The sequence below is a fragment of the Scyliorhinus torazame genome, chromosome 20 (genome assembly GCF_047496885.1).
Source record: "Scyliorhinus torazame isolate Kashiwa2021f chromosome 20, sScyTor2.1, whole genome shotgun sequence".
NCBI classification, from domain to species: domain Eukaryota; kingdom Metazoa; phylum Chordata; class Chondrichthyes; order Carcharhiniformes; family Scyliorhinidae; genus Scyliorhinus; species Scyliorhinus torazame.
The window spans coordinates 62,295,514-62,583,871 of record NC_092726.1 but is presented as its reverse complement, the minus strand read 5'-3'; positions in this window follow the sequence as shown (position 1 = coordinate 62,583,871).

Sequence of the window (288,358 nt, the reverse complement as noted above, 5' to 3'; positions counted from 1 at the left end):
AAAAAAACTGTGTGAACAGTGCCCTAAATTAAACATAGTTTATTAAATCCTATACTGCTGTAAACAAAGTCCATTTAAACAGTGCCCTACAGTAAACAGTGTTAATGTAATCCGGACACCACGGCAAACAGCGTTTAAGTAAACAGCTCCTTACAGTGAACAGTGCCGACGTAAACCGTACTCTGCTGTAACCAGAGTCTAGAAAACAGTGTCCTGCAGTAAACAGTGTCTGTGAAAACCGTGCACTGCTGTAAGCGGAGTCTATGTAAACAGTGCCCGACAGTAAAACGTTTTTGAAAACCGTATCCTGCTGTAATAAGAGTATGTGTAAAGAATGCACTACAGTGGGCAGTGTTTGTGTAAACCCTCTGCTGTTGTAAACAGAGGCTATGTAAACAATGCCATACATTTAGATACACCATACACGGCTGTAACCAGAGTCTACGTAAACAATGCCCTGCAGTGAACAGGTTAAAGTAAACCGTGCGCTAATATAAACAGATTGTGGGTAAACAGAGCCCTACAGGAAGCAGTGTTTACGTAAACTGTACACGACTGTTAAAATAGTCTGTGTAAACAGTGCCGTCCAGTAAACCGTGCTTATGTAAAATGTACACTGCTGTAAACAGAGACTATGTAAACTGTGCCCTACAGTAAACCGAGTCTATGTAATCAGTGCCCCGCAGTAAACAGTGTTTCTGTAAATCGTACACTGCTGTATACAGTGACTATGTAAACAGTGCCCTACGCTACACAGTCTATGTGAACAGTGCGCAACTGTAAACAATACGTATGTAAACCGCACACTACTGCAAACAGAGTCTATGTACACAGTGCTCTACAGTAAACAATGTTAATGTAAATCATACACTACTGTAAACAGAGTCTTTGTAAATATAGCACTACAGCAAACAGTGTTTATGTAAACGGTATACTGCTGGAAACAGATACTGTATAAACGGTGCTATACAGTAAACAGTTTATTTAAAATAAATACTGCTGTAAACAGGGTCTGTTTAAACAGTGCCCTACAGTAAAAAGTGGTTACGTAAACCGTACTGCTGTAAACAGAGTCTATCTCACAGTCCCCTTCAGTGAATAGTTTTAATGTAAACCGTACACTGCTGTAAACAGAGTCTATTAACAGTGTCCTACCATAAACAGTGTTTATGTAAAATGTACACTACTGTAAACAGAGTGAATGTAAACCGGACGCAACTGCAAACAGTGTCTATGTAAACAACGCCCTACAGTAAACAGTGCCAACATAAACCGTACTCTGCTGGAAAACAGAGTCTATGTAAACAGTGTTCTGCAGTGTCTATGTAAACCGTTCACTGCTGTCAGAGAGTGGGACTTTAACCTGGTGTTGTAAGAATTCTTACTATGTGAAGAGTGCCCGACAGTAAACAGTTTTTGAAAACCGTACCCTGCTGTAATAAGAGTCTATGTAAACAGTGCAACACAGTAAGTAGTGTTTATGTAAACCCTATAATGTCGTTAACAGAGTCTATGCAAACAATGCCCACCAGAAAACATTGTTTAGATACACCGTACGCTGCTATAAACAGAGTTTATGTAAACAGTGCACTACAGTAAACAGTGTTTATGTAAATCGTAACTGCTATAAACAGGGTCTACGCAAACCGTGCCCTACATTAAACAGTATTTAAACAGTGCCATACAGTAAACAGAGTCTATATTAAAAGTCCCAAACAGTAAACAGTATTTAAGCAATGCCCTACAGTAAACAGTCTATGTAAACAGTGCCAACAGTAAACAGTGCTGATGGGAACCGTGCGCTGATGTAAACGGCGTCAAGGTAAACAGAGCCCTACGGTAAACAGCGTTTAGGTTATCCGTACACTGCTGTAATCAGAGTTTTTGTAATCAGTGACCTTCTGGAAACAATTGTTATGTAAAAAGTACACTGCTGTACTGTACTGAGCAGCGCTCTAAAAGCTAATGATTTGAAACAAACCTGTTGGTCTTCTTACTCTGCTCACCCCAGTCCAACGCCGGCATTTCCACATTATGTAAACAGCATCCTACAGCAAACAGTGTGTATGTAAAATGTACACTGCTGTAAGGAAAGTCAGTGAAAACAGTGCCTTACAGTAAATAGAGAAATTGAACCGTACACTACTGGAAACAGTCTATGTAAAAATGCCCTCCAGTAAACAGTATTTAAACAGCACCATGCAGTAAACAGAGTGAAAATAATCCTTACATTAATGTAAACGGACCCTTTGTAAACTTTGCCTTCCAGTAAACCGTACACTGCTGTAAAATGAGTCTATGTAATCAGTGCCCTACAGTAAATAATGTTTCTGTAAATCGTACTCTGCTGTAAACAATGCCTGTGTAATCAGTGGACTACACTAAACAGTGTATATGTAAACTGTACACTGCTGTAAACATAGTCTACGTAAACAGGGCTCTGCAGGAAACAGAGTGAACGCAAACCATACACTAATGTAAACAGAGCCTGTGTAAACAGAGCCTTACCAGAAGCAGTGTTTACATAAACTGTACACTACTGTAAACAGAGTCTATGCAAACAGTGCCCTACAGTAAACCGTGCATATGTAAAATGTACACTGCTGTAAACACAATGCAATATAGTAAACAGAATTTAAACTGTGCCCTACAGTAACAGAGTCGATGTAAACAGTGCCCTACAGCAAACAGGGTGAAAGTAAACCATACACTTCTGTAAACAGTAAACAGTGTTTCCGTAAATCGTACACTGCTGTAAACATTGACTATGTAAGCAGTGCCCTACACTAAGCAGTCATCGTAACAGTGCGCTACAGTTACCAATGTTTATTTAAACCGTACACTACTGCAAACAATCTTTGTACATGTGCCCTGCAGTTAACATAGTCTATTTAAACATTGTCCTGCAGTAAACAGTATACTTAAACCGGACATTTTTGCAAACGGAGGCTATGGAAACAGAGCCGTACAGTAAAAAGGCTTATCGTAAACTGTGCACTGGTGTAAACAGGCTATGTAAACAGTGCCGGATTGTTAACAGTCTTTATGGAAACCGTACACTGCTGTAAATAGTCTGTGCAAACAGTGCCCTGCAGTAAACATTGTTTATGTAAACCGTACACTACTGTAAACAGAGTCTATGTAAATATAGCAGTACAGTAAACAGTGTTTATATAAAAGGTATACACTGGAAACAGAGTCCACGTAAGCAGTGCCCTGCGGTAAACAGTGTTAATGTAAACCGAATACTGCTGTAAACAATGCCTGACAGTAAACAGTGTTAATGTAACCCGTACACTGTTTTAAACAGTCTATATAAACAGTGCCTAATGTAAACATGGTCAATTTAAACAGTACCCTACAGTAAACAATATTTCAACCGGACATTGCCGTAAACAGAGTCTATCTGAACCGGACCTGCAATTAACAGTGTTTATGTGAACCGTACGTTGTTGTAAACATAGTCTACGTAAACAGCGCACTACAGTAAACAGTGTGTGTGTAAACCGTACACTGCTGGAAAGTCGACGTAAACAGTGCCCCACAATAAACAGTGCTTATGTAAACCGCACACTGCTATAAATCGTATATGCTAAAAGCGCGTACTGTAAACAGTGTTTATGTGAACCGCACCCTGCTGGGAAAGGAGTCAGAGGAAACAGTGCCATACAAGATTGCTGACCATACAGCTGTACTGGGTAGGATCTCGAACAGCGATGAGTCAGAATACTGGACGGAGATAGAGAACCCAGTGGTGTGGTTTAACGACAATAATCTCATCCCCAATGTCAGCAAAACTGAAGAGCTGGTCATTGACTTCAGTAAGTGAAGTATTTTATACACACCTCTCTGCGTCAATGAAGCCGTGGTGGAGATGGTTTACAGCTTCAAATTATTAGGTGTGCACATATAGAACATATGTCCTGGTCCACCCTTGGTCGACGCTAAAACTAAGAAAGCACTACAGCACCCTGCTGTAAAAAGGAAAGGCTCACCACCACTCGCAATTGCCAAACTTTCAATGGGTTTTGGAAAGCTGCGATTTCTTCACAGTGCCGAAAGCAATCACCATCCGTCTCTTGCTATTTGAGGTTAAGTTCATTTAGAATTGAAAAGATGATAGTTAGCATCCAAATTTCATCAGCAATCGAATCAGCAGCGAGGACAATTTTTCCAGGAGGAAAGCGTGGAATTCGGACCTCAGTTCATATACTCTGAATATCTCCCTTGTTCAGTGATCATTACAGGAACTCTTCAAGCGGATGATGTCAACCGTCATTGTGTTTGACTGATCGCTGTATCGATTCAATGCTTTAATGTAGTTTTAATGGTCAGCAAAACACTTTCAGCCACCCTTCGAGGGCGACGATGTGATGAATTCCAATGGCTCTCATTATATCCCTTGCCAACCGTTCAGTTCAGTGCATGGTGAGACCATGAGGGATATAGGCTCTCTCCAGATCAGTTGAGTAATGTTTAGGGATGCCAAAAAGATCGAGATAATAGCCTTGTTCATCATCAGTGATCACCGCGCCTAAAGCCACCGCCATCCGCGATTGCACTTTGACCCCAGGTTCAGGTCCCAACACTCCGGGCCGCATGAGCACTGATGAACGGCTGGCCCCGTGACGCTCCCGACACCCGCCCGCGACCCTGTGCACTGTTTGACGTTTTTAATATTTCCAAAACATATGTTTTGCACCGATTAAAAGTAGACCCAGATTTCAAAATTAGATGTAGGTGTATTTTTTAGAGGTCGCACTACAGTTATTTTTTAATGCGGCTTGTGTCACGTGTTTACTTTCTGGTTCTCACTGAGGAAACCCAAGTTCGATTCCAGCTCTGCTTGATCTGTTTGATTTGATTTGATTTGAGTTGTTATTCTCACATTATCATGGTTTCTTGCATGCTATACAGAGAACGCATACAGCACACAGGGAAGGAAGGAGCGACCGCAGAATGTAATGTTCCAGTTATAGCTCTGGTGTAGAGAAAAGATCAACTTAATACAAGGTAGGTCCATTTAAAAGTCTGATGGCAGCAGGGAAGAAGCTGTTCTTGAGTCGGTTGGTACGTGACCTAAAACTTCTGTATATTTTTACTGACGGAGGAAGGTGGAAGATGGTATGTCCGCGGTGCGTGGGGTCCTAAATTATGCTGGCTGCCTTTCCAAGGCAGCGGGAATTATAGATAGAGTCAATGGATTGGAGACTCGTTTGCGTGATGGACTGGGCTACCTTCACGACATGTTGTAGTTTCCTGCGGTCTTGGGCAGAGCAGGATCCATACCAAGCAGTGATACAACCAGAAAGAATGCTTTCTATGGTGCATCTGTAAAGGTTGGTGAGTGTCGCAGCTGACATGACAAATGTCCTTAGTCTTCTGAGAAAGTAGAGTCTTTGGTGAGCTTTCTTAACTATAGTATCGGCATGTGGGGACCAGGGCAGGATGTTGGTGATCTGGAAACTTAAAAGATTGAAGCCTTTGTATTTAATTCCCATTGATGTAGACCGGGGCATGTTCTCCACCACGCTTCCTGAAGTCGATAACAATCTCCTTCGTGTTGTTGACATTGAGGGAAAGATTATTGTCGTGCACCAGTTCACCATATTCTCTATCACACTTTGTCAATTATTCACAACTTAAATGGAGTTAAAGTGCATTAGCGAAATTTACTTTATTGATTATCTGATTTTATAATTTAGAAACGAGATTATGTCGTGGGAGTGTGCCTTTAAGAAAGGTTTTTGTGTCATCACATGGCTTCAGTGATGTCATTTTGTGGGTGAAGCTGAGCTGTGGCTGTGTGATGTTTTTACTTTCGCTTTCAATTTTGATTTTTGTGGACACAGACAGAGAAAAGAAGTGTTTTGGCCTGTTTATCTATTTTCACTGTTAATGTCTGACTCAGTAAAAAAAAACAACATTGATTATAGTTAACTGCTTTGGTAAATTAAAACAATATAGTTTTCTCTCCGGAATGGTTGTCAACCTGCTGGTGAGACGAAATTAAATTCTCAGGAAAAGTCAGTCTTAATAAGGTTAGAATGCAGAGTGCCGGGCCACGGCCTTGAAATGTGTTTTTTCGTTCATGGGATTTTGCTTTGGATTTGGAACAGTTAAGGGAGAATTCATTAAGTATTATACATAGATTACTGTAGGTATATGGTGTCGTTATGATTGTAATTGATAATAATGCTTGCTGTGTTTCTTTATATACAATAGAACATAGAACATAGAACATAGAACAATACAGCGCAGTACAGGCCCTTCGGCCCACGATGTTGCACCGAAACAAAAGCCATCTAACCTACACTATGCCATTATCATCCATATGTTTATCCAATACACTTTTAAATGCCCTCAATGTTGGCGAGTTCACTACTGTAGCAGGTAGGGCATTTCACGGCCTCACTACTCTTTGCGTAAAGAACCTACCTCTGACCTCTGTCCTATATCTATTACCCCTCAGTTTAAAGTTATGTCCCCTCGTGCCAGCCATATCCATCCGCGGGAGAAGGCTCTCACTGTCCACCCTATCCACCGCCCTGATCATTTTGTATGCCTCTATTAAGTCTCCTCTTAACCTTCTTCTCTCCAACGAAAACAACCTCAAGTTCATCAGCCTTTCCTCATAAGATTTTCCCTCCATACCAGGCAACATCCTGGTAAATCTCCTCTGCACCCGCTCCAAAGCCTCCACGTCCTTCCTATAATGCGGTGACCAGAACTGTACGCAATACTCCAAATGCGGCCGTACCAGAGTTCTGTACAGCTGCAACATGACCTCCCGACTTCGGAACTCAATCCCTCTACCAATAAAGGCCAACACTCCATAGGCCTTCTTCACAACCCTATCAACCTGGGTGGCAACTTTCAGGGATCTATGTACATGGACACCTAGATCCCTCTGCTCATCCACACTTTCAAGAACTTTACCATTAGCCAAATATTCCACATTCCTGTTATTCCTTCCAAAGTGAATCACCTCACACTTCTCTACATTAAACTCCATTTGCCACCTCTCAGCCCAGCTCTGCAGCTTATCTATATCCCTCTGTAACCTGCTACATCCTTCCACACTATCGACAACACCACCGACTTTAGTATCGTCTGCAAATTTACTCACCCACCCTTCTGCGCCTTCCTCTAGGTCATTGATAAAAATGACAAACAGCAACGGCCCCAGAACAGATCCTTGTGGTACTCCACTTGTGACTGTACTCCATTCTGAACATTTCCCATCAACCACCACCCTCTCCTTCTTTCAGCTAGCCAATTTCTGATCCACATCTCTAAATCACCCTCAATCCCCAGCCTCCGTATTTTTTGCAATAGCCTACCGTGGGGACCCTTATCAAACGCTTTGCTGAAATCCATATACACCACATCAACTGCTCTACCCTCGTCTACCTGTTCAGTCACCTTCTCAAAGAACTCAATAAGGTTTGTGAGGCATGACCTACCCTTCACAAAGCCATGCTGACTATCCCTCATCATATTATTCCTATCTAGATGATTATAAACCTTGTATCTTACAATGCCCTCCAAGACTTTACCCACTACAGACGTGAGGCTCACTGGTCTATAGTTGCCGGGGTTGTCTCTGCTCCCCTTTTTGAACAAAGGGACCACATTTGCTGTCCTCCAGTCCTCTGGCACTATTCCTGTAGCCAATGATGACATAAAAATCAAAGCCAAAGGTCCAGCAATCTCTTCCCTGGCCTCCCAGAGAATCCTAGGATAAATCCCATCAGGTCCCGGGGACATATCTATTTTCAGTCTGTCCAGAATTGCCAACACCTCTTCCCTACGTACCTCAATGCCATCTATTCTATTAGCCTGGGGCTCAGCATTCTCCTCCACAACATTATCTTTTTCCTGAGTGAATACTGACGAAAAATATTCATTTAGTATCTCGCCTATCTCTTCAGACTCCACACACAATTTCCCATCCCTGTCCTTGACTGGTCCTATTCTTTCCCTAGTCATTCGCTTATTCCTGACATACTTATAGAAAGCTTTTGGGTTTTCCTTGATCCTTCCTGCCAAATACTTCTCATGTCCCCTCCTTGCTCGTCTTAGCTCTCTCTTTAGATCCTTCCTCGCTACCTTGTAGCCATCGCCCCAACCGAAACTTCACACCTCATCTTCACATAGGCCTCCTTCTTCCTCTGAACAAGAGATTCCACTTCCTTGGTAAACCACGGTTCCCTCGCTCGACGCCTTCCTCCCTGTCTGACCGGTACATACTTATCAAGAACACGGAGTAGCTGATCCTTGAACAAGCCCCACTTATCCAGTGTGCCCAACACTTGCAGCCTACTTCTCCACCTTATCCCCCCCCCCCCCCAAGTCACGTCTAATGGCATCATAATTGCCCTTCCCCCAGCTCTTGCCCTGCGGTGTATACTTATCCCTTTCCATCATTAACGTAAACGTCACCGAATTGTGGTCACTGTCCCCAAAGTGCTCTCCTACCTCCAAATCCAACACCTGGCCTGGTTCATTACCCAAAACCAAATCCAACGTGGCCTCGCCTCTTGTTGGCCTGTCAACATATTGTTTCGGGAAACCCTCCTGCACACACTGTACAAAAAACGACCCATCTATTGTACTCGAACTATATCTTTTCCAGTCAATATTTGGAAAGTTAAAGTCTCCCATAATAACTACCCTGTTACTTTCGCTCATATCCAGAATCATCTTCGCCATCCTTTCCTCGACATCCCTAGAACTATTAGGAGGCCTATAAAAAACTCCCAACAGGGTGACCTCTCCTTTCCTGTTTCTAACTTCAGCCCATACTACCTCGGAAGAAGAGTCCCCATCTAGCATCCTCTCCGCCACCATAATACTGCTCTTGACTAGCAGCGCCACACCTCCCCCTCTTTTGCCTCCTTCTCTGAGCTTACTAAAACACCTAAACCCCGGAACCTGCAACATCCATTCCTGTCCCTGCTCTATCCATGTCTCCGAAATGGCCACAACATCGAAGTCCCAGGTACAAACCCATGCTGCCAGTTCCCCTACCTTGTTTCGTATACTCCTGGCATTGAAGTAGACACACTTCAAACCACCTACCTGAACACTGGCCCCCTCCTGTGACGTCAAATCTGTGCTCCTGACCTCTATACCCTCATTCTCCCTTACCCTAAAACTACAATCCAGGTTCCCATGCTCCTGCTGCATTAGTTTAACCCCCCCCCCCCCCAAAGAGCACTAACAAATCTCCCCCCCAGGATATTTGTGCCCCTCAGGTTCAGATGTAGACCATCCTGTCTGTAGAGGTCCCACTTTCCCCAGAAAGAGCCCCAGTTATCCAGAAATCTGGATCCCTCCCGCCTGCACCATCCCTGTAGCCACGTGTTTAAATGCTCTCTCTCCCTATTCCTCATCTCACTATCACGTGGCACGGGCAACAACCCAGAGATAACAACTCTGTTTGCTCTAGTTCTGAGCTTCCATCCTAGCTCCCTGAAAGCCTGCCTGACATCCTTGTCCCCTTTCCTACCTATGTCGTTAGTGCCAGTGTGGACCACGACTTGGGGCTGCTCCCCCTCCCCCCTAAGGACCCGGAAAACACGATCCGAGACATCACGTACCCTTGCACCTGGGAGGCAACATACCAAACGTGAGTCTCTCACGCTCCCACAAAATCTCCTATCTGTGCCCCTGACTATAGAGTCCCCAATTACTAATGCTCTGTTCCTCTCCCCCCTTCCCTTCTGAGCAACAGGGACAGACTCCGTGCCAGTGGCCCGTACCCCATGGCTTACCCCTGGTAAGTCCCCCCCCCCACAAGTATCCAAAGCGGTATACTTGTTTCTCAGGGGAACGACCGCATGGGATCCCTGCACTGACTGCTTTTTCCCTGTCCCTCTTACAGTTACCCACCTATCTCCAATCTTTGGTGTAACTAATTCCCTGTAGCTGAGAATTTCTCTTTTTTTAAAATTATTGGTGAGGGTCTTCCCAGACATCCGCGGGTTGACTTCCTGTTCCCGCCTAAAAAACTAATTTAAAAAAAAGAGAAATTCTCAGCTCCTGCTGAAATTGACTAACCAGCCAGCTCCACTCCCGCCGAAATCGACTGGCCTGCCCCTGCAAAGACAAGTGCTTTTAAAGGTTGACTTACCTCCCAGCAGCCACTTCCGCAATGCTCCCGCTGAAACTGACTCACCAGCTGATTCTCCCGCCGAAATCGACTGGCCTGCCCCTGCAAAGACAAGTGCTTTTAAAGGACAGACTTACCTCCCAGCAACCACTTCCGCAATGCTCCGGCTGAAACTGACTCACCAGCTGTTCTCCCGCCGAAATCGACTCCAGATGTTAACTAAGGTCTTAGAATAAATCTTGTGTTGATCAAAGTGTTTAGGAAGACTGTTGAATCACACCTGAAGGGGAGGCTCTTGTGTTCATCCGAGCCAAATTCAACATAAAGCTTGTCTGTCAGTTGGACTTCATAACATTGTTTGGAGTTTCTTAACCCTGGCCTATTACAATTATTTACTCAGGCAAATGTAATAATCCATTTTGGGTTTTGTTCATGATACAGTATTCCACATATCACGAAAAGCACTCAAGTAGTTCGACACCATCCTGGACCAAGTATCCCGCTTGATTGCTCCCCCTTCCAGAAACATTCAATCCCTGCGCCACAAACGCACCGTGGATGCCCTGTGTACCATCCCAAAATGCATTGCAGTAACTCACCAAGGTTCCTTAGACATCATCTACCAATCGCACGGCCACTATCATCTTGAAGGACAAGAACTCCCTAAAAGCAGGTTGGGTGTCCTCACACCTCACTGACAGCAGCGGATGAACAAGGCAGCTCAGCGCCACCTACTCAAGGGCAATTCGGGATGGGAATTAAATGCTGCCCGAACCAGAAACTCGCAAATCCCGTAAAAGTGAACTTTTTATAGCATTGCTGCTTTGAATTTCTGCGACATGGGATGAACTAATTCCCATTATTACGGTAGAGCTCATCATATATCTTCTGCTTCAGAGGAACCTGGATCTAAGGTATTTCTAACAGCATGAATCCAGGAAAACAGAAACAATGTGGTTGCGGCAGTAAGGTGGAACGGAGTGTTGTGCAATCTATCATGGATTTAAACACTCTCTCCGCCTTTCTCTCTTTAACACTCTCCTTTGTTCTGTTTCTGTTTTGTATCTCGGGTGAAGGTTTAAGTTGAGCAGAATATTGTACCATATTTTCTGTTCAGTAAGACATATTTTGCGACTTTGTCACTTTGTGGAAACATTGCAAACATGAAGAATAATTGGCACTACATGACACGAAAGGAGGGTATTTGCTCCATGATTACTGTGCCTGTGCCCATCATTACTGTTATACAGACACATGGTCAGAACATTGAATGTAGGTGTTTGGACGCCTTGCTGAAGTTGAGCAAGACATAAGTAAGTCTACACTTGGAATACTGTGTACAGTTCTGGTCTCACTATTATAGAGATGATACTATTCAACTAGAAATAGTGCTGAAACGTTTTACAAGGGTGCTCCCGTAAATTAATAGTTTGAGCTATAATGTGCATTTGGTACGCTGGGACATTTCCCCCTGGAGTGTAGGAGGCATAGGGGTGAAATTCTCGAGGTCTATCATATTTTCCCAAAGATAGGGGAGTGCAAAACAAGTGGGTATAGGTTTAAAGTTAGAGAGGAGACACACAAAAGGGTCCAGAGAGTAATTCCTTCACAAATAGTGCGCTGAACGTCTGGACAGAGTTGCCAGAGGAAGTAATAGAAGCGGGTACAATGTTGTCTTATTAAAGGGATCAGGGGTTATGGGGAGAATGCAGAGGAATGGGCGGCATGGATAAGTTGGGCCGAAGGGCCTATTTCCATGCTGTAAACCATATCCCACCTTCCAGCTCTGTAACGCTGCAGATTCGAGCACTCCATCTCTATGCCCATGTGATTTTGAAATTTTGCTCTGGGTGTCTGCCTCTATCATCCTCATGGACAATGGTCCCTGTGTGATTGAAAGGATTTGAGAAACAGGCAGGAAATGACATTGAGGCCGAAGCTCAGCTGCGATCAAACTGGATGTTGGGTCAGGAGTGAGTATCCGGGTCGTCTCACTATGTTGTCATTTACTACCAGTTTCAGTTGCCACAGCACTCGCAGATGATTATAACTGCGCGATACGATTTTTAAGTTACATCTTTCCATCAATTAATTCAAAGTTCGGGGACGCAGTTCAGTTATCAAGTCTACATAGCCTGTGAGGTTGGTGGAGGCAGATAAAACAGTGGTTTTCAAATTTCAATGCGAGAAACGACAGCAATCAAATGCATGCCTTTGGGGAAAGGTCGGTCGAGTGGGATTGAATGATCTGCGAATCTAAAGAGCCGCTGAGGTTAAACGGAATGAATGTCCTCTTTCTTTACTTGACGCACTTTAACGTTTTTGGTCACGTCTGGCTGTGAGATGATATGCACCACCACACTGGATTTCCCCTCAATGCTACCCACTACGGCGAGTATGATCACGGTAATCCTTCATATACAATGTGTCCATGCCTGAAACCAGCGTCAGCTTTAACTCACTGGTTACTTCACAGCATCAACTTAATTGTAAGTTAGAACCTGTCTTACCTTGGGCGCTGCCTGGCTTTTTTATTATTTCCAAAACATGTGTTGCATAAATAAAAGCAGCAGCACATTTATAATTAGAAGTAGGTGTATTTTGTTTAGAGGCTGCATTAATTGTTTTTAAAAGAGGCTTGTGCCACGTGTTTACTTTCTGATCTCACACTGCGGAAACTCAAGTTCGATTCCAGCTCTGTACAATAACTGACCTATCACACTTTGTCAATTACTCACTACCTAAATGGAGGAAAGGAGCATTAACGATTATCTATTATACATTTTTTGAAATTTCGGACAAGATAGTTTACGAAGGCGAATTGATTAATCCAGTTTTTTTCCACGTGAAACGCTGTTCCCAGATCTCCAAGAACACTCAGGGTTCGAAAGCATCCAGGACCAAGCAGTGCGCTTGATTGCTCCTCCTGCCACAAGCATTCAATCCCTCGGCCAAAGCCATCCCAAAATGCACCGCATTAACTCAACAAAGTTCCCCAGGCAATTGTTCCGAAAACAGCACCTTCCAGACTGCGACCACTATCATTTTGAAGGAGCAGACAAGCCCCTACTTCGGAAAATCACCAACTGGAATTTCCCTCCAAATCACTCACCACTCCCACTTGGAACAAGATAAACCTTCCTTCACGGGAACGGGGAATAAGACATTTAGCTCCCTCCCTAAAAGCACGCTGGGTGTACCCAAAAATCATGGTCTGCAACGAGTCAAGAAAGCAGCTCACCTTCTTCAGCGTAACTTGGGATGGACAATAAATTCTGTCCGAACCAGCAGCTCTCACATCCAGTAAAAGTGATATTTTTAATGCATTGGTGCTTTGAATTTCTGGGGCCTGGGATGAACTGTTCTCCGTTCTTAAAAAGTAAACATCGATTACCCAATTCATTTTTTCCAATTAAGGGGCAATTTAGCGCGGCCAATCCACCTACACTGCACATCATTGGGATGTGGGGGGAAACCCACGCAAAAAACGGGAAGAATACGCAAACTCCACACGGACGGTGACCCGGAGCCGGGATCGAAACTGAGAACTCGGCGCCTTCCGGCAGCAGTGCTAACCACTGCGCGAACGTGCTGCCGCTGTTTTTTAATTCTAACGGTAGAATGAATCATATAACTTCTACCTCAGAGGAAACTGGATCTCAGGTATTTCTAACAGCATGAATCCTGGAAGACAGAAACAATGTGCTCGCTGCAGTCAGGTGGAACTGAGTGGTGTGCAATCTACTCCAGCGTGAAACGGTCTCTTCCCCTTTCTCTCTTTACCACCCTCCTTTATTCTGTTTCTGTTTTGTTTCTATTGGTATCGGGTGAAGATGTGATTTGCTGTGGGTCTCTTGACGAAGATATTCGTCGACACCTTTTTCCAGTCAGACAGATTCTGCAACTTTGTTGCTTTTTGGACCCAGTGCAAACATGATGAATAATTGGAAATTCACAACACTAAAGGAAGTTCTTTGTTCCCCAATTACTGCGTCTGCCCATTATTACGATTATACAGATAAATGGTCAGATAATTGAACACAAAAGTTGGGATGTCTTGCTGAAGTTCTACAAGTCGTTGGGAAGGACATACTTGGAATATTGTAGCCATGATGTGGAGATGCCGGCGTTGGACTGGGGTGAGCACAGTACGAAGTCTTACAACACCAGGTTAAAGTCCAACAGGTTTGTTTCGATGTCACTAGCTTTCAGAGCGCTGCTCCTTCCTCAGGTGAATGAAGAGGTCTGTTCCAGAAACACATATATAGACAAATTCAAAGATGCCAAACAATGCTAGGAATGCGAGCATTAGCAGGTGATTAAATCTTTATAGATCCAGAGATGGGGTAACCCCAGGTTAAAGAGGTGTGAATTGTATCAAGCCAGGACAGTTGGTAGGATTTCGCAGGCCAGATGGTGGGGGATGAATGTAATGTGACATGAATCCCACGTCCCGGTTGAGGCCGCACTCATGTGTGCGGAACTTGGCTATAAGTTTCTGCTCGGCGATTCTGCGTTGTCGCGCGTCCTGACAGCCGCCTTGGAGAACGCTTACCCGGAGATCAGAGGCTGAATGCCCTTGACTGCTGAAGTGTTCCCCGACTGGAAGGGAACATTCCTGCCTGGTGATTGTTGCGCGATGTCCGTTCATTCGTTGTCACAGCGTCTGCATGGTCTCGCCAATGTAGCACGCTTCGGGACATCCTTTCCTGCAGCGTATGAGGTAGACAACGTTGGCCGAGTCGCACGAGTATGTACCGCGTACCTGGTGGGTTGTGTTCTCACGTGTAATAGTGGTATCCATGTCGATGATCTGGCACGTCTTGCAGAAATTGCCATGACAGGGTTGTGTGGTGTCGTGGTCCATACGCTGGACAATCACCATTGTCCATGCTTTAACCCAGCGTTAGCTTTAGCTCACTGGTTACGTCTCAGCATCAAATTAATTGTAAGTTCGAACCTGTGTCACCGCGGGAGCTGCTTGGCGTTTTTAACATTTCCAAAACATGTGTTGCATAAATAAAAGCACAAGCACATTTATAATTAGAAGTAGGTGTATTTTGTTTAGAGGTTGCATTGATCTGTTTTGAAAAGAGACTTGTATCACGTGTTTACTTTCTCATCTCACACTGCGGAAACCCAAGTTCGATTCCAGCTCTGTACAATAGCTGACCTATCAAACTCTGTCAATTACTCACAACCTAAATGGAGAAAAAGAGCTTTACAAATTATCTATTGTATGCTCTTTGAAATTTCGGAACAAGTTTGGTTACGCAGCGAATTGCTTAATCCATTCTTTTCCACGTGAAACGCTGTTCCCCAGATCTCCAAGAACACTCAGGTAGTTCGAAAGCATCCAGGACCAAGCAGTGCGCTTGATTGCTCCTCCTGCCACAAGCATTCATTCCCTCCGCCACAGACATCCCAAAATGCACCGCAATAACTGTATGTCCAAATCGGTTTGAATGCCTGCCTCCATTTTTCCTATCGACAGTGAATATTGAGGGAATGAAAGTATCCGAGGAACAGGCAGGAAATGACATTGAGGCTGAAGCTCAGCTGTGATCAAACGGATGTTGGGGCAGGAGTGAGTGGCCGGGTCGTCTCACTATGTTGTCATTTGCTATCAGTTCCAGTTGCCACAGTACTCGCAGATGAATATGACTGCGAGATGAGATTTTTAACATACATCTTTCCAACAATTATTTCAATGTACTGGGATACAGTTCAATTATCTGGTCCACACTGCCTGAGAGATTGGTGGAGGCAGATACAACAGTGGCTTTCAAATTTTAATGCGAGAAACGACAGAAATCAAATGCATGCCTCTGGGGAAAGGTCGGTCGAGTGGCATCGAATGATGTGCTAATCTAAAGAGCCACTGAGGTTAAACGGAATGAATGTCCTCCGTCTGTACTTCACGCATTTTTAAGTTTTTGGTCACGTCTGGCTGTGAGATGATGTGCACCAATACCTGGAGTTTCTCGTCAATGTTACCGACCACGGCGAGTATGATCACGGCAATCCTTTATATACAATGTGTCTATGTTTGAAGTCAGAGTCAGCTTTAGCTCACTGGTTACTTCACAGCATTAACTTAATAGTAAGTTTGAACTTGTCTCACCGTAGGCGCTGCTTGGCGTTTTTAATATTCTAAAACATGTTTGTTGCATAAGTAAAAGCAGCAGCACATTTATAATTATTAGTAAGTGTATTTTGTTCAGAGGTTGCATTTATCTGTCTTAAAAAGAGGCTTCTGCCACCTGTTTACTTTCTGATCTCACACTGCGGAAACTCAAGTTCGATTCCAGCTCTGTACAATAACTGATCTTTCACACTTTGTCAATTACTCACTACCGAAATGCGGTGAAAGAGCATTAACAATGATCTATTATACATTTTTTGAAGTTTCGGAAAAAGATTGGTTACGCAGGCAAATAGATTAGTCCATTTGTTTCACGTGTAACCCTTTTCCCCAGATCTCCGAGAACACTCAGCGAGTTTGAAAGCATCGTGGACAAAGCAATGCGTGTTATTGCTCCTCCTGACACAATCCCTCCGCCACAGCCATCCCAGAATGCACCGCAATAACTCAACACAGTTACTCGGGGAATTGTTGCTGAGAAAGCGCCTTCCAGACCGACGACCACTATCATTTTGAAGAACTAGACAAGCCCCTACTTGGGAAAATCGCCAACTGGATTTCCCCTCCAAATCACTCGCCACTCCCACTTGGAACCATATCAACGTTCCTTCACGATAACGGGGAGAAATCCTTTAGCTTCCCCCTAAAAGCGCGTGGGTGTACCCAAAACTAACGCCCTGCAACGATTCAAGAAAGCAGCTCACCACCACCTTCTGAAGGGCAACTAGGGTTGGGCAATAAATTATGTCCTAACCAGCAACTTTCACATCCAGTAAAAGTAATATTTTTAATGCATTGGTGCTTTGAATTCCTGGGGCGTGGGATGAACTGATCTCCATTCTTGAAACAAAAGTATAGGGTACCCAATTCATTTTTTCCGATTAAGGCGCGATTTAGCGCGGCCAATCCACCTACTCTGCACATCATTGGGTTGTGAAGGCATAACCCACGCAAACACGGGGGAAACGTGCAAACTCCACACGGACAGTGTCCCAGAGCCGAAATCCAACCTGAGAACTCGGCGTCGTGAGGCAGTAGTGCTAACCACTGGGCCATTGTGCTGCCCGTTTGTCATTCTAACGGTGCAATGAATCCGGTAACTTCTGCTTCAGAGGAAACTGAATATAATGTATTTCTAACAGCATGAATCCTTGAAGACAGAAACACTGTGCTTGCTGCAGTAAGGTGGAAGGGAGTGGTGTGCAATATACTCCAGCAGTAAACGCTCTCTCCCCCTTTCTCTCTTTACCATTCTCCTTTACTCTGTTTCTGTTTTGTTTCTATTGGTATCGGGTGAAGATTTGATTTGCTGTGGGGCTCTTGTGCAAGATATTCTTCTACATTTTTTCCAGTCAGACACATTCTGCGAATTCGTTGCTTTTTGGAACCACTGCAAACATGATGAATAATTGGAAATTCACAACACTGAAGGAGGCTCCTTGTTCCACAATTAATATTTATGTGCCCGTTATTACTATTCTACAGTACATGGTCAGATTATTGAATACAGGAGTTGGGACGTCTTGCTGAAGTTCTACAGGACATTGTGAAGAACACACTTCGAACACTGTGTACAGTTCTGGTCACCCTAATATAGAAAGGATGTTATTAACCTGGCTGGAGATCAGAAAAGATTTGCTAGGCTGCTACCGGACTTGATGGTTTGAGTTAAACTGAGCGGCTGGATAGACTGGAATATTTTGGAGGGTAGGGGTGATCTTGACGTCGGCTATAAAATAATGAGGGGCATAGATTAAGTAGATTATCCCAAGGTTACTGGAATTCAAAACTAGAGGGCATAGGTTTAACGTGAGAGGGGAGAGATTCAAAAGGGTCCAGAGGAACCATTGTTTCACACAGAGAGTGGTGAGTGTCTGGAACGAGCTGGCAGAGGCAGTGATAGAGGCGTCTACAATTCTACCTTTAAAAAGCATTTAGATAATTATATGGAGAAGGTGAGTATAGAGGGATATGACCAATTGTGGGCAACTGGACAGGCTTTGTGCAGTAAAAACTGGGAGGCATGAATAAGTTAGGCGGAAGGGTCTATTTCCATGCTGTAAACTTCGATGACCCTATGACCTGTCGCACCTTCCAGATCTGTGTCGCTGCAGATTCGAGCACTCCATCTATATGTCCAAATCGATTTGATATTTTACTGTGGGTGTCTGCCTCCATTTTTCTTATCGACAGTGAACTTTGAGGGAATGAAAGTATCTGAGGAACAGGCAGGAAATGACATTGAGGCAGAAGCTCAGCTGTGATCAAACTGGATGTTGGGGCAGGAGTGAGTGGCCCTGTTGTAATTTGATGTCAGTTCCAGTTGCCACAGCCCTTGCAGCTCGCAGGTGAATATAACTGCCAGATACGATTTTTAACATACATCTTTCCAACAATTATTTCAATGTTCTGGGATACAGTTCAGTTATCTAGTCCGCACTGCCTGTCAGATTGGTGGAGGCAGATACAACAGTGGCTTTCAAATGTCAATGCGAGAAACGACGGGAATCAAATGCATGCCTTTGGGGAAAGGTCGATCGAGTGGGATTGAATGAACCGCTAATCTAAAGAGCCGCTGAGGTTAAACGGAATGAATGTGCTCTGTCGGTACTTCACGCACTTTTATGTTTTTGTTCATGTGTGGCTGTGAGATGATGTGCACCAACACTTGGAGTTTCCCGTCAATGTTGCCCACCACGGCGAGTGTGATTACAGTAATCATTCATATACAATGTGCCCATGTTCGAAGCCAGCGTCAGCTTTAGCTCACTGGTTACTTCACAGCATCAACTTAATTGTAAGTTCGAACCTGTCTCACCGTGGGCGCTTTCTGGCGTTTTTTAATGTTCCCAAAACATGTGTGTTGCATAAATAAAAGCAGCAGCACATTTATAATTAGAAGTAGGTGTATTTTGTTTAGAGGTTGCATTGATCTGTTTTGAAAAGGGGCTTCTGCCACGTGTTTACTTTCTGATCTCACACTGCGGAAACCCAAGTTCGATTCCAGCTCTGTACACCTTGAAGGTGGTTTGTGGAGGAGCTGTTGTCAAGTGACAGTTAATCCGAGTCAATTCTTCAGTGTTTCCCTCCCTACCTCCTCCTCTAACCGAAAAAAAGACAATCACTGTAAGGATCCCAGCCGAGTAAAGATCAGGAGGGAGACTCGAGGGCAGGTAGAAGTGGAAAGAAGTTGAACCGTGACATCACAGCCTGCAGTGAAAGAGCGCGAGGAGAGTGGCGGAGACACAGTGAACGAGCGCGAGGAGACCGGCGGAGACTCTGTGACAGAGCACGAGGAGAGGGCGGGACACAGTGAAAGAGAGCGAGGAGAGCGGCGGATACTCAGTGAAAGAGCGAGAGGAGATCGGCGGAGACACAGTGACAGAGCGCGAGGAGAGCGGCGGAGACTCAGTGAAAGAGCGCGAGGAGAGGGCGGGGACACAGTGAAAGAGCGCGAGGAGAGAGGCGGGGACTCAGGATAAAAGAGCGCGAGGAGAGCGGCGGGGACACAGTGAAAGAGCGCGAGAAGAGAGGCGGGGACTCAGGATAAAATAGCGCGAGGAGAGCGGCGGGGACTCCGTGAAAGAGGGCGAGGAGAGCGGCGGGGACACAGTGAAAGAGCGCGAGGAGAGTGGCGGGTACTCAGGATAAAAGAGCGCGAGGAGAGCTGCGGAGACTCAGGGAAAGAGCACGAGGAGAGCGGCGGGGTGTCAGGGAACGAGTGCGAGGAGAGCGGCGGAGACTCAGTGAAAGAGCGCGAGGAGAGCGGCGGAGACTCAGCGAAAGAGCGCGAGGAGAGCGGCGGGGACTCAGTGAAAGAGCGCGAGGAGAGCGGCGGGGACTCAGTGAAAGAGCGCGAGGAGAGCGGCGGAGACACAGTGAAAGAGCGCGAGGAGAGCGGCGGGGACTCAGTGAAAGAGCGCGAGGAGAGCGGCGGGGACACACGATAAAAGAGCGCGAGGAGAGCGGCGGAGACACAGTGAAAGAGCGCGAGGAGAGCGGCGGGGACTCAGTGAAAGAGCGCGAGGAGAGGGGCGGGGACACAGGATAAAAGAGCACGAGGAGAGCGGCGGAGACACAGGATAAAAGGGCATGAGGAGGGGAGCGGGGACACAGGATAAAAGAGCGCGAGGAGAGCGGCGGGGACACAGCTGCCGGAGAAGCAGCCTTCAGATTTTCGGCGGGAGCAGTGGCCAGGGGTTTGTCGGGAAGGTAAGTTTTCCTCTTTAAAACCTTACCTTGAAGAGTGACATCACAGCAAAGCAGTGACCTGATTGGCTGGGAAGGAAACTGCTCCAATTAGCAGTAGCTGGGAGAAACTTAACTCTTTGTGTGTCGGTAAGTGTGGAAGGAAGTGAATGAGTTACCAATTTAGAAGCATGCTGGGAATATTAACTATATTTTAACACTGCTTTTGAGCGAAAATAAGGAGGTCAAGTAATGTAAACCAAATACTGCTTCGTATGTGGTACTGGCCTTATTATGATAATAAGTTGTTCTTCCGAAGGACAACAAAATGCGGACTCGAATTGTTTTTAAACCAAGGGCAAAACATTCATATTTCCTCTTGCGTATGTGCCCAAGCTTTATCTCTTCAAAGTTGTTTATTTTAACCTATAAATATAATGGTTTTTGACTGCAGAACTCAGAGTGCAGTGCCTTGGCTTTGCAGCTGAAACACTGTCTCTCCACAAGTACATTTGTGTCAATAAATTTCCTTAAATCGAACCTCGAGGAATTCGTCTTCATTATTATTTTCACGACAAATTGGCGCAGTCGGTGCAGTTTCCTGAATTTAACGGGACGTGAACCCCGAAACGAATCTCTAAACAGGACTGTCTCAGCTGAAAGGGAGAGAGCTACAGCGCGACCCCAGCTGAAAGGGGGGTCTGCGGCTCGGCAGCCTTAATTACTGGCCAGTGACTCATGCTCGGAGGGTTATCTTAGTTGATAAATTAATGATAGCTGCATGGGAAGAAAAAGGTGCCTTAGAGACTGAAATAAATAAAAAAATAAACAATCGTAAAGCAATGGAATGAGGTTGGTAAACCTATATGTCCCGCATAGGAATCTAATGAAGCTGACCCCCTTTCGGAGAAATAAACAGGCGAGTAAAAGTAAATCGAAGATTAAGGTAAAAGCGAGATTTGTCTGTAGCCGTGAGATAAGGCTAACGGTTAACTGTGATATTTGTGAGCTGTGAGAATCTGTGTGTTTTGTCGAACCAATTGATTTTAGTCAAAGCATGAAGTGGGTTGTATTTTTTATCGTCTGTCTGTGTGAGTCAGAGATTATAAATTGAGTGATTTTTGTTGAGGTTTCTCTAATGAACGGAAACATTGGAAATTACGATCAGTTTAAAAGAAAGAAAGTGCCTTTACGAATAAAAGTAATTGAATATGACTAAGTTTTAGATTCCGTGAAAAAACGTAAATGGCATCATGCCAAGTTCTCTGCCCCTTAGATTCTGCAGGAAACATTAACCATTTCAGCAGACAGTTGATCTTTTCTGAATTGACAAAGAGAAAATATACGTCTCTAAGAATAGCTAATGCCTACAAAATCAATCATTGGAAATTGACTTAAATGTGTGCTATTCATAGCCCCCTCCCAGGGAATGTTTTGCTGCTACTAAAATACTCTTATGGTGCATCTTTGCTTTGAAGTATGGGATCCCACCCGGCATAAAAGGGGGCTGGGTTCCCAATAATAATAATCATTTGAGCGAAGGAAATGAGTCCCTCAAACACTGGTTGGAAATAGAGGGAAAGAGGCTATCGTGCAAGGGGCCAAGGAGCAATTAACCCCCAGGAAGAATGAACCGGAACTGGCGACACCTGACCCTATTAGGCAGACAGACACTCTGCAAATTAGGAGCGGTAATACATCGCATTGATAATGGAATGTTTATAGAACTGTCTCAAATACGAGCTCACCGCCCCCTTCAGTATATAGTCTTTATGTAAACTGTTCACTACTGTAAACAGTCGATGTAAACAGTCCCTTACAGCAAATATTGTTCGTGTAAACTGTACAGTGCTGTAAAGAGAGTATATGTAAATTGTGTCCTTCTGTAAAAAGTGTTTATGTAAAATGTAAACTACTGTAAACAGAGTAAATGTAAACAGTACCCTACAACAACCATTATTTATGTGAACCGTACACCACTGTAAAAGAAACTCGATGTGAACAATACCCTAAATTAAACAGAGTTTATTAAATCATATACTGCTCTCAACAAAGTCCATGTAAACATTGCCCTGCAGTAAACAGCTAATGTAAACCGGGCACCGCGGCAAACAGCGTTTATGTCAACAGCGCCTTACAGTAAACAAGGCCGACGGAAACCGTACTCTGCTGTAAACAGAGTCTATGTAAACAGTGTCCCGCAGTAAACAGTGTCTGTGAAAACCATGCACTGCTGTCCGTGGAGTCTATGTAAACAGAGCCCTACAGTAAAACGTTTTTGAAAACCGTAACCTGCTGTAATAAGAGTCTGTGTAAAGAGTGCACTACAGTAGGCAGTGTTTGTGTAAACAGTGCCCGACAGTAAGCAGTGTTTATGTAAATCGCACACTGCTGTAAACAGTGACAAATGTAAACAGTTCCCTACGCTAAACAGGCTATGTAAACAGTGCGCAACTGTCAACAATACTTATGTAAGCCGTACAATACTGCAAACAGAGTCTATGTACACAGTGCTTTATAGGAAACAATGTTAATGTAAATCATACACTACTGTAAACAGAGTCTTTGTAAATATTGCACTGCAGCAAACGGTGTTTATGTAAACGGTATACTGCTGGAAACAGATTCTATATAAACGGTGCTCTACAGTAAACAGTTTATTTAAAATATATACTGCTGTAAACATGGTCTATTTAAACAGTGCCCTGCAATAAACAGTGGTTACGTAAACCGTACAATACGGAAAACCTCGTCTATGTGAACAGCGCCCTCGAGTAAACAGAGAGAAAGAGAACCATGCACTGCTGTAAACAGAGTCTATGTAAACAGTTCCCTACAGTAAATAGTGTTTATGTCAGCAATATCAGCTCTAAATAGAGTCAATGTAACAGTGCCCAATAGTAAACCGTACACTCCTGTAAATAGAGTCTATGTAAACACTGCCTTACAGTAAACAGAGTTAAAGTACACCGTACACTACTGGAAACAGAGTCTAGGTAAACAGTGTCCTACTGTAAACAGTGTTTGCGTAAACCGTACAATACGGTAAACATGGTCTATGTAAACATGGTCTAAAATAAACAGAGTGAAAGTTAACCATGCGTAACTGTAAACAATACTTATGTAAACCATACACTACTGCAAACAGAGTCTATGTACACAGTGCTCTATAGTAAACAATGTTAATGTAAATCATACACTACTGTAAACAAAGTCTTTGTAAATATAGCACTGCAGCAAACAGTGTTTAAGTAAACGGTATACTGCTGGAAACAGATTCTATATACACGGTGCTCTACAGTAAACAGTTTATTTAAAATATATACTGCTGTAAACAAAGTCCATGTAAACAGTTCCCTACAGTAAATAGTGTTTATGTCAGCTCAAAATAGAGTATATGTAACAGTGCCCAATAGTAAACCGTACACTCCTGTAAATAGAGTCTATGTAAACAGTGCCTTACAGTAAACAGAGTTAAAGTACACCATACACTACTGTAAACAGAGTCTAGGTAAACAGTGCCCTACTGTAAACAGTGTTTGCGTAAACCGTACAATACAGTAAACATGGTCTATGTAAACATGGTCTACAATAAACAGAGTGAAAGTTAACCATGCACTGCTGTAATCAGAGTCCATGAAAACAGTTACCTGCAGTAAAAAGTGTTTATATAAGCCGTAGCCTGCTGTAAGCAGAGTCTATCTCACAGTCCCCTTCAGTAAATAGTATTTATGTAAACCGTACACTGCTGTAAACAGAGTCTATTAAACAGTGTCCTACTATAAACAGTGTTTATGTAAAATGTACACTGCTGTAAACAGAGTGAATGTAAACAGTGCCCTTCAATAAACAGTGTTTATGTGAACCGTACACTGCTGTAAACAGAGTCTATTAAACAGTGTCCTACTGTAAACAGTGTTTATGTAAAATGTACACTGCTGTAAACAGAGTGAATGTAATCAGTGCCCTACAATAAACAGTGTTTATGTGAACCGTACACTGCTGTAAACAGAGTCTATTAAACAGTGTCCTACTGTAAACAGTGTGTATGTAAAATGTACACTGCTGTAAACAGAGTGAATGTAAACAGTACCCTACAATAAACAGTGTTTATGTGAACCGTACACTGCTGTAAACAGAGTCTATTAAACAGTGTCCTACTGTAAACAGTGTTAATGCAAACCGGACGCAACTGCAAACCGCGTCTATGTAAACAACGCCCTACAGTAAACACTGCCAACGTAAACCGCACTCTGCTGGAAAACAGACTCTATGTAAACAGTGCCCGGCAATCAACAGCATCAATGTAAACCATTCAGTGCTGTCAGCAGAGTCTATGTGAAGAGTGCCTTACTGTTAACAGTTTTTAAAAACCGTACCCTGCTGTAATAAGAGTCATTGTAAACAGTGCCCTCCAGTAAACAGTGTTTATGTAAATCGTAACTGGTATAAAAAGGGTCTACGCAAACAATGCCCTACAGTAAACAGTGTTTAAACACTGCCATACAGTAAACAGAGTCTATATAAAATGTGCCAAACAGTAACCAGTATTTAAGCAATGGCCTACAGTAAACAGTCTATGTAAACAGTGCCAACAGCAAACAGCGAGTATGTAAAATGTACACTGCTGGAATGAAAGTCGGTGAAAACAGTGCCTTACAGTAAACAGAGAAATTAAACCGTACACTACTGGAAGCAGTCTATGTAAAAGTGCCCTCCAGTAAACAGTATTTAAAAAGCACCATACAGTAAACAGAGTGAAAGTAATCCTTACATAAAAGTAAACAGACCCTTTGTAAAATATGCCTTCTAGTAAAACCTGTTAATGTAAACCGTACACTGCTGTAAAAAGAGTCTATGTAATCAGTGCCCTCCAGTCAACAGTGTTTCTGTAAATCGTACTCTGCTGTGAACAATGTCTGAGTAATCAGAGGACTACACTAAACAGTGTATATGTAACGGTACACTGCTGTAAACAGAGTCTACGTAAACAGGGCCCTGCAGTAAACAGAGTGAAAGCAAACTGTACACTACTGTAAACAGAGTCTGTGCAAACAGTGCCCTAAAGTAAACCGTGCATATGTAAAATGTACACTGTTATAAACAAAGACTATGTACACAGTGCACTAACGTAAACAATATTTAAACTGTGCCCTACAGTAATAGAGTCTATGTAAACAGTGCCCTACAGAAAACAGGGTGAAAGTCAGCCATACACTTCTGTAAGCAGAGTCCATGTAAACAGTGCCCCACAGTAAACAGAGTGAAAGTACACCATACACTGCTGTAAAAGAGTCTATGTAAACAGTGCCCTACACTAAACAGTCTTCCTAACAGGGCGCTACTGTAAACAATGTTTATGTAAACCGTACACTACTGCAAACAATCTTTGTACATGTGCCCTGCAGTTAACATAGTCTATTTAAACATTGTCCTGCAGTAAACAGTATACTTAAACCGGACATTTTTGCAAACGGAGGCTATGGAAACAGAGCCGTACAGTAAAAAGGCTTATCGTAAACTGTGCACTGGTGTAAACAGGCTATGTAAACAGTGCCGGATTGTTAACAGTCTTTATGGAAACCGTACACTGCTGTAAATAGTCTATGCAAACAGTGCCCTGCAGTAAACATTGTTTATGTAAACCGTACACTACTGTAAACAGAGTCTATGTAAATATAGCAGTACAGTAAACAGTGTTTATATAAAAGGTATACACTGGAAACAGAGTCCACGTAAGCAGTGCCCTGCGGTAAACAGTGTTAATGTAAACCGAATACTGCTGTAAACAATGCCTGACAGTAAACAGTGTTAATGTAACCCGTACACTGTTTTAAACAGTCTATATAAACAGTGCCTAATGTAAACATGGTCAATTTAAACAGTACCCTACAGTAAACAATATTTCAACCGGACATTGCCGTAAACAGAGTCTATCTGAACCGGACCTGCAATTAACAGTGTTTATGTGAACCGTACGTTGTTGTAAACATAGTCTACGTAAACAGCGCACTACAGTAAACAGTGTGTGTGTAAACCGTACACTGCTGGAAAGTCGACGTAAACAGTGCCCCACAATAAACAGTGCTTATGTAAACCGCACACTGCTATAAATCGTATATGCTAAAAGCGCGTACTGTAAACAGTGTTTATGTGAACCGCACCCTGCTGGGAAAGGAGTCAGAGGAAACAGTGCCATACAAGATTGCTGACCATACAGCTGTACTGGGTAGGATCTCGAACAGCGATGAGTCAGAATACTGGACGGAGATAGAGAACCCAGTGGTGTGGTTTAACGACAATAATCTCATCCCCAATGTCAGCAAAACTGAAGAGCTGGTCATTGACTTCAGTAAGTGAAGTATTTTATACACACCTCTCTGCGTCAATGAAGCCGTGGTGGAGATGGTTTACAGCTTCAAATTATTAGGTGTGCACATATAGAACATATGTCCTGGTCCACCCTTGGTCGACGCTAAAACTAAGAAAGCACTACAGCACCCTGCTGTAAAAAGGAAAGGCTCACCACCACTCGCAATTGCCAAACTTTCAATGGGTTTTGGAAAGCTGCGATTTCTTCACAGTGCCGAAAGCAATCACCATCCGTCTCTTGCTATTTGAGGTTAAGTTCATTTAGAATTGAAAAGATGATAGTTAGCATCCAAATTTCATCAGCAATCGAATCAGCAGCGAGGACAATTTTTCCAGGAGGAAAGCGTGGAATTCGGACCTCAGTTCATATACTCTGAATATCTCCCTTGTTCAGTGATCATTACAGGAACTCTTCAAGCGGATGATGTCAACCGTCATTGTGTTTGACTGATCGCTGTATCGATTCAATGCTTTAATGTAGTTTTAATGGTCAGCAAAACACTTTCAGCCACCCTTCGAGGGCGACGATGTGATGAATTCCAATGGCTCTCATTATATCCCTTGCCAACCGTTCAGTTCAGTGCATGGTGAGACCATGAGGGATATAGGCTCTCTCCAGATCAGTTGAGTAATGTTTAGGGATGCCAAAAAGATCGAGTTAATAGCCTTGTTCATCATCAGTGATCACCGCGCCTAAAGCCACCGCCATCCGCGATTGCACTTTGACCCCAGGTTCAGGTCCCAACACTCCGGGCCGCATGAGCACTGATGAACGGCTGGCCCCGTGACGCTCCCGACACCCGCCCGCGACCCTGTGCACTGTTTGACGTTTTTAATATTTCCAAAACATATGTTTTGCACCGATTAAAAGTAGACCCAGATTTCAAAATTAGATGTAGGTGTATTTTTTAGAGGTCGCACTACAGTTATTTTTTAATGCGGCTTGTGTCACGTGTTTACTTTCTGGTTCTCACTGAGGAAACCCAAGTTCGATTCCAGCTCTGCTTGATCTGTTTGATTTGATTTGATTTGAGTTGTTATTCTCACATTATCATGGTTTCTTGCATGCTATACAGAGAACGCATACAGCACACAGGGAAGGAAGGAGCGACCGCAGAATGTAATGTTCCAGTTATAGCTCTGGTGTAGAGAAAAGATCAACTTAATACAAGGTAGGTCCATTTAAAAGTCTGATGGCAGCAGGGAAGAAGCTGTTCTTGAGTCGGTTGGTACGTGACCTAAAACTTCTGTATATTTTTACTGACGGAGGAAGGTGGAAGATGGTATGTCCGCGGTGCGTGGGGTCCTAAATTATGCTGGCTGCCTTTCCAAGGCAGCGGGAATTATAGATAGAGTCAATGGATTGGAGACTCGTTTGCGTGATGGACTGGGCTACCTTCACGACATGTTGTAGTTTCCTGCGGTCTTGGGCAGAGCAGGATCCATACCAAGCAGTGATACAACCAGAAAGAATGCTTTCTATGGTGCATCTGTAAAGGTTGGTGAGAGTCGCAGCTGACATGACAAATGTCCTTAGTCTTCTGAGAAAGTAGAGTCTTTGGTGAGCTTTCTTAACTATAGTATCGGCATGTGGGGACCAGGGCAGGATGTTGGTGATCTGGAAACTTAAAAGATTGAAGCCTTTGTATTTAATTCCCATTGATGTAGACCGGGGCATGTTCTCCACCACGCTTCCTGAAGTCGATAACAATCTCCTTCGTGTTGTTGACATTGAGGGAAAGATTATTGTCGTGCACCAGTTCACCATATTCTCTATCACACTTTGTCAATTATTCACAACTTAAATGGAGTTAAAGTGCATTAGCGAAATTTACTTTATTGATTATCTGATTTTATAATTTAGAAACGAGATTATGTCGTGGGAGTGTGCCTTTAAGAAAGGTTTTTGTGTCATCACATGGCTTCAGTGATGTCATTTTGTGGGTGAAGCTGAGCTGTGGCTGTGTGATGTTTTTACTTTCGCTTTCAATTTTGATTTTTGTGGACACAGACAGAGAAAAGAAGTGTTTTGGCCTGTTTATCTATTTTCACTGTTAATGTCTGACTCAGTAAAAAAAAACAACATTGATTATAGTTAACTGCTTTGGTAAATTAAAACAATATAGTTTTCTCTCCGGAATGGTTGTCAACCTGCTGGTGAGACGAAATTAAATTCTCAGGAAAAGTCAGTCTTAATAAGGTTAGAATGCAGAGTGCCGGGCCACGGCCTTGAAATGTGTTTTTTCGTTCATGGGATTTTGCTTTGGATTTGGAACAGTTAAGGGAGAATTCATTAAGTATTATACATAGATTACTGTAGGTATATGGTGTCGTTATGATTGTAATTGATAATAATGCTTGCTGTGTTTCTTTATATACAATAGAACATAGAACATAGAACATAGAACAATACAGCGCAGTACAGGCCCTTCGGCCCACGATGTTGCACCGAAACAAAAGCCATCTAACCTACACTATGCCATTATCATCCATATGTTTATCCAATACACTTTTAAATGCCCTCAATGTTGGCGAGTTCACTACGGTAGCAGGTAGGGCATTTCACGGCCTCACTACTCTTTGCGTAAAGAACCTACCTCTGACCTCTGTCCTATATCTATTACCCCTCAGTTTAAAGTTATGTCCCCTCGTGCCAGCCATATCCATCCGCGGGAGAAGGCTCTCACTGTCCACCCTATCCACCGCCCTGATCATTTTGTATGCCTCTATTAAGTCTCCTCTTAACCTTCTTCTCTCCAACGAAAACAACCTCAAGTTCATCAGCCTTTCCTCATAAGATTTTCCCTCCATACCAGGCAACATCCTGGTAAATCTCCTCTGCACCCGCTCCAAAGCCTCCACGTCCTTCCTATAATGCGGTGACCAGAACTGTACGCAATACTCCAAATGCGGCCGTACCAGAGTTCTGTACAGCTGCAACATGACCTCCCGACTTCGGAACTCAATCCCTCTACCAATAAAGGCCAACACTCCATAGGCCTTCTTCACAACCCTATCAACCTGGGTGGCAACTTTCAGGGATCTATGTACATGGACACCTAGATCCCTCTGCTCATCCACACTTTCAAGAACTTTACCATTAGCCAAATATTCCACATTCCTGTTATTCCTTCCAAAGTGAATCACCTCACACTTCTCTACATTAAACTCCATTTGCCACCTCTCAGCCCAGCTCTGCAGCTTATCTATATCCCTCTGTAACCTGCTACATCCTTCCACACTATCGACAACACCACCGACTTTAGTATCGTCTGCAAATTTACTCACCCACCCTTCTGCGCCTTCCTCTAGGTCATTGATAAAAATGACAAACAGCAACGGCCCCAGAACAGATCCTTGTGGTACTCCACTTGTGACTGTACTCCATTCTGAACATTTCCCATCAACCACCACCCTCTCCTTCTTTCAGCTAGCCAATTTCTGATCCACATCTCTAAATCACCCTCAATCCCCAGCCTCCGTATTTTTTGCAATAGCCTACCGTGGGGACCCTTATCAAACGCTTTGCTGAAATCCATATACACCACATCAACTGCTCTACCCTCGTCTACCTGTTCAGTCACCTTCTCAAAGAACTCAATAAGGTTTGTGAGGCATGACCTACCCTTCACAAAGCCATGCTGACTATCCCTCATCATATTATTCCTATCTAGATGATTATAAACCTTGTATCTTACAATGCCCTCCAAGACTTTACCCACTACAGACGTGAGGCTCACTGGTCTATAGTTGCCGGGGTTGTCTCTGCTCCCCTTTTTGAACAAAGGGACCACATTTGCTGTCCTCCAGTCCTCTGGCACTATTCCTGTAGCCAATGATGACATAAAAATCAAAGCCAAAGGTCCAGCAATCTCTTCCCTGGCCTCCCAGAGAATCCTAGGATAAATCCCATCAGGTCCCGGGGACATATCTATTTTCAGTCTGTCCAGAATTGCCAACACCTCTTCCCTACGTACCTCAATGCCATCTATTCTATTAGCCTGGGGCTCAGCATTCTCCTCCACAACATTATCTTTTTCCTGAGTGAATACTGACGAAAAATATTCATTTAGTATCTCGCCTATCTCTTCAGACTCCACACACAATTTCCCATCCCTGTCCTTGACTGGTCCTATTCTTTCCCTAGTCATTCGCTTATTCCTGACATACTTATAGAAAGCTTTTGGGTTTTCCTTGATCCTTCCTGCCAAATACTTCTCATGTCCCCTCCTTGCTCGTCTTAGCTCTCTCTTTAGATCCTTCCTCGCTACCTTGTAGCCATCGCCCCAACCGAAACTTCACACCTCATCTTCACATAGGCCTCCTTCTTCCTCTGAACAAGAGATTCCACTTCCTTGGTAAACCACGGTTCCCTCGCTCGACGCCTTCCTCCCTGTCTGACCGGTACATACTTATCAAGAACACGGAGTAGCTGATCCTTGAACAAGCCCCACTTATCCAGTGTGCCCAACACTTGCAGCCTACTTCTCCACCTTATCCCCCCCCCCCCCAAGTCACGTCTAATGGCATCATAATTGCCCTTCCCCCAGCTCTTGCCCTGCGGTGTATACTTATCCCTTTCCATCATTAACGTAAACGTCACCGAATTGTGGTCACTGTCCCCAAAGTGCTCTCCTACCTCCAAATCCAACACCTGGCCTGGTTCATTACCCAAAACCAAATCCAACGTGGCCTCGCCTCTTGTTGGCCTGTCAACATATTGTTTCGGGAAACCCTCCTGCACACACTGTACAAAAAACGACCCATCTATTGTACTCGAACTATATCTTTTCCAGTCAATATTTGGAAAGTTAAAGTCTCCCATAATAACTACCCTGTTACTTTCGCTCATATCCAGAATCATCTTCGCCATCCTTTCCTCGACATCCCTAGAACTATTAGGAGGCCTATAAAAAACTCCCAACAGGGTGACCTCTCCTTTCCTGTTTCTAACTTCAGCCCATACTACCTCGGAAGAAGAGTCCCCATCTAGCATCCTCTCCGCCACCATAATACTGCTCTTGACTAGCAGCGCCACACCTCCCCCTCTTTTGCCTCCTTCTCTGAGCTTACTAAAACACCTAAACCCCGGAACCTGCAACATCCATTCCTGTCCCTGCTCTATCCATGTCTCCGAAATGGCCACAACATCGAAGTCCCAGGTACAAACCCATGCTGCCAGTTCCCCTACCTTGTTTCGTATACTCCTGGCATTGAAGTAGACACACTTCAAACCACCTACCTGAACACTGGCCCCCTCCTGTGACGTCAAATCTGTGCTCCTGACCTCTATACCCTCATTCTCCCTTACCCTAAAACTACAATCCAGGTTCCCATGCTCCTGCTGCATTAGTTTAACCCCCCCCCCCCCCAAAGAGCACTAACAAATCTCCCCCCCAGGATATTTGTGCCCCTCAGGTTCAGATGTAGACCATCCTGTCTGTAGAGGTCCCACTTTCCCCAGAAAGAGCCCCAGTTATCCAGAAATCTGGATCCCTCCCGCCTGCACCATCCCTGTAGCCACGTGTTTAAATGCTCTCTCTCCCTATTCCTCATCTCACTATCACGTGGCACGGGCAACAACCCAGAGATAACAACTCTGTTTGCTCTAGTTCTGAGCTTCCATCCTAGCTCCCTGAAAGCCTGCCTGACATCCTTGTCCCCTTTCCTACCTATGTCGTTAGTGCCAGTGTGGACCACGACTTGGGGCTGCTCCCCCTCCCCCCTAAGGACCCGGAAAACACGATCCGAGACATCACGTACCCTTGCACCTGGGAGGCAACATACCAAACGTGAGTCTCTCACGCTCCCACAAAATCTCCTATCTGTGCCCCTGACTATAGAGTCCCCAATTACTAATGCTCTGTTCCTCTCCCCCCTTCCCTTCTGAGCAACAGGGACAGACTCCGTGCCAGTGGCCCGTACCCCATGGCTTACCCCTGGTAAGTCCCCCCCCCCACAAGTATCCAAAGCGGTATACTTGTTTCTCAGGGGAACGACCGCATGGGATCCCTGCACTGACTGCTTTTTCCCTGTCCCTCTTACAGTTACCCACCTATCTCCAATCTTTGGTGTAACTAATTCCCTGTAGCTGAGAATTTCTCTTTTTTTAAAATTATTGGTGAGGGTCTTCCCAGACATCCGCGGGTTGACTTCCTGTTCCCGCCTAAAAAACTAATTTAAAAAAAAGAGAAATTCTCAGCTCCTGCTGAAATTGACTAACCAGCCAGCTCCACTCCCGCCGAAATCGACTGGCCTGCCCCTGCAAAGACAAGTGCTTTTAAAGGTTGACTTACCTCCCAGCAGCCACTTCCGCAATGCTCCCGCTGAAACTGACTCACCAGCTGATTCTCCCGCCGAAATCGACTGGCCTGCCCCTGCAAAGACAAGTGCTTTTAAAGGACAGACTTACCTCCCAGCAACCACTTCCGCAATGCTCCGGCTGAAACTGACTCACCAGCTGTTCTCCCGCCGAAATCGACTCCAGATGTTAACTAAGGTCTTAGAATAAATCTTGTGTTGATCAAAGTGTTTAGGAAGACTGTTGAATCACACCTGAAGGGGAGGCTCTTGTGTTCATCCGAGCCAAATTCAACATAAAGCTTGTCTGTCAGTTGGACTTCATAACATTGTTTGGAGTTTCTTAACCCTGGCCTATTACAATTATTTACTCAGGCAAATGTAATAATCCATTTTGGGTTTTGTTCATGATACAGTATTCCACATATCACGAAAAGCACTCAAGTAGTTCGACACCATCCTGGACCAAGTATCCCGCTTGATTGCTCCCCCTTCCAGAAACATTCAATCCCTGCGCCACAAACGCACCGTGGATGCCCTGTGTACCATCCCAAAATGCATTGCAGTAACTCACCAAGGTTCCTTAGACATCATCTACCAATCGCACGGCCACTATCATCTTGAAGGACAAGAACTCCCTAAAAGCAGGTTGGGTGTCCTCACACCTCACTGACAGCAGCGGATGAACAAGGCAGCTCAGCGCCACCTACTCAAGGGCAATTCGGGATGGGAATTAAATGCTGCCCGAACCAGAAACTCGCAAATCCCGTAAAAGTGAACTTTTTATAGCATTGCTGCTTTGAATTTCTGCGACATGGGATGAACTAATTCCCATTATTACGGTAGAGCTCATCATATATCTTCTGCTTCAGAGGAACCTGGATCTAAGGTATTTCTAACAGCATGAATCCAGGAAAACAGAAACAATGTGGTTGCGGCAGTAAGGTGGAACGGAGTGTTGTGCAATCTATCATGGATTTAAACACTCTCTCCGCCTTTCTCTCTTTAACACTCTCCTTTGTTCTGTTTCTGTTTTGTATCTCGGGTGAAGGTTTAAGTTGAGCAGAATATTGTACCATATTTTCTGTTCAGTAAGACATATTTTGCGACTTTGTCACTTTGTGGAAACATTGCAAACATGAAGAATAATTGGCACTACATGACACGAAAGGAGGGTATTTGCTCCATGATTACTGTGCCTGTGCCCATCATTACTGTTATACAGACACATGGTCAGAACATTGAATATAGGTGTTTGGACGCCTTGCTGAAGTTGAGCAAGACATAAGTAAGTCTACACTTGGAATACTGTGTACAGTTCTGGTCTCACTATTATAGAGATGATACTATTCAACTAGAAATAGTGCTGAAACGTTTTACAAGGGTGCTCCCGTAAATTAATAGTTTGAGCTATAATGTGCATTTGGTACGCTGGGACATTTCCCCCTGGAGTGTAGGAGGCATAGGGGTGAAATTCTCGAGGTCTATCATATTTTCCCAAAGATAGGGGAGTGCAAAACAAGTGGGTATAGGTTTAAAGTTAGAGAGGAGACACACAAAAGGGTCCAGAGAGTAATTCCTTCACAAATAGTGCGCTGAACGTCTGGACAGAGTTGCCAGAGGAAGTAATAGAAGCGGGTACAATGTTGTCTTATTAAAGGGATCAGGGGTTATGGGGAGAATGCAGAGGAATGGGCGGCATGGATAAGTTGGGCCGAAGGGCCTATTTCCATGCTGTAAACCATATCCCACCTTCCAGCTCTGTAACGCTGCAGATTCGAGCACTCCATCTCTATGCCCATGTGATTTTGAAATTTTGCTCTGGGTGTCTGCCTCTATCATCCTCATGGACAATGGTCCCTGTGTGATTGAAAGGATTTGAGAAACAGGCAGGAAATGACATTGAGGCCGAAGCTCAGCTGCGATCAAACTGGATGTTGGGTCAGGAGTGAGTATCCGGGTCGTCTCACTATGTTGTCATTTACTACCAGTTTCAGTTGCCACAGCACTCGCAGATGATTATAACTGCGCGATACGATTTTTAAGTTACATCTTTCCATCAATTAATTCAAAGTTCGGGGACGCAGTTCAGTTATCAAGTCTACATAGCCTGTGAGGTTGGTGGAGGCAGATAAAACAGTGGTTTTCAAATTTCAATGCGAGAAACGACAGCAATCAAATGCATGCCTTTGGGGAAAGGTCGGTCGAGTGGGATTGAATGATCTGCGAATCTAAAGAGCCGCTGAGGTTAAACGGAATGAATGTCCTCTTTCTTTACTTGACGCACTTTAACGTTTTTGGTCACGTCTGGCTGTGAGATGATATGCACCACCACACTGGATTTCCCCTCAATGCTACCCACTACGGCGAGTATGATCACGGTAATCCTTCATATACAATGTGTCCATGCCTGAAACCAGCGTCAGCTTTAACTCACTGGTTACTTCACAGCATCAACTTAATTGTAAGTTAGAACCTGTCTTACCTTGGGCGCTGCCTGGCTTTTTTATTATTTCCAAAACATGTGTTGCATAAATAAAAGCAGCAGCACATTTATAATTAGAAGTAGGTGTATTTTGTTTAGAGGCTGCATTAATTGTTTTTAAAAGAGGCTTGTGCCACGTGTTTACTTTCTGATCTCACACTGCGGAAACTCAAGTTCGATTCCAGCTCTGTACAATAACTGACCTATCACACTTTGTCAATTACTCACTACCTAAATGGAGGAAAGGAGCATTAACGATTATCTATTATACATTTTTTGAAATTTCGGACAAGATAGTTTACGAAGGCGAATTGATTAATCCAGTTTTTTTCCACGTGAAACGCTGTTCCCAGATCTCCAAGAACACTCAGGGTTCGAAAGCATCCAGGACCAAGCAGTGCGCTTGATTGCTCCTCCTGCCACAAGCATTCAATCCCTCGGCCAAAGCCATCCCAAAATGCACCGCATTAACTCAACAAAGTTCCCCAGGCAATTGTTCCGAAAACAGCACCTTCCAGACTGCGACCACTATCATTTTGAAGGAGCAGACAAGCCCCTACTTCGGAAAATCACCAACTGGAATTTCCCTCCAAATCACTCACCACTCCCACTTGGAACAAGATAAACCTTCCTTCACGGGAACGGGGAATAAGACATTTAGCTCCCTCCCTAAAAGCACGCTGGGTGTACCCAAAAATCATGGTCTGCAACGAGTCAAGAAAGCAGCTCACCTTCTTCAGCGTAACTTGGGATGGACAATAAATTCTGTCCGAACCAGCAGCTCTCACATCCAGTAAAAGTGATATTTTTAATGCATTGGTGCTTTGAATTTCTGGGGCCTGGGATGAACTGTTCTCCGTTCTTAAAAAGTAAACATCGATTACCCAATTCATTTTTTCCAATTAAGGGGCAATTTAGCGCGGCCAATCCACCTACACTGCACATCATTGGGATGTGGGGGGAAACCCACGCAAAAAACGGGAAGAATACGCAAACTCCACACGGACGGTGACCCGGAGCCGGGATCGAAACTGAGAACTCGGCGCCTTCCGGCAGCAGTGCTAACCACTGCGCGAACGTGCTGCCGCTGTTTTTTAATTCTAACGGTAGAATGAATCATATAACTTCTACCTCAGAGGAAACTGGATCTCAGGTATTTCTAACAGCATGAATCCTGGAAGACAGAAACAATGTGCTCGCTGCAGTCAGGTGGAACTGAGTGGTGTGCAATCTACTCCAGCGTGAAACGGTCTCTTCCCCTTTCTCTCTTTACCACCCTCCTTTATTCTGTTTCTGTTTTGTTTCTATTGGTATCGGGTGAAGATGTGATTTGCTGTGGGTCTCTTGACGAAGATATTCGTCGACACCTTTTTCCAGTCAGACAGATTCTGCAACTTTGTTGCTTTTTGGACCCAGTGCAAACATGATGAATAATTGGAAATTCACAACACTAAAGGAAGTTCTTTGTTCCCCAATTACTGCGTCTGCCCATTATTACGATTATACAGATAAATGGTCAGATAATTGAACACAAAAGTTGGGATGTCTTGCTGAAGTTCTACAAGTCGTTGGGAAGGACATACTTGGAATATTGTAGCCATGATGTGGAGATGCCGGCGTTGGACTGGGGTGAGCACAGTACGAAGTCTTACAACACCAGGTTAAAGTCCAACAGGTTTGTTTCGATGTCACTAGCTTTCAGAGCGCTGCTCCTTCCTCAGGTGAATGAAGAGGTCTGTTCCAGAAACACATATATAGACAAATTCAAAGATGCCAAACAATGCTAGGAATGCGAGCATTAGCAGGTGATTAAATCTTTACAGATCCAGAGATGGGGTAACCCCAGGTTAAAGAGGTGTGAATTGTATCAAGCCAGGACAGTTGGTAGGATTTCGCAGGCCAGATGGTGGGGGATGAATGTAATGTGACATGAATCCCACGTCCCGGTTGAGGCCGCACTCATGTGTGCGGAACTTGGCTATAAGTTTCTGCTCGGCGATTCTGCGTTGTCGCGCGTCCTGACAGCCGCCTTGGAGAACGCTTACCCGGAGATCAGAGGCTGAATGCCCTTGACTGCTGAAGTGTTCCCCGACTGGAAGGGAACATTCCTGCCTGGTGATTGTTGCGCGATGTCCGTTCATTCGTTGTCACAGCGTCTGCATGGTCTCGCCAATGTAGCACGCTTCGGGACATCCTTTCCTGCAGCGTATGAGGTAGACAACGTTGGCCGAGTCGCACGAGTATGTACCGCGTACCTGGTGGGTTGTGTTCTCACGTGTAATAGTGGTATCCATGTCGATGATCTGGCACGTCTTGCAGAAATTGCCATGACAGGGTTGTGTGGTGTCGTGGTCCATACGCTGGACAATCACCATTGTCCATGCTTTAACCCAGCGTTAGCTTTAGCTCACTGGTTACGTCTCAGCATCAAATTAATTGTAAGTTCGAACCTGTGTCACCGCGGGAGCTGCTTGGCGTTTTTAACATTTCCAAAACATGTGTTGCATAAATAAAAGCACAAGCACATTTATAATTAGAAGTAGGTGTATTTTGTTTAGAGGTTGCATTGATCTGTTTTGAAAAGAGACTTGTATCACGTGTTTACTTTCTCATCTCACACTGCGGAAACCCAAGTTCGATTCCAGCTCTGTACAATAGCTGACCTATCAAACTCTGTCAATTACTCACAACCTAAATGGAGAAAAAGAGCTTTACAAATTATCTATTGTATGCTCTTTGAAATTTCGGAACAAGTTTGGTTACGCAGCGAATTGCTTAATCCATTCTTTTCCACGTGAAACGCTGTTCCCCAGATCTCCAAGAACACTCAGGTAGTTCGAAAGCATCCAGGACCAAGCAGTGCGCTTGATTGCTCCTCCTGCCACAAGCATTCATTCCCTCCGCCACAGACATCCCAAAATGCACCGCAATAACTGTATGTCCAAATCGGTTTGAATGCCTGCCTCCATTTTTCCTATCGACAGTGAATATTGAGGGAATGAAAGTATCCGAGGAAAAGGCAGGAAATGACATTGAGGCTGAAGCTCAGCTGTGATCAAACGGATGTTGGGGCAGGAGTGAGTGGCCGGGTCGTCTCACTATGTTGTCATTTGCTATCAGTTCCAGTTGCCACAGTACTCGCAGATGAATATGACTGCGAGATGAGATTTTTAACATACATCTTTCCAACAATTATTTCAATGTACTGGGATACAGTTCAATTATCTGGTCCACACTGCCTGAGAGATTGGTGGAGGCAGATACAACAGTGGCTTTCAAATTTTAATGCGAGAAACGACAGAAATCAAATGCATGCCTCTGGGGAAAGGTCGGTCGAGTGGCATCGAATGATGTGCTAATCTAAAGAGCCACTGAGGTTAAACGGAATGAATGTCCTCCGTCTGTACTTCACGCATTTTTAAGTTTTTGGTCACGTCTGGCTGTGAGATGATGTGCACCAATACCTGGAGTTTCTCGTCAATGTTACCGACCACGGCGAGTATGATCACGGCAATCCTTTATATACAATGTGTCTATGTTTGAAGTCAGAGTCAGCTTTAGCTCACTGGTTACTTCACAGCATTAACTTAATAGTAAGTTTGAACTTGTCTCACCGTAGGCGCTGCTTGGCGTTTTTAATATTCTAAAACATGTTTGTTGCATAAGTAAAAGCAGCAGCACATTTATAATTATTAGTAAATGTATTTTGTTCAGAGGTTGCATTTATCTGTCTTAAAAAGAGGCTTCTGCCACCTGTTTACTTTCTGATCTCACACTGCGGAAACTCAAGTTCGATTCCAGCTCTGTACAATAACTGATCTTTCACACTTTGTCAATTACTCACTACCGAAATGCGGTGAAAGAGCATTAACAATGATCTATTATACATTTTTTGAAGTTTCGGAAAAAGATTGGTTACGCAGGCAAATAGATTAGTCCATTTGTTTCACGTGTAACCCTTTTCCCCAGATCTCCGAGAACACTCAGCGAGTTTGAAAGCATCGTGGACAAAGCAATGCGTGTTATTGCTCCTCCTGACACAATCCCTCCGCCACAGCCATCCCAGAATGCACCGCAATAACTCAACACAGTTACTCGGGGAATTGTTGCTGAGAAAGCGCCTTCCAGACCGACGACCACTATCATTTTGAAGAACTAGACAAGCCCCTACTTGGGAAAATCGCCAACTGGATTTCCCCTCCAAATCACTCGCCACTCCCACTTGGAACCATATCAACGTTCCTTCACGATAACGGGGAGAAATCCTTTAGCTTCCCCCTAAAAGCGCGTGGGTGTACCCAAAACTAACGCCCTGCAACGATTCAAGAAAGCAGCTCACCACCACCTTCTGAAGGGCAACTAGGGTTGGGCAATAAATTATGTCCTAACCAGCAACTTTCACATCCAGTAAAAGTAATATTTTTAATGCATTGGTGCTTTGAATTCCTGGGGCGTGGGATGAACTGATCTCCATTCTTGAAACAAAAGTATAGGGTACCCAATTCATTTTTTCCGATTAAGGCGCGATTTAGCGCGGCCAATCCACCTACTCTGCACATCATTGGGTTGTGAAGGCATAACCCACGCAAACACGGGGGAAACGTGCAAACTCCACACGGACAGTGTCCCAGAGCCGAAATCCAACCTGAGAACTCGGCGTCGTGAGGCAGTAGTGCTAACCACTGGGCCATTGTGCTGCCCGTTTGTCATTCTAACGGTGCAATGAATCCGGTAACTTCTGCTTCAGAGGAAACTGAATATAATGTATTTCTAACAGCATGAATCCTTGAAGACAGAAACACTGTGCTTGCTGCAGTAAGGTGGAAGGGAGTGGTGTGCAATATACTCCAGCAGTAAACGCTCTCTCCCCCTTTCTCTCTTTACCATTCTCCTTTACTCTGTTTCTGTTTTGTTTCTATTGGTATCGGGTGAAGATTTGATTTGCTGTGGGGCTCTTGTGCAAGATATTCTTCTACATTTTTTCCAGTCAGACACATTCTGCGAATTCGTTGCTTTTTGGAACCACTGCAAACATGATGAATAATTGGAAATTCACAACACTGAAGGAGGCTCCTTGTTCCACAATTAATATTTATGTGCCCGTTATTACTATTCTACAGTACATGGTCAGATTATTGAATACAGGAGTTGGGACGTCTTGCTGAAGTTCTACAGGACATTGTGAAGAACACACTTCGAACACTGTGTACAGTTCTGGTCACCCTAATATAGAAAGGATGTTATTAACCTGGCTGGAGATCAGAAAAGATTTGCTAGGCTGCTACCGGACTTGATGGTTTGAGTTAAACTGAGCGGCTGGATAGACTGGAATATTTTGGAGGGTAGGGGTGATCTTGACGTCGGCTATAAAATAATGAGGGGCATAGATTAAGTAGATTATCCCAAGGTTACTGGAATTCAAAACTAGAGGGCATAGGTTTAACGTGAGAGGGGAGAGATTCAAAAGGGTCCAGAGGAACCATTGTTTCACACAGAGAGTGGTGAGTGTCTGGAACGAGCTGGCAGAGGCAGTGATAGAGGCGTCTACAATTCTACCTTTAAAAAGCATTTAGATAATTATATGGAGAAGGTGAGTATAGAGGGATATGACCAATTGTGGGCAACTGGACAGGCTTTGTGCAGTAAAAACTGGGAGGCATGAATAAGTTAGGCGGAAGGGTCTATTTCCATGCTGTAAACTTCGATGACCCTATGACCTGTCGCACCTTCCAGATCTGTGTCGCTGCAGATTCGAGCACTCCATCTATATGTCCAAATCGATTTGATATTTTACTGTGGGTGTCTGCCTCCATTTTTCTTATCGACAGTGAACTTTGAGGGAATGAAAGTATCTGAGGAACAGGCAGGAAATGACATTGAGGCAGAAGCTCAGCTGTGATCAAACTGGATGTTGGGGCAGGAGTGAGTGGCCCTGTTGTAATTTGATGTCAGTTCCAGTTGCCACAGCCCTTGCAGCTCGCAGGTGAATATAACTGCCAGATACGATTTTTAACATACATCTTTCCAACAATTATTTCAATGTTCTGGGATACAGTTCAGTTATCTAGTCCGCACTGCCTGTCAGATTGGTGGAGGCAGATACAACAGTGGCTTTCAAATGTCAATGCGAGAAACGACGGGAATCAAATGCATGCCTTTGGGGAAAGGTCGATCGAGTGGGATTGAATGAACCGCTAATCTAAAGAGCCGCTGAGGTTAAACGGAATGAATGTGCTCTGTCGGTACTTCACGCACTTTTATGTTTTTGTTCATGTGTGGCTGTGAGATGATGTGCACCAACACCTGGAGTTTCCCGTCAATGTTGCCCACCACGGCGAGTGTGATTACAGTAATCATTCATATACAATGTGCCCATGTTCGAAGCCAGCGTCAGCTTTAGCTCACTGGTTACTTCACAGCATCAACTTAATTGTAAGTTCGAACCTGTCTCACCGTGGGCGCTTTCTGGCGTTTTTTAATGTTCCCAAAACATGTGTGTTGCATAAATAAAAGCAGCAGCACATTTATAATTAGAAGTAGGTGTATTTTGTTTAGAGGTTGCATTGATCTGTTTTGAAAAGGGGCTTCTGCCACGTGTTTACTTTCTGATCTCACACTGCGGAAACCCAAGTTCGATTCCAGCTCTGTACACCTTGAAGGTGGTTTGTGGAGGAGCTGTTGTCAAGTGACAGTTATTCCGAGTCAATTCTTCAGTGTTTCCCTCCCTACCTCCTCCTCTAACCGAAAAAAAGACAATCACTGTAAGGATCCCAGCCGAGTAAATATCAGGAGGGAGACTCGAGGGCAGGTAGAAGTGGAAAGAAGTTGAACCGTGACGTCACAGCCTGCAGTGAAAGAGCGCGAGGAGAGTGGCGGAGACACAGTGAACGAGCGCGAGGAGACCGGCGGAGACTCTGTGACAGAGCACGAGGAGAGGGCGGGACACAGTGAAAGAGAGCGAGGAGAGCGGCGGATACTCAGTGAAAGAGCGAGAGGAGATCGGCGGAGACACAGTGACAGAGCGCGAGGAGAGCGGCGGAGACTCAGTGAAAGAGCGCGAGGAGAGGGCGGGGACACAGTGAAAGAGCGCGAGGAGAGAGGCGGGGACTCAGGATAAAAGAGCGCGAGGAGAGCGGCGGGGACACAGTGAAAGAGCGCGAGAAGAGAGGAGGGGACTCAGGATAAAATAGCGCGAGGAGAGCGGCGGGGACTCCGTGAAAGAGGGCGAGGAGAGCGGCGGGGACACAGTGAAAGAGCGCGAGGAGAGTGGCGGGTACTCAGGATAAAAGAGCGCGAGGAGAGCTGCGGAGACTCAGGGAAAGAGCACGAGGAGAGCGGCGGGGTGTCAGGGAACGAGTGCGAGGAGAGCGGCGGAGACTCAGTGAAAGAGCGCGAGGAGAGCGGCGGAGACTCAGCGAAAGAGCGCGAGGAGAGCGGCGGGGACTCAGTGAAAGAGCGCGAGGAGAGCGGCGGGGACTCAGTGAAAGAGCGCGAGGAGAGCGGCGGAGACACAGTGAAAGAGCGCGAGGAGAGCGGCGGGGACTCAGTGAAAGAGCGCGAGGAGAGCGGCGGGGACACACGATAAAAGAGCGCGAGGAGAGCGGCGGAGACACAGTGAAAGAGCGCGAGGAGAGCGGCGGGGACTCAGTGAAAGAGCGCGAGGAGAGGGGCGGGGACACAGGATAAAAGAGCACGAGGAGAGCGGCGGAGACACAGGATAAAAGGGCATGAGGAGGGGAGCGGGGACACAGGATAAAAGAGCGCGAGGAGAGCGGCGGGGACACAGCTGCCGGAGAAGCAGCCTTCAGATTTTCGGCGGGAGCAGTGGCCAGGGGTTTGTCGGGAAGGTAAGTTTTCCTCTTTAAAACCTTACCTTGAAGAGTGACATCACAGCAAAGCAGTGACCTGATTGGCTGGGAAGGAAACTGCTCCAATTAGCAGTAGCTGGGAGAAACTTAACTCTTTGTGTGTCGGTAAGTGTGGAAGGAAGTGAATGAGTTACCAATTTAGAAGCATGCTGGGAATATTAACTATATTTTAACACTGCTTTTGAGCGAAAATAAGGAGGTCAAGTAATGTAAACCAAATACTGCTTCGTATGTGGTACTGGCCTTATTATGATAATAAGTTGTTCTTCCGAAGGACAACAAAATGCGGACTCGAATTGTTTTTAAACCAAGGGCAAAACATTCATATTTCCTCTTGCGTATGTGCCCAAGCTTTATCTCTTCAAAGTTGTTTATTTTAACCTATAAATATAATGGTTTTTGACTGCAGAACTCAGAGTGCAGTGCCTTGGCTTTGCAGCTGAAACACTGTCTCTCCACAAGTACATTTGTGTCAATAAATTTCCTTAAATCGAACCTCGAGGAATTCGTCTTCATTATTATTTTCACGACAAATTGGCGCAGTCGGTGCAGTTTCCTGAATTTAACGGGACGTGAACCCCGAAACGAATCTCTAAACAGGACTGTCTCAGCTGAAAGGGAGAGAGCTACAGCGCGACCCCAGCTGAAAGGGGGGTCTGCGGCTCGGCAGCCTTAATTACTGGCCAGTGACTCATGCTCGGAGGGTTATCTTAGTTGATAAATTAATGATAGCTGCATGGGAAGAAAAAGGTGCCTTAGAGACTGAAATAAATAAAAAAATAAACAATCGTAAAGCAATGGAATGAGGTTGGTAAACCTATATGTCCCGCATAGGAATCTAATGAAGCTGACCCCCTTTCGGAGAAATAAACAGGCGAGTAAAAGTAAATCGAAGATTAAGGTAAAAGCGAGATTTGTCTGTAGCCGTGAGATAAGGCTAACGGTTAACTGTGATATTTGTGAGCTGTGAGAATCTGTGTGTTTTGTCGAACCAATTGATTTTAGTCAAAGCATGAAGTGGGTTGTATTTTTTATCGTCTGTCTGTGTGAGTCAGAGATTATAAATTGAGTGATTTTTGTTGAGGTTTCTCTAATGAACGGAAACATTGGAAATTACGATCAGTTTAAAAGAAAGAAAGTGCCTTTACGAATAAAAGTAATTGAATATGACTAAGTTTTAGATTCCGTGAAAAAACGTAAATGGCATCATGCCAAGTTCTCTGCCCCTTAGATTCTGCAGGAAACATTAACCATTTCAGCAGACAGTTGATCTTTTCTGAATTGACAAAGAGAAAATATACGTCTCTAAGAATAGCTAATGCCTACAAAATCAATCATTGGAAATTGACTTAAATGTGTGCTATTCATAGCCCCCTCCCAGGGAATGTTTTGCTGCTACTAAAATACTCTTATGGTGCATCTTTGCTTTGAAGTATGGGATCCCACCCGGCATAAAAGGGGGCTGGGTTCCCAATAATAATAATCATTTGAGCGAAGGAAATGAGTCCCTCAAACACTGGTTGGAAATAGAGGGAAAGAGGCTATCGTGCAAGGGGCCAAGGAGCAATTAACCCCCAGGAAGAATGAACCGGAACTGGCGACACCTGACCCTATTAGGCAGACAGACACTCTGCAAATTAGGAGCGGTAATACATCGCATTGATAATGGAATGTTTATAGAACTGTCTCAAATACGAGCTCACCGCCCCCTTCAGTATATAGTCTTTATGTAAACTGTTCACTACTGTAAACAGTCGATGTAAACAGTCCCTTACAGCAAATATTGTTCGTGTAAACTGTACAGTGCTGTAAAGAGAGTATATGTAAATTGTGTCCTTCTGTAAAAAGTGTTTATGTAAAATGTAAACTACTGTAAACAGAGTAAATGTAAACAGTACCCTACAACAACCATTATTTATGTGAACCGTACACCACTGTAAAAGAAACTCGATGTGAACAATACCCTAAATTAAACAGAGTTTATTAAATCATATACTGCTCTCAACAAAGTCCATGTAAACATTGCCCTGCAGTAAACAGCTAATGTAAACCGGGCACCGCGGCAAACAGCGTTTATGTCAACAGCGCCTTACAGTAAACAAGGCCGACGGAAACCGTACTCTGCTGTAAACAGAGTCTATGTAAACAGTGTCCCGCAGTAAACAGTGTCTGTGAAAACCATGCACTGCTGTCCGTGGAGTCTATGTAAACAGAGCCCTACAGTAAAACGTTTTTGAAAACCGTAACCTGCTGTAATAAGAGTCTGTGTAAAGAGTGCACTACAGTAGGCAGTGTTTGTGTAAACAGTGCCCGACAGTAAGCAGTGTTTATGTAAATCGCACACTGCTGTAAACAGTGACAAATGTAAACAGTTCCCTACGCTAAACAGGCTATGTAAACAGTGCGCAACTGTCAACAATACTTATGTAAGCCGTACAATACTGCAAACAGAGTCTATGTACACAGTGCTTTATAGGAAACAATGTTAATGTAAATCATACACTACTGTAAACAGAGTCTTTGTAAATATTGCACTGCAGCAAACGGTGTTTATGTAAACGGTATACTGCTGGAAACAGATTCTATATAAACGGTGCTCTACAGTAAACAGTTTATTTAAAATATATACTGCTGTAAACATGGTCTATTTAAACAGTGCCCTGCAATAAACAGTGGTTACGTAAACCGTACAATACGGAAAACCTCGTCTATGTGAACAGCGCCCTCGAGTAAACAGAGAGAAAGAGAACCATGCACTGCTGTAAACAGAGTCTATGTAAACAGTTCCCTACAGTAAATAGTGTTTATGTCAGCAATATCAGCTCTAAATAGAGTCAATGTAACAGTGCCCAATAGTAAACCGTACACTCCTGTAAATAGAGTCTATGTAAACACTGCCTTACAGTAAACAGAGTTAAAGTACACCGTACACTACTGGAAACAGAGTCTAGGTAAACAGTGTCCTACTGTAAACAGTGTTTGCGTAAACCGTACAATACGGTAAACATGGTCTATGTAAACATGGTCTAAAATAAACAGAGTGAAAGTTAACCATGCGTAACTGTAAACAATACTTATGTAAACCATACACTACTGCAAACAGAGTCTATGTACACAGTGCTCTATAGTAAACAATGTTAATGTAAATCATACACTACTGTAAACAAAGTCTTTGTAAATATAGCACTGCAGCAAACAGTGTTTAAGTAAACGGTATACTGCTGGAAACAGATTCTATATACACGGTGCTCTACAGTAAACAGTTTATTTAAAATATATACTGCTGTAAACAAAGTCCATGTAAACAGTTCCCTACAGTAAATAGTGTTTATGTCAGCTCAAAATAGAGTATATGTAACAGTGCCCAATAGTAAACCGTACACTCCTGTAAATAGAGTCTATGTAAACAGTGCCTTACAGTAAACAGAGTTAAAGTACACCATACACTACTGTAAACAGAGTCTAGGTAAACAGTGCCCTACTGTAAACAGTGTTTGCGTAAACCGTACAATACAGTAAACATGGTCTATGTAAACATGGTCTACAATAAACAGAGTGAAAGTTAACCATGCACTGCTGTAATCAGAGTCCATGAAAACAGTTACCTGCAGTAAAAAGTGTTTATATAAGCCGTAGCCTGCTGTAAGCAGAGTCTATCTCACAGTCCCCTTCAGTAAATAGTATTTATGTAAACCGTACACTGCTGTAAACAGAGTCTATTAAACAGTGTCCTACTATAAACAGTGTTTATGTAAAATGTACACTGCTGTAAACAGAGTGAATGTAAACAGTGCCCTTCAATAAACAGTGTTTATGTGAACCGTACACTGCTGTAAACAGAGTCTATTAAACAGTGTCCTACTGTAAACAGTGTTTATGTAAAATGTACACTGCTGTAAACAGAGTGAATGTAATCAGTGCCCTACAATAAACAGTGTTTATGTGAACCGTACACTGCTGTAAACAGAGTCTATTAAACAGTGTCCTACTGTAAACAGTGTGTATGTAAAATGTACACTGCTGTAAACAGAGTGAATGTAAACAGTACCCTACAATAAACAGTGTTTATGTGAACCGTACACTGCTGTAAACAGAGTCTATTAAACAGTGTCCTACTGTAAACAGTGTTAATGCAAACCGGACGCAACTGCAAACCGCGTCTATGTAAACAACGCCCTACAGTAAACACTGCCAACGTAAACCGCACTCTGCTGGAAAACAGACTCTATGTAAACAGTGCCCGGCAATCAACAGCATCAATGTAAACCATTCAGTGCTGTCAGCAGAGTCTATGTGAAGAGTGCCTTACTGTTAACAGTTTTTAAAAACCGTACCCTGCTGTAATAAGAGTCATTGTAAACAGTGCCCTCCAGTAAACAGTGTTTATGTAAATCGTAACTGGTATAAAAAGGGTCTACGCAAACAATGCCCTACAGTAAACAGTGTTTAAACACTGCCATACAGTAAACAGAGTCTATATAAAATGTGCCAAACAGTAACCAGTATTTAAGCAATGGCCTACAGTAAACAGTCTATGTAAACAGTGCCAACAGCAAACAGCGAGTATGTAAAATGTACACTGCTGGAATGAAAGTCGGTGAAAACAGTGCCTTACAGTAAACAGAGAAATTAAACCGTACACTACTGGAAGCAGTCTATGTAAAAGTGCCCTCCAGTAAACAGTATTTAAAAAGCACCATACAGTAAACAGAGTGAAAGTAATCCTTACATAAAAGTAAACAGACCCTTTGTAAAATATGCCTTCTAGTAAAACCTGTTAATGTAAACCGTACACTGCTGTAAAAAGAGTCTATGTAATCAGTGCCCTCCAGTCAACAGTGTTTCTGTAAATCGTACTCTGCTGTGAACAATGTCTGAGTAATCAGAGGACTACACTAAACAGTGTATATGTAACGGTACACTGCTGTAAACAGAGTCTACGTAAACAGGGCCCTGCAGTAAACAGAGTGAAAGCAAACTGTACACTACTGTAAACAGAGTCTGTGCAAACAGTGCCCTAAAGTAAACCGTGCATATGTAAAATGTACACTGTTATAAACAAAGACTATGTACACAGTGCACTAACGTAAACAATATTTAAACTGTGCCCTACAGTAATAGAGTCTATGTAAACAGTGCCCTACAGAAAACAGGGTGAAAGTCAGCCATACACTTCTGTAAGCAGAGTCCATGTAAACAGTGCCCCACAGTAAACAGAGTGAAAGTACACCATACACTGCTGTAAAAGAGTCTATGTAAACAGTGCCCTACACTAAACAGTCTTCCTAACAGGGCGCTACTGTAAACAATGTTTATGTAAACCGTACACTACTGCAAACAATCTTTGTACATGTGCCCTGTAGTTTATATAGTCTATTTAAACAGTGTCCTGCATTAAACAGTATACTTAAACCGGACATTTCTGCAAACGGAGACTCTGGAAACAGTGCCGTACAGTAAACAATCTTATTGTAAACCGTACACTGCTGTAAATAGTCTTTGTATACAGTGACCTACAGTTATCAGTGTTTAAGTAAACCGTACACTACTGAAAACAGAGTCTATGTAAATATAGCACAACAGTAAACAGTGTTTATATAAACGGTATACACTGGAAACAGTCTAGAAAACAGTGCCCTGTTGTAAACAGGCTATATAAACAGTGCCGGATAGTTAACAGTCTTTATGTAAACCGTACACTGCTGTAAATATTCTATGCAAACAGTGCCCTGCAGTAAACATTGTTTATGTAAACCGTACACTGCTGTAAATAGTCTATGTAAGCAGTGTCCTGCTATAAACAGTGTTAATGTAAACCGTACACTGTTTTAAACAGTCTATGTAAACAGTGCCTAATGTAAACATAGTCAATTTAAACAGTGCCCTACAGTAAACAATATTTAAACCGGACATTGCTGTAAGCAGAGTCTATGTTTACTGGACCTGCAGTAAACATTGTTTATGGGAACCGTACCACTGTTGTAAACATAGTCTATGTAAACAGCGTACTGCAGTAAACAGTGTGTATGTAAACCGTACACTGCTGTAAAGTCGACGTAAACAGTGCCATACAGTAAACAGTGTTTATATAAACCGTACCTGCTATAAATAGTATATGCAAACAGTGCGTACTGTAAACAGTGTTTATGTGAACCGCACCCTGCTGTAAAAAGAGTCTGTCTGTGTAAACAGTGCCAGACAAGATTGCTGACCATACAGCTATACTGGGTAGGATCTCGAGCAGCGATGAGCCAGAATACTGGACGGAGATGGAGAACCCAGTGGTGTGGTTTAACGACAATAATCTCACCCTCAATGTCAGCAAAACTGAAGAGCTGGTCATTGACTTCAGGAAGTGAAGTATTTTATACACACCTCTCTGCATCAACGAAGCCGTGGTGGAGATGGTTTACAGCTTCAAATTATTAGGTGTGCACATACAGATCATATGTCCTTGGTCGACGCTAAGACCAAGAAAGCACTGCAGCGCCTATACGTCCTCAGGAAACTAAGAAAATTCGGCATGTCCACACTGACTCTTATCGATTTTAGTAAGTGCACCATAGAAAGCATCCTATCTAGCCTGCTATATCACCTCCTCGTCGTAAGAACGTAAGAAACTATAAACAGTCGTGAACACATCCAGTCCATCACGCGAACCCGCCTCCCGTCCATTTACTCTGTCTACACCTACCGCTGCCTTGGGAAAGCGGGCAGCAGAATCAGATACCCCTAACATCCGGTTTACTCACTCTTCCAACCTCTTCCATCGGGCAGGAGGTACAAAAGTTTGAGAACACGCACGAACAGACTCAAAAACAGCTTCTTACCCGCTGTTACCAGACTCCTAAACGAACCTCTTATGGACTGGTCTGATCTATTCGCACGCTTCTCTACTGCGTAGTACTACACCTGCGTGCTTCACCCGATGCCAGTGTCTATGTATTTACATGGTGTATTTTATGTTTACCCTAAGTATTTTCTTTTCATTTCCGGAATAATCTGTGTGAACTGTACGCAGAACAATGCTGGTCACTGTACCCCGGAGCAGGTGACAATAAACCATTCCAATCTAATCCAGCTCTGCCCAATAACCAAGAGTCTGGGTTCCAGGGTGTGCGCGACTGCTGCAGTCATGGATAAAGAAAAATCTTAGGTTGAAATGCAATTTGGCATTGTAAAAGCTTGGGCGAATGCAATTTTGTTTGGATTAAGAAGATTCCCTGAGGAGTTATTTATTGCACTTTGTCAATTGTTCACCACTTAAATGGAGGAAATGTGCATTAAGAATACCTTCTTTATGGATTATCTCATTTTTGATTTGAAAAAGAGGATGTTTACTCAAGCAAATTATTGAATCCATTTTGTGTTTTTCACGTGACACACTCTACCCTATATCTGCAAGAACACTCAAGACATTCGGAACCACCCAGGATCAAGCACCCCGCTTGATTGCGCTCACTTCCAGAAACATTGACTCCCTCCACCGCGGACGCACAGTGGCAGCGCTGCAATCCATCCCAAAATGCACTGCAAATTAAGGTTCCTGAGCCAGCACCTTCCAAATCCACAACCACTATCCATTGGAAGGACAACAAAAGGCCGTAGGTGGAGGTCTTCCCTCAAGTCACACACAACTCCCACTTGGAATCATAGAATCGTTCCTTCACGGCACCGGGAAAAATTCCTGAAACTCCCTCCCTAAAAGCACGGTGGTTGTACCTGCACCTCATGGATTCAGCGGTTCAAGAAGGCAGCTCACCACCTCCTTCTCGAGAAGAATTAGAGATGGGAATTAAATACTGCCCGAACCAGCAACTCGCAAATCCCATAACAGTGATCTCTTTAATGCTTTGAATTTCTGGAACTGGTTTAGCACAGTGGGATAAACAGCTGGCTTCTAATGCAGAACAATGTCAGCGGTGCGGCTTCAATTCCGGAACCGGCCTCCTCGAACAGGCGCCGGAATGTGGCAATTAGGCGTTTTTCACAGTAACTTCATTGAAGCCTACTTGTGACAATAAGCGATTGCTATTATTATTATGAACTGTTCTCAATTCTTCCGTTGGAGTGCATCAAGTTACTTCTGCTTCAGAGGAACCTGGGTCTAAGGTATTTCTAACAACAGGACTCCTGGTACACAGAAACAATGTGCTTGATGCAGTAAAGTGGAAGGGTGTGGGGTGCAATCTAACCTGGCTTCAAACGCTCTCCCCCTTTCTCTCTTTAACACTCTCCTTCGTTCTGTTTCTGTTTCTGATTTCTTTCTCTTGGTATCGGGTGAAGGTTTGATTTGCTGCAGTTCCCCTGAGCAGAATATTATTCGACATATTTTTCCAGTCAGACACATTCTGTGACTTTGTTGTTTTTTGGAACCACTGCAAACATGAAGTGTACTTGGAATTTCACAACACTGAAATGCTCCATCATTACTGTGTCTGTGCCCCTCATTACTGTGATACAGGCACATGGTTGGACATTGAATACAGGAGTTGGGACGTCTTGTTGAAGTTTTAAACGACATAAGTAAGGTCACACTTGGAATACGGTGTAAAGTTCTGTTATAGAAACGACATTATTAAACCAGTAAAAGGGCAGAAAAGATATAGAATTGTGCTAGCGGTACTTAATGGTTTGAGTTGTCAGGAAAGACTGAATCGAATGGGTCTTTTTTCTGGTGGATCTTTGGAGTTTTAGGGTTGAACTTATAGAGGTCTATAAAATAATGAAGCGCATAGATGAGGTACATAGACAACACTTTTCTCCCAGAGGAAGGGAGTCGACAACTAGAGGGAATAGGTTTAAGGTGAGACGGGAGAGATACAAAAGTGTAGAGAGGGCAATTTGTTCACACTTAAGGCGATGAGTGTCTGGAACGATCTGTAATTGGCAGTAATCGAGGCGGTTACAATTTTGCTTTTTAAACAGCGTTTTGATAGTTAAATGGGTAAGATGAGTACAGCGGGATATGGGCGAAATGAGGGCAATTAGGACAGGCGTACTGGTTAAAACTGAGCGACATTTGCAAGTTGAACCAACGGGTCTGTTTCTATGCTGCAAACCTGTATGACTCTATCCCACATTCCATCTCTGGAATGCAGCAGATTCGAGCACATCCTCTGTCTGGCCAAATCGGTTTGAAATGTTGCTGTGGGTGGCTCCATCCATTATTTTTATGGACAATGATCTTTAAGAGAATGAAAGGATCTGAGGAACAGGCAGGAAATGACATTCAGGCAGAAGTTCAGCTATGATCAAGTTGAATGGTGGAAGAGGAGTCAGTGGCCGTGCAGTCTCCCCATGTTGTCACTGGTTATCAGTTCCAGTTGTCACATTACTTGCTGATGGATATGGCTGCAAGATAAGATTTCTAAGTTACATCCAAGAGTTCTTTCTATATTCATGGATGCAGTTCATTTAGAGCCACATTATGCGGACCTAACGTAATTTTAGATGTGTCGAACGGATCTCACATCTTCACCTTTTATATCCAATAACGCAGCCCCAGCGTATCCCAGCATCCCGAACGGGGAACTACTAACCGATTCCCACAGCCAGTGGTTCTGATCTGGTCTGCACGGCCTGGGATTTCGGTGGAGGCAGATACAACAGCGGTTTCATAAGGGAGTGGGAGTGACAAGAATCAAATGCATCCCTCTGGGGAAAGGCGGTCGAATGAGATTGACTGATCTGCTAATCCATATTGCCGCTGAGGTCATACGGAATGAATGTCCTCCGTCGCTACGTCACGCACTTTTAAGTTGTTTGGTGTCGCCTGGCTGTGAGATGGTAGGGACCAACACCTGGGGGTCCCCCTCAATGTTACCCACCACGTGACTATGATCACGGTAATGAGACCATAAGACCATAAGATATTGGAGCAGAATTAGGCCACTCGGCCCATCAAATCTGCTCCGCCATTCAATCATGGTTGATACTTTTCTCATCCCTATTCTCCTGACTTCTCCTCATAACCACTGATCCCCTTATTAAACAAGAATCTATCTATCTCTGCCTTAAAGACACTCAGTGAATTGGCCCCGCAGCCTTCTGCAGCAAAGAGTTCCACAGATTCACCACCCTCTGGGTGAAGAAAATCCTCCCTATCTCTGTTTTAAAGGATAGTCCCTTCAATCTGAGATGGTGTCCTCTGGTTCTAGTTTTTCCTACAAGTGGAAATGTCCTCTCCACGTCCACTCTATCCAGTCCTCGCAGTATCTTGTACGTTTGAATGAGATCACCTTTCATCCTTCTAAACTCCAACGAGTACAGACCCAGAGTCCTCAAACGTTCCTCCTACGACAAGTTCTTCATTCCAGGGATCAGTCTTGTGAACCTCCTCTGGACCGTTTCCAAGGCCAGCACATCCTTCCTTAGATATGCCCAAATCTGCTCACAGTACTCGAAATGGGGCCTTATGCAGCCTCAGAAGTACATCCCTGGTCTTATTCTAGCCCTGTTGACATGAATGCTAACATTGCATTTGCATTCTTAACTGTTTTTCAAACTTTTTTTACATGGACTCATTATTAGCAAACGACCAACCTTCGGGACCCAGGAAGGCAATCATTCGTGACCCACCATTTTTGCTTCCCTTTAATGCGACAGCTGAGCCTGCTTGGTCCTCACAATCTCACTCCAAGCAGGTTCACAGGGGGAGATGACTATGTACATATCGGGTGCAGGTTTCAGCCGGGTCCTTTGTGCCGTCTTCATCTTCGTGAGGACGGAAAATCCAACTTCGTACACGGAGGTCGTTGTGAAGGGCAAAAGCAACAAAATGCTTGTTTTACTCAGATCCCGATACTCCTCGGAGATGCTACTCCAAAATGCTGACAGTTTGATTGACTCGTGCCGTGATTTTAATGCGCTGTCAAAACTGAGGCGCAGAAGTTCAGTCAGCTTCATTTGGAGTCAGCCGATCCAGTCCATCTACACTTTCCTTACTAATGCTGTTGTCTTTGATGTCCCGGGGCAGTGTGGGGGACATCTGGTGATTTTGGCTTTGCATCGCAATTCCAAACTTTCAATGGGTTTTGGAAAGCTGCGATTTCTTCACAGAGCCGAAAGCAATCACCATCCTTCTCTTGCTATTTGAGGTTCAGTTCATTTAGAATTGAAAAGATGATAGTTAGCATCCAAATTTCATCAGCAATCGAATCAGCAGAGAGGAGAATTTCTCCAGGAGGAAAGTGTGGAATTCGGACCTCAGTTCGTAAACTCAGAATATCTCCCCTGTTCAGTGATCATTACAGTAACTCTTCAAGCGGATGATGTCAACCGTCATTGGGATTGACTGGACACTATATCGATTCAATGCTTTAATGTAGTTTTAATGGTCAGCAAAACACTTTCAGCCACCGAGGGCGACGATGTGGTGAATTCCCATGGATCTCATTATATCCCTTGCCAAACGTTCAGTTCAGTGCATGGTGAGACCATGAGGGATATAGACACTCTCCAGATCACTTGAGTAATGTTTAGGGGTGCCAAAAAGATCGAGATAATAGCCTTGTTCATCATCAATGATCACCGCGCCTTCAGCCGCCGCCATCCGCGATCGCACTTTGACCCCAGGTTCAGGTCCCAACACTCCGGGCCTCATGAGCACTGATGAACGCCGCAACGGCTGGCCCCGTGACGCTCCCGATACCTGCCCGCGACCCACCTGCGTGTCCCCAACGCCACTTTGACAATGCCTGCATTATATACATTGTATCCGTGCCTGAAGCCAGCGTCAGCTTTAGCTCACTGGCTACTTCACAGCATTAACGTAATTGTAAGTTCCAACCTGTCTCACCATGAGCGCTCCTGGCGTTTTTAATATTTCCAAAACAGGTGTTTGCAACGATTAAAAGCAGACCCAGATTTCTAAATTAGCAGTAGGTGTATTTTTTAGAGGTTGCACTACAATTATTTTTTAATGCGGCTTGTGCCACGTGTTTACTTTCTGGTTCTCACTGAGAAAACCCAAGTTCGATTCCAGCTCTGCACAATAACTGAGCTCTTTGATTTGATTTATTAGTCTCACATTATTACTCTACAGTGAAAATAATTGTTTCTTGCATGCTATACAGAGAACGCATACCATACATAGGGAATGAAGGGGCGACTGCAGAATGTACTGTTCCAGTTATAGCTCTGGTGTAGAGAAAAGATCAACTTAATACAAGGTAGGTCCATTTAAAAGTCTGATGGCAGCAGGGAAGAAGCTGTTCTTGAGCCGGTTGGTACGTGACCTCAAACTTTTGTATATTTTTACTGATGGAAGAAAGTGGAAGATGGTATTTCCTCGGGGCGTGGGGTCAGTAATTATGCTGGCTGCCTTTCTAAGGCAGCGGGAATTAAAGATCGAGTCAATGGATGGGAGGCTGGTTTGCGTGATGGATTGGGCTACATTCACGACATTTTGTAGTTCCCTGCGGTCTTGGGGAAGAACAGGATCCATACCAAGCTGTGATACAACCAGGAAGAATGCATTATATAGTGCATCTGTAAACGTTGGTGAGAGTCGTAGCTGACATGCCAAATATCCTTAGTCTTCTGAGAAAGTAGAGTCTTTGGTAAGCTTTCTTAACTATAGTATCGGCATGAGGGAACCAGGACAGGTTGTTGGTGATCTGGACACTTAAATGTTTGAAGCCTTTGTATTTAATTCCCATTGATGTAGACCGGGGCATGTTCTCCACTACGCTTCCTGAAGTCGATGACAATCTCCTTCGTTTTGTTGACATTGAGGGAAAGATTATTGTCGTACACCAGTTCACCATATTCTCTCTCACACTTTGTCATTTACAACTTTATTCATTGTTCACAACTTTAATGCAGGAAACGTGCATTTGCGAAATCTACTTTATTGATTATCTGATTTTATCAGTTAGAAACGAGATTATGTCGTGGGAGTGTGCCTTTAATAAAGATTTTTGTCTCATCACATGGCTTCAGTCATGTCACTTTGTGGGTGAAGCTGAGCTGTGGCTGTGTGCTGTTTTTACTTTCGCTTTCAATTTTGATTGTTGTGGACTCAGACAGAGAAAAGAAGTGTTTTGGCCTGTTTATCTATTTTCACTGTTAATATCTGAGTCAGTTAAAAAAAACATTGATTATAGTTACCTGCTTTGCTAAATTAGAAAAAAATAGTTTCCTCTCGGGAATGGTTATAAATCTGGTGGTGAGACGAAATTAGAATCACAGGAAAAGTCAGTCTTATTCAGATGAGAAGGCAGAGTGCTGGGCCACGCCCTTGAAATGTTGTTTTTCGTTCATGGGATTTTGCTTTGGATTTGGAACAGTTAAATGGGAATTCATTCAGTATTATACATAGATTACTGTAGGTATATGGTGTCGTTATGATTGTAATTGATAATAATGCTTGCTGTGTTTCTTTATATACATATGTTAACTAAGTTCTTAAAATAAAGCTTGTGTTGATTAAAGTATTTAGGAAGACTGTTGAATCACACCTGAAGGGGAGGCTCTTGTGTTCATCCTAGCCAAATTCAACATAAAGATTGTCGGTCAGTTGGACTTCATAACATTGTTTGGAGTTTCTTAACCCTGGCCTATCACAATTATTTACTCAGGCAAATGTAATAATCCATTTTGTGTTTTGTACATGATACAGTGTTCCACATATCACGAAAAGCACTCAAGTAGTTCGACACCATCCTGGACCAAGTATCCCGCTTAATTGCTCCCCCTTCCAGAAACATTCAATCCCTGTACCTCAAACGCACTGTGGCAGCCCTGTTTATCATCCCAAAATGCACTGCAGTAACTCACCAAGGTTCCTTAGACATCAACTTCCAAACGCACAACCACTATCATCTTGAAGGACAAGAACTCCCTAAAAGCACGTTGGATGTACCCACACCTCACGGGCAGCAGCGGATGAACAAGGCAGCTCACCGCCACCTACTGAAGGGCAATTCGGGGTGGGAATTAAATGCTGCCCGAACCAGAAACTCGCAAATCCCGTAAAAGTGAACTTTTTATAGCATTGCTGCTTTGCATTTCTGGGACATTAGATGAAATGATTCGCATTATTCCGGTAGAGTTCATCATATAACTTCTGCTTCAGAGGAACCTGGATCTAAGGTATTTCTAACAGCATGAATCCAGGAAAACAGAAACAATGTGGTTGCGGCAGTAAGGTCAACGGAGTGTTGTGCAATCTATCATGGATTTAAACACCCTCTTCCCCCTTTCTCTCTTTAACACTCTCCTTTGTTCTGTTTCTGTTTTGTATCTCTTGGTTTCGGGTGAAGGTTTAAGTTTAGCAGAATATTGTACCATATTTTCTGTTCAGTAAGACATAGTTTGCGACTTTGTAACTTTGTGGAACCATTGCAAACATGAAGAATAATTGGCACTACATAACACGAAAGGAGGGTCTTCGCTCCATCATTACTGTGTCTGTGCCCATCATTACTGTTATTCAGACACATGGTCAGAACATTGAATATAGGAGTTTGGACGCCTTGCTGAAGTTGTACAAGACATAAGTAAGTCTACACTTGGAATACTGTGTATAGTTCTGGTCTCACTATTATAGAGATGATATTATTAAACTAGAAGTAGTGCTGAAACGTTTTACAAGGATGCTACCGTAAATTCATAGTTTGAGTTATAAGGTGCGTTTGGTAAGCTGGGACATTTTCCCCAGGAGTGTAGGAGGCATAGGGGTGAAATTCTCGAGGTCTATAATGTTAATAAGGTAGAGGTAATGTACATCCTCAACATATTTTCCCAAAGATAGGGGAGTGTAAAACAAGTGGGTATCGGTTTAAAGTTAGAGAGGAGACACACAATTTTGTCTTATTAAGGGGATCAGGGGTTATGGGGAGAATGCAGAAGAATGGGCGGCATGGATAAGTTGGGTCGAACGGCCTATTTCCATGCTGTAAACCTCTCGCACTCTATGACCCTATCCCATCTTCCAGCTCTGTAACGCTGCAGATTCGAGCACTGTATCTCTATGTCCAAGTGATTTTGAAATTTTGCTATGTGTGTCTGCCTCTATCATTCTCATGGACAATGGTCCCTGAGTGATTGAAAGGATCTGAGGAACAGGCAGGAAATGACATTGAGGCAGAAGCTCAGCTGCGATCAAACTGGATGTTGGGGCAGGAGTGAGTGGCCGGGTTGTTTCACTATGTTGTCATATACTATCAATTCCAGTTGCCACAGCCCTCCAGATGACTATAACTGCGCGATAAGATTTTTTAGTTACATCTTTCCATCAATTAATTCAATGTTCGGGGATACAGTTCAGTTATCTAGTCTGCACAGCCTCTGAGGTTGGTGGAGGCAGATACAACAGTGGTTTTCAAATTTCAATGCGAGAAACGACAGCAATCAATTTCATGCCTCTGGGGAAAGGTCGGCCGAGTGGGATTGAATGATCTGCTAATCTACAGAGCCGCTGAGGTTAAACGGAATGAATGGCCTCTGTCGTTACTTCACGCACTTTTAAGTTTTTGGTCACGTCTGGCTGTGAGATGATATGCACCAACACACTGGAATTTCCCTCAATGCTACCAACCACGGCGAGTATGATCACGGTAATCCTTCATATACAATGTGTCCATGTTTGAAGTCAGCGTCGGCTTTAGCTCACGGGTTACTTCACAGCGTCAACTTAATTGTAACTTCGAACCTGTCTTACCATGAGCACTGCCTGGCGCTTTTATTGTTTCCAAAACATGTGTTGCATAAATAAAAGCAGCAGCACATTTATACTTAGAAGTAGGTGTATTTTGTTTAGAGGTTGCATTAATTGTTTTGAAAAGAGGCTTGTGCCACGTGTTTACTTTCTGCTCTCACACTGCGGAAAACCAAGTTCGATTCCAGCTCTGTACAATAACTGACCTATCACACTTTGTCAATTACTCCCTACCTAAATGGAGGAAAGGAGCATTAACGATTATCTATCATACATTTTTGAAATTTCGGAACAAGATAGTTTACACAGGCGAATTGATTAATCCAGTTTTTTTCCACGTGAAACGCTGTTCCCAGATCTCCAAGAACACTCAGGGTGTTCGAAAGCATCCAGCACCAAGCAGTGTGTTTGATTGCTCCTCCTGCCACAAGCATTCCATCCCTCGGCCAAAGCCATCCCAAAATGCACCGCAATAACTCAACAAAGCTCCTCAGGCAATTGTTCCTTCGACAGCACCTTCCAGACCTATGACCACTATCATTTTGAAGTATTAGGCAAGCCCCTACTTCGGAAAATCACCAACTAGAATTTCCCTCCAAATCACTCACCATTACCACTTGGAACCAGATAAACGTTCCTTCACGTTAACGGGGGAAAATCATTTAGCTTGCTCCCTAAAAGCACGCTGGTTGTACCCAAAAATCACGGTCTGCAACGAGTCAAGAAAGCAGCTGACCTTCTTCAGGGCAACTCGGGATGCACAATAAATTCTGTCCTAACCAGCAACTCTCACATTCAGTAAAAGGGATATTTTTAATGCATTGGTGCTTTGAATTTCTGGGGCCTGGGATGAACTGTTCTCCATTCTTAAAAAATAAATATCGATTACCCATTTCATTTTTTCCAATTAAGGGGCAGATTAGCGCGGCCAATCCTCCTTCCCTGTTCATCATTGGGTTGTGGGGGGAAACCCACGCAAACACGGGGAGAATGCGCAAACACCACACGGACGGTGACCCGGAGCCGGGATCGAAACTGAGAACTCCGCGCCTTCCGGCAGCAGTGCTAACCACTGCGCCAACGTGCTGCCGCTGTTTTTTAAAATTCTAACGGTGGAATGAATCATATAACCTACCTCAGAGGAAACTGGACCTCAGGTATTTCTAACAGCATGAATCCTGGAAGACAGAAACAATGTGCTTGCTGCAGTCAGGTGGAACTGAGTGGTGTGCAATCTACTCCAGCGTGAAATGGTCTCTTCCCCTTTCTCTCTTTACCACCCTCCTTTATTCTGTTTCTGTTTTGTTTCTATTGGTATCGGGTAAAGATTTGATTTGCTGTGGGTCTCTTGACGAAGATATTCTTCTGAAACTTTTTCCAGTCAGACAGATTCTGCGACTTTGTTGCTTTTTGGAACCAGTGAAACATGATGAATAATTGGAAATTCACAACACTGAAGGAGGCTCTTTGTTCCCCAATTACTGTGTCTGCCCATTATTACTATTATACAGATACATGGTCAGATAATTGAACACAAGTGTTGGGATGTCTTGCTGAAGTTCTACAAGACGTTGGGAAGGACACACTTGGAATACTGTGTACAGTTCTGGTAACCCAAATATAGAAAGGATATTATTAACCTAGAAAGAGAGCAGAAAAGTTTTTCTAGGCTGCTATTGGATTCGTTGGTTTGAGTTGTAAGGAGCGGCTGGATAGACTGGAACTTGGTTCTTGGAGCCTCGGGGTGATCTTGACGACCGCTGTAAAATAATGGGGGGCATGGATCAGGTAGATTATCCCAAAGGAAGTGGAATCCAAAACTAGAGAGCATAGCTTTCAGGTGAGAGGGGAGAGATACAAAAGGTTCCAGAGGAACAATTGTTTCACACAGAGGGTGGTGAGTGGCTGGAAAGAGCTGGCATTTGCAGTAGTAGAAGCGTCTACAATTCAGCCTTTTAAAAAGCATTTTCATAGTTATCTGGAGAAGGTGGGTATGGAGGAATATGACCAATTGTGGACAATTGGACAGGCTTTGTGCAGTAAAAACTGGGCGGCATGGACAAGTTAGGCCGAAGGGCCTATTTCCATGCTGTAAACTTCAATGTCTCTATGACCTGTCCCACCTTCCAGATCTGTGTCGCTGAGATTCGAGAACTCCATCTATATGTCCAAATCAGTTTTCAATTTTGCTGTGGCCGTCTGCCTCGATTTTTCTTAATGACAGGGAACTTTGAGGGAATGAAATTATCTGAGGAACAGGCAGGAATTGACATTCAGGCAGAGGCTCAGCTGTGATCAAACTGAATATTGGGGCAAGAGTGAGTGGCCGTGTAGTCTCCCTCTGTTGTAAATTGCTCGCAGTTCCAGTTGCCACAGCACGCGCAGCTCACAGGTCAATATAACTGCGAGATAAGATTTTTAGTTACATCTTTCGAACAATTATTTCAATGTGCTGGGATACAGTTCAATTATCTGTTCCGCACTGCCTGTGAGATTGGTGGAGGCAGATACAACAGTAGCTTTCAAATGTCACTGCCAGAAACGACAGGAATCAAATGCATGTCTTTGGGGAAAGGTTGATCGGGTGGGATTGACTGAACCGCTCATCTAAAGAGCCGCTGAGGTTAAACAGAATGAATGTCCTTCGTCGGTAATTCATTAATTCATTCACTTTTAAGTACTTGGTCATGTCTGGCTGTGAGGTGATGTGCACCAACACCTGGAGTTTCCCGTCAATGTTACCGACCGCGGCGAGTAGGATCACGGTAATCCTTTATATATAATGTGCCAATGTTTGAACCCGACGTCAGCTTTAGCTCACTGGTTACTTCACAGCATCAACTTAATTGTAAATTCGGACCTATCTCACCGTGCGCGCTTCCTGGCGTGTTTACTATTCCCGAAACATATGTGTTGCATAAATAAAACCAGCAGCACATTTATAATTAGAAGTGGGTGTATTTTGTTTAGAGGTTGCATTGATCTGTTTTGAAAAGGGGCTTGTGCCACCTGTTTACTTTCTGATCTCACACTGCGGAAAGCCAAGTTCGATTCCAGCTCAGTACACCTTGAAGGTGGTTTGTGGAGGAGCTGTTGTCAAGTGACAGTTAACCCGAGTCAATTCTTCAGTGTTTCCCTCCCTACCTCCTCGTCTAACCGAAAAGAAAGACAATCACTGTAAGGGTCCCAGCCGAGTAAAGATCAGGAAGGAGACTCGAGGGCAGGTAGAAGTGGAAAGAAGTTGAACCGTGACATCACAGCCTGCAGTGAAAGAGCGCGAGCAGAGTGGCGGGAACTCAGTGAAAGATTGCGAGGAGAGCGGCGGATACTCAGTGAAAGAGAGACTCGGTGAAAGAGAGACTCGGTGAAAGAGCGCGAGGAGAGCGGCGGAGACTCAGTGAAAGAGCGCGAGGAGAGCGGCGGATACTCAGGGAAAGAGAGAATCGGTGAAAGAGCGCGAGGAGAGCGGCGGGGACACAATGAAAGAGAGCGAGGAGAGCGGCGGAGACTCAGTGAAAGAGCGCGAGGAGAGCGGTGGGGACTCAATGAAAGAGCGCGAGGAGAGCGGCGGAGACTCAGTGAAAGAGCGCGAGGAGACCGGCGGGGACTCAATGAAAGAGCGCGAGGAGAGCGGCGGAGACTCAGGGAAAGAGAGACTCAGGGAGAGAGTGCGAGGAGAGCGGCGGGAAAACAGTGAAAGAGGCCGAGGAGAGCGGCGGCGTCACGGGATAAAAGGGCGCGATGAGAGGCGTGGGGAGAGAGGATAAAAGAGCGCGAGGAGAGCGGCGGGGACACAGCTGCCGGAGAAGCGGCCTTCAGATTTTCGGCGGGAGCAGTGGCCAGGAGTTTGTCGGGAAGGTAAGTTTTCCTCTTTAAAAACTTACCTTGAAGAGTGACATCACAGCAAAGCAGTGACCTGATTGGCTGGGAAGGAAAGTGCTCCAATTAGCAGTAGCTTGTAGAAGTTTAACTCTTCGTGTGTTGGTAAGTATTGAGATTGGTTAGTAAAATCTTTATTCCTTTTACTTATTCATTATTTGATATTATATTTGTAATCAGTTATGGTAAAGTGTATAGATGGCAGGAGATCCCAGACCCGTGTTATGCTCCTCGTGCTCAATGTGGGAGTTCAGGCACGCGGCCGATGCCCCTGACTCCTTCATGTGCGGGAAGTGTGTCCAGCTGCAGCTCCTGTTAGACCGCATGACGGCTCTGCAGCAGCGAATGGACTCACGTTGGAGCATCCGCGATGCTGAGGAGGTCGTGGATAGCATGTTCAGTGAGTTGGGCACACCGCAGATTAGGATTGATGAGGGAGACAGGGAATAGGTGACCAAAAGGCAGAGAAAGAACAGGAAGGCAGTGCAGGTCTCCCCTGCGGTCATCTCCCTCGAAAACAGGTATATCGTTTTGGATCCTGTTGGGGGCGATGACTCACGAGGAAAAGCCAGGCTCATGGCACCGTGGCTGGCTCTGCTGCACAGAAGGGCAGGAAAAAGGCTGGAAGGGCTATAGTCACAGGGAATTCAATCGTAAGGGGTGTAGACAGGCGTTTCTGTGGTCGAAAACGAGACTCCCGAATGGTATGGTGCCTCCCGGGTGCACGGGTCAGGGATGCCTCATACCGGCTGCAGGACATTCAGAACAGCCAGTTGTCGTGGTGCATATATGCACCAACGATACAGATAAAAAACGGGATGAGGTACTACAATCAGAATTTAGGGAGTTAGGAGATAAGATAAAATGTAAGACCTCAAAAGTAGTAATCTCAGGATTGCTACCAGTGCCACGAGAGAGTCAGAGTAGAAATTCAAGAATAGTCAGAATGAATACGTGGCTTGAGAGATGGTGCAGGAGGGAGGGGTTCAGATTTTTGGGACATTGGAAACGGTTCTGGCGGCGGTGGGGCCATTATAAATCGGATAGTCTACACCTGGGCAAGACTGGAACCAATGACCTAGGGGGTGCTTTTTGCGAACACTGTTGGGGAGGTTTTAAACTAATGTGGCAGGGGGGTGGGAACCAGATTAGGAAGTTAGAGGTCAGTAAAGAGGCAGCAACTAAAGCCAGTCAGGTAATAGATAATAAACACAATGTGACTAAGGGGAAGAGTAGACAGGGACGAGATGATGAACGCAAAGGGACAGGTGGTCTGAGGTGCATTTGTTTCAATGCGAGAAGTGTAGCAGGTAAGGCAGATGAATATAGGGCTTCGATTAGTACCTGGGAATATGATGTTATTGGTATTACTGAGACTTGGTTGAGGGAAGGGCAAGCCTGGCAACTAAATATCCCAGCGTGTCGATACTTCAGGAGGGATAGAGAGGGAGGTAAAAGGGGTGGAGGAGTTGCATTACTGGTCAGAGCTGATATCACAGCTGTGATTAAGGAGGGCACGATGGAGGATTCGTGCACTGAGGCAATATGGGTAGAGCTGAGGAACAGGAAGGGTGCAGTAACATTGTTGGGACTTTACTACAGGCCTCCCAAAAGCGACAATGAAGTAGAGGTACAAATATGTTGACAGATTATAGGAAAATGTAGGAGAAATAGGGTGGTCGTGATGGGAGATTTTAACTTCCCCAGCATTGAATGGGACTCATGTAGTGTTGGAGGCATAGATGGAGCAGAATTTGTAAGGAGCATCCAGGAGAGTTTTTTAGAGCAGGATGTAAATAGTCCTACTCGGGAAGGGGTCATACTGGACCTGTTATTGGGGAATAATCCCGGCCAGGTGGTTGAAGTTTCAGTCGGTGATTACTTTGGGAATAGCGATCACAATTCTGTAAGTTTTAGAATACTCATGGACAAAGACCAGAGTGGTCCTGAAGGAAGAGTGCTAAATTGGGGCTGGTTTAGCACCCTGGGCTAAATTTCTGGCTTTGAAAGCAGACCAAGGCAGACCAGCAGCACAGTTCAATTCCCGTACCAGCCTTCCCGAACAGGCACCGGATTGTGGCGACTAGAGGCTTTTCACAGTAACTTCATTTGAAGCCTACTTGTGACAATAAGCGATTTTTATTTCATTTCAAATTGGGGAAAGGCCAAGTATAACAAAATTCGGCAGGAGCTAGGGAATGTGGATTGGGAGCAGCTGTTTAAGGGTCAATCCACATTTGAAATGTTGGAGTCGTTTGAGGAAAGGTTGATTAGAGCGCAGGACAGACATGTCCCTGTGAAAAGGAGGGATAGAAATGGCAAGATTAGGGAACCATGGATGACGGGTGGAATTGTGAGACTAGCTAAGATGAGAAATGAAGCCTACATAATATCTAGGCGACTTAAAACTGATGAAGCTTTGGAGGAATCTCGGGAAAGTAGGACAAATCTCAAATGCGCAATAAAGCGGGCTAAAACGGGTCATGAAATATATTTGGCAACAGAATTAAGGAAAATCCCAAAGCCTTTTCTTCGTATATAAGGAGAAAGAGGGTAACTAGAGAAACGATTGGCCCACTCAAAGACAAAAGAGGGAATTCATGCGTGGAGTCAGAGGAAATGGGTGAGATTCTTAATGAGTACTTTGCATTGGTATTCACCAAGGAGAGGGACATGACGGATGTTGAGGCTAGGGATGGATTCTAAATACTCTAGGCCAAGTCGGCATTAGGAAGGGGGAAGTTTTGGGTTTTCTAAAAGGCATTAATGTGGACAAGTCCCCGTTCCGGATGGGATCTATCCCAGGTTACTGAGGGAAGCGAGGGACGAACTAGCTGGGGCCTTAAGAGATATCTTTGCAGCATCCTAGAGCATGCGTGAGATCCCGGAGGACTGGAGAATTGCTAATGTTGTCCCTTTCTTTAAGAAGGGTATCATGGAAAATCTAGGGAGTTCTAGACATGTGAGCTTGACGTCAGTGGTAGGCAAACTGTTGGAGAAGATACTGAGGGATAGGATCTATTCACATTTGGAAGAAAATAGACTTATCAGTGATAGGCAGCATGGATTTGTGCAGGGAAGTTCATGTCTTACAAACCTAATAGAATTCTTTGACGAAGTGACAAAGTTAATTGATGAGGGAAGGCATGGACTTCAGTAAGGCGTTTGATAAAGTTCCCCACGGCAGGTTGATGGAAAAAGTGAAGTCGTATGGGGTTCAGGGTGTACTAGCTAGATGGATAAAGAACTGGCTGGGCAACAGGAGACAAAGAGTAGTGGTGGAAGGGAGTGTCTCAAAATGGAGACAGGTGACTAGTGGTGTTCCACAGGGATCCGTGCTCGGACCACTGTTGTTTGTGTTATACATAAATGATCTGGACGAAGGTATAGGTGGTCTGATTAGTAAGTTTGCAGATGATAATAAGATTGGTGGAGTTGCAGATAGCGAGGAGGACTGTCAGAGAATACAGCAAAATATAGATAGATTGGAGAGTTGTGCAGCAAAATGGCAGATGGCGTTCGATCCAGGCAAATGCAGGTGATGCGTTTTGGAAGATCTAATTCAATAGGGGACTATACGGTCAATGGAAGAGTCCTGGGGAAAATTGATGTACAGAGAGATCTGGGAGTTCAGATTCATTGTACCCTGAAGATGGCAACGCAGGTCGATAGAGTGGTCAAGAAGGCATACAGCATGTTTGCCTTCATCGAACGGGGTATTGAGTACAAGAGTCGGCAGGGCATGTTACAGTTGTATAGGACTTTGGTTGGGCCACATTACCAATATTGCCTGCAGTTCTGGTCGCCACATTACCAGAAGGATGTGGATGCTTTAGAGATGGTGCAGAGGAGGTTCACCAGGATGTTGCCTGGTATGGAGGGTGCTAGCTAGGAAGAAAGGATGAGTAGATTAGGATTGTGGTGTACAAAGTTATGAGAGGTATGAAGAGGGTGGATAGCAACAAGGTTTTTCCAAGAGTGGGGGTGTCAATTACAAGGGGTCAAGATTTCAAGGTGAGAGGGGGAACATTTAAGGGAGATGTGCGTGGAAAGGTTTTTACACAGAGGGTGGTGGGTGCCTGGAACACTTTGCCAGCGGAGGTGGTAGAGGCGGGCACGATAGCATCACTTAAGATGCATCTAGACAGATATATGAACGGGCGGGGAACAGAGCGAAGTAGATCCTTGGAAAATAGAAGACAGTTTTAGATAGAGGATCTGGATCGGCGCAGGCTGGGAGGGCCGAAGGGCCTGTTCCTGTCCTGTAATTTTCTTTGTTCTAATAAGTGACCTTTCACCTCTGTCAATTACTCACAACCTAAACGCAGGAAAAAAACATTCATGATTATCGATTATACATTTTTTAAAATTTCAGAACATGATTTACGCAGGCAAATTGATTAATCCATTTTTTTCCACGTGAAACGCTGTTCCCCAGATCTCCAAGAACGCTCAGAGAGTTCGAAAACACCCAGCACCAAGCAGTTCGCTTGATTGCTCCTCCTGCCACAAGCATTCAATCCCTCCGCCACAGCCATCCCAAACTGCAGCGCAATAACTCAACTAAGTTCCTCAGACAATTGTTCCTTCGACAGCACCATCCAGACCTACGACCACTATCATTTTGAAGAACTAGACAAGCCCCTACTTGGGAGAATCACAAACTGGAATTTCCCTCCAAATCATTCAATACTCCCACTTGGAACCATCTAAACGTTTCTTCATGGTAACGGGGCAAAATCATTTAGCTTCCTCTCTGAAAGCACGTTGGGTGTACCCAAACCTCAGGGTCTGCAACGATTCAAAAAATCAGCTCACCAACCACCTTCTGAAGGGCAACTAGGGGAAGACAATAAATTCAGTCATAACCAGCAACTCTCACATCCAGTAAAAGTGATCTTTTTAATGATTGGTGCTTTGAATTTCTGGGACCTGGGATCAACTGTTCTCCATTCTTTAAAAAAGTATATAGATTACCCAATTCACATTTTCCAATTAAGGGGCAATTTGCGTGGCCAATCCACCTACCCGGCACATATTCGCGTTGTTGGGGGAGAAACCCATGCAACAATGGGGAGAATGTACAAGCTCCAAGCGGACAGTGACCCAGAACCGGGGTTGAACCTGAGAACTCGGCAACCTTGCTAACCACTGAAATGAAATAAAAATAGCTTATTGTCACAATTATGCATCAAATGAAGTTACTGTGAAAAGCACCTAGTCGCCACATTCCGGCGCCTGTTCGGGGAGGCTGGAACAGGAATTGAACCGTGCTGCTAGTCTGCCTTGGTCTGCTTTCAAAGCCAGCGATTTAGCCCTGTGCTAAGCAGCCCCTCCAGCGTGCGAGCGTGCTGCCCCTGTTCATCATTCTAAAGGTGGAATCAATCATAAGAACGAGGAACAGGAGCAGGCCATCTGGCCCCTCGAGCCTGCTCCGCCATTCAATTAAATCGTGGCTGATCTTTGCGGACTCAGCTCCACTCTCCGGCCCGTACACCATATCCCCGAATCCCTTTATTCTTTAGAAAGGTATCTATCTTTTTCTTAAAAACATTTAAAGAAGGAGCCTCAACTGCTTCACTGGGCAAGGAATTCCAGAGATTCACAACCATTTGGGTGAAGATGTTCCTCCTAAACTCGGTCCTAATCCTACTTCCCCTTATTTTGAGGCTATACCCCCTAGTTCTGCTTTCCCCGACCAGTGGAAACAACCTGCCTGCATCTATCCTATCTATTCCCTTCATAATTTTTTTGCTTCAATAAGATCCCCCCGCATCCTTATAAACTCCAATGAGGACAGTCCCAGTCTACTCAACTTCTCGTCATAATTTAATCCCCTCAACTCTGGGATCAACCTAGTGAATCTCCTCTGCACCCACCAGTGCCAATATGTCCTTTCTCAGGTAAGGAGACCAAAACTGAACAGAATACTCCAGATGTGGCCTCACCAACACCTTATACAATTGCAGCATAACCTTCCTAGTCTTGAACTCCATCCCTCTAGCAATGAAAGACAAAACTCGATCAGCCTTCTTAATCACCTGTTGCACCTGCACACCAACATTTTGCGACTCGTGCACTAGCACACCCAGGTCCCTCTGCACAGCAGAATGTTTTAACATCTTACCGTTTAAATAATAATCCATTCTGCTGTTATTCCTCCCAAAATGGATAGCGTCACACTTTGCAACATAGAATTCCATCTGCCAGACCCTAGCCCATTCACCTAACCTATCCAAATCCTTCTGCATACTTACGGTATCCTCTGCACTTTTAGCTTTACCGCTCATCTTACTGTCGTCTGCAAACTTTGACACATTGCACTTGGTCCCCAACTCCAAATCGTCTATGTACATTGTGAACAACTGCGGACCCAACACTGATCCTTGAGGGACCCCACTAGTTACAGGTTGCCAACCAGAGAAACACCCATGTATCCCCACTCTCTGCTTTCTGTTAGTTAACCAATCCTCTACCCATGCTACCACTTTACCCTCAATGACATGCATCTTTAGTTTATGCAGCAACCTTTTGTGTGGCACCTTGTCAAAAGCTTTCTGGAAATCCAGATATACCACATCCATTGGCTCCCCGTTATCTACTGCACTGGTAACGGCCTCAGAAAATTCTACCAAATTAGTCAGACACGACCTACCCTTTGTGAACCCATGCTGCGTCTGCCCAATTGGACAATTTCCCTCCAGGTGCCCCGCTATTTCCTCCTTAATGATAGATTCCAGCAATTTCCCTACAACCGAAGTTAAGCTTGCCGGCCTATAATTACCCGCTTTCTGCCGACCTCCTTTTTTAAACAGTGATGTCACGTTTGCTACTTTCCAATCCTCTGGGACCACACCAGAGTCTAGTGAATTTTGATAAATTATCACTCGTGCGTTTAAAATTGCCCGAGCCATCTCTTTTAACACGCTGGGATGCATCCCATCAGGGCCAGGAGACCGGTCTATCGTCAGCCCCATTAGCTTGCCCAATACTGTTTCCTTAGTGATTAAAATCATCTCAAGGTCCTCACCTATCATATCCTTATTTCCATCAGTCACTGGCATGTTATTTGTGTCCTCCACTGTGAAGACTTACCCAAAAAACCTGTTCAGCTCCTCAGCCATTTCCCCGTCTCCTATTATTAAATCTCCCTTCTCATCTCCCAAAGGACCAATATTTACCTTCGCCACTCTTTTTGTCTTATATATTTGTAGAAGCTTTTACTATCTGCTTTTATGTTCTGAGCGAGTTTACTTTCATAGTCTACCTTACTCTTCTTTATGGCTTTTTTAGTAGCTTTCTGTTGTCCCCTAAAGACTTCCCAGTCCTCTAGTCTCCCACTAATTTTTGCCATTTTGTATGTGTTTTCCTTCAATTTGATACTCTCCCTCACCTCCTTAGATATCCACGGTCGATTTTTCCCCTTTCTACCGTCTTTCTTTTTTGTCGGTATGAATCTTTTCTGAACACTGAAAGATCGCTCGGAAGGTTCTCCACTGTTCCTCAACTGCTTCGCCATGAAGTCTTTGCTCCCAGTCTACCTTAGCTAGTTCTTCTCTCATCCCATTGTAATCGCCTTTGTTTAAGCACAAAACACTAGTGTTTGATTTTACCTTGTCATTCTCCAACTGTATTTTAAATTCCACCATATTGTGGTCGCTCCTTCCAAGAGGATCCCGAACTATGAGATCATGAATCAATCCTGCTTCATTACACAGGACCAGATCTAGGACCGCTTGTTCCCTTGTAGGTTCCATTACATACTGTTGCAGGAAATTATACCGGGCACATTCTATAAACTCCTCCCAAGGCTGCCATTACCAACCTAGTTAAACCAATCGATATGCAGATTAAAATCTCCCATGATAACCTCTGTACCATTTCTGCATGCATCCGTTATTTCTTTGCTTATTGCCTGCCCTACCATCCTGTTGCTATTTGGTGGCCTATAGACTAATCCTATCATAGAATATTGAACGATACAGCGCAGTACAGGCCCTTCGGCCCACGATGTTGTACCGAAACAAAAGCCATCTAACCTACACTATGCCATTATCATCCATATGATTATCCAATCAACTTTTAAATGCCCTCAATGTTGGCGAGTTCACTACTGTTGCAGGTAGGGCATTCCACGGCCTCACCACTCTTTGCGTAAAGAACCTACCTCTGACCTATGTCCTATATCTATTACCCCTCAGTTTAAAGCTATGCCCCCTCGTGCTAGCTATTTCCATCCGCGGGAGAAGGCTCTCACTGTCCATCCTATCTAACCCCCTGTTCATTCTGTAAGCCTCTATTAAGTCTCCTCTTAACTTTCTTCTCTCTAACGAAAACAACCTCAAGTCCATCAGCCTTTCCTCATAAGATTTTCCCTCAATACCAGGCAACATCCCCAACCAGGTAAATCTCCTCTGCACCCGCTCCAAAGCTTCCACATCCTTCCTATAATGCGGTGACCAGAACTGTACGCAATACTCCAAATGCGGCCGTACCAGAGTTTTGTACAGCTGCAACATGACCTCATGACTCCGGAACTCAATCCCTCTACCAATAAAGGCCAACACTCCATAGGCCTTCTTCACAACCCTATCAACCTGGGTGGCAACTTTCAGGGATCTATGTACATGGACACCTCGATCCCTCTGCTCATCTACACGTCCAAGAACTTTACCATTAGCCAAATATTCCACATTCCTGTTATTCCTTCCAAAGTGAATCACCTCACACTTCTCTACATTAAACTCCATTTGCCACCCCTCAGCCCAGCTCTGCAGCTTATCTATGTCCGTCTGTAACCTGCTACATCCTTCCGCACTGTCGACAACACCACCGACTTTAGTGTCGTCTGCAAATTTACTCACCCACCCTTCTGCGCCTTCCTCTAGGTCGTTGATAAAAATGACAAACATCAACGGCCCCAGAACAGATCCGTGTGGTACTCCACTTGTGTCTGTACTCCATTCTGAAAATTTCCCATCAACCACCACCCTCTGTCTTCTTTCAGCTAGCCAATTTCAGATCCATATCTATAAATCACCCTCAATCCCCAGCCTCTGTATTTTCTGCAATAGCATACCGTGGGGAACCGTATCAAACGTTTTACTGAAATCCATATAGACCACATCAACTGCTCTACCCTCGTCTACCTGTTCAGTCACCTTCTCAAAGAACTCGATAAGGTTTGTGAGGCATGACCTACCCTTCACAAAGCCATGCTGACTATACCTGATCGTATTATTCCTATCCAGATGATTATAAATCTTGTCTCTTATAATCCCCTCCAAGACTTTACCTACAACAGACGTGAGGCTCACCGGTCTATAGTTGCCGGGGTTGTCTCTACTCCCCTTTTTGAACAAAGTGACCACATTTGCTATCCTCCAGTCCTCCGGCACTATTCCTGTAGCCAATGATGACATAAAAATCAAAGCCAAAGGCCCAGCAATCTCTGCCATGGCTTCCCAGAGTATCCTAGGATAAATTCCATCAGGCCCCGGGGACATGTCTATTTTCAGCCTGTCCAGAATTGCCAACACCTCTTCCCTATGTACCTCAATGCCATCTATTCTAATAGCCTGGGTCTCAGCATTCTCCTCCACAACATTATATTTTTCCTGAGTGAATACTGACGAAAAATATTCATTTAGTATCTCGCCTATCTCTTCAGACTCCAATCACAACTTCCCATCCCTGTCATTGACTTGCCCTACTCTTACCCTAGTCATTCTTTTATTCCTGACATACCGATAGAAAGCTTTTGCGTTTTCCTTGATCCTACCTGCCAAATACTTCTCATGTCCCCTCCTTGCTCGTCTTAGCTCTCTCTTTAGATCCTTCCTCGCTACCTTGTATCTATCAATCGCCCCAACTGAAACTTCACACCTCATCTTCACATAGGCCTCCTTCTTCCTCTTAACAAGAGATTCCACTTCTTTGGTAAACCACGGTTCCCTCGCTCGACGCCTTCCTCCCTGCCTGACCGGTACGTACTTATCAAGAACACACAGTAGCTGTTCCTTGAACAAGCTCCACTTATCCAATTTGCCCAACACTTGCAGCCTACTTCTCCAACTTATCCCCCCCCCCCCCCCAAGTCATGTCTAATGGCATCATAATTGCCCTTCCCCCAGCTATAACTCTTGCCCTGCGGTGTATACTTATCCCTTTTCATCACTAACGTAAACGTCACCGAATTGTGGTCACTGTCCCCAAAGTGCTCTCCTACCTCCAAATCCAACACCTAGCCTGGTTCATTACCCAAAACCAAATCCAAAGTGGCCTCGCCTCTTGTTGGCCTGTCAACGTATTGTGTCAGGAAACCCTCCTGCACACATTGTACAAAAAACGACCCATCTAATGTACTCGAACTATATATTTTCCAGTCAATATTTGGAAAGTTAAAGTCTCCCATAATAACTACCCTGTTACTTTCGCTCTGAATCGCTATCAGTGACCTTTTCGCCTTACTATTCCTAATTTCCACACAAATTGATTCAACCTTGGCCGCCATAGCACCAATATCATCCCTTACTATTGCCCGGATGCCATCCTTAAACAACAAAGCTACACCACCGCCCTTGCCGTCCATTCTATCCTTTCGTATAGTCTGATACCCTTGGATATTTAACTCCCAGTCGTGACCATCCTTTAACCATGTTTCAGTAATGGCCACGAAATCACAGTCATTCACGATGATTTGCGCCATCAACTCATTTACCTTATTTCGTATACTACGAACATTCAGGTAAAGTACACTTATGCTTTTTTTATGTCTTTGTTATGAATCCTAAAACCTTGATCAGTAATTTTTCGCAATTTATTATTCCTCTGAACCTTTCTCCTAATTTTCCTTGTCTTTGAACCCATATCTCGACATAATAACCTGTCACGTAACCTGCTGCCTTGATCTCCATTAACCATTATACTGTCCATAGCTTTACACTTCCCTTCCCCCCAACTTGCTGGTTTAAAGTCCTTGTGACTAACCTATTTATCCTATTCGCTATAACACTGGTCCCAGAATGGTTCAGGTGAAGACCGTCCCAACGGTACAGGTCCCTCCTGCCCCAGTACTGATGCCAATGCCCCATGAAATGTAATCCCTCTTTCCCGCACCACTCCTTTAGCCACGTGTTAACTTCTGTAATTTTCTCAACCCTATGCCAATTAGCACGTGGCTCGGGTAGTAATCCAGAGATTATAACCCTGGAGGACCTACTCTTTAATTTAGTGCCCAGTGTTTGATACTCCCCAAACAGGTCCTCTTTCCTAGTCTTACCTATGTTGTTAGTCCCAACGTGGACCACAACAACTGGATCCTCCCCCTCCTTCTCCAAAATCCTTTCAAGCCGATCAGAGATGCCACTCACCCTGGCACCGGGCAGGCAACATACCATGCGGGACTCTCGATCTGGTTTACAAAGGATGCCATCAATCCCCCTAATTATAGAATCCCCAACAACTACCACTTGTCTTTTTGCTCCCTCCTCTTGAATGGCTTCCTGTACCACGGTGCAGTGGTCAGTCAACGCATCCTCCCTACAGCCCTCTTCCTCATCCACACAGGGAGCAATTACCTCATACCTGTTGGACAAGGTCAAGGGCTGAGGCTCCTCAACTCTTAAAAAAAAGGATCCCCCTACCTGCCTCCCTTGCAGTCAAACCACTCTGTCCCTGACCACTGTCCGAATTAACAGAACTTATTCTACCGGGTGTGACTGCCTCCTGAAACATAGCGTCCAGGTAATGTTCCCCCTCCCTGATGTGCCGCAGTGTGTGCAGCTCGGTCTCCAGCTCATCAATTCTGAGCCGAAGTTCCTCGAGCAGCCAACACTTGCTGCAGATGTGGTCACTGGCGGTCTCAATGGGATCCACCAGTTCCATCATCATACAGCAACAGCACATCACCTGTCCAGCCATATTCAACTAGTTAATTAATTTAAATATTTTTTTTCCTAATTCACTTGAGAGAACCTCAAGGATAAACCCGAACACCAACAAAAAACACAGCCACTCACCCGAACTCAGTCACTCACCTAAACTCAGATGCACTCTGTTCCGATCAGCACTCCGTGACTAAAGGCATACTTGCCACGCCTTTTGTGCACTCACCTCTCCCAGCACTGTCCCGGCTCTCTCCTCCCGTGCTTTTTAAATCTCCCGGCTTTTTCCTCCCGTGCTGTTTTCACCTCCCTCACCCCCTCACGTCGCTCACCCCTCAACTCCCTAACCCCCTCAACCATTCACCCTCTCACCCCCTCACCCATTCACCCTCCTCACCCCTTCACCCCCCTCAACCCACTCACCCCCTCAACCCTCTCACCCCTTCACCCTCTGACCCCCTCACACCTCTCACCACCCTCATCCTGTTACCCCCTCAACACCGAACACCCTCACCCCCTAACTACCGAACACCCTCACCCCCTCACCCCCCTCACCCCATCACCCCATCACCACCGAACGCTGTTCAAATTCCTGGATCAATTTATTTCCTGGTAGCATCAGTAGCTGTAAATGCTGCTGTGCACACTGTCTGAAATATTACAGCATTAGAGAATGTCATTGGGAATATTAGCCTGTAATATATAACTGTTCACATCCATATCGCTATTGAGAACACATTAGCTCCTTTCCCAGTGATCACTGCAGTTGACCCGGTCACTGTTTCTACTATAAGCTCTTGTCCCAGTTAATACAACATTCCACCATGTGGATGTGGTCACTACAATTATTCCTTTTGGAGTTCTGACTACCATGTACCCAGTGTGAGAGCCTGTGAGACTACACTGTATAATAATCTCTATTATTGTCACAGGTGGGCTTACATGAACACTACAATGAAGTTCCTGTGAAAATCCCCTAGTCGCCACACAGCATCGCCTGTTCGGGTACACAGAGGGAGAATTCAGAATGTCCAATTCACCTAACTGCATGTCTTTGGACAGTGGGAGGAAACCGAAGCACCCGGAGGAAACCCACGCAGACACGGGGAGAACGTGCAGACTCCGCACAGGCAGTCACCCAAGCCGGGAATCGATCCCGGGACCCTGGGGCTGTGAAGTCACAGTGCTACCCACTGTGCTACCATGCCGCGTAAAGAGTCACACACACAACTCCGGCCCCCAGACACACAAACACGTGTATACACAAACACAAACTCGCACACAGACACAAAGTCAGACAGGCTGGGTCAGTACAACTTTCAAATGGAGCGAGATCCATTCTCCACCTTTAACTTGGAGAGGTGTACCTGGCCTGTGTGTGACCCAAGTCACACACTGACTCTGAACTTCCTCACAGCAGCTTGGGGATAGAAATTTCTAAAGCAGTTTTCATAACCTTTGGGTATCACAAACTGTTTCACATGGACTGGAGCCCTTTTGAAATCTAGTCAGTGGTAATTTATGAAATGGAACAGGTAATTTCAGAGAGAGAGATCGAAAGACACACAGAAACAGGATGAGATTGTGCTGAACATGTTTCAGAGCTGACACTGAGACACACACGAGATTTACAATATCAATTATTATTCTGAAGCATTTGATTAAATCACCCCTGAGACTAAATTCCAGTGTTTCAGAGTAAAGCTTCATCTACACTGTCCATCAAACACTCACAACCCAAATACTGTCTGGGGTTAAATCCAGAGTCAAAATCCCTCTGTCATGTCCAAGGAATTTTTCATTGCAGATAGTTATTATTATTTTTGGGAAAGTTTAATTTTTGGAGAACCAGATCTCAAATTGCACAGAATCCATCTACCCACCCACCCATCCACCCACCCACCCACCCAAACACCAACCCACCCATCCACCCATCCACCCACGCACCCATCCACTCATCCACCCACCCATCCACCAATCCACCCACGCACCCATCCACCCATCCACCCATCCACCCACCCGGCCATCCACCCACCCACCCACCATTCCACCCATCCACCCATCCACCCACCCACCCATCCACCGACCCGCCCATCCACCCACCCATCCACCCATAAACCCACCCACCCATCCACCCACCCGCCCATGCACCACCCACCTACCCATCCACCCATCCATCCACCCACCCATCCACCCACCCACCCACATACCCATCCACTCATCCATCCACCCACCCATCCACTCACCCACCCATCCACCCACCCATCCATCCACCCATCCACCCATCCATCCATCCACCCATCCATCCATCCACCCATCCACCCACCCACACATGCACCCACCCACCTACCCAGCCACCCATCCATCCATCCACCAACCCACCCATCCAGCAACCCACCCATCCACCCACCCACCCATCCACCCATCCATCCATCCACCCATCCTCCCATCCACCCACCCATCCACCCATCCACCCATCCACCCATCCACCCACCCATCCACCCATCCACCCACCAATGCACCCACCAACCCATCCACTCTCACACCAATCCACCCATCCAACCATTCCTCCCACCCATCCATCCATGCATACAAACATCCATTCATTCATCCTTCCATTCTTCCATTCTTCCGTTCATCCATCCTTCCATCATCCGATCCTCCCTCCCTCCCTCCCTTCCTCCATTCCTCCACCCATCCATCAATCCATGCATCATGTTCCATGCATCACTGAATGGTCACAGTTACAGGGACAGCCACACCCCAGAGTGCAGTGGAACCACCCAGAGAAAAACACTGACAATTCGAACTGAATCACTGAATGGTCACAGTTACAGAGGCAGCTATACCCCAGACTGCAGTGTAACCTCCCAGAGAAACACACTGACAATTTGAACTGAATCACTGAATGGTCACAGTTACAGAGACCGCTACACCCCAGAGTGCAGTGGAACCACCTAGAGATACACACTGACAATTGGAACTGAATCACTGAATGGTCACAGTTACAGAGGCAGGTACACCCCAGAGTGCAGTGTAATCACCCAGAGAAACACACTGACAATTGGAACTGATTCACTGAATGGTCATAGTGAGAGAGGCTGCTACACCCCAGAGTGCGGTGGAACCACCCACAGAAACTTACTGACAATTGGAACTAAATCATTGAATGGTCACAGATAGAGACAGCTACACCCCAGAGTGCAGTGAACCCACCCAGAGAAACACACTGACAATTGAAACTAAATCACTAAATGGTCTCAGTTACAGAGACAGCTACACCCCAGAGTGCAGCGGAACCACCCAGAGAAACACACTGACAATTGGAAATGAATCACTGAACGGTCACAGTTAAAGAGGCTGCTCATCCCAGAGGGCACTGGAACCACACAGTGTAACGCATTGTCAATTGGAACTGAATCACTGAATGGACACAGTTACAGAGGCAGCCACACCCCAGAGTGCAGTGGAACCATCCAGAGATACACACTGACAATTGGAACTGAATCACTGAATGGTCACCGTTAGAGAGGCAGCTACACCCCAGAGTGTAGTGGAACCACCCAGAGAAACACACTGACAATTGGAACTGATTCACTGAATGGTCACAGTTACAGAGGCAGCTACACCCCAGAGTGCAGTGTAACCACCCAGAGAAAGTCACTGACAATTGGAACTGAATCACTGAATGGTCACAGTTACAGAGGCAGCTATACCCCAGAGTGCAGTGGATCCACACAGAATAACACACTGAATATTGGAACTGAATCAGCGAATGGTCACAGTTACAGAGATAGCTACACCCCAGAGTGCAGTGGAACCACACAGAGAAAAACACTGACAATAGGAACTGAATCACTGAATGGTCACAGTTACAGAGGCAGCTATACCCCACAGTGCAGTGTAACCTCCCAGAGAAACACACTGACAATTTGAACTGAATCACTGAATGGTCACAGTTACAGAGACAGCTACACCACAGAGGGCTCTGGAACCACACAGAGTAACGCAATGTCAATTGGAACTGAATCACTGAATGGTCTCAGTTACTGAGACAGCTACACCCCAGAGTGCAGTGGAACCACCCAGTGAAACACACTGACAATTGGAACTAAATCACTAACTGCTCTCAGTTACAGAGACAGCTACATCCTAGAGTGCAGTGGAACAACCCAGAGAAACTCACTGTCAAAAGGAACTCATTCCCCCAAATGGCATAGTTAGAGAGGGTGCTACACCCTCGAGTGCAGTGGAACCACATAGAGAAACACACTGACAATTGGAACTGAATCACTGAATGGACACAGTTAGAGACAGCTACACCCCAGAGTGCAGTGGAACCACCCAGAGAAACACACTGACAATTGGAACTGAATCACTGAATGGTCACAGTTACAAAGGCAGCTACATCCCAGAGTGCAACGGAACCACCCAGAGAAACACACTGACAACTGGAACTGAGTCACTGAATGTTCACAGTTACAGAGGCTGCTACGGCCCAGAGGGCACTCGAACCACACAGAGTAACGCATTGTCAATTGGAACTGAATCACTGAATGGTCACAGTTACAGTGACAGCTACACCCCAGAGTGACGTGGAACCACCCAGAGAAACACACTGACTATTGGAACTGAATCACTGAATGGTCACAGTTACAGAGGCAGCCACAGCCCAGAGTGCCGTGGAACCACCCAGAGAAACACGCTGACTATTGGAACTGAATCACTGAATGGTCACAGTTAGAGAAAGCTACACACCAGACTGCAGTGGAAGCACCCAGAGAAACACACTGACAATTGAACTGAATCACTGAATGGTCACAGTTACAGAGACAGCTACACCACAGAGTGCCGTGGAACCACCCAGAGAAACACACTGACTATTGGAACTGAATCACTGAATGGTCACAGTTACAGAGACAGCTACACCCCAGAATGCCGTGGAACCACCCAGAGAAACACACTGACAATTGGAACTGCATCACTGAATGGTCTCAGTTACAGAGCCAACTACAACACAGAGTGCAGTGAAACCAACCAGAGAAACACACTGACTATTGGAACTGAATCACTGAATTGTCACAGTTACAGAGACAGCTACACCTCAGAGTGCCCTGGAAACACCCAAAGAAACACACTGAGTATTGGAACTGAATCACTGAATTGTCACAGTTACAGAGACAGCTACACACCAGAGTGCAGTGTAATCACCGAGAGAAACACACTGACAATTGGAACTGAATCACTGAATGGTCAGAGTTAGAGAGGCAGCTATACCCCAGAGTGCAGTGGATCCACACAGAATAACACACTGAATATTGGAACTGAATCACCGAATGGTCTCAGTTACAGAGATAGCTACACCCCAGAGTGCAGTGGAACCACCCAGAGAAACACATTGCCAATTGGAACTGAATCACTGAATGGTCATAGTTACAGAGGCAGCTACACCCCAGAGTACTGTGGAACCACCCAGAGAAACACACTGACAATTGGAACTGAATCACTGAATGGTCACAGTTACAGAGGCAGGTATACCCCAGAGTGCAGTGTAACCTCCCAGAGAAACACACTGACAATTTGAACTGAATCACTGAATGGTCACAGTTACAGAGGCAGGTACACCCCAGAGTGCGTGGAACCACCTAGAGAAACACACTGACAATTGGAACTGATTCACTGAATGGTCACAGTTACAAAAGCAGCTACATCCCAGAGTGCAGTGGAACCACCCAGAGAAACACACTGACAATTGGAACTGAATCACTGAATGGTCATATTTACAGAGGCAGCTACACCCCAGAATGCAGTGGAACCACCCACAGAAACTTACTGACAATTGGAACTAAATCATTCAATGGTCACAGATAGAGACAGCTACACCCCAGAGTGCAGTGGAACCATATAGAGAAACACACTGACTACTGGAACTGAATCACTGAATGGTATCAGTTACACAGACAGCTGCACCCAGAGTGCAGTGAACCCACCCAGAGAAACACACTGACAATTGAAACTGAATCACTGAATGGCCTCAGTTACAGAGACAGCTACACACCAGAGTGCAGTGGAACCACCCAGAGAAACACATTGCCAATTGGAACTGAATCACTGAATGGTCATAGTTACAGAGACAGCGACACCCCAGAGTGCCGTGGAAACTGACAGAGAAATACATTGACTATTGGAACTGAATCACTCAAATGCCATAGGTACACAGACAGCTACACCTCAGATTACCCTGCAACCACCCAGAGAAACACACTGACTATTGGAACGGAAACACTGAATTCTCACAGTTACAGAGACAGCTACACACCAGAGTGCAGTGTAATCAACGAGATAAACACACTGACGATTTGAACTGAATCACTGAATGGTCACAGTTACAGAGGCAGCTACACCCCAGAGTGCAGTGGAACCACCGAGAGAAACACACTGACAATTGAAACTGAATCACTGAATGGTCTCAGTTACAGAGATAGCTACACCCCAGAGTTCAGTGGAACCACCCAGAGAAACACACTGACAATTGGAAATGAATCACTAAACGGTCACAGTTACAGAGGCTGCTCACCCCAGAGGGCACTGGAACCACACAGTGTAACGCAATGTCAATTGGAACTGAATCACTGAATGGACACAGTTACAGAGGCAGCCACAGCGCAGAGTGCAGTGGAACCACCCAGAGAAACACACTGACAATTGGAACTGAATCACTGAATGGTCACAGTTACAGAGACAGCTACACCCCAGACTGCAGTGGAAGCACCCAGAGAAACACACTGACAATTGGAACTGAATCACTGAATGGTCACAGTTAGAGACAGCTACACCCCAGACTGCAGTGGAACCATCCAGAGAAACACACTGACAATAGGAACTGAATCACTGAATGGTCTCAGTTACAGAGCCAACTACACCCCAGAGTGCAGTGAAACCAACCAGTGAAACACACTGACAATTTGGACTGAATCACTGAATGGTCACAGTTACAGAGACAGCTACACCCCAGAGTGCCGTGGAACCAGCCAGAGAAACACACTGACAATTGGAACTGAATCACTGAATGGTCACAGTTACAGAGGCAGGTACACCCCAGAGTGCCGTGGAACCACCTAGAGAAATACAGTGACAATTGGAACTGATTCACTGAATGGTCACAGTTACAGAGGCAGCTATACCCCAGAGTGCAGTGGATCCACACAGAATAACACACTGAATATTGGAACTAAATCACCGAATGGTCTCAGTTACAGAGATAGCTACACCCCAGAGTGCAGTGGAACCACCCAGAGAAAAACACTGACAATTGGAACTGAATCACAGAATGGTCACAGTTACAGAGGCAGCTATACCCCAGAGTGCAGTGTAACCTCCCAGAGAAACACACTGACAATTTGAACTGAATCACTGAATGGTCACAGTTACAGAGACAGCTACACCCCAGAGGGCTCTGGAACCACACAGTGTAACGCAATGTCAATTGGAACTGAATCACTGAATGGTCTCAGTTACTGAGACAGCTACACCCCAGAGTGCAGTGGAACCACCCAGTGAAACACACTGACAATTGGAACTAAATCACTAAATGGTCACAGTTACAGAGGCAGCTGCACCGCAGAGAGCAGTGGAACCATCCAGTGAAACTCACTGACAATTGGAACTAAATCACTAACTGGTCTCAGTTACAGAGACAGCTACATCCCAGAGTACAGTGTAACCACCCAGAGAAAAGCACTGACAATTGGAACTAAATCACTGAATGGTCACAGTTACAGAGGCAGCTACACCCCAGAGTGCAGTGGAACAACCCAGAGAAACTCACTGTCAAAAGGAACTCATTCACACAAATGGCATAGTTAGAGAGGGTGCTACACCCTCGAGTGCAGTGGAACCACATAGAGAAACACACTGACAATTGGAACTGAATCACTGAATGGTCACAGTTACAAAGGCAGCTACATCCCAGAGTGCAATGGAACCACCCAGAGAAACACACTGTCAACTGGAACTGAGTCACTGAATGTTCACAGTTACAGAGGCTGGTACGGCCCAGAGGGCACTCGAACCACACAGAGTAACGCATTGTCAATTGGAACTGAATCACTGAATGGACACAGTTAGAGACAGCTACACCCCAGAGTGCAGTGGAACCACCCAGAGAAACACACTGACAATTGGAACTGAATCACTGAATGGTCACAGGTACAGAGCCAACTACACCCCAGAGTGCAGTGAAACCAACCAGAGAAACACACTGACAATTTGGACTGAATCACTGAATGGTCACAGTTACAGAGACAGCTACACCCCAGAGTGCCTTGGAACGAGCCAGAGAAACACACTGACTATTGGAACTGAATCACTTAATTGTCAAAGTTAAAGAGACAGCTACACCTGAGAGTGCCCTGGAAACACCCAAAGAATCACACTGACTATTGGAACTGAATCACTGAATTGTCACACTTACAGAGACAGCTACACACCAGAGTTCAGTGGAACCACCCAGAGAAACACACTGACAATTGGAACTGAATCACTGAATGGTCACAGTTACAAAGGCAGCGACACCCCAGAGTGCCGTGGAACCAGCCAGAGAAATACACTGTCTATTGGAACTGAATCACTCAAATGTCATAGTTACACAGACAGCTACACCTCAGATTGCCCTGGAACCACCCGAGAAACACACTGACTATTGGAACGGAATCACTGAATTCTCACAGTTACAGATACAGCTACACACCAGAGTGCTGTGTAATCAACGAGAGAAACACACTGACGATTGGAACTGAATCACTGAATGGTCACAGTTACAGAGGGAGCTACATCCCAGAGTGCAGTGGAACCACCCAGAGAAACACACTGACAATTGGAACTGAATCACTGAATGGTCACAGTTACAGAGACAGCTACACCCCAGAGTGCAGTGGAACCACCCAGAGAAACACACTGACAATTGGAACTGAATGGTCTCAGTTACAGAGCCAACGACAGCCCAGAGTGCCGTGGAACCAGCCAGAGAAACACACTGACTATTGGAACTGAATCACTGAATTGTCACAGTTACAGAGTCAGCTATACCCCAGAGTGCAGTGGAACCACCTAGAGATACAGACTGACAATTGGAACTGAATCACTGATTGGTCACAGTTACAGAGGCAGGTACACCCCAGAGTGCAGTGGAACCACCCAGAGAAACACACTGACAATTGGAACTGAATCACTGAATGGTCACAGGTACAGAGCCAACTACACCCCAGAGTGCAGTGAAACCAACCAGAGTAACACACTGACAATTTGGACTGAATCACTGAATGGTCACAGTTACAGAGACAGCTACACCCCAGAGTGCCTTGGAACGAGCCAGAGAAACACACTGACTATTGGAACTGAATCACTGAATTGTCAAAGTTAAAGAGACAGCTACACCTCAGAGTGCCCTGGAAACACCCAAAGAAACACACTGACTATTGGAACTGAATCACTGAATTGTCACAGTTACAGAGACAGCTACACACCAGAGTTCAGTGGAACCACCCAGAGAAACACACTGACAATTGGAACTGAATCACTGAATGGTCACAGTTACAAAGGCAGCGACACCCCAGAGTGCCGTGGAACCAGCCAGAGAAATAAACTGTCTATTGGAACTGAATCACTCAAATGTCATAGTTACACAGACAGCTACACCTCAGATTGCCCTGGAACCACCCAGAGAAACACACTGACTATTGGAACGGAATCACTGAATTCTCACAGTTACAGATACAGCTACACACCAGAGTGCTGTGTAATCAACGAGAGAAACACACTGACGATTGGAACTGAATCACTGAATGGTCACAGTTACAGAGGGAGCTACATCCCAGAGTGCAGTGGAACCACCCAGAGAAACACACTGACAATTGGAACTGAATCACTGAATGGTCACAGTTACAGAGACAGCTACACCCCAGAGTGCAGTGGAACCACCCAGAGAAACACACTGACAATTGGAACTGAATGGTCTCAGTTACAGAGCCAACGACAGCCCAGAGTGCCGTGGAACCAGCCAGAGAAACACACTGACTCTTGGAACTGAATCACTGAATTGTCACAGTTACAGAGGCTTCTACATCCCAGAATGCAGTGGAACCACCGAGAGAAACACACACACAATTGGAACTGAATCACTGAATGGTCACAGTTACAGAGGCAGCTATACCCCAGAGTGCAGTGTAACCTCCCAGAGAAACACACTGACAATTTGAACTGAATCACTGAATGGTCACAGTTACAGAGGCACCTACATCCCAGGGTGCAGTGGAACCACCCAGAGAAACACACTGACAATTGGAACTGAATCATTGAATGGTCACAGTTACAGAGGCAGCTACACTCCAGAGTGCAGTGGAACCACCAAGAGAAACACACTGACAATTGGAACTGAATCACAGGATGGTCAGATTTACAGAGGCAGCTACACCCCAGAGTGCAGTGGAACCACCCAGAGAAACACACTGACAATTGGAACTGAATCACAGAATGGTCAGAGTTACAGAGGCAGCTACACCCCAGAGTGCAGTAGAACCACCCAGAGAAACACACTGACAATTGGAACTGAATCACTGAATGCTCACAGTTACAGAGACAGCTACACCCCAGAGTGCTGTGGAACCACCCAGAGAAACACACTGACAATTGGAACTGAATCACTGAATGGTCACAGATACAGAGACAGCTACACCCTAGAGTGCAGTGGAACCACCCAGAGAAACACACTGACAATTGGAACTGAATCACTGAATGCTCACAGTTACAGAGGCAGCTACACCCCAGAGTGCAATGGAACCACCCAGAGAAACACACTGACAATTGTAACTTGATCACTGAATGGTCACAGTTACAGAGACAGCTACACCCCAGAGTGCAGTGGAAGCACCCAGAGAACACACTGACAATTGGAACTGAATCACTGAATGGTCACAGTTACAGAGACAGCTACACCCCAGAGTACAGTGAGACCACCCAGAGAACACACTGACAATTGGAACTGAATCACTGAATGGTCACAGTTACAGAGACAGCTAAACCCCAGAGTGCAGTGGAAGCACCCAGAGAACACACTGACAATTGGAACTGAATCACTGAATGGTCACAGTTACAGAGGCAGCTACACCCCAGAGTGCAGTGAACCCACCCAGAGAAACACTCTGACAATTAAAACTAAATCACTGAATGGTCTCAGTTACAATGACATCTACACCCCAGAGTGCAGCGAACCCACCCATAGTAACACAATGACAATATGATCTGACTCACTGAATGGTCACAGTTACAGAGGCACCTACATCCCAGGGTGCAGTGGAACCACCCAGACAAACACACTGACAATTGGAACTGAATCATTGAATGGTCACAGTTACAGAGACAGCTAAACCCCAGAGTGCAGTGGAAGCACCCAGAGAACACACTGACAATTGGAACTGAATAACTGAATGGTCACAGTTACAGAGGCAGCTACACCCCAGAGTGCAATGGAACCACCCAGAGAAACACACTGACAATTGTAACTGGATCACTTAATGGTCACAATTACAGAGACAGCTACACCCCAGAGTGCAGTGGAAGCACCCAGAGAACACACTGACAATTGGAACTGAATCACTGAATGGTCACAGTTACAGAGGCAGCTACACCCCAGAGTGCAGTGCAACCACCCAGAGAAACTCACTGACAATTGGAACTGAATCACTGAATTGTCACAGTTACAGAGACAGCTACACCCCAGAGTGCCGTGGAACCACCCAGAGAAACACACTGTCAATTGGAACTGAATGACTGAATGGTCACAATTAGAGGCAGATACATCCCAGAGCGCAGTGGAGCCACCCAGAGAAACACACTGACAATTGGAACTGAATTGTCACATTTACAGATGCAGATTCACCCCAGAGCGCAGTGGAACCACCGAGAGAAACACACTGACAATTGGAACTGAATCACTGAATGGTCACAGTAACAAACGCAGCTATTTCCCAGAGTGCAGTGGACTCACCCAGAGAAAAACAGTGACAATTGGAACTGAATCACTGAATGGTCACAGTTAGACAGGCAGCTCCACCCCAGAGTACAGTGGAACCACACAGAGAAACACACTGACAATTGAACTGAATCACAGAATGGTCACAGTTACAAACGCAGATACATCCCAGAGTGCAGTGGAACCACTCAGAGAAACACACTGACAATTGGAACTGAATCACTGAATGGTCAGAGTTACAGAGGCAGCTACATCCCAGAGTGCAGTGGAACCACCCAGAGAAACACACTGACAACTGGAACTGAATCACTGAATGGTCAGAGTTACAGAGGCAGCTACACCCCAGAGTGCAGTAGAACCACCCAGAGAGACACACTGACAATTGGAACTGAATCACTGAATGGTCACAGTTACAGAGACAGCTACTCCCCAGGGTGCAGTGGAACCACCCAGAGAAACACACTGACAATTGGAACTGAATCACTGAAGCTCACAGTTACAGAGACAGCTACACCCCAGAGTACAGTGAGACCACCCAGAGAACACACTGACAATTGGAACTGAATCACTGAATGGTCACAGTTACAGAGACAGCTAAACCCCCGAGTGCAGTGGAAGCACGCAGAGAACACACTGACAATTGGAACTGAATCACTGAATGGTCACAGTTACAGAGACAGCTACACCCCAGAGTGCAGTGAACCCACCCAGAGAAACACTCTGACAATTAAAACTAAATCACTGAATGGTCTCAGTTACAATGACATCTACACCCCAGATTGCAGCGAACCCACCCATAGTAACACAATGACAATATGATCTGAATCACTGAATGGTCACAGTTACAGAGGCACCTACATCCCAGGGTGCAGTGGAACCACCCAGAGAAACACACTGACAATTGGAACTGAATCATTGAATGGTCACAGTTACAGAGGCAGCTACACTCCAGAGTGCAGTGGAACCACCAAGAGAAACACACTGATAATTGGAACTGAATCAAAGGATGGTCAGATTTACAGAGGCAGCTACACTCCAGAGCGCAGTGGAGCCACCCAGAGAAACACACTGACAATTGGAACTGAATTGTCACATTTACAGATGCAGATTCACCCCAGAGCGCAGTGGAACCACCGAGAGAATTACACTGACAATTGGAACTGAATCACTGAATGGTCACAGTAACAAACGCAGCTACATCCCAGAGTGCAGTGGACTCACCCAGAGAAAAACACTGACAATTGAACTGAATCACAAAATGGTCACAGTTACAAACGCAGCTACATCCCAGAGTGCAGTGGAACCACTCAGAGAAACACACTGACAATTGGAACTGAATCACTGAATGGTCAGAGTTACAGAGGCAGCTACATCCCAGAGTGCAGTGGAACCACCCAGAGAAACACACTGACAACTGGAACTGAATCACTGAATGGTCACAGTTACAGAGGCAGCTACACCCCAGAGTGCAGTGGAATCACCCAGAGAAACACACTGACAATTGGAACTGAATCACTGAATGCTCACAGTTACAGAGACAGCTACACCACAGAGTACAGTGAGACCACCCAGAGAACACACTGACAATTGGAACTGAATCACTGAATGGTCACAGTTACAGAGACACCTAAACCCCCGAGTGCAGTGGAAGCACCCAGAGAACACACTGACAATTGGAACTGAATCACTGAATGGTCACAGTTACAGAGACAGCTACACCCCAGAGTGCCGTGGAACCACCCAGAGGAACACACTGTCAATTGGAACTGAATCACTGAATGGTCACAATTAGAGGCAGGTACATCCCAGAGCGCATTGGAGCCACCCAGAGAAACACACTGACAATTGGAACTGAATTGTCACATTTACAGATGCAGCTACATCCCAGTGCGCAGTGGAACCACCGAGAGAAACACACTGACAATTGGAACAGAATCACTGAACGGTCACAGTAACAAACGCAGCTACATCCCAGATAGCAGTGGAACCACCGAGAGAAACACACTGACAATTGGAACTGAATTTCTGAATGGTCTCAGTTACAATGACAGCTACACCCCAGAGTGCAGTGAACCCAGCCAGAGAAACAAACTGACAATATGATCTGAATCACTCAATGGTCACAGTTACCGACGCAGCTACACCCCAGAGTGCAGTGGGACCACACAGAGAAACACACTGACAATTGGAACTGAATCACTGAATGGTCACAGTTACAGGGACAGCTACACCCCAGAGTGCAGTGCAACTACCCAGAGAAACACACTGACAATTGAAACTGAATCACTGAATGGTCAGAGTTACAGAGGCAGCTTCACCCCAGCGTGCAGTGGAACCACCCAGAGTAACACACTGAGAATATGAACTGAATCACTGAATGGTCACAGTTGGACAGGCAGCTACACCCCAGAGTACAGTGGAACCACACAGAGAAACACACTGACAATAGGAACTGAATCACAGAATGGTCAGAGTTACATAGGCAGCTACACCCTAGAGTGCAGTGGAACCACCCAGAGAAACACACTGACAATTGGAACTGAATCACTGAATGCTCACAGTTACAGAGACAGGTACACCCCAGAGTACAGTGAGACCACCCAGAGAACACACTGACAATTGGAACTGAATCACTGAATGGTCACAGTTACAGAGACAGCTAAACCCCAGAGTGCAGTGGAAGCACCCAGAGAACACACTGACAATTGGAACTGAAGCACTGAATGGTCACAGTTACAGAGACAGCTACACCCCAGAGTGCAGTGGAACCACCCAGAGAAACTCACTGTCAATTGGAACTGAATCACTGAATGGTCACAGTTACAGAGACAGCTACACCCCAGAGTGCCGTGGAACCACCCAGAGAAACACACTGTCAATTGGAACTTAATCACTGAATGGTCACATTTAGAGGCATGTACATCCCAGAGCGCAGTGGAGCCACCCAGAGAAACACACTGACAATTGGAACTGAATGGTCACATTTACAGATGCAGATGCACAACAGAGCGCAGTGGAACCACCGAGAGAAACACACTGACAATTGGAACTGAATCACTGAATGGTCACAGTTACAAACGCAGCTACATCCCAGAGTGCAGTGCAACCACCGAGAGAAACACACTGACAATTGGAACTGAATTTCTGAATGGTCTCAGTTACAATGACAGCTACACCCCAGAGTGCAGTGAACCCAGCCAGAGAAACAAACTGACAATATGATCTGAATCACCGAATGGTCACAGTTACCGAGGCAGCTACACCCCAGAGTGCAGTGGAACCACACAGAGAAACACACTGACAATTGGAACTGAATCACTGAACGGTCTCAGTTACAGAAGCTGCTACACCCCAGAGGGCACTGGAACCACACAGACTAATGCAGTGAGAATTGGAACAGAATCACTGAATGGTCACAGTTACAGAGGCTGCTACACCCCAGAGGGCACTGGAACCACACAGAGTAACGCAATGTCAATTGGAGCTGAATCACTGAGTGGACACAGTTATAGAGGCAGCCACAGCCCAGAGTGCAGTGGAACCACCCAAAGAAACGCACTGACAATTGGAACTGCATCACTGAATGGTCTCAGTTACAGAGTCAACTACACCCCAGAGTGCAGTGAAACCACCCAGAGAAACACACTGACAATTGGAACTGAATCACTGAATGATCTCAGTTACAGAGCCAACTACACCCCAGAGTGCAGTGAAACCAACCAGAGAAACACATTGACTATTGGAACTGAATCACTGAATTGTCACAGTTACAGAGACAGCTACACCTCAGAGTGCCCTGGAAACACCCAAAGAAACACACTGACTATTGGAACTGAATCACTGAATTGTCACAGTTACAGAGACAGCTACACACCAGATTGCAGTGTTATCAACGAGAGAAACACACTGACAATTGGAACTGAATCACTGAATGGTCAGAGTTAGAGAGGCAGCTATACCCCAGAGTGCAGTGGATCCACACAGAATAACACACTGAATATTGGAACTGAATCACCGAATGGTCTCAGTTACAGAGATAGCTACACCCCAGAGTGCAGTGGAACCACCCAGAGAAACACATTGCCAATTGGAACTGAATCACTGAATGGTCATAGTTACAGAGGCAGCTACACCCCAGAGTACTGTGGAACCACCCAGAGAAACACACTGACAATTGGAACTGAATATACTGAATGGTCACTGTTACAGAGACAGCTACACCCCTAGTGCAGTGGAACCACCCAGAGAAACACACTGACAATTGGAACTGAATCACTGAATGGTCACAGTTACAGAGGCAGCTACACCCAGAGTGCAGTGAACCCACCCAGAGAAACACACTGACAATTGAAACTGAATCACTGAATGGTCTCAGTTACAGAGACAGCTACACACCAGAGTGCAGTGGAACCAACCAGAGAAACACACTGACAATTTGGACTGAATCACTGAATGGTCACAGTTACTGAGACAGCTACAACCCAGAGTGCAGTAGAAACACCCAGAAAAACACATTGACAATTGGAACTGAATCACTGAATGGTCACAGTTACAGAGACAGCTACACCCAAGAGTGCAGTGAACCCACCCAGAGAAACACACTGACAATTGGAACTGAATCACTGAATGGTCACACTTACAGAGGCTGCTACACCCCAGAGGGCACTGGAACCACATAGAGTAACGCAATGTCAATTGGAGCTGAATCACTGAATGGACACAGTTATAGAGGCAGCCACAGCCCAGAGTGCAGTGGAACCACCCAAAGAAACGCACTGACAATTGGAACTGAATCACTGAATGGTCACAGATAGAGACAGCTACACCCCAGAGTGCAGTGGAACCATATAGAGAAACACACTGACACTTGGAACTGAATCACTGAATGGTATCAGTTACACAGACAGCTACACCCAAGAGTGCAGTGAACCCACCCAGAGAAACACACTGACAATTGAAACTAAATCACTGAATGGTCACAGGTACAATGACAGCTATACCCTAGAGTGCAGTGAACCCACCCAGAGAAACACACTGACAATTGGAACTGAATCATTGAATGGTCACCGTTACAGAGGCAGCTACACTCCAGAGTGCAGTGGAACCACCAAGAGAAACACACTGACAATTGGAACTAAATCACAGGATGGTCAGATTTACAGAGGCAGCTACACCCCAGAGTGCAATGGAACCACACAGAGAAACGCACTGACCATTGGAACTGAATCACTGAATTGTCATAGTTACAAAGGCTGCTACACCCCAGAGGGCACTGGAACCACACAGAGTAACGCAATGTCAATTGGAACTGAATCACTGAATGGACACAGTTACAGAGGCAGCCACACCCCATAGTGCAGTGGAAACACCCAGAGAAACACACTGACAATTGGAACTGAATCACTGAATGGTCACAGGTACAGAGGCAACTTGACCCCAGAGTGCAGTGTAACCAACCAGAGAAAAACACTGACAATTTGAACTGAATCACTGAATGGTCACAGTTACTGAGACAGCTACACCCCAGAGTGCAGTGGAACCACCCAGAGAAACACACTGACACTTGGAACTGAATCACAGAATGGTCAGAGTTACAGAGGCAGCTACACCCCAGAGTGCAGTAGAACCACCCAGAGAAACACACTGACAATTGGAACTGAATCACTGAATGCTCACAGTTACAGAGACAACTGAACCCCAGAATGCAGTGGAACCACCCAGAGAAACTCACTGACAATTGGAACTGAATCACTGAATGGTCACAGTTACAGAGACAGCTACACCCCAGAGTGCCGTGGAACCACCCAGAGAAACACACTGTCAATTGGAACCGAATCACTGAATGGTCACATTTAGAGGCAGGTACATCCCAGAGCGCAGTGGAGCCACCCAGAGAAACACACTGACAATTGGAACTGAATGGTCACAGTTACAGAGGCAGCTAAACCCCAGAGTGCAGTGGAACCACCGAGAGAAACACACTGACAATTGGAACTGAATCACTGAATGGTCACAGTTACAAACGCAGCTACATCCCAGAGTGCAGTGGAACCACCGAGAGAAACACACTGACAATTGGAACTGAATTTCTGAATGGTCTCAGTTACAATGACAGCTACACCCCAGAGTGCAGTGAACCCACCCAGAGAAACACACTGACAATATGATATGAATCACAGAATGGTCAGAGTTACAGAGACAGCTACACCCCAGAGGCAGTAGAACCAACCAGAGAAACACACAGTCAATTGGAACTGAATCACTAAATGGACACAGTTAGAGACAGCTACACCCCAGAGTGCAGTGGAACCACACAGAGAAACACACTGACAATTGGAACTGAATCACTGAATACTCACAGTTACAAACGCAGCTACTTCCCAGAGTGCAGTGGAACCACCGAGAGGAAAACACTGACAATTGGAACTGAATTTCTGAATGGTCTCAGTTACAATGACAGCTGCACCCCAGAGTGCAGTGAACCCAGCCAGAGAAACACACTGACAATATGATCTGAATCACTGAATGGTCACAGTTACAAACGCAGCTACACCCCAGAGTGCAGTGGAACCACACAGAGAAACACACTGACAATTGGAACTGAATCACTGGATGGTCACAGTTACAGAGACAGCTACACCCCAGAGTGCAGTGAACCCACCCAGAGAAACACAATGACAATATGATCTGAATCACTGAATGGTCACAGTTACAGAGGCAGCTACATCCCAGGGTGCAGTGGAACCACCCAGAGAAACACACTGACAATTGGAACTGAATCATTGAATGGTCACAGTTACAGAGGCAGCTACACTCCAGAGTGCAGTGGAACCACCAAGAGAAACACACTGACAATTGGAACTGAATCACAGGATGGTCAGATTTACAGAGGCAGCTACACCCCAGAGTGCAGTGGAACCACACAGAGAAACACACTGACCATTGGAACTGAATCACTGAATGGTCATAGTTACAAAGGCTGCTACACCCCAGAGGGCACTGGAACCACACAGAGTAACGCAATGTCAATTGGAACTGAATCACAGGATGGTCAGATTTACAGAGGCAGCTACACCCCAGAGTGCAGTGGAACCACACAGAGAAACACACTGACCATTGGAACTGAATCACTGAATGGTCATAGTTACAGAGGCAGCTACACCCCAGAGTGCAGTAGAACCACCCAGAGAAACACACTGACAATTGGAACTGAATCACTGAATGGTCACAGTTACAGAGACAGCTACACCCCAGAGTGCTGTGGAACCACCCAGAGAAACACACTGACAATAGGAACTGAATCTCAGAATGTTCAGAGTTACATAGGCAGCTACACCCTAGAGTGCAGTGGAACCACCCAGAGAAACACACTGACAATTGGAACTGAATCACTGAATGCTCACAGTTACAGAGACAGCTACACCCCAGAGTACAGTGAGACCACCCAGAGAACACACTGACAATTGGAACTGAATCACTGAATGGTCACAGTTACAGAGACAGCTACACCCCAGAGTGCACTGGAAGCACCCAGAGAACACTCTGACAATTGGAACTGAATCACTGAATGGTCACAGTTATAGAGACAGCTACACCCCAGAGTGCCGTGGAACCACCCAGAGAAACACACTGTCAATTGGAACTGAATTGTCACATTTACAGATGCAGATGCACCCCAGAGCGCATTGGAACCACCGAGAGAAACACACTGACAATTGGAACTGAATCACTGAATGGTCACAGGAACAAACGCAGCTACATCCCAGAGTGCAGTGGAACCACCGAGAGAAACACACTGACAATTGGAACTGAATTTCTGGATGGTCTCAGTTACAATGACAGCTACACCCCAGAGTGCAGTGAACACAGCCAGAGAAACAAACTGACAATATGATCTGAATCACTGAATGGTCACAGTTACAGAGGCAGCTACACCCCAGAGTGCACTGGAACCACCAAGAGAAACACACTGACAATAGGAACTGAATCACAGAATGGTCAGAGTTACATAGGCAGCTACACCCTAGAGTGCAGTGGAACCACCCAGAGAAACACACTGACAATTGGAACTGAATCACTGAATGCTCACAGTTACAGAGGCAGCTACACCCCAGAGTGCAATGGAACCACCCAGAGAAACACACTGACAATTGTAACTGGATCACTGAATGGTCACAGTTACAGAGACAGCTACACCCCAGAGTGTAGTGGAAGCACCCAGAGAACACACTGACAATTGGAACTGAATCACTGAATGGTCACAGTTACAGAGGCAGCTACACCCCAGAGGGCACTGGAACCACACAGACTAATGCAGTGAGAATTGGAACTGAATCACTGAATGGTCACAATTACAGGGACAGCTACACCCCAGAGTGCAGTGGAACCACACAGAGAAACACACTGACAATTGGAACTGAATCACTGAATGGTCACAGTTACAGAGGCTGCTACACCCCAGAGGGCACTGGAACCACACAGAGTAACGCAATGTCAATTGGAGCTGAATCACTGAATGGACACAGTTATAGAGGCAGCCACAGCCCAGAGTGCAGTGGAACTACCCAAAGAAACGCACTGACAATTGGAACTGAATCACTGAATGGTATCAGTTACACAGACAGCTACACCCTAGAGTGCAGTGAACCCACCCAGAGAAACACACTGACAATTGAAACTAAATCACTGAATGGTCCCAGGTACAATGACAGCTATACCCCAGAGTGCAGTGAACACACCCAGAGAAACACACTGACAATATGATATGAATCACAGAATGGTCAGAGTTACAGAGGCAGCTACACCCCAGAGGCAGTAGAACCAACCAGAGAAACACACAGACAATTGGAACTGAATCACTAAATGGACACAGTTAGAGACAACTACACCCCAGAGTGCAGTGGAACCACACAGAGAAACACACTGACAATTGGAACTGAATCACTGAATGGTCACAGTTACAAACGCAGCTACATTGCAGAGTGCAGTGGAACCACCGAAAGGAAAACGCTGACAATTGGAACTGAATTTCTGAATGGTCTCAGTTACAATGACAGCTACACCCCAGAGTGCAGTGAACCCAGCCAGAGAAACACACTGACAATATGATCTGAATCACTGAATGGTCACAGTTGCCGAGGCAGCTACACCCCAGAGTGCAGTGGAACCACACAGAGAAACACAACGACAATTGGAACTGAATCACTGGATGGTCACAGTTACAGAGACAGCTACACCCCAGAGTGCAGTGAACCCACCCAGAGAAACACTCTGACAATTGAAACGAAATCACTGAATGGTCTCAGTTACAATGACATCTACACCCCAGAGTGCAGCGAACCCACCCATAGTAACACAATGACAATATGATCTGAATCACTGAATGGTCACAGTTACAGAGGCACCTACATCCCAGGATGCAGTGGAACCACCCAGAGAAACACACTGACAATTGGAACTGAATCATTGAATGGTCACAGTTACAGAGGCAGCTACACTCCAGAGTGCAGTGGAACCACCAAGATAAACATACTGACAATTGGAACTGAATCACAGGATGGTCAGATTTACAGAGGCAGCTACACCCCAGAGTGCAGTGGAATCACACAGAGAAACACACTGACCATTGGAACTGAATCACTGAATGGTCATAGTTACAAAGGCTGCTACACCCCAGAGGGCACTGGAACCACACAGAGTAACGCAATGTCAATTGGAACTGAATCACTGAATGGACACAGTTACAGAGTCCATTTAAAAGGTTGCTGTCTGTGGTGAGGTGAGTACAGATTAACTTACTTGCCTTGCAGGTCAGCTGTTGAGTTCGGGAGTGAGAGCTGGGACCTTAGAATCAGCGCGGGAATTTTGAAAAGCGCGGGGGCTGCGAGACAGAGGGGACCATTTAAAAGGTTGCTGTCTGTGGTGAGGTGAGTACAGATTAACTTACTTGCCTTGCAGGTCAGCTGTTGAGTTCGGGAGTGAGAGCTGGGACCTTAGAATCAGCGCGGGAATTTTGAAAAGCGCGGGGGCTGCGAGACAGAGGGGACCATTTAAAAGGTTGCTGTCTGTGGTGAGGTGAGTACAGATTAACTTACTTGCCTTGCAGGTCAGCTGTTGAGTTCGGGAGTGAGAGCTGGGACCTTGGAATCAGCGCGGGAATTTTGAAAAGCGCAGGGGCTGCGAGACAGAGGGGACCATTTAAAAGGTTGCTGTCTGTGGTGAGGTGAGTACAGATTAACTTACTTGCCTTGCAGGTCAGCTGTTGAGTTCGGGAGTGAGAGCTGGGACCTTAGAATCAGCGCGGGAATTTTGAAAAGCGCGGGGGCTGCGAGACAGAGGGGACCATTTAAAAGGTCGCTGTCTGTGGTGAGGTGAGTACAGATTAACAACTTGCTTACCTTGCAGGCCAAGTCGATTTCAGCAGGAGCGGAGCAGGTTAGTCCATTTCTGCGGGGGCAGTGCGGAAGTGATTTCTGGGAGGTAAGTTTCTCCTTTAAATACATTTTTTTAAAAAAATTCTAGTGTTTAAGGTGGGAACAGGAAGTCGACCCGCGGACGTCTGGGAAGACCCTCACCAATAAATTCTGGTGGAGAGGAAACCCGAGACACTACACGTGTAGTGTCTCCCACCCGCCTTCCTCCTCTAACCTAATAATAAAACCCTTTGGTGTGAGGTAAGTACCATATTTTATTATTGTTTTTAATAATTTTTATTCTTTATTTTTTTTTTATATAAAATTTTTTTAAAATTTAGTTGTTAGCCAGATCTTGGTAGAAAGTTAGAGGAATGGCAGGGAAGGGAGTGCAATGTTCCTCCTGCAGGATGTTTGAGGTGAGGGATGCCGTTAGTGTCCCTGCTGATTTTACCTGCAGGAAGTGCTGCCATCTCCAGCTCCTCCAAGACCGAGTTAGGGAACTGGAGCTGGAGTTGGAAGAACTTCGGATCATTCGGGAGGCAGAGGGGGTCATAGATAGCAGCTTCAGGGAATTAGTTACACCAAAGATTGGAGATAGATGGCTAACTGTAAGAGGGACGGGGAAAAAAACAGTCAGTGCAGGGATCCCCTGCGGTCGTTCCCCTGAGAAACAAGTATACCGCTTTGGATACTTGTGGGGGGGACGACTTACCAGGGGTAATCCATGGGGTACAGACCTCTGGCACAGAGTCTGTCCCTGTTGCTCAGAAGGGAAGGGGGGAGAGGAGCAGAGCATTAGTAATTGGGGACTCTATAGTCAGGGGCACAGATAGGAGATTTTGTGGGAGCGTGAGAGACTCACGTTTGGTATGTTGCCTCCCAGGTGCAAGGGTACGTGATGTCTCGGATCGTGTTTTCCGGGTCCTTAAGGGGGAGGGGGAGCAGCCCCAAGTCGTGGTCCACATTGGCACTAACGACATAGGTAGGAAAGGGGATAAGGATGTCAGGCAGGCTTTCAGGGAGCTAGGATGGAAGCTCAGAACTAGAACAAACAGAGTTGTTATCTCTGGGTTGTTGCCCGTGCCACGTGATAGTGAGATGAGGAATAGGGAGAGAGAGCAATTAAACACGTGGCTACAGGGATGGTGCAGGCGGGAGGGATTCAGATTTCTGGATAACTGGGGCGCTTTCTGGGGAAGGTGGGACCTCTACAGACAGGATGGTCTACATCTGAACCTGCGGGGCACAAATATCCTGGCGGGGAGATTTGTTAGTGCTCTTTGCGGGGGGTTTAAACTAATGCAGCAGGGGCATGGGAACCTGGATTGTAGTTTTAGGGTAAGGGAGAATGAGAGTATAGAGGTCAGGAGCTCAGATTTGACGTCGGAGGAGGGGGCCAGTGTTCAGGTAGGTGGTTTGAAGTGTGTCTACTTCAATGCCAGGAGTATACGAAATAAGGTAGGGGAACTGGCAGCATGGGTTGGTACCTGGGACTTCGATGTTGTGGCCATTTCGGAGACGTGGATAGAGCAGGGACAGGAATGGATGTTGCAGGTTCCGGGGTTTAGGTGTTTTAGTAAGCTCAGGGAAGGAGGCAAAAGAGGGGGAGGTGTGGCGCTGCTAGTCGAGAGCAGTATTACGGTGGCGGAGAGGATGCTAGATGGGGACTCATCTTCCGAGGTAGTATGGGCTGAGGTTAGAAACAGGAAAGGAGAGGTCACCCTGTTGGGAGTTTTCTATAGGCCTCCAAATAGTTCTAGGGATGTAGAGGAAAGGATGGCGAAGATGATCCTGGATATGAGCGAAAGTAACAGGGTAGTTATTATGGGAGACTTTAACTTTCCAAATATTGACTGGAAAAGATATAGTTCGAGTACATTAGATGGGTCGTTTTTTGTTCAGTGTGTGCAGGAGGGTTTCCTGACACAGTTTGTTGACAGGCCAACAAGAGGTGAGGCCACATTGGATTTGGTTTTGGGTAATGAACCAGGCCAGGTGTTGGATTTGGAGGTAGGCACTTTTGGGACAGTGACCACAATTCGGTGACGTTTACGTTAAGGATGGAAAGGGATAAGTATACACCGCAGGGCAAGAGTTATAGCTGGGGGAAGGGAAATTATGATGCCATTAGACGTGACTTGGGGGGGATAAGGTGGAGAAGTAGGCTGCAAGTTTTGGACACACTGGATAAGTGGAGCTTGTTCAAGGATCAGCTATTGCGTGTTCTTGATAAGTATGTACCGGTCAGGCAGGGAGGAAGGTGCCGAGCGAGGGAACCGTGGTTTACCAAAGAAGTGGAATCTCTTGTTAAGAGGAAGAAGGAGGCCTATGTGAAGATGAGGTGTGAAGTTTCAGTTGGGGCGATGGATAGTTACAAGGTAGCGAGGAAGGATCTAAAGAGAGAGCTAAGACGAGCAAGGAGGGGACATGAGAAGTATTTGGCAGGAAGGATCAAGGAAAACCCAAAAGCTTTCTATAGGTATGTCAGGAATAAGCGAATGACTAGGGACAGAGTAGGACCAGTCAACGACAGGGATGGGAAGTTGTGTGTAGAGTCTGAAGAGATAGGCGAGATACTAAATGAATATTTTTCGTCAGTATTCACTCAGGAAAAAGATAATGTTGTGGAGGAGAATGCTGAGCTCCAGGTAAATAGATGAGATGGCATTGAGGTAAGTAGGGAAGAGGTGTTGGCAATTCTGGACAGGCTGAAAATAGATAAGTCCCCGGGGCCTGATGGGATTTATCCTAGGATTCTCTGGGAGGCCAGGGAAGAGATTGCTGGACCATTGGCTTTGATTTTTATGTCATCATTGGATACAGGAATAGTGCCAGAGGACTGGAGGATAGCAAATGTGGTCCCTTTGTTCAAAAAGGGGAGCAGAGACAACCCCGGCAACTATAGACCGGTGAGCCTCACGTCTGTAGTGGGTAAAGTCTTGGAGGGCATTATAAGAGACACGATTTATAATCATCTAGATAGGAATAATATGATCAGGGATAGTCAGCATGGCTTTGTGAAGGGTAGGTCATGCCTCACAAACCTTATCGAGTTCTTTGAGAAGGTGACTGAACAGGTAGACGAGGGTAGAGCAGTTGATGTGGTGTATATGGATTTCAGCAAAGCGTTTGATAAGGTTCCCCACGGTAGGCTATTGCAGAAAATACGGAGGCTGGGGATTGAGGGTGATTTAGAGATGTGGATCAGAAATTGGCTAGCTGAAAGAAGACAGAGGGTGGTGGTTGATGGGAAATGTTCAGAATGGAGTTCTGTCACAAGTGGAGTACCACAAGGATCTGTTCTGGGGCCGTTGCTGTTTGTCATTTTTATCAATGACCTAGAGGAAGGCGCAGAAGGGTAGGTGAGTAAATTTGCAGACGATACTAAAGTCGGTGGTGTTGTCGATAGTGAGGAAGGAAGTAGCAGGTTTCAGAGGGATATAGATAAGCTGCAGTGCTGGGCTGAGAGGTGGCAAATGGAGTTTAATGTAGAGAAGTGTGAGGTGATTCACTTTGGAAGGAAAAACAGGAATGTGGAATATGTGGCTAATGGAAAAGTTCTTGAAAGTGTGGATGAGCAGAGGGATCTAGGTGTCCATGTACATAGATCCCTGAAAGTTGCCACCCAGGTTGATAGGGTGGTGAAGAAGGCCTATGGAGTGTTGGCCTTTATTGGTAGAGGGATTGAGTTCCGGAGTCAGGAGGTCATGTTGCAGCTGTACAGAACTCTGGTACGGCCGCATTTGGAGTATTGCGTACAGTTCTGGTCACCGCATTATAGGAAGGACGTGGAGGCTTTGGAACGGGTGCAGAGGAGATTTACCAGGATGTTGCCTGGTATGGAGGGAAAATCTTATGAGGAAAGGCTGATGGACTTGAGGTTGTTTTCGTTAGAGAGAAGAAGGTTAAGAGGAGACTTAATAGAGGCATACAAAATGATCAGAGGGTTAGATAGGGTGGACAGTGAGAGCCTTCTCCCGCGGATGGAAATGGCTAGCACGAGGGGACATAGCCTTAAACTGAGGGGTAATAGATATAGGACAGAGGTCAGGGGTAGGTTCTTTACGCAAAGAGTAGTGAGGCCGTGGAATGCCCTACCTGCTACAGTAGTGAACTCGCCAACATTAAGGGCATTTAAATGTTTATTGGATAAACATATGGATGATAATGGTATAGTGTAGGTTAGATGGCTTTTGTTTCGGTGCAACATCGTGGGCCGAAGGGCCTGTACTGCGCTGTATTGTTCTATGTTCTATGTTCTACAGAGGCAGCCACACCCCATAGTGCAGTGGAAACACCCAGAGAAACACACTGACAATTGGAACTGAATCACTGAATGGTCACAGGTACAGAGGCAACTAGACCCCAGAGTGCAGTAGAATCACCCAGAGAAACACACTGACAATTGGAACTGAATCACTGAATGGTCACAGTTACAGAGACAGCTACACCCCAGAGTGCTGTGGAACCACCCAGAGAAACACACTGACAATTGGAACTGAATTGTCACATTTACAGATGCAGATGCACCCCAGAGCGCAGTGGAACCACCGAGAGAAACACACTGACAATTGGAACTGAATCACTGAATGGTCACAAGAACAAACGCAGCTACATCCCAGAGTGCAGTGGAACCACCGAGAGAAACACACTGACAATTGGAACTGAATTTCTGGATGGTCTCAGTTACAATGACAGCTACACCCCAGAGTGCAGTGAACACAGCCAGAGAAACAAACTGACAATATGATCTGAATCACTGAATGGTCACAGTTACAGAGGCAGCTACACCCCAGAGTGCACTGGAACCACCAAGAGAAACACACTGACAATAGGAACTGAATCACAGAATGGTCAGAGTTACATAGGCAGCTACACCCTAGAGTGCAGTGGAACCACCCAGAGAAACACACTGACAATTGGAACTGAATCACTGAATGCTCACAGTTACAGAGGCAGCTACACCCCAGAGTGCAATGGAACCACCCAGAGAAACACACTGACAATTGTAACTGGATCACTGAATGGTCACAGTTACAGAGACAGCTACACCCCAGAGTGCAGTGGAAGCACCCAGAGAACACACTGACAATTGGAACTGAATCACTGAATGGTCACAGTTACAGAGGCAGCTACACCCCAGAGGGCACTGGAACCACACAGACTAATGCAGTGAGAATTGGTACTGAATCACTGAATGGTCACAATTACAGGGACAGCTACACCCCAGAGTGCAGTGGAACCACACAGAGAAACACACTGACAATTGGAACTGAATCACTGAATGGTCACAGTTACAGAGGCTGCTACACCCCAGAGGGCACTGGAACCACACAGAGTAACGCAATGTCAATTGGAGCTGAATCACTGAATGGACACAGTTATAGAGGCAGCCACAGCCCAGAGTGCAGTGGAACTACCCAAAGAAACGCACTGACAATTGGAACTGAATCACTGAATGGTATCAGTTACACAGACAGCTACACCCTAGAGTGCAGTGAACCCACCCAGAGAAACACACTGACAATTGGAACTGAATCACTGAATGGTCACAGTTACAGAGGCTGCTACACCCCAGAGGGCACTGGAACCACACAGAGTAACGCAATGTCAATTGGAGCTGAATCACTGAATGGACACAGTTATAGAGGCAGCCACAGCCCAGAGTGCAGTGGAACTACCCAAAGAAACGCACTGACAATTGGAACTGAATCACTGAATGGTATCAGTTACACAGACAGCTACACCCTAGAGTGCAGTGAACACACCCAGAGAAACACACTGACAATTGAAACTAAATCACTGAATGGTCCCAGGTACAATGACAGCTATACCCCAGAGTGCAGTGAACACACCCAGAGAAACACACTGACAATATGATATGAATCACAGAATGGTCAGAGTTACAGAGGCAGCTACACCCCAGAGGCAGTAGAACCAACCAGAGAAACACACTGACAATTGGAACTGAATCACTAAATGGACACAGTTAGAGACAACTACACCCCAGAGTGCAGTGGAACCACACAGAGAAACACACTGACAATTGGAACTGAATCACTGAATGATCACAGTTACAAACGCAGCTACATTGCAGAGTGCAGTGGAACCACCGAAAGGAAAACGCTGACAATTGGAACTGAATTTCTGAATGGTCTCAGTTACAATGACAGCTACACCCCAGAGTGCAGTGAACCCAGCCAGAGAAACACACTGACAATATGATCTGAATCACTGAATAGTCACAGTTGCCGAGGCAGCTACACCCCAGAGTGCAGTGGAACCACACAGAGAAACACACTGACAATTGGAACTGAATCACTGGATGGTCACAGTTACAGAGACAGCTACACCCCAGAGTGCAGTGAACCCACCCAGAGAAACACTCTGACAATTGAAACTAAATCACTGAATGGTCTCAGTTACAATGATATCTACACCCCAGAGTGCAGCGAACCCACCCATAGTAACACAATGACAATATGATCTGAATCACTGAATGGTCACAGTTACAGAGGCACCTACATCCCAGGGTGCAGTGGAACCACCCAGAGAAACACACTGACAATTGGAACTGAATCATTGAATGGTCACAGTTACAGAGGCAGCTACACTCCAGAGTGCAGTGGAACCACCAAGATAAACATACTGACAATTGGAACTGAATCATAGGATGGTCAGATTTACAGAGGCAGCTACACCCCAGAGTGCAGTGGAATCACACAGAGAAACACACTGACCATTGGAACTGAATCACTGAATGGTCATAGTTACAAAGGCTGCTACACCCCAGAGGGCACTGGAACCACACAGAGTAACGCAATGTCAATTGGAACTGAATCACTGAATGGACACAGTTACAGAGTCCATTTAAAAGGTTGCTGTCTGTGGTGAGGTGAGTACAGATTAACTTACTTGCCTTGCAGGTCAGCTGTTGAGTTCGGGAGTGAGAGCTGGGACCTTAGAATCAGCGCGGGAATTTTGAAAAGCGCGGGGGCTGCGAGACAGAGGGGACCATTTAAAAGGTTGCTGTCTGTGGTGAGGTGAGTACAGATTAACTTACTTGCCTTGCAGGTCAGCTGTTGAGTTCGGGAGTGAGAGCTGGGACCTTAGAATCAGCGCGGGAATTTTGAAAAGCGCGGGGGCTGCGAGACAGAGGGGACCATTTAAAAGGTTGCTGTCTGTGGTGAGGTGAGTACAGATTAACTTACTTGCCTTGCAGGTCAGCTGTTGAGTTCGGGAGTGAGAGCTGGGACCTTAGAATCAGCGCGGGAATTTTGAAAAGCGCGGGGGCTGCGAGACAGAGGGGACCATTTAAAAGGTTGCTGTCTGTGGTGAGGTGAGTACAGATTAACTTACTTGCCTTGCAGGTCAGCTGTTGAGTTCGGGAGTGAGAGCTGGGACCTTAGAATCAGCGCGGGAATTTTGAAAAGCGCGGGGGCTGCGAGACAGAGGGGACCATTTAAAAGGTTGCTGTCTGTGGTGAGGTGAGTACAGATTAACTTACTTGCCTTGCAGGTCAGCTGTTGAGTTCGGGAGTGAGAGCTGGGACCTTAGAATCAGCGCGGGAATTTTGAAAAGCGCGGGGGCTGCGAGACAGAGGGGACCATTTAAAAGGTCGCTGTCTGTGGTGAGGTGAGTACAGATTAACAACTTGCTTACCTTGCAGGCCAAGTCGATTTCAGCAGGAGCGGAGCAGGTTAGTCCATTTCTGCGGGGGCAGTGCGGAAGTGATTTCTGGGAGGTAAGTTTCTCCTTTAAATAAATTTTTTTTTAAAAATTCTAGTGTTTAAGGTGGGAACAGGAAGTCGACCCGCGGACGTCTGGGAAGACCCTCACCAATAAATTCTGGTGGAGAGGAAACCCGAGACACTACTACATTACCAGAGAAACACACTGACAATTTAAACTAAATCACCGAATGGTCACAGTTACTGAGACAGCTACAACCCAGAGTGCAGTGGAACCACCCAGAGAAACACACTGACAATTGGAACTGAATCACAGAATGGTCAGAGTTACAGAGGCAGCTACACCCCAGAGTGCAGTAGAATCACCCAGAGAAACACACTGACAATTGGAACTGAATCACTGAATGGTCACAGTTACAGAGACAGCTACACCCCAGAGTGCTGTGGAACCACCCAGAGAAACACACTGACAATTGGAACTGAATCACTGAATGGTCACAGTTACAGAGACATCTACACCCCAGAGTGCAGTGGAACCACCCAAAGAAACACACAGACTATTGGAACTGAATCACTGAATGGTCACAGTTACAGAGACAGCTAAACCCCAGAGTGCAGTGGAAGCACCCAGAGAACACACTGACAATTGGAACTGAATCAATGAATGGTCACAGTTACAGAGACAGCTACACCCCAGATTGCAGTGCAACCTTCCAGAGAAACTCACTGACAATTGGAACTGAATCAATGAATGGTCACAGTTACAGAGACAGCTACACCCTAGAGTGCCGTGGAACCACCCAGAGAAACACACTGTCAATTGGAACTGAATCACTGAATGGTCACAATTAGAGGCAGGTACATCCCAGAGCGCAGTGGAACCTCCGAGAGAAACACACTGACAATTGGAACTGAATTGTCACATTTACAGATGCAGATGCACCCCAGAGTGCAGTGGAACCATCGAGAGAAACACACTGACAATTGGAATTGAATCACTGAATGGTCACAATTAGAGGCAGGTACATCCCAGAGCGCAGTGGAACCACCGAGAGAAACACACTGACAATTGGAACTGAATCACTGAATGGTCACAGTAACAAACGCAGCTACATCGCAGAGTGCAGTGGAACCACCGAGAGAAACACACTGACAATTGGAACTGAATTTCTGGATGGTCTCAGTTACAATGACAGCTACACCCCAGAGTGCAGTGAACCCAGCCAGAGAAACAAACTGACAATATGATCTGAATCACTGAATGGTCACAGTTACCGAGGCAGCTACACCCCAGAGTGCAGTGGAACCACACAGAGAAACACACTGACAATTGGAACTGAATCACTGAATGGTCACAGTTACAGAGACAGCTACACCCCAGAGTGCTGTGGAACCACCCAGAGAAACACACTGACAATTGGAACTGAATCACTGAATGGTCACAGTTACAGAGACAGCTACACCCCAGAGTGCAGTGGAACCACCCAAAGAAACACACAGACTATTGGAACTGAATCACTGAATGGTCACAGTTACAGAGACAGCTAAACCCCAGAGTGCAGTGGAAGCACCCAGAGAACACACTGACAATTGGAACTGAATCAATGAATGGTCACAGTTACAGAGACAGCTACACCCCAGATTGCAGTGCAACCTTCCAGAGAAACTCACTGACAATTGGAACTGAATCAATGAATGGTCACAGTTACAGAGACAGCTACACCCTAGAGTGCCGTGGAACCACCCAGAGAAACACACTGTCAATTGGAACTGAATCACTGAATGGTCACAATTAGAGGCAGGTACATCCCAGAGCGCAGTGGAACCTCCGAGAGAAACACACTGACAATTGGAACTGAATTGTCACATTTACAGATGCAGATGCACCCCAGAGTGCAGTGGAACCATCGAGAGAAACACACTGACAATTGGAATTGAATCACTGAATGGTCACAATTAGAGGCAGGTACATCCCAGAGCGCAGTGGAACCACCGAGAGAAACACACTGACAATTGGAACTGAATCACTGAATGGTCACAGTAACAAACGCAGCTACATCGCAGAGTGCAGTGGAACCACCGAGAGAAACACACTGACAATTGGAACTGAATTTCTGGATGGTCTCAGTTACAATGACAGCTACACCCCAGAGTGCAGTGAACCCAGCCAGAGAAACAAACTGACAATATGATCTGAATCACTGAATGGTCACAGTTACCGAGGCAGCTACACCCCAGAGTGCAGTGGAACCACACAGAGAAACACACTGACAATTGGAACTGAATCACTGAATGGTCACAGTTACAGGGGCAGCTACACCCCAGAGTGCAGTGGAACCACACAGAGAAACACACTGACAATTGGAACTGAATCACTGAATGGTCACAGTTACAGGGGCAGCTACACCCCAGAGTGCACTGGAACCACCAAGAGAAACACACTGACAATATGATATGAATCACAGAATGGTCAGAGTTACATAGGCAGCTACACCCGAGAGTGCAGTGGAACCACCCAGAGAAACACACTGACAATTGGAACTGAATCACTGAATGCTCACAGTTACAGAGGCAGCTACACCACAGAGTGCAATGGAACCACCCAGAGAAACACACTGACAATTGTAACTGGATCACTGAATGGTCACAGTTACAGAGACAGCTACACCCCAGAGTGCAGTGGAAGCACCCAGAGAACACACTGACAATTGGAACTGAATCACTGAATGGTCAGAGTTACAGAGACAGCTACACCCCAGAGTGCCGTGGAACCACCCAGAGAAACACACTGTCAATTGGAACTGAATCACTGAATGGTCACAATTAGAGGCAGGTACATCCCAGAGCGCAGTGGAGCCACCCAGAGAAACACACTGACAATTGGAACTGAATTGTCACATTTACAGATGCAGATGGACCCCAGAGCGCAGTGGAACCACCGGGAGAAACACACTGACAATTGGAACTGAATCACTGAATGGTCACAGGAGCAAACGCAGCTACATCCCAGAGTGCAGTGGAACCACACAGAGAAACACACTGACCATTGGAACTGAATCACTGAATGGTCAGAGTTACAGAGGCAGCTTTACCCCAGCGCGCAGTGGAACCACCCAGAGTAACACACTGAGAATATGAACTGAATCACTGAATGGTCACTTTTAGACAGGCAGCTCCACCCCAGAGTACAGTGGAACCACACAGAGAAACACACTGATAATTGGAACTGAATCACAGAATGGTCACAGTTACAAACGCAGCTACATCCCAGAGTGCAGTAGAACCACCCAGAGAAACACACTGACAATTGGAACTGAATCACTGAATGGTCACAGTTACAGGGACAGCTACACCCCAGAGTGCAGTGGAACCACCAAGAGAAACACACTGACAATTGGAAATGAATCACAGAATGGTCACAGTTACAAACGCAGCTACGTCCCAGAGTGCAGTAGAACCACCCAGAGAAACACACTGACAATTGGAACTGAATCACTGAATGGTCACAGTTACAGAGACAGCTAAACCTCAGAGTGCAGTGGTAGCACCCCGAGAACACACTGACAATTGGAAATGAATCACTGAATGGTCACAGTTACAGAGACAGCTACACCCCAGAGTGCCGTGGAACCACCCAGAGAAACACACTGTCAATTGAATCACTGAATGGTCACAATTAGAGGCAGGTACATCCCAGAGCGCAGTGGAGCCACCCAGAGAAACACACTGACAATTGGAACTGAATTGTCACATTTACAGATGCAGCTACATCCCAGAGCGCAGTGGAACCACCGAGAGAAACACACTGACAATTGGAACTGAATCACTGAATGGTCACAGTAACAAACGCAGCTACATCCCAGAGTGCAGTGGAACCACCGAGAGAAACACGCTGACAATTGGAACTGAATTTCTGAATGGTCTCAGTTACAATGACAGCTACACCCCAGAGTGCAGTGAACCCATCCAGAGAAACAAACTGACAATATGATCTAAATCACTGAATGGTCACAGTTACCGAGGCAGCTACACCCCAGAGTGCAGTGGAACCACACAGAGAAACACACTGACAATTGGAACTGAATCACTGAATTGTCACAGTTAAGAGACAGCTACGCCCCAGAATGCAGTGCAACTACCCAGAGAAACACACTGACAATTGAAACTGAATCACTGAATGGTCAGAGTTACAGAGGCAGCTTCACCCCAGCGTGCAGTGGAACCACACCGAGAAACACACTGACAATTGGAACTGAATCACAGAATGGTCACAGTTACAAACGCAGCTACATCCCAGAGTGCAGTGGAACCACTCAGAGAAACACACTGACAACTGGAGCTGAATCACTGAATGGTCACAGTTAGTGACAGCTACGCCACAGAGTGCAGTGGATCCACCCACATAAACATACTGACAATTGGAACTGAATCTCTGAATGGTCACAGTTAGATACAGCTACATCCCAGAGTGCAGTGGAACCACCCAGAGAAACACACTGACAATTGGAACTGAATCACTGAATTGTCACAGTTACAGGGGCAGCTACACCCCAGAGTGCAGTGGAACAACCCAGTGAAACACACTGACAATTGTAACTGAATCACTGAATGGTCTCAGTTACAGAGGCAGCTACACCCCAGAGGGCACTGGAACCACACAGACTAATGCAATGAGAATTGGAACTGAATCACTGAATGGTCACAATTACAGGGACAGCTACACCCCAGAGTGCAGTGGAACCACACAGAGAAACACACTGACAATTTGAACTGAATCACTGAATGGTCACAGTTACAGAGGCTGCTACACCCCAGAGGGCACTGGAACCACACGGAGTAACGCAATGTCAATTGGAACTGAATCACTGAATGGACACAGTTACAGAGGCAGCCACACCCCAGAGTGCAGTGGAACCACCCAGAGAAAAACACTGACAATTGGAAATGAATCACTGAATGGTCACAGATACAGAGGCAGCTATACCCCAGAGTCCAGCGTAACCACCCAGAGAAACACACTGACATTTTTAACTGAATCACTAAATGGTCACAGTTACTGAGGCAGCTACATCCCAGAGTTCAGTGTAATCGCACAGAGAAACACACTGACAATTGGAACTAAATCACTGAATGTTCACAGTTACAGAGGCAGGTACACACCAGAGCGAAATTGAACCACCAAGAGAAACGCACTGACAACTGGAACTGAATTACTGAATGGTCACAGTTAGAGACAGCTACACCCCAGAGTGCAGTGGAACCACCCACAGGAACTTACTGAGAATTGGAACTGAATCGCTGAATGGTCACAGTTACAGAGGCAGCTACACCCCAGAGTACAGTGAACCCACCCAGAGAAACACATTGACAATTGAAATTAAATCACTGAATGGTCTCAGTTACAATGACAGCTATACCCCAGAGTGCAGTGAACCCACCCAGAGAAACACACTGACTATTGGAACTGATTCACTGAATTGTCACGGTTACAGAGATAGCTACACCCAAGAGTGCAGTGAAACCACCCAGAGAAACACACTGACAATTGGAACTGAATCACTGAATGGTCACAGTTACAAAGGCAGCTACATCCCAGAGTGCAATGGAACCACCCAGAGAAACACACTGACAATTGGTACTGAATCACTGAATAGTCACAGTTCCTGAGACAGCTACACCCCAGTGTGCAGTAGAACCACCCAGAGGAACACACTAACAATTGGAACTGAATGGTCACAGTTACAGAGACAGCTACACCCCACAGTGCAGTGGAACCACCCAGAGAAACACATTGACAATTGGAGCTGAATCACTGAATGGACACAGTTACAGAGACAGCTACACCCCAGAGTGCAGTGGAACCACCCAGAGAACACATACTGACAATTGGAACTGAATCACTGAATGGTCACAGTTACAGAGGCAGCCACAGCCCAGAGTGCAGTAGAACCACCCTGAGGAACACACTGACAATTGGAACTGAATCACTGAATGGTCACTGATAGAGACAGCTACACCCCAGAGTGCAGTGGACCCACCCAGAGAAACACACTGACAATTGGAACTGAATCACTGAATGGTCACATTTACAGAGACAGCTACACCCCAGGGTGCAGTGGACCTACCCAGAGAAACACACTGACAATTGGAACTGAATTACTGAATGGTCTCAGTTACAATGACAGCTACACCCCAGAGTGCAGTGAACCCACCCAGAGAAACACTCTGACAACATGATCTGTATCACTGAATGGTCACAGTTAGAGACAGCTACACCCCAGAGTGCTGTGGAACCACCCGGAGAAACACACTGACTATTGGAACTGAATCACTGAATTGTCACAGTTAAGAGACAGCTACGCCCCAGAGTGCAGTGCAACTACCCAGAGAAACACACTGACAATTGAAACTGAATCACAGAATGGTCAGAGTTACAGAGGCAGCTACAACCCAGAGTGCAGTGGAACCACCCAGAGAAACACACTGACAATTGGAACTGAATCACTGAATGGTCAGAGTTACAGAGGCAGCTTCACCCCAGCGTGCAGTGGAACCACCCAGAGAAACACACTGAGAATATGAACTGAATCACTGAATGGTCACAGTGGAGTGAGGGATATCACTGAAACAATATGAGATGTAGAGATGGGACTGATGGTATCTGAGTGGACAGCATCCTATCTGTTAATGTTAGCTGAACAATGTGATAAACACAGTCCAGTGTTTGGAAAGAGGTCACTCACTAACAAAAATAATATTTGCTTTCACTTAACCAAATCTCGGAATCTGTTTGTTCACATCTTTGAAAAATAAGTTAAACGATGTCACAACCTCAATATCCCTGAGGTGGTTCCACAGGGCATTAATTAAAAGCTTGGAGAATATATAACCTCAGAGTTTCAGACAGAGAGATTGCCAATCGCAGGAAGGGACACATCACTTCACAGTGAAAATGCTTTATCCAATTCAGACTGCTGAGAAAGTATTCTACCCAATCCTTGCAATTGTTGGTGTTCCTGGTAAGTGACTGTCACCATTGAAGTTGTGTAAATCTGTGTGTGAGCGGCTCTCTGATTTTAAACTCTGACTGAAAATATCTGAGCCTGATCTCGGGCTCACTGTTACACAGACACCTGGTCAACGATATAATTTACTTAATTCAAATCTCGTTAATAATGTCTATGGTTTGAATCCATCAACTAACAATAAAACTGTTTGTAACTCACGGGATCGCTGATCAATAAAGTTGTCATATTGAGTGGAATCTTGTATAATGTTAGATTGGATCTCAGTGAAGGCAATCTCTCTGAAGAAAGGTTTAGTGGGAGTAAGAATGAAATCACACTGACGGTGGATCACTAATCAGATTGAAATATCTGACAGCAGTGAACAAGGATTACTGGAAGTATCTGTCAATTTTGGATTGTACTGAATGTGGTGGGTCTCTCACCAGAGTGAAATATCTGATCCAATTATCTATCTATTACTGGGACTATCTGTCCGTGTGGAATTGTATTGTGTGTGGGTCAGTAACTGGACTGAAATTAGTTGGTTCTGTTTTGAAATGATGTATTTTATTGGGGAGTGGTCGCTCCATTCTGTGGAGTTCTCTCTGTGTGTTTTAACTTTGGAATAGGTTGAAAACAGGAAGAGTTTGGCTGTGTTTTGAAGATTTTTATATTTATTGTATGAAGTGAAATATCCCTATTTCTGTTCTCTGTTGATCTACTCTAACAGGAACAGATATCACCCACACTCTAATATTTCGTACAACCCACAACAGTGCAGTATTCCAATAGGTTTTGTGATATGTTCTCAATTCTATTCATCCTGAAATGAACACACATGTTTGATCAATTTTTATGGGTGTTTGTATATTGTTTTTCTGCTTCACACGATTTGTGAATCTATTCAGCTGAACCCAGAAACCCCTGCAGTCCATTCACACACGAGTGTTCCAAGGAGTGATTGGGGGATTTATTGTTCTGATCAAAATGCAGCAGCGGACACTGATCTGTCAGAACATTAATCTCCCATTGAAATACCCGCTTTGCAAATTCATAATTAATGATGATGTGTGTCTGCAATTAGTTGTATTCTTCCTCTGTTTTCACTATCACTCTCAATGTGATTTTGTCTGTAAATTGTGTAATTATCATTCTGCTTCCCGATCCCATACTGTTGATGGGAATGGTGAAGGAGAGTGATCCCAGTGCTGATCATTGTGGAACACCACTTCCCACCTTCCAACATCAGCTCTTTCCCTGTAACTCCTCTCCCTGTTTACTGTGTGTGTCGCCAGCATGTGTCCATTCTGCTGCTGTGTCCCCTAACTCCACTGGCTCTGAGATTACCCATCAGTCTGTTATGTCGGATCTTACTGACGGCCTTTAGAAAATCAAATTGTTTAACATCTATCAGACGACTCAGATCTATTATTTCTGGTAGTTATTGAAATAATTGGATGAAATGTGTCAGGAATAATGTTGACTTTGGAATATGTGCCGACTATTTAGTATACTCTCTATTACTGGATTTCTTTTATCTCAGACTTCTATTTCCATTTTTCCAATTGTTGACATTGTGACTGGAAAATTTTATTATATTCTGTTCTAAATTCAATAATAACAGAGGCCGACTTCTGCTTTTCAATTCTTTGGTAATTATTCTGATGATGATCAGTGAATAGATAATATTGTCTCTGCTGTTTCTCACTGTCTATTTTATGAAAATTTGTTGTTGAAATCCATCCGCCTCCAGTAATCTCCCTCTACCTGGACCCCACCCACTGGCCTCCGATCAGCTCTTGATCTTTTCATTGAGATCATCGACCGTCTCAATTTCTCTGTGCCTCTCGCCAACTCTACCCCTACTCACTCTAAACTTGCTCCAATCCTCTCTCGAATATCGAACCCTGGCCTGATGATCTAAGCTATTCACAAGGGTGGTGCCATTATTGTTTGGTGTCCTGACTTCCTCCTCACAGAGGCTGACCGTCAACTCTCAGACCCATCCTGCTACCTCCCCCTGGACCAGCAGCACACCACCAAACATCATGATATTGTTTCCAGGGCTTTCACTGACCTCCTCGACTCTGGATATCTTCTGTCCACAGCCTCGGACATGATAACCCCACAATCCCACACATCCTGCATGAACCTCCCGCTTCTACCTCCTTCCCAAAATCCACAGACAGGAAAGTCCCAGTACACCCATTATTTCGGCCTGTTCCAGCCCCTCCAAGATAATTTCTTCCAATCTTGATTCCACCCGCTTTACCCTCTTCTGCCCCTTCCCAAAGACATTGGTGGCACAGTGACACAGTGGTTTGCACTGCTGCCTCACAGCACCAGGGTCTCCGGATCAATTCCCACCTTGGGTGACTGTCTGTGTGGAGACTGCACTTTTTCTCCCTGTCTGTGTGGGTTTCCTCCGGGTGCTCCGGTTGCCTCCCACAGTCCTGGTTAGGTGGATTGACCATGCTAAATTATTCCGTAGTGTCCAAAAAGAGGTTTAGGTTAGATTAAGGGGTTAATGAGATAGGCGGGGGAGTGAGCTTGGATGAGGTTCTCTTTCATAGGTTTGGTACAGGCTTAATGGGCCGAATTACCTCCTTCTGCACTGTTGGGATTCTATGATTCCTGATTCCTCTGGTGCCGTATGTCATATAAACTAGATCCATTTCCCCGGCCCTAACCGCCTAATCTTCACAATGGATGTCCAATCCCTCTTCACCTCCTTTCCCCAACACAAGGTTTGTGTACAGATCCTCATTCCCTGCTTCCAATAAAGACTGCATCTGATTAAAGTCGACACTAAAGTCGGTGGAGTTGTGGACATTGCGGAAGGATGTTACAAGTTACAGAGGAACATAGATAAGCTGCAGAGCTGGGCGGAGAGGTGTCAAATGGAATTTCATGCAGAAAATTGTGAGGTCATTCATTTTGGAAGGAATAACAGGAAGAAAGTGTACTGGGCTAATGGTAAGATCCTTGGCAATGTGGATGAGCAGAGAGATCTCGATGTCCATGTACATAGATCCCTGAAAGCTGCCACCCAGGTTGAGAGGGTTGTTAAGAAGGTGTCCGGTGTGTTAGCTTTTATTGGTAGAGGGATTGAGTTTCGGAGCCATGAGGTCATGTTGCAGCTGTGCAAATCTCCGGTGCGGCCGCATTTGGAGTATTGCGTGCAATTCTGGTCGCCGCATTAGAGGAAGGATGTGGAAGCATTGGAAAGGGTGCAGAAGAGATTTACCAGAATGTTGCCTGGTATGGAGGGAAGATTTTATGAGGAAAGGTTGAGGGACTTGAGGCTGGTTTCGTTAGAGAGAAGAAGGTTAATCGGTGACTTAATTTAGGCATACAAGATGATCAGAGGATTGAATCGGGTGGACAGTGAGAGCCTTTTTCCTCGGATGGTGATGTCTAGCACGAGGGGACATAGCTTTAAATTGAGCGGAGATAGATATAAGACAGATGTCAGAGGTAGGTTCTTTACTCAGAGAGTAGTAAGGGCGTGGAATGCCCTGCCTGCAACAGTAGTGGACTCGGCAACACGAAGGGCATTCAAATGGTCATTGAATAGACATATGGGCGACAAGGGAATAGTGTAGCTGGGCTTTAGAGTTGTTTCTTAGGTCGGCGCAGCATCGAGGGCCGAAGGGCCTGTACTGCGCTGCAATGTTCTATGTTCTATGTCCATTCTCCCACTTTCTCCGCCTCCATCGCCTCTGTTCTGATGATGGCGTCTTTGAAAATAGCCCGTCTGGCAGGTCTGTCTTTTCCTTAACCGGGCTGTCCCCACAACCTTCCTTTGTTAACAGGGCTCTCAATCGTGTTCAATTCATTTCTCACACCTCTGTCCTCACACATCCCCCTCCCTCCCGGAAACATGATAGTGTCTCCCTCTCCTCACTGTCCACACCATCAGCCTCCCAATTGAAAGGCAAATCCTCCTCCATTTCTGCCAACTCCAGCATGATATTACCATGAAACACATCTTCACCTCTCTCCAACCACCCTCCTCAATTTCTGAATTCCTCAGGTAACCCTCCCTCGTCGACACCCATGTCCACTTCCCCATCACACCCCATACTCCTTTCCCTTCCCGCAGCACCTTCCCCTGCAATCACAGACGGTGCAACAACTGTCCCTTTACCACCTCTCGTCTCATGGTGCCCGCAGGACGTAACTTTAATTTCAACTGCTTTAGTCAGGAAAATTTCTCCTCCATCTTAACGCTATTGTTTAGGAATGTTCCTACTTTTTTGTCGAATGCAATGAGTCCGAATCTGGAGAGAGTCTATTCCGGCCAAGTGAACCCTGGGGAATGTCCAATGACGGAGCGGGAATATTCCTGAGAAAAGCTTGGCAGGGATTGTTTTCAAACAGGGAGAGGATGGATTCGTGGGAACAGTGATGTTGGGATGTTCGAGACATGGCAGTGGGGGATTCCTGGGAGCGGGTACTTTACGAATCACTAAACCTTGGAGGGGTGATCCCTCGGGATGTTCTGGAGACTGGACAGACTCTATTCTGGACAAGCTGGACTGCACGGTAGCACAGTGGGAGGCACAGTTGATTCACAGCTCCAGGGTCCCAGTTTCGATTCCCGGCTTGGGTCACTGTCTGTGCGGAATCTGCACTTTCTCCCCCGTGTCTGCGTGGGTTACCGCAGGGTGCTCCGGTTTCCTCCCACAGTCCAAAGATGTGCACGTTATGTGGATTCGCCAAGATAAATTTTGTTTAGTTTCCAAATAATTTAGATAGGGTCACTGGGTTATGGGGATGGGGTGGGCTGAACTGGTTTTCTCTTTCCAACGGCCGGTGCAGACTTGATGGGCCGAATGGCCTCCTTTTGCACTGTACATTCTATATTTCTATTCCTCCCATGGTTATGAAGTGGGAAGGTCCTGCGTTTGTTTTATTGTTTCCATTGATCGTGGATTATTCAAATAAACCAGGAGTGGTGTCCAAGCCTATCAGAAATCCAGTCCAGGGAACGGTCCATTCCGGGGGGTGGTCCAGTAATTGAGCTGGGATGACAATCTCTGGTATGTTTGTATCCGGTTTGGGAAACCTGCCCGGCCTGAGTGAATCCTGTAAATCAGACTAAATGAGAAATGTAACCTCTTGCAAAGGTATCTGAATTATAAACATTTTCCTACCACTGCCATCAGACTGACAGGGCTGCAATTCACACTTTCCCCCCATTCCCCACCCCCCCTCCCCCACGCCATTCCCCACCTTTAACACTGGAGTTACATTTCCTACTTACCTCTCTGCAATGTTAATCTCTGTGCCCACTCCTCTCGCAACACCCCCACCCACCCACTGTCCATTATATTGATGCTGAAATTATGTCCTGGTTCAGACAGGGAGATTCATTACCCAGTAATTTCCCGTGTCTCTCCTTTCTCTCTCTGACAGTTAATCTACTGGGAATTGTGATTCTGTGTCGGGGGAAGTGTGGCCTCTCTACCTGCACCACTCGCTACCTGGTGGCCATGGCAACGGCGGATCTGCTGTTTATTATCACTAAACCCATACTGAACAGGATCAATGGTTATTATTTCCCCGTGAATTTCCTGGACCTCACCCCTGTGTGTGCTGTTAACTTTGTCCTGCAGACTGCAGCCAGAGACTGTTCTGTCTGGTTCACCCTCACTTTCTCCTTTGATCGATTTGTGGCCATTCGCTGCCAGACACTGAAAACTAAATATTGCACCGGGAAAACTGCGGCTGTGGTTCTGTCCACAAGCGGCCTCCTGCTCTGTGTGAAAAACATCCCCCAGTACTTTACATTGGAACCTGGGGAGATAATCGACAATGTCCAGTGGAGCTGCGTCACCAAGAGCAGCTATTACACTGACCCGGGATGGGGTGGATATAAATGGTTTGATCAGGTTTTAACCCCATTGATGCCGTTCTTCTCAATCCTGTTGACCAATGCTCTGACAGTCAGACACATTTTACTCACCAGTCGGGTTCGGAAGGCACTGAGGGCCCAGAGTCAGGGAGACAATCGCAGCGACCCAGAGATGGAGAGCAGAAGGAAGTCAATGATTTTACTCTTCAGCATCTCCGGAACTTCATCCTCCCCTGGACTGTGTCCGTTATTAAATTTTTCTATTTGGATGTGAGGGAATTAGTTTACATCACCCTTCCTCAATATAATTTACAACAAGTCGGATGGATGCTGCGGGATTTAAATTGCTGCACAAACACATTTATTTATGTGGTGACTCAGTCCAGGTTCAGGGAGCAGATAAAGATCGCGGTGAAATATCCGGTTAAATCAATTATTAAATTAATGAGAAAATAAAACTGACTGACAGCATCTCAGCCAATCAGGAGCTCCACTCGCTGACTGACAGCCTCTCAGCCAATCAGGAGTTCCAGCCACTGATTGACAGCCGTTCAGCCAACCAGGAGCTCCAGCCGCTGACTCACAACCTCTCAGCTAATCATGAACACCAGCGCCCGACTGACAGCACCTCAGCCAATCAGGATCTCCAGTCGCTGACTCACAGCCTCTCAGCCAATCAGGAGGTGTAGCGCCAGACTGACAGCGTCTCAGCCAATCAAAAGCTCCAGCCGTTGACTCACAGCCTCTCAGCAAATCAGCAGCTCCAGCCACAGACTGACAGCATCTCAGCCAATCAGCAGCTCCAGCGCCTGACTGACAACTTTTGAGTTAATCAGCATCTCCAGTGGTTGACTGACAGCCTCTCAGCCAATCAGGTGCTCCAGCCGCTGTGACAGCCCCTCAGCCACTCAGCATCTCCAACCGCTGCTGACAATTGTGTGGGGAGCACTGGCAGTGCTTGCTTTGGGGAGCACTGGCAGTGCTGGCTGTGGGGGGCACTTGCAGTGCTGGATGTAGGGAGCACTGGCAGTGCTGGCTGTGGGGAGCACTGGTACTGCTGGCTGTGGGGGGGCGGTGGTGGCACTGCCAGTGCTGGCTGCGGGTGGAGGGCACTGGCAGTGCTGGATGTGTGGGAGCACTGGCAGTGCTGGCTGTGTTTGGGGGGGGAGGGCACTGGCAGTGCTGGCTGTGGTGGGGAGCACTGGCATTGCAAGCTGTGGGGGGTGGCACTGGCAGTGCTGGCTGCGGGGGGGGGGGTGGCACCAGCAGTGCTGGATGTGTGGGGAGCACTGGCAGTGCTGGCTGTGTGGGGTGGCACTGGCAGTGCTGGCTGCCGGGGGGGGGGGGTGGTGGCACCGGCAGTGCTGGATGTGTGGGGAGCACTGGCAGTGCTGGCTGCGGGGGGGGGGAGGGCACTGGCAGTGCTGGATGTGTGGGGAGCACTGGCAGTGCTGGCTGTGGGGGGTGGCACTGGCAGTGCTGGCTGCGGGGGTGGGGTGGCACCGGCAGTGCTGGATGTGTGGGGAGCACTGGCAGTGCTGGCTGTGGGGGGATCAGCACTGGCAGTGCTGGTTGTGGGGTGTTCGGGAGTACTGGCAGTGCTGGATGTGGGGAGCATTGGCTGTCCTGGCTTTCGGGAGGTTGCGGAACACTGACAGTACTAGTTGTGGGGTTGCACCGGCAGTGCTGGGTGGATAGGGGAGCACAGGCAATACTGGCTGTGTGAGGGGCACTGGGAGGGCTGGCTGTGGGGAGCACTGGCAGTGCTGGATGTGGGAGTACAGGAGCACTGGCAGTGCTGGCTGTGGGGGAGGGAGCGAAGGCTGTGGGGAGCACTGACAGAGCTGGCTGTGGGGATCACTGCCAGTGCCGGCCTTGTGGGGGAGCACTGCCAGTGCTGGACTTGTGGGGGAGCACAGGCATTGCTGTCTGTGTGTGGGAGCACTGGCAGTGTAGGATGTGTGTGGGGAGCACTGGCAGTACTGGGTGTGGAGAGGCACTCGAAGTGCTGGCTGTGGGGGTGGGTACTGGCAGTGCTGGCTGTGGGGGGTGGAGCACTGTCACTGCTGGACGTTTGCAGCAATGGCACTGCTGGTTGTGGGGAGCACTGGCAGTGCTGGCTGCGTGGGGGAGGGAGCGGTGGCTGTGTGGGGACCACTGGCTGTGCTGGCTGTGTTGGGGCAGCACTGGCTGCTGGATAAGTGGCGGAGTACTGGCAGTGCTGGTGTGGGAACACTGGAAGTGCTAGCTGTGGAGCTGAGCACTGCAAGTGCTAGCATTTGGTGGGAGCATTGGCAGTGCTGGCAATGGGGGCAGCACTGGAAGTGCTGGCTGTGGGGAGCACCAAGAGTGCTGGGTGTGGGAGCACTGGCAGGGCTGGCTGTGAGGCGGATAACTAGCAGTGCTGGCTGTGGGGGGCAGTGGCAGTGCTTGCTGTGGGGAGCACTGGATGTGATGGCAGTGAGGGGGAGCACTGGAAGTGTTGGCTTGGGGGGAGCACTGCAAGTGCTCGCTGTGAGGGGAGCACTGGCAGTGCTGGTTGTGGGGAGGATCTCTGGCAGTGCTGGTTATGGGGAGTAGTGGCAGTGCTAGCTGTAGGGGAGCACTGGCAATGATGGCTGTGTGGGGTGTGCACAGGCAGTGCTGGCTGTGGGGGAGCACTGGCAATGTTGGCTTTGTGTGGGAGCATTGGCAGTGCTGGTTATGGGGGTGCGCACTGGCATTGCTGGCTGTGGGGAGCACTGGCAGTGCTTACTGTGTGGGGGGTGCACAGGAAATACTGGCTGTCGGGGAGCACTGGCAATGCTGGCTTTGTGTGCGACCAATGGCAGTAATGGCTGTGGGGGAGGGAGCGCTGGCTGTGTGGGGAGCAGTGGCAGTGCTGGATTTGTGTTGAGGGAGCGCTGGCTGTGGGATCACTGGCGGTGTAGGCTGTGGGGGAGCACAGGCAGTACTGGCTGTGGGGAGCACTGGCAGTGCTGGCAGTTGGGGAGCACTGGCAGTGCTGGCTGCGTTGGGAGTAGCACTCGGTTCTGGATACGTGTGGGGCTGCACAGGCAGTCCTGGCTGTGCGGGGCGGGAGCACTGACAGTGCTATCTGTGGAGATAGCGCAGGCAGTGCTGGCTGTGGGGGGGGGGGGCACTGACAGTGCTGTCTGTGTGGGGGAGCACTGACAGTGCTGGCTGTGTGGGGGAGCACTGACAGTGCTGGCTGTGTGTTGGGAGCACTGACAGTGCTGGCTGTGTGGGGGAGCACTGACAGTGCTGGCTGTGTTGGGGAGCACTGACAGTGCTGGCTGTGTGGTGGGAGCACTGACAGTGCTGGCTGTGTGGTGGGAGCACTGACAGTGCTGGCTGTGTGGGGGGAGCACTGACAGTACTAGCTGTGTGGGGAGCACTGACACTGCTGGCTGTGTGGAGGGAGCACTGACAGTGCTGGCTGTGTGGCGGATTCAGAGGAAGTTGTAATGTAAAAGATTGCAAGGACTTAGAGATGGAAAACCGAAGGAAATCCATTGTTTCACTGTTCAGTCTATCCAGCAGTTTTCTTCTGCTGTGGGTGACTCGAGTGATATTCTACACCTACCAGAGAATTGCTAATGTGCATTCTTATTCTACCACTGACAGACTTTACATTGTGGAGGTTGTCGCCAGCATGCTTCAGGTTTTCAGTTCTTTTACTAACACGGGTATCTATGTCCTGACACAGAGGAAGTTCCGAGAGGAGTTGAAGACGATACTGAAATACCCACTAAAACTAATTGTTAATTTATTAGCATCACATCACAGTAAGGATCGTTTCTTGCAATGAAGCAACAGAATACAATCGGCATCCACTGCGCACCTTTATTTAAGGACATTATTAGTCCTCAAAAAACATTGAAATTTGCTTGTTACATATCACAAGGAAAGGAAGAGATGGAGAGGAAGGGTATGTGTGGGAGAGAGGGTGTGGGAGATTGAGTGAGGGGGGTGGGGAAGAGAAAGCGAGATTAGTAACTAAATGGTTGGTGACTGATATCGATGAGGATAAGGTAATATGAACTCGAAGGAGCGATAAGCAGAGAGAAATACAGTAACCAAATGGCGAAGTGACGGTAATGTAGATAGTGGGCGTACAGAATGATAGATCAAAATGATAACTGACTAATAGATACTAAATTAGAACGAGAAATAGAACATGAAGATAATAAGTAGATATCAGTAGAAGAAGACCCGTAAGGGAAGGGCTTTGTAACATAATATGCTGTAAAGGAAATACATGTGGAAAGAGAAAACAGATCTTACAATATCCGATATTAAGTTTTGGAAAATGTGATAGGAAACACGGAGGATAACAAATTACATATTTCTGCAGGTATTTTAAACAGAAACAATCGCATCCTCAATGCCAGCAAAACTAAAGAGTTGGTCATTGACTTCAGGAAGCAAAGTACTGTACACACCCCTGTCAGCATCAGTGGGGCCGAGGTGGAGATGATTAGCAGTTTCTAATTCCTCGGGGTGCTCATCTCCAAAAATCTGTCCTTGTCCACCCACGTCAACGCTACCACCAAGAATGCACAACAGCGCCTATACTTCCTGAGGAAACTAAGGAAATTCGGCATGTCCACATGAACCCTTACCAACCTTTACAGATGCACCATAGAAAGCATCCTATCTGGCTGCATCACAGCCTGCTATGGCAACTGCTCGGCCCAGGACCGAAACTGCAGAGAGTCGTGGACACCACCCAGTCCATCACACAAACCATCCTCCCATCCATTGAGTCTATCTACACCTCCCGCTGCCTGGGGAAAGTGGGCAGCATACTCAAAGACCCCTCCCACCCGGCTTACTCACTCTTCCAACTTCTTCCATCGAGCAGGAGATACAGAAGTCTGAGAACACGCACGAACAGACTCAAAAACAGCTTCTTCCCCGCTGTCACCAGATTCTTAAACGACCCTCTTATGGACTGACCTCATTAACACTACACCCCTGTATGCTTCATCCGATGCCGGCGCTTATGCAGTTAGATTATATACCTCGTGTTGCTCTATTATGGATTTTCTTTTATTCCCTTTTCTTCCCATGTACTTAATGAACTGTTGCGATGCTCGCAGAAAAATACTTTTCACTGTACCTCGGTACAAGAGGCAATAAACAAATCCAATCCAATCCAATAGCAAAGTGGGAGATGGCATTAATTAGACGTCTGTTTAGCTCTTTGCCTCGACATGACAGCAGAATCGAAAATCCACAGTCCTTTCAATTCAGTTATATCAGGATTGCTTCATTCAATCAGTAACTTCTGAATTGTATTGAGAGATGTGCAACCGAATGGGTGAAGCAACAGCATAATTGTTCATCTGTTAACGGAAATAAAACAACGTGCGACTATATTGACTTATATACTGACAAATACACCGTCATTGTTTTCCATAAACAATATAATTATCCACAAACACAGAATAATTAGTAACACGGTTAAATTGCATGTGAATAAACAATTTCGGAATATTGTGAATTGAATTGGAAACTATCGTGCGCTGTGTGTAGGAGGCGAGGGGCAAACTGGCAGAGGCACTGAAAGGATAATGCAACAAACAGGATGGGCAGAGGTCGAGAATTTTTACTGAGAGAAGCAACAGGGATGCCGACAGAGGGCGCTCTGGATGGATGGATATAGAGATCGATGCAAGGACGGGCGGGGGTAAATATAAATATTGTGTCGCTCGGGTACTTACCTTAACAGGAACCCCAGGAGCAGCTAGGAATCATGGGAGCAGTGTCCGGAGGGCGGAGCCTCGCGACCGGTTCACAGGGCAGAATCTCAGCTATATTCTGCAAGGTAAGAGTTGTGGTTTTTTTAAGGGGGCAGCAAGCTATAGTTATATCATACAGCAGAATGACCAATTTTAGAGGGTTCACTAGAGAGTAGCAACAATATTGATAAGGGCCTATTGGGTGTTAATCTTGCTTTTATTTCCTTTTGCATCACTTTGGGAATTCGGATCAGAAGGGGTGGAAGTTAAGGCAGTTGCATGCTCCTCCTGTAGGATGTGGGAGGTAAGGGAAACCGCTGGAAAGGTGCTTCACATCTGCAGAAACAGAGTTATTGAGGAATGTTTTTCTACTGAGTCAGTATGGCTGGAAGTCAGAAACAAGAAACGAGCCGTCACTTTATTTGGAGTCTTCTACAGATCCCCCAATAGCAGCAGAGATCTGGAGAATCAGGTTGGGCGGCAGATCTTGGAAATGTGCAGAAGTAACAGAGACGTCATGGGTGACTTCCAGTTCCCTAACATTGACTGGGACATCCTTAGTGCAAATGGATTTATGGAGCAGATTTTGTCAGGTGTGTCGATGAAGGATTCCTGACTCATTATGCAGATAGGTCGACTAGAGGGAAGGCCATATTTGATTTGGTGCTTGGCAACAAACCGGGCCAGTTATCAGATGTCTCAGTGGGAGAGCATTTCGGTGACAGTGAGCACAACCCTTGACCCTTACCATAGTCATGGAGAGGGAGAGGAACAGACAGTATGGGAAGGTATTTAATTGGGGGAGGGGAAATTCTACTGCCATTAGAGAGGAACTGATGAGCATGAAGTGGGAACAGTTGTTCTTGGGAAAATGCACAACAGTAATGTGGGGATTGTTTAAGGAGCACTTGCTGCGTGTGCTGAATAGTTTTGTCCCACTGAGACGAGGAAGGAATGGTAAGGTGAAGGAGCCTTGGATGGCAAGAGAGGCGGAGCTTCTAGACAAGAGAAAGAAAGAATCTTACGTAAGGTTGAGGAAGCAAGGATCTGACTCGGCTCTCGAGCGTTACAAGGTCGCCAGAAAGGAACTAAAACATGGACTGAGGAGAACTAGAATGGGGCATGAAAAAGTCCTGGCGGGAAGGGTTAGGGGAAACCCCAAGCCGTTCTACACTTATGTGAGAAATAAGGTGATGATCAGAGTGAGAGTAGGGCCAATCAGGGCTAGTGGAGGGAACTTGTGCCGAGAGTCTGAGGAGGTAGGGGCGGCCCGAAGTGAATATGTTGTTTCAGTATTCACTGGAGAGAGGGACTTTGTTGCTAGTGAGAACAGTGTGAACCAGGTTAATAGGCTCAAATAGGATGATATTAATAAGGAGGATGTGCTGGAAAATTTGAAAAGCATCAGGGAAGATAAGTCCCCTGGGCCTGACGGGATATATCCAAGCTTACTACGGGAAGCGAGGGAGGGGATTGCTGCGCCGTTGGCGATGATCTTTGCATCCTCACTCTCCACTGGAGTAGTGCCGGACGATTGGAGGGAGGCGAATGTTGTTCCCGTTTAAGAAAGGGAATAGGGAAAACCCTGAGAATTACAGATTATTGGAAAGGATTCTGAGTGTTAGGATTTATGATTATTAAGAAAAACATAGTTTGCTTAAATATAGTCAGCAAGGCTTTGTGAGGGGCATGTCATGCCTCGCAAGCCTCATGAATTCTTTGAGGATGTGATGAGAAAAATTGAACAAGATCGGGAAGTGGATGTGGTGTATATGGATTTCAGTACGGCATTTGATAAGATTCCCCATGGTGGGTTCATTCAGAAAGTTACGAGACATGGGATCCAGGAAAAATTGGATGACTGGATACAAAATTGGTTGACCGAAAGAAGATAAGAACATGAGAACTAGGAGCAGGAGTAGGCCATCTGGCCCGTCGAGCCTGCTCCGCCATTCAATGAGAGCATGGCTGATCTTTTGTGGACTCAGCTCCACTTTCCGGCCCGAACACCATAACCCTTAATCCCTTTATTCTTCAAAAAACTATCTCTTTCTCTTAAAAACATTTAATGAAGGAGCCTCTACTGCTTCACTGGGCAATGAATTCCATAGATTCACAACCGTTTGGGTGAAGAAGTTCATGCTAATTCAGTCCGAAATCTACTTCCCCTTATTTTGAGGCTTTGCCCCCTAGTTCTGCTTTTACCTGCTAGTGAAAACAACCGCCCGCATCTATCCTCTCTATTCCCTTCATAGTTTTATATGTCTCTATAATATCCCCCCCCCCCCCCCACGTCCTTCTAAATTCCAACGAGCACAGACCCAGTCTACTCAACCTCTCCTCGTAATCCAACCCCTTCAGCTCTGGGATTAACCTAGTGAATCTCCTCTGCACACCCTCCAGCGCCAGTGCGACCCTTCTCAAGTAAGGAGACCAAAACTGAACACAATACTCCAGGTGTGGCCTCACTAACACCTTATACAATTGCAGCAGAACCTCCCTAGTCTTAAACTTCATCCCTCCAGCAATGAAGGACAAAATTCCGTTTGCCTTCTTAATCACCTGTTGCACCTGTAAAGCAACTTTGTGCGACTCGTGCACTAGCACACCCAGATCTCTCTGCATGGCAGCATGTTTTAATAATAATGTTTTAATAAAGTTGTTGCTATCCACCCTTCCCATACCTCTCATGATCCCTTTTGCTGTTATTCCTACCAAAATGGATCACCTCACATTTGTCAACATTGAATTCCATCTGCCAGACAGTAGCCCATTCACTTAACCTAGCGAAATCCTTCCGCAGACTTCCGGTATCCTCTGCACTTTTTGCGTTATCACTCATCTTAGTGTCGTCTGCACACGTGGACACATTGCACTTGCTCCCCAATTCCAAATCATCTCTATAAATTGTGAACAATTGTGGGCCCAAAACTGATGCCCGAGGGACACCACTATCATATAAGTTACAGTGCAGAAGGAGGCCATTCGGCCCATCGAGTCTGCATCGGCTCTTGGAAAGAGCACCCTACCCAAGGTCAACACCGTCACCCTATCCCCATAACCCAGTAACCCCACCCAACACTATGGGCAATTTTGGACACTAAGGGCAATTTATCATGGCCAATCCACCTAACCTGCACATCTTTGGACTGTGGGAGGAAACCGGAGCACCCGGAGGAAACCCACGCACACAGAGGGAGGACGTACAGACTCCGCACAGACAGTGACCCAAGCCGGAATCGAACCTGGGACCCTGGAGCTGTGAAGCAATTGTGCTATCCACAAGGCTACCGTGCTGCCTTTAACTATCTACTGATTGCCAACCAGAGGAACACCCATTAAACCCCACTATTTGCTTTCCATACATTAACCAATCGTCTGTCCAAGCTACTACTTTCCCCTTAATGCCATGCACCTTAATCTTATGCAGCAACTTTTGTGTGGCACCTTGTCAAAAGATTTCTGGAAATCCAGATATACGTCATCCATTGGCTCCCCGTTATCTACCGCACTGATAAATTCCTAAACAAATTCCACTAAATTAGTTAGGCATGACCTGCCCTTTATGAACCCATGCTGCGTCTGCCCAATGGGACAATTTCAATCCAGATGCCTCGCTATTCCTTCCTTGATGATGGATTCCAGCATTTCCCTGTGTAGAGGTTTCCATCTCTGCTACTCCACTACTGGGCCGATATCTGGGGTTTGAGTATCTGTGTGTGTCTCTCTCCAGCTGGCACTGAAACTTCAGAGGCCAGGGGATGCAGCACGGGGACACCTCCACGGAAGAGAGCACTGAATCAAGCCTGCCGTTTATCCCTAACCGGAAGCCTGAGGCTTATATCACACAGATATCCAGACCCCTACCAATGCCCAGGTGATTCTCTCTCTTGCCGGTGGTGCAACACCCACCCGTTCCTACTTCGCTGGAGTAGCTTTCCCAAGAGAGAGAATAGTACACTGCTGTTTATTACCTAACCAGCAGCCTGTCCTGAGTGAATTGTTCAAGATGACCCGAGATTCTCGACCCCGGAATTAAGGTGAGGAATATCTTAATAATGACTTGGTCAGAGATCGCTGGTGAGAGATTGAAGAATTGAAACGACTCCAATTATCAGCAAATCAAGGTTTATTGCAAAACCCAGGTCAAAATCATCAAACAGAAAAAATTATAATAAAATCTTAAACTCTAACACAAACTAAGTCTATTCAGAAAGTACTATAACGGACACAACGTAAAATCTTATTGTTACAGAGTTTTAGCAATGACACAGAACACAAATCAAGTCCCCTTCCCCAAAGCCTCAACCACTATCAAGGTCAAGGGAGTTTCGCAAGCTGCTGCAGGGTACTTACGGTCACAGGCTGCAGGAGGTCAAGTCAAAGGTGGAGAGGTCAAGCCAAGCGACCCTCAATCGAAACACAGCCCCTTTTATATCCGTTTTACCAGGCTTTTTCCTGTGTTCGGCCAGCCCCTTTTGCATTGAATCCATAAGGTTTAAAGTTCGCGCTGGTCCTGCCCCCTTTGAGCCGGTCAGACCTGTCAAGATAGGAGTACCTCCCCAAGTCCGCCTCCAGTCTGCTTTTTGAGATAACGAGGTTGAGCTCCCTTGTGAAGATTTTCAAAGTCTTCCATCTGCTCTGGAGATCGCTGCTATGTTGATTGGATTCTGCTCTGGTGGAGGCATAGTCATTTACATCTGCATGGGGCTATGACCATCCCATTGTCCTGCTTGCAGGCAGGCCCCGTGTGTATTCCCGTGTCCCTGTGTCTGTGTTTTAATCTTATCTAGTTGTCTGGCTCCTTCTTCCTTGTAGCTCCTGGGGGTGGGTTTGTAAATACCTATGCCCCTACTCGGCTCAGCGGACCAAGCCTGCTGGGAAATTTGGTTATGTTCCCTTGGCTGAAAAGTGTCCAGTTTACAGTCTCTGGGTTTTATCCTTGGGCAGTCCAAAAAGGACTGCCCGAATTGCCCGAAAACCTTACAGATGCCCCTTCGATACGTCCCTACCTGCTTGGACCGTATCGACACAGGTGAAGGGCAATCATTTCCTTTTGTGTGGACCGTAGCCCCCCCCCCCTCAACAACATGCGAAACTACAAGTCCCAAGACAGTTCCCTTAATCTAGGCTACCCCTAATTTCATTGAAAGGGAAAGACAAGACCATACTTAATTCAAACACACAGTAACATACACACATTTCACCGGAACCCCAAACGTAAGGGTCCCTGTACATATATCACAATCAAGTAACTGAAACCCGCGAATCCATACACCTATTTACATTTGAATCTCTTTATTTCACTAAGGATCCTCTTTTCTTGGCTGCACTTCGCTTCTTCCCGTTGAAGGCTCTTCATTTTTCCTCCATCGTCGATACCTGCAGCTGAGAGGTTCAGTACAACTGAGGCGACAGCATAATGTACCCCCTGGTACAACATTTTCTTTGTGGGGACAAGCACTAAACCATTCTCAGGCCCCCCTGGTGGTGATCGGACAGTTGTAAGGGTCGATTGGTTGGGCTGTGGGCAGGGGTCTCTTTACCTGAACCAGCAGTTCGGTAGCTTTTACAGTCATCCCTTCCCTGGGCGTTACACATCCCTCCCCACTGCGGTCAATTCATCCCGTTCCCTGGGTTCTGCCACCACCTAACAAAAGTGATCGATGCCCCTTGTGGACATGCCTTGGTAGACCCCCATAAACACAAATAAATGCCATGGTCAGAAGCCCACCACATCCCAGCAAACGGTGATCCTACCCGGTGACCCCGTGATGGTCCGGTAGGTGTTGTTGTCCAGGCGTTCCCCGTCCGAGGACCGATCCTCATGTCCAGGCTCAGCTTCCTGAGCCACCACCATCTCCCCAAAGGAACGTCCCCCTTACAGGTTAAACACACCCGCCTGCCCTCAGTCACCCTAACCCGGTCAGTCGCCACCTGTATCTCCTCGCAGAGTACAGAGGCCTCTCCATAGGTGAAGCTCTGGTGGCTGGAGTACCTGGTCGAGTTCGACCCCAGCCACCCAGGCCACCTTCCCAGGTGTGAGTAGCGGGTCTGCTCTGTGGCCACCTGGTCTCCCTGTCCGGTAGTGACAACAGGGGCTCTGCCGCCAGAGCACCCATAGACGAAGGACTGTTCTGTCTCGCCTCTGCGGAGTTCTCCCGGTCCCACCATCGCCAAGATCATCAGCAAGCTCCACATCGTCGGGTGCCCCATCTGTAAAAGAGACAAAATGCATCCTTGCCTCTACAGAACTACCTACCTTAAAGTGCATGGCTTCTATCCAGCGGCAGCAGCAGCTCCCGCTTTGAAGTTGGGAAATTGACATGAAATTGCCGCAGCCTGTCTGTGGTTCTGTGTCCACAGACCGGCTCCACCAGGGTCCTAGTGCCTGCTGCTCAATCATTATATCACTGCACTGTGCGCTTCTGTGATCCCACGATCCTAAATAACCCACACACCACTAAACACTAATTAGAACTAACAGGGGGGGAATGCTATATACAATGCCACCCGTCTCCGGGTGGCCAAATTAAAACTGGACCCCGCTATACTGGGGCTGTTCACGTGTCTGGACCAACGGCTCGGGCCAGACCTTCCCCTCGCGGGGGTCCGGACTGCCCCTTGCCTCTCCTTCCCCAAAGGGGTTCGGGGATCCCTTTCTGCTCCCTCCGGAGACTGGGCTACCTGTGGCAGCACTGGATAATGTCCTACATCCCTCACCGTTCCCTTCTACTGGGGACCATCTTACCGGGGGCTTGGAGACCCGATTGCTCCTTCGTCCCCTGGATGGTTCCCACGCCCAAGGTGATACCTCCCTCTCCTATGCCTCCCTAGCCTCTATACTAAGACAGGCCACCTGACCCACAGGTAAGGGCTTGGGAATCGTTACTGTCCCTGGGCTGGGTGCTTGCAGCACTGTCGGTTTCTTTGGGACTGCCCCTTCGGGACAGCACCTTGTCACCGGTTGTGTGACCGTGGAGTCAGGGACCTCCCCCACCGTCGTTAATTCTACGGGGGGTTTCTCCACTACCACCCCCAGTCTTCCCCCCAACTTGCTCTTTCTTGCCCTTATGGGGTGTAACAATTTAAATTGACTGATGTGGCGTTCGCATGGGTCCCACCTTAAGGGATTTAAACTGCAAACAGCCACTGAGGCAGCCTCCAGAATGGGACCCTGCACCTGGACCGGACCAGGGTCTGGGGCTAGAACTACCCCTGCGTTCCCTTTTTCCTGAGGCTGCTCCCTGGGTAGTCATACGGGTTCTTGTGGTGTGGGTGGGGGCAGGTCCTGGCCCATTGCCATTGCCACCTGTCCCGACCCAGCTGCTAGGCTCTGCAAAAAGGCTAAAAGTTTTTTTAAATCGATGGTTTCCGGGGCAGCTGCTCCTGCCGCCGGGGTCTGACCCTCTCCTCCTTGCTAGGGTTCTCACACTCCCGCTTGAAATGCCCGGCCTTACCACACCCGTAGCATACCGGTCTCTTGTCGGAGGTCCGGGTGCCCTCATGCTTCCACTCTCTCGTAGGGGGTGCTGGCGCGATTTCATGCACCTTACCCTTAAGGGGCTTTTCCTCACTCCTCTCCCCATTGCGATATGCGAGGGTGAGTTTCCTAAGGACCTCTTCCTCATTAAGGGCCGGGGTCTGCGGTTCGAACCAGTGTTCGGCTTTTGCCCTAACATTAGGGAGACAGTTAGCTACTAGGGTCTTTAGCCAGTGGGCTTTTCTCTCCCCTAAATTCTGTCTATCCGCGGGAACCCCGCATGCCTCCACATAGACAATCCACAGCCTGTCTGCGAACATAGTGGGAGATTCCCCTGGTTGCTGCTTGGTTTCCCCCACCCTCATGAAAGGGCTCCCCAGATTCAAACCCATTGCCTCCAGCACAGCAGTCCGTGCTGCCGCCCATGTGTCCGGTCTTCCCCCATTCCCGGAAGTCACTGCCCTGCATAGCTGTGCATCTAGGGTCATCAGGAGCATCCTTACCTGCTCCCCCTCGTCGCAGTCATTAATGCTGGCTGCCTGCTCCACCTCCATAAAATGAAGCGACGGATCCCCTTTCGGAGTTAACCTGGGAACGTGGGCCACCATTCCCCTGAGCGCGGTTGCCCCATGAGGAATGATAATGTCGCCCTCAACCAGTCCCCTATTTGCCAGCCCCGCTGGGGGACCATACCTGCTCTGCCTGACAGGGCACATCTGCCCTACCTGGGGTTCCTGCTCCTCCGCCTCCCCGGCGTCCAGCTCTCCTGCCCCGTTGGGTAGCCCCCCTGTCCCCGGGCTAACTACCCACATAGGAGACGCCGCTATCAGGGGATACACCCCTGATCCCCATTGGATCTGCCCCTGACCGGGCGGTCCAAACCCTACCTGCTGCCCCGGCCCCATCACCGGCATCCCAGGCAGCGGTCTGTCCCCATCCCATGGGGACCCACATACGAAACCAGGCGGGCACGCCGCCAGCTGGGGTACCCTGCTGACCCCCCCTGGACTTGCCCCTGAACGTGCAGTCCGATCCCCCCCTGCCGACCCGGACACAATCCCGGCGCCTCAGGAGGCGGTCTATTCCCCTTGGCATTTGGGGAATCATCCACTGCGAGGAGCACCTTGCCCCTTGGGAACCCTCCTGGACCTACCAGGTGTACATGTCCCCTGACCTTGGGCAAGGTCTCCTCCATCTCCGTTATCCGTGCCTGGCACGGCCCGTGAGCACAGTCCCCTACTTCCTCGCGAGCCACTCGGTACGCTGCCTGGATGTCCCGGACTTCCCCTCAAGCTTCCTACACTGCTCTGTACTCCGAGCATAGAGTTCCTGGAGCCACCGTTCCTTTCCTTACCCTCCACTATCAGGCAGTGGAGATATTCCTTCTCGCACCGGTTAGACTCGCTTTCCTGTAGGCTGCCCTGTTTAATTTCTGCCAATTCCTCCCGCAGTCGTTCCGCTGCGCTAGCGCTGTCCCCTGCGCTGGCCCTAACTTCTCCCAACTCCTGCTCTAATTCTTCGACCCTTCGCTCTGTTTTGGCTACCTGCTGGGACAAGCAGACCAGCCACACTGCCTTCTCCAAGTGCCTTTTGTGCGCCTTACTTTCTGTCCATGCGGCCGCCGCCATTACAGGTCGCTCCGCATTGATTAATTCTGAGACCCAAGGTTTAGTGAGGTTGACCTTTTGCCACATATACGAGGAGATTCTCTCCTCCATTTTACTTCGTTCCCTCACCCCCTCTGCCAAGTCACATACTCCAAACCACCGGGCTCCTGCCGCGGTCGCCATTGTAGAGGGTTCCATCTCTGCTACTCCACTACTGGGACGATATCTGGGGTTTGAGTATCTGTGTGTGTCTCCCTCCAGCTGGCACTGAAACTTCAGAGACCAGGGGATGCCGCACTGGGACACCTCCGCGGGAGAAAGCACTGAATCAAGCCTGCCGTTTATCCCTAAGCCTGAGGCTTATATCACACAGATATCCAGACCCCCACCAATGCCCAGGTGATTCTCTCTCTTGCCGGTGGTACAACACCCACCCGGTTCCTACTTCGCTGGAGTAGCTTTCCCAAGAGAGAGAATAGGACACTGCTGTTTATTACCTAAGCAGCAGCCTGTCCTGAGTGAACGGGTTCGAATCGTTCAGGATGACCCGAGATTCTCCACCCCGGAATTAAGATGAGGAATATCTTAACAATGACTTGATCAGAGATCGCTGGTGAGAGATTGAAGAATTTAAACGACTCCAATTATCAGCAAATCGCGGTTTATTGCAAAACCCAGGTCAAAATCATCAAACAGAATAAATTATAATAAAATCTTAAGCCTAACACAACTAAGTCTATTCAGGAAGTACTATAACGGACACAACGTAAAATCTTATTGTTACACAAGTTTAGCAATGGCACAAAACACAAATCAAGTCCCCTTCCCCAAAGCCTCAACCACTATCAAAGTCAAGGGAGTTTCACAAGCTGCTGCAGGGTACTTACAGTCACAGGCTGCCGGAGGTCAAGTCAAAGGTGGAGAGGTCAAGCCAACCGACCCTCAATCGAAACACAGCCCCTTTTATATTGAATTACCTGGCTTTTTCCTGTGTTCGGTTAGCCCCTTTTGCATTGAATTGGTAAGGTTTAAAGTTCCTGCTGGTCCCGCCCCCTTTGAGCCGGTCAGACCTGCCGACTTCCGGGTTTTCCTCGCATTTGCGTTGTATCGTCCAAGTTTAAAGTTCCCGCTGGTCCCGCCCCCTTTGAGCCGGTCAGACCTGTCAACGTCCGGGTTCTCCTCGCAGGTCCGCTCCTTCCAGCCAGGCAGACCTGTCCCGATTTAAATTTGGTGCCGACTCCGCCCCCTCCACCCAGTGAGTTCCTGCCGGCGGCTCCTGTCAAGATTGGAGTACCTCCCCTAGGTCCGCCTCCAACTTGGTTTTTTCCTACCGTTTATCTTCAAGGGCTTTTCCAGCGCAATATACTGAGCCCAGACAGTCTGCTCTTTTAGATAACAAGGTTAAGCTCTCTTGTGAAGATTTTCAAAGTCTTCCATCTGCTCCGGAGATCGCTGCTATTCTCACCTTGCTATGTTGATGGGGTGTTGATTGGATTCTGCTCTGGTGGAGGCCAAGTCATTTACATCTGCATGGGGCTATGACCATCCCATTGTCCTGCTTGCAGGCAGGCCCCTTTGTATTACCATGCCCCTTTGTCTCTGTGTTTAATCTGATCTAGTTGTCTGGCTCCTTCTTCCTTGTAGCTCCTGGGGGGGGGGGGGGGGGGGGTTGTAAATACCTATGCCCCTACTCAGCTCAGCGGACCAAGTCTGCTGGGAAATTTGGTTACGTTCCCTTGGCTGAAAAGTGTCCAGTTTACAGTCTCTGGGTTTTATTCTTGGGCAGTCCAAAAAGGGCCGAATTGCCCGAAAACCTTACAATGTGGAGCAGAAATTAGATCAGGAGATAAAAAAGGCATGTAAAAAAGGCAACATTACTATAATCATGGTGGAGTTCAATATGCAGCTGGCCTGAGAATATCATGTTGGGCGTGGATCCCAAGAAAAGGAATTTGTGGAAAGTCGAAGAGATGGTTTTTTTTCGCAGCTTGTGACAGAGCCGACTAGGGAACAGGCAATTCTGGATTTGGTGAAGTGTAATGAGGCAGACTTGATTAGAGAACATAAGGTGAAGGAACCCTGAGGGGGCAGTGACCACAATATGCTAGAATTTACCCTGCAGTTTGAGAGGGAGAAGCTGGAGTCAGATGTAACCGTATTACAATTAAATAGGGGTAACTACAAAGACATGAGGGAGGAGCTGCCCAGAGTTGATTGGAAAAGGGGCCTAGCATGGCAGACAGTGGAATAGCAATGGCAGGAGTTGTGGGGGGTTATTCGGGAGGAACAATAGAATTTCATCCCAAGTAGAAGGATGGGCAGGATTGGAACAGGTGTCCGAGGGGGGTGTTTGCTAGAGCTGTTGTGGAGAGTTTAAACTAATGTGGCAGGTGGATGGGAACCGATGCAGGAAGTTGGAAGGTAGTAAAACAGGGACAGAAATAAAAGGCAGTAAGGGGGAAAGTGTAAGGCAGAGAAGCCACAGTCAAAAATCAAAAAGGGCGACAGGACAGTGACTGAGGGGAGCTCAGTGAATAGGACCAGGAATACTAAAAGGAATAAAACGGGAAGTGAAAACATTAATGGTAAGCGACGCGGCAGGTTGTTACAGGAAGATATGTGTTCAACAACAAGGAAAATTAGGAGAAAGGTTAAGAGGAAATATAACTTAGGAGAGGTTACTGATCGAGGTGTTAAGATTCAGGACAGAGGTAAAAAAGCCAACATAAGTGTGCTTTACCTGAATGCTCGTCGTATTCGGAATAAGGTAAATCAGTTGATGACGCAAATCATCGTGAATTACTATGATTTAGTGGCCATTCTTGAAACATGGTTAAAGGATGGTCACGACTGGGAGTTAAATATCCGAGGGTATCAAATTTTTAGCAAGGACAGAATGGATGGTCAGGGAGGTGGCGTAGCTCTGTTATTTGAGGATGACATCCGGGCAACAGTAAGGGATGACATCGGTGCTATGGAGGATAAGGTTGAATCCATTTGGGTGGAAATCAGGAATAGTAAGGCGAAAAAAATCACTGATAGGAGTAATCTATAGGCCACCAAATAGTAACATTATGGTGGGGCAGGCAATAAACAAAGAAAAAACAGATGCATGTAGAAATGGTACAGCAGTTATCATGGGGGATTTTAATCAATATGTTGATTGGTTTAACTAGGTCGGTCAAGGCAGCCTTGAGGAGGAGTTTATAGAATGTATCCGCGATAGTTTCGTAGAACAGTATGTAATGGAACCTACGAGGGAACAAGCTGTCCTAGATCTGGTACTGTGTAATGAGACAGGATTGATTCAGGATCTCATAGTTAGAGATCCTCTTGGAAGGAGCGATCACAATTTGGTGGAATTTAAAATTCAGATGGAGGGCGAGAAGGTAAAATCAAGCACTAGTGTTTTGTGCTTAAACAAAGGAGATTACAATGGGATGAGAGAAGAACTAGGTAAGGTAGACGGGGAGCAAAGACTTTATAGTGAAACAGTTGAGGAACAGTGGAGAACCTTCCAAGTGATTTTTCACAGTGCTCAGCAAAGGTTTATACCAAAAAAAAGGAAGGATGGTAAAAAGAGGGAAAATCGACGGTGGATATCTAAGGAAATAAGGGAGTTTATCAAATTGAAGGAAAAAACATACAAAGTAGCAAAGATTAGTGGGAGACTGGAGGACTGGGAAATCTTTAGGGGGCAACAGAAACCTACTAAAAAAAGCTATAAAGAAGAGTAAGATAGATTATGAGAGTAAACTTGCTCAGAATATAAAAACAGATTGTAAAAGTTTCTACAAATATATAAAACAAAAAAGAGTGGCTAAGGTAAATATTGGTCCTTCAGAGGATGAGAAGGGAGATTTAATAATGGGAGATGAGGAAATGGCTGAGGAACTGAACAGGTTTTTTGGGTCGGTCTTCACAGTGGAAGACACAAATACCATGCCAGTGACTGATGGAAATGAGGCTATGACAGGTGAGGACCTTGAGACGATTGTTGTCACCAAAAAGGTAGTGATGGGCAAGCTAATGGGGCTAAAGGTAGACAAGTCTCCTGGACCTGATGGAATGCATCCCAGACTGCTAAAAGAGATGGCTGGGGAAATTGCAAATACACTAGTGATAATTTACCAAAATTCACTAGACTCTGGGGTGGTCCCGGCGGATTCGAAATTAGCAAACGTGACACCACTGTTTAAACAAGGAGGTAGGCAGAAAGCGGGTAATTATAGGCCAGTGAGCTTAACTTCGGTAGTAGGGAAGATGCTGGAATCTATCATCAAGGAAGAAATAGCGAGGCATCTGGATGGAAATTGTCCCATTGGGCAGATGCAGCATGGGTTCATAAAGGGCAGGTCGTGCCTAACTAATTTAGTGGAATTTTTTGAGGACATTAACAGTGCGGTAGATAACGGGGAGCAAATGGATGTGGTATATCTGGATTTCCAGAAAGCCATTGACAAGGTGCCACACAAAAAAGGTTGCTGCATGAGATAAAGATGCATGGCATTAACGAGAAAGTAGTAGCACGGATAGAGGATTGGTTAATTAATAGACAGCAAAGAGTGGGGATTAATGGGTGTTTCTCTGTTTGGCAATCAGAAGCTAGTGGTGTCCCTCAGGGATCAGTGTTGGGCCCACAACTGTTTACAATTTAGTTAGATGATTTGAAGTTGGGGACCAAGTGCAATGTGTCCAAGTTTGTAGACGACACTAAGATAAGTGGTAAAGCAAAAGGTGCAGAGGATACTGGAAGTCTGCCGAGGGATTTGGATAGGCTATGTGAATGGGCTAGCGTCTGGCAGATGGAATACAATGTTGACAAATGTGAGATTATCCATTTTGGTAGGAATAACAGCAAAAGGGATGATTATTTAAATTATAATATATTAAATCATGCTGCTGTGCAGAGAGACCTGGGTGTGCTCGTGCATGAGTCGCAAAAAGTTGGTTTACAGGTGCAACAGGTGATTAAGAAGGCAAATGGAATGTTGTCCTTCATTGCTAGAGGGATGGAGTTTAAGACTAGGGAGGTTCTGCTGCAATTGTATAAGGTGTTAGTGAGGCCACACCTGGAGTATTCTGTTCAGTTTTGGTCTCCTTACTTGAGAAAGGACGTACTGGCACTGGAGGGTGTGCAGAGGAGATTCACTAGGTTAATCCTAGAGCTGAAGGGGTTGGATTACGAGGAGTGGTTGAGTAGACTGGGACTGTACTCGTTGGAATTTAGAAGGATGAGGGGGGATCTTATAGAAACATATAAGATTATGAAGGGAATGTATAGGATAGATGTGGGCAGGTTGTTTCCACTGGCGGGTGAAAGCCTCAAAATAAGGGGAAGTAGATTTAGGACTGTGATTAGGAGGAACTTCTTCACCCAAGGGGTTGTGAATCTATGGAATTCCTTGTCCAGTGAAGCAGTAGAGGCTCCTTCATTAAATGTTTTTAAGATAAAGATAGATAGTTTTTTGAAGAATAAAGAGATTAAGGGTTATGGTGTTCGGGCCAGAAAGTGGAGCTGAGTCCACAAAAGATCTGCCATGATCTCATTAAATGGCGGAGCAGGCTCGAGGTACCAGATGGGCTACTCCTGCTCCTAGTTCGTATGTTTATGAAACATGCTAAGGGGAGGACAAGGAATCAATGGCTCACGAGGGAAGTCAAGGACAGCAGTAATGCAAAATAAAAAACATACAATGTGGCGCGTATAGTGAGATGCCAGAAAATTGGGAAGCCTTTAATAGCGAGCACAGGACAACTGAACAAGCGATAAAGAAGGAGGAGATGAAATTTGAGGGCTAGCTAGTTAGTAATGTAAAAGAAGATAGAAAGATGTTTTTTTCAATATATAAAAGGTAAGAGAGAGACAAAAAAAGACATTTGACTACTGTAAAATGTGATTGGGTTAGTAATAATAGGTAACAAAGAAATGACAGGCCAACTGTATAGTTACTTTGCATCAGTCTTCACGGTGGAAGTCACCAGTGGGATGCCAGAGCCCCAGGAGAACCAGGGGGCAGAGGTGAGTGCCGTGGCCATCACTAAGGAGAAATTTCTGCGGAAACTGAAAGGTTTGAAGGTGGATGAATGACCTGTGCCGGGTGGACTACATCCCAGGGTTCTAAAAGAGATAGCTGAGGAGATTGTGGAGGCAGTGGTGGGAATCTTTCAGGAATCACTGAAGGCAGAAAGGGTCCCAGAGGACTGGAAAGTGGCGAATTTAGCACCGCTGGTTAAGAAGGGAGGAAGGCAGAAGACGGGATATTATCGGCCTGTTAGCCTGACGTCGGTCTTTGGTAAGATTTTAGATCCATTATTGAAGATGAGATTGCGGAGTACTTGGAAGTGCATGGTAAAATAGGACTGAGTCAGCTCGGCTTCGTCAAGAGGAGGTCATGTCTGACAAATCTGTTAGAGTTCTTTGAGGTTGTAACACGGAAGTTAGACAAGGGAGAACCAGTGGACGTGATTTATTTAGATTTCCAGAAGGCCTTTGACACGGTGCCGCATTACAGACTGTTAAATTGGGAAAGAGCCCATGGTGTTCAGGGAAAGATCCTGGGATGGAAAAAGAATTGGCTGACTGGCAGAGGCAGGGAGTGGCAAAAAGGGGCCTTTGTCAGGATGGCAGCCGGTGTCTAGCCATGTGCCTCAGGGGTCTGTGCTGGGACCACAACTTTCCACAATATACATTAATGATCGGGAAGACGGAACCGAAGACACTGTTGTAGAGTTTGCAGATGATACAAAGATCTGTAGAGGGACAGGTAGCATTGAAGAAGCGCCGGGGGGGGGGGGGGGGCGGGGGGGGGGCGGGGGGGGGGGGGTGCTGCAGAAGGACTTTGAGGCTGGGAGATTGTGCAAAGAAGTGGCAGATGGAATACAGTGTGGAAAAGTGTGAGGTTATGCACTTTGGAAGGAGGAATGGAGGAATTGACTATTCTCCAAATGGGGAAATGCTTCGGAAATCAGACGCACAAAGGGACTTGGGAGGCCTTGTTCACGATTCTCTTGCGGTTAACGTGCAGTTTCAGTCGGCAGTTAGGAAGGCAATTGCAATGTTAGCATTCATGTCGAGATGCCGAGAGTACAAGACCAGGGATGTACTTCTGAGGCTGTATCAGGCTCTGGTCAGACCCCATTTGGAGCATTGTGAGAAGTTTTGGCCCCATATCTGAAGAAGGATGTGCTGGCCTTGGAAAGGGTCCAGAGGAGGTTCACTGGAACGATCCTGGAATGAAGTTGTCGTATGAGGAACAGTTGAGGACTCTTGGTCTGTAATCGTGGAGTTTAGATGGATGTCGGGGATCTTATTGCAACTTCCAGGATACAGCGAGGCCTGGATAGAGTGGATGTGGAGAGGATGTTTCCACTTGTAGGAAAAACTAGAACCAGAGGACACAATCTCAGACTAACGGTACGATGCTTTAAAACAGAGATGTGGAGGAATTTATTCAGCCAGAGGGTGGTGAATATGTGGAACTCTTTGCTGCAGAAGGCTGTGGAGGCCAAATCACTGAGTGTCTTTAAGACAGAGACAGATAGGATCTTGGTTAATAAGGAGATCAGGAGTTATCGGGAGAAGGAGAGAAGGTAGGAGAATGAGGATGAGCAACATATCAGCCATGATAGACTGGCGGAGCAGGCTCGCTCGGCCCAGTGACCAAGTTCAGCTCCTGTGTCTTTTGGTCTTATGGCCGTAAATGTCCAGGTCGGTTTGAAATGTTGCTTTGGGTGTCTGCCTCCATTATTCTTACAGAAAATGAGGTAATGAAAGGACCTGAGGAACAAGCGGGAAATGACATTGAGGCAGAAGCTGAACAGTGATTAAATTGAATGGTGGAGGAGGTGTGAGTGACCGTGTAGTCTCCCCACGTTGCCATTTGTTATCAGTTCCGGCTCTGCAATACTCGCTGATGAATGTAGCTGCATGATCATATATTTCAGTTACATCTTTCCAACAGATATTTATATTGTTCATGGAGACAGTTCATTTATATCCAGATTATCCAAAACCTATATCATCTTAAATGAGTGGAACAAATCTCACACCATCGTCTTTTATTCCCAATAACCCAGCTCCAGCCAATCCAATCATCCCGAAGGGAAAACTGCTTCTGAACGATTCACACAGCGAGTGGTTCTGGTCTGGTCTGCACGGCCTGGGACACTGGTGCCGGCAGATACAACAGTGGTTTCACAGGGAATGGTAGGAGTGACAGAAATCAAATGTATGTCTCCATGGAAAGGGCGGTGCAGTCGGATTGAATGATCTGCTCATCTACAGAGCCGCTGAGGTTAAACGGAATGAAATGAAAATAACATCGTTTATTGTCACAAGTCGGCTTCAAATTAAGTTACTGGAAACGCCCCTAGTCGCCACATTCCGGCTCCTGCTCTGGGAGACTGGTACGGGAATTGAACTGTGCTGCTGGCCTGCCTTGGTCTGCTTTAAAAGCCAGCGATTTATCCCAGTGTGCTAAACCAGCCCCAGGAATGCATGTCCTCCTTCGGGACTTCACGCACTTTATCGGCGTTGGATGTGGTCTGGCTGTGAGATGATGGGACCAACACCTGCAGGTTCCCTCCAAGTTCCCATCACCGCGAGTATTCTCACTGTAATCCTTTCTATTCACTGTGTCCATGTGTGAACTCAGCGTCCGCTTTAGCTCACTGCTTACTTCACAGCATCAACTTCATTGTAAGTTCCAATCTGTCTGACCCAGGGCGCTGTCTGTGCTGTTAATATTGAAAACATCTGTGTTGCTCCCAATAAAAGCAGACGCACATTTACTAATTAGAGGGAGGTCTATCTTTTTTCAGATTGATTTACAATTATTTTTAAAAGCGGCTGTGCCACGTGTTTGCTTTCTGGCCTCTCACTGGGGAAAGACAAGTTCTATTCCAGCTCTGCACAATAACTGACCTATCACACTCTGTCAGTTATTCACCACTTAAATGGTGGAATACTGCATGAAGGACATTTACTTTATCCAGGATCTGATTTTATAATTTAGGAACAAGTTTGTTTACTCAGCAAATGTATTAATCCGGATTGTGTTTCCCACATGATACCCAGTTCCCCATATCTCCAAGAACACTCCCTCACACTCTATCCCTCCCTTGCAATCTCTCCCTCACTCACCCTCACTCTCTCACACTCTCACACTATCCCCCTCTCACACTCTCTCCCAATCCCACACTGTCTCCCTCTCTCACATTCTCCCCCACTCTCACATCCCTCCCTCTCTCACAGTGTCTCACTCTCTCACACTATCTCACTCTCTCACCCTCCCTCTCTCACCCTCCCTCTCTCACACTTTCTCCCTCTCTCACACTCTCTCCCTCTCTCACACTCTGTCCCTCTCGCAAACCCTAACCCTCTCTCACACGTTCTCCCTCTCTCACACTCTCTCCCTCTCTCACACTCTGTCCCCCTCTCACTCTTCCTCCCTCTCTCACACTCTAAACCTCTCACTCACTCCCTCCCTCTCACACTCTATTCCTCTATCACACTCTGGCCCTCTCGCACACTCTAACCCTCTCTCACCCTCTCTCCCTCTCTCACACTCTCGCACACTCATGTCCCCCTCTCACACACCACCCCTCTCTCACACTCTAACCCTCTGACAGTCTCCCTAACTCTCTCATACTCTCTCCCACTCTGTCCCCCTCTCACACTCCCTCCCTCTCTCACACTCTAACCCTCTCACACACACCCTCCCTCTCTCACACTCTGTCCCCATCTCACACTCCCTCCCTCACTCACACTCTAACCCTCTCACACACTCCCTACCTCTCTCACACGCTCTCCCTCTCTCACGCTCTGTCCTCTCTCACACTCTAACCCTCTCACACACTCCCTACCTCTCTCACACGCTCTCCCTCTCTCACGCTCTGTCCTCTCTCACACTCCAACCCTCTCTCACACTCTAACCCTCTCTCACACTCGCCTCTCTCACACTCTCTCCCTCTGACACATTCTCTACCTCACTCACCCTCCCTCTCTCCCACTGTTTCCCTCTCTCCCACTCTGTCTCCCTCTCAGACTTTCTCGCTCTCTCACAATCTCTCCCTGTCTAACACACTCTCCCTGTCTAATATACTCTCCCTGTCTAACGCTCTCTCCCTGTCTCACTCCTCTCCCTTTCTCACACTCTCTCCCTCTCTCACACTCCCTCCATGTCTCACACTCCCTCCCTCTCTCACACTCTCTCCCTCTTTCACATCCCTCCATCTCTCACACTCCCTCCCTCTCTCGCACTCTCCCTCTCTCACACTCCCACCATCTATCACACTCTCTTTCTCTCACCGTCTTTCTCTCACACTCCCTCCATCTCTCACACTCCCTCCATCTCTCACACTCCCTCCATCAAATTCCTGCCTCTCTCATACTTTCTTCTTCATTGATTCTCACCCCCCATTCTCGCACTCTCTCTAACACATTTCCCTTGTCTCACACTTACCCCTCTCTCACATTCTTTCCCTCTCTCACACTCTCCCCCTCCCTCTCTCTCTGCTCCAAGTCTCCCTCCCTCTCTCACATCTCGTTAGACACTTTCCCAATCTGTCCCTCTCACTCCCTCCATCCCTATATCTCTCTCCCTCCATGCCTCCCTCCCTCTCACACAACTCCCTCACTGACACTTTCTCTCAAACTCTTTCTCTCTCTCACACTTTCTCTCACACCCTTTCCCTCTCACACTTTCTCTCACTCTCTTTCCCTCTCTCACACTTTCTCTCAACCTCTTTCCCTCTCTCACAATTCCTCTCACACTCTTTCCCTCTCTCACATTTTTTCTCACTCTCCTTCCCTCTCTCACACTTTCTCTCACACTCTTTCTCTCTCTCACACTTTCTCTCACACTCTTTCCCTCTCACACTTTCTCTCACTCTCTTTCCCTCTCTCACACTTTCTCTCAAACTCTTTCCCTCTCTCACACTTCCTCTCACACTCTTTCCCTCTCTCACACTTTCCCTATATCACACTTTTACTCACTCTCCTTCCCTCTCTCACACTTTCTCTCACACTCTTTCCCTCTCTCACACGTTCCCTCTCTCACACTTTCTCTCACTCGCCTTCCCTCTCTTACACTTTCTCTCACACTCTTTCCCTCTCTCACACTTCCTCTGACTCTCTTTCCCTCCCTCACACTTTCTCTCACTCTCTTAACCCTCTCTCGCACTTTCTCTCATCCTCTTTCTCTCTCTCACACTTTCTATCACACTCTTCCCCCACTCACACTTTCCCTCACAATCTTTCCCTCCCCCACTCCCTCAGTCATTCAGTCGCTTTCTACTTTAATTTCGTCTAAGATTATGTTCGTATTTATACACAATCCTTCTCACTCAACCTGCCTCCGTCACCCACTCACCCGCTCGCTCTCCACTCTCTGCTACCCTTTCTCTCAGACGATCTGCCTCCCTCACCCACACCCGCTCGCTCTCCACTCTCTGCTTCCCTTTCTCTCAGACAATCTAACTCCTTCTCTCGTTTTATCCTTTATTTCTCCCACCCTCTTTCTCTCCCATTCTATCTCCTCCCACCCTCTTTCTCTCTCACCCTGTCTTCTATCAGCAGATCTCACAGATCAGTTCTCTCTTCCTCCACATCTCACACCGCCTCTCTCACAGTTGAAGTGTGTGTATCAGATGGACGGCCGGTATAAGTTAGAGACGGGGTATTAGTTTTCACAGCTGAATCTGTTTTAATGCTGCTCTCTGAGGTGATGAGTTTGTTGCTGCAGCCACTGAGTTTTCTGAGGTTCCAATGATTCTAAATGTTTTCTTAGTTTGAAGGGTTCAATCATATTTAGATATGGGATCACATACTTTGCGCTGTAAATTGTTCCACATTTTGGAGACATTGAAATGTTCTACTTATGCTCAAACAGAAACTACTGAAATGAAATAAAGGAGTGGTCACAGTTAGAGGCAGCTACATTCCAGAGTGCAGTGGAACCACCCAGAGTAACACGCTGACAACTGGAACTGAATTACTGAATGGTCACAGTTCCAGAGGCTACTACATCCCAGAGTGCAGTGGTCCCACCCAGAGAAACAAACTGACAATTGGAACTGGATCACTGAATGTTCACAGTTAAAGAGGGAGCTACACCCCAGAGTGCAGTGGTACCACCCAGAGAAACACACTGACAATTGGAACTGGATCACTGAATGTTCACAGTTAAAGAGGGAGCTACACCCCAGAGTGCAGTGGTACCACCCAGAGAAACACACTGACAATTGGAACTGAAACACTGAATGGTCACAGTTACAGAGACAGCTGCACCCCAGAGTGCAGTGGAACCACCCAGAGAAACACACTGACAATTGGAACTGAATTACTGAATGGTCAGAGTTACAGAGGCAGCTACACCCCAGAGTGCAGTGGAACCACCCAGAGAAACACACTGACAATTGGACCTGAATCACTGAATGGTCACAGTTACGGAGACAGCTACACCCCAGAGTGCAGTGGAACCACCCAGAGATACACACTGACAATTGGAACTGAATCACTGACTGGTCACAGTTACAGAGAAAACCACACCCCAGAGTGGAGTGGAACCACCCAGAGAAACACACTGACAATTGGAACTGAATCACTGAATGGTCACAGTTACGGAGACAGCTACACCCCTGAGTGCAGTGGAACCACCCAGAGAAACACACTGACAATTGGAACTGATTCACTGAATGGTCACAGTTAGAGAGACAGCTACACCCCAGACTGCAGTGGAACCACCAAGAGAAACACACTGACAATTGGAACTGAGTACGAAGTCTTACAACACCAGGTTAAAGTCCAACAGGTTTGTTTCGATGTCACTAGCTTTCGGAGCGCTGCTCCTTCCTCAGGTGAATGAAGAGGTCTGTTCCAGAAACACATATATAGACAAATTCAAAGATGCCAAACAATGCTAGGAATGCGAGCATTAGCAGGTGATTAAATCTTTACAGATCCAGAGATGGGGTAACCCCAGCTTAAAGAGGTGTGAATTGTCTCAAGCCAGGACAGTTGGTAGGATTTCGCAGGCCAGATGGTGGGGGATGAATGTAATGTGACATGAATCCCAGGTCTCGGTTGAGGCCGCACTCATGTGTGCGGAACTTGGCTATAAGTTTCTGCTCGGCGATTCTGCGTTGTCGCGGGTCCTGAAGGCCGCCTTGGAGAACGCTTACCCGGAGATCAGAGGCTGAATGCCCTTGACTGCTGAAGTGTTCCCCGACTGGAAGGGAACATTCCTGCCTGGTGATTGTGGCGCGATGTCCGTTCATTCGTTGTCGCAGCATCTGCATGGTCTCGCCAATGTACCACGCTTCGGGACATCCTTTCCTGCAGCGTATGAGGTAGACAACGTTGGCCGAGTCGCACGAGTATGTACCGCGTACCTGGTGGGTGGTGTTCTCACGTTTAATAGTGGTATCCATGTCGATGATCTGGCACGTCTTGCAGAGATTACCATGACAGTGTTGTGTTGTGGTCACTGTTCTGAAGACTGGGTAGTTTGCTGCAAACACTGGTTCGTTTGAGGTTGCGCGGTTGTTTGAAGGCAAGTAGTGGGGGTGTGGGGCTTACCTTGGCAAGATGTTCATCGTCATCAATGACGTGTTGAAGGCTGTGAAGAAGATGACGTAGTCTCTCCGCTCCGGGGAAGTACTGGACGACGAAGGGTATTCTGTCGGTTGTGTCCCATGTTTGTCTTCTGAGGAAGTCGGTGCGGTTTTTCGCTGTGGCGCGTTCGAACTATCGATCGATGAGTCGAGTGCCATATCCCATTCGTACGAGGGCATCTTTCAAAGTCTGTAGATGTCTGTTACGCTCCTCCTCGTCTGAGCAGATCATGTGTATACGGAGCGCTTGTCCATAGGGGGTGGCTTCTTTAATGTGTTTAGGGTGGAAGCTGGAGAAGTGGAGCATCATGAGGTTATCCGTGGGTTTGCGGTAAAGCGAAGTGCTGAGGTGACCGTCCTTGATGGAGACGAGTGTGTCCAAGAATGCAACTGATTTTGCAGAGTAGTCCATAGTGAGTCTGATGGTTGGATGGAACTTATTAATGTCATTGTGTAGTCGTTTCAGTGATTCTTCGCCGTGGGTCCAAAGGAAAAAAAATGTCATCGATGTATCTGGTGTATAACGTCGGTTGAAGGTCCTGTGCGGTGTGTAGGTCCTGTTCAAACTTGTGCATGAAGATGTTGGCGTATTGGGGTGCGAATTTGGTCCCCATGGCTGTTCCGTGCGTCTGAATGAAGAACTTGTTGTCGAAGGTGAAGACGTTGTGATCCAGAATGAAGCGGATGAGTTGCAGAATTGCGTCTGGAGATTGGCAGTTGTCGGTGTTGAGTACTGAGGCTGTTGCAGCAATGCCGTCGTCATGGGGGGTGCTGGTGTAGAGTGCCGAGACGTCCATTGTGACGAGGAATGTTCCTGGTTCAACTGGTCCATGGGTGCTGAGTTTCTGTAGGAAGTCCGTCGTGTCGCGACAGAAGCTGGGTGTACCTTGTACGACGGGTTTCAAGATGCCCTCGATGTAGCCAGAGAGGTTCTCACACAGGGTCCCATTGCCTGAAACGATAGGGCGGCCTGGTTTGTTGGCCTAATGTATTTTCGGGAGGCAGTAGAGATCTCCAATGCGGGGAGTACGTGGGATGAGAGCACGTAGGGTGCTCTGAAGATCTGGATCCAGGGTCTTGATCAGTCTGTTAAGTTGGCGTATGTGTTCCTTGGTCGGATCTGCGGGTAACTGTCTGTAGTGTTCTTGGTTGTTCAGTTGTCGGTATACTTCTTTGCAGTAGTTTGTTCTGTTCAGTACGACAGTGCCCCCCCCCTCCTTTGTCTGCTGTTTTGATGACGATGCTGTGGTTGGTCTTGTGAGCGCGGATGGCATTGCATTGTGCTTGGGTGACGTTTGGGGTTGTCTTGTGAATGCGACTGATGAATCTGGCATTGACGCGACTCCTGACGGCTTGAGCATACATGTCGAGTCTAAGGCAGCGGCCTTCCGGAGGGGTCCAATTCGACTCTTTCCCCTTCGGTTGCCGCACCGCAGATCTCTCGGTCTGCTGTTCCGGTTCATTGGTAGTCTGCTTGGGTTCGCTGTTGGCCTCTTGGGGTCTGTGGAAGAATTACCGGAGCCTCAATCGCCTGATGAATTCCTCCGTGTCTGCCGCAAGACTGATGGGGTCCATTTTGGTGGTGGTGCAGAAATTGAGCCCTCTGCTGAGGACTTCGATTTCGTCTGGTTGAAGGGTGTAGTCTGACAAGTTGACAATAGATTTCCCTGTATTGTTTTCTACTGTGACACCGGGGGTGGCTTGGTTGCTGCCGGTGGTGCTGCCAAGTTTCTCAAGCTTTCTGTTCTTGGTATGCATATAGTTGGCATAGTATTGTTGTCTCATCTGGTTGGCGGTGTTCCGCAGCTGGTCTGCTGCATCCTGAGCGCAAGTTGAGAATATGGCCTCTATCTTGGTTTCCAGGTTGCGTCGTCTGCTGATGAGCTGGTGTACGAGGTGGTTGAGGAGTGTGAGAGAGGTGCGACGGCAGAGTCTCTCAACGAAGGCTGTGTTGTAGGTCGACTTGAGTGGGTTTGTGATCTGTAGCCCTTTCGGGATCTTGTCTGCTTTCTTGCATCTTTGTAGAAACTTAATGTCAGTGTCTATATGCGCGATCTTTCTGGAGATCCTCTCCACTTTGAGCCGGCAGTTTGCGGTGTCGATGGACTTTAACCTGGTGTTGAGCTCGTGAAATCGAAACAAACCTGTTGGACTTTAACCTGGTGTTGTAAGACTTCGTACTGTGCTCACCCCAGTCCAACACCGGCCTCTCCACACAATTGGAACTGAATCACTGAATGGTCACAGTTACAGAGACAGCTACACCCCAGAGTGCAGTGGAACCTCCCAGAGAAACACACTGACAATTGGAACTGAATCACTGAATGGTCACAGTTACAGAGGCAGCTACACCCCAGAGTGCAGTGGAACCACCCAGAGGAACACATTGACAATTGGAACTGAATCACAGAATGGTCAGAGTTACAGAGGCAGCTACACCCCAGAGTGCAGTAGAACCACCCAGAGAAACACACTGACAATTGGAACTGCATCACTGAATGGTCACAGTGATAGAGACAGCTACACGCCTGTGTGCAGTGGAACCACCCAGAGAAACACACTGACAATTGGAACTGAATCACTGAATGGTCGCAGTTACCGAGACAGCTACACCCCAGAATGCAGTGGAACCACCCAGAGAAACACACTGACAATTCGAACTGAATCACTGAATGGTCACAGTGGAGTGAGGGATATCACTGAAACAATCTGAGATGTAGAGATGGGACTGATGGTGTCTGAGTGGACAGCATCCTTTCTCTTAATTTTAGTTGAACAATGTGATCAACAGTCCAGTGTTTGCAAAGAATGCTGTAATCTGTTTGTTCATATATTTCTAAACATAACTTGAACGATGTCAAAACCTCAATACCCCTGTTGTGATTCCACAGGGTATACCTTTAAGGCGTTGGGAATATATAACCTCAGAGTTTCAGACTCATAGACGACACCAGCAAGAAGGACACATCACTTCTCACTGAAAATGCATCTTACAATTAAACTATTTGAGAAAATATTCTACCCAATTGTTGCTATTTTTGGTGTTCCTGGTAAGTGAATGTCACCATTGAAGTTGTGTAAATCTGTGTGTGAGCGGCTCTCTGATTTTAAACTGGGACTGGAAATATCTGATCCTGATTTCGTGCTCACTGTTATATTGACACCTGACCAACGATATAATTGTCAAATGTCTTTAAGCATGTCAATAGTTTGAATCCCTTTTATCAACTTACAAAAAACCTCTGTTTGTAACTCACTGGATCTCTGCCCGGTGAAGTTATTATCTTGAGTGGATTCGTGTATAATGTAAGATTGGATCTCAGTGAAGGCAATCTCTCTGAAGGAATGTTTAGAAGGAGAAAGAATAAAATCACACTGAGTGTGGGTCACTCTCCAGAGTGGAATATCTGACAGCAGTGAACAAGTATTACTGGAAGTATCTGTTAGTGTAGAATTCTACTGAATGTGGGTCTCTCACCAGAGTGGAATATCTGACGGCAGTGAACAAGTGTTACTGGAAGTGTCTGTCAGTGTGGAATTGTACTGACTGTGGGTCACCAACTAGAGTGGTATATATGACAGCAGTGAACAAGGATTACTGGAAGTATCTGTCAGTGTCGGATCGTACTGAATGTGGGCCCCTCACCAGAGGGAATATCTGATCAGATTATCCATCTATTATTGGGAATATTGTTGAATTGTATTGTGTGTGCGTAAGGAATGGAACTGAAATAAGTTGGTTCTATTTTGAAATGATGTGTTTTATTTGGCGCGCCGTCGCTCTATTCTATGGAGCTCTCTCTCTCTCTCTCTCTCTCTGTCTGTCTGTCTGTGTGCCTGTCTCTCTCTCTCTCTCTCTGTTTTATTTGTAGAATAGATTGAAAACAGGAAGAGTTTGGCTGTGTTTTGATGATGGTTTGCTATTTATTCTGTGAAGTAAAATGTTTCGATATCTGTTTTCTATTTAACTGCTCCAACAGTATCACCCAGACGCAGAAATGTAACAAAACTCAACAGTCCAGTATTTGTTTTGTGATATTTGTCTCACTTCTCTTCATCACCAAATTAACTCCAATGTTTGTTATATTTTATGGGTGTGTTAAAACTGTGTTTCTGCTTCACACGATTTGTGAATCTATTCACCTGAACCCAGAAACCCCTCCAGTCCATTCACACACTTGTTTTCCAAGGAGTGATTGGGGGACTTATTGTTCTGATCAAAATACAGCAGCGGACACTGATCTGTCGGAACATTAATTTCCCATTGAAATACCCACTTTGCAAATTCATCATTAATGATGATGTGTGCCTGTAATTACTTGTATTCTTCCTCTGTACTCACTATCACTCTCAATTTGATTTTGTCTGTAAATTGTGTAATTTACATTCTGCTTCCCGATCCTATACCGTTGATGGGAATGGTGAAGGAGAGTGACCCCAGTGCTGAGCCTTGTGGAACACCACTTCCCACATTCCACCAACCAGCCTAAATCCCTTTAACTCCTCTCCCTGTTTTCTGTGTGTGTCGCCAGCATGTGTCCATTCTGCTGCTGTGTCCCCTAACTCCACTGGCTCTGAGATTACTCATCAGTCTGTTCTGTCGTATCTTACTGACGACCTTTAGAAAATCAAATTGTTGAACATCTATCATACTACTCAGATCTATTATTTCTGATAGCTATTGAAATAATTGGATGAAATGTGTCAGGAATAATGTTGACTTTAGAATATGTGCCGACTATTTAGTATACTCTGTGTTACTGGATTTCTTTTAACTCAGACTTCTAATTCCATTTTTCCAACTGTTGACATTGTGACTGGAAGATTTTATTATATTCTGTTCTAATTTCAAGAATAACAGAGACCGACTTCTGCTTTTCAATGCTTTGGTAATTCTCGGGGGCAACACGGTAGCATTGTGGATAGCACAATTGCGTCACACCTCCAGGGTCCCAGATTCGATTCCGGCTTGCGTCTCTGTCTGTGCGGAGTCTGTACATCCTCCCCGTGTGTGCGTGTGTTTCCTCCGGGTGCTCCGGTTTCCTCCCGCAGTCCAAAGATGTGCAGGTTAGGTGGATTGACCATGATAAATTGCCCTTAGTGTCCACAATTGCCCTTAGTGTTGGGTGGGGTTACTGGGTATAGGGATAGGGTGGAGGTTTTGACCTTGGGTAGGGTGCTCTTTCCAAGAGCCGGTGCAGACTCGATGGGCCGAATGTCCTCCTTCTAAACTGTAAATTCTATGATATGGCTCTATGTAATTATTCTGATGATGATCAGTGAATAGATAATATTGTCTCTGCTGTTTCTCACTGTCTATTTTATTTATATTTGTTGTTGAAATCCATCCGACTCCAGTAATCTCCCTCTACCTGGACCCCACCCTCTGGCCTCCTATCAGCTCGTGATCTTTTCATTGAGATCTGTCAGTGCAACATCGACCGTCTCAGTTTCTCTCTGCCTCTTACCAGCTCTATCCTGACTCACTCTCAACGTCCTCCTGTCCTCCCTCTAATATCCAACCCTGGCCTGATGATCTAAGCTGCTCACAAGGGTGGTGCCATTATTGTCTTGTGTACTGAATTTTTCCTCACAGAGGCTGACCGTCAGCTCTCAGGCCCATCCTGCTACCTCCCCCAGGACCAGCAGCACACCACCAAACATCATGATATTGTTCCCCGGACTTTCACTGACCTCATTGACTCTGGATATCTTCTGTCCACAGCCTCGGACATCATAGTCCCACAATCCCACACATCCTGCATCAACCTCTCGCTTCTACCTCCTTCCCAAAATCCACAAATAGGAAAGTCCCAGTACACCATTATTTTGGCCTTTTCCAGCCCCACCAAGATCATCTGTTCATATCTTGATTCCATCCGCTTTACCCTGTTCTGCCCCTTCCCAAAGACATTGATGTCAAAGTGACACAGTGGTTTTCACTGCTGCCTCACAGCATCCGGGTCCTCGGATCAATTCCCACCTCGGGTGACTTTTTCTCCGTGTCTGCGTGGGTTTCCTCCGGGTGCTCCGGTTTCCTCCCACAGTTCAAAGATGTGCAGGTTAGGTGGATTGGCCATGCTAAATTACTCTCTAGTGACCAGAAAGATATGTAGGTTAGATGAAGGGGTTAATGAGATAGGAGGGGGAGTTACTTCTCCCTCCTTCTATAAGTATAAAGACATTTTTCTGAAGGTGTCTCCTTCTGTAATGAAATGCATCTGAAATTGATCTGCCATTAATGTACAGTAAGTTCATCTTATGTTCCAATGCGAACATTCCACTCACCTTCCCATATGCTCCCTAGAAATGCACGCTCACATTTTATCATAGAAACTACAGCACTGAGACAGGCACTTCGGCCCAAAGTGCTCCACCTCAACCAAAAAACCCATCTAAGCTAACTCCATTTGCCTGAATTTGTCCCATATTCCTCCAAACCTTTACTATCCAAGTATCAGTCCAACTGACTTTTACATGTTCTCACTGTCCCTCCTCAAGCACTTCCTCCGGCAGTTCATTCCACATACACACCATCCTCTGTGCAAAAACGTTGCTCTTCAGCTTCTCATTAATTATATCCCATCTTAACTTAAACCAATGCCTTCTCGTACTTGATTCGCCAACCCTGGGAAAAAGAATGAGTGCATTCAACCTGTCCATGCCTCTCGTGATCGTTCACACCTCTATCAGGTCTTAAGCGAGCCTTATATACTCCAAAGAAAAAAAAAAGTCCAATCTGTCCCTCGAACTCAGTCTCTTGAGTCCCGGCAACATCGTTGTAACTCTCGTCCGCACTTGCCCCAGTTTGAGAATATCTTTCCAATCCCAACTTCTAAACGCAATGCCCTGACCGATGAAGGCCAGCATGGCAAAAGCCTTCTTCACTTCCCTAACCACCTGTGACTCAATCTTTAGAGAACCGTGCACCTGAACTCCTCGGTCCTTCTCTTTGACGGTACTCCAAAGGTCCTACCATTTACTTTGACAGAACTATCTTGATTTTACTTTGCAAAATGTAACACCTCACACTTACCTGCATTGAACTCTATTGGCCATTTCACGGCGCAATTTCCCTGCTAATCAAGATCCTGCTGCAATTTGGATAACCTTGCGCTTGACTGAAATACCACCTATTTTACTGCATCTTCCGGGCGGCCTCTCTGCTGCTTCTTTCTTCAGTGTCGCCATCAAATAATATCTTATCTTGTTTTCACAATTGTTTCGCATATTATGTTTGATCTGGCATTTAATTCGAACTCACTGTCGAGTTTCCTTTTTTTCTTTGAATCATTGTATCGCCGTCACACTGTGCTTTGGAAAAATATTTTGGGAATCCATCAATTTGAAAAGCACAATTAGGGCGGCAGTGTGGCACAGTGGTTATCACTGCCGCCTTAAAGCGCCAGGGACCCAGGTTCAATTCCGACCACGGGTGATTGTCTGTGTGTAGTTAACACATTCTTCCCGTGCGGGTGGGGGGGGGGGGGTTCCTCCGGGTGCTCCGGTTTCCTCCCAGAGTACAAAGATGTGGAGTTTCGGTGATTTGACTGTGCTAAGTTGCCCCGAGGTGGGATGTGGGGATAGGGCAGGGGAGTGGGTCTGTGTAGATTGCTCTTTCAGTGGGTCGGTGCAGACTCGTTGGGCCTCATGGCCTTTTGGACTGTTTATTCTATGATAACGCCTGACACAAGCTATAATTCTTTATTTGCTATGTGATTTGCCAACACTGAAACCGATGTACCCGATCTGGTTGGTAATACGGAAGCACGATCTTTACTGCACCTGGATTAAAAGGTGCAATATGCAAGGTTGATGTAAAGGATCGAGAGTTCAGTGATATTTTAGCATGCAGAGATAATGTACTCAAAGATATGGAACAGAAAGTACGCAGTGTGGGCCATTTTAACAGACGGAAGGCTGAGATTGGTGGTTTAGCAGGATAGGTGCTGGAGTCTTCACTTGTAATGAACTGTACTGATAATTTTGGGAAGTGCAGGGAATGCCGTGCCTAAGCTTGCTGCTTTCCGTTAGTCCTACAACAATTCCTTATCTCTTGACATCCGTATGTCATCTTGTTCTGGAGCACTCGTAACGTTAGTCCCTCTTCAAGTCTTGTGTTAGCTACTGCTTTCCTGGCTAACTTACAATTTTCCGCCTTCCAAAAACGTGATGTGTTTCGCAATTCAGTTGTTCATGTCCGACCGCGCACGTTGACAACCCCTGTGCTCTCTGACCAATATGCAGTCCCGTTGGAGAAACACATCAATATCCATATTGTTGCTGCAAACTATTCCATGCCTTGACCCCTGTGTCCTCATTTATTATATACAACGGCACCACGATCAGTGATATCTTCATTCATCCATTGAGAGTCCCAGATTTACTCAGTCCATTCTCCGTCCAGTTTCTTCATCTAACAAGACCTCGCACTCGGTACATCGCTCCATAGACATATCCGTCCCTTACTCTCTCTTTATGTATCTGAGATACCCTCAAAGAGTTTAATTCAGCAGATTTACGTTAAATGCCAGAATAGTTCCTGATTCTTTCCTTATGCAGCTTTGTTTCGTTTATAGCTGCATAATTTTGCTGCAGAATATTTTTGCCCACTTTTCTAAGTGTATGTCTTTTCTCTGTGGATGACTGCAACTAGTTGCAATTGTATTGAAACTTTCAAGCTTAATATATATCGGAAGGATAACTTTATGCATATTCGATAGCATGAGAATTGCGTGAGAATAAAGGTAGCATTGTGGATAGCACAATTGCTTCACAGCTCAACGGTCCCAGGTTCGATTCCGGCTTGGGTCACTGTTGTGCGGAGTCTGCACATCCTCCCCGAGTGTGTGTGGGTTTCCTGCGGATGCTCCGGTTTCCTCCCACAGTCCAAAGATGTGCAGGTTAGGTGGATTGGCCATGCTAAATTGCCCTTAGTGTCCAAAATTGCCCTTAGTGTTGGGTGGGGTTACTGGGTTATGGGGATAGGGTGGAGGTGTTGACCTTGGGTAGGGTGCTCTTTCCAGGAGCCGGTGCAGACTCGATGGGCCGAATGGCCTCCTTCTGCACTGTAAATTCTATGAAAACAAAACGGCAAGGCATTTTCAAGGGCATTTCGAAGGAGAAGAGGACCGTGGTGTTTAAGAAAGGAATTCAATAATTTATAGTTGAAACATGGAGACTGAATAAAAGTAATGGAAGGGAAAGGCTGTTGTGTGGACCTAGTTATCGTGTATAGAATGCATTGCTGAAGGAAGCGAATCGGCCACCGAATTTGCACCGACCTTCTGACAGAACACATTTTGCAGCTTTATCTCCGTAATCCTGCAATCCCCGCAAACGCTGGACACCAATATAGCATGGCCTACCATCTCACTGACATATCCTTGGACTATAGGGCAGGGGCGACTACAAACATGTAAACAGGGAAATGACAAAGAACGCTAAGGAGATTGACCTTCGTTCTGAATTCACACATAATTCCTCTGGCTGTTATGTGGAATCCCTCTTATCCTGTCTGTATTCCAGCGAACGTAGTCACTCTGCTGATCCTCCGACTCAGGAACTGCGGTCTGTGTAAGAGGACAACTGTCTACCTGGTATCCATGGTCTCGCCCGACCTGCTGCTACTTATGTTTCTTGCTCTCATCAACTATATACTGGCGCCTCGTTTGCCACAGGCACTTTTCCTTAAAAGCTTCGGATCCGGTCTGGACTCCCTCATGGGTATCGCTGTGACCAACTGCTCAGTCTGGCTGACTGTGTCCTTCACCTTTGACCGCTTGGTGGCGATCTGCTGCCAGAGTTTTAAAATAAACTTCTGTGCTCCCACATCTGCAGCTCTGGTCGTGGGAGCGATGTATCTTGGGCACATCTATGGGCCCCACACATCCAGCACTGCCAGTGCTGCCCCACAGCCAGCACTGCCAGTGCTTCCCCAACTCCCCACAGCAGGCACTGCCAGTGCTCCCACAGCCAGCACTGCCAGTGCTTCCCCCACCCCCACAGCTAGCACTGGCATTTCTCTCCCACAGCCAGCACTGCCAGTGCTCCCACCCACAGCTAGCACTGCCAGTGCTCCCCACACAGCCAGTACTGCCAGTGCTCCCCCACAGCCAGCACTGCCAGTGCTCCCACCCACAGCCAGCACTGCCAGTGCTCCCACCCAGAACTAGCACTGCCAGTGCTCCCACACAGCCAGCACTGCCAGTGCTCCCACCCACAGCCAGCACTGCCAGTGCTCCCACCCACAGCTAGCATTGCCAGTGCTCCCCACACAGCCAGCACTGCCATTGCTCCCACACAGCCATCACTGTCAGTGCTCCCCACAGCCAGCACAGCCAGTGCACCGAACACAGCCTGCACTTCCAGTTCTCCCCACCCTCCCATAGCCAGCACTGCCAGTGCTCCCCACAGCCAGAACTGCCAGTGCTGCCCCCAGACTACAGCTAGCACTGGCAGTGCTCCACACAGCCAGCACTGCCAGTGCTCCCACCCACAGCCAGCACTGCCAGTGCTCCCACCCACAGCCAGCACTTCACGTACTCCCCACCCTCCCACAGCCAGCACTGCCAGTGCTCCCCACAGCCAGAACTGCCAGTGCTCACAACCCCCTAATCCAGCACTGCCAGTGCTCCATCTACCCCCACCCCCACAGCCTCCTCTGCCAGTGCTTCCCTCGGGCAGCCAACAAAGCCAGTGCTCCCCACAGCCAGCACAGCCAATGCTCCACCCCACAGCCAGCCCTGCCAGTGCTCCGACCCCACGGCCAGCACTTCTAGCACTTCCAGAGCTTCCCCATCCAGCACTGCCTGTGCACCCACCACAGCCAGATCTGCCAGTGCTCCCCACAGCCAGCACTGCCAGTGCTCCCTCAGCCACGAAAGCCAGCACTACCAGTGCTCCCCACATAGCAAAAACGGCCAGTGTTCCCCCACTTCCATGCACTGCCAGTGCTTCCCCACGTTTCTACCCACAGAGCCAGCCGTGCCAGTGCTCCCACACACTCCACAGCCAGCACTGCCAGTGTTCCCCTCCAGCCAGTCCTGCCAGTGCTCATCCCCCTACATCCAGCATTGTCAGTGATCCCTCCACAGCCAGCACTGCCAGTACTCCCCCTACAGCCACATCTGCCAGTGCTCCCCTGCAGCCAACAATGCAAATGCTCCCCCACAGCCAGAACTACATGTGCTCCACAATTATGCCAACACTGTCAGTGCTCCCCACAAACAGCACTGCCAGAACAATCCCAACGCCCCACAGCCATCCCTGCCAGTGCTCACCCCACACAGCCAGCACTGACAGTGCTCCCCACCCGCCACAGCCAGCGTTGCCAGTGCTACACCACCCTCACAACCATCAATACCAGTGCTACCGCACAGCAAGCAGTGCCAGTGCTCCCAGACAGCACTCGCAACGCTCCCACCACAGCCAGCGCTGCCAGTGCTCCTCAGCCAGCACTGCCAGTGTTCCCAATATAACAGCCAGCACTGCCAGTGCGCCACCCCTCTGCCAGTCCTGCCAGTGCTCCATCCCGACGGCCAGCACTTCCAGTGCCCCCCAACATCCAGGACTCCCAGTGTGCCCACCCACATCCAGCACTATCAGTGCTCCCATCACACAGCGTGCACAGTCAGTGCTCCTCCACACAGCCAGCACTGTCAGTGCTCCCCCCCACACAGCCAGCACTGCCAGTGCTCCCCACACACGGCCATTACTACCAGTGCCTCCTCACAACAGCCAGCACTGCCAGTTCTCCCCTCCTCCCACATCCAACACTGCCTATGCGACCCCCACACAGCCAGCATTGCCAGTGCTCCCCACAGCCAGAACTGTCAGTGCTCGCCCTCACAGCCAGCACTTCCAGAGCTCCCCATAGTCAACACTACCAGTGCACCCACACAGCCTGATTTACCAGTGCTCCCCCCAATGCCAGCACTGGCAGTGCTCCCCACAGCCAGGAGTGCCAGTATACCACACAAAACCAGCACTGCCAGTGCCCACACACAGCCTGCACTGCCAGTGCTCCCACAGTCAACACTGCCAGTGCACCCCCACAGCCTGATCTGACTGTGCTCCCCAGGATGCCAGCACTGGCAGTGCTCCCCACAGCCAGCACTGCCAGTGTACCACACAAAACCAGCACTGCCAGTGCCCACACACAGCCTGCACTGCCAGTGCTCCCACAGTCAACACTGCCAGTGCACCCAAACAGCCTGATCTGACTGTGCTCCCCAGGATGCCAGCACTGGCAGTGATTCCCACAGCCAGCATTGCCAGTGTACCCCACACGCGGCCAGCACTGCTAGTGCCTCCGCACAACAGCCAGCACTGCCAGTGCTCCACTCCTACCACAGTCAACACTGCCAGTGCACTCCTACAGCCAAATCTGTCTGTGCTCCCCCTAATGCCTGCACTGGCAGTGCCCCCTCCACAGCTAATACTGCCAGTGCTCCCCAGAGCAAGCGCTCGATTCCCAAAGCCAGCATTGCCAATGTTCCCCCACAGCCAGCACTGCCAGTGGTTTCCCCACATCCAGCACTGTCAATGCTCCCACAGTCAGCATTGCCAGTGCAGCCCCCCAAACAGCCAGTACTGTCAGTGCTCCCCCACACAGCCAGCCCTGTCAGTGCTCCTACCACACCGCCAGCACTGTCAGTGCTCCCACCACACAGCCAGCACTGTCATTGCTCCCCCACACAGCCAGCACTGTCAATGATCCCACCACACAGCCAGCACTGTCAGTGCTCCCCACACAGCCAGCACTGTCAGTGCTCCCCACACAGCCAGCACTGCCAGTGCTCCCACCACACAGCCAGCACTGTCAGTGCTCCCCCACACAGCCAGCACTGTCAGTGCTCACGCCACACAGCCAGCACTGTCAGTGCTCCCCCACACAGCCAGCACTGTCAGTGCTCCCACCACACACCGAGCACTGTCAGTGCTCCCCCCACACAGCCAGCACTGTCAGTGCTTCCCAACATAGCCAGCACTGTCATTGCTCCCACCACACAGCCAACACTGCCGGTGCTCACGACAAATCACAGCCAGCACTGTCAGTGCTCCCAGCACACAGCCAGCACTGTCAGTGCTCCCCCTCACATCCAGCATTGCCAGTGCTCCCAGTCACAGACTGCACTGTCAGTGCTCCCCACACAGCCAGCACTGACAGTGCTCCTCCCACAGCCAGCATTGCCAGTGCACCCCCACACAGCCAGCACTGTTAGTGCTCACCACATAGCCACCACTGTCAGTGCTCCCCCCACACAGCCAGCACTGTCATTACTCCGAACACACAGCCAGCACTGTCAGTGCTCGCCCCAAACAGCCATCACTGCCAGTGCTCCCACCACACAGCCAGCACTGTCAGTGCTCCCCACACAGCATGCACTGTCAGTGCTCCCCCCACGCAGCCAGCACTGTCAGTGCTCTCACCACACAGCCAGCACTGTCAGTGCTCCCCCACACAGCCAGCACTGTCAGTGCTCCCACCACACAGCCAGCACTGTCAGTGCTCCCCCACACAGCCAGCACTGCTTTTCTCCCCCACACAGCCAGCACTGTCAGTGGTCCTCCCACACAGCCAGCTCTGTTAGTGCTCCCACCACACAGCCAGCACTGCCAGTGCTCCCCCTCACATCCAGCATTGCCAGTGCTCCCCGTCACAGACAGCACTGTCAGTACTCCCCACACAGACAGCACTGACAGTGCTCCTCCCACAGCCAGCACTGCCAGTGCACCCCACACACAGCCAGCACTGTCAGGACTCCGAACACACAGCCAGCACAGTCAGTGCTCCCTCCACAGCCAGCACTGTCAGTGCTCCAACCACACAGCCAGCCCCGTCAGTGCTTCCCACACAGCCAGCACTGCCAGTGCTCCATCCACAGCCAGCACTGTCAGTGCTCCCACCACACAGCCAGCCCCGTCAGTGCTCCCACCACACAGCCAGCACTGCCAGTGCTCTCATCAGACAGCCAGCACGGTCAGTTCTCCCCCCACTGCCAGCACTGTCAGGGCTCCCACCACACAGCCAGCACTGTCAGTGCTCCCACCACACAGCCAGCACTGTCAGTGCTCCCCCCACACAGCCAGCACAGTCAGTGCTCCCCCACACTGCAAGCACTGTCAGTGCTCCCACCACACATCCTGCACTGCCAGTTCTCCCCACACACATCCAGCACTGTCAGTGCTCCCGTTCCCCCACAGCCAGCATTGCCAGTGATCCCCGTCACAGCCAGCACTTCCAGTGCTCTCCCCAAAGGCCACCACTGGCAGGGCTCTCCTCCACATATAGAACTGACAGTGCTCCCCATAGCCAGCACTGCCAGTGCTCCCCCACACACATAGTGCTCTGCCAGTGCTCCCAGACAGACAGCACCGGCAATGCTCCCCTACACAGCCAGTGCTCCCCTCCACAGCTAGCACTGCCAGTGCGACCCCCTCAGCCAGCTCTGCCAGAGCACCACCACTGCCGCACTGCCAGTGCACTCCACATAGACAGAACTGCCAGACCTCCCACAGCCAGCATTGTCAGTGCATCCCCCATAGCCAGAACTGCCAGTGGTCCTCCCACACAGCCAGCTTGTCAGTGCTCCCACCACACAGCAAGCACTGCCAGTGCTCCCGACAAACCACAGCCAGCACTGTCAGTGCTCCCACCACACAGCCAGCACTGTCAGTGCTCCCCCTCACATCCAGCATTGCCAGTGCTCCCCGTCACAGACAGCACTGTCAGAACTCCCCACACAGCCAGCACAGTCAGTGCTCCTCCCACACTGCAAGCACTGTCAGTGCTCCCACCACACATCCTGCACTGTCAGTGCTCCCCACACACAGCCAGCACTGTCAGTGATCCTCCCACACAGCCAGCACTGCCAGTGCTCCCGCCACACAGATAGCACTGTCAGTGCGCCCACCACACAGACAGCACTGTCAGTGCTCCCCCCACACAGCCAGCACAGTCAGTGCTCCCCCACACTGCAAGCACTGTCAGTGCTCCCACCACACATCCTGCACTGCCAGTTCTCCCCACACACATCCAGCACTGTCAGTGCTCCCGTTCCCCCACAGCCAGCATTGCCAGTGCTCCCCGTCACAGCCAGCACTTCCAGTGCTCTCCCCAAAGGCCACCACTGGCAGTGCTCTCCTCCACATATAGAACTGACAGTGCTCCCCATAGCCAGCACTGCCAGTGCTCCCCACACACATAGTGCTCTGCCAGTGCTCCCAGACAGACAGCACCGGCAATGCTCCCCTACACAGCCAGTGCTCCCCTCCACAGCTAGCACTGCCAGTGCGACCCCCCTCAGCCAGCTCTGCCAGAGCACCACCACTGCCAGCACTGCCAGTGCACTCCACATAGACAGAACTGCCAGAGCTCCCACAGCCAGCATTGTCAGTGCATCCCCCATAGCCAGAACTGCCAGTGGTCCTCCCACGCAGCCAGCTTGTCAGTGCTCCCACCACACAGCAAGCACTGCCAGTGCTCCCGACAAACCACAGCCAGCACTGTCAGTGCTCCCACCACACAGCCAGCACTGTCAGTGCTCCCCCTCACATCCAGCATTGCCAGTGCTCCCCGTCACAGACAGCACTGTCAGAACTCCCCACACAGCCAGCACTGACAGTGCTCCTCCCACAGCCAGCACTGCCAGTGCACCCCCCACACAGCCAGCACTGTCAGTACTCCGAACACACAGCCAGCACTGTCAGTGCTCCCTCCACAGCCAGCACTGTCAGTGCTCCAACCACACAGCCAGCCCCGTCAGTGCTTCCCACACAGCCAGCACTGCCAGTGCTCCATCCACAGCCAGCACTGTCAGTGCTCCCACCATTTCAACGCTCCCCCAGAGCAAGCACTGCCAGTGCTCCCGCCCACAACCAGCACTGCTAGTGCTCCCCCACACAGCCAGCACTGTCAGTACTCCCCCCACACAGCCAGCTGTCAGTGCTCCTAACACACAGCCAGCACTGTCAGTGCTCCCTCCACACAGCCAGCACTGTCAGTGCTCCCACTACACAGCCAGCCCTGTCAGTGCTCCCCTACGCAACCATCTCTGACAATGCTACCCTCACAGACAGCACTGCCTGAGTTCCCCTCACAGCCAACATTGCCAGTGCTCCCCTCACAGCCAGCACGGCCAGTGATTCCCTCACAGCCTGCATTGCCAGTGCTCCCAATAAGCCAAAACTGCCAGTGCTCCCTCACACAGCCAGCACTACCAGTGCTCCCTCACACAGCCAGCATTGCCAGCGCTCCCTCCCCGACAGCCAGCACTGCCAGCGCTCCCTCCCCGACAGCCAGCACTGCCAGTGCTCCCTCACACAGCTAGAACAGCCAGCGCTCCCTCCCAGACAGCCAGCACTGTCAGTGCTCCCACCACACAGCCAGCACTGCCAGTGCTCCCCACACAGCCAGCACTGTCAGTGCTCCCCCACACAGCCAGCACTGTCAGTGCTCCCACCACACAGCCAGCACTGGCAGTGCTCCCACCTCACAGCCTGCACTGTCAGTGCTCCCCCACAGCCTGCACTTCCAGTGCTCCCCTCCACACAGACAGCACCGTCAATGCTCCCCTCCACCAGCAGTGCTCCCCTCCATAGAGAGCACTGCCAGTGCTCCCCTTCACATCCAGCACTGCCAGTGCTCCCACAGCCTACTCTGCCAGTGCTCCCACCCAAGGCCATCACTGCCAGTGCTCCTCCCACAGCCAGCTCTGCCAGTTCTCCCCACAGCCTACTCTGCCAGTGCTCCCCTCCACAGACAGGACTGCCAGTGCTCCTCCCACAGCCAGCACTGCCAGTGCTCCCCACAACCAGCACTGTCAGAGCTCCTCCCCACACCCAGCACTAACAATGCTCCCACGAACAGCATTGCCAGTGCTCCCATTCACACAGCCAGCACTGCCAGTGCTCCCTCCACAGCCAACACTGCTGGTGCTCCCCATACAGGCAGCACTGCCAGTTCTGCCGTCCTCCCACACCCAGCATTGCCAGTGCTCCCATTCACACAGCCAGCACTGCCAGTGCTCACTCCGCAGCCAATACTGCCAGTGTTCCCCACAGCCAGCACTGCCAATGCTCCCACAGCCAACATTGTCAGTGCTACCTCCACCACAGCCAGTAGTTCCAGTGCTCATCGACACAGCCAGCACTGCCAGTGCTCCCCACACAGCCAGCCCTGCCAGTGATCCCCACAGCCAGCACTGCCAGTGCTCAGGTCCACGCAGCCAGCACTGCCAGTGCTCTCCCACATCCAGCACTGGCTGTGCTCACCACTCAATGACAGCACTGGCATTGCTCCCCACAGCCTGCTCTGCCAGTGATCCCCAAAGCCAGCACTGCCAGTACTCCTCATACAGACAGACTGGAAATGCAGCCATCCACAGCCAGTGCTCCCCACACAGCCAGCACTGCTTGTGTTCCCCACTAGGCAAGCACTGGCAGTGCTTCCTTCCACAGCTAGCACAGCCAGTGCTCCCCTCACAGCCAGAACTGCCAGTACTCCCCCCACAGCCAGTACTGCCACTGCCCCCCACCACAGCCAGCACCGCCAGTGCTCCTTTACACACAACCAGCACTGCCAGTGCTCCCCACGCAGCCAGCACTGACAGTGCTCCCCTCACAGCCAGCACTGCCAGGTGCTCCCCTCACAGCCAGCACTGCCAGTGCTACCTCACAAAGCCAGCACTGCCAGTGCTACCTCACAAAGCCAGCACTGCCAGTGCTCCCTCACACGGCCAGCACTGATAGTTCTCTCTCACACAGCGAACACTGCCAGTGACCCCCCACACCGCCAGCACTGGCCGTGATCCCCGCAGACAGCCAGCACTTCCAGTGCTCCGCCCACGCAGCCAGCACTGCCAGTGCTCCCCTCACAGAGAGCACTGCCAGTGCTCCCCTCACAGCCAGCACTGCCAGTGCTTCCATCACAGCCCGCACTTCCAGTGCTCCCCACACAGCCAACACTGCCAGTGCTCCCTCACACAGCCAGCACTGCCAGCGCTCCCTCCCAGACAGCCGGCACTGCCAGTGCTCCCTCACACAGCCAACACAGCCAGCGCTCCCTCCCACACAGCCAGCACTGCCAGTGCTCCCACCACACAGCAAGCACTGTCAGTGCTCCCCCACACAGCCAGCACTGCAAGTGCTCCCCCATACAGCCAGCAATGCCAGTACTCCCCCACACAGCCAGCACTGTCAGTGCTCCACACACAGCCAGCACTGTCAGTGCTCCCCCGCACAGCCAGCACTGTCAGTGCTCCACCCACGGAGCCAGCACTGACAGTGCTCCTCTCAAAACCAGAACTGCCTGTGCTCCGCTCACAGCCAGCATTGCCAGTGCGCCCCTGACAGCCAGCACTGCCAGTGCTTCCCTCACGGCCCGCACTGCCAGTGCTCCCTACACAGCCAACACTGCCAGTGCTCCCTCACACAGCCAGCACTGCCAGTGCTCCCTCACATAGCCAGCACAGCCAGCGCTCCCTCCCCGACAGCCAGCACTGCCAGTGCTCCCTCACACAGCCAGCACAGCCAGCGCTCCCTCCCCCACAGCCAGCACTGCCAATGCTCCCAACACACAGCCTGCACTGTCAGTGCTCCCCACACAGCCAGCACTGTCAGTGCTCCCCCACACAGCCAGCAGTGCAAGCGCACCCCCCACACAGCCAGCACTGTCAGTGCTCCCACAACACAGCCAGCACTGTCAGTGCTCCCACAACACAGCCAGCACTGTCAGTGCTCCCACCACACAGCCAGAACTGCCCGTGCTCCCCTCACAGCCAGCACTGCCAGTGCTTCCCTCACAGCCAGCACTGCCAGTGCTTCCCTCACAGCCTGCACTGCCAGTGCTCCCTACACAGCCAACACTGCCAGTGCTGCCTCACACAGCCAGCACTGCCAGTGCTCCCTCACATAGCCAGCACTGCCAGCGCTCCCTCCCCGACAGCCAGCACTGCCAGTGCTCCCTCACACAGCCAGCACAGCCAGCGCTCCCTCCCCCACAGCCAGCACTGCCAATGCTCCCACCACACAGCCTGCACTGTCAGTGCTCCCCACACAGCCAGCACTGTCAGTGCTCCCCCACAGAGCCAGCACTGTCAGCGCTCCCTCCCCCACAGCCAGCACTGCCAATGCTCCCACCACACAGCCTGCACTGTCAGTGCTCCCCCACACAGCCAGCACTGTCAGTGCTCCTCCGCACAGCCAGCACTGTCAGTGCTCCCCCACAGAGCCAGCACTGTCAGTGCTCCCCCACACAGCCAGCACTGTCAGTGCTCCAACCACGCAGCCAGCACTGACAGTGTTCCTCTCACAGCCAGCACTGTCAGTGCTCCCCCACAGAGCCAGCACTGTCAGTGCTCCCCCACACAGCCAGCACTGTCAGTGCTCCCAACACACTGCCAGCACTGTCAATGCTCCCACCACACATCCAGCACTGTCAGTGCTCTCAACACACAGCCAGCACTGTCAGTGCTCCCTCACACAGCCAGCACTGTCAGTGCTCCCACCACACAGCCAGCACTGTCAGTGCTCCCCCACACAGCCAGCATTGCCAGCGCTCCCTCCCCGACAGCCAGCACTGCCAGCGCTCCCTCCCCGACAGCCAGCACTGCCAGTGCTCCCTCACACAGCCAGAACAGCCAGCGCTCTCTCCCAGACAGCCAGCACTGTCAGTGCTCCCACCACACAGCCAGCACTGCCAGTGCTCCCCACACAGCCAGCACTGTCAGTGCTCCCCCACACAGCCAGCACTGTCAGTGCTCCCACCACACAGCCAGCACTGGCAGTGCTCCCACCTCACAGCCTGCACTGTCAGTGCTCCCCCACAGCCTGCACTTCCAGTGCTCCCCTCCACACAGACAGCACCGTCAATGCTCCCCTCCACCAGCAGTGCTCCCCTCCATAGAGAGCACTGCCAGTGCTCCCCTTCACATCCAGCACTGCCAGTGCTCCCACAGCCTACTCTGCCAGTGCTCCCACCCAAGGCCATCACTGCCAGTGCTCCTCCCACAGCCAGCTCTGCCAGTTCTCCCCACAGCCTACTCTGCCAGTGCTCCCCTCCACAGACAGGACTGCCAGTGCTCCTCCCACAGCCAGCACTGCCAGTGCTCCCCACAACCAGCACTGTCAGAGCTCCTCCCCACACCCAGCACTAACAATGCTCCCACGAACAGCATTGCCAGTGCTCCCATTCACACAGCCAGCACTGCCAGTGCTCCCTCCACAGCCAACACTGCTGGTGCTCCCCATACAGGCAGCACTGCCAGTTCTGCCGTCCTCCCACACCCAGCATTGCCAGTGCTCCCATTCACACAGCCAGCACTGCCAGTGCTCACTCCGCAGCCAACACTGCCAGTGTTCCCCACAGCCAGCACTGCCAATGCTCCCACAGCCAACATTGTCAGTGCTACCCCCACCACAGCCAGTAGTTCCAGTGCTCATCGACACAGCCAGCACTGCCAGTGCTCCCCACACAGCCAGCCCTGCCAGTGATCCCCACAGCCAGCACTGCCAGTGCTCAGGTCCACGCAGCCAGCACTGCCAGTGCTCTCCCACATCCAGCACTGGCTGTGCTCACCACTCAATGACAGCACTGGCATTGCTCCCCACAGCCTGCTCTGCCAGTGATCCCCAAAGCCAGCACTGCCAGTACTCCTCATACAGACAGACTGGAAATGCAGCCATCCACAGCCAGTGCTCCCCACACAGCCAGCACTGCTTGTGTTCCCCACTAGGCAAGCACTGGCAGTGCTTCCTTCCACAGCTAGCACAGCCAGTGCTCCCCTCACAGCCAGAACTGCCAGTACTCCCCCCACAGCCAGTACTGCCACTGCCCCCCACCACAGCCAGCACCGCCAGTGCTCCTTTACACACAACCAGCACTGCCAGTGCTCCCCACGCAGCCAGCACTGCCAGTGCTCTCCCACATCCAGCACTGGCTGTGCTCACCACTCAATGACAGCACTGGCATTGCTCCCCACAGCCTGCTCTGCCAGTGATCCCCAAAGCCAGCACTGCCAGTACTCCTCATACAGACAGACTGGAAATGCAGCCATCCACAGCCAGTGCTCCCCACACAGCCAGCACTGCTTGTGTTCCCCACTAGGCAAGCACTGGCAGTGCTTCCTTCCACAGCTAGCACAGCCAGTGCTCCCCTCACAGCCAGAACTGCCAGTACTCCCCCCACAGCCAGTACTGCCACTGCCCCCCACCACAGCCAGCACCGCCAGTGCTCCTTTACACACAACCAGCACTGCCAGTGCTCCCCACGCAGCCAGCACTGACAGTGCTCCCCTCACAGCCAGCACTGCCAGGTGCTCCCCTCACAGCCAGCACTGCCAGTGCTACCTCACAAAGCCAGCACTGCCAGTGCTACCTCACAAAGCCAGCACTGCCAGTGCTCCCTCACACGGCCAGCACTGATAGTTCTCTCTCACACAGCGAACACTGCCAGTGACCCCCCACACCGCCAGCACTGGCCGTGATCCCCGCAGACAGCCAGCACTTCCAGTGCTCCACCCACGCAGCCAGCACTGCCAGTGCTCCCCTCACAGAGAGCACTGCCAGTGCTCCCCTCACAGCCAGCACTGCCAGTGCTTCCATCACAGCCCGCACTTCCAGTGCTCCCCACACAGCCAACACTGCCAGTGCTCCCTCACACAGCCAGCACTGCCAGCGCTCCCTCCCAGACAGCCGGCACTGCCAGTGCTCCCTCACACAGCCAACACAGCCAGCGCTCCCTCCCACACAGCCAGCACTGCCAGTGCTCCCACCACACAGCAAGCACTGTCAGTGCTCCCCCACACAGCCAGCACTGCAAGTGCTCCCCCATACAGCCAGCAATGCCAGTACTCCCCCACACAGCCAGCACTGTCAGTGCTCCACACACAGCCAGCACTGTCAGTGCTCCCCCGCACAGCCAGCACTGTCAGTGCTCCACCCACGGAGCCAGCACTGACAGTGCTCCTCTCAAAACCAGAACTGCCTGTGCTCCGCTCACAGCCAGCATTGCCAGTGCGCCCCTGACAGCCAGCACTGCCAGTGCTTCCCTCACGGCCCGCACTGCCAGTGCTCCCTACACAGCCAACACTGCCAGTGCTCCCTCACACAGCCAGCACTGCCAGTGCTCCCTCACATAGCCAGCACAGCCAGCGCTCCCTCCCCGACAGCCAGCACTGCCAGTGCTCCCTCACACAGCCAGCACAGCCAGCGCTCCCTCCCCCACAGCCAGCACTGCCAATGCTCCCAACACACAGCCTGCACTGTCAGTGCTCCCCACACAGCCAGCACTGTCAGTGCTCCCCCACACAGCCAGCAGTGCAAGTGCACCCCCCACACAGCCAGCACTGTCAGTGCTCCCACAACACAGCCAGCACTGTCAGTGCTCCCACAACACAGCCAGCACTGTCAGTGCTCCCACCACACAGCCAGAACTGTCCGTGCTCCCCTCACAGCCAGCACTGCCAGTGCTTCCCTCACAGCCAGCACTGCCAGTGCTTCCCTCACAGCCTGCACTGCCAGTGCTCCCTACACAGCCAACACTGCCAGTGCTGCCTCACACAGCCAGCACTGCCAGTGCTCCCTCACATAGCCAGCACTGCCAGCGCTCCCTCCCCGACAGCCAGCACTGCCAGTGCTCCCTCACACAGCCAGCACAGCCAGCGCTCCCTCCCCCACAGCCAGCACTGCCAATGCTCCCACCACACAGCCTGCACTGTCAGTGCTCCCCACACAGCCAGCACTGTCAGTGCTCCCCCACAGAGCCAGCACTGTCAGCGCTCCCTCCCCCACAGCCAGCACTGCCAATGCTCCCACCACACAGCCTGCACTGTCAGTGCTCCCCCACACAGCCAGCACTGTCAGTGCTCCTCCGCACAGCCAGCACTGTCAGTGCTCCCCCACAGAGCCAGCACTGTCAGTGCTCCCCCACACAGCCAGCACTGTCAGTGCTCCAACCACGCAGCCAGCACTGACAGTGTTCCTCTCACAGCCAGCACTGTCAGTGCTCCCCCACAGAGCCAGCACTGTCAGTGCTCCCCCACACAGCCAGCACTGTCAGTGCTCCCAACACACTGCCAGCACTGTCAATGCTCCCACCACACATCCAGCACTGTCAGTGCTCTCAACACACAGCCAGCACTGTCAGTGCTCCCTCACACAGCCAGCACTGTCAGTGCTCCCACCACACAGCCAGCACTGTCAGTGCTCCCCCACACAGCCAGCACTGTCAGTGCACCTGCACACAGCCAGCACTGTCAGTGCTCCCAACACACAGCCAGCACTGTCAGTGCTCCCACCACACAGCCAGCACTCTCAGTGCGCCCACCACACAGCCAGCACTCTCAGTGCTCGCTTCCACACAGCCAGCACTGCCAGTGCTCCCACCACACAGCCAGCACTGTCAGTGCTCCCACAACACAGCCAGCTCTGTCAGTTCTCCCCCCACACTGCCAGCACTGTCAGTGCTCCCCACACAGCCAGCACTGTCAGTGATCCCCCACACAGCCAGCACTGTCAGTGCTCCCAACACACAGCCAGCACTGTCAGTGCTCCCACCACACAGCCAGCACTGTCAGTGCTCTCAACACACAGCCAGCACTGTCAGTGCTCCCTCACACAGCCAGCACTGTCAGTGCTCCCACCACACAGCCAGCACTGTCAGTGCTCCCACCACACAGCCAGCACTGTCAGTTCTTCCCCCACAAAGCCAGCACTGTCAGCAGCGGCTGGAGCTGATGATTGCCTGAGAGGGTGTCAGTCAGAGACTGGAGCTCCGGATTGGCTGAGAGTCTGCCAGTCAGAAACTGGAGCTGCTGATTTGCTGAGAGGCTGTCAATCAGCGTCTGGGGCTCCTGATTGGCTGAGAGGCTGCCAGTCGGAGACTGAAGATGCTGATTGACTGAGAGGCTGTTAGTCAGCGGCTTGAGCTCCTGGTTGGCTGAGACCTTGCCAGTCGGGGACTGGAGCTGCTGATTGGCTGAGAGGTTGTGAGTCAGAGGCAAGAGCTCCTGATTGGCTGAGAGGCTGTCAACCTGGACTGAGTCACCTGCCAGTGCTCCCGCCATACAGCCAGCACTGGCAGTGCTCCTCCCACTCAGCCAGCACTGTCAGTGCTCCCACCACACAGCCAGCACTGTCAATGTTCCCATTACACAGCCAGCACTGTCAGTGCTCCCCCACACAGCCAGCACTGTCAGTGGTTCCCACACACAGCCAGCACTGTCAGTGCTCCCACCACACAGCCAGCACTGTCAGTGCTCCCGCCACACAGCCAGCATTGTCAGTGCTCCCCCACTCAACCAGCACTGTCAGTGCTCCTATCACACAGCCAGCACTGTCAGTGCTCCCACCACACGGCCAGCACTGTCAGTGCTCCCACCACACAGCCAGCACTGTCAGCAGCGGCTTGAGTCAGAGACTGGAGCTCAGATTTTCTGAGAGGCTGCCAGTCGGGGACTGGAGCTGCTGATTGGCTGAAAGGCTGTGTGTCAGCGGCTGGAGCTCCTGATTTGCTGAGAGGCTGTCAGTCTGTTTTATTTTCTCATTAATTTATTAATTGATGTAACCGGATATTTCACCGCCATCTTGATCTGCTCCATGAACCGAGACTGAGTCACCGAATAAATAAATGTGTTTGTGCAGCAATTTAAATCCTGCAGCATAAATCCGACTTGTTGTAAATTATATTGAGGAATAGTGATGTAATGTAATCCACTCAAATCCAAATAGAAAAATTTAATAACAGACACGGTCCAGAGGTGGATGAATTTTCCGGAGATGCTGAAGAGTAAAATCATTGACTTCCTTCTGCTCTTCATCTCTGGGTCGGTGCGATTGTCTCCCTGACTCTGAGCCCTCAGTGCCTTCCGGACCCGACTGCTGAGTAAAATGTGTCTGACTGTCAGAGCGTTGGTCAACAGGATTGAGAAGAACGGCATCAATGGGATTAAAACCTGAGAAAACCAGTTATATCCACCCCATCCCGGGTCAGTGTAATAGCTGCTCTTTGTCCGGCAGCTCCACTGGACATTGTCGATTATCTGCCAAGGTTCATATGTAAAGTACTGGGGGATGTTTTTCACAGATAGCAGGAGGCCGCTTGTGGACAGAACCACCGCCGCTGTTTTCCCGGTGCAATATTTAGTTTTCAGTTTCTGGCAGCAAATGGCCACAAATCGATCAAAGTAGAAAGTGAGGGTGAACCAGACAGAACAGTCCCTAGCTGCAGCGATCAGGGCACCCTTAACACTACACACAGGGGTGAGGGACAGGAAATTCCAGGGGAAATAATAACTATTGATCCTGTTCAGTATGGGTTTAGTGATAATAAACAGCAGATCCGCCGTTGCCATGGCCACCAGGTAGCGAGTGGTGCAGGTAGAGAGGCCACACTTCCCCCGACACAGAATCACAATTCCCAGTAGATTAACTGTCAGAGAGAGAAAGGAGAGACGCGGGAAATTACTGGGTAATGATTCTCCCTGTCTGAACCAGGACATAATTTCAGCATCAATATAATGGACAGTGGGTGGGTGGGGTTGTTGGGAGAGGAATGGGCACAGAGATTAACATTGCAGAGAGGGAAGTAGGAAATGTAACTCCAGTGTTAAAGGTGGGGAATGGGGGGAAAGTGTGAATTGCAGCCCTGTCAGTTTGATGGCAGTGGTAGGAAAATGTTTATAATTCAGAGACCTTTGGGAGAGGTTACATTTCTCATTTAGTCTGATTTCCAGGGTTCACTCAGGTCGGCCAGGTTTCCCAAATCGGATACAAACATACCAGAGATTGTCATCCCAGCTCAATTACTGGACCACACCCCGGAATGGACCGTTCCCTGGACTGGGTTTCTGATGGGGTTGGACCCCACTCCTGGTTTATTTGACTACTCCACGATCAATGGGAAAAATAAAACAAACACAAGGACCTTCCCACTTCATAACCATGGGAGGAATAGAAATATAGAATGTACAGTGCAAAAGGAGGCCATTCGGCCCATCGAGTCTGCACCGGCCCTAGGAAAGAGAAAACCAGTTCAGCCCACCACATCCCCATAACCCAGTGACCCCATCTAAATTGTTTGGAAACTAAACATAATTTTTCATGGCCAATCCACCTAACCTGCTCATCTTATGACTGTGGGAGGAAGCCGGAGCACCCGGAGGAAACCCACGCAGACACGGGGAGAACGTGCAGACTCCGCACAGACAGTGCCCCAAGCCGGAATCGAACCTGGGACCCTGGAGCTGCGAATCAACTGTGCCAACCACTGTGCTACCGTGCAACCCAGCCTGTCCAGAATAGAGTCTGTCCAGTCTCCAGAACATCCCGAGGGATCATCCCTCCCAGGTTTAGTCATTCGTAACGTACCCGCTCCCAGGAATCCCCCATTGCCATGTCTCGAACATCCCACCATCACTGTTCCCAGGAATCCATCCTCTCCCTCTTTGAAAACAATCCCTGCCAAGCTGTTCTCAAGAATATTCCCGCTCCGGCATTGGACATTCCCCAGGGTTCACTTGGCCGGAATAGACTCTCTCCAGATTCGGACTCATTGCATTCGACAAAAATGTAGGAAAATTCCAAAACAAGAGCAAAAAGATGGAGGAGAAAGTTCCCAGACTAAAGTTGTTTAAATTAAAGTTTCGTCCTGCGGGATGCAACATCCTAATTGGACGATGAGATGTTTCTCCTCCAGCTTGCGTTGGGCTTCACTGCATTCTTGCAGCAGTCCAAGGACAGACATGTGGGCCTGAGAGCAAGATGCTGAGTTAACATGGCCACAACAGGAAGGCTGGGGCCATGCTGTGGGCTAAGTGAAGGTGTTCCACAAAGCAGTCTCCCAGTCTGCGTTTAGTCTCCCCAATGTAGAGCAGACGGTATTGGCAGCAGCGAATACAGTAGAACAAATTGAAGGCACAGAAGTGAAACGCTGCTTCTCCAGAAAGGACAGTTTGCTGCTGAGAACCATGATGCGGGAGGAGGTAAAGGGACAGTTGTTGCACCGTCTGTGATTGCAGGGGAAGGTGCTGGGGGAAGGGAAAGGGGTGTGGGGTGTGAGGGGGAAGTGGAAAAGGGGGAGGGAGCGGTACCTGTGGAATGCAGAAATTGAGGGGGGTGTTTGGAGAGAGGTGAAGATGTGTCTGGCGGTGACATCATGCTGGAGTTGGCAGAAATGGAGGAGGATTTTTCTATCAATGGGAAGGCTGAAGGTGTGGAAAGTGAGGAGGGGAACCCTTTCATGTTACCGGGAGGGAGGGGGATGTGTGAGGATAGAGGTGTGAGAAATGAATTGAACACGATTGAGAGGCCAGTTAAGAAAGGAAGGTGGTGGGGACAGCCCGGTGAACGAAAAGACAGACATGCCAGACGGGTTATTTTCAAATACTTCATCAATAGAACAGATGCGATGGAGGCGGAGAAAGTGGGAGAATGAGATGCAGTCTTTACAGGAAGCAGGGAATGAGGATCTGTACACAATCCTCGTGTTGGGAGACGGAGGTGCAGAGGGATTGGCCAGCCATTGTGAAGATTAGGCGGTTAGGGCCAGGGAAATGGACCTTGTTTACGGCACCAGAGTAATCAAGAATCATAGAATCCCCACAGTGCAGAAGGAGGTCATTCGGCCCATTAAGTCTGTACCGAACCTCTGAAAGAGTACCTCAACCATGCTCACTGCCCCGCCTATCTCATTAACCCCTTAATCAAACCAACACATTTTTTGGACACTACGGAGTAATTTAGCCTGGTCAATCCACCTAACCTGGACTGTGAGAGGTAACCGGAGCACCCGGAGGAAACCCACACAGACAGGGAGAAAAAGTGCAGTCTCCACACAGACAGTCACCCAAGGTGGGAATTGAGCCGGGGACCCTGGTGCTGTGAGGCAGCAGTGCAAACCACTATGTTTCTGTGCCACCAATGTCTTTGGAAAGGGGCAGAACAGGGTAAAGCGGATGGAATCAAGATCGGAAGAAATGATCTTGTTGGGGTTGGAACAGCCGAAATAATGGGTGTACTGGGACTTTCCTGTTTGTGGATTTTGAGAAGGAGGTAGAAGCGGGAGGTTGATGCAGGATGTGTGGGATTGTGGGACTATGATACCCGAGTCTGAGGACAGAAGATATCCAGAGTCAACGAGGTCAGTGAAAGTCCTGGAAACAATATCATGATGTTTGGTGGTGTGCTGCTGGTCCAGGGGGAGGTGCCATGACGGGTCTGAGAGTTGACGGTCAGCCTCTGATAGGAAGAGGTCAGTACACAAGACAATAATGGCACCACCCTTGTGAGCAGCTTAGATCGTTAGGCCAGGGTTGGATATTAGAGAGAGGATTGGAGCAAGTTTAGAGTGAGTCAGGATAGAGTTGGTGAGAGGCACAGAGAAATGAGACGGTCGATGTCACACTGACAGATCTCAATGAAAAGATCAAGAGCTGATGGGAGGCCAGAGGGTGGGGTCCAGGGAGAGGTAGATTACTGGTGGAGGATGGATTTCAACCACAAATGTTCATAAAATAGACAGTGAGAAACAGCAGAGTCAATATTATCTATTCACTGATCATCATCAGAATTATTACCAAAGAATTGAAAAGCAGAAGTCGGTCTCTGTTATTCTTGAATTTAGAACAGAATATAATAAAATCTTCCAGTCACAATGTCAACAGTTGGAAAAATGAAATTAGAAGTCTGAGTTAAAAGAAATCCAGTCACACAGAATATACTAAATAGTCGGCACATATTCCAAAGTCAACATTATTCCTGACACATTTCATCCAATTATTTCAATAACTACCAGAAATAATAGATCTGAGTAGTATGATAGATGTTAAACAGTTTCATTTTCTAAAGGCCGTCAGTAAGATCTGACATAACAGACTGATGAGTAATCTCAGAGCCAATGGAGTTAGGGGACACAGCAGCACAATGGACACATGCTGGCGACACACACAGAAAACAGGGAGAGGAGTTAAAGGGATTTAGGCTGGTTGGTGGAAGGTGGTAAGTGGTGTTCCACAATGATCAGCACTGGGATCACTCTCCTTCACCATTCCCATCAACAGTATGGGATCGGGAAGCAGAATGATAATTACTCAATTTACAGACAGAATCAAATTGGGAGTGATAGTGAATACAGAGGAAGAATACAACTAATTACAGGCACACATTCATCATTCATTATGAATTTGTAAAGTGAGTATTTCAATGGGACATTAATGTCCCGATAGATCAGTGTCCGCTGCTGCATTTTGATCAGAACAATAAGTCCCCCAATCACTCCTTGGAAAATAAGTGTGTGAATGGACTGGAGGGGTTTCTGGGTTAAGGTGAATAGATTCACAAATCGTCTGAAGCAGAAAGACAGTTTTAAAACACCCATAAAAATTGATCAAACATGTGAGTTCATTTCAGGATGAATAGGAATGAGAAAATATCACAAAACCTATTGGAATACTGCACTGCTGTGGGTTTTATGAAATATTAGAGTGTGGGTGATATCTGTTCCTCTTAGAGTAGATCAATAGAAAACAGAGAGAGGGACATGTCACTTCATACAATAAATATCAAACATCTTCAAATCACAGCCAAACTCTTCCTGTTTGTCAACCTATTCCAAAGTTAAAACACAGAGAGAACTCCACAGAATGGAGCGACCACTCCCCAATAAAATACATAATTTCAAAATAGAATCAACTAATTTCAGTCCAGTTACTGACCCACACACAATACAATTCCACACGGACAGATAGTCCCAGTAATAGATATATAATTGGATCAGATCTTCCAGTCTGGTGAGAGACCCACACTCAGTACAATTCTACACTTACAGATACATCCAGTAATCCATGTTCACTGCTGTCAGATATTTCAATCTGATCAGTGATCCACCCTCAGAGGGATTTCAGTCTGATTCCCACTAAACCTTCCTTCAGAGAGATTGCCTTCACTGAGATCCAATCTAACATTATACAAGATTCCATTCAATATAACAACTTTATTGAACAAAGATCCCATGAGTTACAAACAGGTTTATTGTTAGTTGATGAAATGGATTCAAACCATAGACATTATTAACGAGATTTGAATTCAGTAAATGATATCGTTGACCAGGTGTCTGTGTAACAGTGAGCCCGAGATCAGCGATACACATTTTCAGTCCCAGTTTAAAATCAGAGAGCCGCTCACACACAGATTTACACAACTTCAATGGTGACATTCCTTACCAGGAACACCAACAATAGCAAGGATTGGGTGGAATATTTTCTCAGCAATATATATCGGGCCAAGCATTTTCACTGTGAAGTGATGTGTCCCTACCTGCGATTGGCAATCTCACTGTCTAAAACTCTGAGGTTATATATTCCACAAGCTTTTAATTAATGCCCTGACGAACCACCTCTGAGATATTGAGGTTGTGACATCGTTTAACTTATTTTTCAAAGATGTGAACAAACAGATTCCGATATTTGGTTCAGAGAAAGCAAATATTATTTTTGTGAGTGAGTGACCTCTTTGCAAACACTGGACTGTGTTGATCACATTGTTCAGCTAACATTAACAGAAAGGATGCTGTCCACTCAGACACCATCAGTCCCATCTCTACAGCTCACATTGTTTCAGTGATATCCCTCACTCCACTGTGACCATTCAGTGATTCAGTTCCAATTGTCAGTGTATTTCTCTGGGTGGTCCCATTGCAATCTGGGGTGTGGCTGGCACTGTAAATGTGACCATTCAGTGATTCAGTTCCAAATGTCAGTGTGTTTCTCTGTGTGGTTCAACTGCACTCTGGGGTGTAGCTGCCTCTGAAACTGTGACCATTCAGTTATTCAGTTGCAGTTGTCAGTGTGTTGCTCTGGGTGGGTCCACTGCACTCTGGGGTGTAGCTGCCTCTGTAACTGTGACCATTCAGTGATTCAGTTCCAATTGTCAGTGTGTTTCTCTGGGTGGGTCCACTGCACTCTGGGATGTAGCGGCCCCTATAACTGTGACCATTCAGTGATTCAGTTCCAATTGTCAGTGTGTTTCTCTGGGTGGGTCCACTGCACTCTGGGGTGTAGCTGCCTCTGTAACTGTGACCATTCAGTGATTCAGTTCCAATTGTCAGTGTGTTTCTCTGGGTGGGTCCACTGCATTCTGGGGTGTAGCTGCCTCTGAAACTGTGACCATTCAGTGATTCAGTTCCAGTTGTCAGTGTGTTGCTCTGGGTGGGTCCACTGCACTCTGGGATATAGCTGCCTCTGTAACTGTGACAATTCAGTGATTCAGTTCCAATTGTCAGTGTGTTTCTCTGGGTGGGTCCACTGCACTCTGGGGTGTAGCTGCCTCTGTAACTGTGACCATTCAGTGATTCAGTTCCAATTGTCAGTGTGTTTCTCTGGGTGGGTCCACTGCACTCTGGGGTGTAGCTGCCTCTGTAACTGTGACCATCCAGTGATTCAGTTCCAATTGTCAGTGTGTTTCTCTGGGTTGGTCCACTGCACTCTGGGGTGTAGCTGCCTCTGTAACTGTGACCATTCAGTAATTCAATTCCAATTGTCAGTGTGTTTCTCTGTGTGGGTGCACTGCACTCTGGGGTGTAGTTGCCTCTGTAACTGTGACCATTCAGTGATTCAGTTCCAATTGTCAGTGTGTTTCTCTGTGTGGGTCCACTGCACTCAGGGGTGTAGCTGCCTCTGTAACTGTGACCATTCCTTTTCGTAATTTCAGTAGTTTATGTTTGAACATAAGTAGCACATTTCAATGTCTCCAAAATCTGGAACAATTTAAAGCGCAAAGGATGTGATCCTATAACTAAATCTGATCCAGCACCTCAAACTAAGAATTAATTCAGAATCATTGTAACCTCAGAACACTTAGAGACTGCAGCAGCAACAAAACCATCACCTCAGAGAGCAGCATTAAAAAATATTCAGCTGTGAAAAACAAATACCCCTTCTCTAACTGATACCGTCCATCCGTCTGATATACACACTTCACCTTGGAGAGAGGGGGGGGGGTGAGATGTGGAGGAAGAGAGAACTGGTCTGTGAGATGTGCTGATAGAAGACAGGCTGAGAGAGAAAGAGGGTGGGTGGAGATTGAATGGGAGCGAAGTAGGGTGTAGAAATAAAGAATAAAACGAGAGAAGGAGGTAGATTGTCTGAGAGAAAGGGAAGCAGAGAGTGGAGGGTGGGCGTTTGTGGGTGAGGGAGACAGACTGGGTGAGAAGGATGGTGTATAAAATACTAACAATCTCAGACATAAGTACTGGAGAGAGCAACTGAGTGACTGAGGGAGTGGGAAAGGGAAAGATTGTGAGAGAAAGTGTGAGAGAGGGAAAGAGCGTGTGAGAAAGTGTGAGAGAGTGAAAGAGAGGGAGAGAAAGTGTGAGGGAGGGAAAGAGTGTGAGAGAGAGTGAGAGAAAGTGTGAGGGAGGGAAAGAGTGTGAGAGAAAGTGTGAGAGAGGGAAAGAATGTGAGAGAAAGTTTGAGAGAGGAAAAAAGTGTAAGAGAAAGTGTGAGAGATGGAAAGAGTGAGAGAAAGTGTGAGACAGGAAAAGAGTGGGAGAGAAAGTGTCAGTTAGTGAGTTGTGTGAGAGGGAGGGAGGCATGGAGGGAGAGAGAATAGAGGGGGAGTGTGTGAGAGAGGGAAAGAGTGCGAAATAAAGTGTCTAAAGAAGGTGGGAGTGAGGGAGGGAGGCATGGAGGGAGAGAGTGTGAGAGAGAGGGAGGTTGAGAGAGAGAGTGTGAGAGAGGGAGAGAGTGCAAGGGAGAGATAGAGTGTGACGGAGTGTTCTTGGAGATCTGGGGATTTGGGTGTGATATGGAAAACACAATCCGGATTAATACATTTGCTGAATAAACAAACTTGTTCCTAAATTATAAAATCAGATCCTGGATAAAGAAAATGTCTTTCATGCAGTATTGCACCATTTCAGTTGAGAATAACTGACAGAGTGTGACAGGTCAGTTCTTGTGCAGTGCTGGAATAGAACTTGTCTTTCCCCAGTGAGAGGCCAGAAAGCAAACACGTGGCACAGCCGCTTTTAAAAATAATTGTAAAGCAACCTGAAAAAAGATAGACCTCCCTCTAATTATTAAATGTGCGTCTGCTTTTATTGGGAGCAACACAGATGTTTTCAATATTAACAGCACAGGAAGCGCCCAGGGTCAGACTGATTGGAACTTACAATGACGTTGATGCTGTGAATTAAGCAGTGAGCTAAAGCGGGCGCTGAGTTCACACATGGACACAGTGAATAGAAAGGATTACATTGAGAATACTCGCGGTGGCGGTGAACTTGGAGGGAACCTGCAGGTGTTGGTCCCATCATCTCACAGCCAAACCACATCCAACGCCGATAAAGTGCGTGAAGTCCCGAAGGAGGACATTCATTCCTGGGGCTGGTTTAGCACACTGGGATAAATCGCTGGCTTTTAAAGCCGACCAAGGCAGGCCAGCAGCACAGTTCAATTCCCGTACTAGCCTCCCTTAACAGGCGCCGGAATGTGGCTACTAGGGGCTTTTCACAATAACTTCATTTGAAGCCTACTTGTAACAATAAGCGATTTTCATTCAATTTCATTTCATTCCGTTTGACCTCTGCGGCTCTGTAGATGAGCAGATGATTCAATCCGACTGGAGCGCCCTTTCCTTGGAGACATACATTTGATTTCTGTCACTCCTACCATTCCCTGTGAATCCACTGTTGTATCTGCCGGCACCAGTGTCCCAGGCCGTGCAGACCAGATCAGAACCACTCGCTGTGTGAATCGTTTAGGAGCATTTTTCCCTTCGGGATGATTGGATAGGCTGGGGCTGGGTTATTGGAATAAAAGACGATGATGTGAGATTCGTTCCACACATTTGAGATGATATAGGATTTGGATAACTGGATATAAATGAACTGTTTCCATGAACAATATAAATATCTGTTGGAAAGATGTAACTGAAATATATGATCATGCAGCTACATTCATCAGCGAGTATTGCAGAGCCGGAACTGATAACAAATGGCAACATGGGGAGGCTACAAGGTCACTCACACCTCCTCCACCATTCAATTTAATCACTGCTCAGCTTCTGCCTCAATGTCATTTCCCGCTTGTTCCTCAGGTCCTTTCATTACCTCATTTTCTGTCAGAATAATGGAGGCAGACACCCACAGCCACATTTCAAACCGAGTTGGACATTTGCGGCCATAAGACCATAAGACACAGGAGCTGAACTTGGTCACTAGGCCCAGCGAGCCTGCTCCGCCATTCAATCATGGCTGATATGTTTCTCATCCTCATTCTTCGACCTTCTCACCTTCTCCCCAAAACTCCTGATCTCCTTATTAACCAAGAAACTATCTATCTCTGTCTGAAAGACACTCAGTGATTTGGTCTCCACAGCCTTTGGGAGCAAAGAGTTACACAGATTCACCACCCTATGGCTGAAGAAATTCCTCCACATCTCTGTTTAAAAGCATCGTCCCGTTAGTCTGAGATTGTGTCCTCTGGTTCTAGTTTTTCATACAAATTGAAACATCCTCTCCACATCCCCTCGATCCAGGACTCCTGTAAGTTTCAATAAGATTCCCCCTCATCCTTCTAAATTCTAACGAGTACGGACCCATTGCCCTCAACAGTTCCTCATACGACAAGCTCTTCATTCCAGGGATTGTTCTTGTGAACCTCCTCTGGACCCTTTCCAAGGGAAGCATATCCTTCTTCAGATACGGGGTCCAAAACTGCTCGCAATACTCCAAATGGGGTCTGACCAGAGCCTTATACATCCTCAGAAGTGCACTCTTGGTCTTGTATTCTAGCCCTCTCGACATGAATGCTAACATTGCAATTGCCTTCCTAACTGCCGACTGAACCTGCACGTTAACCTTAAGAGAATCGTGAACAAGGCCTCCCCAGTCATAGAAAACATAGAAAATACGGCACAGAACAGGCCCTTCGGCCCACGATGTTGTGCCGAACCTTTGTCCTAGATTAATCATAGGTTATTATTGAATTTACAGTGCAGAAGGAGGCCATTCGGCCCCATGAGTCTGCAGCGGCTCTTGGAAAGAGCACCCTACCCAAACTCAACACCTCCACCCAACACCAAGGGCAATTTTGGACACTAAGGACAATTTATCATTGGCCAATCCACCTACCCTGCACATCTTTGGACTGTGGTAGGAAACCGGAGCACCCGGAGGAAACCCACGCAGAAACGTGGAGGACGCACAGACAGCGATCTAAGCCGGAATAGAACCTGGGACCCTGGAGCTGTGAATCAATTGTGCGAACCACAATGCTACTGTGCTGCCCTTAAGAACAAATAAATCTACACTATATTATTTTACCGTAATCCATGTACCTATCCAATAGCTGCTTGAAGGTCCCTAATGTTTCCCACTCAACTACTTCCACAGACAGTGCATTCCATGCCCCCACTACGCTCTGGGTGAAGAACCTACCTCTGATATCCCTCCGATATCTTCCACCTTTCACCTTAAATGTATGTCCCCTTGTAATGGTTTGTTCCACCCGGGGAAAAAGTCTCTGACTGTCTACTCTATCTATTCCCCTGATCATCTTATAAACATCTATCAAGTCGCCCCTCATCCTTCTCCGTTCTGATGAATAAATGCCTAGCACTCTCAACCTTTCCTCGTAAGACCTACTCTCCATTCCAGGTAACATCCTGGTAAATCTTCTTTGCACCTTTTCCAAAGCTTCCACATCCTTCCTAAAATGAGGTGACCAGAACTGTACACAGTACTCCAAATGTGGCCATACCAAAGTTTTGTACAGCTGCATCATCACCACACGACTCTTAAATTCAATCCCTCTGTTAATGAACGCGAGCACACCATAGGCCTTCTTCACAGCTCTATCCACTTGAGTGGCAGCTTTCAAAGATGTATGAACATAGACCGCAAGATCTCTCTGCTCTTCCACATTGCCAAGAACTCTACCGTTAACCCTGTATTCCGCATTCATATTTGTCCTTCCGAAATGGACAACCTCACACTTTTCAGGGTTAAACTCCATCTGCCACTTCTCAGCCCAGCTCTGCATCCTATCTATGTCTCTTTGCAGCCGACAACATCACTCCTCACTATCCACAACTCCACCAATCTTCGTATCGTCTGCAAATTTACCGACCCACCCTTCAACTCCCTCATCCAAGTCATTAATGAAAATCACAAACAGCAGAGGACCCAGAACTGATCCCTGCGGTACGCCACTGGTAACTGGGATCCAGGCTGAATATTTGCCATCCACCACCACTCTCTGACTTCTATCGGTTAGCCAGTTCGTTATCCAACTGGCCAAATTTTCTACTATCCCATGCCTCCTTACTTTCTGCAGAAGCCTATCATGGGGAACCTTATCAAATGCCTTACTAAAATCCATGTATACTACATCCACTGTTTTACCTTCATCCACATGCTTGGTCACCTCCTCAAATAATTCAATCAGACTTGTAAGGCAAGACCTACCCCTCACCAATCCGTGCTGACTATCCCTAATCAAGCAGTGTCTTTCCAGATGCTCAGAAATCCTATCCTTCAGTACCCTTTCCATTACGTTGCCGACCACCGAAGTAAGACTAACTGGCCTGTAATTCCCAGGGTTATCCCTAGTTCCTTTTTTGAAAAGGGGCACGACATTCGCCACTCTCCAATCCCCTGGTACCACCCCTGTTGACAGTGAGGACGAAAAGATCATTGCCAACGGCTCTGCAATTTCATCTCTTGCTTCCCATAGAATCCTTGGATATATCCCGTCAGGCCCGGGGGACTTGTCTATCCTCAAGTTTTTCAATATGCCCAACACATCTTCCTTCCTAACAAGTATTTCCTCGAGCTTACCAGTCTGTTTCACACTGTCCTCTCCAACAATATCGCCCCTCTCATTTGTAAATACAGAAGAAAAGTACTCGTTCAAGACCTCTCCTATCTCTTCAGACTCAATACACAATCTCCCGGTATTGTCCTTGATCGGACCTACCCTCGCTCTAGTCATTCTCATATTTCTCACATATGTGTTAAATGCCTTGGGGTTTTCCTTTGTCCTACCCGCCAAAGATTGTTCATGCCCTCTCTTAGCTCTCCTAATCCCTTTCTTCAGTTCCCTCCTGGCTATCTTGTATCCCTCCAATGCACTATCTGAACCTTGTTTCCTCAGCCTTACATAAGTCTCCTTTTTCCTCTTAACAAGACAGTCAACCTCTCTTGTCAACCATGGTTCCCTCACTCGACCATCTCTTCCCTGCCTGACAGGGACATACATATCAAGGACACGTAGTACCTGTTCCTTGAGCCCCTTTGTGCTTCTGATTTCCGAAGCATTTCCACATTTGGAAAACAGCCATCGCCTCTATTCCTCCTTCCAAAGTGCATAACCTCACACTTTTCCACATTGTATTCCATCTGCCAGTTCTTTGCACAATCTCCCAGCCTCGAAGTCCTTCTGCAGCCCCCCGCCCCCCCCCCCCCCCCCACACACACACACACACTTCCTCAATACTACCTTTCCCTCTACAGATCTTTGTATCACCTGCAAACTCTGCAACAGTGCCTTCGGTTCCGTCTTCCAGATCATTAATGTATATTGTGGAAAGTTGCGGTCCCAGCACAGACTCCAGAGGCACGCGATTAGACACCGGCTGCCATCCTGAAAAAGGCCCCTTCTTGCCACTCTCTGCCTCTGCCAGTCAACCAATTCTTTTTCCATCCCAGGATCTTACCCTGAACACCATGGCCTCTGAACCAACTTTACAGACTGTAATGGGGCACTATGTCAAAGGCCCTCTGGAAATCTAAATTAATCACGTCCACTGATTCTCCCTTGTCTAACTTCCTTGTTACTTCCTCAAAGAACTCTAACAGGTTTGTCAGACATGACCTCCCCTTGACGAAGCCGTGCTGGCTCAGTCCTATTTTACCATGCTCTTCCAAGTACTCCGCAATCTCATCCTTAATAATGGATCTAAAACCATACCAAAGAACAAAGAGAACAAAGAACAAAGAAATGTACAGCACAGGAACAGGCCCTTCGGCCCTCCAAGCCCGTACCGACCATGCTGCCCGACTAAACTACAATCTTCTACACTTCCTGGGTCCGTATCCTTCTATTCCCACCCTATTCATATATTTGTCAAGATGCCCCTTAAATGTCCCTATCGTCCCTGCTTCCACTACCTCCTCCAGTAGCGAGTTCCAGGCACCCACTACCCTCTGCGTAAAAAACTTGCCTCGTACATCTACTCTAAACTTTGCCCCTCTCACTTTAAACCTATGCCCCCTAGTAATTGACCCCGCTACCCTGGGGAAAAGCCTCTGACTATCCACTCTGTCTATGCCCCTCATGATTTTGTATACCTCTATCAGGTCTCCCCACAACCTTCGTTCCAGTGAGAACAAACCGAGTTTATTCAATCGTCCTCAAAGCTAATGCCCTCCATACCAGGCAACATTCTGGTAAATCTCTTCTGCACCCTCTCTAAAGCCTCCACATCCTTCTGGTAGTGTGGCGACCAGAATTGAACACTATACTCCAAGTGTGGCCTAACTAAGGTTCTATACAGCTGCAACATGACTTGCCAATTCTTATACTCAATGCCCCGGCCAATGAAGGCAAGCATGCCGTATGCCTTCTTGACTACCTTCTCCACCTGTGTTGCCTCTTTAAATGACCTGTGGACCTGTACTCCTAGATCTCTTTGACTTTCAATACTCTTGAGGGTTCTACCATTCACTATATATTCCCTACCTGCATTAGACCTTCCAAAATGCATTACCTCACATTTGTCCGGATTAAACTCCATCTGCCATCTCTCCGCCCAAGTCTCCAGACAATCTAAATCCTGCTGTATCCTCCGACAGTCCTCATCGCTATCCGCAATTCCACCAACCTTTGTGTCGTCTGCAAACTTACTAATCAGACCAGTTACATTTTCCTCCAAATCATTTATATATACTACAAAGAGCAAAGGTCCCAGCACTGATCCCTGTGGAACACCACTGGTCACAGCCCTCCAATTAGAAAGGCATCCCTCCATTGCTACTCTCTGCCTTCTATGGCCTAGCCAGTTCTGTATCCACCTTGCCAGCTCACCCCTGATCCCGTGTGACTTCACCTTTTGTACTAGTCTACCATGAGGGACCTTGTCAAAGGCCTTACTGAAGCCCATATAGACAACATCTACTGCCCTACCTGCATCAATCATCTTAGTGACCTCCTCGAAAAACTCTATCAAGTTAGTGAGACACGACCTCCCCTTCACAAAACCGTGCTGCCTCTCACTAATACGTCCATTCGCTTCCAAATGGGAGTAGATCCTGTCTCGAAGAATTCTCTCCAGTAATTTCCCTACCACTGAAGTACGGCTCACCGGCCTGTAGATCCCGGGATTATCCTTGCTACCCTTCTTAAACAGAGGAACAACATTGGCTATTCTCCAGTCCTCCGGGACATCCCCTGAAGACAGCGAGGATCCAAAGATTTCAGTCAAGGCCTCAGCAATTTCCTCTCCAGCCTCCTTCAGTATTCTGGGGTAGATCCCATCAGGCCCTGGGGACTTATCTACCTTAATATTTTTTAAGACACCCAACACCTCGTCTTTTGGGATCACAATGTGACCCAGGCTATCTACACCCCCTTCTCCAGACTCAACATCTACCAATTCCTTCTCTTTGGTGAATACTGATGCAAAGTATTCATTTAGTACCTCGCCCATTTCCTCTGGCTCCACACAGATTCCCTTGCCTATCCTTCAGTGGGCCAACCCTTTCCCTGGCTACCCTCTTGCTTTTTATGTACGTGTAAAAAGCCTTGGGATTTTCCTTAACCCTATGACCGAAGTCAGGCTATCCGGCCGATAATTTCCCGTCTTCTGCCTCCCTCCCTTCTTTAACAGCGGTGCTACATTAGCCACTTTCCAGTCCTCTGGGACCCTTTCTGTCTTCAGTGATTCCTGAAAGATTCCCACCACTGCCTCCACAATCTCCTCAGCTATCTCTTTTAGAACCCTGGGATGTAGTCCATCCGTCCAGGTCATTCATCCACCTTCAGACCTTTCAGTTTCCGCAGAACCTTCTCCTTAGTGATGGCCACGGAACTCCCCTCTGCCCCCTGGCTCTCCTGGAGCTCTGGCATCCCACTGGTGTCTTCCACCGTGAAGACTGATGCAAAGTAACTAGACAGTTCCCCTGCCATTTCTTTGTTACCTATTATTACTTCTCCAGTCACATTTTCCACTGGCCCAATGTCTTTTTCTTGTCTCTCTCTTACCTTTTATATATTGAAAAGAACATCTTCCTATCGTCTTTTACATTACTAACGAGCTTGCAGTCATATTTCGTCTCTTCCTCCTTTATTGCTTTTTCATTGTCCTCTGCTCGCTATTAAAGGCTCCCCAATTTTCTGGCATCCCACTATTTCGCGCCACATTGTATTTTTTTTATTTTGCTTTACTGCTGTCCTTGACTTCACTCGTGAGGCATGGATTCCTTGGCCTCCCCTTAGCATGTTCCCTCCTTCATGGGATGACATTCTGTTGTTCCTCCCGAATAACCCCCCAAAACTCCTGCCATTGCTGTTCCACTGTCTTCCCTGCTCGGCTCGTTTTCCAATCAACTCTGGCCATCTCCTCCCTCATGTCTTTGTAGTTACCCCTATTTAATTGTAATACCGTTACATCTGATTGCAGCTTCTCCCTCTCAAACTGCAGGGTAAATTCTAGCATATTGTGGTCACTGCCCCCTCAGGGTTCCTTCACCTTATGTTCCCTAATCAAGTCTGCCTCATTACACATCACCAAATCCAGAATTGCCAGTTCTCCAGTCGGCTCTGTCACAAGCTGCTCCCAAAAACATCTCTTAGACTTTCCACAAATTCCTTTTCTTGGGATCCACGACCAACCTGATTATCCCAGTCCACCAGCATATTGAAGCCCCCATGATTATTGTAATGTTGCCTTTTTTACATGCCTTTTCTATCTCCTGATTTATTTACTGCTCGGGGTCCTGCAAATAACTCCCATCAGGGTCGTTTTATCTACTCCATTCCTCAACTCTGTCCACAGATAATCTGTGCCTTCTGATCCTATATCGCTCCTTGCTATCGATTTAACACCATTCCTTACTGACAATGCAACCACGCCCCCTTTGCCCATCTGCCTGTCCTTTCGATAGAACACTTGCATATTTTGATCCCAGCCCTGATCACCTTGCAGCCACGTCTCTGTGATTCCCACCACATCCTCCCAGCCAATATCAATGTGAACAACATGCAAATTTACCTTGTTACCTATACTGCGCACATTTAGGTCCACCACCCTCAATCCTGCATTGAGCACCTCCCTTCTCACACTTGTCACCTTTTTTGCTCTGCCTGAGGGTGATGTTGTTCAGGTATTTGTGTTCTGCATTTCCCCTTCAGTTTTTACACCTGCTGAGCTACCGCTCTGGTTCCCACCCCCTTTCATATTAGTTTCAATTCTCCCGAGTGACACTAACAAACCTCCCAGCGAGGATAGTGATGCCCCTCCAGTTTAGAAGCTACTCGCCCTTCTTGTCCATGTCCACCTTTCTCGGAATATCGCCCAATGGCCCAGAAATCTGAAATCCTCCCTCCTACACCAGCAGTTTAGCAACGTGTTTAGCTGCACTACCCTCTTATTTCTGGCCTCACTGTCACGTGGCACTGGGAATAATCCTGAGAGTAATCCTCAGAGCACCCGGAGGAAACCCACGCAGACACGGGGAGAACGTGCAGACTCCGCACAGACAGTGACACAAGCCCGGAATCGAACCTGGGACCCTGGTGCTGTGAAGCAACAGGCTTCACGCCTCTGTGCTGCTGTGCCGGCCTTCACATCAGGAATCCTGAAGAATTGGGAGACTGTCGGTATAACGGAGAGCTATGGATCTGCTGTGTAATACTGAGAATTAAATCAGCAAGGCCATGGCAGGGTTTGATTCTCCTACAGTCCGCCAGCTCCAATCTTAACCATCACATTAGACCCCGGCATTGATTAGTCCATTAAACCTGGGAACAGACTCTAATTGATGAATAATGAATGGAAACAGTGGTTGATCACTCTCTTGTGGTGAAACAGTCCGTATTTTCCAGAGGAGAAACACTAGAGGAACAGAAGGGAACCAAAAGGACCGGTCTCCCTAACAACACCATCGGGAGTTTGTAGTTATCCAGTTGTGGCAGTCAGATAGCCTCAATAATTTAAATAAATATGTAACACAATATATAATAGTTTCTCAGCCCATTACTTCACGGATTCCATTATTTAAATTGCTGAGACGTCTTCAGTAGAAACAGGCAGAGAGATCACATTGTATTCCACCACATAGCTGCGATATTTCTAGTAATTCATGGAATTAAAAACTGAAAGATAATTTCTGATACTCATAGACATTTCCAAATGCATATTATTGTGAAAAGTATAAAGATTTCTAGACATATTCACTAATCATTGGACTGAAAATAATCATGTTCCCGGCATGATGATTCTATAGAAAGATAATCACAGTTTAGTTAATTGTGAGCAGAAATGTGCACGTTCAGTTTATTGTGTTATTATAGGAAGGTCAGGAATTACTGACTCTATTTGAAAGAACAATCTTAGTATGAATATTGCCTGACAATATTTTTTTATGCCTGTGATTACTGGAAGAATCAATCCTTCAATAATCACATTCAATGTTGTAATTAAATGTTTTTCGTTATTTACTGTGTTCAATGGACTGAAAACGAACGTGATGCTTTCTATCAATGTTGTGCAAACATGATGTCATCCTGCCTTCAACATTGGATTTCATAGATCATAGATCATAGAATTCATAGTGCAGAAGGCGGCCATTTGGCCCATCGAGTCTGCACCGGCTCTTGGAAAGAGCACCCTACTCAAGCCCACACCTCCACCCTAACCCCATAACCCAGTAAGCCCATCCAACCTGAGGGCAATTTAGCGTGGCCAATCCACCTAACCTGCACATCTTTGGACTGTGGGAGACAATCAGAGCACCCGGAGGAAACCCACGCAGACACGGGGAGAACGTGCAGACTCCGCACAGACAGTGACCCAAGCGGGAATCGAACCTGGGACCCTGGCGCTGTGACGTCATAGTGACACCGCTATGCTACCGTGCTGCCCGACTTGCTCAGTTTTCTTTGGTGGAAACAGGCAGAGAGAATTCTCACACTATTCAGTCCTGGCACAACTATGATTAATGAAATTAAACCCTGAGATATAATTGCTGGTATCATAGACATGGACAATATTTCCCAATACATATTATTGTGGGAAGTTAAAAGATTTATTCATTCCGTTAGTGATCAATGGATTAATCAGTATCTTGCCATGATAATTCTCTTGGAAAATGACCATCGGTTTAATGTCCTGTACCCGGTTCTCCGTCCCGGCAGCCCCGTATCCGGCGCGGCGCACCCCCCGCCACAACGGGATCCTCCGTTCCCGCAGCCGGTCAATGAGGTTTCCCATTGTGCCCACCCCACGCCATCGAGAAACCCGCCGACATGGGTGCGCTGCAGGCGGAATTGGAGGATGCTGCCGAGGGAGAATCCCATTGATGAGGATTGTGAGCTGAACAAATGCATTTTTAATTGATGCTATTTTTGTTGTGTGGTCAGGAAATACAGATTCTATTCCACTGAATAACAATCTCAATTTGATTATGGTCTGAACAATAATTAGAAACCGCCTGTGATCATTGGAATGAACAATTCTTTGACAATCACAGTGAAAGATGCAATGAAATGTGTTTAGTTATTTGCTGTGTTTAATGGACTGAAAACTAATTTGTTATTTCATCTCAATGTTGCACAAATAACAATTAGTTGTGTAATGCTTGTTGGACTTTAACATAATGAGCTGTTCACTGATTTAATTCAACCTCGCAATGAATGAATGAGATAATCGTTTATTGGACCAAACAATCAATCAATTCCAGGACCTACTCAGTTAATGGTATGGCGTTGGGGAGAGTTATAGAACAAAGAGATCGAGGAGTACAGGTTCATAGCTCCTTCATAGATTATCATAGAATTTACAGTGCAGAAGGAGGCCATTCGGCCCATCGAGTCTGCACCGGCTCTTGGAAAGAGCACCCTACCGAAGGTCAACACCGCCACCCTATCCCCATAACTCAGTAACCCAGTAACCCCACCCAACACTAAGGACAATTTTGGACACTAAGGGCAATTTATCATGGCCAATCCACCTAACCCGCACATTTTTGGACTGTGGGAGGAAACCGGAGCACCCGGAGGAAACCCACCCACACACGGGAGGATGTGCAGACTCCGCACAGAAAGTGACCCAAGCCGGAATCGAACCTGGGACCCTGGAGCTGTGAAGCAATTATGCTATCCACAAGGCTACCGTGCTGCCCCAAAAGGTGGAGTCGCCCCTTGAAGGTGGAGTCGCAGGTGGACAGGCTTGTGAAGAAGGCAGTCGGCATGCTTGGTTTCATTGGTCAGAACATTGAATACAGGAGTTGGGACGTCTTGTTGAAGTTGTACAAGACATTGGTACGGCCACACTTGGAATACTGTGTGCAGTTCTGGTCACCCTATTATAGAAAGGATATTATTAAACTAGAAAGAGTGCAGAAAAGATTTACTAGGATGTTACCGGGACTTGATGGTTTGAGTTAGAAGGAGAGGCTGGATAGACTGGGACTTTTTTCCTTGGAGCGTAGGAGGCTTAGGGGTGATCTTATAGAGGTCTATAAAATAATGAGGGGCATAGATAAGGTAGATAGTCAACATCTTTTCCCAGAGGTAGGGGAGTCTAAAACTAGAGGGCATAGGTTTAAGGTGAGAGGGGAGAGATTCAGAAGGGCCCACAGGGGCAATTTCTCCACTCAGAGGGTAGTGAGTGTCTGGAATGTGCTGCCAGAGGTAGTAGTAGAGGCGGGTACAATTGTGTCTTTTAAAAAGCATTTAGATAGTTACATGGGTAAGATGGGTATAGAGGGTTATGGGCCAAGTGCGGGCAACTGGGACTAGCTTAATGGTAAAAACTGGGCGGCATGTACTGGTTGGGCCGAAGGGCCTGTTTCCATGCTGTAAACTTCTATGATTCTAAGTTCACTCTTATTATTGGGATGAACTATGTTAACAGGTGATTAATCTTCCACAGAAAATAATTAAATAATTCAAGTACAAAGCACCAGATCCGTCAGAATTTCACCAGTTTAAAGACATTTAATGTTGGGGCTCTGGCAATCATTGGTTAATACATTCTGATCCATTTTGACATCTAGTTCTTCCATATTCGCTTTGATCATTGGGTGTAATGATTAAAAGTTCGTTACTCTAACTCTTGGATTGATGAAGAATTTGCTCTTCACTTTTATACAGAATCCAAGCAGCAGAAAAACTGTTGGCCCTCAGGACAATCTCAACAAAAGGACATTTGAAAATGGACCTGTTGCAGTGACTGATGTTGTCTCCAAATCCCGCAGCCCACTCACCCCTCACTGGCATTGGGTGATATCTGGCGTTGGGTGATATCTGGGGTTGGGTGATATATGGGGTTGGGTGATATCTGGTGTTGGGTGATATCTGGGATTGGATGTTATCTGGGGTTGGGTGATTTCTGTGGTTGGATGATATCTGGGGTTGGGTGATATCTGGGGTTGGGTGATATCTCGGGTTGGGTCTCCCTGGGGTTGGGTGATCTCTGGGGTTGGGTAATATCTGGGGTTGGGTGATATCTGGGGTTGGGTGATATCTGGGGTTGGGTGATATGAGGGTTTGGGTGATCTCTGGGGTTGGTGATCTCTGGAGTTGGGTGATATCTGGACTTGGGTGGTCTCTGGGGTTGGGTGATATATGGGGTTGGGTGATATCTGGGGTTGGGTGATATCTGGGGTTGGGTGATATCTGGGATTGGGTGTTATCTGGGGTTGGGTTATTTCTGTGGTTGGGTGATATCTGGGGTTGGGTGATATCTGGGGTTGGGTGATATCTCGGGTTGGGTGATATCTGGGGTTGGGTGATACCTGTGGTTGGGTGATATCTGGGGTTGGGTGATCTCTGGGGTTGGGTGATATCTGGGATTGGGTGATCTCTGGGGTTGGGTGATCTCTGGGGTTGGGTGATATTTGGGGTTGGTGATATCTGGGGTTGTGTGATATCAGGGTTTGGGTGGTATCAGGGTCTGGGTGATATGTTGGGTTGGGTGTTATCTGCGGTTGGGTGATATCAGGTTTGCGTGATGTCCGTGGTTGGGTGATCTCTGAGGTTGGGTGATCTCTGGGGTCGGATGATATCTGGGGTTGGGTGATATCCGGTGTTGGGTGATATCATGTGTTGGGTGATGTCTGGGGTTGGGTGATATCTGGGGTTGGGTGATATCCGGGGTTGGGTGATATCATGTGTTGGGTGATGTCTGGGGTTGGGTGATATCTGGGGTTGGGAGATATCGTGTGTTGGGTGATATCTGGGGTTGGGTGATATCCGGGGTTGGATGATATCATGTGTTGGGTGATGTCTGGGGTTGGGTGATATCTGGGGTTGGGTGATATCCGGGGTTGGATGATATCATGTGTTGGGTGATATCTGGGGTTGGGTGATATCCGGGGTTGGGTGATATCATGTGTTGGGTGATCTCTGGGGTTGGGTGGTATCTGGGGTTGGGTCATATCTGGGGTTGGGTGATATCCGGGGTTGGGTGATATCATGTGTTGGGTGATATCTGGGGTTGGGTGATATCTGGGGTTGGGTGATATCCGGGGTTGGGTGATATCCGGGGTTGGGTGATATCATGTGTTGGGTGATATCATGTGTTGGGTGATATCTGGGGTTGGGTGATATCCGGGGTTGGGTGATATCATGTGTTGGGTGATATCTGGGGTTGGGTGATATCCGGGGTTGGGTGATATCATGTGTTGGGTGATCTCTGGGGTTGGGTGGTATCTGGGGTTGGGTGATATCTGGGGTTCGGTATTACCTGGCGTTGGGTGACATCTGCGGTTTGGGTGATATTGGGGTGGTGGGTAGATATCCGTTCTGCGGTGATGTTTGAGGGCGAGCATGAATTACAGGCTGGGTTTATATCGGGGTGGGGGATGATATATTAAAATTAATAATCGCTTACTGTCACAAGTATACTTCACTGAAGTCACTGTGAAAGTCACTGTGAGTTGCCATATTACGGCGCTTGTTTGTGGAGACCGGCACTGGAAGTGAACCCGCGCTGCTGGCATTGTTCCGCTTTGCAAGGCGGCTATTTAGCCCACTGTGCTAATCCAGCCCCTGTTGGGCTAGTTCGGGGGTTTGGGGTTGTCATCGGGCGGGAAGATACCAGCCTGGGGACATCCGGGGGTTGTGGGTAATATCTGGGGGCTAATATCGAGTGTCGCTATATCTGGGACTGATATACGCGGGGGTGCGGGAGGGGGGGTGATATTTAGGGGTTTTGGCATTCGGTTGGGTGGGGTTATATCCGGTTGGGACGGGTGACATTTGGCCGGCGGGGGTGATATCCGAGGGAGGGGCGGAGTTGATATCCCAGAGAAGTGACATCTGCTGGGGGGGGGGGGGGATTTGATGATATCGAGGGGCTGACCTGGGCGGGGGCGATACCTCGAGGGGGGTGGGTTGGGGGGGAGGGGCTGGATGTGGTGAGATCATAGAGTAGAATCATAGCATCAGCAGTGCAGAAGGAGGCCATTCGGTCCATCACGTCTGCACCAGCCTTGGAAAGAGCGTCTCACCTAAGCCCACACCTCTGCCCCATCCCAGTAACCCAGTGACCCCCTAACTCCGAGGTAACAATATCAGAGAGGCGAATATCCGACGGCGGGTGATGTTTGTGGGGGGATGAAATGAAGGAGGTGATATCGGGTGCGTGTGATATCAGGGAGGGGGATATCGGGAGGGGGTGATGTCGTGAGGAGGTGATATCGGGAAGGGGTGATATCGGGGAGGAGGTGATATTGCGGAGGGGGCGATAGCGGGGAGGGGGTGATATCGGGTTGGGGGTGATACGGGGAGGGGGTGATACGGGGAGGGGGTGATATAGGGGAGGAAGTTATATCTGGGTTGGGGTGATATCGGAAGGGGGTGACATCGGGGAGGGGATGATATGGGGAGGGGGTGATATTGTGGAGGGGGTGATATCGGGGAGGGGGTGATATCGGGGAGGGGGTGATATCGGGGTGGGGGTGATATCGGGGAGGGGGTGATATCGGGGAGAGGGTGATATCGGGGAGGGGTGATATCGGGGAGGGGGTGATATCGGGGAGGGGGTGATATCGGGGAGGGGGTGATATCGGGAGGGGGTGATATTGTGGAGGGGTGATATCGGGGAGGGGGTGGTATCGGGGAGGGGGTGATATCGGGGAAAGGGTGATATCGGGAGGGGGTGATATTGGGGAGGGGATATCCGGGGTGGGGGAGGGGCAGTGCTGCGGTGTCTATTGAGACACAACAATCACGACGACCCCCAATGGGGCCAATGGGCTGGACTCCGGCTTCACTCTCGGTGCTGAAACACCCATTCCCCTTTCCTTGGAGGGACAGCAGAAGCCGCCGCTGCGCCTGTGCCACAGCCATCCCAGCATCCCCTGCGTGCTGGCGGCGGTCATCTGTTACCAGTAGGTCCTCCGGCAGCCAAATTGTGTTTCCAGGGGAGACTCCCGGTGAACATCTTGTGTTGCCAGGGGAGACTCCAGGTGGCCACCTTGTGTTGCCAGGGGAGACTCCAGGTGGCCACCTTGTGTTGCCAGGGGAGACTCCAGGTGGCCACCTTGTGTTGCCAGGGGAGACTCCAGGTGGCCACCTTGTGTTGCCAGGGGAGACTCCAGGTGGCGACCTTGTGTTGCCAGGGGAGACTCCAGGTGGCCACCTTGTGTTGCCAGGGGAGACGATGCCAGTCAGTGGGTGGCCCGCGCACTGCCTGCTGGGATAGTGACCCTCCCGCACATGCGCACGGACAGCTCTGTGTGAAGCCTCCATTGTCTGAAGCATTATTACTGCCATAAGTCCCAGGGTCCTCAACCGTTCCTCATACGACAAGCCCGCCTCTGCTTCCGGACGCTTCACACTCGGTTCTGAAACACCTATTCCCCTTTCCTTGGAGGAGACAGCGGCCTCTGGCGGCGGGGGGACAGCGGCCTCTGGCGGCAGGGGAACAGCGGCCTCTGGCGGCAGGGGGACAGCGGCCTCTGGCGGCAGGGGGACAGCGGCCTCTGGCGGCAGGGGGAAAGCGGCATCTGGCGGCAGGGGGACAGCGGCCTCTGGCGGCAGGGGGACAGCGGCCTCTGGCGGCAGGGGGACAGCGGCATCTGGTGTGAGGGGGACAGCGGCCTCTGGCGGCAGGGGGACAGCGGCCTCTGGAGGCAGGGGGACAGCGGCCTCTGGAGGCAGGGGGACAGCGGCCTCTGGCGGCAGCGGGACAGCGGCCTCTGGAGGCAGGGGGACAGCGGCCTCTGGAGGCAGGGGGACAGCGGACTCTGGAGGCAGGGGGACAGCGGCCTCTGGCGGCAGCGGGACAGCGGCCTCTGGAGGCAGGGGGACAGCGGCCTCTGGAGGCAGGGGGACAGCGGACTCTGGAGGCAGGGGGACAGCGGCCTCTGGCGGCAGGGGGGCTGCGGCCTCTGGAGGCAAGGGGACAGCGGCCTCTGGCGGCAGGGGGACAGCGGCCTCTGGAGGCAGGGGGACAGCGGCCTCTGGAGGCAGGGGGGCTGCGGCCTCTGGAGGCAAGGGGACAGCGGCCTCTGGCGGCAGGGCGACAGCGGCCTCTGGCGGCAGGGGGACAGCGGCCTCTGGCGGCAGGGGGACAGCGGCCTCTGGAGGCGGGGGACAGCGGCCTCTGGCGGCAGGGGAACAGCGGCCTCTGGAGGCAGGGTGACAGCGGCCTCTGTCGGCAGGGGGACAGCGGCCTCTGGCGGCAGGGGGACAGCGGCATCTGGTGTGAGGGGGACAGCGGCCTCTGGCGGCAGGGGGACAGCGGCCTCTGGCGGCGGGGGGACAGCGGCCTCTGGCGGCAGGGAGTAGCGGAATGTGGCCTCTGGAGGCAGGGGGAACAGTGGCCTTTGGCAGCAGGGAGGAGGGACAGCAGCTGGCGAGCAGTGAGTGCGAGTTGGGCTGAGTTTTTCTGTATCTGTGTCTGTGTCTCTGCCTGTGTCTGTCTGTGCCTGTGTCTCTGTCTGTACCTTTGTATGTGTCTGTGTCTCTGTCTGTCTCTGTTACTCTGTCTGTGTCTCTGTGTTTCTGTCTGTGTCTGTGTCTCTGTCCCAACTCTATCTGTGTCTGTGCCTGTGTCTCTTTTTCTGTCTCTGCCTGTGTCACTGTATCTGTCTGTGTGTCTGCCTGTATCTGTGTGTCTCTCTCTGTCTGTCTCCCTGCCTGTGATTCTGTCTGTGTTTCTGTCAGATTCTCCGTCTCTGTCTGTGTCTCTGTCTGTGCCCGTGTTTGTGTCTGCCTGTGCCTGTGTCTCTGTCTGTGCCTTTGTATCTGTCTGTGTCTCTGTCTGTGTCTGTTACTCTGTCTGGTTCTCAGTCTGTGTTTCTGTCTGTGCCTGTGTCTCTGTCCCAACTCTATCTGTGTCTGTGTCTGTGCCCTTGTCTATGTTTCTGTCTCTGCCTGTGTCACTCTATCTGTCTGTGTCTCTGCCTGTATCTCAATTTGTGTATTTGTCCCTCTCTGTGTCTCTGTCTCTGTCTGTGTCTGCCTGTACTTGTGTGTCTCTCTCTGTCTGTCTCTGTCTGTGATTCTGTCTGTGTTTCTGTGTCTCTGTGTGTGCCTGTATACCTGTCTGTGTCTCTGTCAGTGTCTGTTACTCTGTCTGTGGCTCTGACTCTGTCTCTGTCTCGGTCTGTGTCTCTGCCTGTGCCTGTGTCTCTGTCTGTGTCTGTGCCTCTGTCTGTGTTTCTCTCTGTGTAATGTCTCTCTCTGTGTCTCGCTATCGGTCTCTACCTGTGTCCTTTGTCTGTGTCTGTGTCTCTGTATATGTCTCTGTCTCTATCTGTGTCTGTGCCTGTGTCTGTGTCTGCGTCTCTGACTGTGCCTGTGCCTGTGTCTCTGTCTCTGTCTGTGCCTGTGTATCTGTCTGTGTCTTTATCTGTGTCTGTGACTCTGCCTGTGTCTGTGACTGTGGCTGTGACTGTGTATGTGTCTCTGTCTCTGCCTGTGTCTGTGTCCTCGTCTGTGTCTCTGCCTGTATCTCTGCCTTTGTCTGTCCCTGTGTCTGTGTCTGTGTCTCTGTCAGAGTCCCTGTTTTTGTCTGTGTTTCAGTCTTTGTCTGAATCTCTCTCTGTGTTTGTGTGTTTGTCCCTGTCCGTGTCTCTGTCTGTGTCCCTGTCTCTATCTGTGTTTGTGTCTTTGTCTCTGTCCGTCTCTCTGTCTGTGTCTTTGTCTCTATCCGTGTCTCTGTCTGTGACTCTGTCTCTTTCTGTGTCTGTGTATTTGTCTCTTTCTGTGTCTCTGTCTGTGCCTCGGTCTGTGTCTCTGTCTGTGTCGCTGACTGTACCTGTGTGTCTCTCTCTGTCTGTGATTCTGCCTGTGTTTCTGTCAGATTCTTTGTGTCTGTCTGAGGCTCTGACTGTGCCTGTGCCTCTGTCTATGTCTCTGCCTGTGCCTGTGTCTCTGTCTCTGTCTGTGTCTTTGTCTCTGTCTGTGTCTCTGTCTGTGCCTCTGTCTGTGTCTCTGTCTGTGTCGCTGTCTGTACCTGTGTTTCTCTCTCTGTCTGTCTCTGTCTTTGATTCTGCCTGTGTTTATGTCAGATTCTCTGTGTCTGTCTGTGGCTCTGGCTGTGCCAGTGTCTCTGTCTATGCCTATGTCTGTTTTGCTGACTGTCTCTCTGTCTCTGCCTGTGTCTCTGTCTGTGTTCCTGTCTGTGTCAGTGTCTGTGCCTCTGTCTATGTCTGTGTCTGTGTCTGAGTCTGTGCCTGTGTCTGTGTCGGTTTCTCTTTATGTGTCTCTGTCTGTGTATAGAACATAGAACATAGAACAATAAGCGCAGTACAGGCCCTTCGGCCCACGATGTTGCACCGAAACAAAAGCCATCTAACCTACACTATGCCATTATCATCCATATGTTTATCCAATAAACTTTTAAATGCCCTCAATGTTGGCGAGTTCACTACTGTAGCAGGTAGGGCATTCCACGGCCTCACTACTCTTTGCGTAAAGAACCTACCTCTGACCTCTGTCCTATATCTATTACCCCTCAGTTTAAAGTTATGTCCCCTCGTGCCAGCCATATTCTTCCGCGGGAGAAGGCTCTCACTGTCCACCCTATCCAACCCCCTGATCATTTTGTATGCCTCTATTAAGTCTCCTCTTAACCTTCTTCTCTCCAACGAAAACAACCTCAAGTCCATCAGCCTTTCCTCATAAGATTTTCCCTCCATACCAGGCAACATCCTGGTAAATCTCCTCTGCACCCGCTCCAGAGTTCTGTACAGCTGCAACATGACCTCCCGACTCCGGAACTCAATCCCTCTACCAATAAAGGCCAACACTCCATAGGCCTTCTTCACAACCCTATCAACCTGGGTGGCAACTTTCAGGGATCTATGTACATGGACACCTAGATCACTCTGCTCATCCACACTTTCAAGAACTTTACCATTAGCCAAATATTCCGCATTCCTGTTATTCCTTCCAAAGTGAATCACCTCACACTTCTCTACATTAAACTCCATTTGCCACCTCTCAGCCCAGCTCTGCAGCTTATCTATATCCCTCTGTAACCTGATACATCCTTCCACACTATCGACAACACCACCGACTTTAGTATCGTCTGCAAATTTACTCACCCACCCTTCTGCGCCTTCCTCTAGGTCATTGATAAAAATGACAAACAGCAACGGCCCCAGAACAGATCCTTGTGGTACTCCACTTGTGACTGTACTCCATTCTGAACATTTCCCATCAACCACTACCCTCTGTCTTCTTTCAGCTAGCCAATTTCTGATCCACATCTCTAAATCACCCTCAATCCACAGCCTCCGTATTTTTTGCAATAGCCTACCGTGGGGAACCTTATCAAACGCTTTGCTGAAATCCATATACACCACATCAACTGCTCTACCCTCGTCTACCTGTTCAGTCACCTTCTCAAAGAACTCAATAAGGTTTGTGAGGCATGACCTACCCTTCACAAAGCCATGCTGACTATCCCTGATCATATTATTCCTATCTAGATGATTATCAATCTTGTCTCTTATAATCCGCTCCAAGACTTTACCCACTACAGACGTGAGGCTCACCGGTCTATAGTTGCCGGGGTTGTCTCTGCTCCCCTTTTTGAACAAAGGGACCACATTTGCTGTCCTCCAGTCCTCTGGCACTATTCCTGTAGCCAATGATGACATAAAAATCAAAGCCAATGGTCCAGCAATCTCTTCCCTGGCCTCCCAGAGAATCCTAGGATAAATCCCATCCGGTCCCGGGGACTTATCTATTTTCAGCCTGTCCAGAATTGCCAACACCTCTTCCCTACGTACCTCAATGCCATCTATTCTGTTAGCCTGGGGCTCAGCATTCTCCTCCACAACATTATCTTTTTCCTGAGTGAATACTGACGAAAAATATTTATTTAGTATCTCGCCTATCTCTTCAGACTCCACACACAATTTCCCATCCCTGTCCTTGACTGGTCCTACTCTTTCCCTAGTCATTCGCTTATTCCTGACATACCTATAGAAAGCTTTTGGGTTTTTCTTGATCCTTCCTGCCAAATACTTCTCATGTCCCCTCCTTGCTCGTCTTAGCTCTCTCTTTAGATCCTTCCTCGCTACCTTGTAACTATCCATCGCCCCAACCGAAACTTCACACTTCATCTTCACATAGGCCTCTTTCTTCCTCTTAACAAGAGATTCCACTTCCTTGGTAAACCACGGTTCCCTCGCTCGACGCCTTCCTCCCTGTCTGACCGGTACGTACTTATCAAGAACACGCAGTAGCTGATCCTTGAACAAGCCCCACTTATCCAGTGTGCCCAACACTTGCAGCCTACTTCTCCACCTTATCCCCCCCCCCCAAGTCACGTCTAATGGCATCATAATTGCCCTTCCCCCAGCTATAACTCTTGCCCTGCGGTGTATACTTATCCCTTTCCATCATTAACGTAAACGTCACCGAATTGTGGTCACTGTCCCCAAAGTGCTCTCCTACCTCCAAATCCAACACCTGGCCTGGTTCATTACCCAAAACCAAATCCAACGTGGCCTCGCCTCTTGTTGGCCTGTCAACATATTGTTTCAGGAAACCGTCCTGCACACACTGTACAAAAAACGACCCATCTATTGTACTCGAACTATATCTTTTCCAGTCAATATTTGGAAAGTTAAAGTCTCCCATAATAACGACCCTGTTACTTTCGCTCTTATCCAGAATCATCTTCGCCATCCTTTCCTCTACATCCCTCGAACTATTAGGAGACCTATAAAAAACTCCCAACAGGGTGACCTCTCCTTTCCTGTTTCTAACTTCAGCTCATACTACCTCGGAAGAAGAGTCCCCATCTAGCATCCTCTCCGCCACCGTAATACTGCTCTTGACTAGCAGCGCCACACCTCCCCCTCTTTTGCCTCCTTCTCTGAGCTTACTAAAACACTTAAACCCCGGAACCTGCAACATCCATTCCTGTCCCTGCTCTATCCATGTCTCCGAAATGGCCACAACATCGAAGTCCCAGGTACCAACCCATGCTGCCAGTTCCCCTACCTTGTTTCGTATACTCCTGGCATTGACGTAGACACACTTCAAACCACCTACATGAACACTGGCCCCCTCCTGCGACGTCAAATCTGTGCTCCTGACCTCTATACTCTCATTCTCCCTTACCCTAAAACTACAATCCAGGTTCCCATGCCCCTGCTGCATTAGTTTAACCCCCCCCCCCCCCCCAAAGAGCACTAACAAATCTCCCCCCCAGGATATTTGTGCCCCTCAGGTTCAGATGTAGACCATCCTGTCTGTAGAGGTCCCACCTTCCCCAGAAAGAGCCCCAGTTATCCAGAAATCTGAATCCCTCCCGCCTGCACCATCCCTGTAGCCACGTGTTTAAATGCTCTCTCTCCCTATTCCTCATCTCACTATCACGTGGCACGGGCAACAACCCAGAGATAACAACTCTGTTTGTTCTAGTTCTGAGCTTCCATCCTAGCTCCCTGAAAGCCTGCCTTACATCCTTATCCCCTTTCCTACCTATGTCGTTAGTGCCAATGTGGACCACGACTTGGGGCTGCTCCCCCTCCCCATAAGGACCCGGAAAACACGATCCGAGACATCACGTACCCTTGCACCTGGGAGGCAACATGCCAAACGTGAGTCTCTCACGCTCCCACAAAATCTCCTGTCTGTGCCCCTGACTATAGAGTCCCCAATTACTAATGCTCTGCTCCTCTCCCCCTTCCCTTCTGAGCAACAGGGACAGACTCTGTGTGTGTCTCAGTTTGGTCTCGATGTGAGTCTGTGTCTCTGTCTGTGTCTCTGCCTGTGTCATTCTCTCTCTCTTTCTCTGTATCTGTCTGTGTATATGTCTGTGTCTCTGTCTGTGTCTCTGTCTGTGTGTTTATGTCTGAGTCTCTGTCTATGCCTGTGCCTGTCTGTGTCTCTGTCTGTGTTTGTGACTCGGTCTGCGTCTCTGCTCCTGTCTGTGTCTGTGACTCTGTCTGTGTTTCTCTCTGTCTGTGCCTGTGTCTCTGTCTATGCCTGTGCCTGTGTCTGTGTCTGTCTCCTCGTCTGTGTCTCTGTATGTGTCTCTGTCTGTGTCTCTGAATCAGTCTGCGTTTCTGACTGTGTCTCTGCCTGTGTCGTTTTTTCTCTCTCTCTGTCTGTGTCTGTCTGTGTTTCTGTCTGTGTCTGTGTCTCTGTCTGTGTCTCTATTTGTGCCTCTGTCTGTTTCTGTGTCTCTGTCTGTGCCTGTGCATCTGTCTGTGTGTCTGTCAGTGTCTGTTACTGTCTGTGTCTCTGTCTGCGCCTGTGTAATTGTCTGTATCTGTGTATCTGCCTGTGTCACTGTTTCTGTCTGTGTCTCTGCCTGTGCCTGTGTGTGTCTCTCTCTCTGTGATTCTGTCTGTGTTTCTGTCAGATTCTCTGTGTCTGTATGTGGCTCAGACTGTGCCTGTGCCTCTGTCTCTGCCTGTGCCTATGTCTCTGTCTGTGTCTCTGTCTCTGTCTCTGTCTGTGGCTCTGGCTGTGTCTCTGGCTGTGTCTGTGTCTCAGTCTATGTCTATGTCTGTTTTGCTGACTGTCTCTCTGTCTCTGCCTGTGTCTCTGCCTGTGTTCCTGTCTGTGTCAGTGTCTGTGTCTCTGTCTATATCTGTGTCTGTGTCGGTGTCTGTTTCGGAGTCTCTTTATGTGTCTCTGTCTGTGTATGTGTCTTAGTTTGGTCTTGATGTGAGTCTGTGTCTCTGTCTGTATCTCTGCCTGTGTCATTCTCACTCTCTCTGTCTGTGTCTGTCTGTTTTTATGTCTGTGTCTCTGGCTGTGTCTCTGCCTGTGTCATTATCTCTCTCTCTCTGTCTGTATCTTTCTGTGTATATGTCTGTGTCTCTGTCTGTGTCTCTGTCTGTGCATGTGTCTCAGTTTGGTCTCGATGTGAGTAGTGTCTCTGTCTGTGTCTCTGCCTGTGTCATTCTCTCTCTCTCTGCCTGTACCTGTCTGTGTATATGTCTGTATCTCTGTCTGTGTCTCTGTCTGTGTCTGTGACTCGGTCTGTGTCTCTGTCCCTGTCTGATTCTGTGACTCTGTCTGTGTTTCTGTCTGTGTCTCTGTTTGTGTCATTCTCTCTCTTTCTCTGTCAATATCTGTCTGTGTATATGTCTGTTTCTCTGTCTGTGTCTCTGTCTGTGTGTTTATGTCTGTGTCTCTGTCTATGCCTCTGTCTGTCTGTGTCTCTATCTGTGTCTGTGCCTGTGTCTGTGTCCTCGCTTGTGTCTCTTTATGTGTCTCTGTCTGTGTCTCTGAATCTGTCTGCGTTTCTGACTGTAGCTCTGCCTGTGTCTTTTTCTCGCTCTCTGTCTGTGTCTCTGAATCTGTCTGCGTTTCTGACTGTGTCTCTGCCTGTGTCTTTTTCTCGCTCTCTGTCTGTGTCTGTCTGTGTTTCTGTCTGTGTCTCTGTCTCTGTCTGTGTCTGTGTCTATCTGTGTCTCTGTCTGTGTCTGTGACTCGGTCTGTGTCAGTCACTGTCTGGTTCTGTGACTCTGACTGTGTTTCTGTCTGTGTCTGTGTCTCTGTCTGTGCCTGTGTATTTGTCTATGTCTCTATCTGTGTCTGTGACTCTGTCTGTGTCTCTGTCTGAGTCTGTGTCCCTGTCTCTGTCTGTGTCCTCGCCTGTGTCTCTGCCCGTATCTCTGCCTTTGTCTGTGCCTGTGTTTGTGTCTGTGTCAGAGTTCCTGTTTGTGTCTGTCTCTGTCTCTTTGTCTCTGTCCGTGTCACTGTCTGTGACCCTGTCTCTTTCTATGTTTTTGTTTTTGTCTCTGCATGTGTCCAAGTCTGTGCCTCTGTCTGTGTCTCTCTCTGTGTCGCTGACTGTACCTGTGTGTCTCTCTCTGTCTGTCTCTGTCTGTGTCTCTGTCTGTGTCTCTGTCTGTGTGTTTATGTCTGTGTCTCTGTCTATGCCTGTGTCTGTCTGTGTCTCTGTCTGTGTCTGTGACACGGCCTGTGTTTCTGTCCTTGTCTGGGTCTGTGACTCTGTCTGTGTCTGAGCCTGTGTCTCTGTCTGTGCCTGTGGATCTGTCTGTGTCTCTATCTATGTCTGTGACTCTGTCTGTGTCTCTGTCTGAGTTTGTGTCTGTGTCTGTGTCTCTGTATTTGTCTCCGCCTCTGTCTCTATCTGTGCCTGTGCCTGTGTCTGTGTCTGTGACTCTGTCTGTGCCTGTGTCTGTGTCTCAGTCTCTGTCTGTGCCTGAGTATCTGTCTGTGTCTTTACCTGTGCCTGTGACTCTGTCTGTGTCTCTGTCTCTGACTGGCTCTGTGACTCTGTCTGGGTCTCGGTCTGTGTCTCTGTATCTGTCTCTGTCTCAATCTGTGTCTGTGCCTGTGTCTGTGTCTGTGTCTGTGCCTGTGCCTGTGTCTGTGCCTGTGTCTGTGTCTCTGTCTGTGACTCTGTCTGTGTGTTTTTGTCTCTGTCTCTATCGGTGCCTGTGTCTGTGTCCTCGCCTGTGTCTCTGTATGTGTCTCTGTCTGTGTCTCTGAATCTGTCTGCGTTTCTGACTGTGTCTCCTCATGTGTCTTTCTCTCTCTCTGTGTCTGTGTCTGTCTGTGTTTCTGTCTGTGTCTGTGTCTCTGTCTGTTTCTCTATGTGTGCCTCTGTCTGTGTCTGTCTGTGTCTCTGTCTGTGTCTGTGACTCGGTCTGTGTCTCTGTCACTGTCTGGTTATGTGACTGACTGTGTTTCTGTCTGTGTCTCTGTCTGTGTCTCTGTCTGTGCCTGTGTATTTGTTTATGTCTCTATCTGTGTCTGTGACTCTGTCTGTGTCTCTGTCTGTGTCTGTGACTCTGTCTGTGTCTGTGTAAGTGTCTGTGTCTGTGTCTGTGCCTGTGTCCCTGACTGTCTGTGTCTGTGTCCTCGCATGTGTCTCTGCCCGTATCTCTGCCTTTGGCTGTGCCTGTGTTTGTGTCTGTGTCTCTGTCAGAGTTCCTGTTTGTGTCTGTGCCTCTGTCTTTGTCTGTATATCTGTCTGTGTTTGTGTCTTTGTCCATGTCCGTGTCTGTGTCTTTGTCTCTGTCCGTGTCTCTGTCTGTTTCCCTGTCTCTGTCCGTGTCTGTGTCTTTGTCTCTGTCCGTGTCTCTATCTGTGTCCCTGTCTCTGTCTGTGTCTGTGTCTCTGTCTGTGCCTGTGTAAGTGTATGTGTCTGTCTGTGCCTGTGTCCCTGACTCTGTCTGTGTCTGTGTCCTCGCATGTGTCTCTGCCCGTATCTCTGCCTTTGGTTGTGCCTCTGTGTCTCTGTTTGTGTCTGTGCCCGTGTCTCTGTCTGTGTCCCTGTCCCTGTCTGTGTTTGTGTCTTTGTCTCTGTCCGTGTCTGTGTCTTTTTCTCTGTCCGTGTCTCTGTCTGTGTCCCTGTCTCTGTCCATGTCTGTGTCTTTCTCTGTCCGCGTCTCTGTCTGTGTCCCTGTCCCTGTCTGTGTTTGTGTCTTTGTCTCTGTCCGTGTCTGTGTCTTTGTCTCTGTCCGTGTCTCTGTCTGTTTCCCTGTCTCTGTCCGTGTCTGTGTCTTTGTCTCTGTCCGTGTCTCTATCTGTGTCCCTGTCTCTGTCTGTGTCTGTGTCTCTGTCTGTGCCTGTGTATTTGTCTATGTCTCTATCTGTGTCTGTGACTCTGTCTGTGTCTCTGTCTGTGTCTGTGACTCTGTCTGTGTCTGTGTAAGTGTACGTGTCTGTGTCTGTGCCTGTGTCCCTGACTCTGTCTGTGTCTGTGTCCTCGCATGTGTCTCTGCCCGTATCTCTGCCTTTGGTTGTGCCTCTGTGTCTCTGTTTGTGTCTGTGCCCGTGTCTCTGTCTGTGTCCCTGTCCCTGTCTGTGTTTGTGTCTTTGTCTCTGTCCGTGTCTGTGTCTTTGTCTCTGTCCGTGTCTCTGTCTGTGCCCCTGTCTCTGTCCGTGTCTGTGTCTTTCTCTGTCCGTGTCTCTATCTGTGTCCCTGTCTCTGTCTGTGTTTGTGTCTTTGTCTCTGCATGTGTCTCTGTCTGTGCCTCTGTCTGTGTCTCTCTGTGTCGCTGACTGTACCTGTGTGTCTCTCTCTGTCTGTGATTCTGCCTGTGTTTCTGTCATATTCTCTGTGTCTGTCTGTGGCTCTGACTGTCCCTGTGCCTCTGTCTATGTCTCTGACTGTGCCTGTGTCTCTGTCTGTGTCTCTGTCTCTGTCTGTGGCTCTGTCTGTGTCTCTCTTTGTGCCTCTGTCTGTGTCTGTCTTTGTCTGGTCTCTGTCTGTGCCTGTGTATCTGTCTGTGTGTCTGCCAGTGTCTCTTACTCTGTCTGTGTCTCTGTCTCTGTTTGCATCAGTGTAAGTGTCTGTATCTGTGTCTCTGTCTGTGTTTCTGTCTGTGTCACTGTTTCTGACTGTGTCTCTGCCTCTGCCTGGGTTTCACTCTCTGCCTGCCCCTGTCTGTGATTCTGTCTGTGTTTCTGTCAGATTATCTGTTCCTGTATGTGGCTCAGACTGTGCCTGTGCCTCTGTCTGTGTCTCTGCCTGTGCCTGTATCTCTGTCTGTGTCTCTGTCTCTGTCTGTGGCTCTGGCTGTTTTGCTGACTGTCTCTGCCTGTGTTCCTGTCTGTGTCAGTGTCTGTGTCTATGTCTATGCCTGTGTCTGTGTCTGCGTCTGTGCCTGTGTCGGTGTCTGTGTCGGAGTCTCTTTATGTGTCTCTGTCTGTGTATGTGTCTCAGTTTGGTCTCGATGTGAGTCTGTGTCTCTGTCTGTGTCTCTGCCTGTGTCATTCTCTCTCTCTGTCTGTTTTTATGTCTGTGTCTCTGTCTGTGTCTCTGTCTGTGTATGTGACTCGATATGCGTCTCTGTACCTGTCTGGTTCTGTGACTGTCTGTGTTTCCATCTGTGTCTGTGTCTCTGTCTGTGTCACTCTCTCTCTCTGTCTGTATCTGTCTGTGTTTCTGTGTTTGTCTGTGCCTGTGCCTCTGCCTGTGCCTGTGTATCTGTCTGTGTCTCTATCTGTGTCTGTGACTCTGTCTGTGTCTCTGTCTGTGCTTGTGACTGTGTATGTGTATGTGTATGTGTCTCTGTCTGTGTCTCTGTCTGTGTCTCTGTCTGTGCTTGTGACTGTGTATGTGTTTGTGTCTCTGTCTCTATATGTGTCGTTGCCTGTGTCCGTGTCTGTGACCTCGCCTGTGTCTCTGTAGGTTTCTCTGTCTGTGTCTCTGAATCTGTCTGTGCCTGTGTCTGTGTCTGTGTCTCTGTCTGTGTCCTCTTCTGTATATCTGCATGTGTCTCTGGCTGTGCCTGTGCCTGTGTCTGTGCCTGTGTCTCTGTCTGAGTCTTTGTTTGTGTCTGTGTCTCTGTCTTCGTCTGTATCTCTGTCTGACTGTGTCTCTGTCTGTGATTCTATCTGTATATCTTTCTCTGTTCCTGTCTGTGTCTCCGTCTGTCTCGGTGTCTCTGTCTGCGTCTGTGTCTCTAACTGTGTCTCTGTCTGTGTTTCTCACTGTGTCTTTGTCTCCCTCTGTGTCTCTTTCTCTGTCTGTGCCTGTGTTTGTGTCTGTCTCTGTATCTCTGTCATTGTCTCTGTCTGTGTCTCTTTCTCTGTCTGTGTTTTTGTCTGTCTCTGTATCTCTGTCTCTGGCTCTGTCTCTGCCTCTGCCTCTGTCTGTGTCTGTGTCTGTCTCTGTATCTCTGTCAGTGAATCTTTCTGTGTGCGTCTCAGCCTCTGTCGGCGTCTCTGTCTGTGTCTGTCTGTGTCCCTGGCTCTGTTTGTGTCTCTGTCTGTGTCTGTCTGTATCTCTGTCTGTGTATCTGTGTCTGTCTGTGTCTCTGTCTGTGTGTGTCTCTATCTTGTGCGCATTATGCTGCACAGACTGTGTTTAAATGTAAGGCACACATCTAGCTGATCGGCAATGGGGGAGGCACATCCAGCTGATCGGCTTCGGGCGAAGCACACATCCAGCTGTTCGGCAATGGGGGGAAGCACACACCCAACTGATCGGTAATGGTTGGAATCCGCATACCCAGCTGGTCAGCCATGGGGGGAAGCACACCTCCAGCTGATCGGCCATGGCGCAGGCACACAGACCCAACTGATCGGCCGGGGGGAGTCACGCAGACACAACTGATCGGCGAAGGGGAGTCACGCAGACCCAGCTGATCGGCCATGGGGGAGTGATACTGACCCAGCTGATGGGCCATGGGGGAGTCACACTAACCAACAGATTGACCATGGGGGAGTCACACTGACCCAGCTGATCGGTCAAGGGGGTGAGTCACACAGACACAAGTGATCGGCTATGGGGGGAGTCACACCCACCCACCGATAGTCCCTCCTGGTAATGCAGAATGGTAAATCAGGGTGAGGTTGGCTGGGGATGGTCAGTTTTACCGGCAGTGCGAGGAGAGATATGCCGTATGGGTGGGGTTTCCTCTCAGGGCTTAATGAATTGAAGAATTGAACTAAAGGGAACTTTCAGAACATTCTTCAACTGTTGTCTGAACTGAGTCTGTGTCACGGCGTAAATCGCAGTGTTTGTGCAGCAACTCAGGAGCTGCATCATGAAGCCCAATTCCATAACATAATAATCTAACCATACTGACTTATACCCCAGATACCACATCCGGCTCCATATAGAATAAACCATTAACGTTGACCATAACAAGATGAAATTGGCCGAGATAATAAAGAGTAAAATGATGGATTTCCTCCGACTCTCCATCTCTGGGTCTCTGGGACTCTCCCCACTGCTGTGAGCCCGGAGTCTCCTGCGGGCCCTGCTGCTCAGGACAATGTGTCTGACGGTGAGAACATTGAGCAGCAGAATCAGGGCGAATGGAACACACGGGGTTAGAATGTTGTGGAGGAACTCGATTGTTGTCCAGACGGGAGAGTTCTGAACACCCTCTGTGACATCACAAAACCAGGGTTCGTTCCCCAGCGAATACCCACCGGTCATCATAAACCCCCAGGAAATGTCCTTCAAACAGCTCAGCACAGCCACTGTTCCCAGAACCACAGCCGCCGTTTTCTCGCTGCAATATTTACTTTTCAGCTTCGGGCAACAAATGGCCACAAATCGATCAAAGGTGAAAGTGACGGTGAACCAGACAGAACAGTCAGTGGCTGCATAAAGCAGGGCGGCGTGGATATTACACACGGGGATGGAGTACAGGAAATTAAACTGTTCATCAAAAACAATGGGAATGTGTCTCAATATCAGGTCGAGAATAACGACCAGTAGATCCGCCACTGCCATGGCCAACAGGTAACAAGTCACACATTTGGACAGCCCACAGTTTCTTCTCTTCAGGATCACAATTGTGATGAGGTTCACTGTGATGAAGGGACATAAACAATGAAGTTATACATCAGCCTGGGAAAGACATCACACGTATGGTCGGTGTGATGTTGAAGTCAAATAAATATATACAAATACACACACTCGCACACACACAGAGACAGGAATACACTCACACACAAGGCACCGATACACACTCACAAATACACTAATGCACACACTCACTTGAACAGACACAAATACACACTCACTGACACAGATACACTAACACAAACACGCACAGAAACAGAGGCACCAATACACACACAAAGACATAAAGAGGCACTAATACACACACTCACTGACACGCAGATACACTAATACAAACTCACACACACACACTAATACACACACACAGACACTAATACACACACTCACTGAAACATAGAGAAAGAAATATAGACACTCACAGACACTGATAAACACACTCACAGGCACAGAGACAATAATACACACACTCACACACATGCACTAATACTCTCTCACAGATACACAGACACACTAATACACACACTCACACACAGAGAGAAACGAATACACACTCACAGACAGAGACAATAATACACACATTCACACACAGACGCTAATACACACTCACAGACACAGTGCGACACGAATACACACACTCACACACAGATACACTAATACACACAATGACTGACTCACACATACACTAATACATACACACGCAGAGACACGGATACACACTCACAGAAACTAATAGACACACTCACAGACACACACAGCGACACAAATAGACGCTGACACAGAGCCAGTATTACACACACTCACAGACACACACAAACACAAATACACACACTCACAGACACACAGATAGACCCTAATACACACACTCACTCACACACAAAGACACCAATGCACACAATCTCACACACACACAGATACACTAACCCACATACACTCACAGACCTAAACAGAGACTCTAAGACACACACTCACACACACAGACACTAATACACACTCACAGGCACACAGAGACTCTAATACACACACTCACAGACAAACACACAGACTGCAATACGCACACTTACACACAAAGACTAATACACACTCACACAAAACAGACACACACAGGGACACTAATTCACACTCACAGACACAGGCACGAATACACACACACTCACACAGAGACAATAATGCACACACTCACACACACAGACACTAATACACATACACAAGGACACAGACAGAGGCACGAATACTCAGACTCATAAACACACACAGCCACACACAGATACACTAATGCACGCACACACAGACATACACATACACTAATACACACACTCAATGACACACAGAGACACGAATACACACACTCACTGACAAGCAGATACACTAATACATACTCAGACACAAACACACACTGATACACAAACAAACAGACACTAATACAGACACACACACACGCTAATACACACACTCACACACAAATACTAATGCACACACTGACAGACACACAGAGACACTAATCCACAAAGACACATACACACTAATACACACACTCACTGACACATAGAGACAGTAATATACACACTCAGAGACACAGACACAATAATACACACACTCACCCACAGGCACTAATACACACTCACAGGCGCACAGATACACTAATACAGATACACACAGACACAAATACACACACTCTCACACACAGGGGCACTAATACATACACCCACAGACACACAAAGATATTAATATACAAACTCACAGACACACAGCCACGAATACACACACTCACACACGGAGGCACTAATACACACTCACAGACACACACAGACACTAATACACACACCCATACAGGGGCACTAATACATACACTCACAGTCAAACACAGACAATAAAACACACACTCATTGACGCACAGAGACACTAATATACACACTCACCGACACAATGAGACACTAATACACACTCACAGACACCCAGAGACACTAATTCACACAGTCACTGACACACAGAGACACTAATGTACACACTTACAGACAGAGAGACACTAAGGCTTACACACACAGTCAGTCACAGACACATTGATAGATAAATTCAAACACACAGGGACACTAATGCACACAATCACACAGAGACACTAATACACATACTCACAGAGACACTAATACACACACTCACTGACACATAGAGACACTAATATACACACTTACATACACAGAGACACTAAAACACACACGCAGATACAATGCAACACACATATAGACACTAATAAACACAATCGCAGACTCACACAGACACTGGCACACACACTCACACACAGCGACACTAATACACACACTCACAGACACACACAGAGACACGAATACACACATTCACACACAAGCAGACCGTAATACACACACTCATACAAACATACAGACACTAATACACACACAGACAGTCAAACACAGACACAAATTCACAGGGAGACTAATTCACACAGTCACAGAAACACAGGCAATGCTAACCACACTCACAGACACACACCGACACATAAAAAGACAGTACTACGCACACTCACAGACACACATACACACACTCACACACAGAGACACTAGTACACACATTCACACACACACGGAGTCACTAATACGCACACTCACAGGCACTAATACACACACTCACACACAGCGACGCTAATACACACACTCACAGACAAACATAGACACTAAAACACATACACAGAGACACTGATACTCACAGACACACAGATGCACGTATACACGTACACACGCACTCACACAGAGAGACACTAGTACACAGCTCACAGAAAGGCAGATACACTAATACACACACTCACACACACACAAATGGAGACACTCACACTCACAGACACTAATACACTCACACACACTCATACAGACACTAACGCACACATTCTCACACACACAGAGACACTCACAGATACACTAATAAACACAGAAACACAGACTCACACAGAGACACTAATACACACACTCACACATACAGACAGGCACTTATTCACACTCTCAGAGACAAATACATACATACACACACCCACAGACACATGGAGACTCTAATGCACACACTCACACACAGAAACACTGTCATGTGAGAGTACCTGCAAGAAATGGGTGTTTATAATGGTTCTGTATATAAATATCTATCGTCAAGTACCTTTAAGAAATTGGTGCTTATTACTGCTGTGATGTCAGAGAGTGGGTGGAGCTGGGTTGTCTGTCAGCTTTTTTTTTAACTTTCGTTTTAGGATGTTTGCTCCAGGGTCTGTTTTAGATTTGTTTTCAAAGTTGGAGCTGAAGCCAGACAGAGCAGGTGTACTGTTGATCTCACTGCCATGAAAAGACTATCTCTTGATTTGGAGAATTCAGAATTATAAATGTTCTCAGTAGTGAATGTAAACCTAATGTCCCTCTGGTAAAAGGTGTTTCCTAAGTCTTCTGGATGTCAAAATGACAGCTTACGGATTACACAGTGTTGTATTCATTGGGGGTTGAATTTGAATTAATGGTTGCTAAGTTGTTCACTGTATGTTTTGAAAAGGTTAACTTGAGTTTATAGAATAAACATTGTTTTTCTTTAAAAAGTGCTTTTCCATTTCTGCTGTACCACACCTGTAGAGTGGGCCGTGTGGTCCCCATACGACAATCTATTAAAAATTGTGGGTCAGGGGAACTCCATGATACACTTTGGGGTTCTCTAAACCCTGGCCCATAACACTAATACACACACTCACATCACAGAGACACTAAGACACACACTCGCAGACACGCAGAGACACGAATATCCACACACTCTCCCAGACACTAATACAGACACTCACCGACACACAGACACACTAATACATCCACTCACAGATACACACATAGACACTCATAAACACACTCACACAACACAGACACTAGTGCACACACTCACACACACACACAGAGACACTAATGCACACACACAGACACACGCATACACTAATGCACAAACTCAAAGACACACACGGACACTAATACACACACAAACAGACACACAGAGACTCTGATACACCCACTCACACGCAGACACAAATGCACACACTCACACACACAGACACTTCTACATACACACAGGCATACACAGAACACACATAACTAATGCAAAAACTCAACGACACACACAGAGACACTAATACACACACTCACTGACACGCAGATGCACTAATACGCACACTCTCACAACACACAGAGACACTAATACACATACTCACATACACACAGATTTTAATACACACACTGAAAGACACAGACAGAGACACTAATACACAAACTCACAAACACACACAGCCAAATACTGACACACACATACACTAATGCACAAACTCAAAGACACACTCATACACTAATACACACACTCACACTCACACAGAGACACTGGTACACACACTCACTGACATATAGATACACTAATACACACTCACAGACACACAGACACCAATACACACACAGGCACTAATACACGCACTCACAGACACACACTGGCACCAATACACACACAGACACAGACACTGGCACTAATACACACACACATAAACACTAATACACATACACACACACAGATGCTAATACACACTCACGGATACACAGATACAATAATATACACACTCACAGACACAGAGAGACTCTAATGCAAACACTCAGATAAAAACAGCGACACTAATACACACAGTCACACACATGCATGCACTAATACAGACACTAACACATAAACACAGATACTAATACACACACTCACTGTTACACAGATACACCAATACACACACTCACTGACACGCAGGTACACTAATACACAAACTCAACTACACACACAGAGACACTAATACACACACTCACTGACACGCAGATGCACTAACACGCACACTCACACAACACAGAGAGACACTAATACACACACTCACATACACACAGATATGAATACACACACTGAAAGACACAGACAAAGACACTAATACACAAACTCACAAACACACACAGCCACACACAGACACACACATACACTAATGCACAAACTCAAAGACACACTCACATACACTAATACACACACTCACACAAACATAGCCACAAATGCACACACTCACACGCACACAGACTCTTGTACATACATACAGGCATACACAAAACACACATACACTAATGCACAAACTCAACTACACACACAGAGACACTAATACACACACTCACTGACACGCAGATGCACTAATACGCACACTCACTCAACACACAGAGACACGAATACACATACAGACAGAAACACAGACACTAATACACGCACTCACACACATACACACTGGCACTAATACACACACACATACACTATCACACACAAACAGATACTAATACACACACTCACTGGTACACAGAGACAATAATATACACACTCACAGACACATGGAGACTCTAATGAATACACTCAGATACAAACAGCGAAACTAATACACACAGTCACACACATACACACACTAACACATACATCCAGATACTAATACACACACTCACTGACACAGGGAGATTGTAATTCACACACTCGCAGACACAAAGAGTCACTAACACACACACTCAAAGACACACACTGACACTAATACACATACACACAGATACTAACACACACACACAGATACTAATACACACACTCACTGATACAAAGCGACAATAATATACACACTCACAGACTCACAGAGACATTAATACACACACTCTCAGACACACACAGACACTAATACACACACTCGCAAACACACAGAGACACTAACACACACTCTCGCAGACTCACAGAGACACTAATAAATACGCTCGCAGACACACACAGACACTAATACACACACTCACACACTCAGAGAGACACTAATACACACACTCGCAGATACACAGCGAGACTAATACCCACAAAGAACAAAGAAAAGTACAGCACAGGAACAGGCCCTTTGGCCTTCCAAGCCCGTGCCGACCATGCTGCCCGACAAACTACAATCTTCTCCACTTCCTGCGTCCGTACCCCTCTATTCCCATCCTATTCATCTATTTGTCAAGATGCCCCTTAAATGTCACTATCGCCCCTGCGTCCACCACCTCCTCTGGAAGCGATTTCCAGGCACCCACTACTCTCTGTGTAAAAAACGGACCTCGTACATCTCCTCTAAACCTTGTCCCCCGCACCGTAAACCTATGCCCCCTAGTAATTCACCCAGCTACCCCGGGGAAAATCCTCTGACTATCCATTCTGTCTATGCCCCTATAATTTTGTAGACCTCTATCAGGTCGCCCCTCAACCTCCGTCGTTCCCGTGAGAACAAACCGAGTTTATTCAACCGCTCCTCATAGCTAATGCCCTCCATACCAGGCAACATTCTGGTAAATCTCTTCTGCACCCTTTCTAAAGCCTCCACATCCTTCTGGTAGTGTGGCGACCAGAACTAAACACTATACTCCAAGTGTGGCCTAACTAAGGTTCTATACAGCAGCAACGTGACTTGCCAATTCTTATACTCAATGCCCCGGCCAATGAAGGCAAGCATGCCGTATGCCTTCTTGACTACATTCTCCACCTGTGTTGCCCCTTTCAGTGACCTGTGGACCTGTTGACCTAGATCTCTCTGACTTTCAATACTCTTGAGGGTTCTACTATTCACTATATATTCCCTACCTGCATTAGACCTTTCAAAATGCATTACCTCACATTTGTCCGGATTAAACTCCATCTGCCATCTCTCCGCCCAAGTCTCCAAACGATCTAAATCCTGCTGTATCCTCTGACAGTCCTCATCGCTATAACTATATATGATATAATATATACACGCCAGACACACAGAGACACTGATACACACACTCACACACACACAGAGACACGAATACACACACTCACAGATACACAGAGACACTGATACACACACTCACAACACACAGAAACACGAATACACACTCGCAGACACACAGAGACACTAATACACACTCGCAGACACACAAAGACATTAATACACACACTCACAGATACACAGAGACACTAATAGACACACTTACAGACACACAGAGACACTAACACACACACACGCAGACATACAGAGACACTAATACACGCACTCACAGACACACACTGGCACCAATACACACAGACACTAACACACACACAGATACTGATACACACACTAACTGATGCACAGAGACAATAATATACACATTCCCACACACAGGGAGACTCGAATGCATGCACTTACACACGCAGAGCGACTCTAATACACACAGTCACACACACATGCACTAATACACACACTAACAAACACACACAGAAATTAATACGCAACTCACTGATACACAGAGACAGCAATATACACACTCACAGGCACAGGGAGATTGTAATTCACACACTCACAGACACACAGATACACTAATACACACACTCACAGATACACACAGACACTAATACACACACTCACAAACACACACAGACACTAATAGACACACTCACAGACACACAGACAGTAATACACATACTCACAGACACACGCAGACACTAATACACACACTAACACACAGAGACACTTATACACATTCACAGAAACAGATACACCAATACACAAACTCACACAAGCAGAGGCACTAGTACACAGCTTACAGACCAACATAGACACTATTACACAAACGCACACACATTAATAGAGACACTCACACACATAGCCACTAATGCACTCACCCACACAGATACAAATGCACCCATTCTCAAACACATTCAGACACTAAAACACACTCACACACACAGACATTAATACACACAATCACTGACACATAGATACACTAATACGCACTCACAGACACGCATACGGATACTAATACACGCACTCACAGACAGACACTGGCACCAATACACACACATAGACACTAATACACACACTCACAGACACACAATGGCACTAATACACACACACATAGGCACTAACACAGACACACACAGATACTAATACACACACTACCTGATACACAGAGACTATAATATACACACTCACAGACACAGGGAGACTCTAACGCCTACACACACACAGCGAATCTAATGCAAACAGTCACACACACACATGCACTAATAAACACACTAACGGAAACACACAGATACTAATACACACACACTGATACACAGAGCCAATAATACACACTCACAGACAAATACAGATACTAATACACACACACACAGAGACACACAGACACTAATACACACACACTCACAGACACACACAGACACTAATACACACACTCACACACAGATACACTGACACACATTCACAGACACACAGATACACTACTACAGACACTCACACACACAGAGACACTAGTGAACAGCTCACAGATCGACAGAGACATTAATACACAAACACACACACACACACAAATAGGGACAGTCACACACATAGACGCTAATACACTCGCACACACAGACTTATGCACACATTCTCACACACACACAGACACTCACAGATACACTGAAATACAGACACACAGACATTAATACACACACGCAAAGGTCCCTCCACACACACACTCACTCCCCCAGACACACTACCCCCTACACACACACTACCCCCCACACCAAGACACACGGACCCCTCCCAACACGCAACTAACACCCTCAACCACAGACATACTAACCCCCACACACGCTAATAACCCCACAGACTAACCCCGCCACACACACTAATCCTCCCCACACAATAACATCCCCTCACAGACACACACTAACCCCTCCCACACACACACTAACCCCCCCCCCCACACACACAGACACATTAATTCCCCACACGCACTGATCCCTCCCACAAATGATCATTTACTAAACCCTCCACACACACACGAACAACCCCCACACACACACTAACCCTCCACACACACTGAACCCCACGCACACACACTAACACCCCACACACACTAACCCCCCACACTAACCCCCCACAAAAACAAACCCCCACCCCCACACAAACCCCCACCCCCACACACACTAAGCCCACCACACACACTAAGCGCCCCCCCACACACAATAACCACCCCACACACGAACCCCCCCACACACACACTAAACCGTCCACACACACTAACCCCCAGCACACACACTAACCCCCCACACACACTAACCCCCCCTCACACACACTAACCACTACACACACACACTAACCCCCACTCACTCACTAACTGCCCCTACACACACACTAAACGCCCCCACACACACTAACCACCCCCCACACACGCACACTAACCCCCCAAAAAACACACTAACGCCCCACACACACACACTAACACCCCCACACACACTAACCTCCCCAGACACTAACCCCTCCGCACACACACTAAACCCCCCACACACACTAAAACCCCAGACACACACTAACCCCCCACACACGCACGTACACCTCCACACACACTAACCCACACACCCACACACACTAACTCCCCCCCACACACATTAACCACCCTTACACACACACTAACCTCCCCACACGCACACTAACCCTCCTCACACTCAATAACCCCCCTCACACACACACTAACCCACACACACGCACACTAACCCCGCTCACGCGCACACTAACAACCCCTCACACACCCACACTAACCACACACACACACTGACGCCCCACAGACACAAACCTTGCCAAAATACAATCACTAACCCCCTCACACACACACTAACCCCCCTCACACGCACACTAACAACCCCTCACACACCCACACTAACCAGCCCACACACACACTGACACCCCACAGACACAAACCTCCCCAAAATACAATCACTAACCCCCTCACACACACACTAACCCCCCTCACACGCACACTAACAACCCCTCACACACCCACACTAACCACCCCACACACACACTGATGACCCACAGACACAAAACTCCCCAAAACACACACACTAACCCCCTTCACACACACACAATCCCCTCACATATACTGACCCCTCCACACACACAAACACACACACGCACACTAACCCCCCACACACACACTAACACCCACCGACACACACATTAACCTCCTCCACACACATGCACTAACCCCCGCCCAACACACTAACACCCCGACACACACTAACCCCCCCTCACATACACTAAACCACACACACATTAACTCCCCCCACACACTGTACCCCCACCCACACATAAACTAACAACCACACCACACACACTAACAGCCTCCCCACACACACACTAACCCTCCACACACACTGAACCCCACGCACACACACTAACACCCCACACACACTAACCCCCCACACTAACCCCCCACAAAAACAAACCCCCACCCCCACACAAACCCCCACCCCCACACACACTAAGCCCACCACACACACTAAGCGCCCCCCCACACACAATAACCACCCCACACACGAACCCCCCCACACACACACTAAACCGTCCACACACACTAACCCCCAGCACACACAATAACCCCCCACACACACTAACCCCCCCTCACACACACTAACCACTACACACACACACTAACCCCCACTCACTCACTAACTGCCCCTACACACACACTAAACGCCCCCACACACACTAACCACCCCCCACACACGCACACTAACCCCCCAAAAAACACACTAACGCCCCACACACACACACTAACACCCCCACACACACTAACCTCCCCAGACACTAACCCCTCCGCACACACACTAAACCCCCCACACACACTAAAACCCCAGACACACACTAACCCCCCACACACGCACGTACACCTCCACACACACTAACCCACACACCCACACACACTAACTCCCCCCCACACACATTAACCACCCTTACACACACACTAACCTCCCCACACGCACACTAACCCTCCTCACACTCAATAACCCCCCTCACACACACACTAACCCACACACACGCACACTAACCCCGCTCACGCGCACACTAACAACCCCTCACACACCCACACTAACCACACACACACACTGACGCCCCACAGACACAAACCTTGCCAAAATACAATCACTAACCCCCTCACACACACACTAACCCCCCTCACACGCACACTAACAACCCCTCACACACCCACACTAACCAGCCCACACACACACTGACACCCCACAGACACAAACCTCCCCAAAATACAATCACTAACCCCCTCACACACACACTAACCCCCCTCACACGCACACTAACAACCCCTCACACACCCACACTAACCAGCCCACACACACACTGACACCCCACAGACACAAACCTCCCCAAAATACAATCACTAACCCCCTCACACACACACTAACCCCCCTCACACGCACACTAACAACCCCTCACACACCCACACTAACCACCCCACACACACACTGATGACCCACAGACACAAAACTCCCCAAAACACACACACTAACCCCCTTCACACACACACAATCCCCTCACATATACTGACCCCTCCACACACACAAACACACACACGCACACTAACCCCCCACACACACACTAACACCCACCGACACACACATTAACCTCCTCCACACACATGCACTAACCCCCGCCCAACACACTAACACCCCGACACACACTAACCCCCCCTCACATACACTAAACCACACACACATTAACTCCCCCCACACACTGTACCCCCACCCACACATAAACTAACAACCACACCACACACACTAACAGCCTCCCCACACACACACTAACCCTCCACACACACTGAACCCCACGCACACACACTAACACCCCACACACACTAACCCCCCACACTAACCCCCCACAAAAACAAACCCCCACCCCCACACAAACCCCCACCCCCACACACACTAAGCCCACCACACACACTAAGCGCCCCCCCACACACAATAACCACCCCACACACGAACCCCCCCACACACACACTAAACCGTCCACACACACTAACCCCCAGCACACACACTAACCCCCCACACACACTAACCCCCCCTCACACACACTAACCACTACACACACACACTAACCCCCACTCACTCACTAACTGCCCCTACACACACACTAAACGCCCCCACACACACTAACCACCCCCCACACACGCACACTAACCCCCCAAAAAACACACTAACGCCCCACACACACACACTAACACCCCCACACACACTAACCTCCCCAGACACTAACCCCTCCGCACACACACTAAACCCCCCACACACACTAAAACCCCAGACACACACTAACCCCCCACACACGCACGTACACCTCCACACACACTAACCCACACACCCACACACACTAACTCCCCCCCACACACATTAACCACCCTTACACACACACTAACCTCCCCACACGCACACTAACCCTCCTCACACTCAATAACCCCCCTCACACACACACTAACCCACACACACGCACACTAACCCCGCTCACGCGCACACTAACAACCCCTCACACACCCACACTAACCACACACACACACTGACGCCCCACAGACACAAACCTTGCCAAAATACAATCACTAACCCCCTCACACACACACTAACCCCCCTCACACGCACACTAACAACCCCTCACACACCCACACTAACCAGCCCACACACACACTGACACCCCACAGACACAAACCTCCCCAAAATACAATCACTAACCCCCTCACACACACACTAACCCCCCTCACACGCACACTAACAACCCCTCACACACCCACACTAACCACCCCACACACACACTGATGACCCACAGACACAAAACTCCCCAAAACACACACACTAACCCCCTTCACACACACACAATCCCCTCACATATACTGACCCCTCCACACACACAAACACACACACGCACACTAACCCCCCACACACACACTAACACCCACCGACACACACATTAACCTCCTCCACACACATGCACTAACCCCCGCCCAACACACTAACACCCCGACACACACTAACCCCCCCTCACATACACTAAACCACACACACATTAACTCCCCCCACACACTGTACCCCCACCCACACATAAACTAACAACCACACCACACACACTAACAGCCTCCCCACACACACACTAAACGCCTTCACACAAACACACTAACCCTCCCCCCGCACACACACTAACAGCCCTCACACCCACTTTAACCCCAACCTCCGCACACAAACAGACACACTAACCCCCCCCCCCCCGCACACACACTAACACCCACAGACCCACACATTAACCTCCGCCCCACACACGCACTAACCCCCCCTCCACACACACACTAACCCCCTGACCCACACTAACCCCATCACACATTAATCACCCCGCACACACACTAATCCCTCACACACACTGACCCCACTACAAACACTATCCCCCACACACACACACTAACCCCTGCACACACTCCAACCCCCCCACACACACTAACCCACCACACACGCACTAACCCTCACACACACACTAACCCCCCATCCACACACACGAATCCTCCCACACACACTAAACATCCACACACACTAACCATCGCACAAACACACCAATCACCCCCACACACACTAACCCTCCCACACACACTAACCATCCCACACACACACACATTCCAATAACACACACTAAGCCCCCCGCCCACACATTAACTCTCCCACACACACACACCAATCACACCCACACACACTAACCCTCCGTCACACACTAACCATCCCACACACACACACTGACACCCCACTAAGACACACATAACCCCCCACACACACTAACCCTCCCACACACACACACACTAATTACCCCCACACTCACAAAACCCCCTCACATACACAGTAACCCCCCTCACACACACTAACCCCCCTCACACACACACTAAGCGCCCCAGACACACTAATACCCCTCATACCCACATTAACCCCCCCCCACACACACACACACACTAACCCCCCCCCCCACACACTCACACACACTAACCCCACCCCACACACACCTATCCCCCCAAGACATACTAACCCACTCACACACGAACCAGCCCACACTCACTGACACCCTACATACACTATCTTACCCACACACACGCACTAACCCCCCCTCACACACACACTAACCCTCTCACACACACACACTAACCCCCCTCACACACACTCACCCCCTTACAGACACACTAACCTCCCCACACACACTAAACCCCCTCACACACACTAACCACCCCCTCACACACACACTAACCCCCCACACACACACTGACGCCCCACAGACACTAACCTCCCCAAAACACATACACTAACCACCCTCACACACACGCTAACCCCCCCTCACACGCACACTAAAGCCCCCACACATTCGCAAACCCCCCACACACACTAAACCCCCCACACACACATTAAACCCCACCACACACGACCCCCCTCACACACACACACACTAACCCCCCCTCACACACACTAACACCCCCACTCGCACACTGACGCCCCCACACACAAACTAACACACCCACACACGCACTAAAACCCACACACCCACTGACCCCTCCCCCCACACACACTAAACCGCCACTCCACACACACTAACCCCCCCACACACACAGTGACCCCCCACACACACACTACCCCCGCACACACACACTCTGACCCCCACCCACACACACTAACCACCCACACACACTAACTCCCCACCAACACGCACTAACCCCCCTGACACACACTAACATCCTACCAACACACACCCACTAACCACCCCACACACACACTAACCCCCCACACATTCACACACACTAACCCCAGCCCAAGCACACTTACCCCCCAGACACACTAACCCCCCTCACACACACTAACCCCACCCCACACACGCACACTAACCCCACTCACACACACACTAACTCCCCCCCACACACACGCGCACACTAACCCCCCCACATACACAATGACGCCCCACAGATACTAACCTCCCCAAATCACACACACTAACTCCCCTCACACACACACTAAACCCCCTCACACACACACACTAACCCACCCACATACACTAACCTCCTCACACATATTAATCCCCCCACACACTCAAAGACCCCATACACACACTAACCCCCAAGACAGACTAACCCCCCACACAAACACTAACGCCCCCCACACACACTATACCCCGAACACACGTTAACTCCCCCACACGCACTCGCACCCTTGACACACACTAAACCCCCCCAACCACCAACCAACACGCACACTGACGCCCCACACACGCACTAACCCTCACACATACACACTCTAACCCCCACCCACACCCATTACCCCTCCCACCCACAAACTAACATCCCTACACACACACGAACTCCATACAGACACTAACCCCCCCACAAATACACTAACCCTCCCACACACACACACTAACACCCCACCAACACACACAATACCCGCTCAAACACAGACTAAGCCCCACACACACACTAACCACCCCAGACACAGACACTAACCCCCCTCACACACACACTGAAACCCCACACACACTAACACCCCGCACACACACACTAACCCCCCACACACATACTAACCCCCCCCACACACACTCACACAAGCTAACCCCACCCCCACAAATACTTACCCCACCCAGACATACTAACCACCCACACACTAACCAAACCCACACACATTGAAGCACCACAGACACTAACCTACCCACGCGCACACCCTAATCCCCCTCACACACACACTAACATTAACTAATCCCCTCGCACACACACACCCCTTACACACACAGTAACCTCCCCACAAACACTAACCCCCTCACACACACTAACAACCCCCGCACACACACACACAACCCCCCACACACACACACGCACACTAACCCCCCTCACACGCACACTAACCCCCCTCACACACGCACACTAACCCCCCACACACAGACTGACGCCCCACAGACACTAACCTGACCAAAACACATACACTAACCCACCTCACTCACACGTTACCCCTCCTCAGAGACACTAATACCCCACACACACTAACGCCCTCACACACACTAACTGCCCCCACACACGCTACCCCCGACACACACACTAACCCCCCCACCCACACACACACTGACCCCCCCCACACATACTGACACCGCCTCACACACACTGACCCCCCCCCACACACACTGACCCTCCCCACACACACACTAACACACCCACACACACATGAAAGCCCCCCACACACTGCCCCCTGCCCCCCACACAAACACTAAACCGCACCCCACACACACTAACCCCGCACACACTGACCCCCCCCAACACACTGACACCCCCCACATGCACTTACACCCCCACACATACACTAACATGCCCACACACACACTAACCCCCCTAACCACACACTCTAACCCCCCAATGCACACACTGACACCCCAACACACACATACTAACCACCCGCCCCCCCACACACACACTAACCGCCCCACACACACTAAGACCCCGAATACACACACACTAACCCACACACACACACTAACAGCCCCCGCCCCCCCACACACACTACCGCCACACACACACTGACACCCCCCACACACACACTGACACCCCCCACACACACACACTAACCACCCACACACACACTAACTCCCCACCAGCACACACTACCCCCTCACACAGACACTAACAACCGACAAACATACATTTACCCCCCCCTCACACGCACTAACACCCCCACACATACACTTATCCGCCCACACACACACTAACCGCCCCACATACACTAAGACCCCGAATACACACTCACTAACACCCATACACACACACTCACACACCCCCCGCACACACACACACTACCCCACACACACACACTGACACCCCCCACATACACACTAACCCGCCACCAGCACACACTAACCCCCCTCACACACACACTAACATCCCACCAACACACACACACTAAACCCCACCAACACATACTAACCCCCCTCACACACACACTAACACCCCACCAACACGCACAAACTAACCCCACCAACACAAACCAACGCCCCCACACATAGTGACCCCCCTCCAGGCACATTAATACCCCCACACATACACTAACCCACCCATACACAAACTAACCCCCCAAACACACACACTAACCCCCCAACACACACACCGACCCCCCCACACACACATTAACCGCCCACACACACACTAACTCCCCCCAGCACACACTAACCCACCTCACACAAACACTAACACACCATTAACACACACTTAGCCCCCACACACACTAACCCTCCCACACACACACTCACACAAGCTAACCCCACCCCCACAAATACTTACCCCACCCAGACATACTAACCACCCACACACTAACCAAACCCACACACATTGAAGCACCACAGACACTAACCTACCCACGCGCACACCCTAATCCCCCTCACACACACACTAACATTAACTAATCCCCTCGCACACACACACCCCTTACACACACAGTAACCTCCCCACAAACACTAACCCCCTCACACACACTAACAACCCCCGCACACACACACACAACCCCCCACACACACACACGCACACTAACCCCCCTCACACGCACACTAACCCCCCTCACACACGCACACTAACCCCCCACACACAGACTGACGCCCCACAGACACTAACCTGACCAAAACACATACACTAACCCACCTCACTCACACGCTACCCCTCCTCAGAGACACTAATACCCCACACACACTAACGCCCTCACACACACTAACTGCCCCCACACACGCTACCCCCGACACACACACTAACCCCCCCACCCACACACACACTGACCCCCCCCACACATACTGACACCGCCTCACACACACTGACCCCCCCCCCACACACACCGACCCTCCCCACACACACACTAACACACCCACACACACATGAAAGCCCCCCACACACTGCCCCCTGCCCCCCACACAAACACTAAACCGCACCCCACACACACTAACCCCGCACACACTGACCCCCCCCAACACACTGACACCCCCCACATGCACTTACACCCCCACACATACACTAACATGCCCACACACACACTAACCCCCCTAACCACACACTCTAACCCCCCAATGCACACACTGACACCCCAACACACACATACTAACCACCCGCCCCCCCACACACACACTAACCGCCCCACACACACTAAGACCCCGAATACACACACACTAACCCACACACACACACTAACAGCCCCCGCCCCCCCACACACACTACCGCCACACACACACTGACACCCCCCACACACACACTGACACCCCCCACACACACACACTAACCACCCACACACACACTAACTCCCCACCAGCACACACTACCCCCTCACACAGACACTAACAACCGACAAACATACATTTACCCCCCCCTCACACGCACTAACACCCCCACACATACACTTATCCGCCCACACACACACTAACCGCCCCACATACACTAAGACCCCGAATACACACTCACTAACACCCATACACACACACTCACACACCCCCCGCACACACACACACTACCCCACACACACACACTGACACCCCCCACATACACACTAACCCGCCACCAGCACACACTAACCCCCCTCACACACACACTAACATCCCACCAACACACACACACTAAACCCCACCAACACATACTAACCCCCCTCACACACACACTAACACCCCACCAACACGCACAAACTAACCCCACCAACACAAACCAACGCCCCCACACATAGTGACCCCCCTCCAGGCACATTAATACCCCCACACATACACTAACCCACCCATACACAAACTAACCCCCCAAACACACACACTAACCCCCCAACACACACACCGACCCCCCCACACACACATTAACCGCCCACACACACACTAACTCCCCCCAGCACACACTAACCCACCTCACACAAACACTAACACACCATTAACACACACTTAGCCCCCACACACACTAACCCTCCCACACACACACTCACCACCCACACACACACTAACTCACCACCAACACACGTTAACACCCCCTCACACACACACTATCACCCCACAAACACACATACACTAACCCCCCACACACACACTAACCCCCGCACACACTCACACACACTATCCCCACAGACACTTACCCCCAGACACTCTAGCCCCCACACACTAACCTACCCCACACAAACTAACCACCCCCACACACACCAAACCCCCCACACACACTAACCCCCCACACAAGCACTAACCCTCACACACACTAACCCACCCACACACACACTAATCCTCCCACACACACTAACCATCCCACACACACTCACTAACACCTCACTAACACACACTTAGCCCCACACACACTAACCCTCCAACACACAAACACTAATCACCCCCACACACGCTAACCATCCAACGCACACTAACCCCCACAGGCACACACTAACCCTCCCAACCACACATTAATACCCTCACACACACACTAACCCCATACAGACACTAACTCCCGCACACACACTAATCCTCCCATACGCTCACTAATGCCCACACATACTCTAACCCTCCCACACACACACACACTAACACCCCACCAACACACACAAAACCACCTCACACACACACTAACCCCCGCACACACACTAAACCCCCCTCACACACACAAACCCCCACCCACACACACAATAGCCACACCAGACACCACACTAACCCCCTCACACACACACTAACTCCCCCACACACACTAACACCCCTCACACAGAATAACCCCCTCCCACCCACACAACCCCCCAACCCCCACACACACTCACACACACTAACCCCACCCCACACACACTTACCCCCCCACTAACCAACCCCACAGACACTGACGCCCAACAGACACTAACGGACTCCCACACACACTCTAATACCCCTCACACACACTAACCCCTCTCACACACACACTAACTCCCCTTACACACACTCTAACCTCCCCACACACAGACACTGACCCCCCCCCCCCACACACTCACTAACCACCCACACACACACACTAACACCCCACCAACACACACTAACCCCTCTCACACATACTAACACCCCAATAACACACTCTTAGCCCCCCTCACACTAACCCTCCCACACACACACGAACCACTCACCCACACACTAACTCCCCACCAACACACACACACACTAACTCACCAACACACACACTAACCCCCCCACACACACTCACACACTCTATCCCCACACCCAAAGACACTTACCCCCCAGACACTCTACCCCCTCCCACACACTAACCTTCCCCACACACAATAACCCTCCCACATCCACTAACCATTCCACACACACACTAACACCCCACTAATACACACTAAGACCCCGCCCACACTATAACCCTCCCACACACACACCAATCACCCCCCCACACACTAACCCTCCCACGCCCACTAACCATCCCACACACACACAATAACACCCCACTAACACACACTTAGCCCCCCCACACACACACTAACCCTCCCACACACACACACTAATCACCCCCACACACACTAACACTCCCATGCTCACTAACACCCACAAGCACATACTAACACTCCCACCCACACACTAACTCCCCCACACAGACAGTAACCCCATACAGAATCTAGCACTCACACTGAGACTAACCCTCCCATACACACCCAACCCCCCACACACACTCTAACCCTCCCACACACACACTAACACCCCAAAAACAAACACAACACCCCCTAACACACACATTAACCCCACCACGCACACACACACTATCCCTTCCACACACACTCACACACACTAACCCCAAACCCACACACATTTATCCCCCCCAGACATACTAAATCCCCCCCACACACGAACCGACCACACACACACTGACGCCCCACATACACTAACCTACCCCCACACACACAGTAATCCCATACAGACACTAACACCCACACACACACTAACCCTTCCATAGGCACACTAACCCCCCCACACACACACTAACCCTCCCACGCACACACATTAACACCCCACCAACACACACAAAACTACCTCACACACACTAAACCACGCACACACACTAACCCCCCCTCACTCAGACAACCCCCCCCACACACAAACACACACTAACCACGCCAGACACACAAACACACTAACCCCCTCACACACACTAACCACCCCCGCACACACACACATTAACCCCCCCCCACACACACACGCACACTAACCCCCCTCGCACGCACACTAACCGCCCTCACACACGCACACTAACCCCCCACACACAGACTGACACCCCGCAGACACTAACCTCCCCAAAATACATACACTAACCCACCTCACACACACGCTACCCCTCCTCAGAGACACTAATACCCCACACACACTAACCCCCTCACACACACTAACTCCCTCCACACACGCTACCCCCCACACACACACTAACCCCCCCACCCACACACACACTGACCCCCCACACACACACTGACCCCCCTCACACACACTGACCCCCCACACACACACTGACCCCCCCATACACACACTAACACACCCACACACACACTAAAGCCCCCCACACACACTGACCACCTCCCCCCCACACGAACACTGAACCGCCACCCCACACACACTAACCCCCCACACACACTGACCCCTCCTCACGCACTGACACCCCCACACACACTAACACCTCCAACACACACATACTAACCACGCGCCCCCCACACACACACTAACCGCCCCACACACACTAAGACCCGAATACACACACACTACCCCCACACACACACACTAACACCCCCCGCCCCCACACACACACTACCCCCCCACACACACACTGACACCCCCCACACACACTAACCACCCACACACACACTAACTCCCCACCAGCACACACTACCCCCCTCATTCAGACGCTAACAACCCACTAACACACACTTACCCCACCCCACACGCACTAACACCCCCACACATACACTTATCCGCCCACACACACACTAACCGCCCCACATACACTAAGACCCCGAATGCACACACACTAACACCCACACACACACACTCACACCCCCCCCCCCGCACACACACACACTACCCCTCACACAAACACATACTAACATCCCACCAACACACACACACTAACCCCCCACCACCACACACCAACCCCCCTCACACACACACTAACATCCCACCAACACACACAAACTAAACCCCCACCAACACATACTAACCCCCCTCACACTCACACTAACACCCCACCAACACGCACAAACTAACCCCCCCCGACACAAACCAACGCCGCCACACAATGTGACCCCCCTCCATACACATTAATACCCCCACACATACACTAACCCACCCACACACACTAACCCCCCCAAACACACACACTAACCCCCCCTAACACACACGCTGACACCCACCCACACAACCATTAACCACCCACACACACACTAACTCCCCCCAGCACACACTAACCCACCTCACACACACACTAACACCCCATTAACACACACTTAGCCCCCCCCCACACACTAATCCTCCCACACAGACTAACCACCCACACACACACTAACTCCCCACCAACACACACTAACCCCCCTCACACACACACTATCACCCCACAAACACACATACACTAACCCCCACACACACACTAACCCCCGCACACACTCACACTCACTATCCTCACCCCCACAGACACTTACCCCCAGACACTCTAGCCCCCACACACTAACCTACCCCACACAAACTAACCAGCCCCACACACACCAACCCCCCCACACACACACTAGCCCCCCACACAAGCACTAACCCGCACACACACTAACCCCCCCCCCACACACACTAATCCTCCCACACACACTAACCATCCCACACACACTCACTAACACCTCACTAACACACACTTAGCCCCACACACACTAACCCTCCAACACACAAACACTAATCACCCCCACACACGCTAACCATCCAATGCACACTAACCCCCACAAGCACACATTAACCCTCCCAACCACACATTAATACCCACACACACACTAACCCCACACAGACAATAACTCCCACACACACTAATCCTCCCATACGCTCACTAACCCCCACACACACACTAACCCTCCCACGCACACACATTAACACCCCACCAACACACACAAAACCACCTCACACACACTAACCACCCCTCACTCACGCAACCCCCCCCCCCACACACACATACACTAACCACGCCAGACACACACACACTAACCCCCTCACACACACTAACCACCTCCGCACACACACACACTAAGCCCCCCCCCACAAACACGCACACTATCCCCCTCACACGCACACTAACCCCACTCACACTAACCCCCCACACACAGACTGACGCCCCACAGACACTAACCTCCCCAAAACACATACACTAACCCACCTCACACACACGCTACCCCTCCTCAGAGACACTAATACCCCACACACACTAACCCCCTCACACACACTAATTCCCCCCACACACGCTACCCCCCACACACACACTAACCCCTCCCCACCCACACACTGACCCCCCACACACACACTGACCCCCCCTCACACACACTGACCCCCACACGCACACTGACCCCCCACACACACACACTAACACACCCACACACACTCTAAAGCTTCCCACACTCACTGACCCCCCTCCTCCCCACACAAACACTAAACGCCACCCACACACACTAACCCCCCACACACACTGACCCCCCCCCCACACACTGACACCCCCCACACGCTCTAACACCCCCAGACATACACTAACACGCCCACACACACACTAACCCCCCCAACCACACACTCTAACCCCCCAATGCACACACTGACACCCCCAACACACACATACTAACCACCCGCCCCCCACACACACACTAACCGCCCCACACACACTAATACCCCGAATACACACACACTACCCCCACACACACACACTAACACCCCCCGCCCCCACACACACACTCACCCCCACACACACACTGACACCCCCCACACACACTAACCACCCACACACACACTAACTCCCTACCAGCACACACTACCCCCCTCACTCAGACACTAACAACCCACTAACACACACCTACCCCCCCCACACGCACTAACACCCCCACACATACACTTGTCCGCCCACACAGACACTAACCGCCCCACATACACTTCGACCCCGAATGCACACACACTAACACCCACACACACACACTCACACATCACCCGCACACACAATACCCCCCCCCCACACACACAAACTGACACCCCCACATACACACTAACCCCCGACCAGCACACACTAACACCCCTCACACACACACTAACATCCCACCAACACACACACACTAACCCCCCACCAACACATACTAACACCCCTCACACACACACTAACAGCCCACCAACACGCACAAACTAACCCCCCCACACAAACACACTGACCCCCACCCACACACATTAACCACCCACACACACACTAACTCCCCCCAGCACACAATAACCCACCTTACACACACACTAACACCCCATTAACACACACTTAGCCCTCCACACACTAACCCTCCCACACACACACTAACCACCCACACACACACTAACTCCCCACCAACACACACTAACCCCCCCCCCACACACACACACACTATCACCCCACAAACACACATACACTAACCCCCCCCCACACACACTAACCCCCGCACACACTCACACACACTATCCCCACCCCCACCCCCAGACACTTACCCCCAGACACTCTAGCCCCCACACACTAACCTACCCCACACAAATTAACCACCCCCACACACACTAACCCCCCACACAAGCACTAACCCTCACAAACACTAACCCTCCAACACACAAACACTAATCACCCCCACACACGCTAACCATCCAACGCACACTAACCCCCACAGGCACACACTAACCCTCCCAACCACACATTAATACCCCCACACACACACTAACCCCATACAGACACTAAGTCCCACGCACACTAATCCTCCCATACGCTCACTAACCCCCACACATACTCTAACCCTCCCATACACACACACACTAACACCCCACCAACACACAAAACCACCTCACACACACACTAACCCCCGCACACACACTAAACTCCCCTCACACACACAAACACCCACCAACATACACAATAGCCACACCAGACACACACACACTAACCCCCCTCACACACACACTAACTCCCCCCCACACACTAACTCCCCCACACACAGACTAACCCCCGCCCACCCACACAACCCCCCAACTCCCACACACACTCACACACACTAACCCCACCCCCACACACACTTACCCCCCCCCCAGACATACTAACCCCCCACACACTAACCAACCCCACAGACACTGATGCCCAACAGGCACTAACGGACTCCCACACACACTCTAATCCCCCTCACACACACTAACCCCTCTCACTCACACATTAGCTCCCCTTACACACACTAACATCCCCACACACAGACAATGACACCCCCACACACTCACTAACCACGCACACACACACTAACACCCCACCAACACACACTAACTCCCCTCACACTTACTAACACCCCAATAACACACTCTTATCCCCCCCACACACTATCCCTCCCACACACACACAAACCACTCACCCACACACTAACTCCCCACCAACACACACACACTAACTCACCCACACACACACTAACCCCCCCACACACATTCACACACTCTATCCCCACACCTACAGACACTTACCCCCAAGAAACTCTACCCCCTCCCACACACTAACCTTCCCCACACACAATAACCCTCCCACATCCACTAACCATCCCACACACACTAACACCCCATTAACACATACTGAGCCCCCACACACACTAACCCTCCCACACACACACTCACCACCCACACACACACTAACTCCCCACCAACACACATTAACACCCCCTCACACACACACTATAACCCCACAAACACACATACACTAACCCCCACACACACACTAACCCCCGCACACACTCACACACACTATCCCCACCCCCACAGACACTTACTCCCAGACACTCTAGCACCCACACACTAACCTACCCCACACAAACTAACCACCCCCACACACACTAATCCTCCCACACACACTAACCATCCCACACACACTCACTAACACCTTACTAACACACACTTAGCCCCACACACACTATCCCTCCAACACACAAACACTAATCACCCCCACACACGCTAACCATCCAACGCACACTAACCCCCACAGGCACACACTAACCCTCCCAACCACACATTAATACCCCCACACACACACTAACCCCATACAGACACTAACCCCCACGCACACTAATCCTCCCATACGTTCACTAACCCCCACACATACTCTAACCCTCCCACACACACACACTAACACCCCATCAAACCCACACAAAACCACCTCACACACACACTAACCCCCGCACACACACTAAACCCCCCTCACACACACAAACCCCCACCAACACACACAATAGCCACACCAGGCACACACACATTAACCCCCCTCACACGCACACTAACTCCCCCACACACACACTAACTCCCCCACACACAGACTAACCCCCGCCCACCCACACAACCCCCCAACTCCCACACACACACTAACCCCACCCTCACACACAGTTACCCCCCCCAGACATACTAACCCCCCACACACTAACCAACCCCACAGACACTGACGCCCAACAGACACTAACGGACTCCCACACACACTCTAAACCCCCTCACACACACTAACCCCTCTCACACACACATTAACTCCCCTTACACACACACTAACCTCCCCACACACACATACTAACACCCCAATAACACACTCTTCGCCCCCCACACACTATCCCTCACACACACACACAAACCACTCACCCACACACTAACTCCCCACCAACACACACACACTAACTCACCCACACACACACACTAACCCCCCCACACACACACTCACACACTCTATCCCCACACCCACAGACACTTACCCCCAGAAACTCTACCCCCTCCCACACACTAACCTTCCCCACACACAATAACCCTCCCACATCCACTAACCATCCCACACACACACTAACACCCCACTAACACACACTAAGACCCCGCCCACACTATAACCCTCCCACACACACACCAATCACCCCCCACACACTAACCCTCCCACGCCCACTAACCATCCCACACACACACCATAACACCCCACTAACACACACTTAGCCCCCCCACACACACACACTAACCCTCCCACACACACACACTAATCACCCCCACACACACTAACACTCCCATGCTCACTAACACCCACAGGCACACACTAACACTCCCACCCACACACTAACACCCCCACACAGACAGTAACCCCATACAGAATCTAGCACTCACACAGACTAACTCTCCCATACACACCCAACCCCCCACACACACTCTAACCCTCCCACGCACACACTAACACCCCAAAAACACACACAACACCCCCTAACACACACACTAACCCGAGACACACTCACTAAACCCCTCACACACACTAAGCGCCCCACAAAAACTAACACCCCTCACACACACATTAACCCCACCACACACACACTTATCCCCCCCAGACATACTAAATCCCCCGCACACACGAACCAACCACACACACACTGACGCCCCACATACACTAACCTACCCCCACACACACAGTAATCCCATACAGACACTAAAACCCACACACACACTAACCCTCCCAGAGGCACACGAACCCTCCCCCCCCCCCACACACACACTAACCCTCCCACGCTCACACATTAACACCCCACCAACACACACAAAACCACCTCACACACACTAACCCCCGCACACACACTAACCCCCCTCACTCAGACAACCCCCCCCACACACACACACTAACCACGCCAGACACACACACACTAACCCCCCTCACACACACTAACTCCCCCACACACACTAACACCCCTCACACACACACTACCCCCCCACACATACAACCCCACCCCCACACACTCACACACACTAACCCCACCCCCACACTCACTTACCCCCCTAGATATACTAACCCCCGACACACTAACCAACCCCACACACACTGAAGCCCACGGACACTAATCTACCCCCGCACACACTCATCCCCCTCAAACACACTAACCACTCTCACACACACACTAACTCCCCTTACACACACATTAACCTCCCACACACACACTAACTCCACTCACACTCACTGACCCCCCTCACACACACTAACCCCACACACACTAACACCCAACGACACACATTAACCTCCGCCCCATACACGCACTAACCCCCCTCACACACACTAACCCCCATCACACATTAATCCCCATGCACACACGCTAATCCCTCACACACACTGACCCCAGTACAAACACTATCCCCCCCACACACACTAACCCCCACACACGCACCAAACCCCCACGCACACATTAACCACCACCCCACACACACACCAACTCCCCCCACACACACTAACCCCACCACACGCGCACTAACCCTCACACACATGAATCTTCCCAGACACACACTAAACACCCACACACACACACTAACCCTCCCACACGCGCACTAACCTTCCCACGCATCAATCTTCCCACACATACACCAATCACGCCCCACACACACTAACCCTCCCACACGCGCACTAACCCTCACACACATCAATCTTCCCACACACACACCAATCACCCCCACACACACTAACCCTCCCACAACCACTAAACATCCCACACACACCCACTAACACCCCACTAACACACACTAACTCCCCTCACACATACTAACACCCCAATAACACACTCTTAGCCCCCCCACACACTATCCCTCCCACACACACACAAACCACTCACCCACACACTAACTCCCCACCAACACACACACACTAACTCACCCACACACACACTAACCCCCCACACACACATTCACACACTCTATCCCCACACCTACAGACACTTACCCCCAAGAAACTCTACCCCCTCCCACACACTAACCTTCCCCACACACAATAACCCTCCCACATCCACTAACCATCCCACACACACACTCACCACCCACACACACACTAACTCCCCACCAACACACATTAACACCCCCTCACACACACACTATAACCCCACAAACACACATACACTAACCCCCACACACACACTAAGCCCCGCACACACTCACACACACTATCCCCACCCCCACAGACACTTACTCCCAGACACCCTAGCCCCCACACACTAACCTACCCCACACAAACTAACCACCCCCACACACACTAATCCTCCCACACACACTAACCATCCCACACACACTCACTAACACCTTACTAACACACACTTAGCCCCACACACACTATCCCTCCAACACACAAACACTAATCACCCCCACACACGCTAACCATCCAACGCACACTAACCCCCACAGGCACACACTAACCCTCCCAACCACACATTAATACCCCCACACACACACTAACCCCATACAGACACTAACCCCCACGCACACTAATCCTCCCATACGTCCACTAACCCCCACACATACTCTAACCCTCCCAAACACACACACTAACACCCCACCAACACACACAAAACCACCTCACACACACACTGACCCCCGCACACACACTAAACCCCCCTCACACACACAAACCCCCACCAACACACACAATAGCCACACCAGACACACACACATTAACCCCCCTCACACACACACTAACTCCCCCACACACACACTAACTCCCCCACACACAGACAAACCCCCGACCACCCACACAACCCCCCAACTCCCACACACACACTAACCCCACCCTCACACACAGTTACCCCCCCCCAGACATACTAACCCCCACACACTAACCAACCCCACAGACACTGACGCCCAACAGACACTAACGGACTCCCACACACACTCTAATCCCCCTCACACACACTAACCCCTCTCACACACACATTAACTCCCCTTACACACACACGAACCTCCCCACACACAGACAATGACCCCCCACACACTCACTAACCACCCACACACACACTAACACCCCACCAACACACACTAACTCCCCTCACACATACTAACACCCCAATAACACACTCTTCGCCCCCCCCCACACACTATCCCTCCCACACACACACAAACCACTCACCCACACACTAACTCCCCACCAACACACACACTAACTCACCCACACACACACACTAACCCCCCACACACACACTCACACACTCTATCCCCACACCCACAGACACTTACCCCCCAGAAACTCTACCCCCTCCCACACACTAACCTTCCCCACACACAATAACCTTCCCACATCCACTAACCATCCCACACACACACTAACACCCCACTAACACACACTAAGACCCCGCCCACACTATAACCCTCCCACACACACACCAATCACCCCCCACACACTAACCCTCCCACGCCCACTAACCATCCCACACACACACCATAACACCCCACTAACACACACTTAGCACCCCCACACACACACACTAACCCTCCCACACACACACACTAATCACCCCCACACACACTAACACTCCCATGCTCACTAACACCCACAGGTACACACTAACACTCCCACCCACACACTAACACCCCCACACAGACAGTAACCCCATACAGAATCTAGCACTCACACAGACTAACCCTCCCATACACACCCAACCCCCCACACACACTCTAACCCTCCCACGCACACACTAACACCCCAAAAACACACACAACACCCCCTAACACACACACTAACCCGAGACACACTCACTAAACCCCTCACACACACTAAGCGCCCCACAAAAACTAACACCCCTCACACACACATTAACCCCACCACACACACACTTATCCCCCCAGACATACTAAATCCCCCGCACACACGAACCAACCACACACACACTGACGCCCCACATACACTAACCTACCCCCACACACACAGTAATCCCATACAGACACTAACACCCACACACACACTAACCCTCCCATAGGCACACGAACCGCCCCACACACACACTAACCCTCCCACGCTCACACATTAACACCCCACCAACACACACAAAACCACCTCACACACACTAACCCCCGCACACACACTAACCCCCCTCACTCAGACAACCCCCCCCCCACACACACACTAACCACGCCAGACACACACACACTAACCCCCCTCACACACACTAACTCCCCCACACACACTAACACCCCTCACACACACACTACCCCCCCCCACACATACAACCCCACCCCCACACACTCACACACACTAACCCCACCCCCACACTCACTTACCCCCCTAGATATACTAACCCCCGACACACTAACCAACCCCATACACACTGAAGCCCACGGACAATAATCTACCCCCGCACACACTCATCCCCCTCAAACACACTAACCACTCTCACACACACACTAACTCCCCTTACACACACATTAACCTCCCACACACACACTAACTCCACTCACACTCACTGACCCCCCTCACACACACTAACCCCACACACACTAACACCCAACGACACACATTAACCTCCGCCCCATACACGCAATAACCCCCCTCACACACACTAACCCCCATCACACATTAATCCCCATGCACACACACTAATCCCTCACACACACTGACCCCAGTACAAACAATATCCCCCCCACACACACTAACCCCCACACACGCACCAAACCCCCACGCACACATTAACCACCACCCCACACACACACCAACTCCCCCCACACACACTAACACCCCCACACGCGCACTAACCCTCACACACATGAATCTTCCCAGACACACACTAAACACCCACACACACACACTAATCCTCCCACACGCGCACTAACCCTCACACGCATCAATCTTCCCACACACACACCAATCACGCCCCACACACACTAACCCTCCCACACGCGCACTAACCCTCACACACATCAATCTTCCCACACACACACCAATCACCCCCACACACACTAACCCTCCCACAACCACTAACCATCCCACACACACCCACTAACACCCCACTAACACACACTTAGCCCCCAAACACATACTAACCCTCCCACACACACACACACTAATCACCCCCACACACACTAATCCTCCCACGCTCACTAACCCCCACAGGCACACACGAACACTCCCACCCACACACTTACACACCCACACACACACTAACCCCATACAGACACTAAACCCTACACACACGCTAACCCCCCACACATACATTAACACCCACACACACACGAAACCCCCCCCCACACACACACACACTAACCCCCCCACACACACTAACCCCCCACACGCGCACAAAACCCCCATACATCCACTGACCCCTCCCCGCACACACTCTGACCCCCACCCACACTCACACTAACAACCCACACACACACTAACTCCCCACCAACACACACACACTAACCCCCGCCCCACACACTCACACACACTAACCCCACCACTACACACACTTACCCCCCCAGAGACACTAACAACCCTCACACACACTACCCCGCCCCACACACGCACACTAACCCCGCCACATACACAATGACGCCCCTCAGACACTAACCTCCCCAAATTACACACACTAACCCCCCCACACACACTAACCCCCTCACACATACTAACCCCCGTCACCAACACAAAGAGCCCCCCCACACACTAACCCACCACATACGGTAACCACCACAACATACACACTAAACACTCCCCCACACACGTTAACCACTCCCACACACACACTAACCCCCCTCACACAGTAAACCCCACACGCACTCACTAACCGCCTCCCAAACACACACACTAACCCCCCACACACAGTAATCCTCGACACACTCACTAACCACCCACCCACACAAACCCACACACACAGTAACATCCGACACGCACACTAAACCCCCACACACACTCACTAACCCCACCCTCACACAAACACTAAGTCCCCCACACACTTGACCCCACACACACACACAATAACCCCCCACAGTTTAACACCCCCTACAAACACTAACCCCACACACGACTAACCCCCAAACATACGCACTAGCACCCCCCACACACTAACCCCCTACACACACTAACACACACACACACAACTAACCCCCCACACACACGCACAAACCGCTCCACACACTCTAACCCCCGTCACACACACACTAAACACCCCCAATAACACTAACCCCCCACACACACTAAACCCCCTCCCACACACTAATCCACCCGCACACACACTAAACCCCCTCACACAAACTAGCCTCCCCACCCACATACTAAGCCTCCCACACACATTGACCCCACAACCACACTAACACCCCCCACACACACACTAAACCCCCCCACACACTCCCCCCAACCCCCACACACTCACTAATACCCCCATATACACACTAAACCCCTCTCACACACACTAACCACCCCCACACACACTAAACGCCCCACACACACTAACCACCCCCACACACACTAAACGCCCCACACACACACTAACCCTCACACACACAGTACCCGCCTCACACACCCACAAACGCACCCACACACACAAACTAACCCACCCACACACACAAACCCCCACACACACACACACACACTCACCGCCCTCACACACACACACACACTAACACCCCACTCACAGTAATCCCCCCACACACACTAACCCCTCCCCACACACACTAACCCCCCACACACAGTAAGCCCACACACACACTAACCCCCCCACAGACACACTAACTCCCGCACACACTAGACCCACCCCACAGACACATTAACTCCCCGCAAACACTTACCCCCCCCACACACTCACGAACCACCGACCCCACACACTAACTCCCCACACACAACTAGCCCCCCCCCACAGATACGAACTAACACCCCCCACACATCAACACCCACAAACATGCGCTAACCCCTCACGCACACTAAACACCCCCAATAACACTAACCCCCCACAGATAAACTACCCCCCCACACACTAAACTCCCCACACACACACTAACCCCCTACAAACACACTAAGTCACCCCCCACACACACAGTAACCCCCCCCCCCCCGCACACACACTAACTCCCCCCACACACACTAACACTCCCACACACTAACCCCCCCACACACACAGTAACCCCCCCACACACACACACTAACTCTCCCCCACACACACTAACCGCCCACACACACTAACCCCCCAAACACGCAGTAACCCCCCCCACACACACACTAATCACCCCACACTCACTAACCCCCCACACACACTAACCGCCCCTCACACACACACAATACCCCCCCCCCCCCACACACACACTAACCCCCCAAACACGCAGTAACCCCCACCCCACACACACACACTAATCACCCCACAATCATTAACCCCCCCACACACACTAACCGCCCCTCACACACACAATAACCCCCCACACACACTAACCCCCAAACACGCAGTAACCCCCCTCACACACACACACTAAACACCCCACACTCACTAACCCCCACCCACACACACTAACCGCCCCTCACACACACACACTAACCCTCCCACGCACACTAACTCCCCCCCCCACACGCTAACCAACGTCACACACATATTAAACCAACCTCACACACCATAATCCCCCACCCACAGGCACACCCACACACACTTTCTAACCCCACCCCACCCACACATTAACCCCCCACACATGCTAACCACCAGCACACACACACTAAACACACCGCACACACGCTAACCCCCACCACCCGCATACTAAACTCCCCCACACACACTAAGCCCTCCCCACACACACTAACCCCCGCACAACCACGCTAACCCCCCCATGCACACACTAACCACCCCACACACACTAAGACCCACCCATACACACTAAACGCCCCACACACACACTAACCCCCACACACACAGTACCCGCCTCACACACCCACAAACGCACCCACACACACTAACTAACCCCACCTCCACACACACTAACCCCTACACACGCTAACCACCACCACACACTCACCGCCCTCACACACACACACACACAGTAAGCCCCCACACACACTAACCCCCCCACACACACTAACCGCTCCCCACACACACTAACCCCCGCACAAAAGCAAACCCCCCCATGCACACACTAACCACCCCACACACTAACACCCCCCACACACACAAACCCCCCCACAAACACTAATCCCCCAACACATACACACTACTCCCCCCACACACACTAACCCCCACCCCCACACTAACCACCCCCACACACATTAACCCCAACCCCATACAGACTCTAACCGATCACCCCACACACACAATAACACCCCCCACACACACACTAACCCCCCCACACACACACTAAACCCCCATCACACACACTAACCGCCCCCACACACACACTAACCTCCCACACACACTAACACCGCCACACACACTAACCCCCATCCACTCACTAACCTCCCACACACACACTAAGCCCTCCCCACACACTAACCGCCCCCCCACAAACACACTAACCCCCCACGCACACACTAACAACCCACACATACTGACCCCCCCACACACACACACTAACCCCCCCACAAACACTAAACCACCAACACATGTACACTAATCCCCCCACGCACACTAACCCCACACACACACTAACCACCCCCACACACATTAACCCCTACCCCGTACACACTCAAACCACTCCCCCCACACAATAACCCCCCACACACATTAGCCCCCCCACACACACTAAACCCCCATCACACACACTAACCACCCCCACACACAGTAACCCCACACACAACCACAAACGCACCCACACACACTCACTGACCCCACCCCCACAAAAATACTAACTCCCCCACACACTAGACCCCCCCACACAAAATAACCCACCCCACACTCTAACAACGCCTACACACAATAAGCCCACACACAACTAACCCCCCACATACACACACGCACTAGCACCCCCACACACTAACCCCACTACACACAATAAACCCCCGACACAGACACTAAACCCCCACCCACACACACATTAACCCCCACACACACTAACCCCCGACACACGCACTAAACCACACACACACACACACTAACCACCCCTCACACACACTAACCATCCAGACGCACACGCTAACCCCCCACACAACTACCCCCCTAACACACACAAACTCACACCACACACAGTAACTCCCCTCACGCACACAGTAAACCCCCAACACACACTAACCACCCCCATGCACACTAACCCCCCACACACTGACCCCCCTACACACACTAAACCCCCCACACACAACTAACCCCCTATACACAACTAACCAACCAACACACGCACTAACCCCTCCCCCCCCACCACACGCACGCACTAACCCCTCCTCCCGCACACAGAATAACCCCCAACACACACTACTCCCCCACACACATTACCCCCCACACACATATACTTACCCCACTCACACTAACCCCCCCCACACACCCATAAACCACCCACACACACTAACCACCCCCCACACACACTAACCACCCCCACACACAGTAACCCCACACACAACCACAAACGCACCCACACACACTCACTGACCCCACCCCCACAAAAACACTAACTCCCCCACACACTAGACCCCCCCACACAAAATAACCCACCCCACACTCTAACAACGCCTACACACAATAAGCCCACACACAACTAACCCCCCACATACACACACGCACTAGCACCCCCACACACTAACCCCACTACACACAATAAACCCCCGACACAGACACTAAACCCCCACCCACACACACATTAACCCCCACACACACTAACCCCCGACACACGCACTAAACCACACACACACACACACACTAACCAACCCTCACACACACTAACCATCCAGACGCACACGCTAACCCCCCACACAACTACCCCCCTAACACACACAAACTCACACCACACACAGTAACTCCCCTCACGCACACAGTAAACCCCCAACACACACTAACCACCCCCATGCACACTAACCCCCCACACACTGACCCCCCTACACACACTAAACCCCCCACACACAACTAACCCCCTATACACAACTAACCAACCAACACACGCACTAACCCCCCCCCCCACCACACGCACGCACTAACCCCTCCTCCCGCACACAGAATAACCCCCAACACACACTACTCCCCCACACACATTACCCCCCACACACATATACTTACCCCCCACTCACACTAACCCCCCCCACACACCCATAAACCACCCACACACACTAACCACCCCCCACACACACTACCCCCGCACACACATAGTAACCCCCTCACACACCCACAAACGCACCCACACACACTCGCTGACCCCACCCCCACAAAAACACTAACTCCCCCACACACTAGACCCACCCACACAAAATAACCCACCCCACACTCTAACAACGCCTACACACAATAAGCCCACACACAACTAACCCCCCACATACACACACGCACTAGCACCCCCACACACTAACCCCACTACACACAATAAACCCCCGACACAGACACTAAACCCCCACCCACACACACATTAACCCCCACACACACTAACCCCCGACACACGCACTAAACCACACACACACACACACACACTAACCACCCCTCACACACACTAACCATCCAGACGCACACGCTAACCCCCCACACAACTACCCCCCTGATACACACAAACTCACACCACACACAGTAACTCCCCTCACGCACACAGTAAACCCCCAACACACACTAACCACCCCCATGCACACTAACCCCCCACACACTGACCCCCCTACACACACTAAACCCCCCACACACAACTAACCCCCTATACACAACTAACCAACCAACACACGCACTAACCCCCCACCACCACACGCACGCACTAACCCCTCCTCCCGCACACAGAATAACCCCCAACACACACTACTCCCCCACACACATTACCCCCCACACACATATACTTACCCCCCACTCACACTAACCCCCCCCCACACACCCATAAACCACCCACACACACTAACCACCCCCCACACACACTACCCCCGCACACACATAGTAACCCCCTCACACACCCACAAACGCACCCACACACACGAACTAACCCCCCACACACACACTAAAACCTCACACGCGCTAACCACCACCACATACACACTAAACACCCGCCCCACACACACGCTAACCACCGTCGACACACTCACTAACTCCACCACACACACACACTAACCCCCAAACATAGTAACCCCCGACACACACGCTAACCCCCCACATACACACTAACACCCCCCACACACACAAACCCACCCCATATACACACACTAACCCCCCCACACACTAACCCCCCCACACACACACATTAACTCCCCCACACACTAGACCCCCCCCACACACAATAACCCCCACACTCTAACACCCCAACACACACTAACCACCCCCACACACACTAACCCCCCACACACTGACCCCCGACACACAAGTAATCCCTAACACACACACTAACCCCCACACATGCTAACCACCACCACACACACACTAATCACCCCGGCACACACACTAACCCCACACACACGCTAACCACCCCCACACGCACACTAACCCCCCAAACACGCAGTAACCCCCCCCACACACACACACACACTAATCACCCCACACTCACTAACCCCCCCACACACACTAACCGCCCCTCACACACACACACTAACCCTCCCACGCACAGTAAATCCCCACACACACTAACCCCCCCCCCCCCACACACACACCCACACGCACACATACACACTAACCCCACCCCCACAGACACGCTAACTCCCCCACACACTAGACCCACCCCGCAGGCACATTAACACCCCACAAACATTTACCCCCCCCCCCCCCCACACACACGAACCACCGACCCCACACACTATCTCCCCACACACAACTAGCCCCCCCATAGATACGAACTAACACCCCCCACACATCAACAGCCAGAAACACGCAATAACCCCTCACACACACACTAAACACCCCCAATAACACTAACCCCCCACAGATAAACTACCCCCCCACACACACAGTAACCCCCCCCACACACACACACTAACTCTCCCCCACACACACTAACCCCCCACAAACACTAACCCCCCAAACACGCAGTAACCCCCCCCACACACACACTAATCACCCCACACTCACTAACCCCCCACACACACTAACCGCCCCTCACACACACACAATAACCTCCCACACACACTAACCCCCAAACACGCAGTAAACCCCCCCTCACACACACACACACACACACACACACACTAATCACCCCACACTCACTAACTCCCCCCCACACACACTAACCGCCCCTCACACACATATTAAACCAACCTCACACACCATAATCCCCCAAACACACACACGCAAACGCACCCACACACACTTTCTAACCCCACGCCCACACACACATTAACCCCCCCACACACGCTAACCACCAGCACACACACGCTAAACACACCGCACACACTACCCCCCATCCACACACTAACCTCTCACACACACTACACGCCCATCCACACACTAATATCCCACACACTAAGCCCTCCCCACACACACTAACCCCCGCACAAACATACTAACCACCCCATGCACACACTAACCACCCCCCACACACTAAGACCCCCAACAGACCCACAAACGCACCCACACACATTAACTAACTCCACCTCCACACACACTAACCCCTACACACGCTAACCACCACCACACACTCACTAAACCCCCTCCCACATGCTAACGACCCCACACAGACACTAACACCCCCCACACACAAACCCCCCCACACACACACTAACACCCCCCCCACACACACATACCACCCACATAAACTAACCCCCCCACATACACACTAACTCCCACCCCCACATACACACACACTCACCGCCCTCACACACACACTAACGTCCCTACAAACAGTAATCCCCCCCACACACACTAACCCCCACACACACACTAGCCCCACACACACAGTAAGCCCCCACACACACTAACCCCCACACACACAGTAATCCCCCCCACACACACTAACCTCCCCCACACACTAACCCCACACACACTACCCCCCCACAAACACACTAACCCACCCCCCACACACACTAACCCCCCCCCACATACACACACTGACTCCCCCCACACACGCACATTAACTCCCCCCCACACACACACTAATCCTCCCACACACACTAACTCCCCCCCACACACACTAACCCCCCCACACACACACACTAATTACCCCACACTCACTAACCCCAGCACACACACTAACCGCCCCTCACACACACACACTAACCCTCCCACACACACTAATCCCCCCCACACACACTAACCCCCACCCCCACACCATCCACCCCCACACACATTAACCCCTACCCCATACAAACTCTAACCGATCCCCCCACACACACACTAACCCCCCCACACACTAAACCCCCATCACACACACTAACCGCCCCCCACACACACTAACCTCCCACACATACTAACACCGCCACACACACTACCCCCCATCCACTCACTAACCTCCCACACACACACTAAGCCCTCCCCACACACTAACCCCCCCCCACAAACACACTAACCCCCCCACGCACACACTAACAACCCACACATACTAACCCCCCCACAAACACTAAAACCCCAACACATATACACTAATACCCCCACGCACACTAACCCCACACACACACTAACCACCCCCACACGCATTAACCCCTACCCCGTACACACTCTAACCGCTCCCCCCACACACACAATAACCCCCCACACACTAACCCCCCCCACACACACTAAACCCACATCACACACACTAACCACCCCCACACACAGTTACCACCCCACACACCCACAAACGCACCCACACACACTCACTAACACCATCCCCACCCACACACCGTAACCCCCGACACACACACTGATCACCCACATTCACACCAACACCCCCCCACACACACAAACCCACACACACACTAACCCCCCCACAGACACTAACCCCACTCACACACACACTCATCCCCCCACACACAGTAATCCCACACACAACCACAAACGCACCCACACACACTCACTAACCACCCCCCCACAAAAACACTAACTCCCCCACACACTAGACACCCCCACACACAATAACCCCCCCACACACTCTAACACCCCCTACACACACTAACCCCACACACAACTACCCCCCCCCCACATACACACACGCACTAACACCCCCACACACTAACCTCCTACACACAATAAACCCCCTACACAGACACTAACCCCCCACCCACACACACATTAACCCCCACACACACTAACCCCCCGACACACGCACTAAACCGCACACACACACACTAACCACACCTCACACACACTAACCATCCAGACGCACACACTAACCCCCACACAACTACCCCCCTAACACACACGAACCCACCCCACACACGTTAACCCCCCTCACGCACACAGTAAACCCGCAACACACACTAACCACCCCCACGCATACTAACCCCCCACACACTGACCCCCCTACACATACTAACCCCCCCCCACACAACTATCCCCCTATACACAACTAACCAACCAACACATGCACTGAATCCCCCCCCACCACACGCACGGACTAACCCCTCCTCCCACACACAGAATAACCCCCCCACACACACACACTACTCCCCCCACACACCCACTAAACCACCCACACAGACTAACCACCCCCCACCACACTAACCCCCCCACACACATAGTAACCCACTCATACACCCACAAACGCACCCACACACACAAACTAACCCCCCTCACACACACTAACACCCCGCACACGCTAAACACCACCACATACACACTAAACACCCCTCCACACACACGCTAACCACCGTCGACACACTCACTAACTCCCCCCCACACACACACTAACCCCCAAACATAGTAAATCCCGACACACACGCTAACCACACAGACACACAAATCCATCCCATATACACACACTAACCCCCCCCCCCACACACTAACCCCCCCACACACACACATTAACTCCCCCACACACTAGACCCCCCACACACACAATAACCCCCACACTCTATCACCCCAACACACACTAACCACCCCCACACACACTAACCCCCCACACACTGAACCCTACACACAACTAATCCCTAACACACACACTAACCCCCAAACACGCTAACCACAACCACACACACATTAACCCCACAACACACACACAAACTCCCCCAGACACAAACTAACCCCCCCCACACACACAAACCCACCACACACACTACCCCCCATACACACACACACACTAACCCCACACATTGACCCCCGACACACACTAAATCCCCCACACACAACTAACCGCCCGACACACAACTAACCAACCAACACACGCACTAAACCCCCCCACACACACAAATTAACTCCCCCACACACTAGACCCCCCAACACACAATAACCCCCACACTCTAACACCCCCAACACACACTAACCACCCCCACACACACTAACCCCCCACACACTGACCCCTACACACAACTAATCCCTAACACACACACTAACCCCCAAACACGCTAACCACAACCACACACACACTAACCCCACAACACACACACAAACTCCTCCAGACACACACTAAACCCCCACACACACAAACCCACCACACACGCTACCCCCCATACACACACACACACTAACCCCCACACATTAACCGCCCGACACACAACTTAGCAACCAAAACACGCACTAAACCCACACACACACAATAAACCCAGCACACACACACTAACCCCCCCACACACACATTAACCCCCAACACACATATACTAACCCCCTACACACACTAACCTCCCCACACACCCAGTAAACAACCCCCCCACACACACAAACCACCCCCACACACACAAACTCGCGCATACGCACACACTAACCCCCCACACACACTAACCCCCCACACACACACTAACTGCCCAACACACTAGACCCCCCCACACACACACACGCACTAAAACCTCCACACACTAACCCCCTACACACATTAACTCCCCGCACACATATACTAACCCGCCACACACACTACCCCCCCACACACCCACTGAACCAGCCACACACACACACTAACCACCCCACACACACCAAACCCCCAGACGCACACACTAACCCCCCACACAACTACCCCCCAAGACACACTAACCACAACCCACACTCACACTAACCCCCCTCACGCACACAGTAACCCCCCAACACACACTAACCACCCCCCACACACACAGTAACCCCCCCCACCCACACACGCTCACCGCCCGCAGACCCTCACTAACCCCCCCCACACACACAGTAACCCCCCACCAACACACACACGCTCACCGCCCGCAGACCCTCACTAACCCCCCACACACACACACTAACCCCCCCCCCCACACACACACAGTAAGCCCCCAAACACACACTGCCCCCCACATACACACTAAGCCCCCCCACACACTAACCCACAACCAGACACACACTAACCCTCTATTACACACAATAACCCCCTCACACACACACTAACCCCCCCACACACACACAGTAACCCCACCACACACCCACAAACGCACCCACACTCAGTCACTAACCCCACCCCCACAGACACACTTACTCCCCCACACACTAGACCAACCCCACACACACAGTAACTCCCCACACACACTTACCCCCCCCACACACACACACACACGAATCACCCCCCCACAAACTAACCCCCCTACACACATTATCACCCCATGCACAACTAACCCCCCCCCCACACACAGGCACTAACAAGCCCCACAGACTAACCCCCCTACACACATCAACCTCCTACACACAACTAACCGCCCCACACATACTCACTAACCCTTCCACACACACATTAACCCCCTTCACACACACAGTAACCCCCCACACACTCACTAACCCCCCCCCCACCACCACACTAACCCCATACTAACCCCTTCTCACACACTAATCTACTGCCATACACACACTAACCCCTCCCCTCCCCCCACCCCCCACCCCCCACACACACACTAACCTCCACATGGACTGACTGATGCCCAATAACCATCCTGGAAATCTCTCTCTAACAGCACAGTGGGTCTACCTACACCACATGGACTGACGGATGTCTAATAACAATCCGGAACTCTCTCTAACTGCACTGTGCGTGTACCTACACCACATGGACTGACGGATGTCCAATAACAATCCTGGCAATTTCTCTCTAACAGCACTGTGGGTGTACCTACATCACATGAACTGACTGGTGACCAATAAGAGTCCAGGTACTCCCTTCTTGGCGACACTGTGCATCTACCTACACAACATGGAGCAACTGATGTTCAAACGCAATCCTGGAACTCCCTCCCTAACAGCACTGCGTGTGTGCCTACATAGAAACAGAGAACCAGAGAAAACCTGAGCAGGAGGGGCCCAGTCGTCCTTTCATACTGGCTATACCATTCAGGATGATCATGGATGACGATCCAACTCAATACGAATGCCCCCTCCCCCCTTTTCATTAGATCCACTTCGTCCCAAATGAAACATCTAACTGCTGCGAATAAAGGTGGTGTGGATGAGCAGAGAGATCTCGGTGCCCATGTACATAGATCCCTGAAAGGTGCCACCAAGGTTGAGAGGGTTGTTAAGAAGGCGTACAGTGTGTTAGCTTTTATTGGTCGAGGGATTGAGTTTCAGAGCCATGAGGTCATGTTGCAGCTGTGCAAAAGTCTGTTGCGGCCGCATTTGGAGTATTGTGTGCAATTCTGGTCGCCGCATTATGGGAAGGATGTGGAAGCATTGGAAAGGGTGCAGAGGAGATTGACCAGAATGTTGCCTGGTCTGGAGGGAAGATCTTATGAGGAAAGGCTGAGGGACTTGAGGCTGTTTTCCTTAGAGAGAAGAAGGTTCAGAGGTGACTTAATTGAGGCATACAAGATGATCAGAGGATTGGATAGGGAGCCTTTTTCCTCGGATGGTGATATCTAGCACGAGGGGACATAGCTTTAACTTGAGGGGAGGTAGATATAAGACAGATGTCAGAGGTAGGTTATTTGCTCAGAGAGTAGTAAGGGTGTGGAATGCCCTGCGTGCAACAGTAGTGGACTCGCCAACACTAAGGGCATTCAAATGGTCATTGGATAGACATATGGATGATAAGGGAATAGTGTAGATGGGCTTTAGAGTGGTTTCACAGGTCGGCGCAACATTGAGGGCCGAAGGGCCTGTACTGCGCTGTAATGTTCTATGTTCTATACAATGATTTTTCCTCAACTACCTGCTGTGGAAACTAATTGCACAGGTTTACCGCTCTCTGGGTGAAAACATCTCTCCTCATCTCTGTCGTAAATCGTCTCCCCCGCATCCTCAGCTTGTGACATCTGATTCTACAGACAGTCCATCGGAGAGATCCTTCCTGTATCTACCCCGTGTCTTCCTGTTAGAATTCCCCGGCTTTCGTTGAAATTCCTCCTCATTCTTCTGAACTCCAGCGAATAGAACTCTAATCGATTCAACCTCTCCTCCTATGTCAGTCCTGCCATCCCAGGATTCAATCTGGTAAACATTGGCTGCACTCTGTCTGCAGCAAGAACATCCTTCCTCTGATGAGGAGTCCAAAACTGCACACAATCGTCCAGGTGTGGCCTCACCAAGGCCCTGTATAATAGCCACAAGGCATGGCTGCTCCTGTATTCCTGACAACTACCCTCTCAAATGGCCGAGCCGGCCATCCGATTCTGGTCAATGAGGGATGGAAAGAACATGCTTTTCTGATCAGTAACCACCAAATGCCCTGACTGAATCAGAAAAAGGCTGCTGTCTACCACTGGAGGTGATTGCAGATGTCAGTGTCCTTGCTCAGGCAGATGTGGACTTCACACTGTATCACCTCAGCATGGGGGGGGGGGGCAGTCTGGGCCGGCTGGGTAATTGAGATACAACAGCAAGGACACTGACAGAGTGACAGTGGGAGCAGTCTGGGCCGGCTGGGTAACTGAGAGACAACAGCAAGGACACTGAAAGAGTGACAGTGGGAGCAGTCTGGGCCGGCTGGGTAACTGAGAGACAACAGCAAGGAGAGTGACAGAGTGACAGTGGGAGCAGTGTGGGCCGGCTAGGTAACTGAGAGACAACAGCAAGGACACTGACAGAGTGACAGTGGGAGCAGTGTGGGCCGGCTGGGTAACTGAGAGACAACAGCAAGGGCAGTGACAGAGTGACAGTGGGAGCAGTCTGGGCCGGCTGGGTAACTGAGAGACAACAGCAAGGGCGCTGACAGAATGACAGCGGGAGCAGTCTGGACCGGCTGGGTAACTGAGAGACAACAGCAAGGACACTGACAGGGTGACAGTGGGAGCAGTCTGGGCCGTCTAGGTAACTGAGAGACAACAGCAAGGACACTGACAGAGTGACAGTGAGAGAGCAGTCTGGAACGGCTGGGTAACTGAGAGACAAAAGCAAGGACTGTGAGAGAGTGACAATGGGAGCAGTCTGTGCTGGCTGATTAACTGAGAGACAACAGCAAGGACAGTGACAGAGTGGCAGTGGGAGCAGTCTGGGCCGGCTGTGTAACTGAGAGACAACAGCAAGGACACAGACAGAGTGACAGTCCGAGCAGTCTGGTCCGGCTGGGTAACTGAGAGACAACAGCAAGGACGCTGACAGAGTGACAGCGGGAGCAGTCTAGACCGGCTGGGTAACTGAGAGACAACAGCAATGACACTGACAGGGTGACAGTGGGAACATTCTGGGCCGGCTAGGTAACTGAGAACAACAGCAAGGACACTGACAGAGTGACAGTGGGAGCAGTCTGGGCCGGCTGGTAACTGAGAGACAACAGCAAGGACAGTGACAGAGTGACAGTGGGAGCATTCTGGGCCGGCTGGGTAACTGAGAAACAATAGCAAGGACACTGACAGAGTGACAGTGGGGGCAGTCTGGTACGGCTGGGCAACTGAGAGACAACAGCAAGGACACTGACAGAGTGACAGTGGGAGCAGTCTGGGCCGGCTGGGTAACTGAGAGACAACAGCAAGGACACTGACAGGGTGACAGTGGTTGCAGTCTGGGCCGGCTGGGTAACTGAGAGACAACAGCAAGGACACTGACAGAGTGACAGTGGGAGCAGTCTGGGCCGGCTGGGTAACTGAGAGACAACAGCAAGGACACTGACAGAGTGACAGTGGGAGCAGTCTGGGCCGGCTAGGTAACTGAGAGACAACAGCAAGGACACTGATGGAGTGACAGTGGGAGCAGTCTGGGCCGGCTGGGTAACTGAGAGACAACAGCAAGGACACTGACAGAGTGACAGTGGGAGCAGTCTGGGCCGGCTGCGTAACTGAGAAACAATAGCAAGGACACTGACAGAGTGACAGTGGGGGCAGTCTGGAACGGCTGGGCAACTGAGAGACAACAGCAAGGACACTGACAGAGTGACAGTGGGAGCAGTCTGGGCCGGCTGGGTAACTGAGAGACAACAGCAAGGACACTGACAGAGTGACAGTGGGAGCAGTCTGGGCCGGCTGGGTAACTGAGAGACAACAGCAAGGACACTGACAGAGTGACAGTGGGAGCAGTCTGGGCCGGCAGGATAACTGAGAGACAACAGCAAGGACAGGGACAGAGTGACAGTGGGAGCAGTCTGGGCCGGCTGGGTAACTGAGAGACAACAGCAAGGACGCTGACAGAGTGACAGCGGGAGCAGTCTGGACCGGCTGGGTAACTGAGAGACAACAGCAAGGACGCTGACAGAGTGACAGCGGGAGCAGTCTGGACCGGCTGGGTAACTGAGAGACAACAGCAAGGACACTGACAGAGTGACAGTGGGAGCAGTCTGGGCCGGCTGAATAACTTAGAGAAAACAGTAAGGACACTGACAGTGTGACTGTGGTGAGAACAGTCTGTGCCGGCTGGGTAACTGAGAGACAACAGCAAGGACACTGACAGAGTGACAGTGGGAGCAGTCTGGGCCGGCTGGTAACTGAGAGACAACAGCAAGGACACTGACAGAGTGACAGTGGGAGCAGTCTGGGCCGGCTGAATAAATTAGAGAAAACAGCAAGGACACTGACAGTGTGACAGTAGTGAGAACAGTCTGGGCCGGCTGGTAACTGAGAGACAATAGCAAGGGCACTGACAGAGAGACAGTGGGAGCAGTCTGGACCGGCTGGGTAACTGAGAGACAACAGCAAGGACACTGACAGAGTGACAGTGGGAGCAGTCTGGGCCGGCTGACTAACAAAGAGACAATAGCAAGGACACTGACAGAGTGACAGTGGGAGCATTCTGGAGCGGCTGGGTAACTGAGAGGAAACAGCGAGGATAGTGACAGAGTGACAGTGAGAGCAGTCTGGACCGGCTGGGTAACTGATAGACAACAGCAAGGACACTGACAGAGAGACAGTGGGAGCAGTCTGGACCAGCTGGTTAACTGAGAGGCAACAGCAAGGACACTGACAGAGTGACAGTGGGAGCAGTCTGGGCCGGCTGGGTAACTGAGAGACAACATCAAGGACGCTGACAGAGTGACAGTGGGAGCAGTCTGGGCTGGCTGGGTAACTGAGAGACAACATCAAGGACGGTGACAGAGTGACAGTGGTGGGAGCAGTTTGGCTGGCTGGTTAAATTCGAGACAACAGCAAGGACATTGAAAGAGTGACAGTGGACAGAGCAGTCTGGGCAGACTTGTTAACAGAGAGACAACAGCAAGGACAGTGACAGAGTGACAGTGGTAGCAGTCTGTGCCGGCTGGGTAACTGAGAGACAACAGCAAGGACACTGACTGAGTGACAGTGGGAGCAGTCTGGGACGGCTGGGTAACTGAGAGACAACAGCAAGGACAGTGACAGAGTGACAGTGAGAGAGCAGTCTGGAACGGCTGGGTAACTGAGAGACAACAGCAAAGACACTGACAGAGTGACAGTGGGAGCAGTCTGGGCAGGCTGGGTAACTGTGAGACAACAGCAAGGACAGTGACAGAGTGACAGTGGGAGAAGTCTGGGCCGGCTGGGTAACTGAGATACAACAGCGAGGACACTGACAGAGTGACAGTGGGAGCAGTCTGGGCCGGTTGGGTAACTGAGAGACAACAGCAAGGACACTGACAGAGTGACAGTGGGAGCAGTCTGGGCCGGCTGGGTAACTGAGAGACAACAGCAAGGACACTGACAGAGTGACAGTGGGAGTAGTCTGGGCCGGCTGGGTAACTGAGAGACAACAGCAAGGACACTGACAGAGTGACAGTGGGAGCAGTCTGGGCCGTCTAGGTAACTGAGATACAACAGCAAGGACACTGACAGAGTGACAGTGGGAGCAGTCTGGGCCGGCTGGCTAACTGAGTGACAACAGCAAGGACAGTGACAGAGTGACAGTGGGAGCAGTGTGGGCCGGCTGGGTAACTGAGAGACAACAGCAAGGACACTGACAGAGTGACAGCGGAAGCAGTCTGGGCCGGCTGGGTAACTGAGAGACAACAGCAAGGACGCTGACAGAGTGACAGCGGGAGCAGTCTAGACCGGCTGGGTAACTGAGAGACAACAGCAAGGACACTGACAGGGTGACAGTGGGAGCAGTCTGGGCCGGCTAGGTAACTGAGAGACAACAGCAAGGACACTGACAGAGTGACAGTGGGAGCAGTCTGGGCCGGCTGGTAACTGAGAGACAACAGCATGGACAGTGACAGAGTGACAGTGGGAGCAGTCTGGGCCGGCTGGGTAACTGACAGACAACAGCAAGGACAGTGACAGAGTGACAGTGGGAGCAGTCTGGGCCGGCTGGGTAACTGAGAGACAACAGCAAGGACACTGACAGAGTGACAGTGGGGGCAGTCTGGAACGGCTGGGCAACTGAGAGACAACAGCAAGGTCACTGACAGAGTGACAGTGGGAGCAGTCTGGACCGGCTGGGTAACTGAGAGACAACAGCAAGAACACTGACAGAGTGACAGTGGGAGCAGTCTGGGCCGGCTGGGTAACTGAGAGACAACAGCAAGGACACTGACAGAGTGACAGTGGGGGCAGTCTGGAACGGCTGGGCAACTGAGAGACAACAGCAAGGTCACTGACAGAGTGACAGTGGGAGCAGTCTGGACCGGCTGGGTAACTGAGAGACAACAGCAAGGACACTGACAGAGTGACAGTGGGAGCAGTCTGGGCCGGCTGGGTAACTGAGAGACAACAGCAAGGACACTGACAGAGTGACAGTGGGGGCAGTCTGGGCCGGCTGGGTAACTGATAGACAACAGCAAGGACACTGACAGAGTGACAGTGGGAGCAGTCTGGGACGGCCGGGTAACTGAGAGCCAACAGCAAGGACACTGACAGAGTGACAGTGGGAGCAGTCTGGGCCGGCTGTGTAACTGAGAGACAACAGCAAGGACGCTGACAGAGTGACAGCGGGAGCAGTCTGGGCCGGCTGGGTAACTAAGAGACAACAGCGAGGACACTGACAGAGTGACAGTGGGAGCAGTCTGGACCGGCTGGGTAACTGAGAGACAACAGCAACGACACTGACAGAGTGACAGTGGGAGCAGTCTGGGCCGGCTGAATAAATTAGAGAAAACAGCAAGGACACTGACAGACTGATAGTGGGAGCAGTCTGTGCCGGCTGGGTAACTGAGAGACAACAGCAAAGACACTGACAGAGTGACAGAGGGAGCAGTTTGGGCCGACTGGGTAACTGAGAGACTACAGCAAGGACACTGACAGAGTGACAGTGGTGGGAGCAGTTTGGCTGGCTGGTTAAATTCGAGACAACAGCAAGGACATTGAAAGAGTGACAGTGGACAGAGCAGCCTGGGCAGACTTGTTAACAGAGAGACAACAGCAAGGACAGTGACAGAGTGACAGTGGTAGCTGTCTGTGCAGGCTGATTAACTGAGAGACAACAGCAAGGACACTGACCGAGTGACAGTGGGAGCAGTCTGGGCCGGCTGGGTAACTGAGAGACAACAGCAAGGACACAGACAGAGTGACAGTGGGAGCAGTCTGGGCCGGCTGGGTAACTGAGAGACAACAGCAAGGACACTGAAAGAGTGACAGTGGGAGCAGTCTGGGCCGGCTGGGTAACTGAGAGACAACAGCAAGGACAGTGACAGAGTGACAGTGGGAGCTGTGTGGGCCGGCTAGGTAACTGAGAGACAACAGCAAGGACACTGACAGAGTGACAGTGGGAGCAGTGTGGGCCGGCTGGGTAACTAAGAGACAACAGCAAGGGCAGTGACAGAGTGACAGTGGGAGCAGTCTGGGCCGGCTGGGTAACTGAGAGACAACAGCAAGGGCGCTGACAGAGTGACAGCGGGAGCAGTCTGGACCGGCTGGGTAACTGAGAGACAACAGCAAGGACACTGACAGGGTGACAGTGGGAGCAGTCTGGGCCGTCTAGGTAACTGAGAGACAACAGCAAGGACACTGACAGAGTGACAGTGAGAGAGCAGTCTGGAACGGCTGGGTAACTGAGAGACAAAAGCAAGGACTGTGAGAGAGTGACAATATGAGCAGTCTGTGCTGGCTGATTAACTGAGAGACAACAGCAAGGACAGTGACAGAGTGGCAGTGGGAGAAGTCTGGGCCGGCTGTGTAACTGAAATACAACAGCGAGGACAGTGGCAGAGTGACAGTGGGAGCAGTCTGGGCCGGCTGGGTAACTGAGAGACAACAGCAAGGACACAGACAGAGTGACAGTCCGAGCAGTCTGGGCCGGCGGGGTAACTGAGAGTCAGCAGCAAGGACACTGACAGAGTGACAGTGGGAGCAGTCTGGGCCGGCTGGGTAACTGAGAGACAACAGCAAGGACAGTGACAGAGTGACAGTGGGAGCAGTGTGGGCCGGCTGGGTAACTGAGAGACAACAGCAAGGACACTGACAGAGTGACAGTGGAAGCAGTCTGGTCCGGCTGGGTAACTGAGAGACAACAGCAAGGACGCTGACAGAGTGACAGCGGGAGCAGTCTAGACCGGCTGGGTAACTGAGAGACAACAGCAATGACACTGACAGGGTGACAGTGGGAACATTCTGGGCCGGCTAGGTAACTGAGAACAACAGCAAGGACACTGACAGAGTGACAGTGGGAGCAGTCTGGGCCGGCTGGTAACTGAGAGACAACAGCAAGGACAGTGACAGAGTGACAGTGGGAGCATTCTGGGCCGGCTGGGTAACTGAGAAACAATAGCAAGGACACTGACAGAGTGACAGTGGGGGCAGTCTGGTACGGCTGGGCAACTGAGAGACAATAGCAAGGACACTGACAGAGTGACAGTGGGAGCAGTCTGGGCCGGCTGGGTAACTGAGAGACAACAGCAAGGACACTGACAGGGTGACAGTGGTTGCAGTCTGGGCCGGCTGGGTAACTGAGAGACAACAGCAAGGACACTGACAGAGTGACAGTGGGAGCAGTCTGGGCCGGCTGGGTAACTGAGAGACAACAGCAAGGACACTGACAGAGTGACAGTGGGAGCAGTCTGGGCCGGCTAGGTAACTGAGAGACAACAGCAAGGACACTGATGGAGTGACAGTGGGAGCAGTCTGGGCCGGCTGGGTAACTGAGAGACAACAGCAAGGACACTGACAGAGTGACAGTAGGAGCAGTCTGGGCCGGCTGCGTAACTGAGAAACAATAGCAAGGACACTGACAGAGTGACAGTGGGGGAAGTCTGGAACGGCTGGGCAACTGAGAGACAACAGCAAGGACACTGACAGAGTTACAGTGGGAGCAGTCTGGGCCGGCTGGGTAACTGAGAGACAACAGCAAGGACACTGACAGAGTGACAGTGGGAGCAGTCTGGGCCGGCTGGGTAACTGAGAGACAACAGCAAGGACACTGACAGAGTGACAGTGGGAGCAGTCTGGGCCGGCTGGATAACTGAGAGACAACAGCAAGGACAGGGACAGAGTGACAGTGGGAGCAGTCTGGGCCGGCTGGGTAACTGAGAGACAACAGCAAGGACGCTGACAGAGTGACAGCGGGAGCAGTCTGGACCGGCTGGGTAACTGAGAGACAACAGCAAGGACGCTGACAGAGTGACAGCGGGAGCAGTCTGGACCGGCTGGGTAACTGAGAGACAACAGCAAGGACACTGACAGAGTGACAGTGGGAGCAGTCTGGGCCGGCTGAATAACTTAGAGAAAACAGTAAGGACACTGACAGTGTGACTGTGGTGAGAACAGTCTGGGCCGGCTGGGTAACTGAGAGACAACAGCAAGGACACTGACAGAGTGACAGTGGGAGCAGTCTGGGCCGGCTGGTAACTGAGAGACAACAGCAATGACACTGACAGAGTGACCGTGGGAGCAGTCTGGGCCGGCTGAATAAATTAGAGAAAACAGCAAGGACACTGACAGTGTGACAGTAGTGAGAACAGTCTGGGCCGGCTGGTAACTGAGAGACAATAGCAAGGGCACTGACAGAGAGACAGTGGGAGCAGTCTGGACCGGCTGGGTAACTGAGAGACAACAGCAAGGACACTGACAGAGTGACAGTGGGAGCAGTCTGGGCCGGCTGACTAACAAAGAGACAATAGCAAGGACACTGACAGAGTGACAGTGGGAGCATTCTGGAGCGGCTGGGTAACTGAGAGGAAACAGCGAGGATAGTGACAGAGTGACAGTGAGAGCAGTCTGGACCGGCTGGGTAACTGATAGACAACAGCAAGGACACTGACAGAGAGACAGTGGGAGCAGTCTGGACCAGCTGGTTAACTGAGAGGCAACAGCAAGGACACTGACAGAGTGACAGTGGGAGCAGTCTGGGCCGGCTGGGTAACTGAGAGACAACATCAAGGACGCTGACAGAGTGACAGTGGGAGCAGTCTGGGCTGGCTGGGTAACTGAGAGACAACATCAAGGACGCTGACAGAGTGACAGTGGTGGGAGCAGTTTGGCTGGCTGGTTAAATTCGAGACAACAGCAAGGACATTGAAAGAGTGACAGTGGACAGAGCAGTCTGGGCAGACTTGTTAACAGAGAGACAACAGCAAGGACAGTGACAGAGTGACAGTGGTAGCAGTCTGTGCCGGCTGGGTAACTGAGAGACAACAGCAAGGACACTGACTTAGTGACAGTGGGAGCAGTCTGGGACGGCTGGGTAACTGAGAGACAACAGCAAGGACAGTGACAGAGTGACAGTGAGAGAGCAGTCTGGAACGGCTGGGTAACTGAGAGACAACAGCAAAGACACTGACAGAGTGACAGTGGGAGCAGTCTGGGCCGGCTGGGTAACTGTGAGACAACAGCAAGGACAGTGACAGAGTGACAGTGGGAGAAGTCTGGGCCGGCTGGGTAACTGAGATACAACAGCGAGGACACTGACAGAGTGACAGTGGGAGCAGTCTGGGCCGGTTGGGTAACTGAGAGACAACAGCAAGGACACTGACAGAGTGACAGTGGGAGCAGTCTGGGCCGGCTGGGTAACTGAGAGACAACAGCAAGGACACTGACAGAGTGACAGTGGGAGTAGTCTGGGCCGGCTGGGTAACTGAGAGACAACAGCAAGGACACTGACAGAGTGACAGTGGGAGCAGTCTGGGCCGGCTGGGTAACTGAGATACAACAGCAAGGACACTGACAGAGTGACAGTGGGAGCAGTCTGGGCCGGCTGGCTAACTGAGTGACAACAGCAAGGACAGTGACAGAGTGACAGTGGGAGCAGTGTGGGCCGGCTGGGTAACTGAGAGACAACAGCAAGGACACTGACAGAGTGACAGCGGAAGCAGTCTGGGCCGGCTGGGTAACTGAGAGACAACAGCAAGGACGCTGACAGAGTGACAGCGGGAGCAGTCTAGACCGGCTGGGTAACTGAGAGACAACAGCAAGGACACTGACAGGGTGACAGTGGGAGCAGTCTGGGCCGGCTAGGTAACTGAGAGACAACAGCAAGGACTCTGACAGAGTGACAGTGGGAGCAGTCTGGGCCGGCTGGTAACTGAGAGACAACAGCATGGACAGTGACAGAGTGACAGTGGGAGCAGTCTGGGCCGGCTGGGTAACTGATAGACAACAGCAAGGACAGTGACAGAGTGACAGTGGGAGCAGTCTGGGCCGGCTGGGTAACTGAGAGACAACAGCAAGGAGACTGACAGAGTGACAGTGGGGGCAGTCTGGAACGGCTGGGCAACTGAGAGACAACAGCAAGGTCACTGACAGAGTGACAGTGGGAGCAGTCTGGACCGGCTGGGTAACTGAGAGACAACAGCAAGAACACTGACAGAGTGACAGTGGGAGCAGTCTGGGCCGGCTGGGTAACTGAGAGACAACAGCAAGGACACTGACAGAGTGACAGTGGGGGCAGTCTGGAACGGCTGGGCAACTGAGAGACAACAGCAAGGTCACTGACAGAGTGACAGTGGGAGCAGTCTGGACCGGCTGGGTAACTGAGAGACAACAGCAAGGACACTGACAGAGTGACAGTGGGAGCAGTCTGGGCCGGCTGGGTAACTGAGAGACAACAGCAAGGACACTGACAGAGTGACAGTGGGGGCAGTCTGGGCCGGCTGGGTAACTGATAGACAACAGCAAGGACACTGACAGAGTGACAGTGGGAGCAGTCTGGGACGGCCGGGTAACTGAGAGACAACAGCAAGGACACTGACAGAGTGACAGTGGGAGCAGTCTGGGCCGGCTGTGTAACTGAGAGACAACAGCAAGGACGCTGACAGAGTGACAGCGGGAGCAGTCTTGGCCGGCTGGGTAACTGAGAGACAACAGCAAGGACACTGACAGAGTGACAGTGGGAGCAGTCTGGACCGGCTGGGTAACTGAGAGACAACAGCAACGACACTGACAGAGTGACAGTGGGAGCAGTCTGGGCCGGCTGAATAAATTAGAGAAAACAGCAAGGACACTGACAGACTGATAGTGGGAGCAGTCTGTGCCGGCTGGGTAACTGAGAGACAACAGCAAAGACACTGACAGAGTGACAGAGGGAGCAGTTTGGGCCGACTGGGTAACTGAGAGACTACAGCAAGGACACTGACAGAGTGACAGTGGTGGGAGCAGTTTGGCTGGCTGGTTAAATTCGAGACAACAGCAAGGACATTGAAAGAGTGACAGTGGACAGAGCAGCCTGGGCAGACTTGTTAACAGAGAGACAACAGCAAGGACAGTGACAGAGTGACAGTGGTAGCTGTCTGTGCAGGCTGATTAACTGAGAGACAACAGCAAGGACACTGACCGAGTGACAGTGGGAGCAGTCTGGGCCGGCTGGGTAACTGAGAGACAACAGCAAGGACACAGACAGAGTGACAGTGGGAGCAGTCTGGGCCGGCTGGGTAACTGAGAGACAACAGCAAGGACACTGAAAGAGTGACAGTGGGAGCAGTCTGGGCCGGCTGGGTAACTGAGAGACAACAGCAAGGACAGTGACAGAGTGACAGTGGGAGATGTGTGGGCCGGCTAGGTAACTGAGAGACAACAGCAAGGACACTGACAGAGTGACAGTGGGAGCAGTGTGGGCCGGCTGGGTAACTAAGAGACAACAGCAAGGGCAGTGACAGAGTGACAGTGGGAGCAGTCTGGGCCGGCTGGGTAACTGAGAGACAACAGCAAGGGCGCTGACAGAGTGACAGCGGGAGCAGTCTGGACCGGCTGGGTAACTGAGAGACAACAGCAAGGACACTGACAGGGTGACAGTGGGAGCAGTCTGGGCCGTCTAGGTAACTGAGAGACAACAGCAAGGACACTGACAGAGTGACAGTGAGAGAGCAGTCTGGAACGGCTGGGTAACTGAGAGACAAAATCAAGGACTGTGAGAGAGTGACAATGGGAGCAGTCTGTGCTGGCTGATTAACTGAGAGACAACAGCAAGGACAGTGACAGAGTGGCAGTGGGAGCAGTCTGGGCCGGCTGTGTAACTGAGATACAACAGCGAGGACAGTGGCAGAGTGACAGTGGGAGCAGTCTGGGCCGGCTGGGTAACTGAGAGACAACAGCAAGGACACAGACAGAGTGACAGTGCGAGCAGTCTGGGCCGGCGGGGTAACTGAGAGTCAGCAGCAAGGACACTGACAGAGTGACAGTGGGAGCAGTCTGGGCCGGCTGTGTAACTGATAGACAACAGCAAGGACACAGATAGAGTGACAGTGGGAGCAGTCTCGGCCGGCTGGGTAACTGAGAGACAACAGCAAGGACACTGACAGACTGACAGTGGGGGCAGTCTGGAACGGCTAGGCAACTGAGAGACAACAGCAAGGTCACTGACAGAGTGACAGTGGGAACAGTCTGAACCGGCTGGGTAACTGAGAGACAACAGCAAGGACACTGACAGAGTGACAGTGGGAGCAGTCTGGGCCGGCTGGGTAACTGAAAGACAACAGCAGGGTCACTGACAGAGTGACAGTGGGAGCAGTCTGGGCCGGTTGGGTAACTGAGAGACAACAGCAAGGACGCTGACAGAGTGACAGCGGGAGCAGTCTGGGCTGGCTGGGTAACTGAGAGACAACAGCAAGGACGCTGACAGAGTGACAGCGGGAGCAGTCTGGGCCGGCTGGGTAACTGAGAGACAACAGCAAGGACACTGACAGAGTGACAGTGGGAGCAGTCTGGACCGGCTGGGTAACTGAGAGACAACAGCAACGACACTGACAGAGTGACAGTGGGAGCAGTCTGGGCCGGCTGAATAAATTAGAGAAAACAGCAAGGACACTGACAGACTGATGGTGGGAGCAGTCTGTGCCGGCTGGGTAACTGAGAGACAACAGCAAGGACACTGACAGAATGACAAAGGGAGCAGTTTGGGACGACTGGGTAACTGAGAGTCAACAGCAAGGACACTGACAGAGTGACAGTGGGAGCAGTCTGGGCCGGCTGGTAACTGAGAGACAACAGCATGGACAGTGACAGAGTGACAGTGGGAGCAGTCTGGGCCGGCTGGGTAACTGATAGACAACAGCAAGGACAGTGACAGAGTGACAGTGGGAGCAGTCTGGGCCGGCTGGGTAACTGAGAGACAACAGCAAGGACACTGACAGAGTGACAGTGGGGGCAGTCTGGAACGGCTGGGCAACTGAGAGACAACAGCAAGGTCACTGACAGAGTGACAGTGGGAGCAGTCTGGACCGGCTGGGTAACTGAGAGACAACAGCAAGAACACTGACAGAGTGTCAGTGGGAGCAGTCTGGGCCGGCTGGGTAACTGAGAGACAACAGCAAGGACACTGACAGAGTGACAGTGGGGGCAGTCTGGAACGGCTGGGCAACTGAGAGACAACAGCAAGGTCACTGACAGAGTGACAGTGGGAGCAGTCTGGACCGGCTGGGTAACTGAGAGACAACAGCAAGGACACTGACAGAGTGACAGTGGGAGCAGTCTGGGCCGGCTGGGTAACTGAGAGACAACAGCAAGGACACTGACAGAGTGACAGTGGGGGCAGTCTGGGCCGGCTGGGTAACTGAAAGACAACAGCAAGGACACTGACAGAGTGACAGTGGGAGCAGTCTGGGACGGCCGGGTAACTGAGAGACAACAGCAAGGACACTGACAGAGTGACAGTGGGAGCAGTCTGGGCCGGCTGTGTAACTGAGAGACAACAGCAAGGACGCTGACAGAGTGACAGCGGGAGCAGTCTGGGCCGGCTGGGTAACTGAGAGACAACAGCAAGGACACTGACAGAGTGACAGTGGGAGCAGTCTGGACCGGCTGGGTAACTGAGAGACAACAGCAACGACACTGACAGAGTGACAGTGGGAGCAGTCTGGGCCGGCTGAATAAATTAGAGAAAACAGCAAGGACACTGACAGACTGATAGTGGGAGCAGTCTGTGCCGGCTGGGTAACTGAGAGACAACAGCAAAGACACTGACAGAGTGACAGAGGGAGCAGTTTGGGCCGACTGGGTAACTGAGAGACTACAGCAAGGACACTGACAGAGTGACAGTGGTGGGAGCAGTTTGGCTGGCTGGTTAAATTCGAGACAACAGCAAGGACATTGAAAGAGTGACAGTGGACAGAGCAGCCTGGGCAGACTTGTTAACAGAGAGACAACAGCAAGGACAGTGACAGAGTGACAGTGGTAGCTGTCTGTGCAGGCTGATTAACTGAGAGACAACAGCAAGGACACTGACCGAGTGACAGTGGGAGCAGTCTGGGCCGGCTGGGTAACTGAGAGACAACAGCAAGGACACAGACAGAGTGACAGTGGGAGCAGTCTGGGCCGGCTGGGTAACTGAGAGACAACAGCAAGGACACTGAAAGAGTGACAGTGGGAGCAGTCTGGGCCGGCTGGGTAACTGAGAGACAACAGCAAGGACAGTGACAGAGTGACAGTGGGAGCTGTGTGGGCCGGCTAGGTAACTGAGAGACAACAGCAAGGACACTGACAGAGTGACAGTGGGAGCAGTGTGGGCCGGCTGGGTAACTGAGAGACAACAGCAAGGGCAGTGACAGAGTGACAGTGGGAGCAGTCTGGGCCGGCTGGGTAACTGAGAGACAACAGCAAGGGCGCTGACAGAGTGACAGCGGGAGCAGTCTGGACCGGCTGGGTAACTGAGAGACAACAGCAAGGACACTGACAGGGTGACAGTGGGAGCAGTCTGGGCCGTCTAGGTAACTGAGAGACAACAGCAAGGACACTGACAGAGTGACAGTGAGAGAGCAGTCTGGAACGGCTGGGTAACTGAGAGACAAAAGCAAGGACTGTGAGAGAGTGACAATGGGAGCAGTCTGTGCTGGCTGATTAACTGAGAGACAACAGCAAGGACAGTGACAGAGTGGCAGTGGGAGCAGTCTGGGCCGGCTGTGTAACTGAGATACAACAGCGAGGACAGTGGCAGAGAAACAGTGGGAGCAGTCTGGGCCGGCTGGGTAACTGAGAGACAACAGCAAGGACACAGACAGAGTGACAGTGCGAGCAGTCTGGGCCGGCGGGGTAACTGAGAGTCAGCAGCAAGGACACTGACAGAGTGACAGTGGGAGCAGTCTGGGCCGGCTGGGTAACTGAGAGACAACAGCAAGGACAGTGACAGAGTGACAGTGGGAGCAGTGTGGGCCGGCTGGGTAACTGAGAGACAACAGCAAGGACACTGACAGAGTGACAGTGGAAGCAGTCTGGTCCGGCTGGGTAACTGAGAGACAACAGCAAGGACGCTGACAGAGTGACAGCGGGAGCAGTCTAGACCGGCTGGGTAACTGAGAGACAACAGCAATGACACTGACAGGGTGACAGTGGGAACATTCTGGGCCGGCTAGGTAACTGAGAACAACAGCAAGGACACTGACAGAGTGACAGTGGGAGCAGTCTGGGCCGGCTGGTAACTGAGAGACAACAGCAAGGACAGTGACAGAGTGACAGTGGGAGCAGTCTGGGCCGGCTGTGTAACTGATAGACAACAGCAAGGACACAGATAGAGTGACAGTGGGAGCAGTCTCGGCCGGCTGGGTAACTGAGAGACAACAGCAAGGACACTGACAGACTGACAGTGGGGGCAGTCTGGAACGGCTAGGCAACTGAGAGACAACAGCAAGGTCACTGACAGAGTGACAGTGGGAACAGTCTGAACCGGCTGGGTAACTGAGAGACAACAGCAAGGACACTGACAGAGTGACAGTGGGAGCAGTCTGGGCCGGCTGGGTAACTGAAAGACAACAGCAGGGTCACTGACAGAGTGACAGTGGGAGCAGTCTGGGCCGGTTGGGTAACTGAGAGACAACAGCAAGGACGCTGACAGAGTGACAGCGGGAGCAATCTGGGCCGGCTGGGTAACTAAGAGACAACAGCAAGGACACTGACAGAGTGACAGTGGGAGCAGTCTGGGCTGGCTGGGTAACTGAGAGACAACAGCAAGGACACTGACAGAGTGAAAGTTGGGGCAGTCTGGAACGGCTGGGCAACTGAGAGACAACAGCAAGGTCACTGACAGAGTGACAGTGGGAGCAGTCTGGACCGGCTGGGTAACTGAGAGACAACAGCAAGGACACTGACAGAGTGACAGTGGGAGCAGTCTGGGCCGGCTGGGTAACTGAGAGACAACAGCAAGGACACTGACAGAGTGACAGTGGGGGCAGTCTGGGCCGGCTGGGTAACTGAGAGACAACAGCAAGGACACTGACAGAGTGACAGTGGGAGCAATCTGGGCCGGCCGGGTAACTGAGAGACATCAGCAAGGACACTGACAGAGTGACAGTGGGAGCAGTCTGGGCCGGCTGGGTAACTGAGAGACAACAGCAAGGACGCTGACAGAGTGACAGCGGGAGCAGTCTGGGCCGGCTGGGTAACTGAGAGACAACAGCAAGGACACTGACAGAGTGACAGTGGGAGCAGTCTGGACCGGCTGGGTAACTGAGAGACAACAGCAACGACACTGACAGAGTGACAGTGGGAGCAGTCTGGGCCGGCTGAATAAATTAGAGAAAACAGCAAGGACACTGACAGACTGATGGTGGGAGCAGTCTGTGCCGGCTGGGTAACTGAGAGACAACAGCAAGGACACTGACAGAGTGACAGAGGGAGCAGTTTGGGCCGACTGGGTAACTGAGAGACAACAGCAAGGACACTGACAGAGTGACAGTGGTGGGAGCAGTTTGGCTGGCTGGTTAAATTCGAGACAACAGCAAGGACATTGAAAGAGTGACAGTGGACAGAGCAGCCTGGGCAGACTTGTTAACAGAGAGACAACAGCAAGGACAGTGACAGAGTGACAGTGAGAGCAGTCTGTTAAGGCTGACTAACTGAGAGACAATAGCAAGGACACTGACAGAGTGACAGTGGGAGCAGTCTGGGCCGGCTGGGTAACTGAGAGAAAACAGCAAGGACACTGACAGAGTGACTGTGGGAGCATTCTGGAGCGGCTGGGTAACTGAGAGACAACATCAAGGACGCTGACAGAGTGACAGTGGGTGCAGTCTGGGCTGGCTGGGTAACTGAGAGACAACATCAAGGACGCTGACAGAGTGACAGTGGTGGGAGCAGTTTGGCTGGCTGGTTAAATTCGAGACAACAGCAAGGACATTGAAAGAGTGACAGTGGACAGAGCAGTCTGGGCAGACTTGTTAACAGAGAGACAACAGCAAGGACAGTGACAGAGTGGCAGTGGTAGCAGTCTGTGCCGGCTGGGTAACTGAGAGACAACAGCAAGGACACTGACTGAGTGACAGTGGGAGCAGTCTGGGACGGCTGGGTAACTGAGAGACAACAGCAAGGACAGTGACAGAGTGACAGTGAGAGAGCAGTCTGGAACGGCTGGGTAACTGAGAGACAACAGCAAAGACACTGACAGAGTGACAGTGGGAGCAGTCTGGGCCGGCTGGGTAACTGTGAGACACAGCAAGGACAGTGACAGAGTGACAGTGGGAGAAGTCTGGGCCGGCTGGGTAACTGAGATACAACAGCGAGGACACTGACAGAGTGACAGTGGGAGCAGTCTGGGCCGGTTGGGTAACTGAGAGACAACAGCAAGGACACTGACAGAGTGACAGTGGGAGCAGTCTGGGCCGGCTGGGTAACTGAGAGACAACAGCAAGGACACTGACAGAGTGACAGTGGGAGTAGTCTGGGCCGGCTGGGTAACTGAGAGACAACAGCAAGGACACTGACAGAGTGACAGTGGGAGCAGTCTGGGCCGGCTGGGTAACTGAGATACAACAGCAAGGACACTGACAGAGTGACAGTGGGAGCAGTCTGGGCCGGCTGGCTAACTGAGTGACAACAGCAAGGACAGTGACAGAGTGACAGTGGGAGCAGTGTGGGCCGGCTGGGTAACTGAGAGACAACAGCAAGGACACTGACAGAGTGACAGCGGAAGCAGTCTGGGCCGGCTGGGTAACTGAGAGACAACAGCAAGGACGCTGACAGAGTGACAGCGGGAGCAGTCTAGACCGGCTGGGTAACTGAGAGACAACAGCAAGGACACTGACAGGGTGACAGTGGGAGCAGTCTGGGCCGGCTAGGTAACTGAGAGACAACAGCAAGGACACTGACAGAGTGACAGTGGGAGCAGTCTGGGCCGGCTGGTAACTGAGAGACAACAGCATGGACAGTGACAGAGTGACAGTGGGAGCAGTCTGGGCCGGCTGGGTAACTGATAGACAACAGCAAGGACAGTGACAGAGTGACAGTGGGAGCAGTCTGGGCCGGCTGGGTAACTGAGAGACAACAGCAAGGACAATGACAGAGTGACAGTGGGGGCAGTCTGGAACGGCTGGGCAACTGAGAGACAACAGCAAGGTCACTGACAGAGTGACAGTGGGAGCAGTCTAGACCGGCTGGGTAACTGAGAGACAACAGCAAGAACACTGACAGAGTGACAGTGGGAGCAGTCTGGGCCGGCTGGGTAACTGAGAGACAACAGCAAGGACACTGACAGAGTGACAGTGGGGGCAGTCTGGAACGGCTGGGCAACTGAGAGACAACAGCAAGGTCACTGACAGAGTGACAGTGGGAGCAGTCTGGACCGGCTGGGTAACTGAGAGACAACAGCAAGGACACTGACAGAGTGACAGTGGGAGCAGTCTGGGCCGGCTGGGTAACTGAGAGACAACAGCAAGGACACTGACAGAGTGACAGTGGGGGCAGTCTGGGCCGGCTGGGTAACTGATAGACAACAGCAAGGACACTGACAGAGTGACAGTGGGAGCAGTCTGGGACGGCCGGGTAACTGAGAGACAACAGCAAGGACACTGACAGAGTGACAGTGGGAGCAGTCTGGGCCGGCTGGGTGACTGAGAGACAACAGCAACGACGCTGACAGAGTGACAGCGGGAGCAGTCTGGGCCGGCTGGGTAACTGAGAGACAACAGCAAGGACACTGACAGAGTGACAGTGGGAGCAGTCTGGACCGGCTGGGTAACTGAGAGACAACAGCAACGACACTGACAGAGTGACAGTGGGAGCAGTCTGGGCCGGCTGAATAAATTAGAGAAAACAGCAAGGACACTGACAGACTGATAGTGGGAGCAGTCTGTGCCGGCTGGGTAACTGAGAGACAACAGCAAAGACACTGACAGAGTGACAGAGGGAGCAGTTTGGGCCGACTGGGTAACTGAGAGACAACAGCAAGGACACTGACAGAGTGACCGTGGTGGGAGCAGTTTGGCTGGCTGGTTAAATTCTAGACAACAGCAAGGACATTGAAAGAGTGACAGTGGACAGAGCAGCCTGGGCAGACTTGTTAACAGAGAGACAACAGCAAGGACAGTGACAGAGTGACAGTGGTAGCTGTCTGTGCAGGCTGATTAACTGAGAGACAACAGCAAGGACACTGACAGAGCGACAGTGGGAGCAGTCTGGGCCGGCTGGGTAACTGAGAGACAACAGCAAGGACACAGACAGAGTGACAGTGTGAGCAGTCTGGGCCGGCTGGGTAACTGAGAGACAACAGCAAGGACACTGAAAGAGTGACAGTGGGAGCAGTCTGGGCCGGCTGGGTAACTGAGAGACAACAGCAAGGACAGTGACAGAGTGACAGTGGGAGCAGTGTGGGCCGGCTAGGTAACTGAGAGACAACAGCAAGGACACTGACAGAGTGACAGTGGGAGCAGTGTGGGCCGGCTGGGTAACTGAGAGACAACAGCAAGGGCAGTGACAGAGTGACAGTGGGAGCAGTCTGGGCCGGCTGGGTAACTGAGAGACAACAGCAAGGGCGCTGACAGAGTGACAGCGGGAGCAATCTGGACCGGCTGGGTAACTGAGAGACAACAGCAAGGACACTGACAGGGTGACAGTGGGAGCAGTCTGGGCCGTCTAGGTAACTGAGAGACAACAGCAAGGACACTGACAGAGTGACAGTGAGAGAGCAGTCTGGAACGGCTGGGTAACTGAGAGACAAAAGCAAGGACTGTGAGAGAGTGACAATGGGAGCAGTCTGTGCTGGCTGATTAACTGAGAGACAACAGCAAGGACAGTGACAGAGTGGCAGTGGGAGCAGTCTGGGCCGGCTGTGTAACTGAGATACAACAGCGAGGACAGTGGCAGAGTGACAGTGGGAGCAGTCTGGGCCGGCTGGGTAACTGAGAGACAACAGCAAGGACACAGACAGAGTGACAGTGTGAGCAGTCTGGGCCGGCTAGGTAACTGAGAGACAACAGCAAGGACACTGACAGAGTGACAGTGGGAGCAGTGTGGGCCGGCTGGGTAACTGAGAGACAACAGCAAGGGCAGTGACAGAGTGACAGTGGGAGCAGTCTGGGCCGGCTGGGTAACTGAGAGACAACAGCAAGGGCGCTGACAGAGTGACAGCGGGAGCAGTCTGGACCGGCTGGGTAACTGAGAGACAACAGCAAGGACACTGACAGGGTGACAGTGGGAGCAGTCTGGGCCGTCTAGGTAACTGAGAGACAACAGCACGGACACTGACAGAGTGACAGTGAGAGAGCAGTCTGGAACGGCTGGGTAACTGAGAGACAAAAGCAAGGACTGTGAGAGAGTGACAATGGGAGCAGTCTTTGCTGGCTGATTAACTGAGAGACAACAGCAAGGACAGTGACAGAGTGGCAGTGGGAGCAGTCTGGGCCGGCTGTGTAACTGAGATACAACAGCGAGGACAGTGGCAGAGTGACAGTGGGAGCAGTCTGGGCCGGCTGGGTAACTGAGAGACAACAGCAAGGACACAGACAGAGTGACAGTGTGAGCAGTCTGGGCCGGCGGGGTAACTGAGAGTCAACAGCAAGGACACTGACAGAGTGACAGTGGGAGCAGACTGGGCCGGCTGGGTAACTGAGAGACAACAGCAAGGACAGTGACAGAGTGACAGTGGGAGCAGTGTGGGCCGGCTGGGTAACTGAGAGACAACAGCAAGGACTCTGACAGAGTGACAGTGGGAGCAGTCTGGGCCGGCTGTGTAACTGAGAGACAACAGCAAGGACGCTGACAGAGTGACAGCGGGAGCAGTTTAGACCGGCTGGGTAACTGAGAGACAACAGCAATGACACTGACAGGGTGACAGTGGGAACATTCTGGGCCGGCTAGGTAACTGAGAACAACAGCAAGGACACTGACAGAGTGACAGTGGGAGCAGTCTGGGCCGGCTGGTAACTGAGAGACAACAGCAAGGACAGTGACAGAGTGACAGTGGGAGCAGTCTGGGCCGGCTGTGTAACTGATAGACAACAGCAAGGACACAGATAGAGTGACAGTGGGAGCAGTCTCGGCCGGCTGGGTAACTGAGAGACAACAGCAAGGACACTGACAGAGTGACAGTGGGGGCAGTCTGGAACGGCTAGGCAACTGAGAGACAACAGCAAGGTCACTGACAGAGTGACAGTGGGAACAGTCTGGACCGGCTGGGTAACTGAGAGACAACAGCAAGGACACTGACAGAGTGACAGTGGGAGCAGTCTGGGCCGGCTGGGTAACTGAAAGACAACAGCAGGGTCACTGACAGAGTGACAGTGGGAGCAGTCTGGGCCGGTTGGGTAACTGAGAGACAACAGCAAGGACGCTGACAGAGTCACAGCGGGAGCAATCTGGGCCGGCTGGGTAACTAAGAGACAACAGCAAGGACACTGACAGAGTGACAGTGGGAGCAGTCTGGGCTGGCTGGGTAACTGAGAGACAACAGCAAGGACACTGACAGAGTGACAGTGGGAGCAGTCTGGGCCGGCTGCGTAACTGAGAGACAACAGCAAGGACACTGACAGAGAGACAGTGGGAGCAGTCTGGATCGGCTGGGTAACTGAGAGACAACAGCAAGGACACTGACCGAGTGACAGTGGGAGCAGTCTGGGCCGGCTGGGTAACTGAGATACAACAGCGAGCACACTGACACAGTGACAGTGGGAGCAGTCTGGACCGGCTGGGTAAATGAGAGACAACAGCAAGGACACTGTCAGAGTGACAGTGGGAGCAGTGTGGGCCGTCTGGGTAACTGAGAGACAACAGCATGGACACTGACAGAGTGACAGTGGTGAGAACAGTCTGGGCCGGCTGGGTAACTGAGAGACAACAGCAGGACACTGACAGAGTGACAGTGGGAGCAGTCAGGGCCGGCTGGTAACTGAGAGACAACAGCAAGGAGACTGACAGAGAGACAGTGGGAGCAGTCTGGACCGGCTGGATAACTGAGAGTAAAGAGGAAGGACACTGACAGAGTGACAGTGGGAGCAGTCTGGGCCGGCTGGGTAACTGAGAGACAACAGCAAGGACACTGAGAGAGTGACAGTGGGAGCAGTCTGGTCCGGCTGGGTAACTGAGAGACAACAGCAAGGACACTGACAGAGTGACAGTGGTGTGAGCAGTTTGGCTGGCTGGCTAAATTAGAGACAACAGCAAGGACACTAACAGAGTGACAGTGGACAGACCAGTCTGGGCAGACTTGTTAACAGAGAGACAACAACTAGGATAGTGACAGAGTGACAGTGGTGGCAGCAGTCTCGGTCGGCTGGCAAACTGAGTGACAACAGCAAGGACACTGACACAGTTACAGTGTTGGGAGCAGTCTGGACCGGCTGGGTAACTGAGAGACAACAGCAAGGACACTGACAGACTGATAGTGGGAGCAGTCTGTGCCGGCTGGGTAACTGAGAGACAACAGCAAAGACACTGACAGAGTGACAGAGGGAGCAGTTTGGGCCGACTGGGTAACTGAGAGACAACAGCAAGGACACTGACAGAGTGACCGTGGTGGGAGCAGTTTGGCTGGCTGGTTAAATTCTAGACAACAGCAAGGACATTGAAAGAGTGACAGTGGACAGAGCAGCCTTGGCAGACTTGTTAACAGAGAGACAACAGCAAGGACAGTGACAGAGTGACAGTGGTAGCTGTCTGTGCAGGCTGATTAACTGAGAGACAACAGCAAGGACACTGACAGAGTGACAGTGGGAGCAGTCTGGGCCGGCTGGGTAACTGAGAGACAACAGCAAGGACACAGACAGAGTGACAGTGTGAGCAGTCTGGGCCGGCTGGGTAACTGAGAGACAACAGCAAGGACACTGAAAGAGTGACAGTGGGAGCAGTCTGGGCCGGCTGGGTAACTGAGAGACAACAGCAAGGACAGTGACAGAGTGACAGTGGGAGCAGTGTGGGCCGGCTAGGTAACTGAGAGACAACAGCAAGGACACTGACAGAGTGACAGTGGGAGCAGTGTGGGCCGGCTGGGTAACTGAGAGACAACAGCAAGGGCAGTGACAGAGTGACAGTGGGAGCAGTCTGGGCCGGCTGGGTAACTGAGAGACAACAGCAAGGGCGCTGACAGAGTGACAGCGGGAGCAGTCTGGACCGGCTGGGTAACTGAGAGACAACAGCAAGGACACTGACAGGGTGACAGTGGGAGCAGTCTGGGCCGTCTAGGTAACTGAGAGACAACAGCAAGGACACTGACAGAGTGACAGTGAGAGAGCAGTCTGGAACGGCTGGGTAACTGAGAGACAAAAGCAAGGACTGTGAGAGAGTGACAATGGGAGCAGTCTGTGCTGGCTGATTAACTGAGAGACAACAGCAAGGACAGTGACAGAGTGGCAGTGGGAGCAGTCTGGGCCGGCTGTGTAACTGAGATACAACAGCGAGGACAGTGGCAGAGTGACAGTGGGAGCAGTCTGGGCCGGCTGGGTAACTGAGAGACAACAGCAAGGACACAGACAGAGTGACAGTGTGAGCAGTCTGGGCCGGCTAGGTAACTGAGAGACAACAGCAAGGACACTGACAGAGTGACAGTGGGAGCAGTGTGGGCCGGCTGGGTAACTGAGAGACAACAGCAAGGGCAGTGACAGAGTGACAGTGGGAGCAGTCTGGGCCGGCTGGGTAACTGAGAGACAACAGCAAGGGCGCTGACAGAGTGACAGCGGGAGCAGTCTGGACCGGCTGGGTAACTGAGAGACAACAGCAAGGACACTGACAGGGTGACAGTGGGAGCAGTCTGGGCCGTCTAGGTAACTGAGAGACAACAGCAAGGACACTGACAGAGTGACAGTGAGAGAGCAGTCTGGAACGGCTGGGTAACTGAGAGACAAAAGCAAGGACTGTGAGAGAGTGACAATGGGAGCAGTCTGTGCTGGCTGATTAACTGAGAGACAACAGCAAGGACAGTGACAGAGTGGCAGTGGGAGCAGTCTGGGCCGGCTGTGTAACTGAGATACAACAGCGAGGACAGTGGCAGAGTGACAGTGGGAGCAGTCTGGGCCGGCTGGGTAACTGAGAGACAACAGCAAGGACACAGACAGAGTGACAGTGTGAGCAGTCTGGGCCGGCGGGGTAACTGAGAGTCAACAGCAAGGACACTGACAGAGTGACAGTGGGAGCAGACTGGGCCGGCTGGGTAACTGAGAGACAACAGCAAGGACAGTGACAGAGTGACAGTGGGAGCAGTGTGGGCCGGCTGGGTAACTGAGAGACAACAGCAAGGACACTGACAGAGTGACAGTGGGAGCAGTCTGTGCCGGCTGGGTAACTGAGAGACAACAGCAAGGACGCTGACAGAGTGACAGCGGGAGCAGTCTAGACCGGCTGGGTAACTGAGAGACAACAGCAATGACACTGACAGGGTGACAGTGGGAACATTCTGGGCCGGCTAGGTAACTGAGAACAACAGCAAGGACACTGACAGAGTGACAGTGGGAGCAGTCTGGGCCGGCTGGTAACTGAGAGACAACAGCAAGGACAGTGACAGAGTGACAGTGGGAGCAGTCTGGGCCGGCTGTGTAACTGATAGACAACAGCAAGGACACAGATAGAGTGACAGTGGGAGCAGTCTCGGCCGGCTGGGTAACTGAGAGACAACAGCAAGGACACTGACAGAGTGACAGTGGGGGCAGTCTGGAACGGCTAGGCAACTGAGAGACAACAGCAAGGTCACTGACAGAGTGACAGTGGGAACAGTCTGGACCGATTGGGTAACTGAGAGACAACAGCAAGGACACTGACAGAGTGACAGTGGGAGCAGTCTGGGCCGGCTGGGTAACTGAAAGACAACAGCAGGGTCACTGACAGAGTGACAGTGGGAGCAGTCTGGTCCGGCTGGGTAACTGAGAGACAACAGCAAGGACACTGACAGAGTGACAGTGGTGTGAGCAGTTTGGCTGGCTGGCTAAATTAGAGACAACAGCAAGGACACTAACAGAGTGACAGTGGACAGACCAGTCTGGGCAGACTTGTTAACAGAGAGACAACAACTAGGATAGTGACAGAGTGACAGTGGTGGCAGCAGTCTCGGTCGGCTGGCAAACTGAGTGACAACAGCAAGGACACTGACACAGTTACAGTGTTGGGAGCAGTCTGGACCGGCTGGGTAACTGAGAGACAACAGCAACGACACTGACAGAGTGACAGTGGGAGCAGTCTGGGCCGGCTGAATAAATTAGAGAAAACAGCAAGGACACTGACAGACTGATAGTGGGAGCAGTCTGTGCCGGCTGGGTAACTGAGAGACAACAGCAAAGACACTGACAGAGTGACAGAGGGAGCAGTTTGGGCCGACTGGGTAACTGAGAGACAACAGCAAGGACACTGACAGAGTGACCGTGGTGGGAGCAGTTTGGCTGGCTGGTTAAATTCGAGACAACAGCAAGGACATTGAAAGAGTGACAGTGGACAGAGCAGCCTTGGCAGACTTGTTAACAGAGAGACAACAGCAAGGACAGTGACAGAGTGACAGTGGTAGCTGTCTGTGCAGGCTGATTAACTGAGAGACAACAGCAAGGACACTGACAGAGTGACAGTGGGAGCAGTCTGGGCCGGCTGGGTAACTGAGAGACAACAGCAAGGACACAGACAGAGTGACAGTGTGAGCAGTCTGGGCCGGCTGGGTAACTGAGAGACAACAGCAAGGACACTGAAAGAGTGACAGTGGGAGCAGTCTGGGCCGGCTGGGTAACTGAGAGACAACAGCAAGGACAGTGACAGAGTGACAGTGGGAGCAGTGTGGGCCGGCTAGGTAACTGAGAGACAACAGCAAGGACACTGACAGAGTGACAGTGGTGTGAGCAGTTTGGCTGGCTGGCTAAATTAGAGACAACAGCAAGGACACTAACAGAGTGACAGTGGACAGACCAGTCTGGGCAGACTTGTTAACAGAGAGACAACAACTAGGATAGTGACAGAGTGACAGTGGTGGCAGCAGTCTCGGTCGGCTGGCAAACTGAGTGACAACAGCAAGGACACTGACACAGTTACAGTGTTGGGAGCAGTCTGGACCGGCTGGGTAACTGAGAGACAACAGCAACGACACTGACAGAGTGACAGTGGGAGCAGTCTGGGCCGGCTGAATAAATTAGAGAAAACAGCAAGGACACTGACAGACTGATAGTGGGAGCAGTCTGTGCCGGCTGGGTAACTGAGAGACAACAGCAAAGACACTGACAGAGTGACAGAGGGAGCAGTTTGGGCCGACTGGGTAACTGAGAGACAACAGCAAGGACACTGACAGAGTGACCGTGGTGGGAGCAGTTTGGCTGGCTGGTTAAATTCTAGACAACAGCAAGGACATTGAAAGAGTGACAGTGGACAGAGCAGCCTTGGCAGACTTGTTAACAGAGAGACAACAGCAAGGACAGTGACAGAGTGACAGTGGTAGCTGTCTGTGCAGGCTGATTAACTGAGAGACAACAGCAAGGACACTGACAGAGTGACAGTGGGAGCAGTCTGGGCCGGCTGGGTAACTGAGAGACAACAGCAAGGACACAGACAGAGTGACAGTGTGAGCAGTCTGGGCCGGCTGGGTAACTGAGAGACAACAGCAAGGACACTGAAAGAGTGACAGTGGGAGCAGTCTGGGCCGGCTGGGTAACTGAGAGACAACAGCAAGGACAGTGACAGAGTGACAGTGGGAGCAGTGTGGGCCGGCTAGGTAACTGAGAGACAACAGCAAGGACACTGACAGAGTGACAGTGGGAGCAGTGTGGGCCGGCTGGGTAACTGAGAGACAACAGCAAGGGCAGTGACAGAGTGACAGTGGGAGCAGTCTGGGCCGGCTGGGTAACTGAGAGACAACAGCAAGGGCGCTGACAGAGTGACAGCGGGAGCAGTCTGGACCGGCTGGGTAACTGAGAGACAACAGCAAGGACACTGACAGGGTGACAGTGGGAGCAGTCTGGGCCGTCTAGGTAACTGAGAGACAACAGCAAGGACACTGACAGAGTGACAGTGAGAGAGCAGTCTGGAACGGCTGGGTAACTGAGAGACAAAAGCAAGGACTGTGAGAGAGTGACAATGGGAGCAGTCTGTGCTGGCTGATTAACTGAGAGACAACAGCAAGGACAGTGACAGAGTGGCAGTGGGAGCAGTCTGGGCCGGCTGTGTAACTGAGATACAACAGCGAGGACAGTGGCAGAGTGACAGTGGGAGCAGTCTGGGCCGGCTGGGTAACTGAGAGACAACAGCAAGGACACAGACAGAGTGACAGTGTGAGCAGTCTGGGCCGGCTAGGTAACTGAGAGACAACAGCAAGGACACTGACAGAGTGACAGTGGGAGCAGTGTGGGCCGGCTGGGTAACTGAGAGACAACAGCAAGGGCAGTGACAGAGTGACAGTGGGAGCAGTCTGGGCCGGCTGGGTAACTGAGAGACAACAGCAAGGGCGCTGACAGAGTGACAGCGGGAGCAGTCTGGACCGGCTGGGTAACTGAGAGACAACAGCAAGGACACTGACAGGGTGACAGTGGGAGCAGTCTGGGCCGTCTAGGTAACTGAGAGACAACAGCAAGGACACTGACAGAGTGACAGTGAGAGAGCAGTCTGGAACGGCTGGGTAACTGAGAGACAAAAGCAAGGACTGTGAGAGAGTGACAATGGGAGCAGTCTGTGCTGGCTGATTAACTGAGAGACAACAGCAAGGACAGTGACAGAGTGGCAGTGGGAGCAGTCTGGGCCGGCTGTGTAACTGAGATACAACAGCGAGGACAGTGGCAGAGTGACAGTGGGAGCAGTCTGGGCCGGCTGGGTAACTGAGAGACAACAGCAAGGACACAGACAGAGTGACAGTGTGAGCAGTCTGGGCCGGCGGGGTAACTGAGAGTCAACAGCAAGGACACTGACAGAGTGACAGTGGGAGCAGACTGGGCCGGCTGGGTAACTGAGAGACAACAGCAAGGACAGTGACAGAGTGACAGTGGGAGCAGTGTGGGCCGGCTGGGTAACTGAGAGACAACAGCAAGGACACTGACAGAGTGACAGTGGGAGCAGTCTGTGCCGGCTGGGTAACTGAGAGACAACAGCAAGGACGCTGACAGAGTGACAGCGGGAGCAGTCTAGACCGGCTGGGTAACTGAGAGACAACAGCAATGACACTGACAGGGTGACAGTGGGAACATTCTGGGCCGGCTAGGTAACTGAGAACAACAGCAAGGACACTGACAGAGTGACAGTGGGAGCAGTCTGGGCCGGCTGGTAACTGAGAGACAACAGCAAGGACAGTGACAGAGTGACAGTGGGAGCAGTCTGGGCCGGCTGTGTAACTGATAGACAACAGCAAGGACACAGATAGAGTGACAGTGGGAGCAGTCTCGGCCGGCTGGGTAACTGAGAGACAACAGCAAGGACACTGACAGAGTGACAGTGGGGGCAGTCTGGAACGGCTAGGCAACTGAGAGACAACAGCAAGGTCACTGACAGAGTGACAGTGGGAACAGTCTGGACCGATTGGGTAACTGAGAGACAACAGCAAGGACACTGACAGAGTGACAGTGGGAGCAGTCTGGGCCGGCTGGGTAACTGAAAGACAACAGCAGGGTCACTGACAGAGTGACAGTGGGAGCAGTCTGGGCCGGTTGGGTAACTGAGAGACAACAGCAAGGACGCTGACAGAGTGACAGCGGGAGCAATCTGGGCCGGCTGGGTAACTAAGAGACAACAGCAAGGACACTGACAGAGTGACAGTGGGAGCAGTCTGGGCTGGCTGGGTAACTGAGAGACAACAGCAAGGACACTGACAGAGTGACAGTGGGAGCAGTCTGGGCCGGCTGCGTAACTGAGAGACAACAGCAAGGACACTGACAGAGAGACAGTGGGAGCAGTCTGGATCGGCTGGGTAACTGAGAGACAACAGCAAGGACACTGACAGAGTGACAGTGGGAGCAGTCTGGGCCGGCTGGGTAACTGAGATACAACAGCGAGGACACTGACACAGTGACAGTGGGAGCAGTCTGGACCGGCTGGGTAAATGAGAGACAACAGCAAGGACACTGTCAGAGTGACAGTGGGAGCAGTGTGGGCCGTCTGGGTAACTGAGAGACAACAGCATGGACACTGACAGAGTGACAGTGGGAGCAGTCTGGACCGGCTGGATAACTGAGAGTAAAGAGCAAGGACACTGACAGAGTGACAGTGGGAGCAGTCTGGGCCGGCTGGGTAACTGAGAGACAACAGCAAGGACACTGAGAGAGTGACAGTGGGAGCAGTCTGGTCCGGCTGGGTAACTGAGAGACAACAGCAAGGACACTGACAGAGTGACAGTGGTGTGAGCAGTTTGGCTGGCTGGCTAAATTAGAGACAACAGCAAGGACACTAACAGAGTGACAGTGGACAGACCAGTCTGGGCAGACTTGTTAACAGAGAGACAACAACTAGGATAGTGACAGAGTGACAGTGGTGGCAGCAGTCTCGGTCGGCTGGCAAACTGAGTGACAACATCAAGGACACTGACACAGTTACAGTGTTGGGAGTAGTCTGGGCCGGCTGGGTAACTGAGCGACAACAGCAAGGACACTGACAGACTGATAGTGGGAGCAGTTTGGGCCGGCTGGGTAACTGAGATACAACAGCGAGGACACTGACACAGTGACAGTGGGAGCAGTCTGGACCGGCTGGGTAAATGAGAGACAACAGCAAGGACACTGTCAGAGTGACAGTGGGAGCAGTGTGGGCCGTCTGGGTAACTGAGAGACAACAGCATGGACACTGACAGAGTGACAGTGGTGAGAACAGTCTGGGCCGGCTGGGTAACTGAGAGACAACAGCAGGACACTGACAGAGTGACAGTGGGAGCAGTCTGGGCCGGCTGGTAACTGAGAGACAACAGCAAGGAGACTGACAGAGAGACAGTGGGAGCAGTCTGGACCGGCTGGATAACTGAGAGTAAAGAGCAAGGACACTGACAGAGTGACAGTGGGAGCAGTCTGGGCCGGCTGGGTAACTGAGAGACAACAGCAAGGACACTGAGAGAGTGACAGTGGGAGCAGTCTGGTCCGGCTGGGTAACTGAGAGACAACAGCAAGGACACTGACAGATTGACAGTGGTGTGAGCAGTTTGGCTGGCTGGCTAAATTAGAGACAACAGCAAGGACACTAACAGAGTGACAGTGGACAGACCAGTCTGGGCAGACTTGTTAACAGAGAGACAACAACTAGGATAGTGACAGAGTGACAGTGGTGGCAGCAGTCTCGGTCGGCTGGCAAACTGAGTGACAACAGCAAGGACACTGACACAGTTACAGTGTTGGGAGTAGTCTGGGCCGGCTGGGTAACTGAGCGACAACAGCAAGGACACTGACAGACTGATAGTGGGAGCAGTTTGGGCCGGCTGGGTAACTGAGAGACAACAGCAAGGACACTGACAGAGTGACAGTGGGAGTAGTCTGGGCCGGCTGGATAACTGAGAGACAACAGCAAGGACACTGACAGATGACAGTGAGAGCAGCCTGGGCCGGCTGGGTAACTGAGAGACAACAGCAAGGACACTGACAGAGTGACAGTGGGAGCAGTCTGGGCCGGCTGGGTAACTGAGAGACAACAGCAAGGACACTGACAGAGTGACAGTGGTGGGAGCAGTTTGGCTGGCTGGCTAAATTAGAGACAACAGCAAGGACACTGACAGAGTGACAGTGGACAGACCAGTCTGGGCAGACTTGTTAACAGAGAGACAACAACTAGGATAGTGACAGAGTGACAGTGGTGGCAGCAGTCTCGGACGGCTGGCAAACTGAGTGACAACAGCAAGGACACTGACACAGTTACAGTGTTGGGAGTAGTCTGGGCCGGCTGGGTAACTGAGCGACAACAGCAAGGACACTGACAGACTGATAGTGGGAGCAGTCTGGGCCGGCTGGGTAACTGAGAGACAACAGCAAGGACACTGACAGATTGACAGTGAGAGCAGTCTGGGCCGGCTGGGTAACTGAGAGACAACATGCAAGAACACAGACAGAGTGACAGTGGGAGCAGTCTGGGCCGGCTGGGTAACTGGGAGACAACTTCAAGGACGCTGACAGAGTGACAGTGGGAGCAGTCTGGGCCGGCTGGGTAACTGAGAGACAACATCAAGGACGCTGACAGAGGGACAGTGGTGGGAGCAGTTTGGCTGGCTGGTTAAATTCGAGACAACAGCAAGGACATTGAAAGAGTGACAGTGGACAGACCAGTCTGGGCAGACTTGTTAACAGAGAGACAACAGCAAGGACAGTGACAGAGTGACAGTGGTAGCAGTCTGTGCAGGCTCATTAACTGAGAGACAATAGCAAGGACACTGACAGAGTGACAGTGGGAACAGTCTGGGCCGGCTGGGTAACTGAGAGACAACAGCAAGGAAACTGACTGAGTGACAGTGGGAGCAGTCTGGGCCGGCTGGGTAACTGAGAGACAACAGCAAGGACAGTGACAGAGTGACAGTGAGAGAGCAGTCTGGAACGGCTGGGTAACTGAGAGACAAAAGCAAGGACAGTGAGAGAGTGACAGTGGGAGCAGTCTGTGCTGGCTGATTAACTGAGAGACAGCAAGGACAGTGACAGAGTGACAGTGGGAGCAGTCTGGGCCGGCTGGGTAACTGAGATACAACAGCGAGGAAAGTGGCAGAGTGACAGTGGGAGCAGTCTGGGCCGGCTGGGTAACTGAGAGACAACAGCAAGGACACAGACAGAGTGACAGTGGGAGCAGTCTGGGCCGGCTGTGTAACTGAGAGACAACAGCAAGGACACTGACAGAGTCACAGTGGGAGCAGTCTGGGCCGGCTGGGTAACTGAGAGACAACAGCAAGGACAGTGACAGAGTGACAGTGGGAGCAGTGTGGGCCGGCTGGGTAACTGAGAGACAACAGCAAGTACCCTGACAGAGTTACAGCGGGAGCAGTCTAGACCGGCTGCGTAACTGAGAGACAACAGCAAGGACACTGACAGAGTGACACTGGGAGCAGTCTGGTCCGGCTGGTAACTGAGAGACAAAAGCAAGGACAGTGACAGAGTGACAGTGGGAGCAATATGGGACGGCTGGGTAACTGATAGACAACAGCAAGGACACAGAAAGATGTAAAAGTGGGAGCAGTCTCGGCCAGCTGGGTAACTGAGAGACAACAGCAAGAACACTAACAGAGTGACAGTGGGAGCAGTCTGGTCCGGCTGGTAACTGAGAGACAAAAGCAAGGACAGTGACAGAGTGACAGTGGGAGCAATATGGGACGGCTGGGTAACTGATAGACAACAGCAAGGACACAGAAAGAGTGACAGTGGGAGCAGTCTCGGCCAGCTGGCAAACTGAGTGACAACAGCAAGGACACTGACACAGTTACAGTGTTGGGAGTAGTCTGGGCCGGCTGGGTAACTGAGCGACAACAGCAAGGACACTGACAGACTGATAGAGGGAGCAGTCTGGGCCGGCTGGGTAACTGAGAGACAACAGCAAGGACACTGACAGATTGACAGTGAGAGCAGTCTGGGCCGGCTGGGTAACTGAGAGACAACATGCAAGAACACAGACAGAGTGACAGTGGGAGCAGTCTGGGCCGGCTGGGTAACTGAGAGACAACATCAAGGACGCTGACAGAGGGACAGTGGTGGGAGCAGTTTGGCTGGCTGGTTAAATTCGAGACAACAGCAAGGACATTGAAAGAGTGACAGTGGACAGACCAGTCTGGGCAGACTTGTTAACAGAGAGACAACAGCAAGGACAGTGACAGAGTGACAGTGGTAGCAGTCTGTGCAGGCTCATTAACTGAGAGACAATAGCAAGGACACTGACAGAGTGACAGTGGGAACAGTCTGGGCCGGCTGGGTAACTGAGAGACAACAGCAAGGACACTGACTGAGTGACAGTGGGAGCAGTCTGGGCCGGCTGGGTAACTGAGAGACAACAGCAAGGACAGTGACAGAGTGACAGTGAGAGAGCAGTCTGGAACGGCTGGGTAACTGAGAGACAAAAGCAAGGACAGTGAGAGAGTGACAGTGGGAGCAGTCTGTGCTGGCTGATTAACTGAGAGACAGCAAGGACAGTGACAGAGTGACAGTGGGAGCAGTCTGGGCCGGCTGGGTAACTGAGATACAACAGCGAGGAAAGTGGCAGAGTGACAGTGGGACCAGTCTGGGCCGGCTGGGTAACTGAGAGACAACAGCAAGGACACAGACAGAGTGACAGTGGGAGCAGTCTGGGCCGGCTGTGTAACTGAGAGACAACAGCAAGGACACTGACAGAGTCACAGTGGGAGCAGTCTGGGCCGGCTGGGTAACTGAGAGACAACAGCAAGGACAGTGACAGAGTGACAGTGGGAGCAGTGTGGGCCGGCTGGGTAACTGAGAGACAACAGCAAGTACCCTGACAGAGTTACAGCGGGAGCAGTCTAGACCGGCTGCGTAACTGAGAGACAACAGCAAGGACAGTGACAGAGTGACAGTGGGAGCAATATGGGACGGCTGGGTAACTGATAGACAACAGCAAGGACACAGAAAGAGTGACAGTGGGAGCAGTCTCGGCCAGCTGGGTAACTGAGAGACAACAGCAAGAACACTGACAGAGTGACAGTGGGAGCAGTCTGGTCCGGCTGGTAACTGAGAGACAAAAGCAAGGACAGTGACAGAGTGACAGTGGGAGCAATATGGGACGGCTGGGTAACTGATAGACAACAGCAAGGACACAGAAAGAGTGACAGTGGGAGCAGTCTCGGCCAGCTGGGTAACTGAGAGACAACAGCAAGAACACTGACAGAGTGACAGTGGGAGCAGTCTGGGCCGGCTGGGTAACTGAGAGACAACAGCAAGGACACTGACAGAGTGGCAGTGGGGGCAGTCTGGAACAGCTGGGCAACTGAGAGACAACAGCAAGGTCACTGACAGAGTGACAGTGGGAGCAGTCTGGACCGGCTGGCTAACTGAGAGACAACAGCAAGGACACTGACAGAGTGACAGTGGGAGCAGTCTGGGCCGGCTGAGTAACTGAGAGACAACAGCAGGGACACTGACAGAGTGACAGTGGAAGCAGTCTGGGCCGGCTGAGTAACTGATAGACAACAGCAGGGACACTGACAGAGTGACAGTGGGAGCAGTCTGGGTCGGCTGGGTAACTGAGAGACAACAGCAAGGACGCTGACAGAGTGACAGCGGGAGCAGTCTGTTCCGGCTGGGTAACTGGGAGAAAACAGCAAGGACGCTGACAGAGTGACAGCGGGAGCAGTCTGGGCCGGCTGGGTAACTGAGAGACAA